A 234051-nucleotide genomic window follows, 5' to 3' on the forward strand; every position below is an offset into this window, starting at 1 on the left:
GTTTTGCTTGTTGTCGCGATCAGTTTGGCGAATGTTGTATTGGATTAAAAATTAGGACAGTTCAAATATCAAGGTTTGATGTGGACTTTATGTTCTGTTCTGTAGTTTGATTGAAATCTTTTGTATACTTGAGAATTGAATTTTTTTGGATTTATGGTGGTAGAATTTATAGGCTAATCGACAATGAGTGTTGTTTATCGTGAAATCATTCTGTAAGCTTAATAAAGGTAGGTTTAGAGTTATGTAGAAGGTGTGCTCGAATGACACAAGTCGATTAATAGATCAAAAATTCGGCGTCAGGCCAGCGTGATTCTGACTTGGTGAAATATTCAGTTTGAATTAGGCTCGACATTAGATTCAATTTTAATCTGGCTTCACGTTAAAGTCGGTTTAAATCTAGCTCCAAAGCCAAAATCGATTTAAATCTGGTTCCATATCAGAGTCGGCTCAAATCTGGCCACATGTTAGAATCGATTTAAATCTGACTTCATGGCAGAGTCTGTTTAAATATGGTTCCATGTCAGGGTCAGTTTAAATTTGTATCTCTAGCAGAATCAGTTTAAATCTGGTTACATGCCCGAGTTGGTTTAAATCTGGTTCCAAAACAGTGTCGGTTTGAATCTGGTTTTAATTTAGAATCGGTCTAATTATGGTTTAATGTCAGAATCTGTTTAAATCTGGCTTCGTGATGAATTCGGGTTAAATGCTTCTCCATCCAAGAGTCAGTTTGAATCTGACTCCATGGCAAAGTTACACCGTTCTTGTGCCAAATTTTGGATCGATTAACCGAAATGAGCTATTCAGGATGGAGGAAGTTCTAACAATTAGTTCGAAAAAATGAAAATCTTTCAATTTTTCGAAAACAAAAATTTTATTTGTTCAAAATTTAAACTTGATTTCATAGCAAATTTTCATTATTCTTCTAAAGATGAAGGAAGTATTGATCAACCATGCCCATCCTTAACCATCAATGACTACCAAGTGCGCCTTAAAAACACTTCAATCAAATCGAATGTCTCTGTAAAAATCTTTCTTATTTCATGATTGTCGAACAATTCAATATATAAAAAGATCGTTAAACAATAAAAAAAATAAAGAGGTAAGAAGAAGAAGAAGGAATAAGATAAGGAAGATTAAAAGAAACTGTAATGAAATTATTAATAAGAGAGAAGGAGATTTCATCGAGATTCTATTGTTGTTTTTTTGTTTAATAAAAAAAGAAATATTTTTTGTCTTTTCGGACTTTAAAGCTTCTTTTTTTATATATTTAAAATAAAAGAAGGAAGAGCCATTGAGTTTAAGCGACAACAAAGAAGCAAAAACGCAGTAAGAATACAAGAATAATTTGTTCATTTTTATACACATCATCACGACTTTTAATTGAAAATAAATAAAATATAAAAGAGGGAAGCGAACAACAACTGAATTATTTTCATTAAAAGACAATAAAAATAAATTGTATGAAGGAATAAAAAGAGAGTCAGGTCCTCTCGATAAACGCATTTTATTGTATTGTCGCAGACTGAGGTTGTTGTGTCGCAGTAAAGTCAATGAATTGAACGTGTTGGGAATTTTTTTGTTAGAAATTTTGATTTTTTTTTTGTGTGGTCATATTTAGAATTTAAAGAGTTTTTAGAGAATTTAAATGTTCAAGTCATTAAAAAAAGAGTTAAAATCCTCAAGTTATAGATCAATTTGAGGACTAGAGCACATTTTAATCCAGCGATCAGACTAATACAGACTTGGATTAATTAGCAAAAAATTAGCACATTAAAATTAAAATTGAAAAGCTTTTGAAAATGAATTAAAAATTGAAATATTTTGTTTTTTGAATCTTAACCGTCAAAATAAATTCAAATTATCAAAAACATGTGAATTTTTGTCAAATTTTTGTTTCAAAATTGAGCATAAAATCAAAATTTCTAAATTTAAAAAAATCTGAAAAATTTAAAAAAAAATCTGTAAAAAATTCGAATTTGAAAAAATCAAGAATTTAAATCTGAAAAAATAAAAATAAAAAGCCAATAAAGTTATTTTGTTCATTTCTGTGTATATATTTCTGTATGATACAATTCAATATTTAAATAAACTTTAAATTTAATTGTAGTAAATTAATTAATAATATTAAAATTCTATTATTTTTCTTGTTGTTTCTTCATCTTTTTTAAATCTTCAAAATGTGTTCATTAAAACACAAATTCTTGCACATTTTTATAGTTATTATTTTTATTATTACATTCATTCATTCATTGATTTATTTAAAATAACTTTTTTTTTTATTTTTTGTTTAAATTTAATTTTATCTAAATGAATCAAAAACTATAATTTTTTATGTGAAAATTATTCAATTTTTCTCTCTTTTTTAAATTTTTTTGTTTTGTTGTTCTGTTCTTTTCTTCTTTCACGGCATGCAAATTTTTTATCTTTTCTTCTTTAATAATTTATTACATCAAAGTTCAGAGTTGTTCAAACTTTATTTTTCTTGTGCGACGGCGTATTTTGGGTTGGAGTTTTATGAACTTTTGAGGAATCTTTGACTTGACTTTTCTGGGGGGAGCGACTCAAGGTTTTATTTGAAAGTCTATCAGAATTTAAAGTCTATTTCAAATCCTAGTGATCAATGATTCCTCCTACTAAGCTCGTTAAAATTCTTAAAACTTGAATATTTATGAAGTTTATTTTAAAATATTTTAAAATTAAAATTAGTTAGAAATTTAAATTTTTAAACTCTTTAAAATTCGAAATTATTTCAAATTTAAAATTTTCAAAATTTCAAAATTATTTCAAATTATTTCAAATATTGTTTTAATTTAACTTTAGTTGGTTTAAAATTTTAATTTCTTAAGAAACTTCTTTGAATTAAATTGAAATTTACATTTCAATTTAAGAATCTTAAATTAACAATTTTTAAAAATCTTTTTAAAAACCAACATAAATTTGAAAAGCTCTTTAAAAATCATTTCATGTCTCTAATGAGCAACTCTAGTCTACAATATCAAAGACGCCTCAACTTCCTCCAAATATACGTGCCGCGACACACTAGTGAGCCAAGAAGTAAGTTTATTCTCGGATATATTCCAAGATTTACTTCATTTAAATTTTATAGTGACATAAATACCACGTCCGAGACGAAAGTCTGAACTTCACTGTATTCAAAGGAAAATAAAATGAAAATTAAGGAAATAATTTTAAAGAATTTTAAAAATTAGAATTTTTTTCTCGCTTCAATAAATTCAAATTTTTTTTGACAATTTTTTTTCACTTCTTCTCTGTCAAGATTTTTTATAGGCAAATATTATATTTTATTTATATATTTATATAATATATTGTATTTTAAATGAAAATTAGTGACAATCGGAACATTTATATATTTTTTATCACAGTGTCAAATGCATTTTTCAAACAAAGAACATAATATAAGCAAATTCATCGTCATCATTTTTCATTTCATTTCTTGTTTTTTTTTCTTCTTTTTTTATGATCATCAATAAAGAGGTTGAAAATTATCGTGTTGAAAGAATTAAGTTAAGCTTAAAATTATTCATTTTAGATATGCAGATTTACATTATAGTTTTTTTTTTTTTTATTTTTATTTTTTTTGATAGAAAATGTTTTTTGATGGTAGGCAATGGAAGATTGATTGTTGATTGGATTATACTCATTGACTTTTATGTATAATTTGATTTGTAATCAATAAATTATTCTTCACTGGGTTAGAGTTGCTATTTTTAAACTTTTTGGTCATTTTTTAAAGTTTTAAATCAAAATTCAAAATTTAAATCATTTTTCTTTTTTAAATGTTTAAATGTTCAATTGAAAAAAAATTTTATTTTGCAAAATTTTTAAAATTTATTTTAAAAAACTTTAAAAAAATATTTTTCAAATTTTTTTTTTTTTAAAAACTTTCATTTTTAAAATTTTAAAAAATTTGTTCTTCAAAAATTTTAAAAAATTTGATTTTTTTAAATTAAACTTATTTTACAAAATCTATGAAAATTTCTTCAACAAAATTTTGTTTTTTTAAATATTTCGAACCAAAATTTAAAATAATTCAAGATTAATTTTTTGAATCATTTTCAGATAAAATTTCCAAGAAATATTATAAATTTGTTTGAATTTCTTAAAAATTACAAATTTTTTAATTTTTTTTTAAAAAAAGAAACAAAATTTTTAAAAATTCAAGTTTTTAATTTTTTTAAAACTCTTAAAAACTTTTAAATTTTTAAATTAAATTTATTTAAAATGTAAGTTCAAATTTTCAATTTTTAGCATTTTATCAAATTATTTCCAAGCTCCAAGTTCCATTGCCTACCATAAAATCTTCATTTTCAATTCAATTTATTTAAATTTTTTTTTTACAAATTTATCAATTGAATTATTTTCACCATTTTACATTTCTCTAATTTCCCACTTTTTTTTACGAAATCTTATTACTTTCATTTAATTAATTAAAAAAATCCATAATTAACAGGTTAAATGAAATTTTATGTAAAACATAAAATATTTTTGTTCAATTAATTACATTGTGTTGTGTTTTAAATTTTCATTTATTTGTTAAATTTCTCGTCTTCACTTTTTTTATGTTTCATATGCACAAATAAGAGAAGAATAAAACTGAAAACCTTATTGCACTACAAATTACATGATACCAATTTTCTAAATACAATATTTACAGTAAATTTCTATTAAAATTAACTACACTTGTAATACAATTCCAGTTCAATGAGTTTTTTTCTGCTTGTTGTGTAAGTTTTCATCATTTTTTGTAATTTTTTACTATAATTAAAGAAAGTGTCTTCCAAAAATATTGGAAATTTAAGGAAAAATAGCAAAAAGAAAGTTCGAGTTTGAACAGAATTAGTTTCTTGTGATTTTTTTTATTTGCACATAGCCCCTCAAAAACATTTTCACAATTTTTATAATAAATCTTAAATTTTCTGTTAGAATTTTGATAAGTAGCTGAGGTTAGTAGGATTGGATTAGAGATGATTTTGGGAAATTTTAAATTTGTTTAATTTCTTTCAAAAAAGGCTAAATTTGTTGAATTCAGAAATTTAATCAATTTTAAATCTTTTTACTAATTTTCAATTTAAAAATTAATCTGTTTAAACTTTAAAGTATGTTTCTTTTAATTGAAATTTATATACACTAAATTTTTGAAGCTTGAAGAACTTGAAAATTTTGAAAATTTTTGAATTGAAAAGAAATATTGTACAAACTATTGAAATAAAATACTTTAAAAAATCAAACAAATTTAAATTTTTTATCTGTTTTGAAAGGTTTTAAATTTATTTTAAATTTTAATTTGAAAAAAAAATTAATTTTTTTTGTTTATTTAATAAATTTCAATTGTTTAAAATTTTTTTATTAAATTTTAAATATTAAAAATTGAAAATTTTTTTTCTAGATATTGCATTAAAAAAAGTTTTTATTAATGTTGAAGTTTATTTAATTTTCATTTCAAATCAATTTTAAAAATTTAAAAAAAAAAGATTTAAAACTTAAAATTCTTTGATTTTTTTAATTTTTAAATCTTTTTACACTAAATTTTAAAAAGTTGTTTCAAAGTTGAATATTCAAAACCTCCGATCGATCATAATTATTTGATTAAAAACTGGTTAAAAACAAATCAAATTTCCCAAAAAAATCCTCAAATTCCTCTACAATACCTACACCATAGCATATCAAAAAATTATCATATCCTTAATTTTTAATTTAACAACAAAGTTGCAATTTTCTTTTTTAAATATTGAAAATTTGTGAAAACGAATCAAAAACTTAAAAACCCTTTTTCCAAAAAAAAAAAAAAACATTTTTGTTATGTAGCGTATTTTATGTAATGTATGTATATATTCACTCTTTAGTCGTATACATGTATGTACTGTTGTATCATATCATCATGACCATATCATGCTAAATGTTCCTCTGTTACAGTGTGATCTCTTCAGACATAAATAAACTCTCACTTGCTGCCTATGTTGCTGTTGATCTTGTTGTTGACGTTCTAAAATATTAAAAGAAAATGCCTAAGAAACTGCAACGAAAAAGGAGAGAGAGAGAGAAAGGAAAAGAAAAAGATAGTTAAAATTTTATGTATAAATGTATATTTATGGTTTGTGAACTAAATTTCACAGGAACAAAGTTAATGCATTAATCTTGTATTTTTTCATATGAAATAGTTCTTATTATTTTGATATTCATCGTGTTAAATTGTGTGTATTTTTCATTATTATTATTATTAAATTATAAAGGTATATAATGCACATTTTGAACACTGACTAACTTAATTCCCAGTCAGCAATAAAATAAAGTTGTAATGTGAATTATTTTTTTTTAGAACTAATTAGCATTGTCATTTCATTTCATTTCATTTATGTAACGATAATAACTACTAACGAGTTGTAATAATTATAGCTTTTTTTTTAATATAAATTTATTGACTCGCATAAGAACTTAAAGTGACGGTTGTTTATGAAGTTGATATTGAAAGTTTATGATCTTGTCATTACGCTGACTGATTGGATTTATGGAAAATAGTTTTAAATTATCTGTGGAATTACTTTGACTTAATGATCTTCCAACTCGTTTAAATGTTAATTGCAATAGAGGAAATTGATGTAATTGAGATGTGAATTGTTGTTGTGTATGGGAATTTGTGTTTATAGCTGATTTGTCTAGTCTGTTATTAGAGATATGTCTTGAAAATGATCAAGATTTCATGTTTTTTAATTTTGACATTTTTTGCATTTTGATGTGTAAAATTATTTGTACTGATGTGTAATTTACTGTGTAAATATGATATTACATCTCATTTTGACACAAGTTGACGCGAATTTGAAGTGTAATAATGATTGATTGATATGTAATGATGTGTAAATCAACATTTTGATATGTAAAATTCACAAACTTTAATAAATCCAAAATCAACAAGTAAAGTCGCTAAAATCTCAAAACCTCATCATCCAATAACTTCTTCCAACTCACTGGGACTGAAATTTTCTTCACAACTTCTTTAAAGAGCACAATTTCATCATGCTCGAACGAGTGAAAATTCCTTCATTTTGGTATGTTTTAAGTATTCATCTACATATGTAGATTCATCGAGAAAGGCAATTAGAAGTGAAATTAAAGTTTAACAAGTATTTTTCATTAGATCCATGTTTGTTTCATGCTTTTTATTTTCCTTCCTTTTCTTCTTTTGTTGTAGTTTTTTGGTCTCAGAAAATTGAATTAAATTATTGTTACAACTTTATGCTATTTGGCGGAAGAGTGAGTGAGTGAGAGAGAAAAAGATTGAGGCTATATTGCTTTTTATGTTAGTAATTTATTTACTCAAGAGCTTATGAATATATGCAAGCATCGACACCCCATTAGAGCAATAAAAATACGGATTGAATATGTACAACTATTGAATATAAAAAGTACCAAATGTTGCATTGGGCGCATATGAAATTTATCGTTAAAAGCTCCCCATAACTCAGTATTTTTATTACGCATTAATTAGTACACTGTGTGCATAAATAAGGCCCTCATAAAAATGAGGCAATAAAAAATATTAATTGAAAACATAAGTAGGAGAAATTTACAATTTACATTTCATTCATAAAAATAATTTTATTTTGTGTAATATGTTAAATACATTTTATATGCGTTTTCGCCCATCGACCATGAACATGAGAGGCTGCTGCTATAAGCATTAACCGTAAATGTTTAGCTTATTTTTATGGCTTGCATTTTATCGAGTTTAATGGGTTTGTCCTAAGGGAGACTATCTTGAATAGAGCCAGCTTAGGCATTCTCTCCGCGCGACAATGGAATTACGTGCACCTTAGGCAATAAAGTATGAAAGAATGAAGTAAGTAATGGAGACTATTGATGACAATAGATCTGAATAGACAGCAAAATAAAGCACAGTATTTTAATAATTTTGACATTTTTTAAATTTTCATTATTCTAGATGATTTAAATTTGAAGAAATTAATTGATTAATTCCAAACGTAAATAAATTTTGAAACAAATTATATGAAAATTAACGGTCAAATTTCTTTTGAAAATAACGGTTTAAAGTTCAAATTTTCGAAGGGCCAATTCCACGTGTTTTTGCATATAAAAATTTAAATTGATTAATTTAAGTATTTAACAATATTTCTAAGCTATAAAAGCAATTGATAAGCCATTAAATTGATGGCAAAGACCTACAACTATAGTTCTGTGTATAAAAACTGTAGATAGAGTGTATTTTGTATTAATAAATACAGATAAATAATATTCGATGTTTATTCTTCGAAGTTCAAAAACAAACTGAACTTTTATATGAGAAAGGGCTTTCAACTATGTAGAATAATTATTATTCAAATCTCAAATGAACGTTGTAAGACTGATTTATTTTTGTTTATTGAGATCTTACGAATTTTAACCAACTATCCAGTCAATTATCATTTAATCCAAAAAAATGGGCTAATAACCACCAAAATGCAATAATAAATCCTCAAAAATGCGTCCAAGACATTTCCAAAGTTAAGAATAATTCCCACAAATTACCACCTCACATTCCATCGACAATTACAGAAATTATTGAAATTATGTCCATTAAGTTATTTGAGACAAAAGTGAAAATTATTTTTCTTATTTTCATATTAGCATAATTTCAGCATGTTACAGTAACAGTAAAATAGTTCTTGAATATTTATATATGCCCCACTCTGTTATGTATTTAAGAAGCAGTAAAATTATTTTTTATTACAATTTGCCTCAAATTATCATATAATCGAGACGGTGAACATTATTCATATATTCTAATGATCCAAAAAGAAACATGACAGAAAAGCTGATCGTCAATGGAAATAAAAAAAAGTTGAATTTATTATACCTTTCTTCTTCCTTCCACATAACGGCTAAATTATTAATTTATGCAATTTTTTTTTATATTTATGATTATTTCTGGTGCTGGCTTTGGTATGTGCTGAATTAATTCTTGTGAATTAAAATTTACAGCATCCACAATTTTTCCTTATTTTTATTTTATTTTTTTGTTAGGCATAAATATTAATATATATATAGTAAGTGGGTGATATATGAATTTCAATATTATTTTTTGTGTGTGCTGTATAAATTCACAACATCTAATTTTAATGTATTTTCATTCTTATAAAGGATGAGAGATATTAAAGGAAAGACAGCAGGAGAAAATTCCTGGCCTTTTAATTCCTTCTTTTTTTAATTCTTTCTCTCGGTTAAATCAACAAAAAAAAAAAATATAATAGAATGAAACAAATAAAGGAATGAAAAATTGGACAATCAGAATATGAATGGACTCTCCTTTTATGTATGAATAATATAAGATATTCAAAAGGGAATAAATCAGCTTGGGCATCAGTGATTGCTTGTGAGTTCCATAAAACATTTCTCATTGTTTTGTGTATTTTTTTTTTAACTGCAATAAAAATAATTTTTATCCAGTTCTATATGAAAGACAAGAGAGTCTTGTGATGTGTAATATATACGGGTATGTGGGTGGATGCACTGTCCATTATTGCAATTTCGCAATGAGCGAATGAGAAGGCACAATTTTTATTTGAAAATAAATGTCTTAAAAATTATTTATTCGAGACTGACTTCTTTGATGAATGTAATGGCTTTAAATCAAGCTGTATGCCATTTGAGTGAGAAAGAGAAAGGTTCATGAGCTGAATGTTTACTTTTAAGACTATCGGGTAGATTATATCCTTGAAATGTTATTTTTTGATTTATTAAGGATTTTTTGTTTTGAGTTATTTTTAATTTTATTAATGTTTTGAAAATTGGACTTAATTTTAATTTATTGCAGGATATTCAAGAGAGTCGTGCAGGCTAAAATGGAAGTCTTAGATTAGTTAGTCCACCAAAGAGTGTCACACAGTATTGGGTATTTTTACTACTTCATTAATGACAGAATTGAAATATCTCGAACAGCACACCATGTTAGCTAGGACAGCGCTAAGTCACTGTAATAACAGTAAGAAATGAAGTTGCCCTGACTGCATCGCGATGGATTTCGCCAGAAAATGCGGATCGACGAATCTTCCAACTCGGAAAAACATCGACTTCAATGGTCGTACAGGTTCATCCATGATCACCCTTAGGCATGAAATCCTTAACTATTTAGACATGATCTTCGCTAATATTTTGCACAAACTTGCCGCGACCAGATCTCCGCCAAAAATATAAAGAAACTTTATTGCTCTAGGTTATTTTTATTGACAAATTTATTTTTGTGCTTGTGCTCAAAAGAAATTTCCGTGAATAATTTTAATGGGCGAAGATGAATAATAGCTTGAAATTTAGAGCAGATTGTCTTGCTGTGAACGACCACCAACGACCGAAGAAAATTTAATTTGTGATCGTAGGATTCATAATTGATTTTACTCTATAAAATTTACTTTTTGATTGATTTGTGTCTGCCTTATTATTGTTGACACCCTCAAATGCATTTGATTGCTCAATTGATGTTTGACAATAGTGAGAAGTGCCATATAGAGAAATTAATTTTGAAATTTAGAATATTTTAGTTTGAATATTTAGGAGAAAAGAAGGAAGATTTCCAACAATTGGATATTATTAAACTCTTAGCCATTTTGGCATCATTTTTACACAATAATTGGCACAATAAATTTCCATAATTAAATGTTATCTTTGAAAAAATTCACGAAATTTGTAACAGTAAATTAAGATTTGAATACTGTATTCAAGATTAACGAATGTTCAAAATTCGAAAATTAAGTTCAAAAATTACTGAAATTTGTAAATAAGCTCATTTTGAAGTTTTAACTAAAAACATTAAGGAATCAATATATTGTGTTGGAATTAAACATTTCAGACGCAAACGAAGACATCATCGAATGTTACAACTTATAAATACTAGAGCGATACCCCTGCTTAATGATCCTAAGTTTAACTAATTATCAGAGAAACTGTGGATGCTAAAACCTCCATACTACAACAATCAAATGTTTGATTCTCATCTTAAACACTTATAATTGCATCAACATGAACCATAATAATCCAATCCATTACAATAATATCAGATTTCACATCAAAAGTCAACAATACCAAAGAAACTAACCAAGATAATCTAAATCCAAAATCCAACAATAAATTCATTTCCAAAAAACCCTCAAAAAACATCCCAATAAGAAGTGATTCATCTTAAATATTGTTCCATACACGAAATAAAAAATGATTTAACTTTCTACATTCACACAATAATTCACCGGGTAAAGTCTTTCCATTTCTTTCTTATTTTAAAATAAATGGCATTTGGAGTCCATTCATTCATTCATAAAAAATCACTTGATTCATAAGAATCGTATATTTTACATTTTTCGACCATGCCATGGATAAGAGAGTGAGTTTGAGCATTGAAACAGGAAATATATAAATTCATTCTCAAGATCCAATTCTACATTCATTCATAAAAACAAAACTGAAGAAATTTATATTTATATCGTGGTAGATGAGATGTAAGTTTCACGTAATTTATGGTCGATGGAGATTTTTGTCAATGACACTTTTCTTTCTCCTCTACTTTGTTTCTTCGGCATCGGACAATAACAGACAAGTCGGTTCTTTATGGGTAGAATCGAGAGAGAAATGGAAATGATTCTTATTTCTGAAATTTGATATGACTAAAAAGATAGTGATAGTGAATAAACCGAAAAAGGCATGAAAAATATTTGAGGCAACTTTGTTTAATCTGTTTATGTAATTCATCAAATGATCTTTATCAAATGTTTCTCTCTTCCTTCATCTCCTTGTTATTTTTTTGTGGCCTTCTAATAAGTCTCTCGTATTGAGGTAATGAAAAATCATATGAGAAACTAAAATTAATGAATGTCCCATCCGAAAACAAAAGTTCTTCTTCCATCTCTCTTCACTTGTTAGCGGTTATTTTTGGATGTGATGAAGTATTGGATGTTATTTGGCTGTTAGACTGCTTATTAAGATGGAGATTATTCACTTTTAATCAAATTTTATTTGAGTTTCATGAAAATTTTGAAATGTAAACAAAAATTGTATCAGATTTGAATTGTTTTAATTCTACTGAATCTTCTTAATGTTCCTTTATTGTTTGTAATACAGTTAGGTGTAATTGTAATTAAGAACTTGAAATAGATTGCAAATATCAATTGTGATGTTTATTCTTCAAAGTTTAAATGCAAACTAAATTTTGTATTAAATTTTTATTAAAAAGGGCTTTCAACTATGTACAATGAATATAATTTGAATCTCAAACGAACGTTATGAAACATTTTTAACATTTTATTCTATTTTTCTATGAATTAAGAGCTCTAAGTCTGTCTGATTAATAAACTGCATGAATAATTCTCATATGCGTAGTAAGCAAACTTCAATTTTGGTTTTGAAGAAGAAAATCTAAACTTTTGAACTTTACTGGATCTTTTCAAGAAATTTCAATGATTTAACAATCTTGAAGATGAATAATCTATGATTGAAAGCTAAAAGACCCAGCCTAAATACTGTCAAATCCTTCAAATCAATTTGCAAATCAATATTCATCAAAATCCAACTAAACATCCAGTCAACACCTTCAATCTTAAAAACCACAAGCGCTTAAGACTCAACAGCTCATCAATCTATCCAAAAAAATCACTTCCAATATTTCCCATTCTATCCGTGTCTCTAGAAATAAATTGTGAATGAAAAAAGAAACAGCCGACAATTTATTTTCATTCTTCTTCAATTCATTAATTCATTCGAATCTTCACATATATAATATGAATATCTTTTAAATATCTCTTAGGCTTTAACACTTCTTTTTTGTTTTTATTTCTCTTAAAAATAGACGATGGATATAATCATCATCATTAGAGCATTTTTCTCATTGTTTTATTTCCATTCCTTAAAACTTTAGATCCCACAAAAAGGAACTACGTACATACTGAATGAAAATAAGAAATTGTTTAGAGTAGGTAAATTTTAAATTGTTTGTCATAGCCGCACCTTGCTTAAACAGCCAAAGAGATGATGGCAATGAAAAGGAATGAATGAAATAAAAAGAAAGAAGAAGAAAAATTGAAATTTAGCTCTAATAAATCAGGAAAGAAGAAATGCCGTTTGTGACTGTATAAAAATAAAAATAAATTATAAAATAAAAAAAACTTGTTTTTAAGGTTCAGTATTTTTTCGTGCGAGCACTGCCTTTCTATAAACGACGATCACTGATGATGAAAAAGGAGAAAGAAAATAATGAACCACTCAATTCTCGACTAGATCATTATCATCCATGAAGTTAAAAAATTGATAATCAGTGAGATGAGTAACAAATGCGTTTAACTTTAAAAGACGGATCGCTTTCGTTTGACAATTTCAAGTCAAAATATATGTATATTATCATCATATTTAAAGCGAGCAGGAGAGGGAAAAAAGTAAAAAAAGAATAATGAAAAGAAGAAGAAAATCCGAGCGACATGAACAAGACTCTAATTCTCCATTAAATCCATTCTACCTTTCAATAAATAATATGTCAAAAAAAAGAGAGAAGAATGGAAATGGAATTGTGAAAAGCAGCATGACGATGAAGAATAGCGCGTTTCATTGTCTTAACAATTGATGACTGACTGGTGGGTGAGATGAGCCTGCTTATTTTCGGTAGAAATATGCGCGCACACATAAGTGATGTAGAAGAAAGAAAATAATGATTAAAATTGAAATTGATGATGTGACAGTCAATAATACTCGATGTTGTCTTTTTATTTTGTCAGGTTTGTTTCTTCCTCTCCCTATACGCGTCGTGCTGTTTAACGATTCTTCTCTATGTTTCATTTCTTCAATGCATCACTCATTCATAAAAAAGAAATGAAATGTTACGTGGATTTCTCGGATATACTTTTTTTTATTTTGGATGTTAACAGTCGGTAATTTGACAATTTCCTTTGCTCGTTCTCATATTGTGGATGTGTATTATTATTATATATTTTATAAATGAGGAACGAAAAAAAAAATCGTGAAATTTCATACACACACGCATTTTTATTTACGATCTTGGGATTTTATAATGTGACAAAAAATGTCTTTTGAAGAATTGAGTTAAAAAATGAATGAAAAAAAGAAAGAGATCGAGACTTCTTTTTATACCAAAGATGGAAAAAGCCCCGACACACAACTTCGATAATAATCTACATTTTTATAATGTTTATTCAACTCTAATTGGATTATATGGCAATGATTTCTTTCTCTTTCATTTTTTATTCATTTTTAAAAGAACTGAGAACAGGCAGGCATGTGTATGTGAGTGAGAGAATAAGAAATGAGCGATGCTTTTAAATTTAAATCAGTAACAACGAATTATTAATGAAACAATCAATCATCATTGAATTTTAAAATATATAAATTATCCAAAAATAAAGTTTTGCCTTAATCCGTACGGAGAACTTTATTTACTAAACTTTATTCATATTTGGAAAGAGTTTTATGTGCTATTTAAGTAGCTGAATATAAAAAAATTGAGAGAAAAGAGATAAAGTTATTAAATCCTATAGATTATTCAAATTAATAACACATAATATTTACATTTATTATCGAAAATTATTCAAAAACTAGTTCCTACTATCTCAAATGAGTGCTTCCTTCTTACGTGTTTTAGAAGAATTTTATTCTACTCATTCCATAAAATGTTGATTAAGCAATTTTAAAATTGAAATTTATCATTTACTTCTTTTTAATGGATTTACTGTTGAATATGCAGATTTTTTTTATAGAATTAACTGTCATTTTAGATTCAAATCTGGTTGATTTATTTAAAAGTTTTTAAGCCTTTAAAGTTTTTAAGCCTTTAAAGTTTTTTTCAAAGGCCGTTATAAATTTAAAACTATGAATTTTTGAGATTTGTTAGAATTTCATTTTCTTCATTTTTGACATGAATTACGAAAGAAATTTTTTGAATTTTTAAAACCTTTAGAATCATCAAGAAATATGATGATTTCACATATTTGAAACTGGTACAAAATTATAAAATTTAAACAAATTAGATTCAGAATTTTGAAAATCTTAAAAATTAAAATTTTTGAAAACTTTTAAAGTTCAAATTTTTGAAAACTTTTAAAATTCAAATTTTTGAAAACTTTTAAAATTCAAATTTATGAAAACTTTTAAAATTCAAATTTTTGAAAATTTTTAAATTTCAAATTTTTGAAAACTTTAAAATTTAAATTTTTGAAAAATTTAAAAAATTTCAAATTTTTGAAAACTTTAAAAATTAAAATTTTTAAAATCTTTAAAAAATCAAATTTTGAAAATTTAAATTTAAATTTTTTAAAAAAAAAAAAAATTTAAAAAAAAAATTTTTCAAACTTTGAAAATTCAAAATTTGAAAATTTCAAAATTAAAACTTTTAATTTTAAAAATTTAATAACAATAAAAATTAAAAATTTAAAAAAAATTTTTAAAAGTTCTTTAAAAATTCAAATTTTTTAAAAGAATTTGAAAATTCAAACTTTAAAAATTCTTAAAACTTTGAAAAAGGTTTAATTGAAAAAATTTTCTCTCATTTTATATTATTGTGCTTAAAAAATTGAATTTTCATTAAAACTCATTAAAAAATGTTCAATTTAATCAATTACTATAAATTTTAATTAAAGTAGAAAATTGCAAGTAAAATTGCTGTATATTGCAATTAATTAAAGCTATAGCTACTGCAAACCCAACAGTAAAAATCTGCAGCAACTTTAAAGCAACTTACTACAACATTATGCTTATAAAAATCAGCAAACTATAAAATAAACTGCATCAGTCTCATATTTCTTTCTGAAAAATTTGCATTTTCTCTCATTTTATATTATTGTGCTTATCTCTCTAAAAACTTCTAATACAGTAATATATTCCCATGTAGATATGTAACCCATGTGCAAGGTTTTATCTCTAAATAAAAAAAAAGAAGTATGAACAAAATAAAAAAAGGGGGAAAAGAGAAAGAGATTTTAATTTCAACAACTTTTTAATTAAGAAAACATCCAACCATGAGTTTCTGAAGTTAATGTTAATTTTTCCTCCTTTTTCGTATCTATAATAAAATTTATATATAAATTTTTTGGGGGCTGTACGTAAGACAAATCCTTTTGTTGTTTATTTCTTAATTTATGCATGTATGAAAATAAAGGAAAAATTTGAATTTCAAATTTTGAATTTTATGTTTGTGTGTGGATTTCTATCATCCATGTGGGTGAGTGCCTTTCCATTTAATATCATTCAAAATGTAGAGACAAACAGGACATAGAGGGGATGGAGTATTGAGTAATATGTCTTATTTTCATGTCACTTTACTTCAAAACATCATCAATTACTATTCGTTAGCTATTTTTAAGATAAATAATGTAAATGTTAAGCTACGGTAAGGAATAATATTTTAATGAATGTAACAATTTTAACTGACAAAAGTGAAGTAAAAGAAGACGGTGCTATACATTGTGTATGGCTTGGAAAGAATGTGAATATTAATAGATTTCTGTGTAAGTCATTAATAAATTCAGTTTTTTTTTTTGCTTGCTGCATGTTGAAAGGTTTAGCCTGCCATCATAAAAATATGTGACTCATGTCACCATCATCATCATCATCAAGAAGAGCAAGAGCAACAACATTATGGAAAATGCTTACACAAGTGCGTATGTAGATAAATGAGTGTATCGTTATTTAGGTATATATCTTAATAAAAAGCACACAACTGTTTGGAATCATATTCACCTCATTTATAATAATATCAATTTTCAGATACATTTCTTCACTGACTGACTGTCTCTCAAAGTGCTCAACGAGGAAAGGAATCATAAATAAAAATGAATGAGGGAGAAAAAAATATTCACCACCGTCTGTGTCTGCATAAACATCTAATCAAAAAGTCAGATAACCAATTTTTCGCATGAAATGAAAATGGGCATGTGAGGGGTTAGAAAATTGAAAATGATGACATTCAAGTGAATGAATAAGGGATCTCAATATCTTTTAATATTCCCAATTCCCACATTGCTCTTTTTCATTTTATGCATTTTCATTTTTCCCATTTCTCGCTTCTTTATCATCAAACACAAGCAACCCCTTATTTATATAGTGCAATACGCACTCTGATGATGACATCCCTCACTCTCTCTTTTGAGATCTCTCCTTTATTTTATTGTATGTATATTGCGTATGTGTAATATGATTCCAGACACTTTGCTGATATGATAATAATGATTGACTTTTATTTAATTTTTCTCTTTCCTTCCTCAAATGAATGACGTCGTTTTTTCTTTTTGTTTGATAGCCGAAAAAAGCTAAATGATTTGTTAAATTACATATAGACACACTCTATAAACCCAAAGTGAATTTGTTTACTTATTCATTGAATTGAATGATTATAAAGCTAGGGGTTCTCGATGTCGATGGATATTTATGGAATTAGTTTAGTAGTTCTAATGAAGTTCTGATTTTGATAAAATTCGGTGAGAATTTTCAGGTTTGAAAAATAACGAACTTTTGAACTTAACGAACTTCTAAAGTTCAAAAGTTTAATGAATTTTAACGAAGAAATTTATACTCAAACTTTAACGACGTTTTAGGATTCAAAAACTTTGAAAACGATAACTTTTGAATTTAACGAAAATTGAACGAACTTTTGAAATTTAAAAAATTTTAACGAATTTGTGATATTGAATATCAACTGAATTTTGAAATTCGAAAACTTAACGAAGATTTAGATTCATTAATATTAACGACCTTTTAGGTTTCAAATATTTAAAAGAAATTTTTGATCAAATTTAACGAACTTCTGAAATTAAAATTTTAACGAACCTTTAAGATTCAAATTTTAACGAACCTTTAAAGTTCAAATTTTAACGAATTTCGGGGAGTAAACATTTTTTGAACTTTTGAAATTCACAAACCCTGTTACAAACTTAACGAAGATTTTGACTAACAGCTCTTTTTGATTCAAAAACTGAACGACAATCTTTCGATTTGAAATTCTAACGACATTTTGATCTGAAAATTTAACAGTTTTAGTAAAGAATTTGAACAAATTACTACAACTTAAAAGAAACTTAATTTTTTTTTACTAATTTTAAAATATAACGATTTTTTATTGCAGCTTCAAAATATACATTAAATGTCCAAATTACATCAAATTTAGTATACTAAATAGTTCACATGTCAATGAACAAATGCCTAATCTCCCTAATCAATTCCCTAATTTATCGGCCAAATGACAATGCACTTTAGATACACGCTCGAATATCTCACACATAAATAATGAAATGTTTACAAAAGGGATTCGAGATTTTTGTTTATTTAAGAGATTGCATTTTGTATTAGAATTAATGCCTGGCCTAATGTGCAAGTTATATATCTTGTTTTAAAATAATAATAATAATAGTAATAATAATACAAAAAAAAGGAATAAATGGTTCTTTAAAGGGAGATTGCATGATACATTATAAATAAATTACGAAATAATTACCTCATCAAAGTGCAATTTAAATATAGTTTCGTGATAAATGTGAGAGAAATTCTCAAACAGGAGATACGTAATTATTGTTATTTCCAATTTGCTGATTACTGTAAAGAACATAAGAAGGAATTGCAAAAGATCAATCATAAATATAATATTACATAATCCATCATATAAACATACTTTTTGTAAAAGGGCTTAAACCCATCCGTCATTTGATTCATCATTTGATGTGGCGATGTTGAACTATCATTCTGTTGTACTCGAAAATTTCCAATATATGTATTATTTCCACCAGCATTCATTCCATTATTCATGGTATCTGCAATTTTAAAAAAAGGCATAATAATTTATAAATTAAATGAAAATTTTCATCAATTTTAATAATAATTGAGTCAATTCTTTTATGTTCTTACATGCTATTATCGTTATTATTGGTTAGATACCGAATAAAATTATTTTTTTTTAATCTTAATTCTTATGTTACGCATTTGTGGATTCAATGTTACCTGCTGTAGTAGAGTTGGCCGTGTTGAACTTCATATTCGGTGGTGTCTGAGGCGGGGTGTCTGTAAAAACATATAAAATAATTAAAAAAATTTGTTTTTACATTCAATTCTCCTTTTTTTTTTGTTCCTGTGTATATGCTTTGGTGCTGTGTGAAACATTGAATTGTTAATGAAATCAAACGAAGCGAGAAGAACAAGAATGGAATAGAGAAAACAACAGCGAGAAAATGGCAATGGATGTGTGTCCATTTTTTTATGTTAAGGAAAAAGAAACAAAAAAAAATTTCACAGGAGACAAAAGCAATAAAAAAAAAATTGTGTTTGTTACCGGTTTGTACTTCTGGAAACCCCATCGTTTGATTGCTGCTCGTTTGGCTGTTGCTGTTCTGTTGGAGCGTGGGTGTAATAGCTTGACCTGTACTGTTCGGAGTAACTGGCGTTGTTGTACCCCCCGTATGATTGTTGTTGATATACTGATGATGCTGTTGCGTTTGGTGAGGCTGTTGCTGTGGAGGTTGTGTAGGGTGCGTACCGGCTGCTCCCGCTAGAAACCCCCCGTAACGGGAATAAGGAGAACTGCCGCCCCATGTATTCATCCCATTGGTACTCATTGGTTGCGATTGGTTGTGATGTCCTGAAGGTATCGCATTCATATTCATTCCACCCGGTACGGAAGTACTTCCTTGCATATTCATCATATGCTGTTGTTGAATTTGATCCTGTTGAATTTGAAGTTGCTGTGGCTGCTGAACATGTTGTGGATGTTGTGGTTGTTGCTGTTGTTGTTGCAATTGCATCTGATGGAGGTGACTGTTGTGTGTTGGAGACCCGGTATGACTGTTGCTGTTGTATTGCGCCGAAGGGTGCGTCTGATAAGCCCAAGCTCCTGCGGCGTTCAGGTGTAAGTGTGAGTGAGGTGGTGGTGTCTTGCACGCGGCTGTGTCTGCTAGACTCCAGATCTTGGGCTTTGATGCTGGAATCGGCACGCCACAGTCGCTGCCCGTTTGGTTTTTTGAAACCGTATCCATTTCTGTTTTCATATTATGATGATGATAATGACCGCCCATTGTCATTGGATGTTGATAATAGCCATGATGTACCATATCAGGCTTCCTATCATCCAAATCATCATCATCCACATCCTTATCACGTTCTGATTTAACATGATGATGCATCGAGTCTGTAAGAGATTTTTTGAGGTTTCAAATATGTTAATTTTGCATTTCAAATGTCAAATTTTATGTAATTTATGTTGTCCTGTTCAGCATAAATTTTCTTATTAAATTGATGAATGTATGTAAAGTGTTGAGCATTTTGAGGAATCTCCCTGACTGTAGCACAATGAACACATTTTGATCGATTAATTTTCGTCTGAATAAATTTTGTTAATACTACTAAATATATATAGTTATAGATATAGAGACACAAAATCTCTGTCTTTGACATTGCAACCTTTTTACCAAATTAAACTTCCTCATTCCATCCATCCAGCCATCCCCAAGCCAAAAACTTTAAAGAAAAATTTCCCATTTTCATCTCCCATAATATACATTGTATATGTACACATATATCCATTATGTTTTCGTCTGTTTTAAAACAAAATGTCTGAAGTATATTGGAGATATGTGTGTATGCAAAAAGGGAACCAAATGGGGTGGCTAAATATTCAAATACAGCAAAACCGATTTAAAGGAAAAAAAAATCATTTTATATTGCATTCAATTTTTGCCACACTAACATGATGGTATCGTTATGCTGTATGCTACATACATTCTGTACATAGAAAGAACTTTGAGCAACAATAAGATCCAAAAAGGGGTTTAAGCATCTTTTGTCTCAAAAAAAAGTTTTATGTTTATGAAAACTGGAAACATGTAATCATTTTAGCTATACAAAGAATACAGCATATATACGTCATAGTTTAAAACTTTTGTCGTCAGCAATAAGCAATTTGATATACTTTGGAAACACTCCAAATGGTATTAATCGCTTGCTCTATTATATATTCACAATTTTGTTATAGTTGACAGAATTGTTCATTTTTTTCTCCTATTTATATGAGCTGTGAAGCAGAAATAGAAAAGGAAAATAAGTGAGAACGACAAACTACTGCGGGAATGGTGGAAAATGCAAAATTTTGTTCAACAAAAAGGATTACGTTGAGTATATACACATAGCAAAACAAAAAATCCATTGTAAACATATTGTATAACAATATTAAGGATGTTTTTTTGCCAATATACACATCCACTTAAGTTCTACTTTCTCACTCTGTCTCTCCTTTTTATTTACGCTTCTCCTTCTCTAGTGCTCATGCTTTGCTTTTTTTTTTTCTCATGTTGCATGCGGAGAAATGAAATTTTATATTATCATTATATTTTAGATAGGCGGCGGCAATATAGAAGTTAACAACAAAAACAATGACAATGCACCATAATAATGTGTGTATACAAATTCATAGTCGTATGGAAATAGATACTTTTATATTTAGTTCTTTAGCTTTTCAACTCAAAAAAGGAAAATGTTTTTTGCATGGAAAACGATTTGGATGTGATTTTTATGTTGAGGACTTGGATGTTTGGATTGGCTGTCTGGTAAACTGGTCGTGCATTGTTAGTTTTTAGTTGGATGATATAGAGCAGTAGTGGGATACCCTTTGTTTTTCGGGACACGCCTTGGAGGCTAGACTCGATTGAAATCGCACTTGCCATACATTACATGGCATTTATCCAAGCATTTTTGGCGACACACTAGTGCACTACAAGTTGCTCACCACTGATTTATAGTGTAGTTCACTATGTGGATATCTTAGGTATATCCATCCTTCTCTTATAGAGATTTTGTTACAGATTGAGGATCAAAAGCCGAATTTTCATGTTACAACAGCGTAACGAGATGAGCAAGCTCTAGTCCGAAAAGCACATGAAGCAAAATCAGTGAAAAATCCAGCACCAAGAGCGTATTTGAGCTCAGATTAAGAAAATTCCTCAAACTAGTCTTACGTCGGTATGGAGCCAGATTTTGAGTCTATTTAACACCTTGTGACTTCAAGTGCTATGAAACTGAATGTAGACCTATGCTTTATAGTCTCCACAATCTCTAAATACCTAATGCCTTTAAAAATCAACCAAATTAAGAAATGCGCTCCAATTTACAATTTTTGAAACTTCCCATCAAATTTCCTTCCATCAGACATAGACACAAAGCTAGATATAGTAAGAAAACGACTAAAGGGACATAAGAGTCGAGAAAAGTTCTTTAGAAAATTATAATCCCTGTTGTTAAATCCCCTAAAGGTTATGCTCCGTGTTAGTTATTATCATTTTGTGTTTCATTCTGTTATATTTTTTTATTTTTCGAAAAAAAAAAAGTAAAATTCAATGTAAAAGTTTACAAGTTTTTTGTTCAAATAAGCGAGTAAGTGAGCAGCACAAGTAAGATAGAAAAAAAAGCTTAGAATTATAAAAATTTAAATTAAAATATAAATTTTCCTCGAAGCATTTTGTGTGCTTCAAACAATGTTGTAGAAGTAAATGTACTGTTTCTTCAATTTTTCGAAGCAGTAAGTCAAGTGAAGTATTATTGAAGTGGAAAAAGTTGGCTTGTTAAGCTACAACAACAAAGAAAAAAGAAAAATGAAATGTATTAAAGTCGAAAAGTAGTTTTCATTGCCTTAAGCTATATCGCTCTTTAATAGCCACGTGCTCATAAATCATCTCAAGTCGAGAAAATCATGCAAACACTTTCAACACTGTGTGCGTCTGTGTGTATATTAGGGAATAAAGATACTACGTCATCATATGCTCTCTTCCGCAAATATATAAATGTATAAAAAAAAACCAACATAATTCCACCCTCATTCAGCAAACATGATAGAGTGTGGTCAAATTCAATTGCAATTTTTCATAATTTATCATTTTTTTTCCCTTTCAACACTTTCACCCATAGTCAGCATATACAGCACACAAAAACTCCTGCAGTTCTCTCTTTTTTCCAATTGTAATTCTTTCACTTCAACTTCCTTCGCTTCCTTCCCATCCACATCCACTCCCGATGTGGATAAATAAATATATATGATTTTTAAGGAGGAGAACTCTCGTTATTAATAGGAATATAACTACGCACGAGGCACAATGTCGTTATTTTTGGAAATGATTTGGAATTTTAAATTAATTGGGGAGGTGTGCGATGCACGTTTTGTCGGGGTTGTAAAGATTCTCTGGAGATAGAAGGATGAAAAATTTTGGGAAATTTGAAATATTTTTAGATTTGAACCATCTGGGGGCTAAGTTCGACAGTGGTACAATATAGACGGTACATGGATTCTAATGACAATCGAAACACTTGAATGCAGTTCCTTTTCCACTACTATTAAGCAGTAAGTCCACCGCATGGCTAGAAATTAGCTGTCAATATCGAATAGTCAACTTCATCAGAACTAGATCGGAACCCTAGCGGATCTGTTGAACTGCTCAGTTGTAAAACTCAATGGGATTCGAACCCACATCCTACAATTTCAAATTGTATGATTCTACCACTGAGCTATCAGGGGATGTTCGACTATATTGCAAAGTGTCATATATAATTGATAGTCCATTACAGAAATCCAATTCCAACATTCCCCCCACCCAAAGAACTGCGCTCCACTCTTCCACAATATCCTTCAGAAACTTCATTCCTTACAAGAATTCCTCCTCATCCATTCATTTCAACATTTCTTAGTGCATTATGTATCAAATTTATAAAGTCATATAGCCACCCCTCATCTTGTACAACAATATTTTTATGAGATCGCACCATGCATTACTTTACTCTATTCTTTTAAGTAAGTCATTCTTCCTCACATCCTTAACCGCAATTTTCTCTCTTTTTTTGTTCACACACAAACAGCAACAACAAAAAAAACCCAGAATCATAAAAACATAAATTTTTCTTTCACTTCATTTTCATAGAGCGTGAAAAGTATAATAATAAACCGAACGCATTCGCATATAGTCATAATATACTGACTCACTAATACACACACACAAACCACATAAGTTTATTTTCAATTTCATATCTTCATTTTTTTGGTGCTGGGGTAGAGGGGGAGAATCTGAAGAGAAAAGAAATGTATTTTTTTGGGGCAACGCAAAAGTATGCGATCAGCAAATAAATGAACATAGTAGATGCCATGGCAGGAAAGTCTTTCTGTTTCATCCATATAGTAGTTGTATATTATACAATAAAAATGAAAAGAGAACAAAAAAAAAAGGACTTTTATGATACTTTTCGCCACATTTCATTTTTCTCTTCTATTTTAAGTGGTTCTCATTTCTCGAAGCGTTATGCATTAGGGTTGTGTATATGTGTCTATATGAAGGCAGGAGCAAAAAAAAATTTGGCAATAAAAAAAAAGTTTTTTTTAGGAGCAAGAATAAAGCAGAAACAGTGCGAAAAGCTCGTATTTGTGTTATTAAGTGACTACCAAAAGACTTTAATGTACTGACTTTTATTCAACATTTTTATATCGTTACAAGGCATAAATGTATATATACAGCATGGCATGAATGAATGAAGTCTGAAAAAAGTCGTGACATACATTTCTTTATGTCGCAGTGATGACAATTCCATTCATAAGATTTTGAGGATTTTTTTCATGGGTTCCATTTGCCTTTAAAAGGTCTTCAATGAACATTGTCCTCTCTTTATCATCACTGTCATCTCGTACACAACATTTTCTTCTTGTAAATATTAAAATATTCATCCTTTCGACCTCCCCCCTTTCCCCTTCTTTTGTGCCTTTAAGAATTTTTTTTCTACAAGAATTTCTTCTTTAAATCCTCAAAAAAATGTTGTGCATGTGACGAGTGAGTAGACCTTTCCATAATAATGGAGTAAATCCCTTTTAAATAACCTGTCAGATCTGTTTAAAAAATATTCGCATATAGCCATTTGACGAAGATGATGATGATGTGAACAATGTCAGTGATCCTTAAATAATGAAATAATTCTATTTAAACAATTTGATATGGTGAATTAAATATTATAGCACCATTTGTGTGAGGGTGCGATCCCTTCTCTCAGATTTTTACTGTCTATTCATTTCTAATGCATTAAAATGCAGAGAGAGGAGTTGGGGAGATGAATTTATTAGCAGCAGAGTTGAGTTCTGTGATGTATGAATGTTTGTTGGGATTAATAATTGTTCAAAAAATATAATAAGACTTGAATGTGTAGATTAACACGAGAATTTTGTGAAATTCTACAAGAAAAGTCTACAAAAAGCCGTTAAATTTTGAAATTTTTAGTAAAAAATTTTGGTTCAAATTTTGAACTTCATAAAATTGAAAACAAAATCATCAAAATTTGTGTTTCAAATGAAAATTAATTAATTTAAGTGATTTGCAGTTACATTGAGGAATAATTAAGCATCTTAAGAAGACTATGTGATGCAATGAAGTGAATAAAGATGATTTTGGTATTCAAATGGAATCACAGAGACAGGTAAGTTTAAAATCGACTATTTAGATTTAAAACATTATGGCTAATATTCAAGCTTAACTTAAGCTGTACTTCAATTTTAGCACAGTTCCGATTTGTCAATTGTCTGAAATAATTGAATTAATCAGATTTCTAACATTCAGGTCTGCTCTAACTAAATTATAGAAATTCTATACTATAACAAGATTAAACAATAACAAATGTTAACAACCCTGATTAATAGCAATATTTTAAACCCAAACAGCATCTCGTGTTAATGCTGAATATTGTTTTTAATAGCAAATATCTAATAAAATGCATTGCTGACTCAAGAGAGGATGAGAAATCCATAAAATTCTATTATATTTTTTATAGCGAAATAAAATATTGGCCATACGCAATTGTGAACGGCATTAAAAATTTTATTCTCATACACGAAAAAAGTGCAATTTCTTTTTGCATTAGGGATAGAATTTGGGTGGAGATGCTGACAATAAAAACAAGAATGAGAGATTAAATGCAGTAGAAGGAGCCGAGAGAGATTTAGATTTGAGTGAAATGATAGACAGGAAGTGAGCGAGAGGAAGGGCGCGCGTGATAATTTCCATTATCCGATTATGTTAAGTGAAAAGACCACTTGTTAGTTGCAAGTTTTTTCACTGTCTGCACTCCCTTTTCTGAATACAACAATATGAACAGCAATAGGAATAGATAGGAATGGATAGATATTCACTTAAGTATGACAGCACAATGGATTTGCTAAAGTTTTTTAAAATTAATTTGATTTAATTTAAGGAATTCATGCAATGCAGTCATAGCCAACCCCTAGCATATATATCTTGTCGTTTTGTACAACTGTATGTTGCACAGCTATGACGATAATGTTGATGGAAAAAGTTGTCAAGTGAAAATTGACGACATGAAGATAAGAATGGGAATAAAGTGACAAAAAGAATTTTCTATAGCTTTAAACACATGCTCACAATATGTAGTTTAGTTTCAACTTTTTTGTTTTTAAAAAAAGTATAAAGGAGAGACGAGAAAAGTGAAAGGCAGCACAGTGAAAAATGTTATTTCAGGGAATGTCGAGGACGGGGAGGAGGACGTGAAAAGAAGAAAAATGAAGGAGGGAAGTGAAGTGAAAAAATATCTCACTTTGAGCCTAATGGAAATGAATTCTCTAAAGGGATTTTCTTTCATATTTTTTTTAAAGCTACTCAATAGACACAAAACCCGACTTTAAAGAGTCACTAAATGAGAGAGTGAAAATTATCATAATGAAATGTGACTTTCAATATAAATTTTATTTTCTTGACACATTAATGTTTTTTGTATATAAATAAATTATAGCGTTAGATGCCGTCGCCACACACAAATACAACAGAAAATAATTTCCACCCACTGCCGTAAGCAATAGCGATAGCAGTAGCACAAAAAAGACATTTTTCAACCCTTTTAATTAAAAATTATTAGATTTTACAAATCCTCAGCGCGCGCTTCAAGTTTTTTTTTTGTTCCTCGTTTCCATTTCTTCTACGGAATATCTGAATATATATCTCGTATATAAATTTAAAGATTCTTTTTACATTAATTTGCCAAGCGCGCTGTCTAATTTATGGTCGTCCATTGTGTGCTGTTCATGACAGTTTTAATTAGGCATAAAATTTTACATTTACTTCTTTTTACATTCATTCATCTTAGCGGGAACTGCTTGCTTTTCTTAAATTCCTCCTTAATTTGTCATTTCAAAAAATAACGGACATTTTAGATTTGAATTTTTCAAGAAAAATTTGAATTTTTTTTTTCGACAGTTATTCATAAATTCAATACGAAAATTCACAAACAACCGGACAACATTATTCCATTCTTGCAACCCCAAGAAGCAAGTGCCAAATTAAATATTAAGGAATTCAGTCTTACCTTTATTCCGACTCTTATCATCCATGTCATCCTTCTCCTTCTCATCATCCGACACCATTGCATCGTCATCATCATCCGTCTTATTTTTCGGCTCCCAAGTCATCTTGTTCTCCTTCTTAAGTCGACGTCTTGCATTTGCAAACCATGTGGACACTTGTGTTAGTGTCATTTTTGTTATAATTGCCAACATTATCTTCTCGCCTTTTGTCGGATAAGGATTCTTCTTATGTTCATTAAGCCACGCTTTAAGCGTTGCTGTTGATTCACGTGTTGCATTTTTACGGCGAGCGGCAAGATCATATCCTGCACCATAACTGAAAAAATAAACATAGAAAAAAAATTAATTAATTGCCATTGACATAAATTTTTGTGATTATTCCTAGCTATTATTATTATTGATGTTAACCCTCCCCCTCTCTCCCTCTGTCAAGCAGATCGAGAGTGTAACAGAGAAAATTGAATTGAATTGGCCAATATTACAAAACAACAACAGCAACAGCATATCATGTCGTTACGGCACACACAGAAAAATATTTATTTATTGCGAGAGGAGAAGCAGAAGAGAGCAACAAGAACAATGATGATGAATTTATTAGTCACGATTTGACCCGAAAAAAAAAGACAAAATAGATGTAGCTGCCTCAAGCGATATTCACTGTCTCATGTTATGTATGGTTTTGCCAGGGTACAACAGCAGCAGCATCCCAGTAATAATAAATGCCATATAGAAACAATATATGAATATGGAAATATTTGGGGTGAGCCAATGGGCTTCAAAGTGGGCTTAAGGATTAAAAGTGAAAATTTTGAATTTTGAATGACCGTTAAAGTTTTCAAATTTTGAAAATCCGTTAAATTTTTCAAATTTAATTTTATTTACTTTAGAGGCAAAAATCTTAAATTTTGAGTCTGTTGGCACACCCCAGCTCATATCTTCATACTTATATTTTACTATCACTCATGGATATTTTGCAATTGAGTCTACAATTCGGCATTACATTATTTATTGGCTCATTCCATCACAATATATTGTTTTGCATAAATAACATTATATATCTCCATCTCACTCCCATCATCGTTCACTTCATTTCAACATATATAATAAAATGAAACTATTTGCCATTTGATAATACTTCAATGGGATCTCCTCTCATGATATATATTCATAGTACTATTTTCAATTCAACAAACAAATTGCATTTCATGTACTTTCGTCATCATCATTCGTGTGCATGTTTGCCTTCTTTCTACTTCCTTCTCTGTCCCCAATTCTAATTTCACTATAGTTTTTTCAAAACTTCTCACACTCGATAAATTTTTGCTATAAAAATTTAGATATTTTCGCTAGTATTGCGCTTAGTGATGCAATTTATATATTCTATTGTCAAATCAATTCTCAATTGAGTTGGAGTGACAACACAATATCGTCTATGTGGACAATTTTCACGCAATTTTCAAACAAAATTCATTGCATGTCACATGAAAATTATTGACAACATGCAGAAGCGAAAAATAAATATTGGAAATAAAAAAAAAGTCTTCATTTTCAACCCCTTTTTTTATATGCATATATATCCGTATTAATTTGGGATACGGCTCCAAATGAAAATACATAATTAATCATTTTCGTCGTCAAATGAGTAACTACAACAAATAGGTTGGATTTTACTATACAAATGCTATTACTGTGCAATCTATATAGACCATTGGTCATATTATATACATTATAAATTTGTTGATGGCTAGTTATAAATGCGTTATGATGAACGTTCTATAGAATTATGTCAAATTATCATGATTTTTCGCGTTATTCATAAAATATACATTCATGAAACAATTATTGATGGTAATTATGAAAATTAAAAGTAAAGTGAGGAGCAATTGAATGAAATAAAGGATTGCGAGCATTGGCTGCTTTTGAAATATTATGGCGATGGTTTTGGGGAGTTTGATGGCGCATTTTGTGGGGATCTAAATTGCTTTTTAATTAGGATGATGATTGCTAATAGAGCATACTCAGTAGATTATATCTGTTTTCTAGAGAAGTCAGGAATATCAGCGAAATTGGAAGCTTTTCAATCATTCAGGTTGATTCCCTGAATTTTTAAACCACTTCTAGAAGTCTGAATTGTTCTGACAAGATCACTAGAATTATAAGTATTTTATGAACAATTATCAAAAATACAAAGCAGATTCAGTAACTGCTAGTGAAAATGTCATAAGCATTGTGCGAATCCTTGTCATGTCGACATGAGTCTATTAATTTTTGAGAGATCGATCTCTGTAGGGAATCGAACCCTTGTACTCAGAAGAAGCGTGATATTGACATCCGGTCAATGGTCTAGCTATTTAACCTACCCATTTCACTCGAATTGGCATAATCACTTATATATAACTCGATACAAATGACTATTCAAGTGTAGACCTGTCCACTCGATATTTATTGTCGGAACTAAATTATTGAATTTTTTCTAAGATACCTTGTATAAATTTAGTCGAAATTAAGGTTTAAATCCAAAAATGAAGATAATGTCAATAAATCCCAAAAAATTGATCCAAATCCCCATCTACAGCTGTGTACCTCAATCCAAAAGCCAAAATCCAGTAAAAAGCTTTTTAATTACCAAACCAAAATCATTTCAGTCCTAAAATCATAACCAGTAACTCAAAATACACTAATCTGTTGATCATAAACTTCAAAGCACAATAATTCTGTTTTTTATTGTCATATAAAAATCTTTGTGGACATTCCCTTTGAAACTCGCCATGAATAATTTTTAGAATCGCGTATAAAATGAATAAAAAATAAGCTTTAAACCATAATGAGCCATTGTGGACAACCCCACAGTCATAAAGTATATTTTTATCAGAATTTATGCTAAAATATTAAATCATGATAAGTGTAAAATCTATGTAACCGTATACATTTATTTTATGCTCTATCATTGCATGAAATAACGATGAAATTAAGTTATGTTATGAGCACAATTATAGGAGAAGCAGTGGCACATATATCTGCGATTCTTAAATGACATGTCATTTATTTTTATTTGACTTTATTGTTTTCAATTCTGATGACATGTGCTTTTATCATCTGACTAGCTTTCTATTGATTTCGCGCATTTAAATCAATGCTCAAAAGTGCTTTTCAATAGCAAATAAAGAAGAAAAATCAGCCCCGATTGTATCAATTGTTTTCTTTTTCGTTTCTGTCTAAATTCAATCGATGTCTAGGGGATTCACATCCTCATTCCATCCTTATAGCTTCAGATTTAAAAAAAACAACGTGAAAAGAAAAGAACTTTATATACAGGAAATATAGATGTCTGGGGAACATTATGGGTCGATATCGATTTTTCTTCATATTCTTTCCTTCTCTCGCTGTCATTTGGTTCCATTCAATCGGCATTTAATCTCATGGATGAGTCTCGTTGCCAAAAAAAAAATAAAGCATAACAGCAATCTCATGAATAATTTTTTTTCTTCTGCTCTCTCTCATTTTATGTACATTTTTCTCACTGTCATAAGCTCAAGGGCGCATTCATCTTGTTATCATTTATACAGTCATCTTTATATGTGCGCGTCAACGATCCTGCTGTGACTGTTTCTCTCATTTTCTTTCCAATCTTTGCGTTAAAAAAAGAAGACTTTTTTTGTTTATTTATTTCTGCTGTTTCAGAGACATTAAGCATAAGGTTGCATTTATGCGAGGCTCAGTTGCACCATAGTCACAAATATCAAATTAATTAATCAATGATTTATTAGCTACATATTTGAACATCATTTTTAACAATTTATAAAACAAATGAATTTTTATATAAAAATGTGTGCAAGTCGCTCAAATCGAAACACATGTTCACTGATTAGTCAATACTCAGTTGCTTTTTTTTTTGTGCCTTTATTATTTTAATAAATTTCATTATTTCAAGCCATGTTTCACGTTATGACTTGCGATTTAAACATTATTAATTCATTTAGTGCTGTTATTTTTTTTTGTGCTGATTAAATAGACATTTAGCATGAAATAATTTTTTTATGCATTTGTCGTGTTAAATGAATGAAAAATGATCAACAAAACAGCAAATGATATTATAGAGCTTGTCTAGTTATTTATTTATAACTCTCTTTTTTTTGCTAGTCGTCGACGATTTGAGCTTTTTTGTTTTAGCGGAACTTTGTGAAGATGTAGTGGATGTGAGGGGGTCATTTTGGGATGTTGGCTGACTTGTTGGGAATTGGGTACAAGCGGTAGAGACAGCTTCATATAAGAATTTAACGGAACTAGGCTATGGTACTTAAATAATTTGAGTCTTGACCAGAAAGCTTGAATTCAACTCGACTCCATACAAAATTCGAGTCGACTTTGAGCTCTGGTCTTAACCATATAGCAGAAAACCCACGGGAATCGAACCCACATTCTACAATTTCCGGTTGCATGCCCTTACAACTAAGATAACGGGGTTAGTTGAAGTGCTTGGCTGAATGTCAATTTAAACTATATCATTGTTGATGAAGCTTTAATTGGAATCTCAACAAAATTCGTGGTCATCTGCCTTCTTTCTGTTTACATCTCTTGATTAAACTTCTGATTGTCCCCATATTCCGCCATTTCTAATTTAACCCCCTTAAGCACTCCCCAGAGACTCAAAAATAGACTTATAAAATTTTAATAACTCATTAAACAATGCGCCATATCCACCAACCAACTCAACCCCAAAATACAATTAGACTCTCTATTTTTCAACTCCCGTAACTTTATGAATTTATAATTGTGCAACTTAGCTTATAATAAATGATTTTGTTTCGTGCCTCAATTATTTTCAGCAATTTTCATGATGGAAATATATTACTCATAATAACAAGGAGGCAAAAAAGGCAGCAACAAAAAATAAAAAAATCAATTTGATTAAACTACACAGATAAAGATAGAGCGGACATTTATGAACTACTTTGATTAATTGATACGTTTTACAGTCCGTTTGCCATGAAGTTATCAAAACGGAATCATGCAATGGCAAATAAATTCTTCCTTTCATGATGGAAATTTGTCAAATCACGACAGATTTCAATCTTCCTTTTTTTATTCTTCCTTATTATTGTTGGATGATGATGATGTGAGAGAATTCACTTATGTCCCCCAACCGAACACATCACTCAATGATTGAATTTTTATATGGAATAATAAGAAGGAATAAAAAAGGAAAGAAAAATCACACATTATTTGACTTTACTTTGATTTATTGTTATATTATTTATGTATTCAAAAGCTGTACTTATAGTCTTCAAGGTATTTAAATTCAATACTCTTCTTTCATTCTTCATTCTTCAATCGCATGTATTTACATAAATCTCCAATAATCGTTTTTCAAGAATGAGATGCTTGAGAAATGCTCTTTCCATCTCTTTTTCACCATTCTTCTTCTCGTGTCGACATTTCAAAAAAGGCAATAGAAAAGAAGCAGAATTTTATTTTTTGTGCTTTCAATTCACTCGCTGCAGTAAAAAAAACGAAGTCAATAATTCCATCACGTTTTTATCATGTTTTCTATCTAGAGCGGAAATTTTTCTTTTTTTTTGAGCATTCAGATGCGTGGAAACTTTTTTTTTGTGTGCTGCTGCTCTTCTCGTCTCCTTCTTCCCAGTTATGAATTTTCAATTTCCTCTCAGCCAGATTTCACAATTTTTTTTTTCATTCTAATGTATTTTTATATGCGATGAGTGGATAATGAAAAAGACATTAATTGAATAAGTGTTTTGCTGTCAGCAATCGATTTTGATGGGAATTTTCACCCCCGGTGTGGAATTTTCCTTTTGTCTTTTGGTTTTTTCCTTTTTTTAGCTGAATTTTCTATGGAAAATTGGGTGCTGTTTTCTGTTAAATTGTTTGTCTCAGTGGACATCGATTGATTTAATCAAAAACGTATAGGCTACAGGGTGATGCAAGCACAGATTACAGTGATAAGCAATCAGATGCTCACTTGGCAGTAGCAGTCACTTAACAGCTCTATAATTAGCCGGTTCTAATTTAATTCTCTGCTTGGTCAGCACTTGAACAACATTTCAGTTTGAACTGATCGTGCGAGAGTGCAGGAATCACAGTAAATTGGGATTCGAACCAGTCAAATTATATTTTTCATCATGTTTCCCATTTCACTTGACTAGAAGCATGACAGGGTGTCAATTTAGGCTTCTAAGCTGCTTGTCTCATAGATTCACTTGGAAACTCAAATCCACAGCTTAATTTGCTCATTTTGGGCTACCCTCTAAACCCTTTCAGTTGCAATTGCAATAAATGAACATCTTCATAACCTAAAAGTATCCAAAATGCGCTCTAACCACCTCCAACCAATCGATCATATCCTCAAACTCTCATCTTATTTCAAGTCAATTCAGTTTGATCGGAAAAGTTTCTTCCTTAAAATTTCTCTTCTTCTTGTGCACTTCTGTTTTTCCTTAACATTTTTCTCATGAACATCACGAAGAAAAAAAAAAAGTACGAATCGGAGCAAGAAACTCAGTTGGATGAAGTAATGGTCGTAAAGAGCGTAAAGCAGATTGTTTCATCTACACATTCCAAAAACGGCAAACGGATCCCTTAAAATTGATGTCTTTAGACATATAAAACGCTTTTACAGCGTTAAGGCGGTCAAACGTATTACAGAATAAAAATTTATTTCTTTTTTATTTTCCACCATTTCCATCCTACTAAAACATCCCATTTTCTTCTTATTCTCACTATTATACGACCACCCTTTTCGTCTTTATATTATTTTTTGGTACTTGCTTGCTGGCTGCCTTCTTTTCTCTTTTCATTGTCGTTACTCTCCCTCATACCCAAAATCGAATTGACTATGGAGGGAATTGGAAATATGTTATTTCGGATGCTACAGAACATCCAAATGGTTGAGAATGAAATAGATGAGTGTGAAAAAGGAAAGGAAAAAAAACTTTAAGCGATTTGGCATAAGGAAATTTGTTACATTTTCCGTTTGCAAACAAGATGAACATTCAGATTGAGTTGAGTGAAACATGTGTAGAGAGAGTCTCAAAAGACTTGCTAGATTGAAAATACATATTTTATAAATAATACTGATATATTTCTGTTGAATTGATATCAATTGGATTTCTATGTGATTTTTTTCATATTTTGTGTTTGAATCAATTTTGAATTGGATATGATGTAGGGGTATTGGGAATATTCTTAAGTTGCTGTTGAAAAGTTTGGATGTGAATTTGATATGGACTGTTGAGTTGGAAGTATTAAGTACATGTAAAGTACATTTTTGTCAGTTTTATCGTATATATTGCAATTTTATACTAAAATGACATAAGGTAGACGATTAGATAGAGGGTTAAGTAGCTTTAAACTGATTGATACTCAATAAAATTTGTAATAATCCCGATGCGACCACGCTTGAGCTACAAATTCATTTTTTACCGGCATAACCCGAGAGACATAAAGCAGAAGATATAGGTCCCAAATGGACTTTAGACTCTAATTTAGTGTCAATTCTGAATTAAGTCATGTGTCTACTTGTGTCTTTCGAGTTATGAGACAAAATCAGTTTTCAAGACCATATCCAAATAATTCTGAAGTTTTGCCATCAACATGACGACATTGCGATGCCCTATCAACCATATCGAGGCACTCAGGAATGTTTAGAATTTGAACTAAGTCCAATATTTCAAAAATGTAGATTCGAATATTCCAAACTTCCCACAATTCTCACTAAATGCATTGTAAATGCATCAACAACTTAATTTTCCGACGTCAGTTTAGAACGACCTCAAAACAACAAGATTTAATCTGAATAATCATTCAAAGATCTAATCTATCGACATAAATCTCCGCCTGTCAAATCCAAATCTTTACAAATTAATAAATTTTGCAATCCAAAATTGAAAAAATTTAAATAATTTTCAAATTATAATAATCAAAATTAATTTTCCCTAACAAAACACATAAATTGCCCTTAAATAGACTCCAATGCCTCAACTCAAAACAAAACAAACTCAACTCTTAATTATGTTATGAAAATTATAAAGCTTTAAGTTTGCTACTCGACGAATCGACTTAATTACAAATCGACGGTTTGAAATACAACTCTGATAATTGCATCGAATTACAATAATTACGTGTGCAGTTTTTTAAAAAAAGAAGTTTATATCGATGCTAATTGTTCGACTCATGTGAGAGTTAAGAGAAGAAAAAAAAAAGTTTCATAACTTTTATATGATACAATGTTGCACGAATTAATATTTATATAGAAAATTTAAACTTGAAAGACTATTAAATTAAGTTATTATTAGTGCAACATATTAATTGCTTTTCAATATCAATTTGTAATTAGAAACAAATTGAATATTGATTGAAAATCAATTAAATGTTTCCTCATATTTCATAAACTGTGTTGGCTCAATTTGAACTTTAAGTATTTCCTTGACTGCTGAATGGTGTTTTGTAGAAATTGGATTAAAATGTGGATTGAAAGTGTTTGAAGCATGTCAGGTGAAGTGTGGATTATTTGAGGTTATGAATGGACGAATTGAAGCTTCAAATTTGGATTGACTGTCAATTGATCATCGAAAGATCATCATCAAGACGTCGTGACGAATGCATTTACATCATTATCGTCATGACGTGTCGCTCCGGACAATTGACTACTGAGTGACCAGTGCAACTGAAGTATCACGGCATGGAGTGTCATTTGACAGCTTTATACACAACATTCAATTTTATGACGACCGGAAATCCTCAATTTAAATAAAATTTTATTATTCAGTTTAAGAATCTTCAATCCCGAGCGACACAAATGAAGAAAGCTCCGCCACGGAGACATGTGAAGGCTAAATGGCGTCCATATGAAGAAGGACTTCCATTTGGTATTATTAAAAGTGATTAGGAGAAGCATTAAAAACTCCGTGGCGCAGCATTTTTCATTTATGTCGCTCAGGAATACTCTTATAGACGTCATTTACAATCAACCCCAAAACCTAATTACCCAAAAAAAACTTTAATCATCAATTGATATCACTCAAAAGCTCTTTAAATCCACACACAAAAAAATCTCTCCCCATAAAAAAATATCGTCCCACAATCATTGAAAATTCATACATCAATATCCTCATATTCATAGCCCATTCATGCCATTGTATCAATCCCCAAGCAGAAAAAAAGAGAATAATATGAAAAGAAGGAAAAAAAATTCTTTAATGGAAATTTGTGTCAAAATAAATAGATCATACAATAAATGATACACTTCTCTGCTCACACATGTTTCCAATCGTGAATATTTTCCACTCATCCATTTATTTCGATATTTTTTTTTTGTTTGTGTTCCTTTCATTCCTTTCCTTTCTTTTCGCTCTTGAAAATCGAACGATAAATCACATTGAAAAAAAGATTTTTTTTTCTCTCACTCTCCATGCCACCCTCCCGCAAAAAAAATGTTGAATGAGTGCGGCAATCTGAAATTCATAGGTTTCTGATTTTTATTGATGGCTTTTTAATTGATCGCCTTTGAAAATGTAAAAAAAGAGAGAAACTTGATATATATATATTTATTTTATGTACATTAAACTCAGCCTATGTATCAACATACAGACTTTTTTTAGGAAGCTGCTTGAGCATCAAATGATTTATTTGATTCACCATCTGAGATAATTTTTTTGTGTGTTTTTTTTCTGTGTTTGTTTTCGTTAAGAACACTTTAAAAACGCATAAATTTTATTTAATATCAAGTAAAATAAATGCTCATGTTCAATGGCTCTTAATAAAGATTAGTCCAACTTAGGTAAATAAAAGGAAAGAATTTTCACACATTATCATGGAACTAAAATCGATTAGACGGCGTCGCCATTTTGCATACATTATTCTTATGCTTTAAATTGCCTTGCGACTTAAAGCTTTTAGTTATTCAATACTTTAAATTGTTGTTCAAGAGACTGTGTAGTGATTCTTACAAGTATTTTGTGTTGTATAGCTTATTTCTAAGTAAATAAAAATTGAGGATTAACTTTATTTGTCTGAATACTACTTGTTGTAATAGATTCTTTATTATCTTTGCTGAATAAAGACTTTTCTTTATGTTTATAGTGCTAAATTTAGACTACATTAGCTTTAATTTATTGCTGTTTGTCTGGAAATAGGATTTTTGCGTTAATTCTACACAGTTCGTCTCTGTTCAGCGTAGATTTATTATTTTTATCTCAATTCAGCATTGTTTTGAACATTTTCATCTCAATTCAGCAACATTTTCACCTCAGTTCGGTTTATTTTCAATATTTTTACCTCAATTCAATACACAATTCAAAATTTTTGTCATTTTCACCTCAATTAAGCATTATTTTTCAACATTCTCACCTCAATTCAGCATTTTTCTACATTTTCACCCCAATTCAGCTTGTATTTATCAAAATTCAACTTATTTTCATTCCAATTTAACTTATTATCATCCAAATTCAGCTTAATTTCAACTCAATTCAGCTCAATTTCACCTTAATTCAGCTAAGGTCAGTTTAACCTCCAATTAATTGCTCTACAGAACTAAATATCCAGTCGTTCATAAGAACTCAAAACAATCATACTTAATCTTCTTTTTCTTCGCTGTTGGTGGGAAAAAAATGTCCAAAGAGAAAGAATAAAGCAAAGAAACAGTCATGAATAAATATTATATTATTACTTTTTTTCATTATTAAATAAGCTAAAAGCATATAATTTTATTTTCACTCATGTGTATGGTATGAAACCGTATGTAAAGCATAAAACACTGCACATAAGATTCCAATTGAGTGAAAAATGAAGGTAACATACGCAAAAGATATCATCTAATATTTAATAGCGTATAGCGACAACATTGAAAACATTACGATGAAGATACAGTATGAACAACTTCTTTCATTTAAAGATGAGATGACGATATTAAAGATATTGTTGAGTTTACAACATTTGCTAAATTTCCTTTCTTGTTACTTTTTCTTTCCCATTCTTTTCGTGTATCAACAATATGAAAAATTATTGTAAATCTTACAGAACATGAGATACAGCGCATGTGTATCCTTTTTTTCTCGTTGCTTCCTTTAAACATCCTCATATTGTTGTTTAAAAAGATTTTAAAGTAACTTTATGTTTGTTCTGCATAAAAATAAGAACAAGCTTTAAAGCACAAGCTGCTTGTGAGCTTCAAAAAAATATAAAAAAATTATGCTGCTATTGACATTGATTTTTTTTTCTTATGCTGCTCTCTGCCTGTCAGACAGAGAGAATATATGTTGTAATTTTTAATATAATACACCAACAATAACATCATGTTGATGATGACGATAAAGCGAATAAGAATAAGGCATAGTACAAAATGGGGAAGCAAAGGAGGTGGAAAAAAGGAGAGAAAGGAGTTTTTCTAGTTTTGTAGTGTAAACAACGAGACACTTTATAATTTATTGCTGCTTGTATGTAATTACATGCAGATTTTTGCATACGAGTAATTTACAACTTTTATGCAAATTTTTTTATTATTTTTTTTTATTTCCAGCCATAAAACAACAATAATATGAATAAATAAAAGCAAGAACTAAGTAAAAGAAAGGAAAAAAAAATCTCATCTGTACTCTCATTTACTATTCTGATTAATTTCCATCAACATACAATGTATCAAAGAAAAAGTTGTAGAAAATCTTGGCTTATGTTGGAATTGCTGATTAGGTTAGTAAGACGCATTTATAGACTGATTATCTTGTTCTGTCTACATTCTTTTTGATGCTCGACAACATGACGTAATGTCTGGTTAAGAACTTGATCTATGGACGATTAATGACAAATAGTTAGGAACATTTTAGAGTAAATGTCACTAGTCGATCGTAGGTCTAGATATTTACCAAACATTATGTCTAGTTGCTCACTCGGGATGTGGACTAACTCTACTTTGCTGCCCGTACTATTAATTTTGATTCATAGCTTCTCATATACAGATATCATCTGACTTAATGTTGGCTACCGCTTGTCAATTCCCAATATCATGTGCAATAGCAAAGTTACCTTAACAGCAATCCATAAGCTAGTCCTATTCTCCCGAAGAAGTCAAAATGACTTTACTCGACAATGCTGCAATATTGATCGTTATTGCATCCTACAAACCCATAAAGTTATCAATAAGTCCACCAATTCAATTTCTAAATCCAAAACCTGTGTCTAAATCCTTCAAAAATACAAAATAAACTCAACATGAGGTGTAAATCACTCAAAATCCAAAATCAGCTCATACACTCAGCATCCATTGAGGTATAACCCCCTCACATAAACCCTTATAAGCCATCCAAATCCTCTTTTAATCAAGTATTAATCACAACAAGAAGTATTTTGTTAAACTTAATCTACAGACCTCCGAGACGTTTGCCCAGCCATCCAGCCATAACAATTATAATGCCCCCCTCACAATTTACACAGTCTACGCTATAAATATATAGCCTATTAATTAAAAAATTATCTTAACTTCGCATATTTGTTATATATTCTAGATTTATGATTATGATGTTGAGAAAATTGTTTTGTTTGTGAAAAATATTTTATTATAAGATTGATTTGCTTTCATAACATCTGTAGATATAGACATATAGACATACAGCAAGCAATCTATAGAGAAGAATGTACATGTTGTACTTCTATACACATATACACGCTCGAGTGCAAGTGGTTAAAATTCTTTTAATTCCACAACAACAGATTCGATGCTTGCACTGGAACAACAACAACAACAGCAATAAAAAAACGTGAAGAGAAGCATCTGCGAAAAATGAAATATTTTGCCAGTTAATAGCATACACTTGTGCTTGTTATAATAATTTTTACGCATGAAAGACACGACTAAATAATATTATTAGGGAATTTTGTAATGCGTGAACACAAAAAGCGCACATATTCATGATCAGATGTACATACACATCTACTTCTTTTGTCTATAACAATTTTGCTGCTCTTGCTGTTCTTTTTTGTGCAACATTTTTTTGCTACAACAAAAAAAAAAATAAATAAGAACAACAACATAGCAAGTGCAGTTTTAATTATTTATTAGATGGATAACTGCATTATGCATGAGTTCCTTGCTCTTTTAAATAAATACATTATATTACATACATCATATATTAATATAGACACACAGATATATTCATTTAATTTAACTAGTACTTTCCAATGGAGTGAACAGCAACAACAATGTAGAGACAAGGATGGTGTATCTGGTCCTGATTATTGGGTGATATGGGATTCTAATGCTTGATTTGATGAATTTAAGTGAAATTTTCCTAGGTTCAAAATTTTAGCATTAAGGTTCAAAATTTTCAAATCTTTATCATAACGATTTTCTGAAATTCTTACAATTCAGTCAAATTTGCGTCAATAACCGTCAAAATTAGTTCAAATTAGATACTAAAAATTCAAAAAAATTAGCATAAAAGTTCAAAAATGTTCAAATTTTTAGCATAACGGTTATTTAAAAGTTATCGAAATTCGCATCATTCAATCGTTGAAATGAGTTCAAATTGGAAGTTCAAAACTTTTAGTATCGAAGTTCAAAAATTTTTCAAACTTTTAGCATAACGGTTTTTGAGAAATTATCAAAATTCACAACTATAAGCATCAAATTGAGCTACAATATACAGAAACAGATATAAATACATACAATGTATCAGCAGCAGCACCCATCCCTTGACTTTACAACAATAAAAAAAAGTAAAGAAGCTCTTTACGACGTTATCATCAGACAATCTTCCAAAGATAACATGACGAGTCATAAATTGGCTCTTTTCGGCTCCCTGGCATATTCAATGCGCTTTCATACATGTGTACACGTCTGCATTCATTGTGAATATTATATGTATGAAGTATTGTAGTTTTGTAAGTGAGTAGAGTTGAACAGAGAGCACACAGAAAAGTTATAAGCAGCAAAAAAAAATAAAAGTTCATTTATGTATGAGCACTGAGTAATGTTTTGTAGAGAGAGATGTATGAAAAAAAAAAAAATTGAAAATATATGTAAAGTGAATTATTTCAATAAAACATGCAAACATGTAAATTTTACACGCAGCCACTTTTTGCACACAATATTCTTTTTAAATTCATTTTCCTGTTGAGTGGAAAAATAGGAGGAAAGTGAGTGCAAATTGGAGGCTATGTCATGTGTGTGTACGTAGGGGCGGGGAGGGGGAAAAATAAGAAATTGTGAGGAAAGCTCATAACTACAATTAATGAAAATGCAAATTTTTTTTTTTCATATATTTTGTTTTGTTAAATTAGTATAATGAATGCATAAATCTATTTTGCAAGCAAATCACACACAGCAAGAAAAAATATATATGTACTAACTAGTATGAGCGATTACATGACATTTTTGTCATATGTGAAGAATTTATGAGAATATAAAACATGTTGTATTTTAATTTAATTTGTTTTTTTTTTCTTCTCGCTCATTTTAACCTCCTTCTCACTCACATGTGACAGTTCTTGATGCAAATTAAAGTGCATTTTTTTGGTGTATATGAAAAAAAAAATCATTTTGACTGTGTCGTGGTAATTATGATTATTTTTGTGGAAACAGTTTACAAATCTTGATATGTTGAAAATTAATGACTTCTGGGTATAAGGAAGTTTCATGGATATTTATGTTCAATTTTGTTATAGATATTAACATGACAATGGTAATTAAATACTACAAAATATTTTTGTTCATTAAAATTTTTGCTGTTCCTCATGTTTTATGAACATTTGAGTGACAAAAAAAAAATCCGACCTTTTTAATTTGTTGCTCTTATGAATTTAAATTAAGAATGAAATCTAGTGTTACTCAAAGCTACTGAAAATTTTTTATGGCAAGAGTCACTCTGTGTCATATATGGGGATATGGGAGACATGTGAATAAAAAGTGTAATGAGTCTGTTGAATTGTGTCAAAATCGCCATGGGGTATTCTGCCCATTCTTTATGGACTTGGAAACTTCAATGAGGCATCAGAAAACATTGTGTTTTATTTGGAGTGTCTCTCTGGTGGAGATTTTTGCCTTTTTTACACTTTTTATATGAGATGCTGTCTTGATTGTCACATAATACTCTGAATATTAATGAACAGATGATGGACATCTCTATATTTTTTTGATTTACTGGATATGTGCATAATTTGCATGATTTTTTGGAACTAGAAATTATGAGTTATTGAAAGGAAGGTTTCACCTCTTATTAGCATTGCTTGACTGCAAATACAATACTATTTTAGATTTATTTGTGGACAATGCACCAGAGTTGACAACAATGCAATAGAAATAGACATCAACTGGATACCAACTTGCCATCAACTAGTTTTAAAGTATTTTAGGCCTTTCGGGGTAGGACTTGAGGAATGAAAATCGATGCTTGTAGTTTTTAATTTGGCTTTTCTGGGACTTGGCAACTCAGATAAAGGACGCTGTGTTTTTGAACATTTTTTGCGATTCTAGACGAGTGTGGACTCCTGATCAAGGCGTGCTCAAGTGAAAAGGATGAGGGTGGAGCTAGTGTTTCGAGACACAACAAAGCTTGAAATTGACTCGAATTTTGTATTGAATCTAGTTGACTTGAGTCGACTTTACGGACTTTACGGACATTTATGGATAAAAACCTGAAATCTTCTTTTTATCCCTAGCAGTAAATGCGCTCCTTAGTACCGTCAATAAATCCCCAAAAATCACTCCGTACTTGAACACTTTTTCACATGCAAAATTTCATTTTGTTTCCATATATACATTAATTCCTGCCTTCTTTAAAATACAAAAAAAAATTCAAGAGACAGAAAATGAAAAATTCATTCTTAAACGCATAAAAAGGCACACACAATTAGACATGAAGACATTCGTGAATAAAATGAAGAGAAAAAAAAGGAAAAAAATAAATAAATTAAATCTCGTAGCAGTGACAATAATCTGTACGTCACACTCATGACATTTTTTAACGTGATAATGACTGACTGTGGGTATAGAGGTAAGAATGTAAAACACAAAAGCGAAAAACTGCTTCGACATTGTTACTTTAATAGATTTAATAAATAACAATAGCAATAAACGAAAAAGGAACAAAAAAAAATGAATAAAAAAGTCAATCTGATTTTAACATGCAATACTTCGTGATAAATACATATCATTCACGTGTATTGCTTCCATTATTATAATTTTATAGTTTCCATCATTTTTCACTCTCTTATTCACTTACTTTACTTTTTTGACATATTTAACTTTTCTTTTCCCCAAAAAAATATATTTTGTAGCTTTATATAAGGAAATTTAGCTAAGAACATTTGCGTTTGTTTCGGTTGGGAAATTTTTGACGAACAATATTGTGACTCTTCATGAATAGCGTTAAATGGGTGAATAATTTATAGAAAAGAGTTTCCACCTCTTCTTATTCTTTCCTTCTCTTTCTACTTATTTTCCACTCTTTTTGTTCTTGAAAATTTGTAAAGGTTAACACAATGTCTTAACATTTTTTTGGTGATGATGTCTTTGGAAATTGGGTATTGTTGGACATTAAGTGGCTGATTGTCTGAAATTTATTATGCTAAGTTGTTGTGTCTGAGTAGAGGGGAATCTTGGATATTGTCATATATAGGCGAATCTACCAGTTCAAGAGTAAGACCTCTGTAGCTGAATGGTTAGACAATGGACTAGAAATCTCCATCTTTCTGTTTTGAGTACTTAGCATCTTTACATCAATACTTAGGTTCAATTCCCACCAGAGAACGATCACTCATTTATTATACAGAGTGCTGTGCGCACAGTGTAAAGCGCACAATGCTCATGAAATTACATAAGTGAAACCCTATTAGTGGTTTTAGAATTGAGTTCCTAGATTTAAGGAATGAGAAATCAAAGAACTGATCATAAGCTGTCAATCTGTTAGAGTCATAGATTCCCAAAACGGCTTCAATTCTTCCCTTTGCTTGTCTGATACCTCATTTCTTGTTAAAACAAGTCCATCGAACTTAAAATATTACGCATATGGGCACCATACCTACATTTAATAAGTAAGCTATCAAGCAATGTCATGTAAGCTTCAATCAGAATGTCGCCAAAAATAGGAAACTACAATATATTCTAAATTCAGCCATATTCTCACTTCTATAGCTTCTCACTACTTCTATACCCAAAAAAATGCGCATACTTCATTCCCTAACTAAGCTAAACACATTTTCGGTCACTATACCCTTACCAAGAGTTGACCAATAGTCACATACACACACGCAGTATTAAAAAAAATAGAAATGAAAAGAAAAACATGAAAATATACAAATAGTTCAATTTGTAAAATAACAAAAAAAACCGCAAAGGAATCGTAGACCAAAGTCATTTCTTCGATTTGATTAAAGCATTTTGTAAAGTGTGATTATTAAGATTAGCTTTCTTCTTTAACACACACCGACTTGCTTAACAAAATATATAAAAAATTTGACTCGCGCTCACAGCTTCTGATCAAAAAAGATTAAATTCCAATGATTAAGAGACAATAAATCGTGCATGATTAATTATTCATAAATTATGAAAATGAGAAATTTATTAAGGAACAGATATATGAAAGAGAGTTTCGGGAGAGTGAAACAAAAAATATTCGATTTGCATTTGTTAATGTCTAACTATTAATCAACAATATTATTCACATACAGGCTTCATATTCTCTGTCTAAATGCTTTACGCTTAATGATATTATTATACCGCTAATAATTATATCAAAAAATATAAAGACTAACGAGGAAATTTGAGAATTAAATTAAGTTATAAATAAACTATAAGAGTAATTTATTAAATTTCATAATATTTACTTATATAAGCATATGTTGAGTCATTAGTAAAGAATTTTACTTACAAATTAATTCTTTTATATCCACTTGAAAAAAAAGGTATTGAAATATGAAAGTAGTGGATGATAAATTGTTGCTTATAGAGAGTGCTCAATGCAGATTGCAGGAACACTTAATTGGATATTGAAGGGATGATTAATATCCACTTGAATATAGGGAGAATTTGAAGAGGATATAAGCTGTGAATCAGTTTTAGTATTGCTTGGGTTTGAAGGAGTTTTAATGGATTTTTGGATGGAAAGAAATGAGCAAATATTTGGCAATGTGCTGATAAGTTTTGTAGGATTAAGAATGGATTTAGGATGCACCCTTAAATGACTGTTTTAGGGCTATTTTTTTGGAATTTTTGTAGCAATTCATTTGACAGGGTTTAATGTCTTAGAATATGCTGTTGATGTAGATCAGAGGAACTTGTATTATGCACTCAGTATCGCGACCTGATCTAAGCAATGCTGTGAATTATTTTTGAATTTTGGGATGATGCTTGCTGTAAATTTGAGAATCAATTTAACTATAGCGCTTATAGTTTGGAATTAACGAGCGATAGCCAATGATAGCATATCCCAAATAGGACAAGTCGGTTAACTATTTAAAAATCCGACGCTTGACTCTATCTTGGTGGCGAATTCGGAATAAATTCGAATATTAAAACCATATCAAGCACCAAGTCAGAGTTGAACCGGTCTGGCTTTGGATAAAATCCGGAGATGTAAACCAAATCCAGAACCGGCCCGATCGGCACATATTGAAATGTTGCCACCACGGCAACGAGGTAGCAGTATACTTAAAGCCAAGTGGCTGCCACTTGGCAAATCCGGTTGTTTTCGCCAAGTGGCAGTAGGAAGCAAATAATCGTTCCAAAGCAAAAATTCCTAATCAAGCTAATTTCCAACCAAATTATTTGATAAAACTCAATTAATTTCCCAATTTCACTTCCTTTTTATGTCTTCATAACTTAAACGTGTCTCTTCCTATCTCCCTATCCCCAAAAAAAGAAGTATGCACATTTTTCGATCAACAAAAAAAAAACTTGATCATCATTTTGGCACATAACGACAAGATAAAGTCCATCTCAATTAACCACAAAATTGCTATCAATGCTGCTACCACTTTAAATGTCCAGAATATTTTTTCCCTTCTCGTCTTAACTTCTCCATACACAAAAAAATAAAAAAAAAATAAAATACAAATTAATTAACGAAAATGATTTTAAAATGAAACATAAAAAATATTTCAACATTCCTTGACATGCTATTTGTTAAAATTGATACTACTTAATAACAGTTGTTCATTTTAATAATGTTAAATGACCTGTTTGTAAAATATTTATACCAATCGCATCAGGTGAGCTAACGAAATAAATAAAATAAAAAGGTGAAAGAAGAAGCCAAAAGTTCTAATCTGACAAGCTCCTTTAAAAAATATAAGAATTTATTCTTTATTCAGCACAGAAATTATCTTTTACGACTTTCTGTTCTGTCTCTTTTCTCTTTTTTGGTAATCAAGTGCCACTGTATATATATAGATACATAAATGGTCTCAGGAAGTATAAACATTGTGAGCCAGTCAGTCAGTAGCGTCTGTATGGTTGTAAATAGGAATGTACAAAATTGATGGTTTCAATATATATTATTAATGAAGAAATTCACATTTTTTGAAGTCATATGTAGAGCAACTGGAAGCCAATTACTCAACGGAAACGAGACATTTATATTTGCTCTCTCTCTCGTCTTGGCACGCTTGTCTTTGTCGTTTTTATACGCAGATATAAATTACAACAGATTCAATAAGAAGCAGTAAGAGATGAAATGAAATGCTAAAATGCACTATAAAAGCCAACCACTGGATCGTGATTGTTTCCTTCCGTTTTAATTCTATTCATCCCATTGTCCTGCTTTTTTTTCTATAATGGAAATAAAGCAGCGAGACTAGGAAGGGAGGCGAATGATTTTTTTTTGGCCATTCTATTATTAAGTGACTATTATGTGATAACGACACAAGAAAATAGTTTGAATTTAATCAGGAAATAACCCATATTTTCAGAGGCAGTAAAATAAACAATGCTGTCCAACAGAAGGAAGGAATGTTGAAAGTCCTTGTCGTATTAATTGAGGGACTTGAACGCATTTTTGCTTATTGAAAGTACAAATAAGTTAAAAATTGTATGAAAAATAACGGTCAAATTAATTTTGAAGATTAACGGTAAAAAAAAATTCAAATTTTCAAAGGGCCAAAAACACGTGTTTTTTGTATGAAAAATTGAAAAATTCATTAATTAAAGCATTTAGACATGATTTTAAGTTCTCAAACCAATTTATATGCCAGTAAATTAATGATCCAGAGCTAATGCTTCAAATCCAAGCTCTCTACAATGTCTAGTTGATGAGAAATCGTGATCCAGCCAATCAAAATGAAGTAATTGTTCCCAAAATTCTGCTAAAAATCGTTAACGACTCTATGCTCATTTTATGTTTGGTTGTGTACAGCATGAGGAATTTAATAATTTTCGGCAAAGAAAAATTGTTTCCTCCAAAACCAAAAAAAAAAAAATTATTCCTTCTTCTTTCCAACATTGAGCTTTGAATTATTCATGAGAATTTGTAAAACTAGGGAAAATGCATGTGTACAACATTTTCAATAAACAGAAAAAATATATATACAGCAGTTGAGGATCAGGAGAAGGAAGAAATTGCAATAAAAAACTATTACGTGATAAATAGCAATTTTTTCATTATCGACGCCTTTTACGGGTAATAATCCATTTTCTTTAATTTGCAATTTTTGCTTATAAATATTTTGTTGCTTGTTGTTTTTCATTAATTTAATTCCTCTTTTTTTGTGAAGTACACTTCACTTTAGATAAATTAGTTTAGATAATTTGCTTTTTGAACATACCCATAAGCTGCCAACGTTGGGTCATAAGGTGAATAATAGGTTGTTGTTGGTTGAAGTCCCGCTGTTGTCCATGCTGACATATCACCCGTTGGTCCACTGTCTTTAATTCCATAAGGATTGCTCTGTAATGAGAAGAATTTAGAGATTTGAGTAATTAGTGATGATTTTTGAGGTTAGAATTTTTGTTATTTTATGTTTTTAAGCATGGTTTAACATTGAGGACATGAGTTTGATTCCTTACTGCAATCAAAGACTCGATCTTTACATCAATACTATTCAAACTATGCTCCGTTACACAATAATGCAGTTGTGGACAACCGGTGTGCCACGGGACACAAGTCTGCGTGTCGTGTGCGATTTCGATCGTGGCTTACCATCAAGGTATGCCATGGCACCACCGCACTAGTGCTATACTAATAAATTGCAATCAATTTGACAATAATCCATACAATTAAGGAGTTCCCGATGCCGAGACTGAGATTGAGACTTTCCAGGCAGTCCCGGGTAGTCACGGTCTCGGTCTCAGTCCTGGTCTCGAGAATTTGTCGAAACCGAGACTTCAGGAAATCCAAACAATAATCTTAGTAGCATACTCGTACTCTACAATCTCGAAAATCAAACAAGAAGCCGATGTATATCATCCACTAATTCAAGCAACACAAGCATTCATGTATAAAAGATCCAAGGAATTCTCAAAAGAAATTCTTTCAAGCGGTAAAGCTTAAATCAAAATTAATAGCTTAAAGTCCCACAAAACAATTTTAAAGACGATCCAAAAAAGCAGCATATTAAATCGGTCCCTTGATTTTCATTAAAATCACTTTGTCGAGTAAGCAAGGAAGGAATGTCTAAAAGGCCATAGTAGTGACATCACACAACAACAGAACCTCATTTAAATTGCCATTTCCAAAATATTTTTATTCAATTTTTTTTTTATAAGAAATAAGACAAAGGTTTTGGAGGAACAAAAAAATTTACATTTATCTCTTATAAATATTTTTGCCTTTATGCACAACAGTGTGTCTACTGTGTGAATTATAAGCATTTTACCATTCCTTCCTTTTAAAAAAAGAATATAAAATTCCACATATATTTATTGTGGTGCGGCTTTTGTTGTGTGAGACGGTCTTCAAGAGAAAATAATTCTTAAGGAGACAATTCTCTAAGAATTTTCACTTTTCACTTCCACTAAATGGCAATAATTTCTTAATACAGCAAGCATGGGGACATCCGTCAATGACGTCTACAACAATAAAATGTCCTTTGTTTTACAATTTGTTGCACAACTGTTGCGTGACATTGACACAAATCAAATTTGATAGAATAACATCAACTGGACATAGTTCAGTACCGTCACTTCCAAACAATCCCCAACCAAATATCATTCAATCAGCTTTCGTAATTGCTATATAAAACAATTTTAAATGATATGATACATTTAAAGACCTTTTTATCATTTATTTTTTTGTGTCTTTCTCGTGGCTTGCCACCTTTTCTGTTTCCATCCATCTCTCTCACCATTGAAGACGCATGCTGCTTATAATTCCATTTTTAATACATTCTTTATTCAGTTTTATATTTTATTTTTGTTGTTATTGCTGCTGCTGCTGTTGATTCTATTGTACCCGTTGTCAGTGCATATAATAATGTTAATAAAAAAACGTGCTTATTATAAGAAACATCTGTTAAGGAACGAAGAAGAATTTTTTTTTGTCTTTGCTTCTCGCTTGTACTTATTTTTATTTTTTTTGTGGGTTAAATTTTGAAACAATTGTTAAAAAAAAAAAGATACATGACGCATTAGTAATGATGATGTACAGTAAATAAGAGAGATCTCAATGGAAATGAAATTGTTTAAACACTGTCATGACAGTTATGGAGCTATGGTGCTTGTGGTGAGCATGTGAGAAAAACAGAATTTGTTACTGCAAGAAAATGTGCAAATATTTACGCTTGTTCTCACGATGTCTACTGCCCATAATATTTTATTTTTATTACATTATATTCCATTTCGGACATTGGATAATGGTATGTGAGTATGCACTCAACAGTCATCACAGTGCGATAGGAACATAAAGAAATTGGTTGAGAAACACCAATTTGGGAAACCTGAAACATCTATTGCAGTTGTGCTCAACCTTTTTACCGCGGCACACCTTGTTGGTGAGCCAAGACACATGACATACGATTCATGGCACTTTTAGAAGATTTTGAGTGTGCCGCAGCACACAGGTCGACCACCCCTGATCTATTTCATCATCATCGTCACTGCTCTTTATATCACATTTGGTAACTCTTTTCTTTAAATTAAAAAAATAAGTTATTGATTGATAAAAATCAACTTGACTTCAAATGTTACCAATCATATAGGTAGGTATACCTTTATAAGTATCGATGAGAATGATTAAAGTGACGACGGGACGAAATGAAACGCACCAACACTTGATTGAAAAATAGAGATGTCAAAATGAATTTCAAGTCAAAAATAAAAAAAATAAATGTCAAAAGAAATTATTAATGGAGTTTCATATTCCATCATATATGTATTTTCTGGAGCTTATTATTTTGATCAATTGGTGTATATCATTGCGGCTTTTTCTCTTTTATCATGCCTGACTGTTTCGATTTTGAAGAAGTAAAAATGAAATATAAAAAAATATAAAAAAAAAAAAATATTGGGCGTGAAATGATTAATATTGATTGGAACGGATATGATAACATGCTTTGACACATTCAACAGTTCTATGTGCTTTATACACATATACCTTATATATACTATTTTTTTTTAATTTGATCGTAATATTGTGATTAGTTTCGTAAAGTACACATAAAAACATTTCCAATCGTAACATTGATAAATATTGGCTGTTGTTTACCAAATGATAAAGGTACGATAAGAATGTTAAATTAAAAATATTGTTTATTTGCTGTTTGAAAAGATTTTTTTTGTAGTTTTCGGGTTGGCTTCAAAAAAAATATTCTACATTAAGCTTTTCTGTCGCTGATATGTCTGCACTGGTTTGAGAGCCATTTCCTTTAAAGTTACAATGTTTTTTATCATGACTGTACAGCCCGAAAAAAAAAAATATAGTAACAAATCTAGTTTTTTTTTTCAAATTCTCGTTTCTAATTGCCTTAATGCTGTATACGAGTGGGCTGTTGAAACAACTTTGTTGAAATCTCGCTTCTGAATTGGTTAATCTAATTTTGATATTTTCTTATGATTGGATAATAAATCATCATTAAGATTGACTCTTTTTTTGAATGTGGAAAAAAAGGGATTTGGATATACATTTGATAAATTTTTTTATCGCGGAATGAATCTTAAGCTAGAAAAATTGTTAATTTATAGAAAATTGTTGATTATTTGATGGTTTGTTTTGATTTAGAGATGGAATTGGAGTTTGAGTATCGAGTTGTTAAATGTTTGAGTGATATTGATGGTTAATGCTCTTTATTTTATTCAATTAAGCACAAATTTTGTTATTTTCTTTGATTTTTGTCATTTAACGTTAAAATTTGAACTTTTAGAACTATTTTAGAACAAAAAATCAAGAATTTTAACGAATTTTGATCGTTAAAATTTGATTCTGACAATTTCTTTGATTTTAATCCATTAACGACGAAATTTGAATTTTTAGCACTAATTTTAGCACAATAAATCGACAATTTAAATTTGACCGTTAAATTTATATTTGTTAATTTCTCAATTTTATTCGATTTGCGTAAAAATTTGAATTTTTAGCACAAATTTAGCACAAACAACCAACAATTCAAACTTAGTTTGCCCGTTAAAGTTCAAAATATCCAAATCCGTTACGAGAATCATTAAATTTTTCATTAAACTCATCAATCTAAAACAAAAAATCACAAAACTTAATTCACATGCATCACATAAAAACCTTCTAACGAACAAAAGTAAAAAAAATTATCAAACTGACCCAAAAACCCGTTAGCAAAGTTGTGTAATCCGCAAAAACATGTTTAGGCATTTGTAAGCTTTAACGCAAGCACAAAAATTTTGTCAACTATTTGCTGAACATTATATGACTACCGAGATCATGAATCATGTTGATAACAATCTTCATGTTATGTAAAAACTTTTCATTCTCAATAATTGACCCTAATTAGAAGGAGAGAAAAAAAATTGCACGTAATTTACTTAATTATCGAATAATCTTATAATCTATTCCTTAATAAATATAAATAAAGTAAATTCACATAATGCAATTCATTAGTAAATTTCGCATTGCTGCTCATTCAGATATGATCATGACAAAGTACTGAATTTATGTTGTTACAACAAATACTAAAATTAATTTGATACATACATATAAAATTGTGGATATAAAGTAAAGACAAAAAATAACGAAAATAATTGCATAAAATTTGCAACTCGCAAAAAAAAAAATTGTTTATTTAATGAGAAGTGTTTTAAATTAAATTTTCAAGGATTAATTCCCATAAGACAGATTATTTTTCGGTAATAAGCATCATGTTAAAATAAATAAAAACATTTAATTCTTCTTTAATTACCTCATAACTACTGTAAGCATTTATCGTCTTTCAACTTTCTCAACACACAACAAATATTATTTTTTAATACGGTTGTTAATAATGTGTTTTTACTGCATTTTTATAACCTGCGCCAAATGCCTTATTGCATGCATTTGCTGAGAGAGAAATGTGTGTTTGTGTAGCAAGTCAGACAGAGATAGGAATATAACAAATGGGAAATAAAGGAGCTTGAACAAAAAAATAAATAATAATTTCAAATGGAAATAAAATATTGTGGAAGGAAATTGCTGGATAATGCAAGGTGCACACACTATAGGCATTGACTGAACTGTTTAGGGATTGTGAGGAACAATCAATTATGAATGAAAGTCTTGCTTGGCTGCTTGATTTATTTGTAACTATTTTAAAAAGGTTTGAGCTCAAAAACAGGAATTTGGATGACAATAAGGCACTTTAACCTTATTTTAATGTTTGGCCGTCATCACGGCAACATGGTTGCGACCTAAGAACTATGTTAAATAACCTTAATCCGTCCAAAATTGACAATTTTAATCAAAAATATGAATAATTTAAATAATACTTTGAATAAGACTTCGTAACGGCTTTTGAATATTCAAAATTGATATACTTGATTACCCTTTCAATACTAAAATTGATCATCCCCTTTAGCAGTGCTAATTTTCAGTATTTTTCTAAATTTCAAAGAATAAACATCAAAACTAATTTAAATTAAATAAAACAACAGCAAATTAAGCTCAAAACAGCACTAAATGAAGCATAACATCAAGCCACAAGACTAAATAAACAAATTAATTAACATCCTCGAGTGTCCACTCAATATCCAGAGAAATTATCACTATAATTAAAAAATATATAGTCACAAGGAATATAAAACAAGTGTGTATAATTGTCTACATGTGGTTAAACAAAGAACTTAATAATGAAATTTGAAATATTGTTGAAAGCATTAGCATTTAATTAAGATCAAATGGACGGATATTGATGATTGTTGTCATCTAAAAAAGATCTACAAATTTGTTATTTATGGATTCATACAAATTATTCATCGATTTTAGATGACACGTTTATCGTCAATTTTAAAGTTTCAGTATACGTAAATTGCCAATAATCATCACCCACATTGTAGACTTAATGACATGGTCGTAGAGATATTTCTTCTCGTTCCTTTCGATATTATATCTCATAAAAAAGAAGAAGATTTGATTGGAAACAAATCAGTGAGGCCATAAAAATTTCTCAATAGTTCCTCACCAAAAAAACTCTTTTTCGTTAGAAATTCAATAATAAAAAAATTCTGTTGTTTTAAGACTGCTTAAGGTAAAGTCACAGGCTAAAAAGCAAGAACTGGTTTTAAAATAAAAGAACAAAAAAATTATTTCTCTCGTATCAGCATCAAACTGATAATGTAGAGGTGTTATTTATTAGAATTTATTTTTTTTCATCCGCGGAGACCGCGTTGTTGCTTTTTTATTTTGTATACTGCATATCACCAATGGAACCAAATGTGAAATTCGATGGGAAAAAATTTCCAAATGTTGGAATTTTCAATATTTCTTTTGTGATGTATGTATATAGAGGTAGATATAGTCAGTATATGCAAATTTTTAAATTCTGGCTTGAAAAACGCATATCGTAATCGCAGACAAAAGGGTTTTGTCAGATAAAGGCAAGATAACAAATTCCAATATAACATTAAGTAAATTTTTTAAAAAAAAATAAAAGAAACATTTTGGTGAAAATGCAAACAAAGGATGGTATGTAGCTATAGCTATATAGCCACTTCAAGCATAATATTCGTATTATTTTTTTTGCCGAAAAAAAAAGTCAAGAGAACTGCTTTTTTGTGCCTTTTTTTTTCTTTATTTTCTTGCGTTTATTACGACGGAACATTGATGGTCTCTATGGGACTCTCGCTCGGGCAGCAGCAAACATAAGAAAAATACAGCAGTCGCAATATCTTTAAATCTTAAGTAAGTAATTTTATATTGTTATTCTATAATGGAATTACAAGATGATACGAAATTCTCTTCTTACTGTTTATATTTCTTCTTATTTCCCCACTTCTCATTCCATCTTCTCTTTCCATTTCACTCATCTTCGGTCTATCTCATACCATACACACCACCGTATATATAACCATAGTCGTACATGCATGAATGCCATTGCTATTGTTAATTAACTAATTATCATCATCATACTCGGCATCTCCAAAAACTGCACAAGCAAATAAAATATAAAGAACAGCAACAAACAACACAATTAGAATTTTTCCCTTATTCATATTCATGCTCTGGTTTTTTTTAAAGGAATAAATATGTACACACATAAAAATGGAGACATGAGAGACTGAAAAACAATCTATAATGACAATACAAATTGCTCCGCTAATCGATCTGCATCTCTTTCTCCTTTCGCTCTCCCGTCTTTCTTTTCTTCTGTGGCTACTTTACTTTTTTTTTTGCCTTTATGCTCCATTTACTATTCATTTTGGATGTTATTTTCAAGTGATTATCGTGAATTTTCAAAGATTTCTTTAAGATTTTTCATGAAATGTTGAGATATGGAAGAGACATTGTATGTTCAATTATGGGAAAGTACTCATGATGAGCATTCAACGATGATTTCAAGGGAATTGCTGAGAAAAGTCGACCAACTGTCAAAAAATATTCAAAAAATTTGATTCGTTGAAATTTAACGAAAGAAGATTTGAATTTCAATAAACCGTTACGATTAGAATTGATAAAAAATTGGAGAATTCGATAAAATTTAACGAAAAAAAATTATAAATTTCAAAAGACCGTTACAATTTAAATTCCAAATATCCGTTAAAACACATTAATATTCCAATGTCAAATAACTCCCAATTCACTGTCAGCCATTCACATTCCTCACTTCCTCGACCGGAATCAGCAAAAAAAAAAACATTCTGTTATTTCTGACTGACTCATCAGGTCAAGAATACTTTTTTTGGCATAAATTTCTTCTTTTTGGATTTCTTTCATTGAATTGTGAATCCTTTTATGTAACCTCATGTCTCCATGTGACTGTGAAACCCCTTTTTTACATGGATAGAATTACATGCCACATCAAATTTGTCAAAGTTTCTTTTTTTTAAAAGAATTCTTTCGACTGTCAAGTGGTTGTGTAAAAAAATATAGTTTTGATGAATATTCAGAGTTAAAAATTGGATTACTAATTCAATGTGTGCGAATCACATTTCACAACAGCACAGCACAGCCAACAGCACAAAAAAAGAGAATATTTCAATTCGTTTAATAAATGGGGAAGCATTTGTTAATTTTTTTTTATGCTTCTCTCATCCGAGCATGTGCCATATGTGCGGTCGATCCAATGTTGTGTGAATGTATATCCATACTAATTCATTGAATAATTTTCATTCAGTTTTGTTGTTAATTTAATAACTAAAAATTTTTTAATTTATGAAAATCTATTCGGAAAACTACATATTGCTGACACATACAGCAACAACAACAACAGACGTCACATTTTATTACTACAAATGGAAACGAATAAATTAAATGAATTTAAAGGAAAAAAGGCCTTTCCTTAACTTATCAGCACTAAAAAGAATGTTTATTGACTCAAAGAACTTATATGCATGTAGAATACATAAAGTTTTAGATAAAACAGCGCATCAGCTTAATTGACACCTTTGTACAACATGTAAACCTAGATATCGTAGGTATCTCATACCTTATTTCCTTACTTCTTCATTTTATATTTAATGCTTGACATTAAAAAAATTTTTTAAGACTGTACTCAATTTTTTTCATCTTCATTTTTTATGATGTTGAGCTTGCTTTTATGCATTTTATATTTCCGGAATGTTAAAATCAATCTAAATGGTTTTGATATGTACAAGTGATAGAAAATGATGCTAAAAAGTGAAAACAAGCAATAATACATGACAAAAAAAAGAATATGCGACATCAAAAAACGCCATTAAATTGGCTTTAAATCTTTGACTCAATTTTAACTCTCTTTGCGCTTCACACATCTAGTGTGATGTGTGTCTTGGTGTAGGTATGAGGAAGATTGGTCACATAATTTTTATGGAATGTTTGTTAACATTTGAGATTTTGTGTTTTTTAAAGGTTGAATTTTAATGCTTTACTTGAGAAATTGAATTTAAATGCTGAATTCAACTGAATAAGTCTTGACGCTGAATTGTAGTTATTTTTGGAATTTAACTAAGTCAATCAAATTTCATTAAAATAAGTGAAACTCTTGAAATCTGTTAAATTATTCGAAATAACTGAATTGATCTAAAAATGCTGAATTCAAATGAATCTGCTGAAATCAGGCTGAATCATGCTGAAATAACCGAAATCCGCTGAATTATTTGAAATAAGTTTAATCAAGTAAATTTTGCTGAAAAAACTGAATTCTGCTGAATTAACTGAAATTCGCTGAATTATTTGAAATTTGTCGCCCTAACTGAATTAACTAAATTCGTTAAAGTCCGTTAAAATATGTGAATTTTTCCAATTTTTGAAAATTTTGTTGAATTAGCTGAATTTTGCTGAATCAACTGACTTTTACTGAACCATTTAAATTTCTTCAATTCAGCTTAGTTCCACTAAATTAGCTGAATTCAGCTAAATCAACAAAATTTGTCATTTTAAAAACAAATTCTTTAAAATTCCCAATAAATTCACATGTTTTTCAAAGATAATTACGGAGCAAACAAGCTAGTAAAATTAAACATGCAAATATCCGATTACAGAAATGAGCTATTAGAGATGAAAGGAACAGACACTTTATTTTATGTTCAATAAATTTAAGCTATGAATTTTTTACTCTTGTACATTTAACTTTAATGTGTATATATTATTTTTTTTCTAGAGCAATTTAAAGCTATAACTCTTTATATCCATTTCCATTTTGCAATAATTGAATTTATATCATGTTAAAAGTTGATATTTGATTATTTTTTTGTTGTGCTGTGTTGTGTTATTTTAAAAATACAAAATAAATTTGACAAGTTTTTGTAATAAAGGTAGAGGAAGAAGGGCACATAAAAAAATTATTGTGACAATCACAAAATAATAAAAAATGCTCGTATTTCAAAATATAACTGAATCAATATCATTCGTGTACCTTTGCTTATTGGATTGAAGCTTTTTGCGGGCTTCTCAATTTTTTTTTGCATGTTTTTTTTATGAATACCAACGAAAAAAAAAATGTATAAAATAAAATGGAAACAACGAATTAAATTATCCCTGTCAATTTTATATACTTCATGTCTTATTCACATGACTGTCATGAAGCTGTGCAAAACACTATAATTTTGTAAATTACCCATGCAAAGCGAACTTATTGTCACCCGTAACACACAATCTCATATCATAACAGCGAAGCAAAAATCTTCATCTTCTTGCTTCAAGCTCTATTCATAATAATAATAATAATATGAAGTTTTATATGAAATAAAAAAGAGAGATGATATGAAAGGCGCAGAGGCATCAACCATGATTTTTTTTTTGTTCATTCGTTCATGCATTCAGCTATGGTATTTATGCATATATATATATACATATAGCGAGCGAATAGTAGTCTCTGAAGGATAACAACACTGACGACAACTGGCTTATTTTGTATTCATACTGTGTTTTGATTAAATTGCATTAAAAGAATTATGAAGTCATATTAAGCGTAAGTATAAATTTTTTTTTTATATATAAATGTATGTAAAGCATGCCAGTATGGTAGTTTATAATAATGAACTACAAGCAATGTGTTGAGTTTTCAGTGGTGAAGGAAGGAAGAGGAATAAAAAAATTGAAAGTTATTTATCAATAATTTAATTTTTTTTTCTTATTCTTATTCCTTCATCGCATCCATTCATTGCTTCATTCATTCATAATAATGATTTTTCATACAAATTTTTTTTAGAACTTAATTTTCTTGTGTTGTGGATGGTCTTATCATTATTATAATGTTCCTTTCATTTCATATCATGCGTGTATTATTATCATATAGAGTATAGACACTTCATATGCTGGTTTGGACGCATTTCAGCAAGTAACTTTCATTAAAATAAATTTAACGGTCATTTCTAATTTAAATTTCCATAAATTCAAATTTTGAACTTTTCAACAAATTTTTTAAATTTTGAACTTCTAACGGTAATTAAAACTTTAAAATAAATTGAAGTTCAAATTTTGAACCTCAAATTCAAATGATTTTATCTTTAATTCTAATATTAAGCATCAATCCAGTAGGTCAGCCACACAAAGTAGCATAACAACAACAGCCGCAAAATTCCGTCAAGAATAAAATAAAACAAAATTGATATCAATTACAGTAAATACTTACAAGAGGTGAATAAAATGCTGAGCTATCTACGCCGATACTTGGATAGGGATTTTGGTCAGTTGACGGATATGGCGTACCATAAACACCGGCACTAGGCAATCGTGAATAACTCGATAATGCCAAACGTGCTGAATCATATTGACATGAGCAAATTGTTTGTCCTGATACAGGATCATTCATTATAGGTCGTCCATTCTCGCAGCAAGTTGATGTTGTATTACCACCATTTGACGCACCACCACCAGCACCATTTGATGATGGATTTGTTGTCACAGCAGTTTGTGATGTTTGCGATAATGCACCGGGCGATAATGGTCCCGGTTGTGTACCGCCATTTGGACTCAATGACGGCGGTGGATTTGTCTCCGATAACGGCGACTGGGCACTTACGGACGTTGTTGTTGGTGCTGTCGCCGACTGTCCAAGAAGCTGCAAGTAAAACAAAGGAAAAATATTTTTTTTTTAGTTTTATGTATGTACGACAGTATATATAAGAGAGAAAATTCTATTGTCTTCGGATGTTGAAAATTGTACATGAGAAAATATTCAAACACAAAATGCTATTAAAATCCATTTGGAGAAGAAAACAACAGCGGCAACAATGAGAGTAGTATGAAAGATAAGACCAAACATAATATTATGGATATATCTGCCTTCAATATATATCAAATTACAGAAAGAACTATAATAAAAGCGACAAAAATCTAAATTGAAATGAGAATTGAGGAACTGAATGAGCATAATAGAGTGAAAATTCATTCATTGAGAAGATGGAACATATACATTGATTATATAATTTAGTAATTCGATTATTAAAATTCAATTAAGTTTTCAACAAGACAAGTTTGTCTCCAATTCTTTCGGGTTTATTCATTCCCTTTTTGTGTTTAAAAATGACTCTATACACCCAATTACAATGTAGAGTATGTGTGTGTGTGTGTTAATCGCTCCTAATGAGTGTTTTATGCCATTGAGAAAAGAATGTAGTTCTAGTCGATATCTGATTCTCTTTCCGATTTAATGAGCTTTTCATCGGATTATACTCGAAAAACAAAAAAATATAAAATAGGTGCTCGAAGTTAATGAGATTCGACAGAGTTAATGAATGAAATTACTTGATTGTTAACCCTTTTCATAATTAACTTTGAACTGCTTTACCACTCTATATGTAGCTTAGACTATAGACAGATAAGTAAACAAATGCATGCATTTAAAAATAAATAAAAGTATAAAAATTTATTATCTACATTCTTAATTACGTGTATTTTTATTTACTTTACTGATGAATGATGGGTTGGAATTGATAAACAGCAGATATATATCCTCAAAATGTTGAAATTTGATATTGTTTAATTCGTTAAAAATGACACAAAAGTGATTTTCGTTTATCTACAAATAATTAATTAACTTATTAAGCATACAATGCTAATCCCTATTAATTTCATTTAAATAATGTGTTTTTAAAGTGATTTTAAGACTCAACTTAATGTTGTTTACCCAGTATAATGAGAATTTAAATGAAAATGATTCTTTGAATTTTGAAAGTTATTGATTTTATTCAATAAATTTCAATGCTTACTAAAATAATTGAAGGAATATTTTTGAATTGTTTGCTGAATATTGAATGACTTAGCATTTTAATTAGCTGAATTCAGTAGTTTATTCAGCACAATTCAGCATTTTAATTAGTGCAATTTAGCACTTCATTTAGTACAATTTAGCACTTAATTCAGAACAATTCAACACTTTACTTAATACAGTTCAGCGCTTTATTTAGTACAATTAAACGCTTAGATTCAACACAATTTACAATAGTATTTTATTCAGGCAAATATTGCTCTTTTATTAAAGGCGATTAAGCAGGTTTAATTCACTTAATTTTGCGCTTTATTTAGTTCAAATTGTAAATTAAGCTGCATTTTACTAAATTCCGCTGAATATATTTTGAATATAATGCAGTTTCAGGAATTCAGCAGTTTCATTTGACTCAATTCAACTCTAATTCAGCTGAATTCATCACTTTATCTTTTTTAATTTAACATAATCGTTTAATTTATTCAGAAGAATTTATTACTTTATTTGCTTGAATTCAGCATCAACTCAGCTCAATTCAGCAAAGTCATTGGATTTATTCAGCTGAGTTAAGTAAAAATGAAGCAAAAATTCCTATTTAATCTCAATCTAATTCCACAGATCTTCCATAGACAGACAAATAATGATTCTTTAATTACAGATATAATCTAGATAGAATCAGAACTATGTAAAAAGGAAAGACAAATGTTAAATTAAAAATGACCGTTAAGTCATATCAAATTACCAAGCAAGACATTTTTTAACCAGTTTAATACAAGTTATTTAATAATTCAACATCAATATTTCAAGTTGAACATTTTCCTATCACTTAAACTGTAATTTGTAGATAAAGTAAATTAATTTCATTATGTATATTAAGGCATAACATTATTATTTTTATATCATTAAAGTATTTATACAACGTGTAATATGATAAGGAAAGGCCAATGCTATGTCTTCCTTTATTTAAAAGTGTAAAGTGAACATCAAAATATGTTTATTTTTTTTATGAATAAACTATAATAATATTAATAAAATAAAAGGCGAGCAGCATAAAATCGGTGGCAAGAAAGCATAATTTGCATATCAAATTTTCAGTTAATCATAAATATGCTCTTTTTTTATGAAGAGAATGATTCTTTTTTGATGTTCTTTACATTCTTTTCGTTTGCTACACCGTGGATTGTTGTTGTGAGGCTTGAGAAAATAACAATAATAAAGCATTAAAGTCGAGTAGCTTTACGAGCTGGCATTGTGTATTATTATTAAACATGGCATTATTATAGCATATATACATGCAAAAAAAAAATATGAGAAATATATATTAAAATTATTATTGATATAATCTGTTATGCTGCCTCGTGAGATTGAATCTTATTCTTACTTTTTATTTTTTTAAAAAAGAAGAAAAGTTTTAAGCTTTTTTGCATGCATTGTGGTTGGTTGAGAGCCATGCAGAAAAAAAGGAAAGAATAAAAAAAAGAATTCTGGATTGAATCTCTCTGGGCGATACTTTTTCCATCCACATCAACATCATCATGATGAAAAAAAAAAAATAAGTAAAAATGAGAAGCTTTAACAAATTTTTTTGCTGTTGTTATTATAAATAATGAGGAGACGAGAGATTTTTGATTCCAGATTTCATTCTCTTGTCTTGGCCTACCGATGGTTAAGACCTGACCAGATTGCCACCAGTACAGAAGAGGATGGAGTGCAACAACAACAACAACAACAAAAAAAAAATGCTATGCATGTACACGGCGGCGACGACATATTATATAAAAACGGTCTGCAATTTTTACTTAAAACGACACATTGTCTTCTGCTTGACTTGTTTTTTGTTCCTCTTTTTTTTTACGTTCACATAATGAACTGGGCCATACTGCTTTGGGGTCTTTTAGAACAGAAAAGAAATTAAATAAAATGAAATTTTTTGATGCCATCGACAATACAGCCTAACAAAAATTGTTCCAAGATTTTTTAATATAGATATGAATTTTTTTTATTTTTTCTTGTCGATTAATTAAAAATTCATGAATAATTTTTTATATTTTCATTCTTTCGTTACTTATTTTGGACGAGAGGAAAGAAATTTGTTGATGGCCGTAACAGAAACAACAAGTAAACAGAGTCTATAGACTAATTTGTGACATAAATTTTCAAACTTAAAAGCAGCAACTTAAAAGATGTTTTTACGCGCGAAGAAACCTACAGAAAGACATGTGCAGAGTTGGTAGTGGATTGGTTGTGATGATGTGGATCTCAGACTGTCTATGCTGGTAGATACTGTGACATATCACGATATATACTAAGCACGAATTTTGGCGTTGTTCATCGGAATTATTGAAATTCGGTCAAATTTCATTCGAAGTTTCATCATTTTTCGGTAGATTTTGGTCTTAAGTACTAGCCGAGAATCCATGATCACACCATGAGGCCTCATTAACCACAACCGTATAGATATAGACTGTGATCCATGAATTCACTTTGAAGGAAACAAAGCTAGCGTTATCGCGGCCAACCATTTGTCAGAGTTCAATGTCAAGTGAAATCCCATCCCTATATCCGACTTAGGGAAGGCACACGACTTAGAAATGACCAGAAATTTAGGCTCTAGCCCAGCGTGCATTTGGCTCTTGGATAAATTTGAAGAAGATTGCCCTCAAAACAGATTCAAGTCATTCTAGGGCATTTCTACGCTTCTTGAGCATCTTGTGATCTTTATCGACCGACTCAGTTTGTAATAATTATTTGAATAAATAAAAAGTCTTATTGACTGAGATTCGAACCCAGAACTACCTGGTTGGCAATGTAATGTTCTATACTACTTAAACCACCAAGCTTCATCAGATAATATAATTTAGATAGCCTTAATTCGTATATATACTCAAAATATTGATCTATATCTAAGTATGAGATTTGATCATCATAATATCATACGACGAACTGAAGAAGTCTTCAAACAACCAGCACGCCAACTCTGTAAAAAATGAAGAAAATTCCTCAACTTTGCCGCCAAACGCTCGACTGATTTTATGTGACCTTTGTGTATATTATTTTCTATCCGCCTTACAATACGTGTCAAAATATGTTAAGTCGCCAATCTCCCCGACTCTTTATATCTTTAAAATATCATCAACACGACGAAAACGAGGCACTCATAAATAAATATTTTATCAAAATCGCCGTCGGCCGAGTTTTTTTTTTTTAAAAAAAAATATATTCGATGTTGACGTTAAATGATCCTTAAACGAACATTATAAGTTCTAATATTTTCATATGCCTTTTTATGCGGCATAATTTTTAAGATATGAAGGAATATAATTATATGAGCTCAAAAAATAGCAAAATTTTTGGCGTTTTATCTTTTTACGCTAAATTGTTATTATTAATTCTGTTAAAAAACCACTTTTTATGCCAAAGCAGGCACCTTATAAATAAAAAAAAAAATTGTTGTTTTTTAAGCAACTGCAAAAAATGTCTAGAAGGTCAACAGACGAAATGGCCATAAAAAAAGAGCTATACGAAAAAGGCACCAACAGAACATTAAAATTCAATTCCCAGTGAAGACTCAATTTACTCAATAAACTTTCAATTTCACTAGAACGCTCGACATTTCAGAGAAATTCAATCGATATAATTATTTAATCATCATCATCATCATCATCGTCGTCGTTATTTGATAGCACAATTAATTGTAGACTGTGCAACAAAACATTCCATACTGATACCGATACAAATTCATCGACGACGTCTCTTTTATTTGCAATTTTTTTTTTTTTTGTGCTGATTGTTCTTCCTTCCAAGTATGTCTCTTTCTCTCCTGAGATTATTCACCCTTTTAACCATAATCAATTTCAATTTTTTTTTCAAACTGTGTGTCTACATATATTTTATTCTCGCACGTGATTACACACGAAAAAATGCAATCGCAGAAATGTCATAAGGATGGAGGAAGAAGTACGAAGAAATGAATGCTCAAAGATATAAAGCGTCAGTGATGCAAATGAATGTAAAAATGCAACAAGAGCACAAAAATTGTTCAGAAGCAGTAAAAATCAATTCATGTCTTTTTCTGCTCTGGCTCATTTCCATTCTTAACCTAAAGACACAAAACCATGCGCACAAATAAAACATTTATTTTTTTGTTTTGTTTAAAGACAATTTAAAAGGATAAATAAGTAAGTAAGAAATGAAAATACATAAAAAAAAATATAAAGCCAAGAGAGATTTGGGCAGTAAAAAATAAATTAAAACAAAAATGCTTATTGAAAGGAAATGAGTCGAAGACAACAACCTGGGAGTTCGCACTAATTTTTTTCTCTTTTTTGCGCTTTTTCTACACTTTTTTTAAAGAAACAAATAAAAAGGGCCTCCTTGTTCTTCTTATTTGTGGAATCAATGCTAGCACGATTGTCATTGTTGTTAGAAAACTTGTGGGCATCGGGAATTGATGCGCATTTGGTGGAAATTCAGTTTTTGTCTCAAAAATCCTTCAAAAAAGGCAATTCAAATGTCTAACGGTTTTCAAAATTTTGAATCTTTGAAGGACTTTCAAAATTTTGAATTAAAGTGTAGTTTTAAACCCTTCAAATTTGCTTATTCATATTTAACGGATTTCGAAAATTTGAATTTTTTCAAAATTTAATTTAAGTTCAAAATTACCGGTTTTCAAAAATTTGAATTCTTCAAAGATTTTCAAGATCAAAACTCAACGGTTTTTAAAATCTTGAATTTTCAAATCTTATGAAAAATCATTTTTAAAATTTAACGGTTTTCAAAATTTTGAAACTATCAAAAAGTAAAACTATCAAATTTAACTGTTTTTAAAAGTTTCAATCAATCAAACTTAAGTTCAAAATTTAACGGTTTTCAAAAATTCGAACCCTTCAATGAGTTCAAAAACTTCAAATAAAGTTCAAAATTTAACGGTTTTACGTGAATTTGATAGAACTAAGTTCCAATTAAATTGGAAAGTTGACTAAAGCATCAGTTCCTCTCATCAGCAAACAATTAACAATACCAAAAAATCACCCAAAATGTTCACCAAAACCGCAATCTCCAAAACCAAAATCTCGCTAAATTAAAAATATTCTTTTTCGGAATGGCATTAGATAGAGCGATTGGGGAGAGTGAGAGAGTGCGAAAGAAGAAAAGAAAAAAAAATGTAAATGCGAAATGATAAAACAAATTCACGTTCATTACCACCATGAAGACAGTAAAAGAAAGGAATATAATAAAAAAAAAAATCGGACAATTAATTTATTCAATCGAAATGAAATGAAGGAGCAAGTGAGTGTCTTGTGAGAAAGCATCCCATTAACGATTTTCTAATTATCTCAACATCGCCACCAAAACCAATTTTCATTTCAATTTCCATTAATTTGAGGTTCCAATTAAGAAAACACGCCAAAAATGATTATTCCCCCCTCGATATTCGATTGAAAATAAGAGGCGAGATGGAAAAACAGCAACAAAATCAATATTGATGGCCCTTTTTTTGTTCTTATCCTAAATTATTCCACCAAAAGCAACTGTTTTACTTCCTAAATTAATATAATCTTTAGTACGCGGAAATTGATTGCATTATTTGCATGATGATGATTAAATTCCTTTAACAAGACCTCGTAATGTGCCGATCAAGGAAGGAACAATAAACACAATCATAGTAAAAAAGGGTTACAACTTGACGCTTGGGAAATAAACTGGTGAGGAAGTAGACTCAATGTGTAAAAACAAAACAAAACAAAAAGTTGTTGAGGAACAAATCCCAAAAATATCTTCAGAAGCTCTAAACTTCCTATTTTCTGAAAATGAGGAATAAAAAGTGAGAAAGGTACACAAGAACATAAAAATAAATTTAGGAATTTATATTTTATGACCCATTAAGCCATCTCCTCTGCCCCACACACCAAAACTCTTGTCTTATTTGCCTATTGAATGTGTAAATAAGAAAATGAGGAAGATGAAGAAGAGGAGAATGAAAAAAATTTCTCTGTTGATGAGGAAAATAATTAAAAATTTCCATTTTTTCCTCATCCTTCTTTAATACAAAAAAAAGAGAACTAGAGATCTCTCTAATGGATTTTATGTAAATAGCATTTACTGTTTCGTTCTTTTTAGCAGAATTATGTTGAAGTAATGAGGAAGTCGCTTTGGATTATCTGACTGGATCTGTTGTTTTGTGTTTGTAAAATTGTCAAAATTTGACATTTTTGGATAGAATTGAATTTAAGTAATATTTTGAATCATAACCTCAAAAATTGTAAAAACACGTGTTTTGATCTACCATAAAATTTGAATTTCAAAATGCCTAAAATAGTCAAAATGGATGTATTTTGAATAGAATGATAGTCAAATAGAGTAAATTTTGAAACCTAACCTCCAAAGTTTATAAGAACACGTGTTTTGTTCAAACGATTTGTTTTTACACATTACTAAATATTACTTGAATCAAAAAAGTTTTGAAATGCTAAAAACCAACATTGTTGGATAAGATTGAAAGAAAATTTTTAAAAAATTTGAAGTCTAACCTCAAAAATTTATCAAAACACGTATTTTGTTCTATTTGATTTGATAAAGTTCTGAAATACCAAAAAATAGACATTTATTGGATAGTATTGAAGTCAAATAGACTAAATATTGAAACCTAACCTCAAAAAAATTATCAAAACACGTGTTTTTTCAAATGTCTAGTTCTCACAAAATTATTAAATTTTCCTTGAAACTGAATGGTTTTGAATTGGCTAAAATGAATAGATCTGAAGTGAAATTGAATTAAATTTCAAATCCTAACCTCAAAAATTTGTCAAAAACACGTGTTTTGTTAAAAATACTAGTTTTCCTACATTCATAACCTCGCGAAACCATTACAATGTAGATCACAATTAGCTTTCAAACCTGAAAAATTTGTAATTTGTTTACAAACAATAATTTTGAGGTTAAAATAAGATTCTAACCAAAAAATGCGCTTAATCCACTCCATTCAAATATAAAGCTACCCTAGAATGTTCATTACTGTTTTCCTCTCACGCTACTAGCAACATAGCTACTATAAAACCGACAAAATTCTTCAATTAGATAAAAAAAGTAAAAGGAGGAATAAGAAGGTGAATAAAAAAGATATTAAAGAGAACATTATCGAAGCCCTCTCTGTGTGTTTTGGGTTATCCAGAATAAAAAAAAGATAGAAGCGACCGTAGAAATGAGTTTAAAAAAACCCCTAATAATTAATATTAATATCAATTTAGTTAATTTAAAGATCCATTTCATTTAAACCTTAATTTCATTTAATTCCGAAAAACGAAGAATTCAAATTAAGGAACTGATGACTTGATGAGGAGAAAGAATGGGGAAAAGAGAAATGAAAATTATGATTTTTTTTTTCATATTTAGTTGATCCATTTATGGTGAAGTACAAATTATAGCATTTTACAACATCGCCTCAACATTCTTCATTTGCCGGTGCACACAAATGTTCACCTGCCTGCCTTTTATCGTGGCCCCGATGCCTTGAAATTGCATGTAATCAAACAGAAAATTGCAATAAACTTAATTCCCTTTTACTCCTCGTACATTCTTAAATTTAATCATGCTTAACATCAATCGATTTTGCATAGGACGCGATTCATTGATTATGTTGACATTTCTATTTCAACAAAGAGTATGAAGAACATGCGTTAAGTATTGCAAATAATGAAATGGCATTTTAATGTACCTAATGGTCATTAAGCAAAGCTAGTTTATGCTGCCTCAACCTTCACACATGTACATTCGAGTATAAAATTAAATTTATCAAAATATTAAGTGGTCCATAAAGTGGAAATTATTTTTCGTACTTATCTTAGATAATAGCTCATTAAATCACATACTTCACAGCTCGTCCATAAACAACAAAGTAAAGGCGATGAAAAAGGAATTTATAATTCATAATAAAAAATATGTGATGATAAAAATGTAAATGTCAAAAATTGTTGGATGGTATGCGTGTGTACTTAATGCCTTCCACATCATAAATATATCTCTTTCTCTCTCCCTCATTCCTGATATCTTAATAATGTGTAAAACTCACTGTAAATTTGCAATGTTTATTGATTGTAACGCTTAAATAACTTCAGCATACAATGCTCTTATTTTTCATATATCAAGCCTCTCTCTTTTTTGACTGATGATACTAAAAAGACTGATGTGGATGGATGGTGCGATATACAACAAAAACATATCATGTTACACACTGTGTTTCACAAATGAAATGCACAAAACTTAGAGAGTTTGCCATTTATTATTTCTGCCATCATGAAAGTGCAATCAAGTTGAAAATTTAATCATCTTTCCATCTCTCTCACTTTACTTTTGTATATTTTTTTAATTTATTTTATGGAAAATGCAGCGAATTAAGCGGAGCATTATTTTTTCTTCATAAATTATTGAGTTGTTTGTGGTTAAAATTTCCATTATTAATCTTACTTTTTTTATTATTTACTTATGAACTTAATTCGTCAATCTTGTTCAGTGATGTGATGTAATTGATTTTATATTTATTAAGAAAAAAAGGTGAAGTATTGAGTGGTCTTTTATATTGAAGAATTAAGAATGTTAAGGTAAGGAAGATGTTGAAAAAAAAAGCTCTGGGAGTTCAATCATATTCGGTTTCAAGGAAGATTGATTCGGCAACTGTGGTGCAAAAAGGTAAGAAGATTTGAAATGTTCATCAAATTCAGCTGATTCAGACAATTCAACACTGTTTGGTTATTATAGCTAATTCAGCGTTTTTAGCAAAGTTCAGGCAATTTAACAAAATTCAGTTGATTAAGCCAATTTAGTAATATTCAGCTGATTGAACTTATTCAGCAATATTCAGCTGTTTCAGTTGATTCGTCAATATTTAGCTAATTGAACTAGTTCAGCAATATTCAGCTAAATTAACGAATTTAGCAATATTCAGCTAATTAAACTAATTCAGCTTTATTCGAACAATTCAGTAATAAATGAGAAAATTCATCAATATTCAGCTATTCGGCTATATTAAAGTGATTTAGCTAATTCAGCAATATTCAGCAGATTGAGCTCTAATTTAGCAATATTCAGCTGATTGAACTAATTCAGCAATATTCAGACAATTTAGCAATAACCAAGGAAATCCATCAATATTCAGCTGATTGAACTAATTCAGCAATAAACAGACAATTCAGTAACAACTGAGGAAATTCATCAATATTCAGCTAAATCAGCAATATTCAGCTAATCTAATTCGACCAGTTCAGCCACACTTATGAAATTAAACTTAATACAGCTATGTCAACACAAATCAATATTCAGGTTCGAAAAAGTAATGTTCAAGGAATCTCCACCCGGAACTAATCACTTTCAACCATAACTAAATCGATTCTTATTCAATAATAATTTTTTCTACATAACTAAATATGAATAATTTTTACCTCGCGCTCTATATTTCTCATATTATTAAATATATATATTATTTTGTGTGTAAACATTTAAAGAATTCCATAAGCAAACATTTGCAAGAAATCAAATTTTTATATTTGTGCTTCGTTTCGTAAAATCACAAAAAAAAGAGTCTTATACATTTGGTTTGACGCGATATGAAAAAATATGTGCCTATATATTCAAATAATTGTTAATCAATTATTTCGTTCGCTTTACTAAGTATATACGATCAAATATTTGTAATTTGATTTTTTTCTCTGTTTTCTTTTCCATTTTTTTCTCATTTAGAGCTGTAGAGCTGTTGAGCCATTTAGCCTCCACAGAAGAGGAGAATCAAACAATAATAAAATGTATTAGCAATGGTAATTAAATGTTGAAACGCACTGACACACAGTGATGCCTCCCGACAATTAATCAAAACGGATTTAATTGAAATTGAAATCAATGAAATTCTCAAAATAAAGAGAGAAAAAAAAGAAAATTTCATTCATGGACATAACATACGTACGTACGTAATCCCCAATATATATATCTGAGAAGGCAGCACGATGCTATCAATAGGCCGAGTCAGCAACGAGCCAAAAAAGCCATTAATCAATAATAAATAAAAATAAAAAAATAAATTCTCTATCTCTCATTTTCAATCACATTACAATTTCATTTTAAGTGGATGTGTGTACTAATATTTGGGCACTCTCTTTCCGAAATATACAGAAAAAAGGCAACAAGAGAAGAACAGAAGAAATAATAATAAAAAGTCCCTGCAATCCAGTTAAATGAAAAAAATAAAAAGTATGGAAAGAGAAGAAATTAATTTGTGTGGTGTGTAGAACCAGCAAATAATAAAATTTAGATTTATGTGTTCTTCTTTCTTTTGTTTTTTTTTGTACTGTGTACCGTACACACATTCAGCGGGTGACTATAGGATGACTTTTCCATTTAATATCTTGTTCAATAAGAAGGTGGTGATTTCAACCTCCGAACACATCATCGACAAATTTATATTTTCCTTTTATAGATAGAAAAATTATTTAGCAAAAACTACACCCATGTTCTGTACAGCACACACCATTCATAGTCTCCTCTTTTCTGTATTTTCTCTTCTTTTCTTTTTTTTTTGGTTTATGTACGATGAAATGACCTAAACCTTATTATTTGCTATTTGATTTACATTACAACCATCCATAGCTACGCATATATCAAGTAAGAAGTCAAAGAAGTCTGCTAAGAATAATAATAAAAGCAAAATAGGGATAAAAGTCAATTAATTAAACCACCTGAGTGAATGATATCAATTACTGTATGCTTTCAGATTGTCTGATGGCAGGCAGTAAGAGCAGATAATGATTTGCTGACTGTTAGTAAAAGAGAGACTGAAGTAGTTAATTTATTGCCTTTCGATTGCATCATGATAAGAGCAAAGAAAAAAGGGGGAAAAACTAAGAAACTTATAATATAAAATAATAAAAAGTAAGTTTTGAGGAAGAAGAAGGCATAAGGTTGGAGCATGCATTGATGTGGTTTGAAAAGCTTATTTGCCATATATGCATGTGCACCTTCCAAAGAAATTGTATTTACACTCATATTCAACTCTTTTCAAGCTGCTCGACATGATAGAGGTTTCTTTTGGTGTTTGTTGAATCTCGGGATCGGAGGGAGTCGATCGTGATTACTGGTTCTAATTAGTTAAATCCAACACTTTTTAATTAATTACAAAATTAATTAATTATGCAAAATTTGATTTCAAAAATAAAAGGGTTCGCAACTATCAAATGAGTTCAAAAAAGTTCAATTGAACTTTGAATTTTGAAAATCCGTTACATTTTAAATTCAACAAAACCGTTAATTCAAGTATGAACTTTAAAGTTAATTTAGTCAAACTTTTAAGAACTAAATTGAGTTTATTTCATGTCAAATGACAATTCCAACCACAATGCCAAGCACTGCCAACAAACCGTAAACCCCTAATCACTCTCAATCTCAACTGCATCTCTCCAATTGTGAAGTCAAAAACTTATATATTTATGTGTGCATCTACTATAAACATGCGATTAACTCTTGTTTACGAATGGCAATAAACATTTTAAAAATTAATTAACAAGCCCCAAAAAAGCTGCAAAATTTTTTTGCCATTTTACACAAGCACTAAATATCATAAAATGTTTGTGTTTCGCATTGCCACTTATAATGCATATAATACACAATAAAGTTTTTTTTTTGCAGTTTTTGCACAGAGAGAGAGTTTTTAACCCACTCTTAATATTTAATTTTAACTTGAATGTCTCTATCTCTATCTCTGTCCCGCTTACACATAGAAAAAGCACATTGAGCATAATTTTCCAAACATAAATTTTATGATGAAAGAGATTTTATTGTACATGTTTGTTTTATGCTTTTGTTTTGCTTGTTGTCTGTTCATTTTTCCTCTTTTACGTACAAGTCCTGTAGCTCTTCTATCTATCCTCCAAAATACACAACTCTTTCCACTACGAGTTTTTAAAGAGAACTTACGATGATGCCAATGATTTTGCTGTTATTTCTTTATGAAAAAAACGATAAAATTAATTATTATTATCGCTGTTTGGCTTTCGGGTTGTATATCCGTCATTAGTCTCACAAGATGAGTTTTTTGAATTGCTTACTTAAAATCTAATGAAATTCTAATTAGCCACTGCAGTCAACAGTCATAATCATTGTGGATATGACAACAAATCATATAGACAGCATAAGCAAGAAAGTGTTAAAATATTCTTTTCATTGATATTTAATGCGGCATTAGCATTAGATAACATATATTGAATATTATCAAGGCGGTTCCACTACTGAAAATATATTCGAGTTCGGTCTTCCATGACCGGTCGGTCTTGATTGCAGTCATCAAGTAGAACTACGTCCATAATTTCACACTTCAAAATTTATTCAATTTTCAACACAATATTGTGTGCAATGGCTTCTAAATTGGACTTTAATTCAAAGCCAACGGGGTTCTTTTATAATAGCTGAATGGACACTCTAGTCAGTTGCTGTTTGAGTCAATGAGATTGTTGACATACAGTGAATAAGCCTAGAAAAATGTCTGTAATCTGAGAACTTTTTTTTTGCACAAAAAGATTTATCACATTGGCCAAAAACAGACTCATTAGGACCTTCTTCTTCTTCATCATCATCGACTGATCAAACCGCATTTTAATATCTATATCTGGATCTATATTTTATCCACATAAATACTTATATCTATTGAATTAACAAAAAATATATAAATAAAAATAAAAAGAAATGCCGATTAGAATTTATCCGTTCAAAAAAGTCTCAGACATACAAATCATTATGAAAACTATGGACATAAGAAACTAAAAAAAAAATATAAATCTCTAAAATAAATATTTAACTTAGTATAAATATCAATATATTTATATCTTTTTTTTTTTGTCCATCCACAAACAATTTACATAATTTCGTTTTCAACAACCCAAATCGATATTGAATCAATAAGAATAAAGAGTGAGTAACAGATAAAATAAGAACAAGAAGAAGAAGAAAGGTCGATTGAGAGGAGAAAAAAAATTATTTTAGACAAAGATTAAATAAAAATTTAAATCCGAGCTGGACATGATCGGGGTGTGAGATAGAATTAGTTATCTATTTATAGCCTCAATAGAATATTCTATTGAATGCTGGTCAGGTACTGTTTTAGAATATTGAAAGCTAACTGACCCAATAAGCACATATTGAAATGTTGACAGTACAGCACCTATACAGCAGCATACTTAGAATCGAATGCCAGTTAATCGAGAAATTTGGATGTTCTCATCAAGTGGCTACACCATAGCTATACTATAGTTACAAAGCGAAGAAACTACAAGTAAGCTTCTTGCCTGTTTAAAGACATTTCGGATACCAGAGCTGTTGGATTTGAGTTGTGGTTCAATACAAAAATAAGAGCTGAAGAATAATCACTGGATATAAAAGAAGCTTTAAGTGTACTTTGTGTCACGCTCCCTAATAGCTCCCGGTAGCTCAGTAGATAAGAGCACTTGACATGTAATCAAAAAGCCATGGGTTCGAATCCCAATCGAGCTATTTTGTGAGGAAGTGCACTATATTCTCTTAAACCTTAGGAATATTAAGATTCCGATCAAAAGCTTCTCCATTAAATTAATTAAAATCCAAATTCAAACTCATTAAATAGCTATAAGAATAAGTAGCAGCAGCACCTCTCCCATGACCTCCAAATCTCAATCTAAGAACACGATATCTCCAAAATCTACAAGCTTCTCTACAAGCCTCATAAAAAACTAGCTAGTCAAAATAAAATAAAAAGTCAATTGTGCCACTCGGGCACCTCAATCTACAAGCCATGTTATATGAAGACGAATTGAAGAAGGAGGAAAAAAAATTATCAAAAGTGTCAACGTGTTTTAACACTTTTCAATTTTTATTTTATTTTATGTTTCGTTGATCATCATCATCATCATCGTCATCGACGACGAAAAAAAAAGTTAATTGACATCTTTCGTTAGCGGCAATTGTTTGATTTGTGAAAAGAAGTCTAGTTTCATCTCTGATTAACTTCATACATGCATGCCTAGATATACATATTATAAAATGTTATACCTATATATATTTTTTGAAAAGCCATTTCCGTAAAGTTTTGTTTGGTTATCTAGATCGTTATACTGAATTGACAATTTATTCTTCATTTCTCCTTCTTACCCAAAAAGTTGATCAACATATTGAGACGAGAAATATAAGAAAATAAAGCTAAAAGAGCGAGAAAAATCATCAGAGTCATGATCAGAGACATGACTTAACACATTACACCAGCTGAACATATTTAAAAATGGCTCTTGTGCGCGAATTCATTTGAATATAAAAATATTTATCTGAATAGCGATTATAAATCATCTGCAAATTAATTTATTATAGTGACAGTTTAGTGCTTTTTGTGAATAAATAATTTAACGCTCAATAGTTTATACAAATAAGATTAAAAATTAATTCATTTATTTTAATTCACAGTTTGATTCGCTCTCGCTCTTCCCTTTTTTTTGTGAGATGTTGTTGTTGTATTATTCATTTCATTTGTGAATTGTATGCAATTTATGAACGAGTTCACATTTATTATTGCAGCTATGAATGCTGTAAATAATAAAAAAATTATTGTTTTAAGTGTCGCAGGTTAAATTTTCAGGTGGGATGAGCGCATTTTTGTGACATATTTATTGGAGCTTAATTAGTGGGGTCATTACTAGAATAAACTGTTGGATTCTAGAGCAATGACTTGATGTTAGCTTTATTTTTAGTCATTTTGGATAAAATGACTGACCTAACCTCAAATTTTAAATTTTTTCATAAAAATAATTAAATATAACCTCAAAATTTGCTAGATTCTAAGTCAATTTGGATAAAATAGTATAACCTCAAATTTGTATGATATTGAATCAACTTGGATAAAATCTAACCTAACCTAACCTCAAAATTTCAATTTTTCATCAAAATAATCAAACATAACCTCAAAATTCAAATTTCACTCATATCAAATCTAAAGCATCTAATAATTTTGGTATCAATCTTTGAAGTCTAGTTTATAACTTCATCTGACTTAATAGATGATAAAACACCCCGGGGCACACTAGTAAGTTGCCAGAACACGTACACGAGCCACGAAAAAGACTGTGTCGCTTAAAAAATCTTAAGAATCACTGCCTTATTTAGAATTATCGATTCTAATCTCAAAAACACCACTTTTGTAGATTTAAAGACATTTAGACACAATATAAGCACAGCACGACGCAAAATCATTTCACAAACTAATCCGCTATGTAAAAACCTTAACATTTTTTTGTTCTATAAATAAATTGAGTTTTTCACCTACATACAATTAAAAGGTATGATATGAAGTATATGCACATACATGTACCTATTTATTCGAATTGATTTTTCATTTACTTGCTGGCTTAATGGGAAAGTTTTTTTATATTTCTTTATTATTATTTAAGTATGTATCTTTCCACACACCATTAGCGGCACGCAAAGCATGGAAGTTAAACATATTAAGATATTACTATACACTCCATAACGTAGATATGAAATATGTTTGTAAATCACATACTTCGCATTTTAGGATATAAATCAATAGAGTTTTTTTTTAAAAAAAAATCATATACTCTTCCCGACCGTGTGTAAGCATGGCCTTTTTTGTGGCTTTCGATGGCATTTTTAAACAAAATATTTTCCATGAACATCATAAATAATTCAAAATTAATTTATAAAAAAAAGAGAATTTCTCTGTCATCCGGAATAATTTTTTTAGGAGATGACCCGAGCAGCACAATGTGACAGCATGTGACGTTGTACTAACGGAAGAACATGAAGTTGCATTGACGGCGCATTTAGACCCATTTTTAAAACATAAAATATGGTTTATGGCAATGTGCAATTCGGGGGAGTTATAGATAATGAGAAGGAATGAGAGAAGCATCCCAGTTCCAAAGGCACACCTGTGACACCGTATGAATGGAAGGATGCGAAGTTGTCTGACGGCACCATGACCGCTTATTTCGATATAATTCTCATTTCTCCGCATTGTGCTACCGGGTGCACTGTGAAGAGTAAGAGAAGGTATGAGAGAAGCATCCACAATTTGCTAAGGCCCTGCTGGAATGCCGTACTAACGGAAAGACCACAAGTTACCCTGACGGCGTATATTGACCCATTTTTATGGTATAAAATGTAGTTTGTCGCATTGTGTTCCTTGGATAATCTATGGAGAGTGAAAGAAGCATCTCCAGTTCGCTAAGGCGCCGTTGCAAAGCCGTACCAGTGGATAGTCGCAATGTTACCCTGAGCCCTGGAGCCTTGACGTCCACAGTATTGTGCTACTCGGGCAAACCATTGGATAGTGAGAGAAGGAATGAAAGAAGCATCCCCAAAAATAAACATTATGTTTCATAAAAGCAGAAAGTGAAAAAAGAAACACAATACACAAAAAAAAAGTCACCAGGCAAACGCGCGCAGACAAAATAATATATCAATTATGTTAATTCATCAAATATCATGCTGAGACAATTTATTATCAAATATTGTTGTATATATCGATTCAAAAAATTGTATAGAAATACAACAGCTCATTGATTTTAGGCCCTGGCTTCGAGAAGCACAACGTCTAAATATAAAATGATTTAATTTCCACATGTGAAGATAATTTTCACACGTTTACTTAATTTATTTATCTAATATAACGAGATATGGAAATAATATTTTAAAATTTATTAAAATTTGAATAGATTTTGGTGTATATTTTGAATCTAAATGGATGTATTCAACCTGTTTGTTCGCTTGTGCTATAACATCACATTAAATGTGATTTTATTGGATTAACTGTTATCCTTTACAAACATTTTTTTAGATTATTCGGACTCAAATTAGCAGACATTTACAAGACTTTTTTGTGATTTTTATTTCAATTTTTTTTATTCAACATCTCCTTCATGCAGCAAATAAGTCATTTGGACATCCATTTAGATGTTTTTGGAATATATAGACATACGTTTCATGGAGAAATTTAAAATCAAATTTACGGCAATAATAAAATCGGAATTTATAATATAAATCCAAATGTTTTGGATATAAATCAGATTGGGGTATATTACTCTTAAGGTGCATCAATTTGGATGTTGGAATTGTGCTTATTTGATGGTTTTTGAGAGCTACATGCCGTAGATTATTGTTTCTTAGGCTATACTCTACGGCATACTAGTGTGCCCCTAATTTACCCCAGCAATGTTGCCGGCAAGACATGAAGTTGCTCTAGTGAGTGTTTTTGATGCTTGGGACTATTATTTGGAGACATATCTAGCTACAGAGTCAGATGAGAAACCTTCTGATGTATACAAAGGGTTAATAGACAATAGGAATCAAACCCATGCCACCAATGTCTCCATAGATGGGAAAATTGCTGATTTATAGTATATTGTCAATCAATTCGGTCATTAAACCCCGATAAGACCCTAAACATTCATCAGCAAGATCCCATACCTAACATTTCAATAAAGTAAATCACAAAAAATGAGAATCCATCAATATTTCCAACTAAAAAGCACCTTAACTCCACCATTCTCAAGTTACTACCAAACCATCAACCATGTGAAACATCAGATGCATTTTATAGCACAGCAAAAGTTTCTCCCATTTTCGAAAAAAATATTTATTGATAATCATAAATTGATAGCACTGACAATCACAAGCCTTCAATCAAATCAAGCATCTTTCCATAGCTTCCCAGGTCATTCTTTATACTTTTGATTAAATTTATTTATTTTTCAATTTTTTTGTGCATGTATATTTTTATATATTATGAGTGCAAAAACAACAGCATGAGAACATTAAAAGAAAAAGGCAAAAAAAAAGTCAGAAATGAATTATTAAGACAATCAACTTCATCACATGAATAATTCAAACCTTAACATACGCTTTGGATCACAATAAAATATTTTTATGATAGCGAAAAAAAATATTGCTTTATTATCGCCACATTTCCATCATCATGATCGTCGTATATTATATTTTTTGAAATGGAACAAAATAAGAAATAATAAATATTATGACAACTTGCGTTGTGAACTTTTTTTTGTTGATGCTGCTTGCTGCTGCAATTCTCTTTCTTTTTTTTTGTTACAGAAGGCGCTTCAGAGTTCATTACGATAATTTCTTTCTACTTAACTGAAGTGCAGCAGCTCTTTCCCTACATGTAAGCCATGCACAACTCCGAGCGACACAAATGATGAAGGATTCGCCACTGAAGTTTAAAGGATCTGCTATAGCTCTTTTATTAAGAACAAATAGAAACCACGACAAAAAACAGTGATTAAAGAATGTCTACTAAATGTGCGGACAGACAAATAGTACTAGGTGGAGGAGCCAACAACAGAAACACATGGAAAGCCTTTTGTTGTAACCTAAGCTCCATATAGGAGTTCCAATAGAGCTCTAAGCTAGACGATGTTTGGACGCTTGATTTTGATAATAATTTTTAGTTATTTGATGCGATCATATCCACAAAGCACGTCATAAATGAATTACAACTCTACACAGTTGGATGGCACAGGATGTCTGAATGCAATGCATCAAGTCATGCTTCGTGCTGTCGCGGAGACACTAACTGAGTTAATGTGACTAGAAACAGCAAAAAAACACTCAAATCAGACTTGATTTTCCCTGGAATCGAACCTGGGTCGTTGGGATCGGTAGGCCGACGCTCTAACCACTACGCCACTGCAGCGATTTCACTGCATGTGGCGGCTTCGATTTTTTGTTAATAAAAGTGATTTATTATTGCCTTCCTCATTTATGTCGCTCGGGATGCAACAACTTCTCCTCTTTTTTTGTGTTGAAAAATATGATTTCTAATTTCTGACATTATTACATACAGCAAGCATATATGTTATGTATGAAGGATAAGAGAAAACAATTAAATTCCTTTAACTTTTTTTATTATTTACCTTCGTGCTCCCCGCTCAATTCATTTCGTGCCTGGAAATATGAAAAATTCTTTTCCTTTTTGCTTCTTCATGCGTAAATAAATATTTTTGCTTCATTGTCTTTTGTCAAGTTCCAGCATATAAATTCTCATATTTATTTTTTTTTATGAAATGATAAGATGAAATCTTTGAGTAAAATATGAATTTATGATGAGAAACATTCTGACTTCATTTAATCATTCCAAGACGATTGAAGCGCATTGATTGTCTCTCTATCGTCCATACACAAAACAAAAAATAAGAGTGAGTTGCAAAGCAGCATGGAGCGACGTAACTTTTTTTTTGTGATTTATTGCTGTTGCACTGCACTGTATGAATTCAATTTTTCTGTATTTTTAAAGGAATAACTTTATTATTTGGGATTTTTTGGACTGTAAAATTGGTTAAAAGTTGATGGTCAAGATCATCAGATATCTACTAAGTTGAAGAAGGATTTATTAAGTGATGTTTGGTTTTGGTTAAATTCTGTATTTTTGAGCTATTCACGAGACCCTAATGCAACAACCGAGCGACACAAGGCTCTAGTAGACAGTCATTTGGAAGTCACAAGTAGTTCAGTATTTGTGTGGATTTTATAACCGAGTTGAATAGGCTACGATTAGTCGACTCAAGTGTATAGTTACAAATTTAACATTTTATAGCAAGTTCTGCAATTTTATAGCAAGTTCTGCAATTTTATGGCAAGTTCCGCAATATTATAGCAATTTTTACATTATGGCATGCTTCAAAACTATTTAGCAAATTCCATAATTTTATGGCAAGTCTTCAAATGTCAAATTTCCAACTAATTAAAGAATCGACTAATGGCACAGCAGAAAAATTCTTTAAGTAAGTCTGTAAAGCCAGCGAAAATAAATAAGTAAAATTCTTCATCTTTTCATATTATTAAGTATTGAAATATTCAGCAACAATCTTGCTATCAAGCCACTAAATCTCACACATTCCTAAATCACTTAATCATATAAAATAGAAATTTTAACAAATTACAAAATGGAATCTAGTTCAGCAGCAGATAACTAATTTTCCAATCCATAAGAGACTATATCACCAATGATGGAAATTGACTCCCAATCGAGGTGATCTGCATCACATTTTTATATCATATACAACGAATACTTTTTGATAGATGATAAAAATCTGAAGAAAATATTTCTACGGATTCATGAATTTCAATGCAAACTGTTGATGGAATCTGAATATTAATTACTATACAATGGAGATCGATTCCTGTTCTTTTTTTATAAATGAAAATATTTCTCCTTCTTTCATTTCATTTTACTTTAATTAAATTGAAATTGGTAAGGAAAGGCAGTAAAAAAAATGGGTAGAATGGAGTCTCGGCATTGAAAATTCCATAAAGATATTGATTGCAGGAATTTGTCGTTATTGCAATTGAAATGATATTAATTTCTGTGAATTACTGTTTCTTCGAAATGTCCAAATCATATAATGTTGGTAAAAACATGTGTAGGAACAAGCTGCTGTAAGTGCCTGTAAGTTGAGTCGATGAGCATACCTGTTGGTAGTCGAACATAAACTTTTCTCTCCTCACTTTACTCATTTTTTATATTTTTTTTTCTTCCTTTCTGCTTCTTCCTTTCTTGCATTACTTGATTTGCTTTATAAATTTTGCAGTAATTTGTCTTTACAACTTTTTAATGAAGAATCATAGAAAGAATAAGTATTTGAGGTGTAAGTGAGCACAAAAAAAGAAATTCTCAACAGAATTAAACTTTTAAGTCAATAGAAACTTTTACGTCTTACAGACTCACTTCAACCTCAGCACGGCTGCACAGATACATGAAAGGGAGAGAGGAATGAATCAGCATCAACATAAATGGACATATTTTTACTTTAGTCATCCCCTGCTTTTTTTTGATACAATTTATATTTTTTTGTGTGTGAAACATGCGCAGGGATCTCAACTTTAACGTCTATCGATTTGACATTGATAATAAAAACAAATCATAAAAAAAAATGTCAAAAAAGTATCATTAAGATGATGAAATTTTATTTATTTTTTACCCTCTCTAATGCTGCATGGCGCAATCAATAACTGACAGAGATATTATAAGTGGTTGGACACATGTTGTGACCTATGTGCAGTTCTTTTTTTGCTTTTTTATTAAGTTGTCCCTTTTTAGAAAAAGGTATTGAGAAGTTATTAATGGATATGAATTGACTTTAGAGGTTGTTGAATGGAATTGTTTTGAGTAGTTTTAATTAAATTATGTTTGGAATTGAGTTTGTGGGTCAAATTTGAGAATCATGGTTGGATTGCGTCGCTGGATGTTTTTTTATGGATTTTTTGAATTTATTAAAGTTTGAATGTTTTAATAGAATCTGAACTGCATACTGTGTTTGGTTTTTGACTGTTATATAGCCGTATTAACGGCAAGACACTAAGTTGTCCTGACGGCATTGAATTGTGCCGCTCGGGGAAAATATTGAATTATTTATTTCTGGTTCTTTAGCTTTAATAGCATTATTCAATGTGTGTGAAATAGATCTTTTATGTCTCTCATTAACATAGTCATTAGGAAGCAGCTTCTACATCGTTTTGACGATAAAACGTTCTAATGGAACCATAATGGCAGTTCTACAACCAGGCAGTTCTATCTCGATGTTCATTCGAATTTTGTATGTAATAGAATCGACTGTTCGAGCCTTCTTCAACCTCAATGAAATTCCCAGCAGATTCCAGCTCAAGATACTCATCATGCCTTCAATAAAGCAACAAATTCTATCACAAATTCCTCAACATCTCAACCCCAATAACTTAATACAGCCATCAAATCAAATGACCGACCATAAAACCCCTTCAATCCTGTCACATGTCAAAACGAAAGGGCTCAATCTTTAAACCATAACTAAATATCTTCCTGCATAACTAATCAAAACATTCTCACATCCCTAACAGCGCCTTAAATAATTCACATCTTCAATAATTCTCAATCAAGAAGTAAAATGAAGTAAAAGAAAATTCTATATTAAGTCACAAATGACACATGAAGTAAAAAATGAGATATTTCATCAACAAGAATCAGAAACAAAAAGAGGAGTTTGAAACAAGTTTGAAATCATTCTTGTGGGATTTTGCGCTAAAATTCTCAATATTCTGTTTTCGGCACACATTCAATCTTTTTTTTTTGTCTGCCTTATTTTTATTTATATCGCTACCAAAACGATTCTCTTTCTTTTTTTGGCGTTTATTTCTTGACTTTTTTTATGATTGGAAAGGCAAAAACTTTTGGCGATGAAATCAAACGAGCCAAAAATCGAATGTATAACAATTAATTAGTAAATATTTGGATATTAAATTTTACTATAAATGTACAAGGCACAGGTTTTCTGTGCGGAATCAAGAAATTAATTAAATGCAAAATAATAAAAAAAAAATTAATTACAATCCCTAATGTCCAATAAAAGACGCGATTATCAACACATTGAAGAAATTGAGAGATTTTTTTGATTCCAATTAAAATGAAGAAAATTAATTAAATTTTTATTTTTATTGATTCCCGAGCAGCACAGTTAAGTACTCGAGTGGACAAAAATACGATATAAGACAGTAATAGGCATTCTTTTGTATTGCACGTGACACCTCAGTGCTAAAATTGTTTCGCAGAAAAACCCTAACAGGCAAATAGTGTACTCTCAAGAGCAGATAAGCTGAGAGCAGTGCTCATAAGCATGTATAAAGCTATGATTATCCTTAATTAGCAGGCAAGTTAAGCATTAAGGTAAGCACAAGCCCTAGCTAGTAGAGCTTGTTCTTAAGAGCAGACATTTAAGTAGAACAACTTCTCGAGTGCATGCTCTTCGTTTGTTATGAAAATTAATATCCAGTTGATAACTAGTGCTTGTAGATTGCAAAAGAGCACGAGGGCGCCCAAAGAACTATTGAAAAGAAGCTGTTGATAGAGACAGTATAACATTTGATATTAGCAAATGCCAAAGTGCAACCAGCGATAGAGCTAGCTTCAATTTCCAACTAAGAAAGGCCATAGACCACAAGTAATTAAATAAGTAATTGATGACTAGTGTTAGGGGCCGCTAAGGTAACACTAAGCCACCGCATTGACAATAAGACTTGAAGGTTCCCGGACAGCACCATGCCGACTATCAATAAACCAATTTTCAATAGAATTTAATAGCTTTTGCCGTTCGGGTTTGCTAATTGTAAATATTGGCTGATGTAGATTGTTTATTTTTCATTTTTACATACCTGACTGGCCGACGGATATGAATAACCAAACTGAGCATATGATGCCATAATTTGATATATTTATAGGCTTTTTTTTCTAATAGTATAAAAAATTATTCTCCTTAATTATTTTGCACTTTTTGATTGAAATATTTTTTTTATACAATTTTTTTAAGGTATTTCCTTAATTTTTTTTGTGTGTCGTAATTTAATTTATTTTTAATTATTTTATATATTTTTGTCACCCGATTATTGTACCACTATCAAAGAACTAAATGATAAATTTTATTCATCAAGTGAACAACAAAAACTAACAAACTACTACAGTCATTAGGCATTTGATGATATAAAAAAAAACTAAGGACAATAGTTCATGTGTGTATTGTCAATACACGTCAATAATTGAGTCTATATTCTCACTCATCATAACTTATTTATCTTATTTTTCCATACATGATGTCTTAATTTATTTATTTTTTTACATTTCTCATATTTGTCATTCAATAATTGAAATTAGTTCTTGTTATTTATGTCCACACACTTCAACTGGATGTCACAATTTACTATCACTATTTAACTTCATTTCCATCCTTTTTAGATATCCTTTTTGTGGATATAATCAAAATAATAATAAAAAGTCTCGAGTGTATGTCCTCACGAGTTGGATTACAATGTGTGATTATTGTTGCTCTAGGATATAATGCCGGGAAACACAAAAAATACCAAAATAAAAACTTAAATAAGCGCACTCATAAAACAGAGAGAAGGAAAAACGGAGGAAAAACAAATAATAATTATGATAAAAAAGAAAATTTCTTTTCGTTGAGGCTCAAATGAATAACTTTTTTTTTTTCTCTCTCATTCACATAATTTGTTCCTTCTTCTCCTCGTCGTGTGTATATGCACATATATATTTTCCACCAAAAATTATTAACAATTGTCCTTTGGAATTTTCCAAGTTTTTCCTCTTATACACCAGATTTTTATTTTTTATTCAGTACCAATACACACGCAGGTTGTGGAAAGTGTAACAAAATTCTATATTCAATGCTATAGTTCCGTTCATTGAAAAATGAAAAAAAATTTTTCAACCGATTCACTTCCTTTTCGAATGTTCTACGAGCGAAATATTTTACTCAAAATTTAATTTTTTTTGTTCTTAACGATGCGTGTCAGCGTCGATGCGCACACGTTCACGAAGAAAATCCAACTAACTATTCCACTATTTCCACAGTAAACATACGAGAAAGGCACACAAAACACATAGCAGTACATTTTTTTTATTTTTTTTTGTTTCATTCTGCCTTCTTCATACATTCTGTGAACAGGCAACGTAGCAAACGAGACAACAAAACGAACAAAAATATAAAGCGGGGGAAACCAGTTCTCATGTGCATGTAGGAGATGGAAATAAATTTTCGAATTAACGACATTCTCGACCAATCGGAGCTATTCGATATCATTTGGCCACGCCTATTTGCACAATGTCTTTACATTTTCCTCATTTTCGATGTGAGTGGAGGGGATTATATAAAATATTTTATTTAAGCTATGTCTATATCACATTACAATAGGGGCGTGATTTAATGCTGCTTTTTTTACATACCCACATTGGAAAAGTGAGAAGAAATTCTCGTTTTGCTGTATGAAGGGAAATAAAAATGCAGAGGAAAAAAGGAGCCAGTTTTTAGAGATTTTTTTGTTCTTCTCATTTCTCCGTAGCTATAGATTATTTTCATCCCAAGACTGTTCACATTACGAGACACAACCCTCATCAGTCGGCTCACTGGAATGTTTTTGCGCGTAAAAAGGACTCAAATGTCTTCAAAAAAAAATCATTCAAATCAGCCCGAAGGGAAAGAGATTTCCACAACGTGAATTTTTCCATGCTGTCTTTGTTCCATTTCAACCGTCAAGCAAGTCACACAGCAATTTTTTAAAATTGGTAATACAAAAAAATCTACGATTTTCCGCTCTTTTTTTATATAGATGTATACGGTGTGGCAAGTGCCTGTTGTATAGCATGCAATAAAAAAGAATCAAGCTTGACTCTATGCCACACATAAAAATGAAATGAATGAATGAATGGAAAAACTGAAAGGATGAAAAATAACGACAAGAGGAAAAAAAAGGAAAGAACATACATTTTCATCCTTGTATTCATTATAAATGATCGAACCGAAAAAAAATAACAATGTTGTAAATGTTTAAATGTTTGTACTATTGTCGTCTATTATTTTTTTTTCCTTCTTCCTTACCATATCTTCGCACTCCTGGCTGCCCTCAGAGGTTCCTTTTTACTTTCTGTTTTATTAGTGGGTTCCCATTCTCTTTCACAATTTTTTATTTTATTTCCTTTTATTTTCGCTGAATATTGTTGTAAAGAAAATCAAAAAAAAAAAAGAGAAAGATTGGGAAGGAAGGGAAGTTTGAACATGAAGAAATGTTGTAGACCGATAATGAATAAACAATTTGTAAGAAGGGCTTTTTTAATTAATTATTATTCATTTTGCATTTTAGTTTTTCTCCCATATTTTTTATTATTATATTAAGGCAGTGATGGGCAAACTTTTATTTCTTGGGGACGTCTTAATGGAGAGGCTTGAGTAGAACCGTACACGGTACACATCACACGGCATACGATTCATGGCATTTCTATGAGCTGTGTGACCCAGCTTAGAGGAAAGTCGTTGACATAGACAGTGATGCATTTCGTATTAGAACTTGGCAAGCGGAGCCAATTTCAGGCGGCATCTGATAGAAGCCATGAATTCACAATTGATCTATACAGTCAGAGAAGTAAGTACGTAAATGTGGAGCGGCGTTTAATAAATTTGTGAAAGGAAGGCATTGACGGAGACAATGTTGCGTATGGTAATTGGCAAGCGGAAGCCAGCTATAGAGCTAGTTTCAGACGGTATCTAAGGGATCCCATGGATCACAATTGATCTGTTTGACCAGAGTAGTAAGTAAGTAGATATGGAGTGGCATTCAAAGAATTCGTAGAGGGAAGCCGTTTACAGAGACATTGTTGTATTTGGTATTAGAAATTGGCAAGCGGATGAAAACGGAAGCCCGCCAAAGAGCCATTTTCAGGCGGTATCTGAGGGAGGTCATGGATCTCAATTGATGTGTATGTCCAGCGAAGTCAGCAAAATTAAGTACGTAAGAAAATAATTAAGAAAGAAAGTGCCACAGCACACAGATTGCCAACAACTGCATTAAGGAATGAACTATGCTTGAGTTGTTGTTTTGGTTCTGCTTCAAGAATTATTCAGACAATTTTCTAAATCAGGCAAACATGGAATATAAGTTTATATTTTGCATATAACATAAATAAGGCGCTGATGTATGTATGTATACATATAAATATAAATCTAGACATAAACGTATGTAGGATAGACACGTATATGAGTTATCAATAAACACAAGAGGGTTTTAAGAGACGACAAATCTCTGAACATGAACGTAAAATAATATCAAAAAAGGGGGTAGAGCTGCTTGTCTCTTTTCTCATCTTCATTTTCAAAATTTTTCGATATAAAATACATGAGAAACAATTGATTGTGACACATTCATATATAAAATAAAATATATGTAGCTCTATCCATCTGTATAGTTATACATACACAGTGTATAGCAATAATAATAGCAATAGCAATAATAACTAAAAACATACAGAGAAATGAAGCTAAAACAATTTAATATGTATCAAAAAAACTATATTTATGGCACATCTACATGTGATTTGAAAAACAATTTAACAAATAGCGCGACAAGTGTTTATTTTCACAAAAAGCAATATAAGCATAAAAGCATTAACATACAAGAAACATCTAACGAGACAACATAACAATATCACTCTTCTCCGAGTCGAATGAGGAAAAGTTGTGTATTTCACGTGTAAAAATTTCTTTTCTTTTACAAGTGCTTTTCTTTTCTTTTTCCTTCTTCCCATCTCTCACTCTTCATGCAAAACACATATTCACAAGTTTTTTTTTAAGCCCGTTGGATGTTCGGAAAAATCTGTTTTTTTTTTTACTCTGATATGTGACGTGTGGGCCTAGGCGAAAGGAGATTGCGTGATCTACTTTTGAGGTTTAGGTATTTAATGTGATTTGATGAATTGCATGAGTTGATGCTGATGATGATGATAATGATCAATATCATCATCATGTGAAGTATGGGGCGATAACAATACTTTTGATTCTAACATGATATTTAGCCAAAGTTACAAGTTAATTAAGTTTATTACTTTAATGAGATTTGCTTAATAGATTGATGATTTTCAGGGACTACTAGGTCTACCTGGATATTGTCAATCTAGCTGAATCTAGAATCAGTTCATCTCAACCTATGCTACGCGGTACTCTATCGCAAACAGCACGGTGAATTACTTTCGTAGACAGCTGTTATGTTGCCACAAGGACACCCTCGAGTCTTACCGTTAATGAGGTGATAAAGCAAGTAGCCTGTCACTAAAAGCTTCATATACGGCACACACGCGAAAATTATAACAAAACTCTAAATAAATTACAGATTCTGTATCGGTCTGTAATGTATAAGAATCACTCATATAGCTTATTATATAGCTTAGACTCTCTTAAGTCTGCAAAAACAGTAAATTTTTACAAAGAATTGAAGAAATTTGAAACTAGAAATACAGCAAAATATTTTGTCGCTTTGAATAACAGGGTGCAATTATTGACACATGTTCTAAGAATAGAACATTAGCATTGTGCTTATTTTAGAATCTTTATGTGAAATAGGACTCAAAAAATGTCAATCACTAGTTTGCATTTTGTTACGAAAATTTTCAAATTTTAAGAAATCTGGATGACTAGATATTACAGCACTATTTGAAGATTCTCGGTTTTATCAAGGACATAAGGATGTTAAGGAAGCTAACCCGTACGTTGTACACATTAGTTAATCGATCCAAAATCGTAACTCAAGCTATCTTGACTCTGACTTGGTATCAGATTCAGTTTAAATCCGATATTTCGTCAGATTCGTGCCAGATTCGCTTTTATTTCGGTACCATGTTAGATGCACGCCAACTCGGTACCGAATTTTGGATCGATTATCCGAATTGTACCATTTGAGGTTAAGATTGAACTCTAACTCATAAATGTATACATAGTTCCTCTCAAATTTAATTGAACCTGATAAATTGACCTTCAAAATTGTCAAAACCTACCTAAAAACATTTCCCAATTTTCCCGTCGCACCCATGTTAAAAAAAATATAAAAATAAATGTGTAACAAAACCTGGCATTTTACAATAATTTTACTTTAATCATTTCAACATATTCACCGACGTTGTCGATGTTTTTGTGCTACATTAATGATGGAAATAAAATGAAAAATATTCTTCTAAAAAGTTTCAATTTACATCCATTTTTTTTTTGTGCCTTCAATTTTAAATAAAATTAAATGAATTTACTTTTTTTTTGTGCTGTTAAGCTATTTTTTTTTACAATAACAAATCAATCGAAATGATTGGATACGCTTAAAGGAGTGTGAAATGGGCGGATTTTTTTGGGATTTAATTATTTTTACACGGATTATTTTCTACAAATGTATGACTAGCTGACTTGAGAATAAAGTAAATAAATTTATTGTGCTATTTTTCAATTTAGGTACATTTGTTGAATGATTAATGAAATTATGTGTGAGTGAGGGAGAACTAAGGTTCATTGTAACCTTTTTTCTTGGTAATAAAAAGATTTTAAAAATACTCGACCTTATTGAGTGACTTCAACGCATTTTTTCAAAGCAATCATAACTTCGGATCGAATTAGAAACCAACAAATCTATGTCAATTCGGAACCCGCAATACAAGATCCAGGAGGATTCAAGTCTCTTCTCCGAACAGACAAGGATTCTGTTGATGAGTATGCTCACAATACTGAGCACGTTCAATTATATTGATTGAGTATACTCAAGACCACGCTCATTTAAGTGAGTATGCTCACTGTCTGTAAGAGCTCCTCAAACTAAAAAATACTAAACGGCCGGTAGCATTAACGTCAGGTTAATCCGTAAAGAAAATATTACCTAATCGGCATTGAAATGTTGTCACTACGGCGACGAGACGCCAGTATACTTAGAACAAAGTGCAACTACTTGCCGAAAGCAATAAAATTTACCAAGCACCTAGCTGTAGTGAACAAATTTACCAAGTACCTAGCTGTAGTAAACAAATTTCAATAAGTGCCGATTAAAAAGTATTTGTAACGTTTTTTGCAAATTCAAATTTCCAAGTAATATTCTTCATTCGCAGCCAACTTCAGGTATATTTACAAATGAAATGAGAATGAATGAAATTAAAATCATTAATTACGAAATTTAGGAATCATTACAAGATTTAAAACTATATGATGCGCTAATATTTGCCAAAGAGCAGCCAGTTTTGGACGCCAACTGAGAGAGGCCATGGATCACCGATGTACTGTGCGGCCAGCGAAGTAAGTAAGTATGATGTGCCAATAACTCAATAATACTGATCTAACAATACTCAAGAGCTCTCTACGAAGCATGATTAACGATATTTTAACAGAAGCCGTCCAACCGGACATAGTGTTTAATTAAGCTGCCTATTTCCAAAACTACACTTTAAATAAAGAATCCTATTGTCTTGCTCAATTAGAAATTCAATTTCTCTCTATAAAGAAATCGAATAAAGTTAGTCTTAAATTCAATATAAGAAGAAAATTGAGTGAGTGAGTGAGTGAGAGAGATGGTGAAGTAAAGTACGAAACTAATAATCAACAACCATTTTCATTTAATAAATTGCCTTGCCCCGTTGCGGTTTGCTTTTATGATTCCAAAATAAAAAAATAAAAAGAAGTAAAGAAGAAAATATAAAAACATTTATCTAATAACTCAGTTTATAGCAATCATTTCAGTGCACATTCGAAAACATCAATATATGTATCTGTTGGTTTTTTGATATTGCAAAACCTCGCTCTGAATCAGAAATGAAATCGTCTTCTTCTTCTTCTTTTTTCTTTTATTTTACGTTTTATTTTATATTTTATATAACATTTATGACTTTGATTGATTGAACTTGATAGCTAGCACGTATATATAAAAAAATATATATTAAATATTTTAATCAAATTTATTTCACTTTACATTTCTTAATCATTCTTGTTTCTTGCCTTATTTTGAGAGGAATAAGAGAAATAAAACATGTAAAGATATCTTTAGTGACATGATTTAAGCGCATCTTTGTGATGATTAAAAAGTATCAACTGTGTAGTGTTGAAGAATATCAAACTGATTGAGAATTGATCGATAAGATTTATTGGGTATGACTGTGAAGAATCTGGTTGAGTGTAAGTAGAATTGTTGTCGGCATAGATATTATTGTCGTTTTCTCATGTAAGAGAAACTGGTATTGCTGGTGGTGATAAAAATGATCAAATTAGTTATGAAGATGGATGGGAAAAATATTGTAGATCAAATACATCAGATATTATTGAATATTCATGAGCCTTGGGAGCCGTTGACTTATTAGGTTAGGTAAAAAATTACAGTTTTAAGTTCCCTTCTTCCTGCTCGTTACAGACTTATTCATGCTAAATTATTTTTTACAATTTGAGATTCTCTTAAAAAATCGAACATGAAGATGGGCACTTTGTACATCAAACCACATTAAACTTTAAGTTCTTAGTGTTTTTTTCAACATTGTGGAGTTCATGGTCATTTGCTTACTATGTAACGCAAAAAGGGAGTGATTTTCGAGGGATAACGGGTATCACCGGACTTTAAACTTGAACGACTTAAGGTTCATGGAATTTTGCTCCGCTAATTTTTAAATGTTTGTCAGATTTTGCTGAGCACTTCAAATTTCTGAGTATCACAGTCGCTCGAGCCTCTATTTTAGTGATATTGATGCAACACAACGCCATTAACGGTATTATCAGAATTTGCTCTGACCGCACCAAGATGGCTGTTTTTGTGCCATTTTTAAGGCAATAAATGTGGATTTGTGTCTCTCGAAATGATTGAATGTGGAATCAATTTTAGGTATTACTGATTTTTGAGTTTTGCTGTAGCGGCAGTTGCTTCTGGTCATTCTCCACAACACACAGGTTACCCAACACTGCATTAGTAAGTCAAATTTCTTTAAGATTTATTTCATAGCTCTCAACATTAAAATAATTTTAATAGATATAGAAATTACGGTTTTCACATTTTTTTGATGGCCTGGACATCGAAAAATACATCCATTAGCCATCGTCTTATTTTTTTATTAAAAAAACATCATGTTAATGAAATTTTTATGATCAATTTAGTTAGAATTAATGGCCAACAAATCAATGAATCCATAGGTCGTCATCATAAATCATCAATTAAGGAATTAGCATTTACATGAAACAGTCAGACAAAAGAAGTCACCTCGCTATTCTTTTTGCAAAAACAAAAAAAGGAGAAATTTAACATTTTTCACATTTCTTTCAATTTTTATAGAAATTTACGACTCTTAAAAGAAATAATGAAACTTTTATGATGTTCTCATGCAATTTTTTATATTTTTCTTTTTAAAATGAATGTTTATTGCTCAATATACAATAAAGACATTGGCAGACAAATGGCTATTTATCTCATTTTTCTTTTACTTTTACACAACATGCATGTATTGACCACCCTAATTTAATTCCTATTGTCAAGCAAAAAAACACTATTTTTTAAACAGAACTCTATTTTCATTTGTCTTTTTTTATGCTCCCACACAGATTCCTAGTAGAGTTCAGAGTGTACGTAGAGGAATAGAGACTAACAGAATTGAGGATAAACATTCATTGTTAAAAAAATTTTTGTGGCATGTTGTGGGGGCAAAAAGGCTAATAAAAAAAGAAAGGAAAGAAAATATTGTCTGGTCATGCAAAAAAAGGCTGTCATCCAGTGGTGATCTCGTTAAAAATAAAACTGCCTGTTGTTATGGTGTTGATTTGTTTGTTTTCATTTCAGGTAATCCATAAAAATGAATTTGAGTTTGTTGTATACAGCCTTAATTCCTTACTTGCTTTTTTGTTTTTTTGTCTCTGTCGTTCTGTCCTTCTTTTCTCTCCAGCTCCTACTGCACAATCCTCATTCTCTGTAGACCTTAATGAACGCATGTTCAATTGATTCTTGCGGGCAATTGTGCTCTTTTTTTCTGTGTTGTTTGTGGATTTGAGAGACGGAGCGAGAGGAATGGGAAAAGAAGATTATATTTGACTAATTTCTGTTTGAAGGATAATTTAAGGCTTAATGTAATGGATTTATGGATTTTACGAAAGGTAATCGCATTTTCTCTTTTATTTATTCTTAGATGTATATCAAGCTACTTCTACTTCCTCCTTTTTTTGTTGTGTTTGCAAGATTTAAACTTTCTTTGAAATTAAAAACCAATTTAAAATTTTTTTTTGGCAAAAAAGAGCAAATTTTCTATTATTCATGAATTGAAAAGAGTGTAAATTGAAATTTAATTCACATGAATTTTTCAATTCATCCTTCACTCAAATGCCATTTTGACGACAACATGCATGAAGAAAGTTTCTTTTTTGCCTTCTTTTCTAATTCAATAAATCCTTAAATAATTTATACGTAATTAAGCATAGAGAGAAAGATATCTTTTTCAAAATATTTTTCCCTACTTTATTTTACACAATGTTACGAGTTGGGATTTTTGAAAAATAATTGAATTATGGGAACTAAAACGCATAATTTTGATGCAATTGAATTCGGATGTAAATTTCAGGTAATAAAAATTCAAATTTTATACAGCCTTAATTCCTTAAAACCACAAAAAATTGCATGTTCAAAATTTTGCGGGCAATTGTGCTCTTTTTTTCTGTGTTGTTTGTGGAAAAAAATGGGAAAAGAAATTATATTTGAAATTTCTGTTTGAAGGAAATTTAAGGCTTAAATAATGGATTTATGGATTCAACTTAGTTTTACTGCATAATTGACATTTTATCTGCTTTGCTCACAAAAATTACATATCAATTCACAAATTTGATTGCAATTAAGCTTCAAACTTTGGTAATTTTAATGATCAAAATCTCGATGCATGAGAAAAATTTTAACTTGAAAAATGTTAAAATTTTTAAAAATAATTGAAATTTAATTGTAGAATTGATAATTTTAGCAATTGTGATTTTCAAATTTTATCAAAAAAATCATAAAATTATTGAAATTTCAAATTCATAAATCACATGTTTTATGTATAATTGACAATCGCTACAATTAAGCTAAAATTCATAACCAAAATCTCAAGATGGAAAATTTTCAACTAAAAAAACTGAAAAAATAAAATCAAATAAATCTGAAATTTCAAATTCAAATATCTTAGATTTAACTGAGTTTTGCTGTATAATTCACATGTTTACTGCTTTGCTCACATTAATTACACAATATTTCACATCAATTACTGCAATTAAGCTCCAAATTAAGCTAAATTTGATAATCAAAATCTCGAGGTGAGAAATTTTCAATTTAAAAAAAATGAAATAATTTCAAAAAAAACAAAATTTTGTTGGAATACTTTAGCAACTATTTCAGTCAGACAGCAAAAATGAACCCAAAAAGGCCATTCTTTCCCCAAAAAAGGTATCTTGAGAAAAATATATAAATTTGTTTTGATCTCAAACATTAGATTAGAACTTCTCCTTTTTCTTCACATATCTATCTCAAAATTTTCCTTATACTTTTTTGTTTTTATCTGGATTGATATATATCAGCAGACCTGTCTATACAGGAAATATGTTGGCCCATTTCAAATACTCCAGGTACAAATTCCTTTAATGAGCGAAATCCATCTTCACATATTTAGTTTTTTTACGGCAGTTTATAAAAACAAATAAAAATATTATTGTACGATGTAGATGTGGATTTATTTTGTAACGCTTCTGTTTGGCATGTCTTATTAATATGATACATACACAAAAATCATTTAAGAAAACTTGTGAACATGTTGTTCATAGTGACCTTAAATATTTTTTTCATTTCTGACTTTAATTCGCGTCATGTTTCGTAGAGGAGACACAGAATATAAAAATTGGCACAAAAAAAATATGAAAATTCGCTACAAATTTGCTTGTTGACGTTTTAAATAATGCATTGTAAAAATAAAGTCAACTAATCATTGTACAGCAGGAATTTCACAAAAGTATCAACTTTTATAATGTCTTTTTTTCAGTTTTTCATGAGAAGTGAGGAGATATATAGCAGAAAAGAAACAATTTATTGAGTTCTGTGAAATTAGACACCATAAATCACTATTTCGTTTAGACCTCACGCACACACAATATAAACACAGGTCCCATGACTATCTCTCTCACTCACTTTTTTTTTTCTTTACAAAATAATTATTGTTTATTGACATTCTTATTGTGGCACTTCTTGTGTATGTCTATATAAATAAATAAATTATCATGTTGAGATTTTGCAAACTTAATTTACTTCTTTTTTTTTTGACCATGTAAAAAGAAAACTAGGAGGAACAAAAAAGAGACATTTGAATCTATTATTAACTCAATATGTGCATACATTCTTAAATTTGGATATTATTTTTTTTGTCACTTAAAAAAAGGTTGAATAATATGGAGTTTGACTGTCTGTCTTGCATGAATGTTTTTGACCTGGAATTGGGTAAATGGGAGAAGATACTTGAGAAATCTGTTGATTGCAGAAGAAATCTGTCAATAATCTAGTCATAAATTTCATTTGTTTTGTGGTCATGAGACTGAGTTAATTATTCTAACCTAAAATATGAGAAAATCTGAGTTTTTATCTTTTTGGTGATGTTCAAGTGCTTGGATGTTTAAGTGGTAGATAAACTTCATTAGTAATTGATTCTTTTCCCATGAAATTGAGGCATTTAAACATAGACTATTAGCTGTTCAAATTTAGTTCAGACCTGAGTTGGCAGGAATCCAAAAAATTCAAAGAGTCCAGACAATGAAGTCCTGTCAACTCTGTCAACTCAGTTCAGATACCGGAAGATCCATCGGACTATGATCTGACTTAATTTTCATCGTAAAAATGGGCACAAATCAAGCGTCTCATAGGTGACATCAGAGCTCGAAGTCACTCAGATTTTGAAGTAGACGAGTCGACTCAACTTCATATAAAATTCGAGTCTACTTCGAGTTTTGGAAAACATCATTTCATACTGTGAATGTGGCAACGTAGCAGCTACCTGATGACTACATTGCACTACAAGATATAGTTGCTTGAAACATGCATCATGAAGTTAATGTCAGTTTTACGAGCAAGAACTCGAACCTCTAATTAACAATCTTAAATACTTAGTAATATCTGAACCAGTTCTTTGAGGACAATACTCCTTGTGGAATGCAAAGAGAGTCTGCCTAGTAAATACGATTGGAAAAGAGACGCGTATCGAATCTCGAACCCATGATCGCTAGTATATTTTGTAATTAATTAATATACGACGAGCGAAACTTTACTTCACCAGAGCCACATGAATTTAAATAAAGGTTATTGCTCATCAATATACTCAATCAATGCAATTGAACATGCTCAATATTGTGAGCATACTCATTAGCATTATAATTCGGATAAATCGGGATAAATAATATTAAAAAAAGTTCCGACGATGTACAATGAACAAGAGTAACTGCTGATCTTCATTACAATCCCATCCACAGTCAATGTAAAAACATTTTTCATAATTCAATATCAAGCGACTATTGCTAGTTATGAAAAATAAAATTCCATCTTGTTGTTTTTGCAACAATTATTGTAATTCAATTCCGATTCCGGATTTCCACGAGAAACATATTTGACATCCGAAATTTGTTGGACATGATAATTAAGGTTTTAAGGAAATGCGCTCACTACAAGACTCTACAAAAATATAATTTTTTTAAATTTTCATGCCACGTACAAAGAAAGAAGAGAGCACAAACTTTCACAATAACAAGATTGTAACGATAACTTGTTGGATTTGGTTACAGCATGCTTGAAACTAAATCGCAAGTTTAAGGAAAAAGTTTGGATTTTTTTTTTGTTCGTTCCTTTACAACAATTAAAAGAAACTTACTGAATCTTTGTAAATGCCAAAAACTTTTAATAACAAGAAATAAAGATACAAAGCAGCTATAGCTATAGCTAAAGCAAGTAATTGTACTTATAAAATATTTATAACTTTTAATGTGCACAGGAATTATGTTGAAGAGGTAAGGAAGGAACAAAAAAAAAGTAAGTACAATTTTTCCCCTCTATGTCTCGTTAATAAAGTGAAAATGAGCATTCATTTACATGCTCATAAGAAAGCTTGAAGCAAGACACAAAAAAAAATGAGAGCCTTGTTATACTAAAAATGAATTGTAGAAATACCAGAGCAGTACATTTACAAGCCATTAAAATATGGCTGACCACACTTTTACGGAATGCACAATAATGATTGTTGTTGTAGCCACAGTCAGTATAGTGCACTATACACACTTTAATCGCCATTATAAAAGCATTTAAAATGAACTTGTTGGGAGATTTTTATATGAAGTTGGGGATAGAACGCAGTTTTTGGAATGAATTTGAAATTGATCATGAAATTGATTCTAACAGGTAAAGAGCATGCTTTCGTGATACAGAAAGACCAATATGGTACCTAAAAGTGGTCTCTTAACAGACAGTTAAGAAATATCAAATTTAACGTATTTTTAAAATTCAAAAAATTGTTAATGACAGAACTCAAATTGATCATTAAATTCAAATTTATAAAAACCGTTTAAATTTGTAAATGAAATTCAAATTCAAATTTATAAAAACCGTTAAATTTGCAAATGTAATTTAAATTCAAATTTTTAAAATTCGTTAAGAATTCAAATACAATTCGAATTCGAGTAATACAGGATTCCTGCAATTAGAAGCCACAAATCAATTAATGAAAGAAAAGGAATACAAAAGTATAGTCCATGTTTATGCTTTTTAAAAGGCACTTTATCATATAGTCAAATAGTTCCTGATAGCTCAGTATTAGAAACATGCGATAGCAAATCAAGGACGTTAGTTCCAATCCCCACTAAATACAATTTTATTTCCTACAATTCTTAAAATATCCAAGTCAGTCAAAAAGAGACCAAACTCCAATCTACTTTATTCCACAAGTTCCCGCTATCGAAAGAGAGCACCATAAAGTGTTTTTCTATGGACGCTGAATAGTCCATTGAAATGTATCATATTTAAAAATCCTTTAACAAGTAGAAGCTTCTGTCATGTAATTTCTAATAAGTCTTTCAATAATTTAGCACCACTTCACGTTTATTATTATTAATAATAATTTTTTTCTCTTTTCCTCTCATTTTTCGTTATTTGATGCATGACCCAAAAGTTAAGGCTTTTTTAATGCTTGTAAAAAGACTTATGATAAATACACTATTTCTTTAGTTATATTTCAACAATAACAAACATTTTATAGATAGTCATTTGTTTCACCTTAGGGGGTCATTTTTACTTCTTGAACATCATTTTAACAGCAAAAAAAAGAGAAGGAATTAAACGTAAGAATGGAAAGAAGAATACTTAAGAGTTTCTGTAAAACGTTATCTCATATTTATATATGAAAACATTAAGTTTATAGGATTTTTTTTTTCAATGAAATAAAAAAGAATTAAATTTTTCTGTTTGTTTGAATGTTGTTATTGCTGTCGAAATGTTGTTTTATTGCTTAACGCTGTGAGCCATCTAAATCGTAATTATTTTATCGTTTAATGGTTATTGATTGATATTGACTGATGATAACTATTCAATACCTTTAATGGTGCTATAAAGCAAATTTTTTAAGTTTTTAAATCTTTTTTCTCTTTACTCATAAACTTATATAAATACAAGACCGAGCTGTGAGGGTCATTCGATGAGGTGTCAGTCAATCGGATGGTGTATGGGGATTTTTTTTGAATGTTTATTAGCGATGAACTGTCATAGTAAGTGATCGTTGGTAAAATGACGTTCATTCAAAAGTTGGTTTCTAAGACAGAATTGGGCAATCTTTTATTTTTCGCGGTACCAATTAGTATTAAGCTTCGACCAAAATCAAACACGGCATATGGTTCATTACTTTTCCGAAAACTCAAGTGCTGCGGTAAATAGGTTGTCCTCCAATGTTTTGAGAGTTCAAATCTTCAAAAATCTTTGTTGGATATGCGATTAATAATATTAATCAGAGAATCATTCAAAAAACATTAAAAATCCTTCATTCGTTCATGAAATCAATCTAAAATTTTCCATTTTAAATTTCAACGGATAAATCAAATTTGAAAATTTTAATGTGGTGAAATTGTTGAGGTAAAATTCAAAGGTCACGATCAGTTTTTGTTAACAATTTTCATCAAAAGACTAAAAAATTAAAGTTAATAAATTAAGTTGTTGAAACAACGAAGAAGTCAAAAAATTTTTCACAGGACTGGTTGATTGGAACTTGGTTAAGGTTATTCGTGACAATGCAAATTAACAATTTAAAGTAAGCTAAAAATCAATTCAAAAGTTTTTGGAATTTTTTCTGCTGACACTTGTAAAGTATAAAATTTCATGTTAATTTCAGTCGACTTTTTTCTGGCAAAATCAAGTTGACTTCGATCACTGATAATTTAAGACTTGGTAAACTAATTGATAAAAAGTTAGTTTCAAAAAAGAAATCTACCTGAGCAGTACATTACATGAGAAGGTAAATAGGATTTGAACCTTTACTTTAATATTCATTATTGTAAAATCAACTTGCTAAGCAACTTAGCAATATAGACAACTTTAACTATATACATTTAGTAGCATTTTTCACTTTATTAAGTCTGTAGGCGACATCTGAGGAAGCCATAGACGACAGTTGATCTGTACGGCCAGCGAAGTTAGAAAGTCTGTATTAGCTTTCGAGTGGTTTTACTTTTTCTATAGCTCGAAATTAACTTGAATTTTATATGGAGTCGAGTCAACTCTTTCATATAAAATCCCGAATCGACTTCGAGCATTGATTTCAATTTTATCAGCCGAGTCGACTTTCTTGATTTCAGTTCCATCAATCAGCACACAGTCAATAACAATCATGAATATATGCTTCCCGGGACCACTTCTAATAGAAAACAAGGCAGTGAAAATTCCAAATAGTAACAAACTTTATAGTTTTATAGCTATATAGTCCCAATATAACAAAACAATCCTGAATGACTTTGTTAAAAAAAATATTTATAAATAAATCTCTAAATGATCTCAAAACAAATAGTTGTTGAATGATTTTCATTTTTTATTCATTGAATAGGAATTGTTCCTCAAAATATGAATCTGCATCTACATTTAGGTACTGAAAAAAAAGGTGATTTTAATCTTTAATTTTAACACTCAGCAAGCTATTTAATTATTTATGTATGAATACACGAGGTACGGGCAAATTAACTAGTTAAGTTTTACTATCTATCCATCTCACTCTCTCCCTTTCTTCCATCTCTCTCCCAATACACAGTTTTGATGTATTCTCTGATGTTTTACAATATGATTTACGATGAGCAATAAATGTTGAAGTATTTATAAATAAAGCATAAAATGCTAATTAAGAATGAAATTTTTAATGGTTTCGAAGTTCTTTTCTTCTTTTTTAAAACTCAAAAAAAAAAAGTTTTGATTGACAAGGCGAAGAAAAAATTTAAACGAATGTGATTTTTTAAGGGAGAATTTCAGTTCTGTTCTTTTTTTTGAGACCCATATCAAATTCTACAGCAGAAAAATCATTTTATAGCAAATTTTCTCCTATTTTATTCCTCGTCATCATCATCAGAGAGTATGTCTAACTGTATTCTAAACATGTCAGTTGTAATAAATATTCATTTTCACAAAACGGTAGAAAAATTGCTAAAAAAAATAGACTCTAAACATCACGCAGAAAACAATAAGTCTCTGTGGAGGGATGGAAAATATATGCCACATATGTTTCGGTTTCCACTCTAATTTTCTTCATGCGATATAATATATGAGCTAACTAAAAAAATATTTCTCATCGTAAAATTGACGCATAAAGGAACAGTACAGTGATGTCGCAATTTCAGGTTCTATGGAATGAGAGAGGAGGGATTGGACGTAAAATTTGGAAATTTGATTGAAAAGTTTTGAATTGTTTTTTTTTTAGTATTTGGCTGTTCTCTTTGATGATTCTGGTTTGTTTGATGCTTGTTTTTACTTCCTTGTAAAGTTTGTTAATTTCGATATCTAAACAGCAAATTAATCCTTCTATTTTAAATTTCTATTTTCAATTTATTTTTATATTCTTACTCAACATTTTCACCAAAAACAATTTCAAATACTCAATAATCGTTATGATTTCAATGTTCATTTCATACAAATTTCAGGTTTCTAATGTTCTATGATCGTTGAATCTCGTCTCATATTGAACATTATCATTTAGTATTGTACAATTTGCACAATTTGTTATGATAATAAAAGTACTGAAATTTGATAAATTAACGGTTAAATCAATTTCGTTTAAAAACCACCAAATCATTTTTTGAAGGAAATTTAAAACTCTTTACTGGTCTTATGACTTCTAGGATTGTTTTATTATTAGTTTTACATATTACAATTACTTTGAATGGAATTTAAAATTTCAAAATCTGAAGTTTTTGGACCAATGTTCTACAAATGTTATCAACTTTAAAGGATTTTATATGCATGAAGTTCGAAGTCGACTTGGATTTTGTATAGAAAAGTCCAGTTAAGTTGACTTAACTCCTAGTCGACTTCAAACTCTACTTCATAGAATCTAATACAATCCTTAGACTACTAACAATCAACCACAAACCGTCTGTTCTCAATATAATGTCGACTCTGTCGCACCGCTGGCAAGAAGTCATAAATATGCTTTCAAATGCACTGTTTAGTGCTGCAATAGCAAAACAGCAACCCTCTAAATAAAAATCAATCAGAATCCTGGTGTGATGCATTTAAAGTGGTTGAAAATGAGGCAAAATAGAGGGTATAGAGTATAATGAAATGCGTACTCATATGCACAGCATATATATTTTTTCGGATAAATAACCATCTAATGGAACGAAGCCACTTAAATATTGAAAATCGCCAAGTGTTACAATTACTGTAATTCTCTGTGGGACATGAACATAAATATATATATGGAAATGGATAAATATATTTATTTATTTGCACTTTTGAACTCTAAATGCCAATCGTTAAGAGTGAAATGAAAACAGCTTAATTGATAAAGAGACCTAAATGGATATAAAAAAATCTGTTTCATTAATTCAATATAGCCTTATGTGCGAGACATACATTCCACATCGGCTATGCCAATGCAATTTATTCACAATAAATAAATATAAATAAAATGAAGAAAGAAGAAGTTAAAGGCTTCATGCCATGGCTTTCCACGTCGTTTCTTAAATGCAATTTACTTTTTTCCCATTAATAAATTTATTTTTATTAAAAAAAAATTTCAAGACGCTTCCAGAGTTTAATCACGAAAAATCTGTTGCACACTAAACGCGAACTGGGAAAACGTGGTTCCGATGATTGGAGCATTGAAGGAAGGAATAAGAGGGAACGCAAGTAAAGAAGTGAAATGATGTTAATAAAAATAACGAAATAAATAAATTAAAAATTGTATCCAGAAAAAAAAAAATGCAAGAAGGCAAGAAGAATTTCGAATTATTTATAATGCTGCTATATAATTGGAGGCGCCAAGCGCCAAGCAAGGCATCGAGTGCACATGAGAAAACAAATACGAAAAAAAAAATAAAAATAAAATAAAATATATGTGTATGAACTATAATATAAAGCGAATCGAAAAGAAGAGATCTCAGATTTACCTTCCTGTCCATTGCTATGGGAATTTATAAGGGAAATAAAGGTTTCTTAATCGTTTTATGAGACACGTTCTTTGGGAAATTACGGCCGGCAATAAAATCACAGTTGAAAAAAATTTCCTTTCCCCAGACGAAAATTTGGTTTTTTTTTTTTTTGAATGAAATAAACGTAAAAAAATATACAAAAAAAGAGAGAACTGTTTTAAGAAAATTGGTATGAAAGTCACCGATACGGTGTTTCAAAGGTGTTTGTGACGTTTAAATTGCTGTATAGAATCAAATCGATTTGGTGTTTGTAATTGTTATGGTACATGAAAGAAGTAGATTTATGATTTATTGAGACAACATCGACTCGATTTCATAAAACTGAATGTTTTTAAGACAGCAAATAATTAAACAAAATGGCACAAAAATTAGTCAAAATCAGCCGTAACTTTATGAAGACAACTTCTCGTCTTAACGTTAATACGACGACGTAGCGGTGCCGTAGTAAACATGTTGTGCTTTTCTGGAAAATACTCTACAGATGATTTAAGTTTGCAGAAAATTTAAATTAACAATCAACTTTACCATCTGTCTGAATTATCAATTTGACAGTTTATGACAGTGGTACTCAAACTATGTTATACAACTCACTAACGAGTTGCAATGTGATCATATAGATTTTGCGAAAAGTTAGTTGATAAGTCATGAAGAATTTTGAAATATTTATCAAAATTTTACCAAAATAGGTATGTATGGATATAGTTTAACATGCTGGTGGATTGATTATTATAATGTAAAAGTTGATATTAAACAATGAGAATTAGTGAAACTCACAAAAATATTAAAAAACAATTGAACCGTTACAATAAATTTTGAAATATGTTTATAAAAAATACTTGATCACAAAACCGTTAAATTTTGAAAATCTGGTTCAATTTTTGAACTTTGAATGTGTAAGGTCCTCATTATTTTAGGATTCGGTCAAGAACAACAAGCCTGCATTTTCTGCATTTTAGGCACACAGGTCAGCATTTTAGGTACATAGGCCTGCATTTTTGGGCTGTATCTTAAAGTTCGCGTAAGGCTACAGACCCTTCTTTCTGTTAAATAATTTAACGTTTTCTCTAAGTCGTCAATTCGTTATCGTAATATCAGTAAGACGCAAAGTCGTCCGAAAAATGGAGTACGCTGTATTGTGCTGCTCAAGTAAGTCATTTACTGTATACATTTGATATCTCATCATTTGAATGGCTTATTTAGTCACATTGACAGATTTTCTTTCATCAATCTACATAATGTACTATAAAGCAGCTCTCTAAAGATCAACAGATCAGTCATAAAGCCAAAATAAAATTTAACATACATTGTTGCATCAGTGATAAATGCGGTTCGTTCACCAAAAAAAAAAAAATACAAAAAATGTTGAGAATTGTATGAAAAATTCATTCCAAAACGCTTTAAACGTAAAATACATCTACACACGATGTATCGAAAGGAAATATCATCGTTATATTAACGCAATAACAATAAAAATACAATATAAAAAAAAATATTATTGGTTTCTCAATTTTGCCTTTTGAGGATAATAAAATTACAATATACTCAAAGAAAACATTTATAATATTATACACGCATAACTTTTTTCGATTTTCCTTCTTTCTCGTCTCGCGCGCTCGCTTCTCCCCGCTCCACTCAATAGCAGTAAAACAAAATTGAAAAACAGCCAAATCATTCAGATATTATTTTTATCGAAATGTATATTACTTGTCAAGACTTTATTTTTATTGACCATATATACATTTTGATTAAATATCAGTTGGATAGATGATTAATTGAATATTTTTTTTTTTACATCAAAATAATAATAATAATATTTAAATAGAAGCATTTGTTCATCTTAAGAGCATAGCATCGTGTATAACAACATAAATTAAAGAGTTTTGTGGTGTGAGGACGTTAAATCCAATACGACATACTTTAACCATATCATATAAAACTATTAAACCTTTATCTTGTCGACATAAGTGTTATGGCATTCATCAGCGGATGGAGGATAGAGGAGCAGGCAGCAATAGAGTAGTATAAACAAATATTTATCACTTTTCAACCATATGCTCTTAACCAACTTTCGCATCCACAAAACATTGCATCGTTTCAACTATGCCAATTGCCAATTATGAAACCACGTGTACTTTCAGTGGTTTACAGTATACTAGGCTATCCATTTATCAATTCGATGTTATTTCTTTTATTATTAAATATTGAATAAAAAAAAAAATATTATTTTTATGTAGAATGAAGAATAAATATACAAAAAAATGCAATATTTTTATTTTTGTCATTTCATTGTTCATTGAACTGAACTCAATTATTGTGAAATTGAAAATAAGTGGACGGAGGAGGTAAATCCGAGCGATACAAATGAAGTAGAGTTTGTCATGATAACGTCCAAGCTCTAAGCATGTTGCTGATTTGGCTCCGTGATCCGTCAATATGACAACCACACGGAGACGATGGACATTTAGTCTTAATAAATGTATCTGTGACAAAGACACTGTGGTATGTCGCAGACACATTTTTCGTCAACATGGCAACTCCACAGAAACGATTAGCAATTGTCTTTAATAAATGTATCTGTGACAAAGACACTGTTGTCCGTCACAAGCACTGTGGTCTGTCACAGACACATTTGTCGTCAAAACGATAAACACAAAGAGGCAATGGAAATTCAGTCTTAATAAATGTATCTGTGACATAGGCACTGTTGTACGTCACAGGCACATTTGTCGTCTAAATAGCAACCACAAGAAGACAATGGACATTCGGTCTTTATAAACGTATCCGTGACATAGATACTGTGGTATGTGACAGATACATTTATTGTCAACATGGCAACCACATCGAAACAAAGGACATTCAATCTTAATAAATGTATATGTGACAAAGACACTGTTGTATGTCACAGGCACATATGTCGTCATAATGGCAACCACACAAAGACGATGAACAATCGGTCTTAATAAATGTATCTGTGATAGAGAAGACACTGTGGTATGTCACAGACACATTTGTCGTCGAAGTGGTAACCACACAGAAGCGATGGACATTCAGTCTTAATAAATATGTCAGTGATTGAGACAATGTTGTCCATCACAGCCACATTTGTCGTCAATATGTGACAGAGACATAAATTCGTCGTGTGACCCTTTTGTTGTCATTTGTGTCGTTCGGGTAAAGAGAGCAAAAAGTGCACATAAAAAACGACGAATAATTAAATCTGCAATAAAGCCAATTTACAATGAAAAAAAATAGGTATATCTGCAATATATTCGTATAAATAAATAAATTCAATAATATATATATAAAAAAATTTTACCGAAGGGTCCAGAAATTTAATTAATTTTTTATGCATTCACAAATGTAATTTAAATGCATCCCTGTTTTGCTATTTACCGCCTGAATAAAATTGCAAATTTAACTCCATTTCACATTTTTCGGGTTAAAAATTAAAATAATAAGCCACTCGCATTAAAAAAAAGTATTTTTTTTTTTGCCTGCCTCCCTCAATATAATTCATATGCCGCGAGTGGAGATGCGAATTAAATGGAAATAAAATATATATAAAAAAAAGGAGGAGGCAATTAAACAATTTTATGAAATAAAATTATTTGTTTGTTTCCACATTATATTGAATTAAAACATGCCATTTTTATTTTATTATAATATGCGAAAAATTGAACATAAATTATGGTACACAACATTAAACCTTCATTTTACGCATATTAAACAACAACCATTCCCTAAATATGCCGTACAGCATTATTTGTGAAAAATTATTATAGGAAAAATTTGACTGCATTTTCATCACAATATGTGTAAATATAGCATAAAAATCTACTCCATATGTAGATACATAACTAAACTGAAATTAAGATGAGCGTTGGGAATCATTTAAAGAGATCATTAAGAAGAAAGCAAGTACATTGAGATCATTTTGTTTCATTAACACTTCTTGACTCTTTTTTTTTTCTTGCTTGTGCTATCGCTTATTTTTCTAATGATGCTGTCAGTGCTACATATGTTTGACTTTCTGTCTACTATGGTTATCTGGTTGAGGAAATTAGAAATTTTTAATTGAATATTTTACTTTCTTTTTGTGGATTAAAAAGCCAACGGGAAATTTAAGGTAATGGCAATAATGATGGAGTTATTTAATATTGGACATGCATTCTCACAAGATGTTATTTTGCACTATTCTTAACAATTTTAAAAGATTCGACAATTTTTGAATTCTAATTTTTGTTCAAATTCTTCCATTTTTGGAACGGAATTGCTCATTACTGCGATATTTGGTCACATCCTAAATTCTAAATTTGTTTATATTGGTTTGCAGTTTTATCACGGATTGCTTAATCACTTTTTAATCTAAATTCATTAAGATACATCTAATTAGCCATGGAATTGAATCATATCCTTAAGAGTTAATGAACGCAACATCAGGATTTCTCCAAATTCTATTCTTAAAAATTCCATCGATCACTAGTTCACTGCTTTCTCAACGCAATACTGTGTTGTGACACGATCACAGGTGTGTCACAATAAGCATACAAAATTTCAGATTATTACCTATCTGTATCCAAGAGGTCATGGATCAAACTTGATCGGTACGGCAAGTAAGAGTCCAATAAAGGTTGCACGAAATAATACGATGACATAAAGTTAACTAAGCAAACATGTTGTGTTGCTCGTGTCATCATTACTTAGACACAATTTCGAGAATTACTGACATAGGTACATTAAAAAATTGCTATTTGGACGATCAAATTCGAAGTAAGTAGGAAGAAGTAGTTAAAGTAAGACGGCCATCAAAGTAAGTAAATGAGTAGACGATTAAATTCATGGAATGTGAGTGTTAGCAATGATAATATTAATATTGGATCTTTACAGATTGTAGTCAAGAAGAGAGCTGGGTATATGCAACATCAGATAGAGGACATGAACCATGTCAAGTAAAGAAACCAACTCAAAATGCGTCACCACAAGAACATCCAAAAAAGAAAAATTTTCAATCAACCAAAAAAAATTTCTTAATTTAAGATTTTAAAACTTTTAAGGTTTAAGGCACAACAAAAAAAAATGAAAAGAAATCTCACTTAAAATTGCCTCTTAGTGCCATGTGTTTCAAATCTCGCGCGTATATTTATATGCTAATTAAACGACTTTCATACATGATCAGCGTGTGGAAATTATGTTAGACATGATAAAAGGCACATAATAAACACCCTCGAAATATTAGGAGAGAGAGAAAGTGAAGGAAGAGATGAACAGAAAAAAAATATTTCATGTACTTAAACTTCATTTGAATCGAGAAGGAAAAAAAAATTGTGTAGGAAAAAAAGAGTTGAGTATGAAATAAAATTATGCCATTAAAGAAGTGAGTGAGAGAGATAATCATGGATATGAGATGTAGGGGTAATGAAGAAGGAAAAAATATTAAAAAAGTAATCGACCCTATCGAGTGATTTCAGCGCATTTTTGCCACATCGATCTGTATTTAAATAACTAACAAATGGGAATCGGAACTAAAAATTAAAATCCTGGTTACTTCCTCGACCTTCAAATTAAGATCCAGTAAGATTCAGGTCGCTTCATTGATCTAAAAAGTTAGATCCAGGTTACTTCCTTGACCTAAAAACTAAGATCCAGTAGGAACCAGGTTACTTTCTAAACCTAAAAGTAAGAACCTGTACATGTCACCTCCTAATCCAATACAACATCTAGAAACAGATTAAACAAGGAATTTATGAATATTAAACAGTTTACTATATAACGGTTTTCTGAAATTCAAATTTTTGAACTTCAATAATTTTGGAAATTTTCCGGCAAAAAGTTGTTTATGTTTTGTACTTGAAATCAAAAATTCATTAATTATCAAATTTAGAGATCGTTTTAAAATTTCAAAATGCCCTAACAGCCAATAACTTGATGAAACGGAACTAATGCTTCAAATCCAAGCACTCTACGATGTCTAGTTTTTGAGATTTTTAATGAGCAGCCAAACGACCGAACAAAGTGTATTATGACACTGAGTGTTCTTCAAAACTGCGTACATACTCAAAAAGAAAGATTGCTTTCATTTTAATGAGTTAATTAAAAGTTATTTCACTCTCTATATTATATGAGAAAAGTACTCAGGCAGACATGGAGGGTAGTTAAGAGAGAGATGAAAATGAGATTATATAAAATTTATCATTTAGAGTAGTTTTAAAATTCATAAAATGTTTAAATGATGATAAAATTCAATAAATAATTTCTGCGTGCTGTACAAGAAGTAAGAAATAAAAAGTTTCTTGTCTTATCTCTCATTCGCCTTTTTGACAATTTTTTTTGCTTTGCTACCCTCCTAATTATCACTTCATGTAACGTGAGTCGAAATGAAATAAGAATGAGAAAAAATATTAGAACTTATTGTGCTTTTAATCCACATTCTTTTCTTGTTTCAAAACAACGAAAAAAAAACGAGAGTACTGGTGTGAATTAATGACACAAACTTGCAAAGTGTATAAATTTATGAAATTTTTATGAGGTAAAGTGGTCTGGATTTGATGAAAATGTTCAGATCTTTTGTAGTTTTGAAAATTCCTTCCTTACGGATTTATAAATAAATGAGATGTTAATTCTTCAAAGTTTGAACTTTTGTATGAAAAGGGGTTTACAATTGACAAACTCAAAAAGTACTTCCTCTTTAATCCAGCACGGATTGTTTATAAATAAATGAGATGTTTATTCTTCAGAGTTCAAAAATTGACTGAACTTTTGTATGAAAAGGGGTTTTCAACTATGAACAATGAATAATATTCAAATCTTAAATGAACGTTATAAAGAGATTTTTAAATTTTTTGAATTAGGGGATTTCATGTTGTAAAAATTCTGTTTAAAATGATAACTTTTGTCTCAAAATAATATTTTGAGTGAAATGGCATGCTGCAGTCAATGAATAATATTCAAATCTTAAATGAACGTTATAAAGAGATTTTTAAATTTTTTGAGAATTTGAATTGTTTGATAAGTGAAATGGCATGCTGCAGTCAGATACTGCATTCCATCTTAAGATACATTATTAACTCCTTATCTTTCGTTATGGAAAGAGAGCTTCGACAAAGAGTCATGACCTGAAATTAAACCCAAGATCTTTGACACGTAAGGTCAATGGAAGAGCATTTAGGCCACTAATGCCATTTCATCGCTCAATTGATTTTTAATGCTATTGAGATAAATAAAATGAAACTTTTGAATTCTAGCTTCTTTCAGCAAATGTCCAAACACTACTAAAGATCACAATGATCATCAGTTCGTAATAGAATCCTTAGCATGCTCCATGTTTATTCTTGCCATATTAGCTTGTCATTAACTAGTTATCCCGTATTTGTATCCACTCGGGCAGAGAAGAATCAGAGTTAAATTGCACATTAAAAATCCATCTAAAAGGATCTAATTTTGAAAACCGACGGACGTGTGTTCACCTAGGTAGATGCAGTATTACCCGACATTCGAAATTAAGAAACCAACCTGGATTATCAAATTGGTATTGTCGATTATCCTTGACATGCAAATAAAGTTTTGCTTGAACATGAAGTAAAAGGACAAAATCATCATATTGTATATAAAATTAACAAGAAGTCAAGAAAAATCAGAACAAATTCACACGCACTTTTTTCTCAATTCCAGATCACATTTTTTTACTTCAACGTAGAAAGAAAGAAACGACATCAACATTAGAACGGAAAAAAGGAAAGAGTTCATAAGTGATTAGGAGAGAAAACTTTTTTTTTTCTTCCTCCGCGCTTCATTCCGTACCGACAAATTATCATCGTCACAATTCTCGTTCCTTTTTTTTTTTGCATGTCTTCTTTTAATTACATTCTACACGGTAAATTAAAAATTCTCATCATTTTCATTTCCATTTTCATCTTCTCCCTTCTACATACTTTTTTTTAACAGTTTCCTAAGTAAATGTATTGTATAAATGAAACAGTAAATATGCGAATGAAGTACGGAATGAAAAAAAAGCAGCCACAAAATAAAGTAAAGTTTTTTTTTCTGGTAACACGTGGTTACTTCTGAAAATTATGGAAATTGTTGTGTGTTGTTTGTGACTGACTAAAGGTAGAGACACAAAAATGACAAAAGTTCTCGTTCTTATCGAGAATCTTCAGCGCATTTATGTGTCAGCGATCAGTAATTGATTAATAAACAAATGAGAATCAATTCTAAAATTCAGCAGGATTCTAATCACTTCCTCGACTAACAAATCACTTTTCAACTTAAAAGCAAGATCCAATAAAGTCCAAGTCACTTCCTAGACCAACAAAATAAGATCCAGTAAGGTTTAAGTAACTTTTCGAACTTAAAAACAAGATCCAGTAAGTTACAATTCTCTTCTTTGGACCAAAAACAAGATCTTTTAAGGTCTAAATCAATTCCCTGACTTAACAACCAGATCCAGTAAGTTCTAAGTCACTTCCTTGACCCTTAAAAACAAGATCCAGAAAATTCTAAATGATCATACAACAAATTTATGAATTTCATCATTTAACGGATTTTTGTAATTCAAACCATTTATCGGTAATGAAAAATTTCAAACTTTGTTTCAGAAAACATTGCAAAAACATTCAAAAACACTGCAAAAGTTGTTAAAAAGAATAAACAAAGTGATTTATTAAGCTATTGTCCCTTCTGTTTCAATATGTTTAAAAATCTAAAATTCAAATGATTCTGACTGTACTCACATCTTGTGTCGCAAAATATTCATCGTCACCACAATGCAAGTCCTGTAAAATTGGATTCACAACAACGTGATGCTCCCAATCATCATTGATGCATGCCATAGCTTAATATTTTTTATATTTTTATTAATTCACAATTTTACACTCGTGTTTAATTAATTTATATAATGTTTTTTGCTGATTTTTTTTCAGTTAGTTAATGACAGTTAAACATGATACGATACTACATGTAAAATATTCTGTTGCTGTTCGCTTTAATCCATTTCCTTTTCTTATTTTTTTGTCTATTTTTATTTTTATAAAAAATTTGTTTCACTTTTTTTTATTTATTTTTTTGTAAAATGACACAAGAAACGTCGTTCTATGGCAACGATCAGTTCCATACACAATCTCTGTATAATATCATTCGATGTCCCGCTCTCATTCACACAATTTAAACAATTCTTTATCAATACTTTTTTATCAATTGAAGGTACAAATTGGGTACCTAGATATGCCCATCCACCAAAAAAAAAAACAATAGTTATGGATATGGAACAAAACTATCCAAAAAAAGAAAAGCTTAAAAGCCCACACAATGTCACTAGAAAAAAAAATATATTCAGCTGTCCTCCTCTAGTCGAGGAGATTAAGTTTTATTGGTATGTGATGATACAGTGAGAGACGAATAATAGTAAGCCTTTATGTTGACAAGTGTTTTATTAAACAACTTGATGTGAATTAACTCACTAAAATACATACACGACTTTTTTTTATGTATGACTTGTTGGATATTCAGTAAAGCACTGACAAACTCTTGTGCTGCGCTAGGAAAAAAAAATAACAAAAAAAAAAAACTTTGCTCCATGCTACATGTTCTCAAGTTCTGAATATTGCCAGTATGTATATATACGATGAGGCAGAGCTCGACAATCGGCACATGCACAAGGCAAGGAGAAAGGAACAACAAAAATAATGGCCAATATTTTATTATGTTGTGTGTGCTTTTTCCCGAAAAATGATTATGTGCCCGACTATTTAAATATATTTTCATAATTCATATTATTTGCAGTTGATAGTCATGTCCTGGTTAAACATTTTTAGTAATATTATTAATAATTTTTTAAAGTCCACAATGAGAGTATACCGAGAGAGTGAGAGAGAAAGATGATGATAAGGGATCGTATTGCCAGATTTGATACACGCAGGTACAATTGAGAGAAGTACATCTCAAGCTTCCTTATAGTCGCAGAGAGAACACAACAAAAAAAGCAGCATTGAGAGTAAGTTCTTGCTGTAACATAAAAGGGGAAAATTTCTGATTGGAGGGATGAAAAATGTTGAATCGTAGAGAAGGAAAATTTGTCCCGAGAAGGAACACGTTTGTAGGTACAAAAATGTATATCTACGATTTTCAATCAAAAATGCTATATTTATTTTCATTTCCTATTGAAACACAGTGTCGAAATGTTTATTTTACGTGTAATTACTTTTTTCCTCGAATATTATTTTATAAAAGGCTATTTCAAAAATAAAATAAAAAAATATTAAACGACGGAAACAACAGTTTCACAAGAAAAACATTTCACACTTAAAAGAATCACCAAATTATCGACTGATAACATGGCGCATTTAAAAAAAAGTTAAAAAAGACGCGACAATGTGTTTAGTTCTTTTGCGGTAAAATTGAAAAAGTTCTTTTGATATGATCGCGACATGAATTTTTTAAAAGGAACACATAAGTGTATTGAAAAATTGGAATTTGTCATACCTTTCAAAATTAATGCCACGCGTAATATATACAACAATGATGGAATTACATTTTACCTAAATAATGGTATTGTTTCATTATTTAAAATATCCATGAAATGCACACAATTGTGTGTGGTCTTTGATTTTTTTCTTCTGCATTGTATGAATAATGCACGAATTATTTTATACAGGAAATTATTTTGAAATTTTAACGGTTCTTTGACATTTTGAATTGTAACGGTTAGATAAATTTTGAAATAACTCACCACTCATTGCCTAAAAATTTGCAAAAAAATCAATAAATTCAGCTATATTTTGAAATAACTCACCACTCAATGCTAAAAAAAACCTAGATTTAAATAAAAAATTACCGTTACGCAAATAAAATTCTTATTTATTACTTACGTCGCTGGTTTTATAGATAAATTGTGATCCATGGTCTTCCTTTGACGTCTCTTAAAGTTAGCTTCCGTCTGCCAATTATCGATACCACATGCCATGATATCTCTATAAACAGCTTCTCTCTATGAGTTCTTGGTCTAATATCTTAATAAACTTACATCCGCTAAAATCAAGCTAATATCAATTATTTAAGCATTTTAAAGTAGATATTAATGTTCAATAAAGTAAAAATACCGTTGAAAATTTAAATATTCACAATTCAGATTGTTCAGCAGATTATTTTCGTCAATTAATCTCAATTCACCCACAATTAACAATTCTATCATTAATTATTAGCTTCATTTGACATTGATTTCATTTGTAGAATGCTTCACGGATTGATACTGACTTGATTTATGTAGATTTTTTGACAATTTCATTCAATTTGAATTCGCTTGCAAAATATTAGCATTGAGTGGTGAGTTATTTCAAATTCTAGTTGACCGTTATAATTCAAAATGTCAAAAAACCGTTAAAATTTCAATTTGCCGCTTATTGTAGCAATTTTTCGCAAATTTCAATTTGAATTCTCATTAAACAATATAAATTACTCAAAATGTAGTCCAATCATATTAAGATGAGATTTATATTGCGCGAAATTAACAAATTTACCACAACATTACTCATTTAATTGCCCTAAAAATTATAATCCTGCCTAAACAAATATACATGATGATTAACAACAAAAAATGTGCTAAAAAAATGTTTATTAATATAAATTTTTGCCTCTTCTTTTTAATTCATGTTGTGTATTTTTTTTTCTGCAACAAGAATTCATCAGACTTGCGACTCTAATTAATTTAAATAAATCTCAAAAAAAAAAAAAAACTTGTCTTAATTATAAAAAACACGAGCGTCTTCAACTATTCACAAATTGTGAACCCATAAGCTAATGTTAAATGTTAAAACGTTAATGATACACATGTTTTTATACTTGAGAACTACTTAAGGAGTCTATAATATTCAAGAGATAAATAATGAGTCATCTTTTTGGTTCTCATATTTTTAATTTTCAAAAAACTAACTAAGGGAAACAAATAATGGAAACGGAAGTCGAACAAATAATTGAAACATTGAATATCTGTAAGGGTATAGCCAAAGGCACACAGTTTTCGATGCACACACGCTCACCGCTATATGCGCGCTATATATATACATATTACCATGTTTATTGTAAATTCGTAATTAAATTTTCTTCAATGGAAAATGGAAAACACTTGTACATTGGATTTGTTATATGTGAGAATAATTAAAATCTATGGCCATCCATCCTCCCCATATATATATATTTGTTATCAGCAAAAAAGCTTTAACCCAAACTCATTTGATTGCACAATGGACATTGTTTTCAAATGACGGGCCTTTATAAAAGCACCTCACTTGACTCACTTAGATCGACCTCTTCCTTTCCATTATTACATTATACATTATATTATTATTATTATTTGAATAGATTCAAGTGAAGAATAAAAAAAAATATTTAATTTGTATAACATGCTGGTCATTAGTTAACATCATTTCACTAAAGTGCTCTTTAATGTCTTAAAGACGATTTGAAACAGGTGTCTTTTAACGCTTAATAATTTTCAGTGTATTTTCGAATGAAGAGATGGATATATTCAAATTGGGCATTGACAAGAAAATTGGGATGCATTTCATTACTTTTTTACTTTTTTTTAATTGTTATGGAAATGATCCTTTGGTCTTTTAAGTAGATGTTTTAATAAGTTAATTGACTTTCCATGCTCTATCTACTTAACATCAAGTAAATTAAGAGATATGGATTGATCATCAGAATTTAGGACTTCTGGATCTTAGAGATTGAATTGAGGTCCAGAAAAGTGGGATTCAGTCTGGAGAAATATGCCTGAAATATGCTTTGGCACCAAGTCAGCCTCACTCTGGGATCCCCCAACTGACAAGGAGCATGTTCATTTAGATGATTAAACTCACAGTACGCTAAAGCATTGTGTCAAATTTAAACTGAATATGGATTTGAGATTTGATTTGAGATGAAATGGAGAATTCACCAAAAAGTCTAACCACATTCGGAAAAAATTTGTCCGTTAATACGAAAGTTCAAAAAAGTTCAAAATTCAAATCTTTGTTTACAATTTGAAACATTTATGTTTTTCGAAATTTAGCTTTACAGAACATAATTGCATATCATGTTATCGATCTCTTGCTAGAATACTACTCAAAGTTATATATTCAACATATTCTGAGCTAGTAAAATACTCAGAAAGTATTTAAATTTGTGATTTTGTAAAAGGTTGTAAATTGTGTACTAAAATAACGAAATTTCAGATTCCAAATTTCAAATTTTGTACTAAAATGACAAAACCCGTTAAGAATTAAAATGAAGACTATACTAAGAAGCACCTCACATTCATCGTGACCCCCGTATTTATTCACATTTAAATAAAATTATAAATTTATTTGTCTATTGTGTATGAATAAAGGTCAAAATTGAAATGTCTCTTAACAAGTAAAGTGTATATGTATATAGCTATTTAAGATAGGAAAATAATTAATCATAAAAGTCTCCCCACGTCGTTTTTCGATTAATTTTATACGCACCGCACATATATCTATATTCGTACACACATTTCATTAAATTCCTAAAGATAATTTCTATTGAAATGTCAATTGAATTGTTTGAGAGGAAGCCCACATTTGATGAATAGATGAATGAAGGAAATAATGAATGAATGAATAATTTCACTATAGGTGTTTGTAAAACTTTATTTATAATATTCCATCATTATTATTAAGTTTGTTTTTTGGGGATTTACAATATATTGATAGATTAACAACAAATTTCATTATTTGAATGATTATGTCAAAGATCAAAGTACTGAAATTCTTTCAATCCCAAAATACCTCTTCAATCGCTCATGAATCATTCATAAAATTCCTAAATACATGTCAATACTCGTGTGTATCTTGGAAAATAGACGGGGAGTCCTCGCTTTGAATAATTGTTTTATTTTCTCAAAATCTTGTCAAAATTACTTTTTGACAAGATTTTTTTATTTAGAACACGATTACGAACCAGAAATTCATCAAATTTAAATTATTCAAACCGAAGACCCCCAAAAAATATTCAAATTTAAATTTCTTAATCTTATGGAATCTTTATGTAATTCACCATAATCTCCAATTAAATATCTTTATTTATTGATGCACAACAAAACGCACATTAAAGTTCAATCTCTAGTAGGAGAGAATTGCATGCTAATAAATAAATAAGCCAATTTTAAACCAATCGAATAATGTAGAATTAAAATGAAATTTATTATTTCATTTGAGGTTTAATTGTGCATAAAACGTACATGATAATACAGTCGATTCAAATTGTGATTTATATGAATAGCACTCATTTATTGGTGATTCTCATCGCTTTCATTGTATTTCTTTTCTTTTGTATCAACTTGTGTGGATCAAAAATGTGATCAGTGTGGTTAACGGTCTTTTTTTGAAAGCCCCTCGCGTAGTGAGAAGAAATTGGGCGTGAAAACTGATCGGGGATAATAACTTTGTTATATTTACCTTATTTATGCTGATTAATTTATTTAATTAACACTGTTATCTCCTATTAACAAATCATTACTTAAATAAACTAATAAAACACTAACAAAGTGATCAACGGAAATAATTTTTTTGAAATAAAAAAAAATCAAAGCTAGCTGCGCGCCCTTCATTGTTATTGTTTTGATATTTATTAACTTGATCGTAAATTCATTAATTATATCAGTTTTATAGTGTTTTTAGCAATAAAATGGATGAACCAAGTGAATTGTCATTACGTGAAATACACAAGTATTTTGTGAGAAATAATTATAAAGTGACAAATACACAATTAGTAAAGTATTTTCGCAAATTTCTGACTGGATCTAGAGTTGGTGAGTTAAAGTTTATTTTTAGACGTTTATTCATTGATTTCACAATAACTGATACCGATATAGATATGATTAAGTGATGGCAATCAATTGATATTAATCGGTGTGCATTGTACATTTCAAAAATGATAAAGTTCTTTGTATTAAAATTCTTAACCACCTGTTGAGTTCATTAATAATGCTCTAATTTAATAATATGTAACTTTGCATAAAAGAATATCGTGTGCCCAACAATATTAAGGTTTTGCATTTTTCATTTATTTTTAACAAATTAGAAGAAGCACGAAAGGAATTTAAGACATTTGTGAATATTTTGGCAACAATCAAGAATGAGAACAACGAAAAGTATTTAATTTTACGTAAAAAGTATTACGATGAGGTGCCAGGCGACGATATGAGCTCAAATATGAGTTTTGTGAGTTCAAGCAGCATAATGTCATTGCCATCAGAAATGATTGAATCGCCAGTTAAAAATCTTCCGCCGCCATATCGAGCACCTCCAAAAATTGATCTGTCATCGCCATCCGCATCACCATTCCATCAACCCGTTCCAATATCAATGACAACTGTTGGACTTCCAATTCTCGAGCCACAAACAAAGGAACAGTATAAAGAATGTGTCAGTGAATTTCAACAAGTCATGTCAAATTTTATGGATGGTAGCAACAAAGTTGATGTAGCAAGTCGTAAAAATAGTTTTGAACAAATCATTGAAGAACAAGCGCCATCACTTCCGCCACGAAAGAAAGTCGATAATCGTTCATTTAGTCGTGAAAATTCAATAGAAAAGTCATTCGAGATCAATAAAGATGACAATAAAGAAAATACACAAAATCCTCAAACTCCATCGCCAAATGAGGAGAAGGGTGTTAGCGTTAAGGAAGCGATGCTTAAATTTAACCGTTATGCTGAAGCTGAAGAAGCAAAAGTCCCTTCACCGATGAGTAAACTATTAAAGAACAAGACAGAAAAGGTGAGTCTGATTGATGTATTTTTCTAAATATCAGCACAACTAGATCTTGAAAAAAATAATAAATAAATAGAAATAAAATGTGGGTAAATCTCTACTAACTTGAACGCTTTAGATTATCAACATGATTCAGCATAATTTCATAAATTTAACATCACTCAAATCCATTGTTAAAGCATTGTTTAATTATTATTCATTAGATCATCAATATTTTATTTATAAACGGTGTTTATAATTGAAATATGTGAGGTACCAAGAAATATAACATCGATGATGATGGTAAAAGTTGCATAATCATGATTAGTTGGGTGCCGTTCTGTTGAACTCAATAGCAACAACTTGTCAAATCATCAACACCATTAAATCATTTGATTGATATATTTTGCATTTTTAATTAAAATTTAAATTTCTATTTTGTGGAGCCTACCTAGAAATAATAGAAAAATAGAATGTAAATTTAGTTCCATTTTTCTTACAAGTCACATGTGACGAAAAGTTATCCAAAAAAAAGTTGAATGATATTTTATGAACAAACACAACTCAAAGTGATGATGTCAATCTTAATATTTCGGTATATTTGGGTAAACATGATCTATTACTTAGGTGTCATCAATAACATTCATGTCAAATCGGAAGGCACGCGTTGACAAAATTTAAAACGAAAATGCGTCTTTAAAATATCCAGCTGTCGAACATATCAAAGAATATTTTCATTATTTGTATGTATGCTAAATAAACATTTGTAGGAAACAACATTTTCCTTTCTGTCAATAATCCACAGAACAGCATTGCACAGCACAGCACACAAAAAATTTTATCCTTTATTCGAGAATTTACATTTTCTTGTTTAAAATATTTTATTCCTGTGATTTGTCTATAATTTTAAAGTACATGCGTATATGGAAGAGTTATCAACCTTCACTTAATACTCTCCTACATCCTACATACAATATTCTCCGATTCCTATTTTCATTTTAATTTGCATTGCTCCCCTTTAAAATTTTAGAACTTTAGATTCAGAAATCTATTAGGAAATGAAAATATGCAAAATATAACTAGACATACATAGATATAGATAGATAGATATGTAGTAATGCAGACAAAGACCGTTTAAAAAGGCATAGGAAAATCGCAACATGCACAAGATGAAAATTAATTAAAATGCTGTATTCAAATGTATTTTTGGAATTAAAAGGCCTTTGGATATATAAAATTGTGTGCCTGCATTTTCTGTACAAATCGATGCACACAACGAGGACATTTATCGCCATTATTTCTTCTTTAACGCGTTGACTGAGAAAAATAATTTTCATTTTAATCTTTATTCTCGGTCTTATTTCAGGTTGATGACACGACTGGATCCGCAGAAAGTTTGGTAAGATTATCTCATAAGACATCATTTTAAAACATTTTTATTATTATATTACCCCATATCACATTCACAGACAAATCATCCAAAAGCCAAGGAGTGGATGATCAGTGCAGCTCGTTCAAATTACCAAGAATTGGCAAAACTTGGTCAGGAACATCCTCAGTTAGTTAGACTTCAGGTATGTGTTTCTCTTTTTTGGCCACATTTTAAAACCATAAGTTGAAGAAAAAAAATGTCATTAAGGCAGTAAGCAAATTAAGAACTTCTAAGAATTTTGACCGAGTGGAATGCTGAAATAGAAACTCACACTTAACACAGATCAGCCATACACAATGGCAATTTTCTCTAAACAAACATGTCAGAATCACAAAACATTACATATTATATACTTGTTAGTTAAGAATCAAATTTCAAATGTGCTGCTTTGTGCCTTAAAAAGGAACTCTAGAAAATGATACATACATTAATAATCGCATCAGTTTCAAAAAGTGTCCTTTTACAATAAATAACGTCTGTAAGTGGCTCTCTAGCCTCAAGTGATAGCATCCTTTTCAACAAATTGTTGCATTAGTGCAGAAGATACATGCATAAGGTTAAAGATATAAATTTTAAAAAAATACGTAATTTGAAACTAGTCATTTTTTGTGCTCTCTTTTTTTCATGTGTTTCCCAAAACTAAGAGATTCTTCTGAGAAAACCACATCATTATTTGGGTTAGAGGCTTTTTTTTCTGTGTCCTCTATCTTATTTAAATTTTTTGTTTTATCTTGTAAATGTTATGTAGTAGTTAAAATGCGTTATATTTCTTGAGGCCGTATATTATATCCCATAAAACAAAAATTACTCACAAAAACACTTGCGTTATGCATTTAAAATGAGATTTGTCTGTGAAATTATGGAAGTTAAAGTTAGATTTAATTAAATTGGGTAGTAATTATTGTTTCCAATTAAGCATTAACTTGACATTAATTGATTAGATTGATTCTTTAAAGTTGTTGTGAGATTAATGCGCTTTATCATAAGTATATGATGATTAATTTGTATTAATCTACTGTAAATCTGTGTGAATCTTAAGCAGGAATTGATGCTTTTTTTTGAAGCATTCAAAATATTATCTAATGACAGTTTAAAGTAGTGTCCAAATTGTGTGTTGCGTCACACCGACAACTGTGTGTCGTGTCACACTGACAACTGTGTGTCGAATCACATTGATAACTTTGTGTCGTGATACAATGATAAATGTGTGTCGTGTCACACTGACAAGTGTGAGTTGTGTCACACTGATAATTGTATGTCGTGTCACACTAAAATTTGTGTGTCGTGAAAATTTTTAGAACAAATTAGGTTGTCGAAAAATATTAAAATTTTCTGCTCAAAATATCAAAAAACAAGATTTCAAGCATATTTACTGTATTTGGTGTGCCAGAAAATATTTTTAATTCGTATGTGGTGTGGTGTATTAAAATATTTTTTTTGCTCTAAATGGTGTACTGCGATTAATTTTCTACAGTCAAACTGCACCGTAGTTCATAAAAGTTTAGACAACACTGGTTAGGTTCTTCTGCTTTAACCCAAATCTAGAGTTTAAAGTACGATTCGAACTTTTTCGAAACTCATTGCGCATTTCCTGTCTTTATTGTCTTACTTTGTTCAAATAATGAATATCCAAATAGCATTGACTGAGTCATGCAAAAATATTATAAAATCGTGTAGTTTCGAGGCTCTAAATGCAAAATGACACGGAGTTAATATTTCAATTACTGAAAACTAGAACACAGGAGTGTCTATGGAAATCAGAGTGTCAAGTCTAATATTAAGTCCTTGTGAATGAGTTTAAGCTCGTGGTAGACCAAAGAACTCTTGGAAGGAAGCTGTCGATAGAAATAGTAGTGCATTTGGTATTGGTATTAAATAAGTAAGAATAAATATATTGAGTCACTTGAAGACTTTTGTTACATGGGACAGTAGATTATAAAATGCAAATGCATATTATGCAGAATATGACAATTCTTTGTGTCATAATTACTCATACAAATGTACACACACGTCAAAATTTCTGAGTATAACAAGAAGCAAAACAAATTATTAGCACAGAAAAAAAAAGAGAGAAAGGCAAAAAAAAGAACACAGAGAATGAGTGAGTAAGGAATGAGAAAGATGTTATTCTGTTGAACATCAATTTTTTATGTTTTTAAATATTTATTAGCTGCAAAATCGTCAAAAGCAAATAACAACTAATATAACACATGTTTCTCAAGTGTGTATATATCTTGCTTCTACTTGTGATTAAATGACCATTACACAACGCCTTAATATCAGCAGTTTTTATTCCTGTCAATTGTTTTTTATATTTATTTATTAGTTCCCCTTTTTTTTTATTCTCATCAACGGAACTTTTGTAAATTAAAATTCCTCGTTCACGGCATAAATTTTTATGCATTTCCACACTACATACGACATTTCATATGTGAAAACTAAGAATGATCAAAACGTGATGACCAGAACAAGAAATGAGAGAGAAAATGTTGTCAACATAAAAGGACATTAATACTTATATATATATTGTAAAAAGAATAATGGCGCCAAACGATCATGTCATTTATTATGTAATACATACATATTTATAAAATAAAAATATAAAGGAAGAAGAACTCAGATGAGTTTAAAGTGATGTTGAAAGAATGAAAATAGACTGCAAGAGATCACTGAATTATGATAAGATTCTCTCTAAGTAAAAGACATTGGCATACGAAACCTTCACTTTCATGGCTTCATGGTTCTTTTCTTTTGTGTTTTTGGATTATCTTGATATTCACTTGATATACTTACTCTCAGAACTGTGGATATACAGAAAGGGACGGATAAATAAAAAAAAATTAAGAAGCTCTCATTACTTAACTTGGCGCTTCTTAACCATCCACATGTGTGTGGTAAAAAAGTCTTTTTTGACGAAAGATGTAAAGACTGAGATTTTAGTGGAAATGCAGTGATTTTCTGGAAGTAAAATATCTTTCTATTTCCTTGAATTTTTTAATATTTATTGCGAGGCATTCACACATAAATTATTCAAATGCGACCAGACTATAATGAATGTGCCAATGACAATATAATCACCATCTATTTGACAGCATAAAGTCGTCGTTCTTTAAATATTTCCAATGTTTAACATAATAAGCCAAAGAATTTTGTAGTGTCATACATATTTACATCTGGATCACATAATCCTACACCAATTAGAAAAGTGCTCTTCATGGCAGGAATGAAATTTATTTTTAAATGTTTTGAAATATTTTTATTTATCTATTTATGTTGACTTGCTTGCTTACTGCATTGTAATGTCTCGAAGCATGTGACAAAAATTTGTTTTAATTGATTATTCCAATTTCTTTTGTGTATGCAGCATAAATGTATGCAACGAAGAGTAAAATTGCATCTAAAAATTTACTAATAAGATCATAAAAATTTTTATGTATGAATAAGTCATGTTTAGACCTCCCAAAAGACATTTTTTCGTGGCAATTTATAATGTTCTAAAAAGCACTTTAAAAGAACTGAAAAAAAGACACACAGAAAAAATTCCACTAAGATGAATTATAAAACACACTAGCTAAGAAGAGCAGTGCGATCTTGTGTGAAGATATGCGATCTAGATTGTCGCAAGGCATGGATACACTGAGAAAAAATGTTAGTGTCGTGCAGGAAAAATGTGGGATAAGGGCAATGATTCTTAAATTTTTTTCGAGAACGACACAGTCAACCACATGTCTGGTGTAGCGACACACTCAAATGTACCGACACACCGTGTCGTTCTCACAAAACGACGTTGACACACTAGTGTTTCGCGGGAAAAATTTGAGAATCACTGAGGTAAATACTGAAATAAAGTGACTTAGTGACATAGTGGCTTTGTGGTTCAGTATCCAATTACTTATTGCAACAACATTTATGTACACTAAATTAACAAATTTCGTGAAAGATCTTATATTGAGTAATATATCTTTGAACCTGAGATATCAGCAAAAATCGCATCTGGGGCATCGAGCCATATGTTGAATCTGCCATGATTCAGTGTTTTTTGAATAGGTCTATTTCATTTAATAACCTATTTCCTTTGTCACGTCATGAGTTTGATATCCACTTAACGATCGATCACTTAGTCGTTTTGCTTTGAATAGCACAAGTCGGTTAATCGATCCATAATCAGGCACTAGGTGAATGGGACTCTAACATGATGTTGAATTAATCGGTTTGAGCGATTCAGGTCCATAAAATTGTCGCACAAAGCTCATAGATCTTTTATCTTTTGGAGTGTCATTAGTTGCGAAAGACTCTAGCTCTGGGCTACATGATCCCTAGTAGCAGAAGGTTTTCATTTAAGTAGTAAGATCCTCCCTTACGTAACTGTGTTCCTTAATTAGCTGTTATATTCAAGAATTTTGGACTACACACTGCATGTTTATGTAGTGTTTATGCCTGACTTAAAATTGCTGTTGGGAGTAAAGAATTTCGTTTGAAACTCTTGACAATAAAAATGTGAAGGAAGACAAAATAAAAAGAATCAAAAAATATTTTTAGAATTTTTATTTCAAAAGTTATTAAATTGAAGCGTGCTCAATTTTGATATTATAACATATTTTTGTCGTCTATGATATGACACATTCATCATCATCAGGAAATAATAAAATGTCTCAAAAATGGTTTCAACAAAAATCACGAACGTCATGGAATAACATTACATCTGCATACGTTCATCAAATATAAAATACACAAAACAGAAGAGCTCACAAGATGAGATGAGACAGAAAAAAATTTTTAACATGTAAATCATTCCTTCGCGGCGGAGCGATTTAATAACAAAAGAAATTAGTTGTGACATTTATTTGTTTTGAAACAGGGCTCATGAGCATCGCTTTTCACACTCAATTCAACTGTGACATTGTTAATAACATTTGATCTTCACTGCTTCTCCTGTCAAATGATTTTTTCTGAAAGAGCAGCAAATAATTTAAATTTAAATATTTTTTTCCCCGTACCCGCTGCTACTGATACATCGTCTTCAAAAATGTCTCTATTTACAGTTGTTAATAATTTTTCTACAGTCACTCATCTTTCACACATACCCACCAACTCATTTTGTAATTTGTTTGATGACACATTTGTGAATCTTCATACATTTATTCCTGCCTGCCTGCCTCGAAAGTCTCAGTCTCTAAAATAAAACGGAAATTAATTATCGTGCATTTTTTATAAAATGAAAATATATTACTGTACATTAAAAAGATGTTTTTTAGGTATTTTTTCATTTCATTATATCCAATTTTTCTTTCCTTTATTCTTCATTTTTTCCTCCTCTGCTCTTATTTCATAATTAAATTTCTATTCTCGTAAAAATACCAATCTTTATTATTATTCTACTTTATACGTAAAGTACACTTTTTTTGAGAAAAATCACCATGTAAGCCCCAAGCACAAATACTGAAAATCTCTCTTTTTTGTACAGAATTATTAAAGCTTTACTGCTGCTGCTGTGCTACCGATTTTACCGAATCGAAGTTTTTTTTTTTGGTATCTACGTTGTTAAATTTTTATTATTTTGTTATATTAAATTATTAAGCAATATACATTCTTTTTTTACCTCCAAAAAATATAATGATGGAAATTCATCCATAGGCTAATTTTGATCAAATCAACTGTATTGGTTGATGGATAAAGCAGCTTCGTTAAAATGTTGCATGCGAGTGCCAATAGATCTTATTATATGGAATACATTTGGGTTTTGAAAATGGTGGGTTACGATATATTTTGGGTATATTTAGTATTATTCACAAGTTAATTCCTAATATACAAAGAACATGCTCAGATAAATTACTACTCATGAGTATACTCAATTGGTAGACTTATGTACGATTATTTTAGTGAGTACAGTAAGAATGTCCTGTTTAATATCCATAAAGGTATTTATTACTTAAAGTTGGAAGCATTGAAGCTATTGAATAGGATCTCTTAAACCAACTGTCAAAATTAAGATTTTTCAATTATGCAGCGAGAATTTTGAGCCTTTATTGCTGTGTTGAATCATGTTCTGCGACATACTCCTTGATCGCGACATCCTCGGCCATTGCTTAGATAGCGAATGTAGTGTACAGCGGGTTTTTATGTGAGCTTGAGAATCACTATTAAATTCAATTAATTTACTAAAAATAGTACGGAGTTAGAAATGATATAGATTGATAAAAAAAAATTGTTGGTCTGCCAAAACGAAATAGGCACTGCGATCGTTGATCTGTTGTACCATCCTTGTTGAAGAATTGATGCAAATCATACACGAATAAGAAATTAATAGAATTAAATTGAAGGTAGAGCCAGTTTTGAATTCTAAATACGGAAATTAATGCTTCTGCCTTAATATTGAATGGATATCATGAATGAGGCTCATATATTTGTTAATTTAATTTTATTACAGCCCTGCAGTGCAAAAAAACAATAAATGCATATGTATAGTTTATGGTCGAACCTTATTTCAATCTAAAATCAATTAGTCATAAGAACCTTTAATTGAATTTCAAACAAATTTCAAATTAACCACCAACTGAGGGGCTAATTCCTTAGATTGCACACTCCCATAACAAAAAGCATAATTCCAGTTGGCACAACCTAAAAGAACTTCCATCATAAATAGCCAGTTTCTTGTTACTTATTGGTTTTTATTATGAATGAAAAAACTTTTTTTGACAAGAATAAATTTCATGATTTTCAATCTGCTAATTATATGTTGTTCTTAGTTGCTAAGGCTATATTATAATGACTATCATAATTTTATTTTAACAAAAATCCGACACGAATGCCTTTACATAATTTGCACAATATAATATTATTCAACAGTATTTGGCAAGAAATCCTCAACTACATGATCCATTAAAGTATAGTTTCACATAGTCATTCCAATAACTTTGAGGTCAAACACAATATACTTAAAAAAAAAGTCCTTCTGTGCTCTATTGCTGAATTTTTAGTACTTTGACATGACTTTTTAATTAATGTAAATTTATGAAAATAAGTAACAAAACATTAAAATATATCAAAGGACAATAAGTTTTGTGTCCCATTCTCTACTCTTTTTTTATGGACTTGCATTTTACTATATTTATATTTTTAAAGTTACTTAATAGACATACAGGTTTATTTATGCTCACCCTCATAAAATTTATGATTTTGTTTTATTATATTTTGGTTAAAATTTTTATATATTTATACCTACATGCTGCTTATTTGCTCTATTCACAGAGATATGGTCATTTTTTAAGGAAAAAAAAGTGTTCATTTGTTAAGCTATGGGATTTGATACAATTCGTATATATTGTATATACATTGAGGGTAGAATAAGCAGCAGTGGATGGTAAAAAGGTCCAATAATCTGAATGTGGTAAACCTCATAATCATTATGAAGCAAATTATTGCCATGCATATACAACATTATGATTAATTTACTTTTACTTATAAGATTTATTATTATGAGCATAAAGTATGTACTGAATTGAATCTTATAGAAAACTTTTAACCATTAACAAGTAATCTATTATTAAATTAACTGCTGACCAACCAATCCATAGATGAATGAATTGTATGCGCAACGTTTATTGATCAATCTCTCATCATCTCAGTAGCGTTGATCGATTTCAATTCCTTTTTATGCTTCATTCTTTACCTCAATTTGCCATCAATCGATTCATCTCTTTTTTCATGTAATTTGAACAATTTTCGTTAAACGTAATTTTCATGATAAACCGTCAATATTATTCATTATACAATTTATAGTAAATTACATTTCTCTTTTCGATTTTTTTTTTTTTTGTTTTTATTCACTGAGATTACGGACATCTCTACGGTATGTGGAAATGAAAAATTTTATGAGTTTTTGGAAAGATAACTGATCGGGATGATGATTGTGACGCATTTTGTATTGTTCTTTTTAAGGTTCTTAAAATCAATAATAATAAGATAAGCTGATCTATCAATTTTGCAAGTAGTCATTGATAGCATTTATGGGAAAAAGCAGAGTTGTCACATATCGATTTTCAAGGCAAAAGTTCCCACGATACAGCTAAAAACCTTTCCAAAGGCACCTATTTGACAACTCTGGGAGAAAGTGTAGCGTCCAAATGTAGAGTGAGGGTGCTCAGGAGCACAAGTAGCTAGCTCATGTTGAGTGACTACAAGTCTTAAGCACGAGTAGCTTAACGCAAATATAATACAAGTAAATGACATGTCAAATATCAGGAAAATGACAAAAAATTGAATTTCAACCAGATTTAGTCCATTCCCAAATAATTCAAATTTATCATACTATATTAAATGCACCAATTGACTATGAAATTGTTAAAAGTGGAAAGGTGACGCTCCTGTTCTAAAAAAAGTTAAATACGTTTGGCTTTGATAGTTCTTTTTGCATTCTGTTGTTATTTTTGTACAGGTTGAGTTCGAAGATAGGAGGTCCTAAATCCTAATTTGATTGTTGAGTTGATACCCTTCAATGAAGGTTTGAATAGGCTTTTAACCTGTCATTTTAAATACATATCCCGACACACTGGTGCTCGATCGCCATTGGTGAATTTAGTGATAACAGGGTATTCCTCGAGAAAATATGCACATGACATTTTATCAGCTTTGGAATCATTCTTCGGCTTCTCAATTTCCCACTCTAATAGACATGATGTGTTCTACAGCCATTTTGACAAGTCATTAAAACTCAATGTGAATTTAAAAAAAAAATGCTCAAATTAAATAACGATGAATTAGATGTTGACATGCATATGTATCTGACCTCGTTATTATTTGACCCAAATACCAGTAATGATTACTATTTTCCCTCCACATATCAATATGTGAGCACTTCTAATGGAGAAAAGTAAACAAGGATGAATTATGGATTTTTGCCAAATTTCTATGCTGTATCAGAGCTCAAATTCAACTCGAATTTTAAATGGAGTCGAGTCGATTTTTCCATTCAAAATCCAAGTTGGCTTTGAGATTTGATTTTCTCATTAATCAAGTGATAACTTTGCCAGCCAAGCAAAGTGAATCCACTGATCAATTTGTTAATGCAGAAATGCGCTCAAAAGAATCTGCACTAAGAGATTCACACGATTATGCAGCATATACAATCTATAAGAATGTTAAAATAAATGATTACTAAAGGAAATTACACTACTTTAATTCATTTAAAGATACATTTATTAATCAGCCTCTTTATACAGCATATAATATGTATTTTTTATATTATTTTAATATATTTTAACTCACATTTCTCACGCATGCGATTTTTTGCTGTATTTTGTGCTGTTCTATTCAAAATGAGAACATAGAATCTTTTAACAGCACCTCATTAGTATGCATAGGTCTTCAATAAATATTAGTCACACACTTAACTTGCTAATTACCTTAATGCAAATTTACTTTAATTAATCCGAAAATGTTTTAATAATAATTCTTATTTATTTTTTTGTGCTTCTCTTTACAGGATCCCAACACGGTAATAAAAATTTTTATTCATGTTTAAACACGATATAAAGTCATTTTTTTAATATTAAAAGAGGTAACTTTAGCACTAATCAACATAAACTACAGTTGTTGCTACTTGATTATTATTATTAATATTTTGTGCCTTGTTAAGTCTCTTTTTTTTTTTTTGTTTTCGAAATATAATTTAACTAAGGCAATCTGTTATTGTTATTGTGTTCGCTCTTTGTGCATTTTTGGTGTTAATTTTATTTTTTGCTGAAATACAAGTCAGAAATGGATACATCTATAGTAATATATGAGAGTAACACGAACCAAAAATTAGTGTAACTAATTTGAATTACAACATAAATTACCACTATGTAAATTAGTTAACAAACAAAACAAGCAAAATGATTGATTATTTTTTATCGTATGGCATTGATGATGATAACAATTGCCACTAAATTTATATCCATACTAGAGTATCGGGAGCGCCCGTGTCGTCCATGTTTAGAGTTTTCAGTTTCACATAACTTCATGTGGCTTCACATTACACCCACCATACCCCCTGGTACCCCTCAATTTTCGGCTTCACATGACTTCACATTACGCCCACCATTCCCCTGATACCCCCCAATTTTAGGCTTCACATAACTTCATATTACACCAATTTTCGGCTTCACATAACTTCACATTACACCCCCCATACCCCCTGATACCCCTCAATTTTCGGCTTCACATGGCTTCCGTTCTTGTATCAGCAAAGAAATTGGATGTTTATAATATACATATATTTTTACATAATACCATCCTCACTCGTCAATCCTATATGACGCACATGGATAATAATAAAAAAAAGTTATTTGTAGCTATTGATTTAATAATTAAAATTGAATTGTGAACAGATTTATCATAAATCAATGTAAATGTACCATTTGGTTGATTTTCTCATAGTTATTAAACACGCGAGGTCCCTTTTAATTCCTTTTTTGATAAAAAGCGAATGATAAAAAATTTGTTGTACATATTTGATGACAAATTTAGTACAATATAATATAAAAGAAGAAACAAGTGGCCTGGCTTATTGATATATCTGAATGCCCACATATTCGTGTATTTAATTCATTCTTAAGTTCTCTTCGTTGTGAATATAAAAAAAAAAAAACAGAAAAATTAACCAAACATTTTTCCTAATTTTATAATTATACACTTACAGCTACATCCATACATTCAGTATATACACAATTTTCATGCATGTTGCTTGCTACTTACTATTTATTTCGCTTCAAATCCTAACATGTGTATTTTTTTTTTCTTGTTTCATGTTAACATTTTACGACAACATCGGTGATGATGACATCGGATTGTTAATTGCGATTATAATAATACCTTATTTTCGGACACTGAAAATTATTTTCAATAAATGGATGATAAAAACATTCTCATCTACATTACTTTACAATTATCTATCAACGAATTATATATATTTTTGGAAAATGTGTTCCTTCACACACCAATGATATGTGACTTGATGCACTTGGCTGATTTCTCTACGACGAAATGGAAATGGAATTAAACACAAACCCAAAAAATCTATAATTGATATCTACCACGCACTTCTGGATATGATACATTAGGGTGTAAGTATTTCTTTAAGTTAATAATTGCTTTAAACTAGATAACAGTCAACAAAAGGTGTTGAAATATACTTTTTCGACACTTCTAACCAAAAATACAGTTCATTCAAGCATTTATCACTCGCACACACAAAAATGATATGCTTTATGAACTTTTTTCTTGTGAATCTGTTCGACTGTTTATTTTTATACACCTAGATTAATTATTCACTGATAAATGTAGCTTCTTTTGTAAAAGAGAAATGCTACACCATGCAATTATTTGTTTTTTCTCTGTCCGTCCGTCTGATGCTTACTTTATATCCATTAATTATGAAATTATTTTAATTAAGTAGGTAAATTCAACTGCTCATTTAACATTCAGCCAGTGGCTAAATGATAAAAATCTGATTTTAATGCACCCGTTACAAAGTAGATGCATACATCCTCTTGTGGATGTGGAGCTATGATTCCTATTTTGCATACAACATTTTGATAACTATCCATGAATGACGTGCATTAATAATTAATTTGATAACTATCCATGAATGATGTGCACTAATAATAATCATAAAAGCATCCTTAAATGACTGCAAGAAGTGCGCTAATGTCAATCGATTTCCACGAAGAATTTTATCAACTTATTTACATTAATTTATATTTAATTGTCTTCCTATCCATTATAAAGTAATTCAGTATAAGAACAGATAAAAGAATTCGTTACACACTTTGTTAATAAGATGAGATTCCTATACATGAATCCGTATGCTTATAAATTTTTATAAGAAGGAGCCTTTATCATGATCTTGTGATTTTTTTATATTTAACCATTGCACACACGAAACGGTAGCAATTATTCACCTACTGCATTGCGATGAAAAAGAAGATCAACGGAGATACTTTGAATGTTGATACAATCCAGAAGCTCGATGTCATTATGTTAGTTAATTAATTAGCCGATTTCTGGTCTCTTACGTATATGCATATATGTGGATATAAATATATATATTGGAAATATTTTCGTAAAGTGGGATAAATTTTTCATTGCATGAAAAAGAATTTTTGTTCCTCTCTTTCTTTCTGTTAAGCATTAAAAGGTGCGCATAAATTAAAACTTGAATCTGTTTCTCATTTATTTATTTTTTATTTTTTTGGTTACATTTTGAGAATGATCTTAAAGGTTTCTCCAGAAAAAAATTAATCCATATTTCTTTTTCTTCACTAGGAGGAAAAAAAGTAAGTGAGGGAATAATTCTTAAGTTTGAGCGGAACTGAGAATTATAGCGCACTTTTTTGTTGAGATTTTGAGCTCATTCTTTACTTTCTTACTTCGCTTGCCGTACAGATTAAGTGTGTCATGGCCTCCTCAGTTAGCGCCTCAGGTGCTCTAGAAGCTTGCCAATTACAAATTTCAAGTGTGATACTATCTCTATCGACAGCTTCCTTCCATGAGTTCTTTGCCCTACCGCGTGATAAGTTCATTCTATCATTTCTAAATGAAACTCAAGTGGCACCTTTAACAGACAATGAGCATGTTCACCTGAATGAGCGTACTCATAAACACACTGAATTAATATAATTGAGCATGCTCAATATTATGAGCGCAAGACATGAGCGTATTCTATGTCTGTTCGAGCACAATGCTTTAAAATAGCATTTTCGATCGTAAAATTGGGTCAAAATCAACCGTTAGGATCTTATCGTTTTGCCATTAAAACTGCAACGAAGGTGTCCGTGCGAACAAGTTTTGCTGACAGAGAGAAGAGCATGTTTTCATGTTTTACAGTTTATCATTAGTCTCTGTTTTAGACAGTAGTTCTCAAGCTTTTAAGATCGTGATACACAAAATTAAGGATCTAAAATTGTGGTTCGATAACTAAGTCCATTTAACCTATGGAGTGTGCACAGTACCCAAGAGTATGTCATGAAACCTCGTTTAAATTGCAACTTAAGGTTGACTTTCTTTTTCGTACTCCTGGGAAGCTCTGAATTTTGTAACGAAACGAGGGCAGACACTATCAAAGTAAGTGAATAATGCATCAAATAAGTCACTTAAGTGCCAATCATTTCTTAATAAGTCACTTAAGTGCCAATATTTCTTAATAAGAACCTAGTAATTGAACCATTTGATATATTTTAGACCCCAACAGACAAGGAACATGCTCATGAGTATGCATACAAAATTGAGAATGCTCAACGTTATTGATTGAGTTCACTCATAAGCACGAAAATTTTGGTGAGTATGCTTATTGTCTGTTAGGGAGACTATATAAGAAATGTATCATTCAGCCACCCAAAGTGATGTCAAATACCCATGCTATTCCTAATAGCCGCAACTAAAATGAACGAAGCAAGAAAGAGACAAATCTTCATTCGTGAATTCACAGAAGAGAAAATGTTTCGATAAATTTATCCCAATTAATATTTTAATTAAAAAACTTTTTTTTTTTCGATACACTTACTTTATATTCTAAAAGATCGCTACTTGATATCGGGTGAAGATCGAATGCGATTAATAAAAATTAATGAGACTTTTGGGTGGTTAAGGAAACACAATATAAATAATCATTAGCTTACATATTATAGACAGATGGTCATTCAGCTATTGATCGTCGTGCGATCGACTTGAAGGCAAATTAATTCATACCTTTTGGGAGAAGCTTGTCATTTAAGTCATTGAGTGCCATCAGAATAAACAAAACAGAAGAACAAAATAAAAATGTTATTACTTTATTCAGCTGAATATGTATATACATAAGCCTATATATTACCATTTATTAATTTATCAAAACCTGTTAAAGGGTCACAAGTACCACAAGAACGTCGCGAACACCTTGAAAATTACTATAATTTCATTTTCATTCTCTTATTTGTCTTCTTTTTCATCGGAACTGAAAAAATGTTTTACATGATAAATGGGAGGGACAGCAGCTGATAATTTTAATAGCAAACATGTGAAATTTTTAAATATTGCAAAAAAAAAAATTATTAATAATATTAAGCAAAGGAATTAAACTTTCTGTTATCATTAAAAAATTGCTACTTGTTGCTGTACATATTTACGTGTGTTAAAAATTTATTCTTATGCTTATTGCATATTCGTTTGTTCTTCCTGTTAATGCTCAGTCGAAGTCAAGAAACTATTATCATTAAATTATAAGTTGGTTACAAGACTAGTCATTATATGATTTGCTCCTTTATTTTATTGAGGGGAAACAAAGTAAGTAGGTCTGAAACATCTAATTTCGAATAAGGAGACGATTAATATCCTTGTTGATTATCTGTTGATCCAAAATCGTTTGTTAATTTAAAAGAATTTATCTTGTTACATTAATCATATTTGTTTTGTTAGTTACTCATTATGATTCTTTCTTTGCTCTCTTTACTTCTTATTATCTTCCTATTATTCATGTTTCATCAAATGATTCGCAACAGTATGTAAGTATCATGTTGAATTAAATTATATTTTTTTGTATTTAACATCACGTTTGATTCTTCTTTACTCCCTTTATAGACTGCATTACATTGGGCAAGTAAGCATGGAAATGAGGATGTTGTGAAATTAATTGCTGGAACTTTCAGAGCTGATGTAAATTGTCAAACGGTGTGTGAAAAATATAATGATATAAATTATTATCATGCATTTATTGTGTTTTTTTTTCTTTCCTTCTTTTCTTTCCTTATCTCGTTTCGTAAATGAATGGAAAAAAAATATTTCGATGCATCCAAAACTGTACCTTAACACATTTCATCATCATCTTGTATAATTTAGAACGGGGTAAGTGAAATTATCAATTTTTTTTTATTTTTTGTTACTGTATTTCTTTGATGTTCCACTGATTTTATATTGAAATAATTTTTGAAATGTTGTAATTAGTGAAACTTGATGTTTAAGCAACATATTAAGTCATGCTCAACTTTTTCATTGTGGATTCTCTGATTTTTTGAAGACAATGTAACATTAAAAGTCTGTATTGCTTTTAAAGTATTTTCAGACAGTAAGAAAAGCTACTGATTTGTTCTTACTTATCGTTTAGGCTTCATAACAGAGAATTTTCCCAAGAATCATGTTCCCGAGTATTCACGGAGCTCGAAATTATATGGAATCGAATTCGACTTTTCAATGCAAAATCCAATTTAATTTCAAGATTTGTTTATGAAATAAACCACAAATTTTCATCCTTAAAATATGTGCTGTTAAATTTTCCTTAACAAGACAAATAATGACCGCAAAAGAAAATTATTTCACTAACCAAAAAGCTTCTAAAAGAACACTATTCTAGGTTCTTGGATAAAGTTTGCAATTTTTTACACAAATACTGTTTTTAGTTACCAATAGATACTAGTAGAAAAATCCAGTCATTTAATATAAAATAAAAAATTTATTCCATTTCCCCTCAAGCATTTTGCGTTTCTCGTACGCCAGACAATGTCAAGTATGACATATTCAATTTCAATGTCTCAATCTAATTTAGATAATTTAATTAATTGAAATATCAATTAAAATTATTGCGCAGGATCAAGTTTCTGGGTCATAATGCTCTCTTGTTTGAGATTTTTTAAGGCTATAAGAAAACCCGAGCAACATAAATGAGAAAAGTTACGTTTCGACTACGTCACGGATACATATTTATTCCAAACAGCACAACGAGTTCGTTTGAGCAACAATGGTCAACCTGTGTGTCGCGGTACTGGAAATTTCGTGTACCGTGTGCTGTTTCAGACATGGCCTATCAATATGTTGTGCCGCGAAAAATAAAAGGTTACCAATTACTGCGTTAGAGCATCGTTATGTTGTATTTTTAACGGTAGGTCGCGAAGTAGCTCTGACGACATTATGACGGCTAATATTGATTCATTTTAACGGCGAAAAATGCAATTCACGTCTTAAGAGTATCATTAAAGAAGCCAGACAACAACGGAGCTTTTTTCATTTGTGTTACTCGGGATATTGAATCATAATCGAAGGACTTTTGGATCAGGCATTCCCAGAATAGAAAAAAATCCTTTAATTATTTAAATCGTTTTCAACGATTAAGATCAGACCACAGCACTTAATAGACCTAGAGTTTATAGTAGAATTATTACCAACAAAAATCTTTATTCCATCATCAGTAGCCATAAATTACAATTTCAAGCCTTTAAGTCCTTGAATAATATTTTCCTCTCAAAGCAGATCCATCTTCAGATCCATTGCAATTTTCAACTCTTATTGATGACAAATGCAGCTGATAGATATATTCTTTTTTATTGTCATACTTTTATTGTATAAAATTTATTTAAATTTATGCACAAAGGTACTCAAATGTTTAATCACATTAAATATTCATGAATCTATAACATGATTTTTTATGTTGATTTTTAAAGCATTAAGAAAATGGCAATTTTAAATTGGAATATAATAAAAAACTTGTTACTTCCATATAATAATATTAAAAAAAATGATATTGAAATAATCGAGATAGAAAAAAAAATCAGAAAGTGATATTAAAAAGTTTTCAATATGACGACGCATGTAAAATTCACACTTTATAATACACAATCCCTTCCTTCCTCAGATATATATTTATATTCGAGTGAATATATCAAATTTTTTTTTGTGCTGCTTGCACTACCTTACAATATAAATTTTACACTTTTTTTTTTAAAAAAAAAATTGTAATTTTATAGAGCAGCATACATGAAATATTGAAAACATATTTTTGCTATTATTATGATGTGTGTGAAAATTCAATTTTCTATAATTTCTACATGTACAATTGCTCAATGACAATAGCAAAAGGGGTGTAAGGAAGTGGAAATATTTAAAATGATTGCATTTCACAGTTGTTGTAATGTACTTTAAAAAATGTGACTAAATTTTATTTTTTATATTCTAAACTTTATGCTTTCTTTTAAAGGGTTACACGTCTCTACATATAGCGATGCAGTGTGGAAGAAATGATATATTTGAGCTGCTATGCAATGTTTATAGTAAGTGTCTTTTGATGATTCATATACTTTTTATCTACAATACTTTTTTAAAATACGCATTCTCCTCATTAATTGCCCAATATTGTCAGGTGAGAAATCGTTCTACGAATGACGATTTTAGTCATATGTCATACTCTTATGACTTATCGCTACGCCTGTCAATCAAATTTTGTATTTTTTATTTTTGAGGTTTCTACTTTAGAAACTTATTTGGCAATATTTATGTTTCCATTGCATCGTGAATGTTTTCTAGACGCATAGTCGGAAAATTAAAATTGGAGACGGCAAAGATGTGACAGTTTTTGGGCAGGGCTGTTAATATTGATAATAATCTATCAACAGCATCTGATAGTAAATTCTGAGTAAAATGATTTTCATGTAACTAGTTGTATGTCTAGCTCTAGTGGCACTCTAGAGTCATCCTAGAACCAGAAATAGGATTTTCTAAAACCTGCCAACAAGGTGCTGACTGGGTCAACTTTGCGTCTTTCTGTTAACGGCGATGTAACTGTCGCTATAGTCAACACGTTGTGCTTTTGGAGAAGTCGTCCTTAGAACTGACAATACAACTAGTCACATAAAAAACTGTCAACTCATGCATCAATCGCGACTTTGATATTGGAGGTTTAAGTTAGGAACCTGTAACGAATTGTTAAGAATATGTACTTATGTATGTTGTCAGCGGTTTGAATACTTTTCTTCTTTATCAGTGCCTTTGATAATAATAATATAGCAACAAATTCTATCAAAATTAATGTATTGGATAGATAATAGTAACATTTACTGCCGTTCTTTACTTGAACTTAAATATTGCTACATATATCCCTATTTTGACACAAAATTAGTGACCACTATGCTCAATATATATGATAAAATCTAAACCTGCTGTAAATCATCAGTTCCTAGTCTAGCCTCCAAATAATCAAAACTATAATGGTCTTTAGCATACAACTCTATCCAACCCTGAATTTACAATCAATAAATGCAGCACATCTAATGACTTTTTAATTATTTCAATTTCCCCGACTTTCCAATATACAGAAGCTGACAGAGATATTTTAGACTGGTCAGGAAAGAAGCCACTTGATTATCAGAAACAATTGACAAGCATATCCGCGCATACTTTTAGCAGTGAGTATAAAACCCTTCCGACAGTAGCAGCGAAGTCAAACAAAGCTGTCCAGAGAAGACATTCTGAACTGTATAATGATTCATATCGTACTTTGCATGGAAGTAGTCATAGTTTATTAAATAATGATGATACTAAAAGTCTTTATCATGAAACTGGCTCGGTTATTTATGACACAACAAGAAGAAAGAGTAAAAATCGCATACGTGCCAGTTTCCTGAAAAAGAGCAAAAAACATTAAAGAAATTTGAATTAAAATTTTTTAAAATTAATTAATTAATGTAGTTGATAGTTTGCAATATGATTTATGCTTATTAATTACCACATGTTAAATAAACTAACACTTATTTCTGCCTTTGATGAAATAAATAAGAAGCTTTCCTAACAAATTATTTTAAATTTTCATTTTTTATATCAAATAACATCATTCAACATGCCATTTTTAATTTATAAATTAATCTTATCTATAATGCATGCAGTTTGAAACTTAGGGATGGAAACCTTTTAGTGTGCTTTTAAAATTTTTGGTGATTTTGCTTGGTAAAGTTATAGTCACAGGTTTTTGCTGACATGAATTAGTAAAGCAGACGTTTTCAAGTCTTTACCTTGAGTCCTTATTTGATCCCGAATGGACAAAAATACGTTAGATTTTGTCATTAACTAGCTTTTACCAAGTTATAACGTATTTTTGTCTACTCGGGAATGGGCTGGCTGATCAGATCAATTATGATGATTCTCATAGATGCTTCCTGAAATAGGTTTTATCGATAACTTTCACTAGCCAGGATGTAGCTCAATTTATCGCGACACAACAGCAAATTTGTTGTGATACAATGTCAGCGTATCACCAAATTTGACGGAACACAATAGTGTGCCATCAAATTTGTTGCGATACAGTAGTGTGTCGCCAATTTTGTCGCGACACAGTGGTGTAACACCAAATTTGTTTCAATACAATATTGTGTTTCGCTCAATTTATCGTGACAATAGTGTCACATCAAATGTGTCGCGACACAGTGTTGCTCAATATATGGTGAAACATTAATTTGTCGTGTAGCATAGTTTGTGTCACATAAATGAGATTTTGATTTAATTTGGGTGAATTATTGAAAGTGTGTCTTACATATATGTTTCCTTTAATATGAGAGTATTTCAATGGATACTTAAGATTCAGCAGTATAGCATAGGGACCGACATAAAGTCTGGGTTAAAAATATTGGCAAAATCCTAACCCGTAACTGTTGTAGTTTATTATTATAATCTGTTGTAGTTTCAAAACCCCCAAGAGTCTTTAAATACTAACTAACCTCAATAAATCTAATTTCAAGCTTCCATCCCCTGTCGATGACTGCATTAGCTGTTCTAACACCAAAAAATAAATAATAATATTTTCTTCACTTTTCATTCATAATCGTCTTAAAGAATATCTCTTCTTTTTTTATAAGCATTAAAACATTTTAATTATTTTGAGAATTTCAAATTGTTTCTTAAATTTTTATTCTGTATTAAAAAACACCTTTTTACTGACACATAATGAAGTCGTAACAATAAAAAATTATTGTTTAATGAAAACATTAGCATTTGAAATGATCAAAATGTATTTTTTTAGAAATAATATCTCTTTTTTTTTAAAATATATAATAAAATTAACATTTATACCTTACACATATATATTTTTACTAGCAACGGAAGGAAAAGTAATTTGATGAAAAATTAAAATAATTTTCAACACAGAGGCATTAATTGAAGTAAGGTGAATTGCTAATGAGGAAGTTTTGTAATTAAAGATTTAAATTAGACCAAAATTTTTTCTATTTAGTAAATAGATCCTCTCCTGATTATCCTAGCCTACAAGACATTTCAATTTATTCTTTTGTATTATAGTGTGTGCATCGTAATGTTGAAATGTGTCCTTATGTGTCATGAAAGTAGATGTTACGTAAGCTCTAGTGGATTAATGTTGGAATAATATTTGGATCATAAATGCAAGAGCTGGTAACTTGTATGGTTGGGGTTTTTTCTGCATCTATTAGATCTACGAGTCGTTTGAAAATGTCAACCAAGCAGAAAAGTGTCGTCAAAACTGTACTTTTTTTGGAAATGTCATGAGTCGTCGTTTGAACCGCCGTGTTGTTTGCGGTGCGATCGTGGCTTTCTATGAAGGTGTGCCGTGGCACAAGAAAGTTTGGACAACTCTGAACTAAAGATTTATGTTCTAGTATTGTGAGTGTATATTTACTAAAAACTCTAGTTACAGAATAAACTTTATCAAATTAAATCAATACTCAATACTCGCAAGATCAAACACATTCAAATGCTGCCACTACGGCAATGAGTTGACAGGATATTTAGTTCCAAGTAACAGCTTGTTACAGACAATTGTCAAAGTACAGTAGTTTATGCAAATTTGGCTGTCACTTGGGTAAAGGTCTCAGTGTCTTGTTGGCAACAATTAAATTTGGGTTAATCGAGTTCCCATAACAGGCATAGAGCATGTTCTCGAGCGGTTGGTCTACTCAGGTATACTAGTTCAGGATGCTTGCAAGTGTTACTCTCAGTCTGAGATCGAAGTCCACTCAAAGTTTATATGGAGTCGAGTCGACTTTTCCATACAATGTTTGAGTCGACTTCGAGCTTTGCTATCACCTTGCACTTTTCTTATAAGCACCCTCTTTGCCTACTATCAATTAAAGACTAGAAAACTCGATCCATTATCAATCCTAAATTCAAGAATCCATCAACAGCCATACTAAATACCCAATACAAAACTACAATCTACAGAACTTAAAGGAATCAACTTTCATGGCACATTACCTTTCAAAAGACTAACAGTCGGTAGCATGCGATCGACAGTTTCATTTTGCAGTTTATAATCCTAAAATCAACAACATTAACAAACTCATAATCTAATGAATGCTGAAAGACTCTCATTTTTCATTTTAAAATAAAAAGCCACTGGAAATGGCTACAATAACTTATGGACTAAAAGACTATTGTAGATCATTATTCTCAAAAACACTTTCATTAATTATTTATTTATGTACCTTTATTTTGGTTTTGTTTTATACCACCTATGTATCAGTTAGTTTCTTAGTCAAGTCGAGGGTCTTTTTATGTATGAATCTCGTAGAAAGAAAGCGCAAAAGAGCGCGCGATACATGCTTTTACTTACTACAAATACCAACAAATTACCAGTCATAATTAACATAATTAAAGTACTATGCTAAACACAAGGTAGCTACATGAAAAAAGTTGTTGGACTCGTAGAAAAAAAAATTAATTACTTGTTTCCTGAGGAATTTTTGTGTTTTTTCTACGAAATTCGTGTCATAATTAGTCCACCGAATAAAACATTATTCGCTAAATGCTTAAGAAAAGATTTTTTTTAAAGCTATGCATGAAGCTTTAATGAACAGATCCGTTAATTTTTCATTCATTCATTCTGCTGAAATTAATTCCTGCCTTCTTTTTTTCTTCTTTCTTTTAAATAATTTAATTAAAATTTTTCAGAGATCAAATCACGAAAGAAAGTATCAGGTAAATGACAATTAACATTCTCTGACTTCTTATATACATGTGCATGGATATTTATATTACTTACTAAACTTAATTCCTTAATGATAATGAATCCCATAGAAAAGGACAGTTTTCTGCGAATTGGATCATTAAGAATAGGAAATTTATTGGGACATACGAAAGGACATCACAACAATCATAATTTTATTCAACGTTCAAGCATGCAACCACCCTCCTCTCTTGACATTAAAGTACACAAAAATTATGGATCTGTTGACAATGTTTCATTACCACATTCGGTAATTTTATAAATTTATTGTTGTTCCTTGTTATAACTCAGGGTTGGAAAACTGATCTGTGTCTGTGCTGTATGTGGTTGTGGACGATATATTCAAAATTAACATTTTTTACCTGGTTTTCCAACTCTGATTATAAGACATAAATGAAGCTCTCCCTAACAGGTAAAGAGCATGCTTTCATAATACAGAAATACCATTACGGTACCTAAAAGCTGTCTCTTTGCCTGTTAAGTGTCTCTGCACTTTAAATCTCTGGATTTATTTTAATCTTAGGATTTAAATTTTAAATCCGTCACTCTCACTGTCACAGAGAAGTAATTAAGTCATCTTAATATTAACTTCAATGTCCCTGATAATAATCCCCTTTTGTCCAGCCCTGACTAATTTATTATTGTAAAATTTGATTAATTTGTTTATTGTTTCTAACATAATTAATTAATTACTGTGCATATATACATCTAGACCGAAATGGGCCCACCAAAGAATTCGGTGAAGAAAAGGAAGCAAAAGCGAGAATATAATGAGCATACGATGCATCAAAGCCAATCAATGCCAACAACGCCGAATCTCGAGACAAGACATAAACGTGGATCAGATGAATCGGACTCGGATAGTGCTTATGGATTTAATGATAACTGGGCTGCCTGAGAATTTTGAGAATCAAAAAGTAACTAATTAATGTTCTTCTTCCTGTATTTATTTATTATTCATTTAACTTTTTATAAAAATTGTTAAAAAAATTTATTACAATTAAGTTTTTTTCCTTTTTCAAAAGAATGTTGGAATGAAAAATAATCTTTCATCTATACTTTCTTTCTATTTGTTTTTTTAATAAACACAAAAATAATTTTTGGTAAAAAGACACAAAGTTATTGTCGTCATTAATGATATTAAACACTAATATAGGCACTTTTCTGATATATGTATATACTTAAATTCGGCTGATAATAATAGAAGTCATCCATAAAATTGACATAACTGTCACACATGGATCTGAATGACTTCATAATACTATATTTATCAAAAAAAAAAATCACTTTCGATCACTCGTCATTGCACCAAATCGTTCCTTGCTGTCGAAAGTAAGGGGAGATTAGAATTATTATAATCGTTACTAATACTATTTCTATTCATTTTTTGAAAATTTTCTATATCTGTTTGACTCATCTTGCTGTATTGACAAGCTATTATGTACGGTGGCGGAAGCGGTCTGAACTCGCTTGTATTGTTAATTTCTATATATTCAGGATCGAGTGAACGACGTTGTCGCGGAATATTTGTATAACTGCTGGACGTTGATGCAACACGAGCCTCTTTAATCTCAAAATTTTTTGTCACATCCTTACGTTCAGCACTAATTGTGCGTGCAAATTTCTCGAGTCGTTTACGCTCACGTTGTGTAGGTGTTGGAATTCGGATGATATGATGATGTTCTGGTGATCGAATTCTTTCTGGTTCATTTCTTGTTCCATCTTCATCATCAGATTGTGCATTGTTGACCTCAAAATGAATTTTACAGTTACTTTTCAGAGACTTATTATCAATTGGCTTATAATTCTGCTCGAGTAAAGGCGATGTTAGTACGATTCCATCCATTAATTCAACTCTTGATAAATTTGGCTTTTTCATTCCTTCTTGAAATGGCGACAACCATAATCCTTCTAAATTTTGTAGCATATCCAATGACAATGGAAGATACATTAAATAATTTCCCATCACATTCAAGCTTCTCAATTGCTTTAAATATCCAATATTATCAGGCAGCCTTTTTAACTTGTTATTCGCTACATTCAGCAGTATCAAGTTTACACATGATGCTAATTCATTTGGCAATTGCATTAAACGATTCTCATAGGCTACAAGTGTTTTAAGATTCCGCAAGAAGCCAATTGACGATGGTAAGTATTCTAAAAAGTTTTCATGAATATTCAGCTCCTCGAGTGATTGACAATATCCAATTGAGTTTGTCAAGTGCTTTAATCTTACATAATTGAGATTAAGTCTTGTGAGTTTCTTTAAATTCTCTATGCTATCTGGTAACGTTTCAAATTCATTTCCATCGCCATATAAAGTTTCAAGCATAGTACATTTAGTCACTTCTTCGGGAAATTGTATTAAATTATTGTTACTAATATCCAAATGTTTTAAATTAATTAATTCTGATACAACGCTTAAATCCATTAAATTGTTTTCGTCAACGATGAGTTCCTGTATGTTGAATAAATATCCAAGTTCAGCAGGTAATTCTTCAAAATTATTTCTACCGATATCCAGGAGATGAAGCTTTGTAAGCATTTTAATTGATAATGGCAATGCTTCAAGATAATTTTCACGTAATTCCAGACTTTCCAAATTCACTAATTTTGCTATGTTTGCAGGTAGAAAGTTGAGATTGCAAGCATTTAATCTTAGCTCTTTCAATGAAACTAGATCAGTTATTGTCCCATCAAGAATCTTGTTGATTGGATTATTACTTAGATCTATTGTATGCAAATGTGTGAAATTCGCATTAAAGAATGTTGGAATCTCGTTCATTAAGTTATGTGAGACATTTATGCTTTTTAAATTTTTAAAGGCACTGGAAAGTTGCTCGGGAATATGTCGTAACTGATTATCAGACAAATTCAATACTCTCAAGTTCTTGGCTCTCATCAGAATAGGATCCAGTTCCGTAATTTTATTGTATGAAAAGTCTATTTCCGTCAAGATGTCAATATTGTCCTCGATCATTGGAATCTCTGTCAAATTACATCGGGAAAAGTCGAGGGATGTCTCTACTGATCCATTACGTTTTTTAGACCTTTCTGGAGCTATACAGCATAAGAATTTCCAACCCATTTTATGTTAAATATGATTTTTCAGCACTTCTTTCTAAAAAATAAAAAACAACATTAAGTTTTCTCATTTATTCACCTTTTTAGCCACATTTCTTACCTTAAAATATATTGGAAGAGAAAAACAGTTAAACATTTAATAGTTAACACTCATTTTAGTTATTTAAAGGCACTCTAATTAATAAAAATCTTAAAAAATTATCCAATTCTGTTTTGCATTTTTTGTTTGTTGGGAAAATCTACAGTAGCGTGACTCATTGTCATTAATTCAAATTTTTAAAAACCGTTAATTTGACAACATTTTTGGGCACTGTTTTATTTCATGGTGAATATAGCTACTGACCAGTGATTAAAATCACTCATGATCTGAAGTGGATTTATGTCTGTGAATTATTTATAACAAGAAGGACTACATATACTGAATTTAATTTTTTATAAAATCTCAATTTTTATTATTTAATTCTGGTCAGCATAAAAAAATTTAATAAAATTTGTCAAAAATTGTGGACGGAACATTAACACTAACATTAACTAAAAACTAAATATAAAAATGGATTTTTGGGACGGATTCAATTACAATACTATTAACTAACAGAAAGTTCGGAATGCTAAAAATATCAGTGATAGAGTCAATATGGAATGAGTACGTAAGTTATTAGCTCCAGAATCACAGTCAGTGATTCGTCGAGCTCTCAAAAAGTCAGATCCTAAATATAAGTCCCATCTTCGTTGATTTGTTGGAATGACAGTAAGTTGCCTAGTTGAATCTTGGAATATTAAGTCATGGTATGGAGGAACGGAGTAGAACATGCTGAAACTGAAATCATCAGGAGTTTTTCGTCCATAATATTGTTGAGCATACACGAAGAGATTAATATAGGCATCAATTTGTTTCTGATTATATCCATCGCCTCCTCTTGTTACAATTGCATTAGATTTGACCTTGCCTAGATTACAGTGCTTATAATCAGTTATTTTGTTACGTGTGCCGTCAGGACAAAGCAATTCAAAATCATCATCCAATGCATCTCGTGCCCACCATTCTTTACGTTTTCCTCCTGTATTCTCAAAAACTGTTGTATGCTTAACAAACGCAACATGTCCACCACCTTCAACAAGACATCTAAAAGCACCAGTATGTCCATAATAATCTTCTGATGCATCTCGTCGACAATATCGATAACTTGCTCCATGACATAAATCGCACATATTATCATAAGGCACTCCAATATTATATTCATTACTAATTGCACCAGGAATACAACTTTTTGTAAAATATTCAGCAGCTGCTCTCATACTATCACATCCATATGGACGAATCCAACCATTGGAGATTAAATAAGCCATTGGATAAATCCAGCCAGCTGCTGTATTAATTCCTGAATGGCAAGTATACTTATTCTTTAAGTAAGTCAATTCAGTTGTTGGATCTTCAACTTTTGCAACAGCTACTACATAATATTCAGGTTCTCCTAAATTATAAACTTCAGACATGAATGGAATCAAGTCATATTTTAATCCAGCTGTATAGACATCAGCAGCATCTAAAACAGCAACATCAGCAATTCCATTTTGAATCGATTGCATGCAACTAATATGACTATGAGCTTTATGGCATAGCATTTCAGGCTTAACAAGTTGAGCTTTCAAGGCAGTCTGTAAAATATTTAACTAATTAGAATACTTTTTTTAATTAAATTAATTAACATACCCTCATTTTAACACATTTTTCGTATTCGACATCTGATGTGACGCACATAGTCATTCTGCCAACGGGACATTGACGAATGTCATAAATGATTCTCTCATGTTCACCAAGATATGTCTTAAATGTTTGTTTTTGTTCTTCTAAAGAGTCTAAACCATGAGTTGAATCCTAAAAATAGATTAAAATGTCATTAGTAAGGCAAGACAAAACAATTAAGAGACATTCTTACCTGAAACATTAAATTTAATCGTCTGCCATACCGACTCGATTCAAAAAGTTGGAAGCTTTCATACAATACTGAATCATTTATAGGACTACTTGATGTTGTTGAGAATCCAAAAGGATCGTCATTGAAGCGGTTTCGATTATCGTATCTATTATATCGATTAGTCGTTGTACTTTGATCGAAAGATCTTTTACGAGAATAATGTTTGACAGCTGATTGTAAGAATCGTTGATAACGCTTTCGGTCCTCGAGTGATCTAGCTGATGATGTCACTAAAGCATTCGATGGTACCATTCCCCAATTACATTTTAAGTATTCACTAACTGGCATACGTTCACCATTTTTACACAACAATTCAAGTTGATCTTCTTGAACGTGCTTAAATTTAGTTGCAAGCATTTCAGTAACTGTTGTATGCTTTAAGAATGCAACATCTCCAGCTTCCATCAAACATGTAAAAGCTCCTTCAAATCCAATATATGGATCTGCTGAATTACACCAGCCACCAGGGACTTTTCCAACACACAATTGGCAAAGCCTGAAAATATTATGTTTTTTTTTTAGAATCTGATAAAATTAATTAAAGGCTTACTTACTTATCAGAATTATCACCAATTGGATTATATTTATCAATAAGAGAATTAACAGCACACGATTTTCCAAAGAAATTGATAGCGTTCTTAACGTGATTATTACAGTCAACAACTTCCATATGTCCTTCATTCATCAGCTGTAAATAAATCATTTGAAAATTAATGTCAATTGATGAGTCATAGGTAGAACTTATAACTTACAGTATAAATGGGAATATTCCAACCGGCTTGTGAACCAACATACGCAAAACAGGCTTTTTTGTTCCTTAAATTTCTAATGTGATTTACGTCAGGCAATGTTCCTTTCTTCACAACAGCAACAGCATAGTAATTCGACAAGCCGCCTTCAAGAGTTTCTTGCATAATTGGAATGAGTGAAAAATATCGACCAGCAACAAAAACTTCTCCAGCATCCAATGACATAATGTGTGCCTTTTCATGATCAATTTTCTTAATACATTCATCAGTATCATATCCTTTAACACATTTCAGATCCATCAAGTCATCATCAAACATTGCTTTATCACGTTCCAGAGCAACTGTAAAATTTTGGCATTTGTATTGCTCTTCGTCTGATATTGTACACCATATTAGTGAATCTGATTTATGTTCATCAAAACTATGTTGCGAAAGTGAGATTCCTAGAAAATATTAATTAGAAACCGAATTAGGTATTTTGTTGTCACGCCCAAAAATATATTGTTTTCACAAATAATCACTTGCTATGCAAATTTATAACTTACCAAATAGTACAAAGTAAATTAAACTTCTAAGGCACTTCAGATCCATAATAAAATTGGTTAAAAATACTTAATTAACTAGTAGTTACATTAAATAAATTTTTGAGTTGTTTATAAGGCGAATCCAATATATTTAAAGCGAAATCAGGTGTAGGAATATTTTTTCAAAATTTAAAAAACCGTTACACCAAATCATTTTTTTCATCATATCCACTTAATTTAACTAAAATTGTATTAAGCGAAGTTTGCTAAAACTAATGATGATCAGGTAAATTAATTATTTGCTAATTTTCAGTTAAATTTCATCAAAGTAAATTTTTCATAACAATCAAGTTCACACCCCTTAGAAAAAAAAAGTTTCGTCATTTTTTCTCGAAGAAAGTAAAATATATATATTTTATCTAACTAAGCATTTATAAATCATTTAAAGTAAAGTAATCGAGAAAACAAGACAACAATGGAAGAAGATGATGCTGTAAGTATTAGAATAATCAAAAAATGCCGATAACAATGGATTTTGTGGCTAAATATTTCGCACATGTTTTTAAGTGATTTTTAATCATATATTAATGATTAATTAATGTTTTTCCTATCTATTTCCACTTCTATCAACCAGATTTTTGACCCATCTTTAGTTAAGAAGAAGAAAAAGAAGAAGACTACTTTTGATTTAGATGCTGCGTTGGCAGATGATGGTAATGGTAGTTCCAGTGCTCCAAATACACAGGCAGCAACAACAATATCAGAAGCCGAAGAGAAAGCTATCGAAAATGCTGATAGTATCGATATTGAAAATGATTTCGATATAGAGACATTTGGAAAGAAAAAGAAGAAGAAGGTGAAAAAACCATTGAATCTGGAAAGTGTTGAAACAGCACTTACTGAAGTCAATGATGACCAGCCAGCCGAGCCTGTTGATGAGGACGATAACATTGATGATACATTTGATTTGGGTCAAATGAAGAAAAAGAAGAAGAAGAAGGCTGATATCAATGAACTCCTTAAAAGTATGGAAAATGAGGAGGAGAATAATGAAAATGGTAAGTCTCTATGCCTTGTTATCTGTAACTTTCATGTCAAATTATGAAATCGTAAACAAAAAAGTTTATAAACTATTGTCTTTGAAATACATGCCTTTCCGATAACGACGGAGGAATTGTTGATTCCGAACTAGGTAGCATTTAATGTCCATTATTATCTAATTTCTAAACATCTGTTGCGGCTTTCTTTAACTAACATTTCTTTGTGACTCTTTTAGTAGATGAAAACAACACAAATCAATGGCTGGGATCTGATCGTGACTATACATACGATGAATTACTGAATCGGGTATTCGAAATTATCCTTGAAAAGAATCCAGATATGGCAGCTGGACGCAAACCTAAATTTGTTATGAGACCTCCACAAGTTCTTCGAGTTGGAACTAAAAAGACATCATTTGCCAACTTTACTGAGATTTGTAAAGCTCTCCATCGACAACCGAAACATCTTCTTGACTTTTTATTAGCTGAGTTGGGTACAAGCGGTTCCGTTGACGGTAATTCACAACTCATTATCAAAGGACGTTTCCAATCGAAACAGATTGAGAATGTTTTAAGAAGGTAATAAGACTTAATATAGCATTGGTTTATAAATAGCTTAACTAAATCGCCAATTTTTATTTTATTTTTGTAGATATATTAAGGAATATGTAACATGCCACACCTGCAGATCACCTGAAACAATATTACAGAAAGATACCCGTCTCTTCTTCTTACAATGTGAGTCTTGTGGTTCAAGATGTTCCGTAGCAAGCATCAAATCTGGTTTTCAAGCCGTTACAAGTAAACGTGCTGCAATCCGTGCAAAGACTAATTAAACATTTGTTTGTACGGCTCATGGTTTTATTTTTTGCATTAATATTAAACTTCCGAACAACATTTGTCAAAATTTTCAACAATATTAATTTACGGATTTTTATCTACGAATATGTATATTTCAAAATATAAAGTTTCCCTTTTGCATTCAGACAATTGGACATTTCAAGGATTAAATAAAAACGAAAGTAATAGAAGATAATACACAGCTTTTATTATTATTTGAAGTACGTTTCACTATACAATCTATTAATATTTTGCTTCCAAATCAGATCCAGTTCATCATCCAGTGATATATCAAAGATATTTAAACGAATTGTATCATATCTCATAATTGGAGTTCCATAAACTAGTGCCTTTTCCTTTAATGGACCTAATGAAAAGTTTCTTTCGCTGCTCTTTAAGTTCTTTTCCACCATAATTTGTAGTTTCTTAAGATTACTAATGACTGTTTGACATTCTTCCGATTCTGATGAATAATACTGTCCATTTAAGTTAATTCCAGTTTTCTTTCGTCTATCTAATGTAGATTTTCCTTTAATAATCTCTTTAGTTCGCTTATCACTTTGGTCTTTTGTTTTTTCATTATGTTTATTTAAATATCCATCAATACTTTCAGTCTCATCGTCTATAGTTAATGTGTAAAATGATCTATTGTCTCTGGAGGACTCGTTCTGGATCACAATTTTCCCGTAAATCAAGACATTTCTGTATGAAATATTATGAAATATCCAACAATTTTGTTCACATTTAGATCTTTTGATATCTTCGATTGTTAAGCATACGGCATGACGAATGTTATTGTTTTGATAGTGAATATGATTCCTTGGAATACTATTAAAGTTTCTAATGTATTCGATATTTGTTTCCGTAAATTCTGCATTCTTTCGCTTATTAACTACTCTTATACAATCACTTTGTTTAACAATATTACTTGTAGGTATCAAATTTTCAATATCCTGAGACATAACTTAACTAATTTCACTAGAATCCAAAAATAAGAAACTTTAAAAATGAAGTTCAAAAATTTGTAAAATAATAACGGTCAAAAATATTTTGAAAACTTGAGAAAGTTCAAAGTGGCGTAAAAAGCAGCCATTTTTTTGCTGCTCATCATTTAAATTAAATTAAGTCATTATCAGAGGGAAATTCAAGCAGATTACATCACATTTTCAAAATTAATTGTGTTGTGAAGGATATAGGATTAAAATCGAGAGTGGTAAGTTGAGTTTAAAAGGAAAAATCATCAAATGAAAATTAAGAGTGTAGCATTTAAGAAAAAAATGTTTAAATCGATAATAATTGCCTGAAAACTGTGTAAAATTTTAATAAAAACAATTAAATGAGGACTTGAAATCATTAAATAAAATTTTTAAATGCTCAAGTTAAAGATAAATATCAAATTGGTTATCATATGCTGTAATTAAAAAAAAGTATGAAAAAAATGTGAGTGTATTTGTAGACAAAGGCAGCAAAAAGTAATACAGTCGAGAGAAAAATGGAAGTAAATCTGTTTGGTTGGTCACTACATAAGACGTTTTATTTTTAAAATACAAAATATATATATAAAACATAAGTTAATATTGCACATAAAAAAATAATAGTTAATTAAAGCAAAAAATTATTTTTTCGATGATTTTTTAGTAGTTCTGCGAATTTTAGACCTAACTGTTGTTATTTTCGTTGCTAATGATGACGACTTAGTAGTACTCTGCTTTTTTCTGCTATTTTGATTGCGAGTTCTTGATTTTGGAGCATAATATCTTGCAGTCGTCTTGACATTCATCGTGGAATCATTTATAGGTTTTTCCGATGATGTTGTAACTTGCGTACTTATGGATGATTTAATTTTCTTCGGTATACTTTTTACAGTCGTACTGGCCACTGATGAAGCTGTTGAGGATGTTTGATCCCTCACAGATGAAGTTGTTGAGGATGTTTGATTCCTCACAGCTTGAGACTGAACTCTAGGTTTAAAATTTCTAATGCCAAATCTGGAACGATTATGCTTTTTTGCAGTCGACACAGTAGTCGTAAAAAACAAGTCATCTATGCTATTTGAGATATTATTCATTGGACTGCTGCTTTCAACTACAATTTTAAAATCTGATGTGACATTGTCATTATTCACGTTCTGTTTTGTGTTCTTCTCAGCGGCTTTTGAGGAATCCTGTGTTGATTCCAACTTTTCCTTATTTAACGGAAGTGATGATGACACTGTCACTACTGGAATCTCCGTAGTGCTACTTAAAGTTTTAATTTTATCATCAATAATATCATCTTGAGTTTCAGCAATAATCTCAGGCACAACTTTTATTATAAATCTATACGGAGTCGTCGAATCATTTACTTTACCACTAAATACAATATTTTTAATAGATGATTTTTGAAGATCTGATTGCTGTATAAATTGATGATTATTTCCAGTGCTATTAAAAGAGCTAAATGACAATTCAGTTAAATTCGATAAATTACTTATTATGTCAGTGTAATTGATGGGATCATTGTTGATGATTTCTTTTACTGGCGTTAATTCGGAACTTGTTTCTGCTATTGCATCAAATGAACTATTCACAACTAATGCTGTTGGTGGGGTTTGAATGATATCTTTATTGAATTGTGTAATAGAAGAAGTTTTTACTTTCTTTTTTAATTTCCGCTTTTTATTAGCTCGCGTACTTGTCGCTGTTGTCGGTACATAAGCAATAAACTCATGTTTCCTTTGTTCTGTTAATCCGATATTTGGGAACATAACTGGTCCAACGTTTATTAATGCATCGTCGTAATTAACTGTCTCCTCCGTTGGTGAATGATCGTTCAATGGAGCTGGACTTTGCTCAGCATTTTCATAATCCACGCTAATGAATGGCTTTGAAGTACTTTGAACATAACTATTTTCATAAACAACTTCAGGATTAGCACTTTTATAATTATTCTGTTCATATCCATGTTCAGGTCTCTTTATAGTACTTTTATAATATTTTATAATGAACTTATCTCCATTATCAATAACTTCAGGTTTAGCAGTGCTTAAATAATATTTTTGATCAAATTCTATGTCATGAATCTCAGGTTTAACAGTATAATGTTCATGTTTAAAATATTTTTGTGGACTCCTGATGATGTCAGGATTAGTTGTATAATCTCTTAAACTCTTAGTGCTATAATTATCATCATTTGACTGTTTAACCGTACTTTCAGCAATGTCATGACTATTTTTATTATCATTAAAAATAATTGGATATGAAATTTCAGGCTCTTTAGTTCCTTTCACTAACGGCTTATAATTAAACCATGATGCCAATGGAAGTGCTGACTCTTCTTCCCTTAGCTTATAAAATTTATCTTTATCCATATCCGGAGGCCAAAATTCAACAGTTGACTTGACATTTCCGTTTAATTTTAATCCTAAACTATCAATGGCTGAGAATACTTGTGCGAATGGTGACATTGGTCCGAATGACTTGTCATTTTTATTATCACCACTAAATGAATTGAAACTTCCACTTGACCACACATCGCGTTTTGTCTTATCGGAATCATCTTCAGAACTAACTTGTCGAGAACAATGAATTAACACGATAGTCAATATCCATAATCTGTGATTTTTGAACATAATTTTTTCAGTCCGTAAGAATGAATGAATGGATGATGATTAATGCTCAATAAACTGAATGTTATTGCCAATTGATTGAAAAACCGACTAAACCGAGTTTGACATGTGAATTTCTTATTTATAAATAAAAAAAATATCACATATGAGCTTTCACTGCATTCGCAACTTGGCATGCTGTCTACATTATGCATGTATTTGCAAAATCTAATCATTCCTGTTTAATACTTAAGGAAAGACATGTGTAAATACATAGTTAGATGGCTAGTTGTGTATTATTTTTGCTTTAAGTAATGTCATCAGTGGTAATGAAAAAAAAATGCACACAGATTGAGGAAGGAAATAAGCGAGTTTTCCATCAAGTATTGCATAATGAGCATAAGTAGATATACCTACTTTTATTTATATTATATTAATGAAGAACACTATTTCAGGAATTTTATGTCAATAATTTCCGCCCAATCAATTAAAATGAACGCATTCTCTTAACAAATATTTATCAAGGCACGCTCTTTTCCTCATCATGTTTACTTTAATTTTATTTACTTTCAGAATTAATTTATTGTCAAGCTTAAAAAATAACTAATTAATTATTAAATAATAATCAACGGCAAAATGAATGTAATCATTCGACTTCAAAATCTTCCTTGGTCAGCAAATGCGTCTGATATTAGACAGTATTTTAAAGGTCTTCAAATTCCTGAAGGTGGAGTGCATATCGTTGGAGGCGAAAATGGCGATGCTTTTATCGCATTCAGGTATATAATTTTAATTTAATTTAATTCACATTTATGGGAAACCTACGAATATTTCAGAAATGTCTTGTTATATCCATCATAGAAATCTCGTTGAATGTCTCATACTTTATCTCTTGTTTGTTTATGTTATGATGATAATTGGTTAAACTTTAATTTTGGATATGTAACGTATTTCAGAAATTTTTAAAAATGTTTGGGGTAGTCTTTGAAAATATGATGAACATGCTGTCATTAAAGTTAAAGTCTTTTATTATGAAAGGTAACATCTTGATTAGCCTAATTAAATTATGAGATTATCAAACCTAATTTGAATTCTAGGGAATTTAAAATTTTGTCAAATGCACCAGAATTAAAATATTTTAGTTAATTTTATAATTTGATATTTTTTATGATTTTTCCATAATTCCAATGATGTCCAATGGATCAAAATTTTCAGACATGTTCTAAGAAAGTTAAAGTTGTATTTTATGCTTGGGTTAAATTTAGATCGTGACATATTTTTGATGAAGTCTGAAAAAGAGCTGATCTTTAATACATGCTATAATATAATTAATATGATGTAAAAGAAAACAAACAGGTTGCCTGTTATGATGCATTTTTTTCCTACATTTTTCAACATAAAAATAAAATATTTAATTTTATATACTTTTGCATGCTGTAGCATCTTGTTGAACGATTATATGAAAAAGCATTGATGCACAGTGAAGATGAAAATCTTCATCATTTAAATTTAATCGAAATTTCAATTTCAATCAAAACCATCGCATGGACTTAGTCTTAAATATATTTTTTGGACCTAAAAATTTATTGCAAATTCAAAGTATTGAATGCATTAAAAATTAAAAATTTGCAAATTCAACAATGTATTATAATAATCACACAATAGTTCGAGTAAACATTTTTGACCACCTTTTCATTTTCCACATGATAGAAAACTTTATGGTGCTGATATATTGATACCACTTTGGTTCATGTTCAACGATCAGCATACAAAGATCCAAAAATTTTATGAAAATTTTGATTTAAAAATTATAATTAGAACTATTTTTGCAAATGGAAAAAGAAGCAAAAACTCCAATTATCTTTTGGACATCATTATTATAAATTTAGTCAGTTACCTATTTTAATATCACCCTTGAATTCTGTCAATAAATTGTGTTTACATTCTAGTGATTTTCAGCTATTATGACAGCGATACGAGATTCTAATTATAGATTGGGGTAAATTTCACTTTTCATGTTCAAAAATAAGTTTTGAATATCCAACCCTAGACATTTTCTGTTGTTCACGAGATACCCATAAAATGAAAACTTTTAAATACAATCGTCCACTTTTGGTCTAACACATTTTAATCTTGTTTCCTAATAAAAATTTCCATATAAAGCTCCGACGAAGACGCACGCCAAGCTATGGCACTTAATGGTGGAAAAATAAAAGAAGTCAAAGTGACGTTGTTGTTATCATCACGAGCTGAAATGCAAAAAGTCATAGAAAAAGCGCGTGCAGCAACAGCATTTATGCCTACTAAAATGCAACTTCCGTCAGCCGAAGCATTCACGAATCAATTTGCAAAGAAATTGCCAGAAGCTACTGTCACGAATGTTATACCAAATGCATCACAATCACTTATGGCCAATTATTTACAACATTCAGCAACGTCAGTCGTTCCAATGATGAATAACTTCCAGATGAAAACTACAAAAGAGTCTGTTTTAAGTCAGGCAATTGCTCCTCAAGTTGCTTTAGCAGCAAATCCTCAAATGTCTATGTATGCAAATCCTTTATATGCTAATATGTTGAATGCAACTCCTACAGACTACTTAAACTACATGAATATGGCGAATGCTACTGCAAATTATCCAATTGATGCTAATAAGTTGAGAGATTTATATAACAAGGATAAGAGAGTTGATGTTCCAGTCCAACAGAAGCAACATAATGATTATAACAGATATCAAAGAAGTACGAGCAGAGAAAGGCAACGATCAAGGAGTCCAATAGGAGCTTCACGATATGATAGTGATGATAAGAAAGACAGAAAGCGTCGTACACGATTTAGTTCTCCTGAAAAGGCAGCTGTTGTGAGCACTAATAATCCACTTTTGCAACATCTTCCTTTATTGAATCAGCAACAACCAAAACCACAGCCAGTACCTTTAAATATTCCACAGCAACCATCGCTTTTGAATATGAATCTAAACAGCATATCTAATGTTAATTTAAATCCTATTGGCAATAGCAATGCAAAAATGCCAAATAATATCTGGGATGTTCCACCACCAATGAACTTAAATTCTTATACTCAATTCCAGCCAAATTCATACAATGTCACTAATAATACTAGCAATAACGTAAATAATTCTAGTGGAACTGGAAGCGTTGGTACATGCATAAAAGTAGCTAATATTGATAAAGATACAACATATTCGGATGTTCGTAAGTTTTTCGGTGGCTTGCCAATCGGTAATAATGACATTAAATTCTTAACTGATGACAATGGAGACCATACTGGAGTTGCTTTAATTCGTTTTGTTTCGTCTGATTCTAAAAAGCAATCATTAACTAAAAATGGATGGCAATTGAAATCGACACAAATTATGATTACATCCATTAGTGAGGATGACTTTGAGAATGGTTTAGATAGTGCACGAGCACGTTCAATCAGAGATAGAAGGGACAACAATAAGCGTGATAATTACGATGATTCACGACGAGATAGATACAATGATAGATTCCGTGACAGAAGTGATAGTCGTGAAAGGAATTATGATAGGAATGATAGAAATGACAGGAATGACAGGAACGATCGTGGCGATAGAAATGACAGATTCCAAAATCGTAACATGAATAATAACTTTAATAACCGTAATGCTAATTATCAGAATAACCGATACAATAGCACGAATAATGATCGATTTGATAGGGATCGAGATCGAGGATCAAATTATGGACCTGGAAATAAGAATAATGGCAACAACAATTACAATAATAATCGACGAGATTTTCGACGTGATAATGATGGTAGAAATCGCAATTTTAAGGACAATGAGCCAGAAGAAAAAATTGAGTATATTCCAGACGAGAATTTTAATGTTCTGGTTATTGATGATATCCCAGACAAAAATGAGGCAGACTTATTTGAAGCTTTTCCAGACATATTAGGCATCACAATTGATAAGTACACAGCATATTGTAAATTTAGAACACATGAAGCAGCAAAAGCTGTACTTGAAAATCGCTTCCTACATTACATTAGAAATAAGAGAGTTTTCGTCGAGAAAGGTGCAGAAGCACAGTTTGATGACATAGTTAAGAAATGCGGTAAAATTGACAATCCAGAGTTTGCAGATGAAATTAAAAGCAATGAGGACAAAAAGCCAGAGAAATCATCAGATAATTCAGAACAAGGCTCGTCAACAGCTGATAAAGAGGAACAAAAGAAACCAGCATATGAATCTCGTGATCCACGACAAAAAAATTTAAGTAACAACGATAGACCACGTTCTAACAGTTCTAGTAGTTCTCATGCCCAATCATCAAACTTTAAGACGGATTGTATTTTAATTAAAAATTTGGACCCTCAGTGCTCTATTGAGGATGTCGAGAAATTCTTCTCTGACGTTAATATCCAACGGAATCAAATGCGTACACACATTTTGCTTGATAAGCGAGGTAAGTCTTTGCAGACCTTGAAAATATTCTTAATATATATTAAACATGTATATCCTTTACAGGTCAACCATGCGGCGATTGCTTTGTAGAATTTAAATTTGAAAATGACATCCAGAAAGCTATTAGCAAGAACAATCAGCAATTGGGACCAAATCGTGTACAAATTTTGCCAATTCCACGTGAGCAGGTTGAAGCTGTACTCAGTTCATTTGGGAATGATGATAATAATAGACAGCAAAATCGAGATCGTCCACAAAATAGAGATTGGGCACCACCAACAGATTTTGGAAATCCTGGATGTGTAGTAATGGTATCTAACTTATGCTATCGTGCGACAATTGATGACATTCTAGATGAATTTCGTGAATTTGACTTGAAAGCTGATCAAATAATTAGACGCTATAATGATTTTGGACAACCAACTGGAAATGCATGCATAAATTTCAACTCTCCAGAAGATGCATCAAAAGCTTGTGACGATTATAATAAGTTAAAGATATTAAATCGTCCAGTTTGGCTTAGAAGATTGTAAAAGATATTTTTTGTAAGTTTGTAAGTTAGTTTAAATTATATAAGTTAAATTAAGTGTATTCATTTTTATTACCACAATAATTTGAAATAAATGACTTACACTGAATTATAAAAACGGACATCAGAAATTATTTTAATTGGAACCTTAGGCTTGTTTAAAAAATCAAGAACTATTTATCCTTCTTATCAGCACTATTTAAGGAATTATAAAGTTTTTTTAATTCAGCAGAAATTAAATCGTGGCAAATAGCACCATCAACATCAATGTAGTTTGCGCAGGACTTTGTCGATGAGACTTCACGAGGAGGATTCTTTGCATCCTTAACACTTAATGATATTGAATATTTATCATCATACTTTTTCATATCCGAACTTGCTGTATACTTTCTAAGTGTATTTCCATTACTGTCGCTTTGAATGGCAACAGCGAAGATTCCTTTCTCGATGTATGTTGTGTAGACTGTCAAAATTCCCATCAGCACAAAGTATGAAGATACACAGATGATCAAAATAGGCCTAGAAATTAAAATAGATTTATTTTACTGACTTCATAAACTGTTAAATCAACTTACCTGGAAGTTGGGAATGTATAGATGTAGTCATAAGCCAAAGCGAAAAGTGCAATGCCGACAGCAAGGAAACAGATGATAAGACGTCCATCAATAATTCCAAAATGTTCTCTGCAATTTGGTCTTTCCATTAATGCATTCTTGAAGGCATCATCGATTGCATGCTTGACTTGAGATCCATCCCATTTGTTTATTTGAACGATCTGTGGATTTTAAATTTTTATTGATAACATTAAATTTTTCTGGATGTGCTTTATACAGTCAATAAATCAATATTTAATCATGGATTCTATGAATTAGACTAGATCTGATGTGTTCATTTGATTTAAGTGCTTTAAGGGTAATCAATTAGCGTATTTGCGGCGTTTTGGGAGTTTTCGTTAATGTTATTGGCAAAAATGTACTGATGATGTGGCCATTAGAAATTTTATGATTAAACTTGATTTATTGACTGTGGATCTTCGAGAATATATTGCTTTACTTACTTCTGTTCCATCTTCATTCTTTTCTGCCTTCTTCTGAGTCATCTTTTCTTTAATTAATATTTTTTAAACTATTTTGTGTATTATGCTGAAAATTTGTATCAGGGGAAACACCACGAAGTTGAAATTATTTATTTGAATTTATTTTGACCGTTAGCAAATTTTCAAAAATTAGTGGTTTTACCAGCAATTCTCCATGTGACTGATTTTAAAAGATTTTTTTAACAAAAATTAAAATTTTAACTAACATTTCAAATTTGAAATGAGTATTCAGAAAGTTCAAAATTTGAACTTGAAAAATTTTGCAAACAAAATTTAAACATAAAAAATCTGTTGACGATTTAGAGACAAAATGCGATTTTTATTGTATTATTGTTTCCTTCACATGACTCAATCTTGGACACTAAATAACACATAAAGCATTCCTTATTCCTTAAAATTGTATTAGTCTTAAAAATTTGTTGGATAAATACTTTTGCTTTGATACAGCTAAAAATGCATTTAAAAAGTTTGATAAAATGATCAAAAATGCCCCAAAAAGTGATGAAGCCGAAAGAATTTCATCAAAAAATAGAATTTGCCATATAAATGAGAAGAGTACGATTGTTGAGCGTGTCATTGATACGACATTTGGTTCTTCAAATTGTAAAGATACAGTCAACAGCATCTGCCCAAAGTAACTGAATACAGCCAATCCAACAATTAAAACTCGTTCCTTAAATGAGCAAGGACTACAAAATTCGTTCATTATCATCAGCACAATTAATGTGTAGAGTATTGCAAATATTCCAGTATTACTCATAATGACTGAATGGTGTAAATGCTTTAAAATTCGTAAAATAATTATAACATTGGAACCAAATATAGCTGATAAAATAGCTGCTACTGGTCCCCATAATGATGATGTCGATGACGATGAACTATGATTAAATAGTGAATTTGGCTGTATGATGAACACAATTCCGACCATTGACAATGCAATGTTGAAGCAATTAAAAAGTGAGCATGGCTCATTAAGAAATATTTTTGAGAATATGGCAACAAAGACGGGTGTTGAATAAATGATAACGGAACTAGAATGGAATAATAAAAATTGTAATTAATTCACAGTCTAGACAATCACATTGTTCTTTGTTCATAGCGGATATCCATTCTCACCTGTCACCCAAGTTCATATTTTGAACAGCATAAAAATTCAACATTAATCCAGTCGTTCCGATAAAACATCTTAAAAATAAGGCAATCTTATCGCGTTTATCGTCAGGAAAAACATTTTCACTTCTGTAAATTGCTATTGATAATGAGGGCAGGAAAATTCCTATAAATCTGTGACAAAAGAAAGGAAAAATTTTTATGATGAACAAAAGAAAATTTTATGCTGCAAAACATAATAATACCTGTACAAAGTCAATTCAACTGGTGATATTTCAATTAAATATTTAGCAATCACAGAACAGAGACTAAAACAAAGACTTGATAAAATTCCAAAGATTATTCCAAGAAACTGATTAACTTTCACAGCCATGATATGGAAAATTCTTTATTATCTTTTCTTTTTCACTGCACGTGCATAAATGACGTCAAAAATGCAACATGGGAGGGGGGTGGGGTGGATGTGCTGTGACATACAAGTGTATCCATTGTGTGACAATTCAACTCCTTTGTGTATAGCTATTGATATCTATTGACGTCATTAATGAATGATCCCATATCCTTTTTCGCGGGTCGTGCTACTTGAAGGAAATAAAGGAAAAACAGGAATGAATTTTCCTACACATTTTCAAATAATTTTTCTAACGACAATATAGTCAGTACAAGAGAAAATGTCATTGCTGGGACAGAAATACAAGTTTTTGGTATAGTAACCCTTGGATGGAATCCACAAGGGAAACGGCGACCAGGAGCTATGAAAGCTACTTGGCGCAGAACAGTGATAAAAGAATGTCAGCTGACTGAATGTCTGTGGACAGAGAATAGCCACAATATAGGACACAGAGCTAGCAACTATGTCCTTCTCCTGTAACCTAAGATCCATGTAAGAACTGGTAAGAACATGGTTGAAGTAAGTAAGTAAGTAATAAAAAGTCAGAGTATGCTTAATTCATAGGAATCAAATACAAGATTTTTTATTTTTTGAGATTTCTCAAATAAAAATGTTTTATGTCCATAATATAATTATTATGAAATTAAAAAAATGCATCTACTGAATAAAATACTACAATATATATATGACAATCAATGCAATACAAAAGTTGGGGGAGAGAAAAAAAATAGCAAGCATTTAATACTATTTAGTAATATATTTAAATTTCTTATGTTCTAATCAATGCACAGCAAGATAACTAAATGTCATGCTTCCTATACATTTACCACCATTTCAAGTTAAGAATGGAATAAATTGGAATAAATATTGAATATTGACTAGAATTTTTTATGTTTGAAACAAACATTAATGTTGTTATCACGTAGATCTATATATGGATATGACCATATAATCATTTGATTCATAATTATTAAGTTTTTTTTTGTAGATAAATCCAAGACATGCTGATGTGTTCATTACAAAACTAGCATAGACATGGTCAAGAGCGCATTTTCCACTTATGAATATTCGAAGATCAAATAAGATTCTCAAAAAAATAATTTAAAAAATTAACGGTAAAAATAATTTTAAAACAAAACGTTCAAAAATTTTTTTTGAAAAAATAACGGTTAAAAATAATTTAAAAAATAACAGTTAAAAATTTCAAAATACAATTTTTTAAAAATAACGGTTTTTCAAATTGGGAAAATGCACCCAAAAATTTCTGATATTCAAATTTACCCTAATTTACATGCCATTGTGTGGCCTTATCATATCCTTGATCCTCCTTGATCATATAAAAAATCTTCCAATTTCCTTACAAATTTAATATAAATTTTATAAAATGTGTGTTTCAAAATTGAATTGCCAATGTGCTTAAATTCATGATTCCTGCATGCATGAACACATCCTTATATCCAGGACAATAGCAAAAGAATGTCCACATAGCAATTAAATATTTCATTATAAATTAACTCCAATAAATAAATGCGAATTATTTCATAGTTTTTAACAATTCAATAGGATTATCAGGTGCTTCTTTGCTAAAGGTATTGGATCTTGCCATTTTGACTTCATATGATTCGTCATTGGAAAGTGATTCAGCTGTAATTATATTATTATCATTCTTCAATTCATCCAATTTATTATTAGTTGACTTGTTAGACTTTGCAGATCCTTTCTTGTGGTCGTTCTCCTTTTCCTTCTCTTTAAGTAGCTTTACCGACGGTACTTCCTTCTTCTGAGTTTTAGTTTTATTTAAATTATTGGTAGTTTTCAATGTATCAATTGGCTCGGGAAGTTTAGATGTCTTTCGCAAATGTAATGTTGTATTATATACTTTTTTACTTGTGATGACTGCAGTCGTCGAGTGCGACTTGTTGATTGGTAAAAACATTCTTGGTGATGATGATTTTGTGGATTTTGTTGCAATACTTGAATTAGAGTTAGTTGATAGCTTCCTAGTTGGTTGTTGTTGAGATCGTTTTGCTAATATTTCGCGAGATTTCTGTGATAGAAAGCTTCTCTGTTGCTGTACAACCTGATTCTGATTGTTTGTAGATTGTTTTGTGATGTTTGTCTTTGATAATCTCGCGGAACTTCTTGCACTATCCTTTTCATTCAAACTCGTTCTTTTGATTAATGATTCTGATGACGTTCTGCCTGTTTTTGATGTGCTTCTTAACGATTCACTCAATGAATCCATTGACATTTCAGAATCTTTTTTCGGTAATGGATTGTTACTTTGCACTATCCTCTTACTTTTTAATGGAGATTGTAGACTGTCCAATGATAAATTTGAAGCTTTCTTAACAATATCATAATGTTTCTTATTCTTATTGAATGCTGGCGATGAGTCTCTTGAATTTTCACTCGATGAGAGTTTCTTGATTGTTTTAACTGGAATTTCAGACGTTGTTCGAGGCTTTATTGGATCCATATATCGTGCTTTAACGGAAGTAAATTTACTTTTTATTTCACTACTCTGAGATTTGTCGTCACTGATTAAATGTTTCTGTGAATTAGAAACGGAAATAACACGAACTGGCTGCTGTAATTTTGTTGTCTTGACGATATGCTTTGCTGCAGATATTTTTGCTTCTTTTTGCGTTTGTGGTCTTTTTGGTGCAGGATGAGTCTTATTAGCATATGCTTGATTTTCATGCAAAAGTTTATGTGCTTGAATTGCCAATTTGACTTGTCTCAAATCATTGGCACGATTTGTTGTCGCAGACGAAGCACTTCCCAAACTTGTCACACTTGATCTTAAATTCCTTCTCATATCATCATTCTCGGTCACACAAGCTATTTTCTGTATCTTACTTCTTAAGTCACCATCCATTCTCTGCCATGCTGAACATTTCATAGCTTTTCCACATTGTCGAATTAAGCTTTGCTCAACAGCACTCAAAAGTGCACTTACTAATTTAATAAATTCATCGTTCCATTCAATATCCTCGTCTTCATCTCTTAACTGAATATGATCAAACTGTGGCTTGAAACTGTCATTGGACAGTGGACTTGGAAATTTAATCAATTTTGCATTTAATAATGCATTCAAACGAACTGCTCTTGGATAGCTCTTACATGCCTGATCTGGTGATAATGATGTGGCTGCTTTAAGAATAAAATGCTCTAATTTCGGAATATCATCCTTTCTATCATGTCCTAAAGACAAGAAACTATCAGATGCAATTAAACTTGAAAAATGGTCCAAAATATATTCATGTGCTGCTTCCAAAACAATTTCAACGACATTCTGTGTCTCAAAGCTCTCCCATCTCGATTTATTAAGCGTTTCCAACACTTCTTCACAATCCAGTAACCAATTGAGAACATTTTCTGACGAAAAATGTGCTGTTATTTGTTGAGAACAGCGAAGCATTAAATCGAAAGTAAGATTCCCAAAAGACCTAGTAACCCATACTTTGCAGAAATGCTTACATAACCATTTTAAACATTTTCGGTATAAATCATCAAATCCATGATCCAATGTCACGGATAAAACTTGTACAATTCCATCAATACATCCAGAGCAAGGCTGTTAATTAAATAAATTAAGTGTTAATTAATGACTTAAATCATACAAATTAGCATATATTTACTTTGTGGAAGTTATGACAATAATTCGTCTTTAACGCATATCCAGTAACTTCCTTCAAGCCTTCCAATCCAAGACAATCAGAAAGTGACGCTAGTTCCATTAAATCTAAACCAGATGGAACATGTGCAGCTCCAGAATAAACGTGACATAAAGCAAAATGAACTGTATTATAAGAATATCCAGTTAGTGTAATAACATTTCCCGTATTTTCAATCCATTTCCCAGCTAGAATAGCTGCAAAATATTGGCATCTTGATGATAATATAATTTTATGTGCTTTAATTTTCCGTCCGTCAACATCAATGACTACATCTGTGCCTATTTCTTGCAGAAACATTTTCAATAAATCTTCACCCAACCTTCTAGGCTGTCGACACGAAATTGATGACTCATCTGCGGATTCTAAATAGAAATTATTCTTAGCATTCATTATTAAGACATTCAAAAGTATATGCTTACCCATTCCAGATCTACTAGAGTTAATACTTGATGTGCACGAAAAATCAGATGATATAAATTCAATATATTCATAAAGACTTTGATCCATAGAGCTTATATTAAATCCAACATTACTAGGAACGCTGCTACTAAAAACTGCTAGAAAGGAATGCGTTAATTTAGCATGTGTATGAATTAATTAAATATTGGTTAGTACCTTTAGATAAATGTGGAAATAGACGGCTAAGACTTTTAGAGTTTTCAACAGATGATGCTAAATTTATCATATTATTTCCAGTAGAACGTGACATTGTCTTAACATCACTTGGAGATGATTGATATTTTTGATGATTATCCATTGATGTCCTATAACCAGCAGAAGTCGTCATCATTGGATAATCCTTCTTAATTGTAGGTTTATCGAGATCAGATAATTTCACAAAAGGTGAGGATGGCGGCGATGAAATATTTGGAGGTTCTGCAACATTTTCCAAGATCTGTTTCTGCTTTTCTATCAGCTGCTGAAGTGATTCCATTGTATGAAGTGGTGGATCTAATTTTAAATCATTGTCAATCAAATTATCACTCGGCTTTTCATTGTTGACTGCTTTTTTGAATGGCGATGAATTTTCAGATGTCTCAACAATCGTATCCATTTTCACTTTGATATCTTCCAACAACGATGATTCTCTTCTCTTCAATTCTAGTTCTGCTTGCTCTGTGTTGTTATCGTCTTTAGGATTTTGGAACGTTAAATCGTCGTCAGTATCAGAAGATGTGCGATTATCTTCATTTGAAAATATTTCATCTGTTACTGAGCCTTGACTACTCTTATCGTATGTTTCATTTATTTTTGCTTCCTTTCGTCGCTTCTTTAATAAATTTCTTTCCAAATCATTGCACTGTTGTACTTTTGTTTCACTATTATCTATGCTCGTATTTGATGTTGATATCGATAAATTTGAACGTGAACTTAATGATTTAGAACATGAAAAATCTTCGTGCGGAGATATGGAACTGCCAATCGACATGCTAGATGTTTTTGAATATACGACTGGTAAAGAAGAAGGAATGAATTTTTCATCATTACTAGTTACACTAGTTGACCTTTGGTAAACTTTTGTGTTAGTTTTTATGTCATCAAATTCGTTAGTTTGTACATTCCATGAATGCCGCTTTGATGGTTCCTTTGGTAATATTTTTCGATGTTTTACAACATGACAATCGTTTTCAATAAACATAAAGCATCCTTTCTTAGATGAACTAGCAACAACTGTCGACGTAGTCTCAACATTTGTAATATCATTATTACTATCATCTTTTATTAAGGAACTACATTCCTCAACGACTTTATCAGTTGGCTCGCTGGTGTTTTCAAAATCAACAAACATATTAAACATATTAGTACTTCTATCACTATCTGAATCACGCCTTTTGTTATTAATATTATTATCTTCCGTGTTTGTATTTTGTTTTGGAGTATTTGGATGTGATGCATCAGAAGAGGACGAAAAATCAACAAAAAAGCCAGTTGATTTTTTAAGAGATTGTTTACGCAAATCATCCCTTTTCTTAGCTGCCGCAATTGGTTTTGTGTCCTCTGGAAGTGGTTCCAAACTGCTAAAATCCACATAAAAGCCGAGAGAATTTTTCGGCGTTGACGAACTTGAACTTTTAGATGGCGTATGATGTTCATCAAATTCCTGTCTACTATTACATCCTGACTCTTCATCAACTTGTGAATTATTGCTACTTAAATCAACAACCCATGAATATGATAATTTATCACTATCATTATTTTTAATAGGTTTTTGAACTGGCTCTTCTTCAATGTCCAATGATCCACCGGAAACAATTGGACATGAATCAGTTTTTCGTCGAACTGAAGGACTTTCACAATGTTTGGGTGCAAAATCATTTACTGACGCTCCGCCAGATAAAATTGGTGCCGATTCATCATGTTTCATTATTCTCTTAGGGATTTGAACTGGAGATGATGTACTTCTTTTATTTATTTCCTCATCATCATCGTCAATTGAACACACTTCAAGTTTTTTAGATAGTTGTACTATCGAATTAAATGGAGTATCAGGAAACGTCATTGATTCGACGTCGGATGGTATTCGAGAGTAGTTTGTGGATCCTGAATATCCACTTGTTGTGTCATAGATTAAATTATTGTATGTTCCACAAGTTGACCCAGACGAGTATTCGCTTGGAAACGAAATATCACTTGCATAATCCTCGCTTGCCATGACTCTTTGTTGTACATTATTGTTTTGGAAGATTAAACGGCCTTGATGCTTTTCATATTCATCATGCTGCTCTCTGCTACTAATGTTAGTATTATTATTATTTGGTCTATAATTTCTTGGAATGTGATGATGCGTTTGTATAGCAGAATATTGATCCTTAATCTCATGATTTCTTGACTCATTCCTATGCATATTTTCATTATAAGACAAAAAAGATGTGGTGCCATGTCTATTGTCGGCAGATGACTCAATCTTTGTAGTTCTTGGAAACGGTACGGGAACATAGTCATCATCTAGTAATGATGATGCATCAATAAAACACGGTTTTGTAGATGTACTCGGACGAGAAATTCCAATGCTGTTGAATGATCTCTCATTTGTTAAAAAATTTCTACATGCTTCCAATTCTTCTTTTTGTATGTCTGAAACTTCAATTTTCTCCCAAGATGATGATGGTTCGAAGTTAGAGTCCATGACAGCAATTTCCTCGTTATGCTTTTGTTTTTCCTCCTTTGTCGATGACCATATTATTGGTCGATTCGTTCTAAAGTTGGTTGAACGTTCATTTGCATAGATACTTCCTTCAATAAACTCAAAGGTTGATGTTGATGAGTCACTCGAAATATTATTGTAATTATTTTCAGATATATCTCTCGACTTTTCACTATCGGAATTTGAATTGATTGCACTCATGCTTTGTAAACCTTTTATTGCAACTAAAAAGAAACAACAGACATATGTCCATTATTAATTAGTGTGTATTTTGTTATCTAATAATAAACTTTATTTAATTTATGACGTCATTTTATCGCACTTTTTGTTTCTCTTCAAAATCGTGTCTCGAAGCAGTCAATCAGCTTTTATATAATGTCTATTGGTATAACAAGTCATAAAACAATAGATTAGCAAATATTTAACTAACTTTTTCGTGAATTTCCGCTGACATTTTTGATCAATATTTTTTTTTCAATGCATATTCCGACACCTGCTTAATTTTAATTGGTTTGCACTGAATTTATCGCCAAACAATACTTTCTCATTCCATATGTATGATTTATACTTTTAAAACTATTCTTGTTACACTATAATTAAGTAAATTAAATTTTATTGAAGATCTAAGAAAATCTTTTTGCAATTGGGTGACCACGACTTAAATAACTGCGGTTTTAAATGATGTAAAGATATGTACTAATATGTACCAATATGTATTGATATGTACCTAATTTAACTAAGTTTTAGATACTTTTAACAAGAAGATGAGCTTAAATCAAGGTTTAAAATAAAATAAGAGCTCAGAAATATGAATAAAAATATTTAATTTAAGTAATCTAACGACTAAAAAATATTTGAAAATTTTAATTAATGTGAATGCGGCTTAAACAAACAGAAAACACCGCTGAAAATATAAAAAAATTAAATTTAATCAATTTCCACTAATAATTAAGGAATTTCAACATGAAATTAGTAAGGTAAGCATGCTGAAGAATTGATTAACATTGTGCAAATTTAAGTAATATGAGTATTCTGGCATTTTTTGCGCAATTAATTTTTGTTTACAAACGTTTATGCTGAAAATTTTATTAATTCTAGATTTTTGATGAAATTAAGTCATGAGACGGTCACGATAGAACTGAAAAATGGTACGCAAGTCCACGGAACTGTTACTGGAGTTGGTAAGATAATAATTACTATAGTCAATAGAAAAAGGTTATTTTATTTAACTTAATTAAATTTACAGATGTAGCCATGAACACACACCTCAAAGCTGTCAAAATGACGATCAAAAACAGAAATCCAGTACAGTTGGAATCACTGAGCATTCGAGGAAACAACATCCGATATTTCATTCTTCCGGATTCCTTGCCTCTTGAGACGATGTTGATTGATGAAGCACCCAAGTCTAAGAACAAGAAAAAGGACACGAAAATGGGAACCCGCGGAAGAGGACAATCAAGAGGTTTGTAAAATCTATTGTTTTGATGTTTAATTTAGTTTATAAATTGTTTTATCACTTATCTACAGGACGTGGAGGCCCACGCGGACGAGGTGGTCCGAGAGGCAGAGGAAAACGCTAAACAAAAAATTAATTAAAGTATCTAAATGCATTTTCAGCAGATTTATGATTTTAAGGATTTGTCTCTTTCTAACGAATATTCTGTATTCAAATACTGGAATGTCCGAATAAAAAATACATAATTTTCACAACATTGACTTTGAATTAATTTTCATCAACACTAGGGGGTTTTATGTTTGCAAAAAAATTTATTTTAATCAAATGAATGCATTAATTATGTTACATATCTAAGTGACATAGTTCAATAACTAAAAAGCTAAAGTTTTTTTAATTCATGGCAAACTATCACTTTTTTATTCACGAAACTTTAATTGTTTATTTTGATAAATGTTGAGTTTTGATCAAAGTTACATTTTTCCAGATTATGAGACCCCCTTGTGAAAACCGCTTCTCGAGTTTTTATATTCATACAAATTTTAATTAAAATATAAAGTGAAAAGTGGTTTTGTGAGCATAAAACTAATTAAAAAGTGAAATAAAGCTTATAAAGTATTGTAATTAAACAGTTTTAAGCATAAATTCTTGATAAGTCTTTATATAAAGGTCAAAAAGAAAATAAAAAACAAAATGTCAGGTAAGGGCAATAAATTTGTGTTAAAATGTATTAATTAACTTACTGATAAATAAATAACAATTTACAAAAGGAGCTGGTTGGCCCAAACGATCAAACAGTACAACTGATACAACTTCCATGAAGGTTCCAATAAGTCAGTCATTAACACTCAACAGAACCATAAATCTGTAAGTATATTATCGCATTTGGCATACATATAATCAGTAACTTTATGTTATGTTTAAAAAATATATAGATATCCTCTTACAAATTATACATTTGGAACAAAAGAGCCACTGTTTGAAAAAGATCCATCAGTTCCAGCTAGATTTCAGAGAATGAGAGATGAATTTGAGAAAATTGGAATGAGGAGATCAGTAGAAGCTTGCTTATTAGTTCACGAACACGGTTTGCCGCATGTTCTCCTTTTACAGGTTTGTAATATTTAAATGCGCTAAAAATGATTGTATAATCAAGGACAATTTTTTTTCTATATCCAGTTAGGAACAACGTTCTTCAAATTGCCAGGCGGTGAACTCAATGCAGGCGAAGATGAAGTGGAAGGACTAAAGAGACTTTTGACAGAAGTAAGTTAGCAAAGTTTTATCGTCTTGAATACTTTTGTTTAGTGATTTCTTGTTTTTAGTCTTATTTTTATGATAAAAAAAATACTTGCTGCATTATAAAAACTATAATTATAAATTATTGCATTATAATCCAAATATTATGCTTCTCTAAAATGTTAAGAATCATATTCACAGAAAATTTTTTATGAAATTGTTTTTGTATTCTATCATAACTTTGTGATTTCTGTGATATTATTATTTATGCTCTGTCTATCTACTTAAATATGTAATGTTTTCATAAGTTGTACTTAACTGTTTATGATACAGACGACAATCAAAGAAACATGTTATGATATATGTACATTCATAATTATTCTGCTAATGTCTACTTTTATTTATGAACAAAACTGATAACTGTATCAAAAAGATTTCTGATATGAAACAAAATAACAAAACAAACAAAAACATTAAGAATTATAGTTTTTAAAATTTGTTACTTATATTATCTGAAATGAAAAAAAGTCATGTTTTGAAAATGCCTAATTGTATCATAAAAACAAACAAAAAATTTCAATTTTTAAAAGACTTTAGGACAGCCATCATCAGGAGTAAAATCACACGAATGGATTGTTGAGGATACCATAGGAAATTGGTTTAGACCGAATTTTGAGCCGCCAACTTATCCATACTGCCCGCCGCATATAACCGTTTAAGTATCTTCCAACATAGATCATCCTACCAAAAAAAAGAATCTGGAATCTAATTCGATTGACTTTATAAATTCATTTCCATTTGACTCAAGATACATGATTGAAATACAACTTATTTTGTGATTCTTATGTCCCTTGGTTGAATGATGACGAATTTATAGACTCAATCGGAAGAACCAACAAATCAAATCAAATTTATAACCATCTGAACAACTCAATTCTTCAATTTGCAGAAACCGAAGGAACATAAACGTTTATTTTTAGTGCAACTACAGGAAAAGGGTAATGAAAAGAGAATAATTTGTTAAAACAAAATTGCCGCTTTACCTTAAACATAAAAAGCTCAATGTTATCAACATCTTAACAATTTTTTGATCATAAATTTCAATTCAGTGGTTCTCAAACTGTACGTGTGTTGCGACACATTGATTCAAGTGTGACAGTCAATTTATGAGACTTTAGCTTCTTTCTTCATGGTCATTAAATGTCCATTGCCTCTAAGAATATATAAAATCTCACTGTATCTTACAGATATACAGTAAATGATCCCCAAGTCATAAATAAACGACAATACTTAAGTATGTGTGATAGGATTGAAGTCGTTCATTTATGATGCCCTTAACATTTGTGAGGTTGAGAAACACTGAACTAAATTTAATTACTTTTAAAATAGCAAAGCACTTTGATATGTAGATTAGAATTGTTATGTTTGAGGACAGCAGCGGCGATGTAACTTAATTAATAATTAGATAAAAGAACAAAAAAATAATTGTACTGATTTAATTCTCATATGTACAATATGAATGTTACAAGAAAGTCAAAATTTTCATAATTCTTAATTTTTTCTCATTTAATATCTTCTTATCATTGTTTATTATATACTCTGCTAAATTTCATTGAATTGTACATTCCTAGATTTATATATTTAGACTCAAAAACAAATGGATCTTTTTTTGAAACCAAAAAAATCATAAAAATTCAAAATTAATTTTGTACTAATTTACTTTTTAATATCATGATGCACATTCTGACTTGACTAATTGTTCCTATTCTTTTCTCCATTTTATAGATAAACAAAAGATATTACAAATGAATTTATATAATGATATGTGATAAAAGTTATAGAGTAATTGAGTTTATCATCCACAAATGTATATTTTTTAAAAAAAAGAGAATAATGAGCTAAATCAAAATAATATAATTATCAATAATTCAAATTATGTGACCAATGAAAAAAAGAAATTATAAAAAAATACACTACAAAAGAATCTATTTAAACTTAATTATGTTTAAAATATTAAAAATTCGTGTCAATTTTAAGGCCACGAAAATCTGTCAAATGTCAACAACATGCTTATTTATGCTAATAATTAGCTTACCTCTACTGAGCCTCTCTGAATATAATACAAATGTCTATGAATCTATATTAATCATGTCATGTCTTTATTTTCTAGCACTCTTTGCTGTCCCTAAAAACTACAAGCTAGTAGCTGCACCGCTGTTTGAGCTGTATGACAATGCCCAAGGATATGGACCGATAATTTCGTCCTTACCGCAAGCGTTATGCCGGTAAATATTATTCATGGCTTTAAGCTTCAAGTTCTTCTGTTTAATTAATGCCTCATTGTCATTTCCAGATTCAATTTCATCTACATGTAAGATGTATCGGATAAAGTGTGAAACCGTATTTTTTGAGATGAACTATAAACATAAGAAGGAGCGAAAGTAAACAGTAACGATTCAATGTTTTAATAAACTTGAAATTTCTCGATAATCCTTTAATTTTATCCTACATTTAAAATTGACAATTTGGATTGTTAAGATCCATTACTTTCTGCTAAGGAATGAATAAAAAAGTTTAATATTGCACTCAAAACATTTGTAAAGAATGTAATTTGATAAATCTATTGCAATTTTGCAACAAACAATAAAGTCGATAATGATATGTAAGAACTAATTTGGAAATTTAGTTGTTTTACTTAGCATTCATATATTGAGATAAAAGCTTGTCTTCATAACGCAGTTGGCAATGTGATGGTCAAGCATGTTGATGTTGAATTTGCACTTCCGAGTTCAATTCTCATTAACAGCCTTATGATTTTTCAGAAGTTTAGATCGTTTACTTTCTTAGGTTTAGCAGTTTAAGATTTAAAATTAAGAATTGGGCAACGTGAGATGTTGGAACAAGTCTCCATGGATGATGGTTGTTAATAAGTGAAAAAGGTACGAGAGCTGTAAATTCACTATGTAAAGAGTTTTTACTCGAACGAACCTGAATGCGTTGTTACTGACTGATAAATTTGAACGAGACTTTTTAAGGACACAACTTCAAGTATCTAGAGCTCTTAGTAGCTGAAAGCACAAAAATGCTGTCGAAGATTTTACTCTGTATTATTTGGACTTATGCATTATAACAACGGAGGGCAACCTGTGTGCCGTCAAAAATGAACCATGTGACGTGTGCGTGTTATGCGCGAGACAATGAATTAAAATTGATTTGAATGGTCAATAACTCCACCAAATAAGTAGGTATTTGTCATCTAGTTCTAGTCTAGTTAGCTAAAAGCCCTGAAAATGGAAGGAAAAATTAAAAGAACCAACTTTATTGTCAAATTTTTCATTGATTTTATTTTTTAAACATTTGAAGTTTATTTCTCCTCTTTAATACTCATGAAATGTCCAAAAAGAGTTCATTTTTGATTTTTCAAAAAAACTATTAAATTACAAATTTTGTTGTAAATATTTTAAATATTTAATTTCATGAATAGGAAGTAGCAATATGGAGGGATTTGACGAGCAAGTTATCCCGTCTAATTTCTATTTTTTAATATAATATTCTTACTAGAACAAACTCTCTTAATCAATCAATCAATCAATCATACAATCATGATTGTTAACACAAATGATTCGCGCATTTTGTTCGATTGCTTCATTTATGTAAAATAATGATCCGGATTTTCAAAGTGTTTAATTTATGGTTTTGTAGTTATAATAATGATAATATTATTGATGACAATAAAATAACTAATAGTAATCATAACTAATGACAATCAAAATATTAAAGGAAAGTTTATTGGGTAAAAAATGCACTCACATGTAAAGAAGCTTTTTCTAGCGTTTATGTTTATGTATAACCGTAATTCATTTAATTTACAGAAATGAAGATTTTGGCATTTTTAGAATTTTTTTCTTTTTTTTATGTTTTTGTTTCTATCACAAAGATCTTACTTTACAAAATTTTTTAATAGCATTAACGTATGTATTTTTTCAATGAAGGAAAGATCTAATCGATTTCATGAATGGTCACTTGATTTACGCTTATAATATTCATACCCTAACAGACAGACATTATGCTTTCGAGAGCTAATGTCTGCTAGGGATAATATCCAAGATACTTGAACGTTTTCGAAACTAGATTGATGACAGATTTAAATTAAATCCGACAGATTTAAATTTAACCCGAAGGATTAAAATCAAATTTATTAGATAATATTTAGGATGGATTACTTAACAGACATACTCTCTTAAATGAGTTTGCTCATGAAATCAATTTAATTGAGCATCCTTAATTTTGTGAGCATGCTCCTTGTCTGTTTGATATTCTTAGTTTCGGTTTTTAACCGAAAATTCAGTACTGATATTCTGAGCGTCACTAGATTTAATATAATTTAACAGAATCAAATGTTAACCTAAGAGCTCGAAGTCGGCTCGGATTTTGTACGGAGTCGAGTCAAATTCGAGCTTTGGTTACTCTTAGACATTGATCACGAAACTTTATTAGTACATTTTGTTTAGTGACTTGACCACATTCATGATCACAGACAATCCCTAATGTAACACTCAATCCATTCAAAAGAAATCAATTATACCTTCCTTCATATGCATAATATTCATAATTTTAATTCGTTTAATTTGAAATTTTTCAAAACAATAAAAAATGCTTCAATAATTAAAAATGAATGAATAACTTAAAGGTCCGAATAGGATAAGAAGTATGTGAAATAAGAAATAATTAGGGTTCGTCCAAAACTGCAGGCTTGCAAACAAAAAGCGCAGTCCTGCAGTGTTGGACGAACTATAAAGTACAGCCAGAGCTCGAAATCTACTCGGACTTTGTTTGGAAAAGTCGACTTGAATTCATACAAAAATCGAGTCGACTTCGAGTTCTGGATACAGCCGAAAACTGCAGCCCTGCGCATCTAAAACGTAGGAAATCAAAGCCTGCTGTTTTTGACCGAGCCCTCTCTAACAAACCAAGAGCATGCTTTCAAGAGGATACTATTCTTAAATATACTAGCTAAGCATGCTCGCGAACGTGTCTAATGACAATATTAGCATATCAGCTTACTCTGCTCTTGAAACCATGCTCTTTGCCTGCTATGCATAGAAATAAGCTTGTAATAAATTGAATAACAAGAAAAAAATTGTTTATTAAAAGTAAATAAAAAAGAGATTTTAAGGAAAATAGAAAATGGAGAAACGAGTAAATTTAAAGGCAGGATGTTAATACATTGGTTAAAAAATAAGAAAAAACAATTTAATGTTGAAAGAAGTAGCAAAAATGATTTTAAAATGCAATTAAGCATTAGACAAAAAAGAGAAAATTTTTATACAGGACGTTCCATACTGAATGACTTGAAATAATTTACATTTTACATAAATATGATTGAAAAAAAATGTGTTTTAAGGCTGTGGACTAAAATGTTCGACGAAAGAGACTTTCTTCGCTGTCAGAAACGTTTTTTCAATTTGATTTTTTAAATTTTAATAAGCTTTAAAAATATCAAAAAAATTTATTCGTTAATTTTATATATCTGCATGAAAGAATCGTTCTCTTATTTATCGTCCTATATACATTGAGTTTGTATGTGTGTGTGTTTTTTTAAGGAAACTATCAATTACATTTAATGCTGCATCTTTTTTTTTCATAAAAAATCAAGGCATTTTCTATGTTCATTCATCATATTTAACATTATAATGACAAAATAATGTGTGCTTTACTCATCATTCTAAAAGGTTCTTTCATCATCATTTACTTAATTTGCTAATGACTCTAATCAGAGCGCCATTTTCATCTTTGAGACGTTGATTTTCTGTTTTAAGTGTATCCGTAAGCTGTAAATAAATTATAGAATAAATTAAAATATTTGCTATACTTTAATTAAAAAATCATATAAATGTACATCAAAAATCAAAGTTGGGAAGATTAAAGCATGGAAATGCTACATTTATGGACCAAACTAGTAAGTTGATCCTCAGCAATGACAACCACTTCTATACCAAAAATAAGTTCCACTTTAATCTTCCCAATAGAAAAACAAACACAAAAATCACAAAAAGGTACCCTGAACAGACAACGAGCATGCTCATGAGTCATGACTATGCTTACAGAATTGAACATCCTCAATTATATCAATTAAGTATCCTCATGAGCATGCTCATATAGTTGAGTATGTTCATTGTCTGTTTAGGGTAAGGAGTCGTTCACAAATGATTGTCCATCAAAACACATGATTGCAGCACATCACCATACCACTTCCCTTCCATACATCACCAGTGAACAACTCCTTAATTGATATTATATTGCTCCAAATAAAACAAAATCAAAATCAATTAATGTTACAACGAAATTCATTAATAGAAAATAATTTATCCATGATTGGTGGACATTAAAGGATTTGATAATGATAAACAACCCAAGATGTATATAGTAAGGAAGAAAACAACAACAACAAAAAAGAATCTCAATGATGAATTTAATGAACAAGATTAATGTTAATTTTATGATTATGGATTTTTTATTTTGTATCCATGAGTTTATTGACTGTTGACTTTATGGATACATTGAGTACTTAGCATATTTATTACAAATTGATTTTTCAAAAATTTACTGCTTTAGAAGCGATCACAAATCTTTTGATTTAACAATCTTTTATTGATCTGCTTGATGCATTTGTCTAGAACCCTAACAGGCAAAGAGACTGCTTTAAGATGCCACAGTGGTCTTTCTGTATCATGAAAGCATGCTCTTTGCCTGTTAGGGGAATCTATAGCTTGAAATCGACATGGAATTTGTCGGTACTTTCATAGAAAAATTCGAGCTATGGTCTGAATCAAATGTTTGAATTTTGTTTAAGACATATCTAAAAATTTAAGGCAAACAGTAAGAAAATGATCATTTAATTTCTCTTACAGTTGTGGACTATTCGTAATACTAGCGAATTAAATGATTTATTGGTCACAGGTATTCAGCAAATACATTTTCGCACACACTAATTTTAAAATGATCTAAGGAATCATATTTCAAAAATTTAATAGCATAATAAGAAGGCGTGATACACTTATCGAGTTACTACAGGGGTAGGCAATCTTTTATTTTTTTGACAGATTTTCGTAATGTCTTGACCAAAACCGTTCAAGGCATACGGTTCGTGCCATTTCCAAAGAATTTTGTCGGCACTCAGGTTGTCCATCAATGAGTTACTGGTTTGTCAAGCTATCTATTAATAATCAAAAATATGCATTGAAGATAAGTGATATTGAAACCTAAGCAGCCATGATAGAGGCACCTCTTTGGTCTCTGAACTGCCAAATTTCATTGAAACTAATTTTAATAAATTATTGATATGTGTACATTGTACAGGATTTAATTATATTATCAGGTTCCAACTCATATAATGAGCACAGAACATTCACTATAAAATATAGGAACCAGCTGACTTTTGTAACTATAAAAGGCAACAATAGATAATCTAAGTTATTTTTAAAAAAGAATGACCTGCCAATTTTTGACGATCAATCACCACATAGTGACCACAAAAACGCGTGATGTTTACAAAAATATAAATAAACGAATAAGTGATTTATGATGAAATATGAACAGATGACAATTCACCAATAATGAATGAACCAATTTCACTAAGTCATGAGGGAATAGGAATTGATTTTTAGGATTAAGTACTAAATGACTATAATAATGATTTGATAGATAGGTTTACAGAGTTTGGTGCAGGCTAGCTTATAAAGAGATATCTTAATACACTTCATATCTTAAGACATCCAATGTAACCAAAATGATCAATTTGTATTACATTATCGTTCCTAAGGAATATCAATGCAATACATATGGTAATGTAAGTTACATGGAAGAGCTCGAAATTGACTCTTTTTCTCAATTTCATACAATTCGAACTCGAACTCTTATTTTGGGTTCCATCCACAAAATGAATTTACCAAAGTTGGAAGGATTCTGAGTGTCGGGCTATAAATGATGTCCTACCAACTTTCCCTAACAGGCAAAAAGATCACCTTTTAGATACCGTAGTAATATTTCTGTACAATATGCATATTCTTTGCCTGTTATTCAACTCTGATTCTAGGATAACAATCATGATAAGGACAAAACTTAGTGAAATCAGTTTTTACAAATGAGTATAAGTTTTTGGCATTTTACAGTAAGCATTATGTAATGAAGCCACAACAACATAATTAATAACGACAACAAAAAAATTAAAAATAAAGTAAGACTCATCAACAAAGAGAAAAATAAACACAATTCTTGAAGTAGTATTAAATTATCATACCACAAAACAAACGATTGTCGCTCTCAAATGGCATCTACATGTGTGTATTTTTGTGTTTTTTATCTAACTATTCAGTAACAAATAAAAAATATCCTTAAGTTAACTACTGATAGTTTTTTTCATCAAATTAATTGAAATCTGATACCGTGGGAAAAAAAGGTTCGGCGCTTAATTGTTTATGCTGATTTCCATATTCGATAACAAAAAAATTAGGAGAGTACACACAGGTTTAGGTATTTAAAAAAAAAATTAATTAATTAAAAAAAAGTTCTAATTGAGTAAATTCCAAATGATTCTTTTATATCCTCTCATTCACTACACAAATTTATTGCTTGTTGAGCAGTTGATTTTGAGCTGATGTTGTCAATTTTGATACTACACGTGTAAGTGCTCGATTTTCTGCACGTAAACGTTCATTTTCTTGCTTGTATTTGTTCAATAGCTATAATTATGGATTCAATTCATTAGGGATATATATTGCGTGCGATTCACGACATTTTTTTATTTTTGGCATATGATTCCCATATTGTCAAAATCAAAAACATACAGTAATTGTATATAGAGAAAAAAGAAGAAAAAAAAAAAGAAAGAAAAGAAAAAGAAAAATGAATTACAATGATCTTTGATTTGTCAATAATTGTTTGCATTAAAATTAAAAACAGATGACATGAATATGGGTGATTTATGTAACATGTTGCAATAAGTCACAAAACTGTGTTAAAAAAAGAAAAAAAAAAGACTTTAAAAGTGTTTGCAAAGAATGTCACTTAAACCATGAATTACAGATAACTTTTTTTGTGTACGTAAACAAGCTTAAAAAAATATAAATTTTTTATGGTGCTTTTAAAAAAGCAATTTTATATTTTGAATAATCAACATGCCTAACATCATCCAATGCATTTCGAATTTATCACATAGCTTAGTGCAAATTATAAAATTTTGATAAAAATAAGTGAATTTTGTGTTTGAAGTTTTCTTGTGTTTTGTAGCGCATTTTTCAATTTTTCGATGGAATTTTCTTAATGATCACTAATTAAGAACAGAGTTTGTTGGGACAGAGAATCTCCGAAATTGAGATTTTCAAAAATCTAAACTTGAGCGACACAATGCGGTGAACCACATTATTCATTGTATAATTGAGTTGAAATCAGCTGTCATGATGCTGTCAGAGCAACCTCATGTCGTACGACGACGTGTTAGTGTCCTAGCGAACACTTTTTGCTGTTCATGAGGTTTACAGCAAGGAGTAAAATAGATTCTATAAAAATTAAATCGCTGCGCGTCCAACTCAAAAGACAGCTCTTTTCACACATTATGGATATAAGTTTTATAGCAGTGTAGTTAAGTTTACTTCTAGCAAAGATGATGACTCTAATCTAAATATTCTGTCTTAATTTCCCACTTGTTTAGGCTATAAAATTAAGACTGCCTTAAGTGTTTTCCGATTGATTTGTGTATTGGGTATCAATTTTTTGTGCAGCTTAGTCAATTTTTGTTGACTGAAAGTCCAAAAAGTACAAAATCTTAATCGACTTTGAATGAACAGCAATTTTGAGTTTCATCTTTCACGATATTAAAACGTTTGCAAAAACTGTCTCAAAAAACACGAAAATAATCTTTTAAATAAAGCAAAAATCTTTAAATAACGCAGAACGACTAGTTGAAACATGATCATCAGTAGCCAAAAACATTAAAATTAGCTTAAAAGCAAGTGAAATCCAGAGTTCGAAGTCGAATCGGATTTAGTATGGAAAATCGACTCAAGATGTTGTTAAATATGTTGTTATCCTGCTTAAAACTAGCTCTTAAAATTTCTGGTTACTTAAGGACGATATATTTTCAACAAAACTAAACAAGTTTGCTGTTTAGCAGTTTGATTCAATACAATGTAGCATAAAACTCATAACGTAGTTTCGAACAAAAAAGGACCAATAAAATTAAAAACGTGACATGTGCCTAAAACATTGAAAAATGCGCTAATTCTAAATATATATAAATCGACCAATTGACAACTTGAACACCAAAAGTTCTTTGTATAATATATTGATGAGATAAATGATTATGGTCAGTAAAAGCAGTTTTTTAAGTTCATCCATAAAATAAACTAAAATAATAAAATAAAAAATAAAATATTTGGTGACAAACTTGATGTATGAAGTATGTCAAAAGGATTTCGCTCTCCGAAATATGTGTGACAATAAAAAAAAACTTAAAAACAAATATAAAGTGAGTGCAAAAAAAAGAGCTTTAAAGGATATATTTTGGGTTGATTTCTTATGTCCTGAGTAATATTTATGAAAATATCAAGTAATGAGATTTTGTGTTAGTTTTTCATGTGATATCTTAAAGTCTAAATGTACTAAAAGCATTAAGCATGTGAGATTTTGCATCAATTTCTTTACCTTAAGTTCCTCTTCCATTTCAGAAATCTTTCGTTCCATCGCTCGCTTTTCGCGCTTCTCATTTTCAGATAATGAACTTTTGGTTGCCTGTACAAAGGAATTACGAATGAATAAATAATTTAGACAGTTTTTCATGATAAATCTCTTAAGTGAGACTAAAATTAAATGACAGATGCATTTAGGACAAATAATTGCCAATTAAGAGACTAATTAGGAACTAAAACAAATTGATTAATTTCTACTTACAGCTGCTGTGAGTCTTTCCAACGCCGATTTTGCGGCTGCCAAATCGTGCTCTTTACTTTTTAGTGACAATCTTAATTGATCATTTTCAGCTCTAGAAGGTAAAAAGAAAAATTCAAATTTAAATAAATTAATTAATATTTTCATATTTTTGGTGGTTCTTACTTAGCAGCCTCGTAGAGAGCCTTATAATCAATAAATTCTCCATCATCGTTTGTATCTACGAGAGAATTTGACACTAATGACTCAGCACGAGAGCGAGATTCGTTGCCAGACTGTAATGACAAATAAATGAATTTATAGAAATATTAATCATATGCTTATTAAACAGAACATTCAGATCATTTTCAACGCATTAAGCTTGCTATAACTTCCTCATATCTCTTATCAATCTTACTTCATATCCTTCAGAGTGTAATGATTGTGTACTAATTGATTTCTGTCCATTAGAAGACAGCAAATTTGAAGCTGCAGGATCGTAAGGAACTGCTGAATCTGGAACAGCATTTTTAGCTGCTTCCTTATATCTTCGTGATCGACTTTTCCTTTCTTGTTCCCTTAGCGACTGTGATCGACCCAAATTTACAATTCCCTGACTATTATTCATTAAATTAGAGTTTGAACCTCCTATACCAGATGTTGATGTTGACATTAAGTTACTTCCCCTTGAACTATATGAATCACGCTTTACTGAAGGTCCTGGTATGCTTAAACTTGCAGTCGTTACTCCGTTTTCATAACTTGAATATGGATTGTAATAATTACGATCTTTATATGCTGATGTATATCCAGAAGAGGAAGATGCAGCTCCTGTCCCATTCATGTAATAATTCTGAGAGTAACGATCTTTATATGGTGAGGTATAACTTGATGATGCCGTATTCATAGTTGTCAATGGAAATTTCAATGTACCATTTGTAACACCAGAATTGTAAGCACTTCTTCCATTGTAACTACTTAAATTCTGACTTGATCCATAATGAAGATTTCCAGGACTTTGTGATGATTGATAAGGGGAATTAATAGACGATCCATGAATGCTAAGTGGTCGAGAACTTGATGGATAAGTGCCATTTGTTGTACCAGCTGTTCTGGTCAATGACGATGATCGTCTCCTTGGTGGAGCAACTGGTCTGGCATGTGATCGCGATCGAAATGACATTTTTTTAGTTTAAACAAATGCTTTAAATTCTCTTTTTCTGTTTAAAAAGTAAAATAAATTGTCACGAACAGTTTTAGGATATACGGAAAGAAATGTCATTGACTTGGAAAATGTGCTTCAATTCTTTTGGAGATTTTAATTACGTTTGTAAACATGTTCATCTTTCAATGATGAAATAATTGCTTTAAATTATGTCTTTTAATATTTTTCAGCTAATTGACTGAATTTTCCTCTTGGTCCAATGTCACAAAGATATAGCTTGTTTAGTTCAATCGTGCGTAGGCTTCATTCAACAAAATTTTCATTTTTTCATTTATTTCGCATTAAATATTTTCATATTCAGTCAGACGTTTTTATTTATTAAGCCAATAGAAACATGTGGTGTTGGACTAGTCACAAGTTAATGAAATCATGTTACACAATGTATGAGCAATTTGTTTTATTGACAAGGTCCTGAAGTTTAATGGCGTGCGATAAAAACTTGGAGGACTAGTTTTTTATGTATATTTCGGGATGTTTGAAATTAATGTGAAAATTAGAACAGCGAGACAAGGATTTTTAATGTTGTGAGATTTGAAGGAGAGCTTGTCTCATAAGGTTAGTATTGAAGGTTCTTAAGGTAGAAATCAAGACTTTCCACATAGTCTTGGTTTCAAGATTTGTTGAGTCTGAGACTTTTAAGAATTTCCTTGCAGTTCCGGTCTGGATCTCGAAAAATCGTTAAAACCTAGTGAAATTATTTAAATCAGTGTCAAGTCAAAACTTTGCCCAATAGAACACCTTGATAGCAAGCCATAATCGGAATCGTCTAAATCTAATCGACTGATCTAAGCAAATGATCACAATTAATGTGTACAACTGGCGAAGATGTTTAATAGGCACTTGAAGAGATCCTAATACTCTCCTATTAAATGGACCAAGAAATTAATTCCAATTAAGATTAATTTGTGAATTGAATTACAACTGGGTCCATTGCAGATTACATCAGACTTATGATGTAATTGTGTCTTTGAGATGTGATGAGCTTGAAAGCGGATCGGATCCCACTATAAATTGTAGATCTAAATGGTGTGATGCAACATTTTGTTAATCACAGTTCATAAGGCTGGGTTGACTCATATTAATGTTTAAGAATACTATTTAATGCCGGCACTGAATGAACATTATTGTTGCGACACTAAAAATTCTAATCTCAATAAAACCATCAACAAGATCAAAGTTCCTCCAATCAAGGATAAAAATCCAATTTTAGATAATGCATCATCAAAACAAGAAAAACACAATCAGAATCAACCCACAGATTCACATCAGAAGAAAATTCTCGCAAAACATTGACAAGACATTGTTTGAAAATCTCTCGAATTAAACAAAACAATCTACAGAATAAAAAAAAACCGCAACTGAATGTGAGGAGAATATGACTAATTTACGATATAAATGAAAGTAAAATTTCAACCTGAGCCACAACAAAAAAAAGATTGAAAATTAAACGAAACTTTCTGTTAGAAGCAAGTTTATAAGAAGAAAAAATATCATGATGATGTCGAGTAGAAATCTAAAAATAATTTTTACTTCTCTCACTATACTGTACATTGATCATTGGCTACGTCTCTTAAAATGATTAATTCAACGTGTGTTTTTCTTTTATATGATGAGATAATAAATAAGAACTGAGAATAAATAATAAAAGAAAATGTTTAATTTGTGTTCACATTTGGCTGAATTCAAGTGACGTTTTGTTGATGTTTTCGTATCTCCGCACTTTCATGGTACGGAAAGGAAAAAAAACTTGAAATCTCGTTCGGTAACTCTCTGACGTGAGCAACAAAATTATAGAAGCATATATATATAGCTTAAGAAAATATTATGACAGATGTCAATTTAATGTATATCTATTTATCCAAAAGCAACTGCTGATCAGCTTTGTAGACAAACTTGGATTATGACATCAGTGATCACCGCAAAGTTTGTCTTGTGCCAGACCATTTTTTCTCCTTTAATGTGATAAATTTACACAAAATAAAGTCTCTCTTCCCTGATATTCCCCGAAAGTAATTGCGATGCGAAACAGCACAGAAGAAAAATGTTAGACAGAAGTTAAAGGCAGGCAAAATTAATTTCGTTCGGGTTATTCCTAGACAGTTTACTCGACGATAAATTTTAATGATACCGAAAATGTAAAGAGGATATAAAAATAAAAACTTTTTTTAAAACATCCGTTTTTGAGTGATATCACAAAGAAAATTGGAACCGGAAATGATTGAAACACATTTTCCAAGAAATGACTTGTATGAGATATATCCACATACTTTACAGAATTTAATTTTTCACAAAATGCTTTCTTCTTTTCTTTATATTTTATTTCCTACGCGAATATGTACAATCGAATGCCTTAACGTGTTTTCTGTTATAATTTCACAGCACTTCTGAGGCACATTTCTCGTAAAATTTTCATTTAATACATGAGAAAATATAATTTCAGAGAGGAAAAATCGAGAGAATTAGTGGAAAATTTCCAATGGAAAAGCGGGTTTCCTCAAAACTGATCGTTTGCGCTCATTATAAGCAAAAAAACAAACGTGGATCTTTTAGAGGTTGTTTACATTTTTACGCAGTTCTGGTCTCGTGGATATAAATGTGTCATCAGGTACATAACAAAAAGTGTTACTGCCAACATATCACACATTAAATTGCTGTTTATTTCAAATAACATCATATCTTTACAGAAAATCTAAACAAAACACCTCGCCTTTACGTGAATGCTTAATGGAAAGCACTTTAGCTACCAATATCAATTTGAATATAAGCAAATTCACATCCCACATCTTCTTTGATTCCATATATCATCTTATTTTTTATTTATTTCTCTCAGAGATGATCAGCGACAATCTTTTTTCATATATTTGCGCGACTATTTGTTACATGTAGACATTCTGCCGTCTTCAGTAAATTCACAGACAATAGTCACAGTATGAATATAAATGAAATGAAAGATTCCAATAACCATTCATGACTGGCATCATTTCTTTCGCAAATTTTTAAAAATAAAATTCAGTTACTATACAACAACACTTAGTTCTTAGTAAGTATAGCCAATCAAAACATGTGTACACTAACTCATTGATTGTTCTTTGATTCTATTTTTGCACAAAAACAGATGTTCATTAATATTTGAGTGACACTAATTCATGTTTTAGTAGTTTTCTTTCCTTAAACTTTGTTGCTAATGCTGTGGAAAATGGAGTAAAATTTCTTGTGGATTAGAAAATGCTTTGAAAATTAATGAGAATCTATCGACTGTAATGTGATTTTTTAGATATCATTAACATCCATTATCATATAGACCAGAACTCATTCGGTCAATTTTTAAGAGCATTCACGGAGCTTTTGTATCACTTGGGAACATATATTGAGTCTTTATGGATTTTAAAGCTTTAAGTCATTATACTTAATTTAGACCTAATTTGTTCCTAATTTAGACAATCCGCAAGTTTTCCACAAATATGTAAGGGCAACGTTTTTGATGAAATATTTGTTTGGAATAAGGATTCTCGAGATTTGTTGAGACCGAGACTTCGAAGAATTCCCTACAGACTACAGGAACCAAGACTTTGGGAAATCCCCGCATTTTCAAGAAATGAGAACCACAAAGAAATTGAAAGCACTCAAAAATTCAAAACAATCAAAACGAAAATAAAGTTCATGACCGAATCAAAACATTCAACAATACAGGACATTCTCACAAGCTATTCGCGACGCAAAAAAATTTGTGACGCTAAGGGAAATACTTGCAGACAGCAGAAAAATGGCCAAGGTGAAATGAGTAAAATTTTTTATATAAAAGAAATATGAGAAATGAAAATTAATTATACAGTAAATTAGTCTAATGGATGATGTGAAGAGAAAAAGTCTAATTAGAGTGTGGGTGGCCATAAATCTTTTTGTTTAATTATAATTGATTATATGCTTTTTCATACTACGTCAAAAAATTAAATTCCTTCATTTACGTTTTTCGTCAATAGCCAGAACCTTTATACATTTCAATTGTTTGTTGTGGAATGAATTTGATTGAAGATCATCGGCTTTATGCCGGAAACATTTTCATGAAAAATTGATCTTCGATCCAGAAATAAGGAGAGAATATTCCTGAGCTGCACAACGTGTTCGGTTCCTTCGGACACAGTTTCGTTGCCTTATTAGCGGTAATATGCGATGTTGCCCTCTCGGCTGATTTTGACTCAATTTACGGCAAAAAATGCAGTTCACCGCATTGTGCCGCTCGGGAATGTAGCTATTATTCTGGTATAATTGACTTAAGATTGCCTACAATTTTAAATGACCAGATGAACTTTTACTATCGGATCACATGACCTTTTGAACTTCCGACGCATTTAAGATTTCTAATGAACTATAAACTTGCTATAAACAACAATTTGTCTTTGACAGAAATAAAAGAGAAGCTTGATCGACGTTGAATACAAATTGATCAAAGAAAACGTTCAAAAATGTGAATTTCATTTCTTTTAAAGCAAAAAAAAAAAAAATAAACGAAAACGATCAAATAAAAAAAAAAAAGTTATTATGTGCGAAACAATAAAACAGTTGTGGAAAAGATATCAATAATTCATGAAACACCGTTTCATAATGAAAATTATTTCGTATAAAATAAAAAGATTTTAATATATCTTAAAATGGTGAAGCTTTTATGATTCATAGGTCAGCATTTAGGAGTTATCATATTTTATGAGCTATTTTGACACCACATAGCGTTAATTAAATTTTAACTTCCACATTATAAATTTCATTCACGCACTATTAAATTTTAATAATTTTTTATGCGACTTCGTCTCAAAATTTCATTTCTTTTTTTTTACAGAAATATAGAAATGAGATCTTCAGCATAAATCAAATGAAAGTGAATGAGACATGGAATGCTATAAATTTCATATATTTTTAAGAATATTCACCTTTCGTCGAACCATTTTGAATATACTTTTTTGCGATTGTTCTATATCGGCACTTATAAAAAAACTGATTTAGTCATCGCAAATTGTGTGTAGTTCTGTATATATTTAATTAAACTTTTTCAGTGGTTTGAAACTAATTTGTAAATCCCACACAAATGATTGATAGTAATAGGAATGACTATAAACCCTGTTAAAGTTACGACAAATTCTCGATGATGCGTTGAGGAAGTTTTAGCAAGCTTAAATGTTTATTTTTAGACTTAAAAGTTTAAATTGGGAAACAAAAAAATAAAAAATAAATATATTTGACCGACTTACCAAATTTTTAGATTCATCATTATCTGCTGGCACTTCGTGACGATATTCCTGATCAATCTCCTAACATTGATGAATTTTCATTAATTTTAGAACTTAAAATTAGCAACAAATGCAAATTTACCTCCATATCGACATGAACGACTCCTGTTGATCTCCTTTTTGGACGTCTTCGTCTCTGAATTGCTGCTTGTGCCGAAAGTCCACCTCTGTTATCATTTTCCTTGTCATTTTCTAAATAAAATCGAAACTTTAGACTTTATAGTCACCAAAATTTACATACAAAGCTCACCTTTGTCATCATCTGATCGATTCGATGTAATTTGTGGTTCTTTTGATGGTAAAGTTGTTGTAACTGCTCCCGTTGTTGTTGTTGTAGTTGTTTCATTTGAATTTGTATTTTCTGTAGAGTTTTGTTCTCTTGGGGCTGCGGATATAACTGTTGTTTTAATTGGTTCTTGTGTTACTCCATTTGTTGTTGATGATATGTGCGGTGTTGTTGAATTATTTCCTTTCGTTGATGTCGATGACTGTGAAGAATCTTCCAATTTGAACTATTAGGTAGCAAACAATAGATAATTATTTTTAAAAACTTGTAAATTAAATTCATTTAGAACATTAAGGAAAGCTGTTATTTTTAATTAGCAAGCATGAAAAATTAAAATAATTAATAGAATAAAAAATTCTTCAAAATATAAAATAGAAATAAACACTCAAAAGAATAGAAGAAATAATAAAACTTTGGATTATAATTTTGTTGAAAGAAATGTGCAGCTTTTCCATTAATCTGGCATTTTACCTTATTATTATAGTCATTTTTTAATCTCCAAGAAGGCCTTCGTTCACCGAAAATCGTATGATGTATTGGAGAGGGCGGAAGAGGTTCATTTAAGTAACTTAAAGGCTCATTTGTCGATGTAGTTGTTGTTGTTGTAGTCGATGACTCGTCAATCGTGTTCACATCATATTTCCTAGCTTCTTGCTGCAATTTATCAGCCAATTTTAAGGATGATGCATTATCAATATCAAATAATGATCTGGGTGTCGGTATTGGAGGACTTGGATGTTCAGTCTTTTTACTAGCATCAGTATCACTATTGCTATTCGTTGAGGATGTTGATTTCGCTGACGATATAAGAGGCACATTAATTGTTGCTGTAACGGAATTTGCTGATGTTGTCTCAATGCTTAACCCTTTTTCCAAACGATTTGCCAAACTACTTATGGAACTAGTATTTGATCGTGGTGGCGGTGCAATTGTAAATGTTGCAGATATTTTTGGTTCATTACCATCTTCATCCTTTTCACTACTTTGTCGCAGAGTTTTTCGAAGCGGTGAACTAATTGTATAATTTACATTTACTTCCGTTTTGTCACTAACAGATGAATCTTCAGTTGCTGCTGGTGCGGTTGACTCTGATAAGCGTTCATTAAGCTCACTACTAGCATTCTCCGTCTAACAGGAGTTATTAATTAATGTTAGAATATTTATATGGGGGATTATTAAAGGAAGGATTAAAGTCAATCCTTGAGATTAAATTTAATCCGCGATTATCAAAAAAATTTTAATTAAAAGCGGAATAAAAATTTCTTCAAAGAAAAAAATAATAATAATGTGTCACTCGGTAAGAAAGCTTAATCTGTCGTTAATCCTTTTATCATATGAAGCAAATAAAGTTCACTTACGTTTCCATTACTGTTACTGGCATTTTTCAATTTAACTAATTGCTCTGCACTCTTTATCTCATCTAAAGTCACACCTTGAGTTGATCTTCTTGTTTCACGGACTCTCTTAGCGTGCGCTTTACGTTGTGTCTCACTTTCTTCATCTCTAGTCGGTGGAACGAACGATCTAATGAATTAACAATAAATTGATATAGTAATGTATCTGAGAATTGTTATAATTAGTATGAAAAAAAAGGTTGTTAATTAAAATTCCATTTTCATTCGGGATGTGAATAATGTCTTAATGAGTCATCATCCAAAAAACAATCTGTGTTGTGTGAATTATGTTAAATTTAAAGCAAAAACAAACTTAAGGAGTTAGTCATGGAATGACAATATTGTTATTTAGCACTTTAATCAGGACAATGATAAAAAAAACTCTCGGGTCAGATCTATAAAATTACATCTAAAAATTAGTCCAACTGGATTTATCTAACTTTCTATTCAAACAAATAAGAAATGAAAATTTTTAAATAAATTTACTTGAAAATGTTTTTGAAAATATTTCCGGGCGACAATTTATTAAGCATTGTCGACGACGGACTTGTTGGACTTGGCGATTGATTTGGTATTTCTTTCTGAGATTCGTCAGATTTTTCTGTTTTTTCGGGAATTTTAATTGCAACATCTGTGGCTGAATTTTTTCGCGCATTTGCTATATTAACCGTGTTTGTTATATTATTCAACGATTCTGCTGGTGAACTATATCGTCGCGCGATCAAATCAATTATATTTTGATTTGCTGTCATCAATGCTCCTACAGCTGACTCTTGTTTTGGCGTTGGTTTCTCATAACTTTTCATTTGAAAACATTTATGATTTGTGTGAGTTTATTGATGTGTAAAATTAAAATATAATGTATATGTACGATAATTTTTACAGGAATTCAATGAAAGATAATGAGGGGAAAGGGAGATAAAAATAATTGATACATACCTTCTCAAATGCACCGATGAGGGTGTTAATGATGGTGTCGAAGGAGTTGTTGATGGACTTGTAGGTGGCGTTTTCTCATTGGCTTTTTTACTACAAAAGATATAAAAAGAATTAATTAGTTTAAATTTTTTAGGAATGAAATTTTTAAATTTCAGAAGTTTTGCGCATTAAAACGCATACCAAACTCATTTTATATGCATAATACGCACATACCACATGATAGTACGCGCATAATATGCATATATCACACGATAGTCTGCGCATAATACGCAATCTTTAAAATATGCATATACCATATGATAGTGCGCGCATAATACAAAGTTATTAAAGAAAATAATCAAAAAAATTAAAGGCATGCACTGACAATTAGATATGTTGCAAAATTAATAGATTAATAGCGAAATTTGGTATGTTAAATACTACCTTAATTGACTTCTATGATCTTTGAGCGATGCTGAACGTTGTATAAGAAAATTCGTTATAGGCTTTGTGGTACTTTCCTTATCACTATCATCCTTAGCGTTAACTAATTTAGTAGCAGGCAATGCTGGACATGAATTTGCTTTAATTCGCGCTCGAAGCTCGATGTATTTTTGATAAAATCTTCACGTATAAGTAGGTTGATGTATTATTGATGAATTTGTTATTAGGTAATCAGTTTTAATGATTAAAACAATTTAGTAGCATTTTTTCAAATAAGCACAAAATATATGGCAAGGAAAAAAAAACATGAAAATGCAAAAAATAAGTAAATATTGTTAAGGGTATATTAGCAAATCATAAATTAATAAATTAAATTACACTCGTCTGCAACCAACAGAGTGAATTCAAAAACACACTTAGTTTTTGAGAATTTAAAGATAATTAACATGGAATAAAAAGTTAGAAAATAAATTAAGGAACAATTGACTCACTTCTCGTCATTTTCGAAACTTTGTGTTCGTCGTAAAATCACTTCAGAATCATTTGTTTGGTTTTCTTTTTCAGGAACTTCTACAATAAAAAGAATAAATTGTACACGTTATTATATTACAGTAATAATGCAGCTTTCATAATAAACTTACGAGTTTTCTGTGTATTTTCATCTTGAGCATTTGTTCGTCCTATCTCACTATTGGAATCATTTACTTTTGGTACAGTCGACTGTATCTGTTCTCGAACAGTTTCTGTTTTATTATTATTATTATTCGTTTTATTTTGCTCTTCTGGAATATGAGATGAAAAGGGAATTAGTTACAGACATAAAGTAAATAATTAAATGCTTTTTTAGGATATATATACAAAATAAATTAATTAGTACAACAAAGTGATACAATTTACTTTGATTAAAGTGATTGATATATTTTTTGTTCTAATACAATATTTACATCGAAATTGGTTATGGACAACAGCAAATTATTACATGAAGGGTCATTTTACCTTCTTCACTTTCACTTTCTTCGCTTTCTTCCTCACTTTCAGAATCCGATTCAGATTCTAGACATTTTTATACGATTTTTAATGAAGCGAGTTTAAAGAAATATTTAAATAAAAAATATGAAATTCATTTAAATTTTTAACTTATTTAACGAAATAAAAAAATTATCGACCCAAAAAATATAATGTCAAATTTCGATTTAATAAAGAATAATAATGATGAGATGCATACCTGTATTAGTAGTTTGTTCGGGTTCAATGGGTGATTTAAGTTCAACACGAATAACTTTTGGTGGCGATTCGATATTGTTTTCTAAATTATTGTCACTTATCCTAATTTGGCTGATGGGTCGTCGTTTTGTACGTTTATTGTTCTTTCTTAGTTCCTCAAGCCATGGAACCATATCTTTCGGCGCAATATCTATGCAGGTTTGATTTGAATAATTTTGAATATCTAGATCTGCCATTGATGCTATAAGCATTTGTGCAGCCTCTTTTTTACCCCAATAACAAGCCGCATGCAGTGGCGTCCAACCATCATTATCTTGACGATCTACATTCGCTCTTCCAGCTAACAAAAGACTTAAAACTTTCGTATATCCTTTAGCAGCGGCGACATGCAGCGCAGTTGCACCTGTTTTAGAATGTGGTCTATCAGCTTCGCTGGCATCTGATCTCAACCATTTCTTTGCATCAGCTAACATCGTCTTCTCTTCCTGTTGTCGTGCATCATCACAATCAATTCCTTGCTCGTCAATATAACGTTGAAGTAAATCTGCCATGGCATTTGTTCCTGCAATATCAATAGGCAGCTCGCCATCACTGTTAACTGCAGCCAAATCAGCACCATTTTCAATTAAATATCTCGCTATACTAACAATCCTAAAAATATTTTAATTGAACTATTAACCTCATTGTCTAAATAATTAAAATAAATTCGTATCTTACCCGCAAGATGATGTTGCGTGAAGCGGCGTCCATCCTTCATTATCTTTTCTATTAACATCAGCCCCATGAGATACTAGAAACTCTACCATATCTAAATTATCTTCTATACATGCCTGCAAAAATGAAAAGAAAACAAAAAAAAAAGTTTAAAAATATTTTATTTTATCATATCAATCCTACTCAAATTTTTTTGGAAATAGCATGTTCATGAATCATTCATAATTTAATCAATAAAGGAGAGATAAATCATTGGAAGTCTCAGCAAGCATTTTCAGACAGTCTAACCTCTCGAACGTGTATTGCCATCAAGACTCTAAAAATAATAATTCTGTTCTCTTTCTTTAAAAAAAAACTGTTGCTGTTTTGGCGGAAATTTTCAATTAAAAGCCAGTCGCAACGAAAATAATGACGTAACGTATTCCTCTCTCTTCTTCCACTTTCTCGATTTTTTACATCCATTGTATATTTGATGATCTATTATTAGAATGAATAACTGTGTGCTGTAATATTTATGTGAAGGATAATTACGAAAAAAAAAAGACGGTCAGTGCTACTGTAAAATTGCTACAAAAGTTGGCAACGCTGCTACCCCGATAAGCCCTTAAATTTTTTTGTAAAACTGCTTTATTTACACAGAATATTTTCCCAAAGCTGAAATTCAGATTATAATCTTTTGTGCTATGCAAATGAAAGTCATTTGTATTTATCTAGCTCTCTGGACATTTTTCTGTTTAAATATGAAAGTCTGATTCAGATCAAATTGTGTGTGACATAGGATTCATATGCTGTTGTTGTTCATAGAATTGTCATTGCAGAAAAGCTGATAAAGAGAACTGGATCAACGTCCTTTTTGAACGTCCTAAATATCTATTCTGGGTGGACGGCAGATTTCACCGTAAAAATGGGTCGTAATCAGCCGTAGCGATGCTGTTAGGACAACTTCGCGTTTTACCGTTAATACGGAAATGTTAAGACAGTGGAGCATTTGCTATTGACAATTAGCATAGGACACCCAGCGATAGAGCCATCTGAGAGAAGCCATGGATCACAAGTGATCTGCGCGGTCAATGAAGTGACTAAGTATGGCGACATAGTATTGCCTTAGAAAACACATTGTGCTGTTTGGATATCCCAACTATCTATTCTGTATTTCATGCTACAAATAATGCACATCAATTTTAAAAATATTTTCTTGGTGATCGTTTATTACAATCAGTTATTCTGTCAGTAAAAACTATTTATCACCCACGTCTTACTACAAAAAAATATAGAATTTACACGTTAATTGCCAGCTTGTTGATAGAACAAAGGAATAAAATTTCCAATAATTCATAGAGAAGACATTAGAGATGACTAAAGGGCCTCTTTGCGTAATTCCATGTGAAATAAGCAGGAACAGTGTAAAAAAATAATTTATTCTATTTATAGTGCTTGAACTATTGAAAGATCTCATTGAAAAAAGAAAGAAAAACTCATTTTTCACCCGTTCATTGAAGGAAAATTTAGGTGAAATTTTCATTTTCATTAATCGAACATTATTAATTGTTCTTTAATGTCTTCGATGATGTTTCAATGCCATAAATGTCAAGTAGGTAGAATTCAACTCAAGGTTTGAAAGGAAACAAATTATAGCGATAGAAAAGCTTTTGTATTGTTATATGGAAAATTTTTCCAGAACTAAACATTCATTTCCACAATATCTCGTCATTTTTCACATGATACATTGAAATCTGGCAAATTATCAAATAATGATTTATGTTGGCAAAATAAAAGCTATATACGAATCATCTGGAATGTGTTTAACAGAATGTTTTCATCTAAAATATTTATCGATAGAGCATGCTTTTCATCACTTTCATTAAAAATATCATTGAATGAAAATGAGAGATACCTTATATGAGCAATAGAATATAGTTTTTTTTGATATATTTCGTAACATTCATTCTCATTTACTCATTACATTTTATCTTTCAAAATCGACAGTAAAAATTGAGAAGAAGAAAAGATGTTCTACATAAAATTATCACAAGCAAGTCAAGAGTTATATTAATTTTGGCTCATTAAACGCATATTGAGACGCCAACTGAGAGAGGGTAAGCAAAGTAAGTAAGTAAAAGGTATTTTCAAAGACTTTTGTAAATAATTCTATTAAGATAAATTATGAAATATTATAGATTTTGAAACAAATTGCATGCTATTGCATGGACAATAAGTTTGATGTTGTCTTCGACATGCCAATGCAGAGAACAAATTTTCAGTGTGAATGGTAAAAACCCTTTGCCATCTTTTTGAGAATTTTTATTGAAATTTAAATGTAAAGCCAATCCAATAACAACTTTCTAAACCAGACTTGATAACAGAGCTCGACTCAGATATCAACTCGGATTTAATATAAAAAAGTCTTAAGTCGATTAGACTCAATAGGACACAAAATACATATGAAATTCGAGTAGAATTCCAGCTCTGCTTGATACAAAGGTTTGTTTGACCAGATTTTGACTGTAATCTAGCAAAATTTCAGCTTTGCAGTAGCATCTTTTCTTTGAATTTGACTTCATATTGCTTAAATTTAAATTTTTAAAAAATAACCCGAATAGCACAAAGTGTTTGCTTGGGCTACGACATTGTATTGAGGGACGACGAGAAGAAATCCAGATTTTACCGTGACGGTTAATTTTAACCAAACGGGTAAAATTAAATTCACTGCATTGTGCCGATCGAGTAGATTCTAGATATCTACTGAGACTCTAAGCCAGTGGTGTTCAAACTGTGTGTCGCGTGTGTTGCTACATTGTCGTGGCAAAATTAAGTTTACAATACACTGCTTTGGGAGCATTTGTGAGCCGAAGAGATTTTCAGAAAAATTCATCCCTTTTCTTTGGGACCAAGAAAAGCCTACATCCATCCAGTATGTCAAAAAGAATCAAAATTTTCAAAAAAATAAAAAATCAAGATTCAGAATAAAAATGAAGAAGATATAGCAGCAAAGAGACATAATTATCATCACATTATGGGCATCCGAAGAAGTATACATAAGAAGTGTGTATACAAAGAATTGAAAGTTTTGTAAGTTGAATAGAGTCTCAGAAAGAGTTGTTGTTGTATATCAAAATCAAATAAGGAATTGCATCCAACAATAAATCATTTCTTTTATAATTTTTCTTCTGTTTTATCGAGCAACTATCAATTCGTTAACTCATAATAAAGAAACATCATTTGTTTGACTGTCGTCTTATGAATGGAATATTAACAGAGACATTCTATTGTGGAACATCATCATCATTTTTTTTTTGCGAGATGGATGTAAAGTCTACATACATACAACAAAAAAATAATATATCATAAAGAGTTTGAGACGAGTTTCATCATTTTAATTTAATATATTTCATACACAATGCAGCAGTTGAAAAGCAATTAACGTTATTAAGCAATTACTATCAACGTTTTGGAGCATGTATACAATCAGTATTTTGTTCTGAATTCATATTTAAAGTAAATTTTTAATATTTGTCTTATTAAAAATGGATATTAGGTCACTGAACTTAATATCATCACGTTTGAGCTTCCATTTTTTTACTTAACTTTCAATACACATTGCTATGCTCATTATAGCCAAATCATTTTAGCACACAAAATGCGGATATAATTAAAACTATAAAAAAAAAATATTTAAAAATCATGCAAAATTGAGCTGTTTCCTATATTAGGATTTAAATGAATACTCAATACATTCATCAATGCACAGCACAGCGCAAAACACTTGGGATTTGTTTATTACAAGCTTTAAATGTACGAAGAAATTGAATTAGATTTTTTTTATCAAACAAACAAAAAACTTGGAAGTAAAAAAAATTATAACCGCAAATTGAAATCTATCACTGACTGTTTTGTCGTAGGCATTGCTTTTGATAGTTGAATATTTAATTGATTTGATGAATTATTATTTACATAACATTTCTAGGTTTTATTATTCCTTAATATGATTAAATCAAGTATGAAAATCATTTTATGGCTTATTTTGGGAAGGTAGACATTTAGTTGACAATCGTATTCATGTATGCATGCTAGACTTCATGTAGTTAATTATTATGATTTCATCTTTTTTGGATATTCTTCTTAAGAATGATTTGATTGTTCATTTCAAAACTTCTTATTTTAATCTCTCTGGTCGTGTCTTGCCCTCAAATTTGTCATCGACCATCTGACCACGACATATCAATTCTGCACATATCTTTAACTTGGAAGGTCATACATAAATGCTTGGAACCAGAGAAGATAGAGACTAGAAAAGCAGAAGAATGGCTAGCTCGAGTGGCACAATGTGTCGTTGTCAACCGTCACGGTGACATCAAAGCAACTTCGTGTTTTACTGTGAATTCGACAATGTAGCATTGACCTAATAACCACATTGTGCTGTTAGGGTTCAATCAACATTAAATGTTCATTCACTATTAGTTGCAGGTTTTGTCCAAAACTGTATGCCTGCAATCAGAAAACGCAAGCCTGCAGTCTTGGACAAACTATAAGGAACAGTCGAAAACTGCAGGCCTGTGCATCTAAAACGCAGGCAATGCAAACCTTTGGTTCTTGATCAAACTCCAGTTTATTAAAAGATTCACAGCCATAAGTCTGATAAAAACAGCAACAAATCAGCATAGCAGCAACAAATGTGCCACAACAACAAATTTGGCTCCAAGATTTTATGAAGTTCCATTCATGTGATTCTGTGTCTAAACAGCATCGTGAATATTATTAAATTTAATACGTTTATCATATTTTTTTCTGTGTGTAGGAGTAGACACAGCATTATATCATATTTCATCTCAGCATTTGATACGACGTCATTAAGTTCAAAACATCAATTTCTTTTCTTTTCAATCTTCGATATTATCACTTTAACAGCTTTTTTGTCATCGGATCTTCAATCAAATAAAATATATATGCTACATTATTTAAATATTGTGCTGATTTCCATAAATTCGATTTAAATTTAGGGTCAAAGGTTAACTTGAAATTCTATTCAGATGAATCTTTAAAATTTAACAAGAAATTTGTGAGTCAAGTTCTATAAATGTGAATTTTGGAATGAGATTCTTTAAGCTTGCAGACTAGATGTGCATGATAAGGTTATTTTTGGAATTTGATAAGATTGAATATGGGTCAAATTTGAAGTCAGTCCTTCAGTTGATTAGTCTCTAATTAAAGGAGGTGAGAACAGAAGCCAGAGTCTTTAAGACACGACAAGCTCAGGATTAGCTCAACAAAAGAGAATCGATGAAATGGTTCAATTTCAGGCAATAGTTATCTAATTTTCGTTCTAGTTTCCAAGATAAGTATGAGTGTTGGATGCAGTTTTAAGGTCTCTGGCACATAATTTGTATCCATTACTAGGATAGCACAAGGGTTAACTAGTACCTGGATGATTTTCTTGACGGAATCTTGGATACACGAATTTGCAACAAGGTGTACTGCAAAGAAGTTCAGGTCTTATGACTTAGGCCATTGCAATTTGCAGAGCTTGCAAGTGATTCGAATGCCCCTATAAACTTTAAGTCTAAAGGACGTATTAAATAGCTTATTAACCGCAGTGTCTTCAACTATAGATATTAGACCTGATATTCATACATCTTAAAGACGTATGCTACTTAAATAAGATCTATGACAAAACTGACTGCACTTAAATCAGTTCAAATCACCCCAAATTTCAGCACGTTACTTAAGTTATGAAATCGATTAACCGATAACATTTTGTGTACACTTAATCACTGTTTCTTAAAACAAATATTGAAGTTATAGAGACATATTACACATTGGTAATCACAGGAATTATAAGGAATGAATCACACATGAATTTGATAAGCTTTTTCATTCATACTGCAGGCTAGTTTATGCTAAAAAATATAATCTTGCAAACATTACTTTCTCAAAGAAACAGAAACCTTATTTAATGCAATAAACATTAATAGATTATTTTAATAAGTGAAATGAAAATTTTGTATTGGCTACACATTAATGTATATAATTTTCACTTCCGAATAAATAAAGTAATTACTCGCGGGGAGGGAAGAAGCATTAAATCAATTCGTTCCTAAAATTTAATTCTGAGATAAATGATCATAAAGAATCAATATATGAGGCACAAATAATTAACTTTAAATAGGTTTATGTGCCAAAAAATAAGCAAAGCAGGAACATTTTACTCGTAAAATTTATAATATAATGCGTTCAAATAGACAATAAATGTTAAATATATTTTACGGAATATGTGAATGGATAAAAATAGAAAATTTAAAAAAAAAATATTGCGAGCCTTATGCTTGATCGATTTTTGCATTAGTAAGTCAACAGACTCATTAGCTAATTAGTTTTTGTAATAATAAATAAGGAAGGCAGGCAGCATGCTTTAAAAACATGAATAAATAATCTTGACATATAATGGATAATCTCTAAGCCTAAGCCCTAAAACAACAGCATATTGATAAATATGTGAAAGAAATTGCGACTTTAAAGTGTCATAATGTCATTAAACTTCATGCATGCTATTAATCATAATAAAATGTTGATAAATAGCTTAATTCAAATTTATGATCCTTGAAATTTTTCTTACAACAAAAAAAAAGCTCTGTGTATATAAAGACATAATGCAGAAATTGTACGCATACATGCTCTAGTTATATCTATATCATGCATGATTTCGTCTACGCTAATGTACTTTTCTCAATAAAAAATTATCTCTTTCCTCATTACTCAAAAACCATAATAAATGCAATTTGTTTTACACATTTCACTATTATTAAGAGTTTTTGTTGTTTCTAGTGAGTCTGTACTGTACATATATATAATATCCAGTGATGGATGAAGTGTATCATATCAGCACTTGCTCACAAATTCATTCATTATTATTATTTATTTAACTGTTCGTCACACAACAGCTAAAAGCTTGCATTTTAAGAGGAAAGAAAGAGAAATAAAATAAAAAAAAAATGTGAAAATAATATCAATGCCAAATCCTTCGCAACTTGTTGCTTTCGTCAAATCATTTCTTAATTAAATATCTCATTATGTTTCGACATTCCTTAACGAAAAAAAAAATAAAATAAATGTTTATAGGCATTCATTTATTATTTTCAATTTTATGGTTCTCAAGCCAAAAAGCATAAATTGCATAATGTTAAGAACGAGTGCAATGGCAATTGTGTTAAATTTATTCGCGTTTAATGTCATTTGTTTATGTTGCACCACATATATTTATTTATGCTTTTTATGTGACATTCGTGACATGATGGCTACACAGATATATCCAATTCAAGGTTCTTATATATATTTTTCTTCTCTTTTCTACAGTATAGAAGATCCACCTTAAATAACTATGTCTATGTCTATAGCACAAGTGATGAAAAGCTCAAGATGAAAAATGAAATAAATGCTTCAGCTTGAAGCAACAAGCAGCAAGTAATAAATAAAATTTCAAAAAATATTTCCTTACATTCACTATGTGCAGCTTTTGTAACACAATGTAAAGTGTAATTACAGATGACAATCAAAAACTGTATCAAATGTCATGAAATGCACTAGGTAGACAGGTTTCATAATCGAATTAGAATTATTCTATTCATTAAATAATGAGATGTTATGACGTCAATTGACAATAAAATTAGATTTCGATGAAAATTAAGCAGTTCTGATTATTAAGGGGGCTTTTATCGAGCATAATGATTTTGGGTGTGAACCAAGTTCATGTTCCGAGCAGCACAATGCAGTCACTAGGCGACTGTTACATCGTCCAGTAGATGAAAAGACATGAAGTTGCTCTGAATTGAAATTTTCCGCATCGTGTTGCTCGGTTGTGCTCCTCCACAAATTTGATACGTTTTGTATATTTTCACTTATGACGTCTAACATTTAATCATGAATTGTGGGATTTGAGGTTGTGTAGCACTCTTTGAACTTGAAATCATTTCCGAATCATCTCCAAAATTGGTAAAAATTACAATTAAGCTCCTATCACTGCACTCCTGCATTCGATTGGCATAATTACCGATTAATCAGATTTTTGACCCTAATATCATCAACTAATCCTTTAAGACTATTGCATGCCAAGTTTTAACTGCCAATAATTTTCCTCGTAAAATCAATTAGCTCAGTTTTTTTATCAATGTTGCACGAAGAAGTCATAAAACAACATCATAAATAGTTCTTATTACTATTTTCCGTATATTTGGTCTTATCTGTTATAGTTTTAATGTAACGAACCTGTATTATCTATTTGAACTACATTCGTTTCTTGTGTGTATCCATTCATAAAAAGTCAATTTGATGAGTGTAAAGCTCGAAGTCGAGTCAAATTTTGTATGGAGTCGAGTCGAGTCAAGTCGAATTTTGTATGGAAAGTTCAACTTAAGTCGACTCGACTCCATACAAAATCCGAGTCGAACTCAAGCTCTGGCAGAGTGTAAACTAGATTATTAAGAATTTTTAGGCATTCAAAGATTAATTGCCATTTTATTGAATTACAAAATCTTAGAATTTGATGTCGAAACTTGAAATTCATAAAATTCATAGACCTTAAATTGATTAATAAAGATGGAAATAATTTATAGATACAGAAGTGTACATGTGCATGACACAAAAGTATTCATTGGAACAAGAGAAATTTGAAGAAGAAAGAAAGAAAAAAAAATATGAATTAAGAAAACGAATATACCGCGAAATTTCTATCTAAATATTTACAGCAATCAGAGCGAAAAAAAGACTGAAATCATGAAAAGTCCATGTTTAGACATGGATGGATATTCTCGTAAGCAGTTATAAGGGACGAGAACAGATGTTTAGAGGCCTACATAAAATATAATATTGTATAATCATGCCACACTTGACTCAATTAATGAATTATTTATTATCATCAATGTCTTACATCTTTTGATCTCACACCATCATCATCTTACTGAATTAATTTTTATCTGATCGTGCTAATGTTGTTTTCAACTTCCATAAACATATCATAATGTGATCAATTCTTATCAGTATGGCAGCGAATGTAGAGGAATTGATTTTTATTTATTATTAAAATTCAATTAATTCATGAGACAGAGACTTCTTTGGCTGAATGAAAATTGCTGTTGAGCCAGACAGACTTGTAATTCAACTTTATTTAATAAATCATCATAAATTGACAATTATAATCATGCGAATGTAATTGCTTGACTCTTTTATTCCCTTCATTAAATTTAGTGCTTAATGTGCATGACTAGGTCAACAAAAATGTGTCCTTGGATAGAACCATCTTATCATTATTATTCATATGTAGGACACAAAAATGCATTAAAATAAATTGTTAATTTATAAAATTCATAGCACTAATATCGTGTGTGCTGTGTGCTGTACATAACAATATAAAATAATAATGATGACAACAAAAAAAATTCGCGAGATTTTTTTGTATTGTGAATTTCCTTACATTTTCTGGCACACAAGCACGTACTATTGAGTATATACACAAATCGACCAAGCACTATATAAGACAGAAAAAATAATATATAATTTTCTTCTTTGAGATCATGAGAACTGAAATATTTTTGGCAAAAAAATTCTGTCGAATTGTATGTAATTCACTAAACTTTAGTTTTTGGAACACTTTAAACCGAGATAACATATGTATTTCCTAACAAAATTATCAAAAACAGCAATGGAACTGGCTTTTTACATAGCTATAGTAATTTTAATAGACAAGCCATCATGTTTATGTATTTTTTCGCTTGTTTCAGAAATTCTAAAAATAATCATTTCACTTTTTCTTTCCCTTTCTTCTTAGCTTGCTTGCGAGCAGCAAAAAAAGACGATTATGATTCAATCAGCATCATGAAATTTTATCCAATTTAGATACTCATTTCCATTTGACAAAATGGTGTTAAGGGGAATTGCTAAAAAATTGATCATCTTACTTGATGTAAGGCAGTTAATCCATCGACATTTGCTGTATCGATATCAGCTCCTCCACTATTGAGCATATTAAGCACTTCATCTTTATCGCCAGCAGCACAAGCCGCTAAGAATATACATCCAGCAGAAAATCTCACTCTTCTATCCTTTAAATTCTTTGGCACTACCGATTCACGATTCGTTTCCGAGTCTTCATATCGTTTCAATTGTTCAGCCCTCTTAGAAAAGGCCGTCTTATTACTTAAAGCCATTTCTTTTTTTTTCACAATTTTTCTTTTCTTTTTTTTTACTAAATTATTTTTTTAATATTTTTCCTTAGATTACTGATTTTTAATGAATACTTTTTTGAAGACATAAACACTACACATAAAAGCATATACTTCACTTTGCTCCTAACGATTTAGTTAGTGTTTCCTAATGAAATTTTTAAATAATTGAACATTTTAAGTATTTTTCTTACATTTCAAAAAAACACGACTGATCGACACAGTATCTGGCTTCCGTGCAACATTTAAACTCTACAATATTTAAGTCTCCAAACTTTTCCAATCGACCATTCAAATTCCTTTACTCTCTGTACTGTCTATTCACATTCCTCAGACTTATGCTTGATTCAATTTAAGCGCGGAAGTAATCCACAAGACTGGGGCATGTAACTAAATTCTACAGGAATTTTGGAGACTTTTTTCTTGACAGAATGACTTTAAAGCTAGTCAACTAATTGTGCAAGAGCTACAGAATATGTAAATCACATTCCTATGTTTATTAAGTCTATCAAAAGATAGAATCAAGTGACCAATCTGAGAGGGGCAAACTACTTCTGAAATTTGAAAATTTTACCGTTATTTTTTTTGGAGATTAATACAATTGCTTACCAAAAAGTATCATAAGAATCAAATCAGAATGAGAAGAAGTTGCATGATTAATATATTTACATTTTTATTCAGCAATTTCACTTTAGATAGGTATAAATCTTTGCCATTAATTACACATCAATCTTTTTTATAAATCGTCCACTATCCATCTGTCTTTCATAGAATTTTTGGATAGATAGTAAGCGATCATCATTTTTTAATAAATTTACTAATTTATGTAGTTTGCTTGATAAAAAAGTTTAATTGGGTAAAAATTTCTGTAATCGACGCTTTCTAATTTCGTTTGTTTCATCTGGTTCGCTATTATTTGTGTTGGATGTCTCATTTGCAATAAATGTTGCCGATGGACTATCTATTATGATTGACGAGGTTGATGGATTACTATTAGAATCTATAGATGATGTTTTTGGTTGATCAAGATGTAACTCACTTCCCAAATCTTCTACCTTTACTTTAGTGATGTCAATCTTTTCATCCTCAGTCTTATTTGTTGTTGTTGTCGAGGATGTTGATGGAGATGCTTCTTTCTCACTTTTTGTAGGCATTTCAGTGCTAGTGGTTGATTGTGGTGAAACTGTTGGAACTGGAGGAAGATTTGTTACGACCATTTGATATTGATTCATTAGAGCAATTGATGCGTTTATCATTGTATTAATATTTTTTAGTAATTTAAGTCTTTCCTCAACATGACCTCGTTCATTTCCTTCCATTGCTCTTAATTCTTCCACTGTTAACTGATCCAAGTTTTGTGGCATTGGAGGTGGTGGAATTGTATAAGGTGCCATAAATGGCGGAAGGAAAAATGGTGGTGGCATGGGAATATTAGGTCCTGTTGAAGTTGATGGAATAAATGGTGGATGAGGAATTCCTGAAGATGATTGTGGCTGATTATTGTTGTTCATTGCAGCTTGATTCATAAAATTAAGGAAAGGATTTGGAGCAATTATCGGCTGTTGTGGTTGCTGTGGCTGATTTTGTTGTTGCTCGGGTCTAGCATTATTATTTGCATTGTTTGCAGCTTGTAATGGCTGTGTAGAGGTAATTGGAGTGCGCAAAATATTCAAACGACATGTTGGACATGTTTGTTGACGTTGGAACCAAGACCTTAAGCACACCGTGTGGAAAATGTGACCACAAGGAAGTTTCTTCGAATTGTTAACCATGTCCTCACTATAATAATAAATTAATTAATAGAATAAGAATCTCGATCAATAATAATGCACAACATACCGGCAAATGATGCAAATATTATCTGATAATGCCAATTCCTCAGGAGTTGCATCAGGATAGAGTGTATTCATGTTGTGAATAGCACGTCGCGAAAGAATCACGTCATTTAATGCTTTCTTGAAATTTCTGAAATGACATTAATGTCAGTAAATTGCACAATTAAGAATATTAAGTATTTTCACGTACCTGATTGTATAGTACATAGGTCTGAATGCAAACAACGGCAAAGTATATATCTTTACCATTAAGAACACAAAAACAATATAAAGAATCACTCGAATAAGTCCAACAACGAGTTCAGTGTAAAGCAAAAATACTGCTTTATTTTCCCATGGCGATTCAGATCGTAATTCAGCTGCATGTAGTACATACTTGATCATTGTATTCGCCACCATTGTTATTAAAATTGCATATTCAAAACCAAATACTAATTGTACTGTTGCACCTTTTGCCAAAGTTGATTGATAAGCGTACAAAATTAGCATATAGTCCAAAATGCCCAATACACTCAAAAGGCCAGCAACTCTTAAATGGAATATCCAACCTATCACAGGACTTCGTTCCATCTACAAATTAATAAAATTTGTTTATAGTCAGGTAAGCAAAATTGAGGATCAATGACTTACATAGTCAACTCTATCTTCCGCAAGCCAATGAAATGACTTGAGAAATAGTAAAACAGTGAATAGGGCAATAAACTTAGGATTGAAATCATCTCTAAACACTGTAAAAGCTAAACATGTTTCTGTTAGCGCGTACCAAAATCGTTCCATTAAATGCTCGAATTCAGCAGCTCTTAAAGTTCCCAGGAAAATCTACAAAGAAGACACAAATGACAATACAATGATTAGGCACTAAAATGAACATACTTTATACTTACTTTTCTCATTAATTTTCCTAGCATTAAAACTAAAATCAACGATTGAAAATAGATTACCTGAAACGAATGCATTTATTAATTATCGATGGAAAACATATACGTCAGAGGAAATGATAAAAAAGTTGAAGTAATACTTACTGCCATACTTGGATTACTTTTTGAAATATATACAACAGAAGGATAAAATTGTTTTTTCTGAATCACAGCATTGGCTATAACTGCTCCTGAAAGAACAGCCGATGCCAAGAATACTAGAGAATATCTCATGATTACTCCTGATAATAGATTTGAAATGCTGATGAAAAATAGATTAATTTTGAAAGATTTTGATGGATTAATTCTATTATCAAATGGTTAAATTCCGTGCTATCTCCAAGAGACTTTTGTAAGTTGTTGATCTAGTATTGATTTCACATGTCAATTCTATACAATTTTGACTTAATTACTCAATTTTCCTGATTTTTATTATAATTTTTCTTACTATTTACGTGGATTTTATTTTCTTAACTATTAACATGCCCCGTTTAGTATGACACGTGAGACTTGTCCATACCCAAATATTGGTCACAAATGTGAGATTTATAATGTTATTTTTATAATAAATTCAACTATGTTCCTAACAAAGGTGACTGTAATTATTTGATGAGTTGATACTAATAATTAAGGTTAAAAGTTTGACACCGAAATGTAAACATACAAACAGACATTTGATAAAAATTATACATGAATCAGTATTTTCCAATCTTGGCGATGCGCAATTGAATGTTCTTCGGTCAGTCTGTCTGTTAGATGTTGTCCAATTTCAAATTGCATTTGAATGGATCTCGGGATTTTCATTAATTTTGCTGAAAAATGACTTTTTGATTCATAATAAAATTTTAGTACTAAAAATATAACGGAAGTTCAAAATTCAAATTCAAAGTTCCAAGTTTGAACTGATAAGTTTAGGCGGCAAAATGAGGAAATTTCAGAGAAAAAATTTATTCGAATTTCAGAATTCATACAGCAATCGTCGTTGAATCTAAAAAGTGAGTTTTAAGAAATAAAATATTAACATACAAATTTTAAGACAATGGAGAATCAGAGATCTGCCGGAATTTGGTGGCTGGACGATCATTGAGTAATTGGATATATTTAACACTTAAATACAGGAAAAATATCCGGATTTGAAGTCTAGATTCAAATAAAAAGGTAGGTGGAAAAATGAGAAAAAAGCCATAACTTGGTGTTAGCTTAGTTACTTTTGTACTTACTGCAAATGCGCTCTAGTTTTATATCAATCTTCAAAGTGACTTTGTATTATTCATTGTAGACTTTTTAAAGGAAAACTGAATTGAAATTTACTTCTGTAGAGTTAGCAGTATTGTGCAATGGAATGAAGATTGGTTGCATGCATCAAATGATGAATGTTTCAATACTGCTTTTATCGATTGCGTCATTAACTATGCTAGTTTTTCGATATACAAAATTTACAAAAAGAATTAAAAGGCGTTAACTGACTCATTAAATCTTTTTCTTTTATTTTTTCTTAATAATATTTTCTTGTTTCATAATTTAATCCATAATTGGTAATATTTACATGCTTATCGAATAAATTTGTCAGTGTGTTCCTAATTAGTTTAAGTATGTTTCATTAAATCTATATTTTTAATTTTTCACATCATTTGCATTAAGTAAATTTGTTTCAAATCAACGATAAAAACTTTTTTGTTGATGGTGTAAATCCAATTATTTTTTTTTGTTTTTCATAAAAACATAAGTTATGTATTATTTTTAGCAAAATAGAGAACTATGCATAATCAAATTATTATTTTTTGATACAGGCGATTCTTCGTCAATCATCAATTTTTTAAGTAAATTTGATTGATACAAAAGTGTAACTTAAGTAGTTCTGTTTTTTTTAATGTACATTTTTTTATATGTCAACTGACTGTGAGCATAGATAAACATCGCTCATGTCCTAGTCACATAATTACCACATGAATAGCATTTATCGATTATTAAAAATCCACAAGTAATGTGAATAAACCCTTATCACAGAAAAATTATAATCTTGTCAAAGAAGAAATTTGGTATATTGAATGTAGAAAAAAGAAATGGATAGGTAGGCGTACTTAATAAAAATTAAAATAGGTGCTTTTTCTTTTCGAAATCGTTACTAGCTAGGGAAAAAAACATTAAAAGGGATTGGAATTTTCGATATTTTTAAAAATCGTGATTTTTTTTATACTTTTAAAAGATTTTTTTTTTCATATTTTTTTGTTATGTGTGGGATCATTTATCCAATAATTCAGACTTTTTAGTTCCATGTGATATTGTGAAAAATCTCAAAAACACTTTTTTATACATTCCAAATAATTTTCCAATTGTTTTGTTTGTTTTGATAAATGATCCTTTTCATTAATATACATGTATATATTTTTTTTGTTTTGTTCCTATACAATCAATGGTGGGAATATTTTCGTTAGTAGATTCCTCTTATATTAATATGTGTAGTTTAATTTAATGGTAATATCTAAGTAGTCTAGCTAAATCGAAATCAAAATGTGATTCTTGATAAGTAGTGAGAACAAATAACACCATTATCTGCTGCTATATTTAAGCTACAATTTTTTTTTTTGTTTGTTTTGATTTAAAGTCACCAAATCGTGTTTCTTTTAAGTTTTTATATTCAAATTATATGAGACAGAGTTGCAGACACGAATGACCCGCTACATGTGTCGTCTGTCACACGAATGACATGTCACATGTGTCGTCTGTCACAGGCGTGATTTTTCACGTGTGTCACAGACGTGTTCCGTCACCTGTCACAAATATGACCAATTACATGTGTTTCTTGTCACATGCGACGCCTGTCACCTGCCACATGTATCGTCTGTCACAGGTCAGGTTGTTCTGCAACTCTGATTATGAATAAAAATGAAGCACACGGATTCATTTTAATAATTAATAAAATAAAAAACAATAATAAAGCAGTCATCTCCATTCAACCAATAGAAGTGACTGAACACATTTGTTCTGCATAATACGCTAACAAGAAATTAAATTTATCTCGTCTTCGCACACAATTATCATCTATGATTCATCCTGTTGATCATTTGTTGATTTAAAAATTGCCAATGAATCTCGTGCTATATCTCCAAGACTGTAATGCGGATGACTATCAAAGACTATGTCATCATTTTTTGGATCATTTGTTTTCATTGTTGAATGTGAGGACTCATCGAATGATGTTTCAGAAAAATCAAGGCTACTATCCTCGCCAACAACGAAAACGACTTTTGATGGTCCCCTTTGTTGCTTTTCAATGCCAGCTAAATTCTCGCACGAAATTGTATTTTCAGGTGAAATATTCTCCTTTAATTCCTTTTTGATGCTTTTTGGAAGTGATTCGAGAGCCATTTGAGAATTGGATGCATTCTTACCAATGGTATTTTCAGGTGAAATATTTTGTAAAATTGTTGATTCTTGTGGTGACTTTTCTTCCTTTTTGTTATGAGTCAACGATACTAATGACTGTAAAAATCCACTAATTGAATTCTCTTTTTGTCCCATACCTGAACTCTTTTGTGGTGGTTGTAATTGCTGTGATGGTGACTGATCTTCATTGTTAGCTTTTAATGAAGAATCGGGACTAGTTTTTGAAAATATACTACTCGGATGATGAAATAGGTTTAGCAATTTATCAAGAGTTGCTGGATAAGATGATGTTGATGAATTTTCATTATTATTACTATTGTTTTTATTGCTACTTCCACTTATAGCTGAATGAATCCATGATGTTTTTCTCGTTCTCTTATGCGGCTCCTGTTTTGGTGATAATTCTGCTGGGCTGTTTGTTGTCAATGTCAATCCTTCATTTGACGACGATGACGAGGTCGATACAGTTAATGTATTTTCATTACTAAATATATCTTTCTTATCATCAGAAACTTCATCATTATTATTTATGGTTTTATCATTTATATCAGCTGGTGTTTTTTCAACCAAATCAAAACTGTCAGTTGAACTGATATCAGTTTGTCGATCAATTGAATCAATCGAACTACTAAACGATGAACAGCTATCTAAATCGATGAATCTCTTTTCATCATAATCTAGTTGATCATCACTTTGAGATGATGCTATTGAATGAATATTTAAAATAGGCTTGATGGATGATGATGGTGTTGTAGATATATCGATTTCCTTCCTTGTCATCGTCATTATGTTTTCAGATTTTGGTTGTTCTGACACTTTCAATGGCGTTATTGATTGATTATTGATATCGGATTTTTTTGGATTTTCGGTAACAGCAACCACACGAAAACGTGAATTTAATGATGATGATGAGGGTGATGGGAAAAATGTTGGACTACTGCTACTTGATGATGGTGATTTACTTCCAATACCACTACTCGAACTTTCAGAGACACGAGATACTTGAAAACGACTACGGGATGGACTCCTTGATGGACTGGTTAAAGGCGATGACGGAGATAATATAGGACTTGGTGAACGATTAATTGTTTGCTTTTTAATTGGTTCTAGCAATTGTTGTTTCGGTACAATTTTAACGCCAGACGGAATTACTGTTAACGAGATTTTCCTTGAAGTAAAATGTGGCTTTTTAGTTCTCGACATATTAGTGGATGTTGACGTTGATGATGGTTTTTGTTCAGATGGCTGTTGCTGTTCTGGTGGATTTTCATTTAATGAACATTGTTGTCGTATGGTATTCACTAGGCGCTGATATTCTGTATTTACTGGTAACATTTCATTCTTTGGCGCATCATCTAAATCAATTCGTGTTATAGTCTTGTTTGAATTTAAAGCTTCACTTAATGTACTTAATCCGGTTATAGATAAATTATTATTTCTCAAATCGATTCTTTGTAGTGTTGTATTACCACCAAATTCAATAACTTCTGCCAGTGTTTTAAGGCCATCACATGTTATATTTGTTGCTTGCATACCAAGACTTATGATACTCTCATTCAATTTAAGTGACGATTTTATATTCATTAGAAATTCATTACCTATATGATTTTGTCCAAAATTAATTATTTGTAAGTATTCTGTACATTCAAAGAGATCACTCGTGCTTGGAGCGCACGCTGATGAGAGATTATTATTCCATAATATTAATACTTGCAATCCAGTTAATTTCTTCTCAGCACTATCTTGCACAACTGATGAAGAATAATGATTATAACTTTGTCTTTCCAATGTTCCATTTCTAAACTTTGACTCGATCAATCTTATAGACGATTTTGAATCATTTGACTCAACTGATTCTGTTGAGCATAAACTTTCGGAGCTAAATGATCTTTCAGGCGAATGCGAACTAAATAATGTATGAGTTCCTGTTGAATCATCATAACCGTGTGAAATGGGCGATAATGATTCTGATGTATATTTGAATTTGCGATTACTATTGTTAGCTGAACTCTTCGCATCATCATTTACATTTGTACTCGTTATGGCAATCGTCGTCGTTGTCGTGCTACTTGCTCCATCATTGCTAATGCTCGGCTCAACACCTATTTTTATCTTAGCACTATTAGATTGTTCCTCATTCTTTTGCTGTTGTTGCTTTGCATCATCACTCCGACCGGTCGCAACGTTTGACTTGTCACTATCACATACTGGTAAAATACTGTTATTATTATTATTAACGTTTATTATACTTGAATTTTCATTTCGAGATTTATTATTATTATTATTTTGTAGCGGAGGTGGAGTTGGACAAAAACGATTCCGATTATTATTGATATTGTTCAAGTTTGCCGTAAAATCATTAAAATCAAACTTGTTCATTGACGACGATGATAACGAATCAGCTGATGACGTTTTGCTGACATGAACTGATTGATAACTTAACGCTTCAGCTAAATGGCGAAATCCTTCATTCTAAAATTTAATTCCAATATTTATTCATTGAATATATCAAATAAATATAAAAAATTGACTCACCTGGATGTCATTATTGGAAATATCGAGTAGCTGTAGATGATAATTGTTTTTCAAGATATTTCCAATATGAAAGGCATCATTGGGTGTCAGTTCATTATTCGCAAGACATAATTCTTTCAAGACCCTATTTTTTTGTAAAGCACCACCTATTTACATTCAGATATGAGGGAGGGAAGAGATAGAGAGTGCAAACAATTAGATATGATTGATGATAAAACGTAATGTATATTAAACATACTTAAGCACAAAATTGGTCTTCCACTTAGCTGTGCATGTTCTAATTTTAATGTGTAGATGTACGATGACAGTAGAGCATTTCCAAGAGAACTTGCTGTTAATATGATAGGCATAATTAGTGGCGCGTACTGATCAAAAATTAAGGCAGTATCTTACCATTTGAATCGCTGATTATTGTTCCTCTAGTCGATAAACTATGAAGTGCTTGAGACCGTTTTATCATGTTTATGCCTTTATATTTTAAGCAGAGAGCAATGTTGAAACAAAATTTGATTGACATTCGAAAAATTACACAAACTTACATGCTAGTAATCCACGATTCTTAATGTTGGTATTTTCGGATATATTTAATTCATTACAAGCCTCATAATATTCAATCATGTCAAATAGTGATGTTGCGGAAATGTCATCTAATGAGCAGGATGTTAGATCAATCGATCGATATTTGACTCTCTTAAAGAGTTCTTCGAGCGCCTCACACGAGTCATGTGTAAGTGTTGTCTGCTTTAAGTTTAATACATCAGCTCTATCATTTGATAACTTTTCAAAATTAAGCGACTCCAAATGTTCAATTATAGCAGGAATCGGTTGAGTTTTATGCTTATCGCATGATCTCTTATAGACATTTGACAATTCCTCTGCACTCGATACTGGAACTGCTAAACGGTCATTACGCACAATTAAGAGAAAAAGGAGAAAATTTGTAGTTATTGACACAATGGAAAATTACAGAAAATATTGAGTTGTCTATACATGTGCATATATATATATTTATTGTCTATAGCTATATTCTATGTATATATTTGATTTCGCTCACATTAAGCAAAAAGTGCTTTGTGATATAATGTGTGTACTATGAGTGATTGCAATTTTATTTTTTTTTTCTTTCTTTCATTAATTCCTTTAATATTATGTCTCTGTCTTACCAAAAGATTCGAAAGGATTTAGTGGTTCCAAAAATTGAGTCAATTGCGAAGAACTTGCAAATGACACTCGACGTTTGCTGGATCTTTTTTGACTACTTTTATCCTTATTCTCCTGCGTATTTTCTTCGCAATCCAATAAAATTGGTTGACTCTGTGTCGAGTGTAAAACTCCCGTATTTCTTTGATGCTTATTATTTTCGACATTTTCACTTATTTCCATCACTCATTAGCTTTCAAAAAAGCACAAATTTAAAGTTTTTTTTTATTAATTTTATTTACAAGAATTTAACATTTAATCACACATTCTTTGAAAATACTTTTTTGCGATTCACTGCACTACTTAATGGTATTTTCCTTATGTTTTTGGAGAATTAAGCATTAGAATTAGGAGATTTTTAAATAAATTTGAACGGAAAATGCCTTATATTATAACTACAATTAATTTATTATATGAAAAATAATATTTAGTGTAAAAAAATTTACAGAATTGGGAAAATCCACAAATTATTTGACTTGATGTTTTTCTGGGAAATTATTTTCTAATTTCAATGTTTGCTTTTTGAACATTTCTTTTAGAATAAAAATTCTGATTTTTAAGTTTAAAAAGGAATTTAGTAATGAAATTAAATGTAGTCATCCATAATTAAATGCTGTTTTGCAACAGTTAATTGAAATGTAAATTAATATAAGAATACATTTTAAAAACATTTAAATCTTTAAAAATTTGAAGATTTGCCCAAAACTTTTTATTTGATTCTTACAATTTCGTTACACTTGATAACTCTTTAAAGCTCTTTTAATTTTTAATTTAAATGTGAAATTCTTCAAATTTGACAAAATTTAATTTAAAAAGGAATTTAAAATTTTATAAAATATTCAAATTTCAAACTAATTTTTTTGAAAATTTTTTAAATTTAAATCTTAAAATTCCATAACTGAACAAAAGAAATTCAAATGAATTTCACCATTTTTTGAAAAATTTCAAAATACATAAGTAAACAAAATAAGATAAGTGAATTTTAAAAATAGATAAACATGCCACCAAAAAGTAAGAAACCAAAATCTGAAGCTGAATCCACAGATCCAGTTTATGAGGACAAGAGAAAAAGGAACAATGAGGTAAGAATTAAAATTAACTTTCTAATATTAGTAAACAATAATTGAATGTCATGAATATTCCAGGCAGTCAGAAAATCTCGAGATAAATCCAAGAAAAAGGCTGAAGAGACCATGCACAAAGTTCAAAAGTTAAAAGAAGAAAACAAGAAATTAGAGGGAAAAATTGACGAGCAAAAGAAGACAAAAAAGTTTTTAAAAGATCTATTCCTACAACAAACAACCAGCAAGATGCAAAATCCAACAGCCGAACAGTGGAAACTTATAAAGGAGGAAGATTCTGATGACGAAGAGCTAAATTCTGATGAGGACAGCACACTAGGAGAAAGTCAAACGAATACAGAAGAGTCTGAATCTGAGCCAGCACCGCCACCTCGTAAGCAGCCTGGTAAACGTAAAAAATGATAATATTAAGTGTAAGTGTTTATTTAAAATTCATATAATAAAGTATTTAAATCCTTTAAATTCTGTAGCTACTTGTTTGAATTCATAAAGTTACCTGTTAACAGCCATTTGAAATTTTGTGTACCTTAATTGTCCTCGGCATCTCTGAATATCAATGTACAATACAAAATTCAATTGTTTAATTAATATGAAGATTGAAAGTTACTTGGAAATAGAAATTAAAGCTGTAAAATGCTTAAAATAAAATAATTTGAAATTATTAAAACGTGAATAAAATTTTTGAATTTCACCATTTTATTGAGAAAAAATTTTATAAAACAAGAAGGCGAACAAGTTGTTTTATCCCAAAAGTTAATTGAAAAAAATGCCACCGAAAAGCAAGAAAGCAAAAGTTAGTGAGGAGTCTGGTGACTCAGCGTATGTTGATAAACGGAAGAGAAACAACGATGTGAGTATTGTAAGTCATAATAACATTTAAAAATGAAAAAAGCCAAAAATTTTCTTTAGTCCGTCAAAAAATCTCGAGACAAATCGAAGAAAAAGACAGAAGAAACAGTCGAAAAAGTTCAGAAATTGAAAGAAAAGAATAAGAAATTGGAAGGAAAGATTGATGAGCAGAAGAAAACTAAAAAGTTTTTATTGGATCTGGCAAAACAGAAAAATTTGCCGGTAGACGATGATTCAGGTGATGATGATTTAATTTCGGATGAGGAAGGAACAGATGATGATGATGTTGAAAAGTCTGTTACTGAGGAATCTGATGATTCTGAACCAGCTCCAGCTCGAAAGCAGCCAGCAAAACGTAAAAAGTAATAAGGACATCCAAAAATAATTTTCAAATGCTCCTTTTTTGAATGTTCAAGATGTTCAATTGGTCAATGTGTAAGTGTTTAACAATTTTTAATCATGTTGCGATGATTTTCAGCTTCTTGTCGAAATCCAGCAACCACTGAATCATGGCATCTGCAAATGCATGCATGTCATCCAATTTAGGAAAGTCAATTTTTTAATAATATTGTATTCTATGTCATTTACCTTTGAACCATAATTTCTGCTGTGTGAATATGATGGAAGAATAAGTCTACAAGTTCATCCATTATTCTGATCCAGGCTAAAAAAGACAATTAGGTCATTTAAATTTAATGTCCATCTTTACCAGTGATGGGCAACCTTATATTTTTCATGGCACACTTTGGTGGTAAGCCATACAGTTCATGGCATTTCCATAAATTTCTATCGTCACACTAGTGTGCCGCGGTCCACAGGTTGCCCACCACTGATCTAAACATTCATAAATTACTCACGCACTGCGCGACCAAGCAAATCTCTAAGGCGATTATTGATTAAGCGATATAAATGACCTGAAGGCTCAAATATTGAATTTTGAGATAAAATGTTCAAGCCTTGATTTGGTGTATGGACTACTAATCTTTGTGCATTTGGAATGTGCAAGTTTCTAAAATCAAAATGATCAATTAATAAGCAGACTTAATCTTATAATAAGTAACAGAGCTTGAAGTCGATTTGACTTCTATATGGAGTCAAGTCGACTTTGAGCACTTAAGTTATGATAGTTACACGTCATCGATCTCAGCACCAACTATTCTCTTCGTAATTCTCATGCAAGTCTGAAGTCGACCTCCAATCATTGAGAATTGTCTGTTCCATAAATGTTCTGCTCTGTCCTTACAAACACTTGGTTCAATAGAACTCATGAATGAAGTTGTTTCCTCATTTATGTCTAATAATTCTGATCGAGCCTTTAAAAAACCTGGTACAAAGTGATCGCTACTTAATAGTGTTAAGTTATTCATCCACAAATCTGTGAATTGCATCAAGTACAATTCATTAAATTCAAAAGCTATATTAAGTTCATTTTGAGCTTTAAGTAATTCTTCCCTCATAGTCATTGTAGCAGATGAATACGATGGAATGTGCATTAAGGCAATTAATGCACTGATCAAATATATAAAGTTCATTGCTTCTAGTTCTTAGAAGTTTTGTGTGAAAACTGAATGTCTACTAATTATTACTGTTTTATTTGTACTAATAACTTTGATAACATAATAAAGAATTCGTATTACCACGATTCAATTATGTGATAAAGATAAGGACTTATCAAACTAATTTTTGAATTTCTTTCCATAATCCCAAAAAAGGAAAAGTTTTTAAAGCTTTAAAAAGCTTTCAATTTCAAAAAAATGAATTAAGTCTAATCTTTGAACAGGAAATTAAATTCACAAGATTATGGCTTGTATAACATCAACAAAAGTCATTTCCTTTAAAAATTAAAGAAACCAATAAATCAAGTAGATTCAAGTATAAAACATCCAAAGTGTACTTCAACAACTAAACTTGACTATTGACGAAATAATCTCTAACAACCGGGAAGTGAATTGGCCAAAATACGTAACGAGTAGATATGGCAACAAGTGTACTCTTAATTATATCTAATCTAATCTTGGTTAACGGAATTGAAAATAAAAAAAAATGGCATTTAAGTTATTAAAACGTCTTGATAGTATTAAAAACTTTTATTGTCTTTTATCAATAGACCAATTTTGTGATAACAGGTTTGAACGGAAATGATTAAATTTATTGTTGTGAAGGATCTGGATCGATTGGGCTTCCACCTCCAACACATGCTTGTGCACCAGATAATTCGAATGCAATTTCTGCTACAACATCTGCTTCAAGATCCTTATCGCATTTTAAAAAGTCAAATTCAATGTTTTCAATATCAATTGAGATGTTATTGACGAATTCCTCAACTTGACCAACCAATCCCAATGCACGGAAGATGACATCTCTAAGATCTGTTTTCATAAGAGCTGCAAAGTTTTCGGAACCATCGTAAACTGATGAGCGTGCAAACAAATTGAAACCAATGTTCTGGATTTGTGCTGTCTTTAATTGACCGTCACGGTGGAGATTGTTGACGAAACTATAAATTTTTTAAATCCATAATCAGCTTGTCTGTCAAAATTAACTCAAAATTTACCTATTCCATGTGAGTAAAATATTGTTGACATGTCCAACGCAACGAGCTAAACGTTGACCGAATCTGAGGAATTTAAAGGTTTAATATCTTACGTAACTCAATATGAAGCTTGATGCTGTATATTACCGTTGTTTCTGGAGTTCAAAACGTCTTCTCCATTGATCAATACATTGTTCTTGTGCTGGAGTTTGTGGAACTAAGTTATTGATTGTATTTCTAGCTTCTGCACCATTAGTATAGATAAATTCATATGTATCCATATGAGAATCTAAAACTGCACGTGAAACGCGATAAATGTATGAGGAAAGTTGTCCACGATTCAAGCCCATCAAAGTTTCAAAGAATCTGTGTGTATGTGCCAACTCATCTTGAACACTCATTATTGTCTCCTCTTGGGAGTAAGCACCAAGTGCAAAAGCAAAAACTAACAATCCGGTGATTAATTTCATTTTTTTGTCTTTTCGTCAACTAAAAACACAAAACTAAGTCAAACTAACTATTATCCGGTCATATTTATTTAAAACCTCGAAGTTCAAAAATGTTATCACTACTATAGTTCGTAATTTTGTAGTTACAGGATATTGATAAGATTATATTTTTTTCTAAATTTTATATCATTTAATTGTACCTTTAAATGTATGCTACTATTGATACTTTACGTAATATTATGGATAGTCAATAGTTTATAATCTAATTATCCTGATCTATTGGGATCTTTGGGTCAAAATCTATCAAAGTCCATCTATAGTTCATGCGTAATACCGGAAATCTACCTATTAACTCTAATTCTTTTGGTAAAGTATAGACACACATACATGCAATCCATACAAAAACAAATACTTTTATTGATAAAATCTGGCACTCATTCATGGAAGTTGCAAGCTTGAGTATTTGTTATCAAAACTGATTAAATTTATATTAATCTCCTCATTGACAATTTGAAAAATATATATTTGGGACCTTATCATTAGAGCAATTTTTGTGATGTGTCTAAATTGCTAGTTTTTGATAACTTGAAGAGAAATTTATCAATATTACTATTTAATGTTGATCATATTAGTTCCTTACTAATTGATAAATCCTTGAAATTATAGTTTTAGATTATAAAATAACTAGATATTACTCACGTTTAGGTTCAAAAGAGGGTTAATTGAATCTTACTCTAGTAAAGAAGTCATACCCTAGCATCAAGGCTAATGAATCATACCCTAGCAGACAAGGATCATGCTCTCAATACCAGACCCAACTAGTATATCTAAGTAGGGCAAACTCTTAAAAACATGGTTTTCACATGTTATGTGTCTTTATATAATCATTTCCGGTTTCGAATGATGTATGTCATCTGATAATGATAATCAATTAATTAGCAAACAATTTAAAAGGATATTATACTCACCTTCCTCTTTATGAATCATTGAATCGATGAATTACACTCAATACCTTAATACGTATTTAAATATCCGATTTGTACATCGAAAGAATAATGCTTTTAATCCGAGCTCGAATTCGATTCGAATTTTGTATGGAAAAGTCGACTCGACTCCATTTAAACTTCGAGTCGACTTCGAGCTCTGCTTATGATATTTGATTTTTTAAAAATTTATTTAAAGTTTTTGCTTTAAAAATAATGATTTTTTTTTTTCAAAAAAAGATCAGAGATATCTTTGAAATACAGAACAAAATTGGTCAAAGTAAGTTGAAATGCGGAAATTGAAGTTATAATTATAAAGGAAATATTGAATCTAATCAATTTCCCCTAATCAAGTATGATAAATTCTGCTTTAACGATAATGTTCATACCTGCCTTGTTATCAGTAATTATTGAATCCGTATTTCATAATTATACTCTATTTCAAAGATTTCTCAAATCTTTAGAAAAATGGAATCCAGAAATTTAGAGTGTTGGATTTGGGTCAGTTGGGTTTCCACCTCCAACGCAAGCATTAGCACCATCAATTTCAAATTGAATTTCTCTCATAACGGCATCTTCAAGTTCCTTATCACAACGTACAAATTCAAATTCAATATCACCAATGTTGATGGAAATGTTTGAGATGAAATCTTCAACTTGGTCTACAACTCCTAAGATACGGAAGATTGAGTCTCTAAGATCTCTCTTCATTAAGGCAGCTAAGTCTTCTGGACCATCATAAACTGTTGTGCGTGCGAACAAATTGAAACCGATGTTTTGAACTTGAGCTGCTTGTGTTTGTCCATTTGAGTGGAGATTGTTGACAACACTGTAATTATTGATATTCACAATTTTAGAACAATATTCAAAATAAACTTGCAGGATTACTTACTTATTCCAGATTGACAAGTAATTGTTAACATTTCCTAAGCAACGAGCCAAACGTTGTCCAAAACTGCCAAAAATAGAAGTTTTTAAAATCTGTTACGTAACATGTCATTCGATGTAATTAATTACCGTTGTTTCTGGAGTTCAAAACGTCTTCTCCATTGATCAATACATTGTTCTTGTCCTGGATTTTGTGGTTGTAAGCTATTGATTGTATCTCTAGCTTCTGCGCCATTAACATAAATAAATTCGTATGTTTCCATATGAGAATCTAAAACTGCACGTGAGACGCGATAAATGTATGAGGAAAGTTGTCCACGATTAATTCCCATAAGGGTTTCGAAGAATCTGTGAGTAAGTCCCAACTCATCTTGAACACTCAATAATGTCTCCTCTTGGGAATAAGCACCAAGTGCAAAAGCAAAAACTAACAATCCAGTAATCAATTTCATTTTTGTTCCTTCTTCAAATCACAAAACAGAACTAAAGCAAACTTACTATTTTCCCAACGCATTTATTTAAAACTTGGAAGTTTCGCAAAGAACCAAACTTTTATCATCTTTTAAAAAAAATTATTTAATATGTACATACAGGATATTGATAAGATTAAAAATTTTAATTAATTTCTTGATAACTTTTACCTAAATGATAAATTTCAATTGCACCGTTCAATGTATGCTGCTATTAAGTTCTTAAGTTTCACGTGCTTATCTCTTTAACCCATTTTTATAAGAAGAATGACAAAATGCTGCTATGTCTACATTTTGCAAGTCTAGACAAATTCTAATCTATTTATAAAGGAGTTCCGTTTAAGATTTTTAGTCTTCCAAAACTGCATGTCTGCGGTTATCATTAAACAAACTGTATGGTACCAAAACATTGAGATCTGCAGTCTTGGAACGAACTATAAGGTAAAGACGAATACAGAAGTCCTTCACACTGGACGACTTTTATACTGATTGAAGGTCTGCAGTCTTAGACAAACTATAAAGTACAGCCGAATAATGCGGGACTGCGACCTTGGACGAAGTATAAGGTACAATCGGATACTGTAGGTCTGCGCATCTAAAATGCAGGTAATGCAGTCCTGCGGTTCTTCTTCGAACCCAATGGAAGTTTTCTTTAATGAAATTTTGATGAAATTATGATAATTTTTCTCCAATGGAAGTGCTAAATATCAAAAATTCAAATTTCATGCTAATAATAGCTTTAAATAGTAAAGAATGCGCCACTCTCCAATTACGAACAACCATGCCTCTAACAGTAACTTATTTATATCTCATACTCATTATATATTGCTAAAATTACATAAATTTCTCTATCGGCAGTCCGAAATACATATTGTTTTATAAGAAATGTGAAATACTATTAAAAAATATTTCTATATATAGTATCAAAAAATACTAGTGAGCACTTATATCCCGATATTCTACTGTTGATAACATTCCAACACATTTTTATTCATTCATGAAGTTTTAAAATATAAAATTTCACTAATCTGCTTATTGATAACGTTTTTTTTGTAGATACTTAGGTACTCATATCTTATCGAGAGGAAAACAATTTCTTCAATAACGACTATGGTATGAACTAGCAGACATACTTTTGATCTTTACCTAGCGAGACAGTTCCTTGCTTTCAAAAATGGTTTCATTTGGTCTTTATGGTTTGACTTGTAATTTATTAAATTCTATTTTTAGTATCAATACTTACCACAATTTTTGTGAAGTTCCTGTCATCATCAATTCCTAATTCCAGAGAATTGGCTTTTTCGACGTGGGAATAGGATGGGAGTTGGCTGAACCGTAAATTTTGCTAGACCGCGATATCGAGGAAACCTGTATGAACTCGCGATATTGAAGAAACCTTCTTCAGATTGAAGTTTATCTAAATTTGATATTACTCTTAAGCATGACTAGGATGTCAAAACCCATAAAATTAAAATATGTCTGTGATATTTTTAAGATTTTAAAATTTATTAAAAAAAAAATATTTTCTTTTCCCGAGATAAGAGATATTTTTGAAATGAAATTAGAGCAAATTTTGCGTAATTAAGGAGGAATTGATAGAAATGAAGTGCATTCATCAGTGGAAGCAACATTCTGCTTTATCGATTTCTCACTATTTCTACTAAATTGTTACACGTGCTAGGATAAGATTTTACTAAATTTCAAATGATTGGAACCGAAATTTTAGCAAATCAGCAAAAAACAGCCCAATACTTATGTTAATCTTGAATCTCGAGAATATACTTCAAAAAATTCTCTAATCTTTGGAAAACGGACATAGTTTATTTGCGTGTTGGATTTGGGTCAGTTGGACCAGCTCCTACACAAGCATTTGCACCATCAACCTCGAATTGAATTTCTCTCATTACAGCTTCCTCAAGTTCTCTATCACATCTTACAAAGTCAATTTCAATGTTATCAATATCGATTGAGATGTTTGAAATGAATTCTTCAACTTGATCTACAATTCCTAAGATACGGAAAATTGCGTCTCTAAGATCTACTTTCATTAAGGCTGCTAAGTCTTCTGGACCATCATAAACTGTTGTGCGTGCAAACAAGTTGAAACCGATGTTTTGAACTTGAGCTGCTTGCAATTGACCATTTGAGTGGAGGGTATTGACAACACTGTAATTATTGATATTCACAACTTTAGATGACATTTCAAATTTTAGATTAGATCTTTGATCTTTTGAGCACAAACACTAGATTTTTTGCACGTTTTAACACATTTGTAATTACACTCATAATTTTCACCTTAGTTTGTTTAGATTTTACACATAAGTTCAAATTGTACTTACTTGTTCCAGATATTCAAGTAGTTGTGTATACTTCCAATGCAACGAGCCAAACGTTGACCAAATCTGTTGGGAACAGAAATGAGTGAATATTATGTAATAACTTAAATAGCAAGTTACAAGTCATTACCTTTGTTTTTGGAGTTCAAAACGTCTGATCCATTGGTCAAGGCATTCTTGTTGGCCTGGATTTTCTGGTACTAAGCTTGTAATGTGATCTCTGGCTTCTCCGCCATTAACAAAAATAAATTCGTATGTATCCATATGAGAATTCAAAAGTGCTCTTGTGATGCGATAGATATATGCAGAAAGTTGGCCACGATTGATACCCATAATGGTTTCGAAAAATCTGTGTGTGAGACCTAACTCATCCTGAACACTCAAAAATGTATCCTCTTGGGAATAAGCACCGAGTGCTAATGCAAAAACTAATAATCCGGTAACCAATTTCATATTTCTTCCTTCTTCGAATCACAAAATAGAACTGTAGCGAAATTTATGTTGTCCAACTGCATTTATTCAAAACTTAGAAGATCAGTGTGTTTTTTATCATTTTCAAAGTATGTATACATACAGGATATTGATAAGATTAGAAATGTTTAATTAAAATTTTGATAAATTTGGCCTGTAAATAAGAAATCTTAATTGCACGGTTCAATATACAATGCTATTAATTCTCAAAATGTTTACGTAATTTTAAATACACTTATCACTTATCATAATGTCCAGTTTAACAATTTCTTGCTAGTATTTAAGGAAAGCATTTGGCATACATAGTTTAGATCCGAGTTTGAAGTCGACTTGATGCATTGTAATCTTGATTCAGGTACTATAACTTAGCGAGTATAATCTAAACAGATGATAATCATGGCTATGTCCCGAAATATTCGCTTTATGATGTTCATACTCGTTTATCAAGAAAACCCTTAGCTTAATAATTTTTATATGCTTCCTGTGATATTCAACGACACACATCCCGTTGGAATACAAATATTATTGCAGGAAGCTTTATATATCTCACACACGACTGCATTTTCTTGTGTTACTTTCTGATAAAATCGCACTACGCTTCCATTTGTTTGTAAAGGAAGTCTTTGAAATAATTTTTTATCAAAAATGATTAAACTTTCATTAATCTGCTCAATTGACAAGTTCTTAAAATAATCATGTCTTATCAAAAGGGAAGTTATTTCTTTCAAAAAATGTCAGTCGACATGTTATTTAAGATTATTTCAATCATTATATAGCTCAACTTTGACATAGATACTGTTTATCACTGATTACTCAAATAGAAGCACTCAAAAAATTGTAGGATAATCAATTGATGTTTGTCAGCACGCGATTTAATCAATTGTAGTTACTTAAGATTTATGATTCTTGATTTCCGAACGCATATAATTAAAATATATCTGTGATATTTTTAAAACATTAAAATTTATTTAAAAAACCAACTTTTTGAATTTTTCCCGAAATTAGAGACGTTTTTGAAGCTATTTATAGAGAAAATCTCTTTACCGCACCCGTGTTTTTTCATCTTTTGATCTCAAGTGTCTTTTAATCTCTTCTAATAGAAATGAAGTTTGAAAATTTTATATTGGTAGGACCAAAATTCTGCTTTATCGATTTCTCAATATTTTCACTAAATTTCTAATGATCTTAAATATTTTGGAATCAAATTTTATGAATGTTAATCTTAGTTCCCGAGAATATAATTATACTTCAAAAAGTTCTCTAACCTTTGGAAAACGGACATAGTTTATTTGCGTGTTGGGTTTGGGTCAGTTGGACCAGCACCAACACAAGCGTTTGCACCATCAACCTCAATCTGAATTTCTCTCATAACAGCTTCTTCAAGTTCTCTATCGCATCGTGTGAATTCAATTTCAATATTATCAAAATCGATTGAGATGTTTCTAATAAATTCTTCGACTTGATCTACAACTCCTAAGATACGGAAAATTGCATCTCTAAGATCTACTTTCATTAAGGCTGCAAAGTCTTCTGGACCATCATAAGCTGTTGTGCGTGCGAACAAATTAAAACCAATGTTTTGAACTTGAGCTGCTTGTAATTGACCGTTTGAGTGGAGACCGTTGACAACACTGTAATTATTGATATTTGCGACTTTAGACTTTAAGTTTAATTTTAAAATTCAAATGATTTTTTCATATTTTTTAGTTAAGGACTTCATTCTAATTTAATATCGAAAACTAAACACTTCCTAACAAAATTAAGTTTTAAGTTTTGCTCTAGTTTAATTTTTGCACTGTAAAATACTATTAGTCTAGGTCTTTTATAACACTTTTGAGAACATTTATAACTGTAGTCATAATTAGCAGCTTAGTTGGTTTCGCGTGCTTTACAGAGCTTATTAACAATTCGCACTTTTTGGGTTTACTTTTTACACTCAATTTTAAATTTTTGAATCATTTTTAAATTTGATATTTTTGTTTCTATTCTTAAATGTACTTACTTATTCCATACAACCATGAAGTGATGAACGTTTCCTATGCAACGTGCCAAACGTTGACCAAATCTGTCGGGAACAGAAATGAATGAATATTATGTAAGAACTTAAAACATATTTTTACAACTCATTACCGTTGTTTCTGGAGTTCAAAACGTCTTGTCCATGTATCAAGACATTCTTGTTGGCCTGGATTTTCTGGTACTAAGCTGGCAATGTGTTCTCTGGCTTCTGCGCCATTAACATAAATAAACTCGTATGTATTCAAATAAGAATCCATTACTATTCTTGTCATGCGATAAATATATGCAGAAAGTTGTCCACGATTGATACCCATAATGGTTTCGAAAAATCTATGAGTAAGTCCTAATTCATCCTGAACAGTAAGTAATGTCTCCTCTTGAGAATAAGCACCGAGTGCTAACGCAAAAACTAATAATCCGGTAACCAATTTCATATTTGTTCCTTCTTCGAATCACAAAATTAAACTGTAGCGAAATTTATGTTATCCGACTGCATTTATTCAAAATTTTGTAGATTAATGTACTTTTTTTATCACTCTCAAATTATATATACATACAGGATATTGATAAGATTAGAACTTTCATTAAAATTTTCCCTGTAAATAAGAAATTTTAATTGCACAGTTTAATACATAATATTAATTGTTAAATGTTTACGTAATTTTCATTACACTTATCACTTAAAATGTTCATTTTTACCATTTTTTGGTAGTACGATATTCATTTGGCGGCAAATTTTCATTCAAGAATTTAAAAAATCAAATTTGAAAAATCATTCTTTGAAGAATATTTTAGGACAAAATTGACCCTTTCCTTGATATAAAACAACTTAGGAACCAGATAATATCATAGCGCACTTCTACTTCATATTTAAATCACAAACTTTAAAAACACTAAATTTGCTCTGAAATAATTAATTCAGATCAATACTTACATTAAGCACTAAATTTCAGAACATAATTTTTGAAAAAATCCTAAACGTTAGAAATTTGAATATCAAAAATCCTTTAATCGGAAAATCATCATTTTAATCGGATGACCATTTTGTTTTTTGAATTTGAATGCTTAGATTGATTTAGATTACTATGATTTTCCAATTTGTAATTTATTTATATTTCAATTATATCGACTATCAATCAAGATCCGAAGACACTAATCCTGATTTAGGTACTATGATTTAGTAAAAAAAATTTAAACGGATGGAAATGTCACAAAAATTCGCTTTATGGTGAAAAGTTCATACTCGTTTAACCATGATAACCCTAAGCTGTGACATTCAACGACATACATCCCGTTGATATACAAATATTATTGCAGTAACCTTTATATATCTCTCTAAGAACACACACGACTTCATTTTAATGTGTTATTTTCTGATAAATGCGTACTATGCTTACATTTGTTTGTAAAGGAAGTTTTGAAATATCTTTATCAGAATTGATTAAACTTTCATTAATCTGTTTAATTGACAAATTATTAAAATAATCATGCCTTATCAAAAGGGAAGTTATTTCATTCAAAAATGTCAGTAGACATGTACATATGAGTGTTAAGAATCAACTTTGATCATTCGATCTTTTGACACTTTATGGGTAGATAACAGAAGTTATAAAGATGATCATAGGTGCCGGTATGTGCTCCTGAAATTGCAGATTATCTAAATTTAGCTTTTGAAATTTTTTAAGATTTTTAAATTTATTCAAATTGTTTGTAATTTTTCCAGCAATTAAAGGCTTTTTGATCAGTTCACTGGAATCAACATTCTGCTTTATCGATTTCTTATTATTTCTACTAAACTGTTTCACGTGCTTAGATAAGACTTCTTATAAAGTAAGGAAAGTTAAACTGTCCAAACACAAGAATTTGCACCATCAACCTCAATTTGAATTTCTCTCACAGCATCTTCTTCTAATTGTCTATAGCATTGTGTGAATTCATTTTGGATATCAATAATGTTATTGGAAATGTTTACTATGAAATCTGTAGCTTCTTCCACTAAATCTAAGATACGGAAAATATCTTCTCTAAGATCTGTTTTCATTAAGGCTGCAAAGTCTTCATCGCCATCATAAACTTCTGCTTCTGCCAACACATTGAAACCGATGTTCTGAACTTGAGCTGCTTGCCATTGAGCTTTTGAATGGATATCATTGACAATACTGTAATTATTGATATTTGTAACTTAAGGATCAAATCTTTATTGAAATTTAATAACGAAAATCAAACACTAGTGGAAACGTCCTTACTAATGTACCTAAATGTACTTACTCATTAAATATGTGCATGTGGTCATTAACGATTGCTGTGCAACGAGCCAAACGTTGACCAAATCTACCAGAAACCGAAATTGATAAATAAAACGTAAGAATTTACGCATAGGTAGGAGCAGACGAACTAAGCGCACTTAGATCCGATTGCTTCCAAATGTGCAACTAGTATTAGTACAATTTATTACCGTAGTTTCTGGAGTTCAAAACGTCTCATCCATATATTAAGACACACTTGCTGGCTTTCATTTTCTGGAACTAAGCTATTCATGTGCTCTCTGGCTTCTGCGCCAATATCATAAATAAATCGGTATGTATCCATATAAGCATGCAAAGCTGAACGTGTGATGCGATAGTTATATGCAGAAAGTTGGCCACGATTGATACCTATAACTATTTCGAAAAATCTGTGAGTAAGTCCTAATTCAGCTTGAACACTCATTATTGTTTCCTCTTGGGAATAAGCACCAAGAGCTAACGCGAAAATTAACAATCCGATAACCAATTTCATATTTCTTCCTTGTTCGAATAAGAAAATAGAACTGAGGTGAAATTTATGTTATCCCATTGATTTTATTCAAAACTTGAAAGATCAATGTCTTCAAAGTATACAAACATACAGGATATTGATAAGATTAAAACTATTAATTGAAATTTTGATAAATTTTGTCTGTAAGTAAGAAATCTTAATTGGACAGTTCAATATACAATGTGATTAATTCTTATATGTTTACGTACTTTTAATACACTTACCTATCACTTGAAATGTTTATTCTTACCATTTTTTGTTAATAAAATAAGCAATTTGCAGGAAATTTTTATTTATAAGTTTTAAGATATAATTTTTGGTCAAAATTGACCATTTGCTTGATATCAAAAAACTAAGGAACCGGATAAGTTAATAACTGCACTCTTGCACTTAATATTTAAATCACAAGCTTTAAAAAACTTAATTTAAACTAAATTTTTTTATTGAGATCAACGTTTACAATTAGTACTTAATTTTAGAACATTATTTTTTAAAAAATCAATAAACGTTAGAAATTTGAAAATCAAAAATCCGTTAATCACAATGCATTTGTATGTAAATATTAACTAAGGATGCTAGGAAACTTTTTCAATAATATTCTGTTCAAAATATCAGTATCATTAAATTCAACAAATACCATATAGTCACAGAATTTACGAAAAAACAGCTGTGAAAAAAAACACGTGTTGACTTTTTGGGGAAAGACAGTAAGTTGTTTATATTTTGTTCTTTACTTGAAAACATTCATGTTTAGCATTATTAGGAAAGTTGTGAATAAAAACTATATTAATAGTTTTAGGAAATTTTCAGCAAAGATGGAAGCAAGTAAATTGGTGTGGATGGATATGGAAATGACAGGTAAATAGACAAAGTGTCATAAAATTCGGAATATTAACAAAAAAAAATATTTTCAGGACTTGAAGTTGAAAAATGTCGTGTTCTACAAGTTGGTAAGTAAATCAATGCCTAGAAATGAATGTCATTAATAATTATTCAACTTTTTCAGCAATGATTGTAACGGATGAAAAGTTAAATGTGATTTCTGATGATTTTTGTGAAGTTATTCATCAAAATGACGAGACTTTAGACAGCATGAATGATTGGTGTAAAGAAAATTTAAAGGATTTAGCCGAAAGTTCTCGTGATTCGACATTGACTGAAGACAAAGCAGAAGAACTTATGTTGTCATTTTTGTCAAAACATGTTAGTCCAAAATCCACTCCATTAGCAGGCAATACTATTTATATGGATCGAATGTTTCTTAGACGGTACTTTCCACGAGTAGATGATCATTTACATTACAGGATAGTTGATGTATCTACAATTAAAGAATTGTGTAGACGTTGGAATCCATCTGTTTACAAAAATGCTCCAAAGAAGCAGTTGAAGCATCGAGCACTTGATGATATTAAGGAAAGCATAGAGGAATTAAAACACTATAAAGAGAACTTTTTCAAAACTGTAGATCAGTAGAGTTGTAGTTAGAGTAATTCAACTTAAAATAGCCATTCACATCCTGTAATTTTTAGAGGGCGAAATCCAGAAGGCTAAGTCGAATTGAATTCGCTCCGATTCGCTAAAAACCGATTAAATTTAGCATGGAATTTTTTCTGCTGACTCTTGTGAAGTATAACATTTCATACAAATTTCTATCGATTCTTAGCAAACTGTGCTGAACTCAATTCTTCTTCGACCTCTGGACTAATGTTAAGTCTGTAAAATACGTTAACATAATTAAAAATCAAGTGAAATAAAAGACAGGAATTAACTTTGATTAATTATTTTTTAAAGTATTTTTTATTGATTCATGTTTATTTCATTGAATTTAAAATCAAATGATATTGGATATACAAGTTGCTTTTACAATCATTTTTAAAAAATTACCTACACAACTAATAAAGAGAGTTAACTCTTGGAGATATTTTTTTAGAAAAAAATTCATCACAAAAAATCAAATAAATTTCCTCAAGGATAACTTATATATAACTAAGTTTTTTTTTTATCAGATCTATACATTATATGTAAGACTAGATTGAATTTTCAAAAATTTAATCTTCTATCTTTTAGAAATGTCCAATTAATAACGTCTTTTTCTTTAACAGCTTGAGAAATTCACATCTGGATCAATTGTGCTGCGGAAGGCACATAGCGTAGATATGACCAAAAATCCTCACAGACAGTGCAACGTGTTTCCTAGGGTATCTCCTGATCATCGTACTAGCGGTAAGACCAGAACTCAAAGTCGACTCGGATTTTGTATGAAAAAGTCGACTTGAGTCTACTCGACCCCATCTCGATTTCATGCTTTGAGTATGTCGCGAAACTGATCTAACAATACCGTGACGTATTATGTCGCTCGAGCCAACCTTGGTGGTGGGCAACCTGTGTCTTTTCGAGGCATATCTTAGTTTTAAGCTCCGACAGATATCTTACACGGCATTCGGTTCATGACATTTCCTATAAATTTTAGTGTCACACTGCAGTGTCGCAGCAAACAGGTTGCCCATCAGGTTGAATTTGGCTTGAACCCAGAGTCAAGCTGACCTTGTGTCGGATATTGTTGAATCTAATATGGAACCACTGTCACGTTAGTCTTGCTTTGGTTTCATGTGCATGTTCAGATTTGTGAGTATACTCATAAACATACCCCTTGTCTGATCGGGTCTGGGGCTAGTTTTCATCGAATTAAATCAGGATTGATAGTCACGATATCCTGGTTCTAGATTACACTGAATCTGGTCTGGAGCCAGAGTTACGATACCCTGGTACCAGATTTTCGACCATTTCTACGCCATGTGCTTTCCGGGTTACTATATCAATCCCATACAAATGTGAAAAATGTTAAATATATTTTTTTAAAGATGAATATTTCAGTTTTGTTTGACATTGGAAAGAATTTAAATGTACTTTTTTTTTGTTATATATCACTAAAAAATCAACACGCAATAATGTTTAATAAGAAATAAATGTTTTTCAATTAAACATATTATTATACACATAAAATTCGATATATTTTCTGATTTTTCGATCAGTAAAACTGGTTCTTATTTGACAAAGTTACTAAGGATGTAGCCATTATTATTTTTTTGATTAAATCTACAACTTTTTTTATGCTCAAGAAATGAATTGTTCTTGAATTAGCTCAAAAATTAAAATTTGTTCTTATTACAGAAATGTGATTTCTAAACTTTGATGTTATGCATGCATGCTTAATGTTACATATATGATCATTATTATTTTTGTATTTAAAGAAAGAACCAAATGATCCGAATGAGGTTTCTGCATGTCTCTATTTGGTTTTTTAGTGTCAAAAGGCATCGATTCATTCGAACTGTTGCTATATTACTTCCAGATAATTCATAGATAAGCATAATAACTGTAATTCATGAATCTGGTTAGCAATCTCATTTGTATTGAAATTATGTTAAATCATAAACTGTCTTAAATCTTAAAGTTTTTTATCCGATTTATTGTAAATTTTAATCCCTAACAGACAATGACCCGAATAGCATCTCTAACAAGCATATGCTCACTGAGTCTATTAAGGTTTCAATTAGAATACTCACGAGGTACCGTTAAAGCTCATTGACCACATGCTCGTATGCTAGAGGACAAATCAGTTAATCGATCATAAATCCGGTCCCAGGTTGGTTGACTCTAACTTGGATTAAAGAAGAGAGTCATGTCCGCTTGGTATCGATCTGCTGTCGGCTTAATTTTGACTCCGATTTAACAGGACTGAGTGACTCTATTGTTAAATTTTCAGATTTCCGAGCGGCGCAATGCGGTTAACTGTATTTTTCGTCATAAAAATGAATAGAAATCAGCCTTCATGGTACCGTCAGAGCAGCTTCGTATCTTATGGTTAATATAACAACTGAGCAGTTCCTTAGTGAACACGTTGTTCTGTTCGGGAGACACTCCAATCTGGTGTCGAATTTTGGATCGATTAACCAACTATGTGCTATTCGGATGGGCATCCTCACCTAATTGATTGTGCTCTTTCGGAGTGGACAACTTGACAAAATATCTAGTTAATAAATAGACTCAAGGTTAATTAATGACAAATTTTTCGGAACGTTCCGGAGAAAATGTTATTAATCCACCGTCGATCTAGTCATTAACTAGACATTATGTCAAGTTGTCCACTCAGGCATGATAATACTTAATTAAGCATGCTCAATTTTGTGAGCCTTACTCATGAGCTTGCCTCTTGTCTGTTTGGGAAATCGAGTTAGTCTATTTTCATCTTCTTACTAGTTTTCTCATCTATAGATTCATTGATATTAGTTTCATTTCTTTTTTTTTTGGGTGAAGGATTCGAAAATGAGAGATAAGATTACCAAAGTATTCTCCTTTTTTTTTTTTTTCGCTATGATGATTCTATTTAAGCAATCTTATTATTTATCATTATATTTATTAAGTTTCATCTATTGCACGACATCTATTTAGTTCATTTAAAATTATCTATTTCAAACTTAAAGTGCAGTTATTGTATATTTAAAAATTTCTTGGGGGACAGTTTAATGGATGCATGTGTGTATACTCGGTTGATCGCTTTTTTGAATGATTTTGCATGAATTAGTTCCAAAAAAAAGTTAAAATTAGTTCAACTTATTCCATTTAACCGAAGAAGATGACCGTAATTGACAATTCACAGAACGTATGTAATGGAAATTTGTAACGGAAATGCTTTTATGTTATTATGATATATGCTGGCATGTACATATATGTTTACTTTTAGATTTATGAACACATTTAATGATCTCCGAATGATTTTCTATTATTTTTTCATCTCTGTCTGCTAAATGAATTATATTAAGTAATTAAAATGTCTTGTAAACATATGCTTGATTTGGGTTCTAGTGACAAGAGATCACTAATATCAAGCAGTCACTATTTTTAGCGAATTTTTTATTTATTTTTTTTTAGATTTAATCACTCACATTTAGTATTTTTTAATGATGCATCAATCTAATAGTGATTTTTTAGTTTTTTTTCCTTAATACTTCGAATTGATTCCCTACAACATTATGAGGTGTCGTTCACATATTCTGTGTACCCTCTTTCCCCTTTTGTCAAATTTTATCATTTTGTTCGAAATTGTCTTGTTTGAATTGTTGACCCGAGCGACACAATTAAAGAGGACTCTATGGAGCTTTTGAAATCACAAAACTGTTCTCTTATTAAATTTGGGAACCATATGGCTAAATAGGAGAGCCTTCACGGAAGGTGGCATTTCATTTGGGTAGTTAATTATGGCTTTTGATCGACTAAGACATTGATGTTCAAACCTTTATTGTTCCGTTGCATAAGCGCCAAACGATATCGCAAATGGCATTTCCAAAAACACTAGTGTCCGCATCACAGATTTTGCAACATTGTTAAGGGACCGTTAACTTATTACATAACGAGGTTTGTCAAAAAGTCGATTTCCTGGTTAAATGAGTGGTCTCTTATGTCATATTTTATGGATTATTCCGGAGAAAATGTCATATTTCGACTGTACAACTAGTTATTGACTATTCATTAGTCCTAGAAGGAGGCTGTTGATAGAGACAGAATTGTACTTGGTATCAAACTGAAGTCAGCGATAGAGTCAACTATAGGCGCTATCTGATCGAGATCATGGATCACAATTGATCTGTAAGGACATTGAAGGAAGTAAATAAGTTAAGTCATGTTGTCCCCTTGGGTAAATGCTCGTTAGCAGACCCTTCTTCAAAGTTCTTCATTTGTGTCGCTCGTGATTGCAAGACCTTAGATCCTCCCCAACGGCGAACGACTCCTAACCCTCAATCATTAATTTTTTGTTATATTAATTTTTTATCCCACATTTTTTTATGTTCATTGATTAATTGCAAGTCTTTTTTTAATGTGATTAGTGTGTGTTTTCTTTATGAATGCAAAATTGATTCTCGTCCACATTACTTTGATTTGTCTCAATGAAACAGAAAAAAAATTGTTAATTTATATCATGTCATGTATATTGCGATAAATTAAAAAGTCCAAAAAAGAATATCACATTAAAAAATGTAAGTTTTATAATATCTTAAATGTTATATCATCATTACTTCAAATAAGTTACAGCTATCTAGTTTATTTTTATATCATCCGTCAACTAAATTCGCACCAAATTGTTAATATTTTTTTAATAAGTAACAAAATAATTTAATTAATACTTTTAAGTATCTTTCTTGTGTGTAATGTGCATATGACTTCAAAA

General features: G+C 30.6%; 22 protein-coding genes and 1 long non-coding RNA gene across 34 annotated transcripts; 8 read left to right on the plus strand and 15 right to left on the minus strand.

Moving 5' to 3' along the window:
• Nucleotides 1–5645: 5645 nt before the first annotated feature.
• Nucleotides 5646–111510, minus strand: ara (araucan). 3 transcript variants are annotated; one of them, XR_011543955.1, is made up of 9 exons: nucleotides 111366–111510; nucleotides 59009–59437; nucleotides 48131–48252; nucleotides 27367–27680; nucleotides 19313–20164; nucleotides 18985–19044; nucleotides 18659–18797; nucleotides 18485–18582; nucleotides 5646–6034 (listed from the first exon to the last, which is right to left on the minus strand). XR_011543955.1 is itself a non-coding variant. In XM_070634018.1 (8 exons), exons 1-8 carry the CDS (start codon nucleotides 111462–111464, stop codon nucleotides 18537–18539), a joined length of 2061 nt encoding a protein of 686 aa, XP_070490119.1. In that variant the 5' UTR covers nucleotides 111465–111510; the 3' UTR covers nucleotides 18093–18536. The 3 variants fall into 3 exon arrangements, 2 of the variants coding, with proteins under 2 accessions (XP_070490119.1, XP_070490121.1); XM_070634018.1 differs by lacking the exon at nucleotides 5646–6034 and having other exon boundaries at nucleotides 18093–18582; XM_070634020.1 differs by lacking the exons at nucleotides 5646–6034; nucleotides 111366–111510 and adding an exon at nucleotides 83795–85018 and having other exon boundaries at nucleotides 18093–18582.
• A 5713-nt stretch (nucleotides 111511–117223) lies between these two features.
• Nucleotides 117224–142640, plus strand: sowah (sosondowah). Its single transcript, XM_070634052.1, has 12 exons — nucleotides 117224–117439; nucleotides 117712–118409; nucleotides 119749–119781; nucleotides 119852–119956; nucleotides 129296–129307; nucleotides 134407–134496; nucleotides 134665–134670; nucleotides 136793–136865; nucleotides 137907–137996; nucleotides 141505–141531; nucleotides 141631–141809; nucleotides 142272–142640. Exons 1-12 carry the CDS (start codon nucleotides 117316–117318, stop codon nucleotides 142455–142457), a joined length of 1623 nt encoding a protein of 540 aa, XP_070490153.1. The 5' UTR covers nucleotides 117224–117315; the 3' UTR covers nucleotides 142458–142640.
• LOC139085870 (uncharacterized) lies at nucleotides 124345–124984 on the minus strand. Its single transcript, XR_011543960.1, has 2 exons — nucleotides 124903–124984; nucleotides 124345–124763 (listed from the first exon to the last, which is right to left on the minus strand). It is a non-coding gene; the product is annotated as an uncharacterized lncRNA (long non-coding RNA).
• On the minus strand, nucleotides 142568–144872 carry LOC139085871 (leucine-rich repeat-containing protein 1-like). Its single transcript, XM_070634051.1, has 2 exons — nucleotides 144744–144872; nucleotides 142568–144680 (listed from the first exon to the last, which is right to left on the minus strand). The coding sequence occupies exon 2, from the start codon at nucleotides 144645–144647 to the stop codon at nucleotides 142860–142862; it is 1788 nt and encodes a 595-aa protein (XP_070490152.1). The 5' UTR covers nucleotides 144648–144680; nucleotides 144744–144872; the 3' UTR covers nucleotides 142568–142859.
• A 194-nt stretch (nucleotides 144873–145066) lies between these two features.
• Tsf2 (transferrin 2) lies at nucleotides 145067–148048 on the minus strand. The gene is made up of 6 exons (XM_070634028.1): nucleotides 147914–148048; nucleotides 147372–147811; nucleotides 147174–147307; nucleotides 146581–147115; nucleotides 146355–146519; nucleotides 145067–146299 (listed from the first exon to the last, which is right to left on the minus strand). The coding sequence occupies exons 1-6, from the start codon at nucleotides 147957–147959 to the stop codon at nucleotides 145232–145234; spliced, it is 2388 nt and encodes a 795-aa protein (XP_070490129.1). The 5' UTR covers nucleotides 147960–148048; the 3' UTR covers nucleotides 145067–145231.
• Nucleotides 148049–148247: 199 nt separating this feature from the next.
• eIF2beta (eukaryotic translation initiation factor 2 subunit beta) lies at nucleotides 148248–149968 on the plus strand. The gene is made up of 4 exons (XM_070633981.1): nucleotides 148248–148385; nucleotides 148527–148950; nucleotides 149169–149511; nucleotides 149585–149968. Exons 1-4 carry the CDS (start codon nucleotides 148368–148370, stop codon nucleotides 149766–149768), a joined length of 969 nt encoding a protein of 322 aa, XP_070490082.1. The 5' UTR covers nucleotides 148248–148367; the 3' UTR covers nucleotides 149769–149968.
• An 872-nt stretch (nucleotides 149969–150840) lies between these two features.
• LOC139085812 (putative uncharacterized protein DDB_G0285119) lies at nucleotides 150841–158459 on the plus strand. Its single transcript, XM_070633971.1, has 4 exons — nucleotides 150841–150985; nucleotides 153932–154137; nucleotides 155522–157809; nucleotides 157872–158459. Exons 2-4 carry the CDS (start codon nucleotides 153995–153997, stop codon nucleotides 158339–158341), a joined length of 2901 nt encoding a protein of 966 aa, XP_070490072.1. The 5' UTR covers nucleotides 150841–150985; nucleotides 153932–153994; the 3' UTR covers nucleotides 158342–158459.
• Nucleotides 158377–159525, minus strand: Spase25 (Signal peptidase complex subunit Spase25). The gene is made up of 3 exons (XM_070633972.1): nucleotides 159395–159525; nucleotides 158913–159112; nucleotides 158377–158856 (listed from the first exon to the last, which is right to left on the minus strand). Exons 1-3 carry the CDS (start codon nucleotides 159434–159436, stop codon nucleotides 158511–158513), a joined length of 588 nt encoding a protein of 195 aa, XP_070490073.1. The 5' UTR covers nucleotides 159437–159525; the 3' UTR covers nucleotides 158377–158510.
• Nucleotides 159526–159824: 299 nt separating this feature from the next.
• Nucleotides 159825–160934, minus strand: LOC139085828 (solute carrier family 35 member G1). The gene is made up of 3 exons (XM_070633997.1): nucleotides 160789–160934; nucleotides 160550–160717; nucleotides 159825–160464 (listed from the first exon to the last, which is right to left on the minus strand). The coding sequence occupies exons 1-3, from the start codon at nucleotides 160914–160916 to the stop codon at nucleotides 159825–159827; spliced, it is 936 nt and encodes a 311-aa protein (XP_070490098.1). The 5' UTR covers nucleotides 160917–160934.
• A 625-nt stretch (nucleotides 160935–161559) lies between these two features.
• On the minus strand, nucleotides 161560–168410 carry LOC139085820 (serine-rich adhesin for platelets). Of its 2 annotated transcripts, none has more exons than XM_070633983.1 (5): nucleotides 168193–168410; nucleotides 165233–167986; nucleotides 165037–165171; nucleotides 164579–164979; nucleotides 161560–164514 (listed from the first exon to the last, which is right to left on the minus strand). In XM_070633983.1, the coding sequence occupies exons 2-5, from the start codon at nucleotides 167961–167963 to the stop codon at nucleotides 162469–162471; spliced, it is 5313 nt and encodes a 1770-aa protein (XP_070490084.1). In that variant the 5' UTR covers nucleotides 167964–167986; nucleotides 168193–168410; the 3' UTR covers nucleotides 161560–162468. The 2 variants fall into 2 exon arrangements, with proteins under 2 accessions (XP_070490084.1, XP_070490083.1); XM_070633982.1 differs by having other exon boundaries at nucleotides 165037–165174.
• Nucleotides 168411–168623: 213 nt separating this feature from the next.
• On the plus strand, nucleotides 168624–169477 carry SmD1 (small ribonucleoprotein particle protein SmD1). The gene is made up of 4 exons (XM_070634026.1): nucleotides 168624–168739; nucleotides 168861–168943; nucleotides 169009–169227; nucleotides 169293–169477. The coding sequence occupies exons 1-4, from the start codon at nucleotides 168726–168728 to the stop codon at nucleotides 169343–169345; spliced, it is 369 nt and encodes a 122-aa protein (XP_070490127.1). The 5' UTR covers nucleotides 168624–168725; the 3' UTR covers nucleotides 169346–169477.
• Nucleotides 169478–169722: 245 nt separating this feature from the next.
• Cpsf5 (cleavage and polyadenylation specificity factor subunit 5) lies at nucleotides 169723–173138 on the plus strand. 2 transcript variants are annotated; one of them, XM_070633984.1, is made up of 8 exons: nucleotides 169723–169918; nucleotides 169989–170085; nucleotides 170154–170331; nucleotides 170398–170484; nucleotides 171048–171170; nucleotides 171407–171455; nucleotides 172628–172742; nucleotides 172811–173138. In XM_070633984.1, exons 1-8 carry the CDS (start codon nucleotides 169912–169914, stop codon nucleotides 172830–172832), a joined length of 678 nt encoding a protein of 225 aa, XP_070490085.1. In that variant the 5' UTR covers nucleotides 169723–169911; the 3' UTR covers nucleotides 172833–173138. The 2 variants fall into 2 exon arrangements, with proteins under 2 accessions (XP_070490085.1, XP_070490088.1); XM_070633987.1 differs by having other exon boundaries at nucleotides 169992–170085.
• Nucleotides 173139–173774: 636 nt separating this feature from the next.
• Mbs (Myosin binding subunit) lies at nucleotides 173775–203364 on the minus strand. Of its 7 annotated transcripts, XM_070634041.1 has the most exons (19): nucleotides 202812–203360; nucleotides 192871–192983; nucleotides 192155–192804; nucleotides 191926–191982; nucleotides 191571–191711; nucleotides 191421–191499; nucleotides 190930–191109; nucleotides 190507–190596; nucleotides 190054–190365; nucleotides 189532–189697; nucleotides 188645–189301; nucleotides 188138–188399; nucleotides 187970–188079; nucleotides 187849–187908; nucleotides 181567–181676; nucleotides 181405–181495; nucleotides 181159–181245; nucleotides 178757–179198; nucleotides 173775–176288 (listed from the first exon to the last, which is right to left on the minus strand). In XM_070634041.1, exons 1-18 carry the CDS (start codon nucleotides 203058–203060, stop codon nucleotides 179082–179084), a joined length of 3531 nt encoding a protein of 1176 aa, XP_070490142.1. In that variant the 5' UTR covers nucleotides 203061–203360; the 3' UTR covers nucleotides 173775–176288; nucleotides 178757–179081. The 7 variants fall into 7 exon arrangements, with proteins under 7 accessions (XP_070490142.1, XP_070490143.1, XP_070490145.1 ...); XM_070634042.1 differs by lacking the exon at nucleotides 178757–179198 and having other exon boundaries at nucleotides 202812–203364; XM_070634044.1 differs by lacking the exon at nucleotides 191926–191982 and having other exon boundaries at nucleotides 202812–203359.
• Nucleotides 203365–203731: 367 nt separating this feature from the next.
• On the minus strand, nucleotides 203732–206307 carry sip3 (septin interacting protein 3). The gene is made up of 6 exons (XM_070634049.1): nucleotides 205933–206307; nucleotides 205795–205851; nucleotides 205541–205729; nucleotides 205101–205480; nucleotides 204915–205040; nucleotides 203732–204854 (listed from the first exon to the last, which is right to left on the minus strand). Exons 1-6 carry the CDS (start codon nucleotides 206059–206061, stop codon nucleotides 203924–203926), a joined length of 1812 nt encoding a protein of 603 aa, XP_070490150.1. The 5' UTR covers nucleotides 206062–206307; the 3' UTR covers nucleotides 203732–203923.
• Nucleotides 206308–207387: 1080 nt separating this feature from the next.
• LOC139085833 (protein phosphatase 1 regulatory subunit 37) lies at nucleotides 207388–213361 on the minus strand. The gene is made up of 6 exons (XM_070634003.1): nucleotides 212913–213361; nucleotides 212289–212645; nucleotides 212143–212217; nucleotides 211988–212080; nucleotides 211750–211895; nucleotides 207388–211686 (listed from the first exon to the last, which is right to left on the minus strand). The coding sequence occupies exons 1-6, from the start codon at nucleotides 213130–213132 to the stop codon at nucleotides 208870–208872; spliced, it is 3708 nt and encodes a 1235-aa protein (XP_070490104.1). The 5' UTR covers nucleotides 213133–213361; the 3' UTR covers nucleotides 207388–208869.
• Nucleotides 213362–213885: 524 nt separating this feature from the next.
• On the plus strand, nucleotides 213886–214651 carry LOC139085849 (CCAAT/enhancer-binding protein homolog 2-like). 2 transcript variants are annotated; one of them, XM_070634024.1, is made up of 3 exons: nucleotides 213886–214031; nucleotides 214095–214444; nucleotides 214502–214651. In XM_070634024.1, exons 1-2 carry the CDS (start codon nucleotides 213948–213950, stop codon nucleotides 214431–214433), a joined length of 423 nt encoding a protein of 140 aa, XP_070490125.1. In that variant the 5' UTR covers nucleotides 213886–213947; the 3' UTR covers nucleotides 214434–214444; nucleotides 214502–214651. The 2 variants fall into 2 exon arrangements, with proteins under 2 accessions (XP_070490125.1, XP_070490124.1); XM_070634023.1 differs by lacking the exon at nucleotides 214502–214651 and having other exon boundaries at nucleotides 214095–214500.
• A 53-nt stretch (nucleotides 214652–214704) lies between these two features.
• LOC139085873 (uncharacterized) lies at nucleotides 214705–218881 on the minus strand. Its single transcript, XM_070634054.1, has 6 exons — nucleotides 217561–218881; nucleotides 217435–217497; nucleotides 216012–217377; nucleotides 215738–215889; nucleotides 215469–215544; nucleotides 214705–215396 (listed from the first exon to the last, which is right to left on the minus strand). The coding sequence occupies exons 1-3, from the start codon at nucleotides 217881–217883 to the stop codon at nucleotides 217029–217031; spliced, it is 735 nt and encodes a 244-aa protein (XP_070490155.1). The 5' UTR covers nucleotides 217884–218881; the 3' UTR covers nucleotides 214705–215396; nucleotides 215469–215544; nucleotides 215738–215889; nucleotides 216012–217028.
• LOC139085875 (CCAAT/enhancer-binding protein homolog 2-like) lies at nucleotides 214720–216948 on the plus strand. Its single transcript, XM_070634056.1, has 2 exons — nucleotides 214720–214881; nucleotides 214941–216948. Exons 1-2 carry the CDS (start codon nucleotides 214798–214800, stop codon nucleotides 215244–215246), a joined length of 390 nt encoding a protein of 129 aa, XP_070490157.1. The 5' UTR covers nucleotides 214720–214797; the 3' UTR covers nucleotides 215247–216948.
• Nucleotides 218882–219017: 136 nt separating the features above from the next.
• Nucleotides 219018–220236, minus strand: LOC139085874 (uncharacterized). The gene is made up of 3 exons (XM_070634055.1): nucleotides 219863–220236; nucleotides 219738–219800; nucleotides 219018–219674 (listed from the first exon to the last, which is right to left on the minus strand). The coding sequence occupies exons 1-3, from the start codon at nucleotides 220183–220185 to the stop codon at nucleotides 219329–219331; spliced, it is 732 nt and encodes a 243-aa protein (XP_070490156.1). The 5' UTR covers nucleotides 220186–220236; the 3' UTR covers nucleotides 219018–219328.
• A 1452-nt stretch (nucleotides 220237–221688) lies between these two features.
• Nucleotides 221689–223052, minus strand: LOC139085878 (uncharacterized). The gene is made up of 3 exons (XM_070634059.1): nucleotides 222670–223052; nucleotides 222543–222605; nucleotides 221689–222369 (listed from the first exon to the last, which is right to left on the minus strand). The coding sequence occupies exons 1-3, from the start codon at nucleotides 222990–222992 to the stop codon at nucleotides 222024–222026; spliced, it is 732 nt and encodes a 243-aa protein (XP_070490160.1). The 5' UTR covers nucleotides 222993–223052; the 3' UTR covers nucleotides 221689–222023.
• Nucleotides 223053–223954: 902 nt separating this feature from the next.
• On the minus strand, nucleotides 223955–225505 carry LOC139085877 (uncharacterized). Its single transcript, XM_070634058.1, has 3 exons — nucleotides 225141–225505; nucleotides 225013–225075; nucleotides 223955–224641 (listed from the first exon to the last, which is right to left on the minus strand). The coding sequence occupies exons 1-3, from the start codon at nucleotides 225461–225463 to the stop codon at nucleotides 224296–224298; spliced, it is 732 nt and encodes a 243-aa protein (XP_070490159.1). The 5' UTR covers nucleotides 225464–225505; the 3' UTR covers nucleotides 223955–224295.
• Nucleotides 225506–226697: 1192 nt separating this feature from the next.
• On the minus strand, nucleotides 226698–227850 carry LOC139085837 (uncharacterized). The gene is made up of 3 exons (XM_070634006.1): nucleotides 227485–227850; nucleotides 227298–227360; nucleotides 226698–227188 (listed from the first exon to the last, which is right to left on the minus strand). Exons 1-3 carry the CDS (start codon nucleotides 227805–227807, stop codon nucleotides 226870–226872), a joined length of 705 nt encoding a protein of 234 aa, XP_070490107.1. The 5' UTR covers nucleotides 227808–227850; the 3' UTR covers nucleotides 226698–226869.
• A 680-nt stretch (nucleotides 227851–228530) lies between these two features.
• LOC139085866 (oligoribonuclease) lies at nucleotides 228531–229606 on the plus strand. The gene is made up of 3 exons (XM_070634050.1): nucleotides 228531–228683; nucleotides 228740–228775; nucleotides 228832–229606. Exons 1-3 carry the CDS (start codon nucleotides 228572–228574, stop codon nucleotides 229296–229298), a joined length of 615 nt encoding a protein of 204 aa, XP_070490151.1. The 5' UTR covers nucleotides 228531–228571; the 3' UTR covers nucleotides 229299–229606.
• Nucleotides 229607–234051: the final 4445 nt, after the last annotated feature.

Source organism: Chironomus tepperi, unplaced genomic scaffold, assembly GCF_022539635.2.
Source record: "Chironomus tepperi strain 1889 unplaced genomic scaffold, CSIRO-AGI_Ctep_v1 contig_84, whole genome shotgun sequence".
NCBI lineage: Eukaryota > Metazoa > Arthropoda > Insecta > Diptera > Chironomidae > Chironomus > Chironomus tepperi.

Bases quoted from the DNA above. Each gene is read 5' to 3' on its own strand.
- ara (XM_070634018.1), bottom strand. From the start codon at position 111,464: ATGGCATGCATCAATGATGATTGGGAGCATCACGTTGTTGTGAATCCA. The intron at 59,438-111,365 runs GTGAGTACAGTC...TTTTACTTGCAG, and splicing joins AATATTTTGCGACACAAGAT to CTTCTTGGACAGTCGGCGAC. The intron at 20,165-27,366 runs GTAAGACTGAAT...AATCTCTTACAG, and splicing joins TGATAAGAGTCGGAATAAAG to ACTCGATGCATCATCATGTT.
- sowah (XM_070634052.1), top strand. From the start codon at position 117,316: ATGGATGAACCAAGTGAATTGTCATTACGTGAAATACACAAGTATTTT. The intron at 136,866-137,906 runs GTAAGTGTCTTT...TCCAATATACAG, and splicing joins GCTGCTATGCAATGTTTATA to AAGCTGACAGAGATATTTTA. The intron at 141,810-142,271 runs GTAATTTTATAA...ATATACATCTAG, and splicing joins ATGTTTCATTACCACATTCG to ACCGAAATGGGCCCACCAAA.
- LOC139085871 (XM_070634051.1), bottom strand. From the start codon at position 144,647: ATGGGTTGGAAATTCTTATGCTGTATAGCTCCAGAAAGGTCTAAAAAA.
- Tsf2 (XM_070634028.1), bottom strand. From the start codon at position 147,959: ATGGATCTGAAGTGCCTTAGAAGTTTAATTTACTTTGTACTATTTG. The intron at 147,116-147,173 runs GTAAGTAAGCCT...TAATATTTTCAG, and splicing joins ATTGGTGATAATTCTGATAA to GCTTTGCCAATTGTGTGTTG. The intron at 146,300-146,354 runs GTATGTTAATTA...AATATTTTACAG, and splicing joins AAAAATGTGTTAAAATGAGG to ACTGCCTTGAAAGCTCAACT.
- eIF2beta (XM_070633981.1), top strand. The intron at 148,951-149,168 runs GTAAGTCTCTAT...TGACTCTTTTAG, and splicing joins GGAGGAGAATAATGAAAATG to TAGATGAAAACAACACAAAT. The intron at 149,512-149,584 runs GTAATAAGACTT...TTATTTTTGTAG, and splicing joins ATTGAGAATGTTTTAAGAAG to ATATATTAAGGAATATGTAA.
- LOC139085812 (XM_070633971.1), top strand. From the start codon at position 153,995: ATGAATGTAATCATTCGACTTCAAAATCTTCCTTGGTCAGCAAATGCG. The intron at 154,138-155,521 runs GTATATAATTTT...TTCCATATAAAG, and splicing joins GATGCTTTTATCGCATTCAG to CTCCGACGAAGACGCACGCC. The intron at 157,810-157,871 runs GTAAGTCTTTGC...TATCCTTTACAG, and splicing joins CATTTTGCTTGATAAGCGAG to GTCAACCATGCGGCGATTGC.
- Spase25 (XM_070633972.1), bottom strand. From the start codon at position 159,436: ATGACTCAGAAGAAGGCAGAAAAGAATGAAGATGGAACAGAA. The intron at 159,113-159,394 runs GTAAGTAAAGCA...TAAAATCCACAG, and splicing joins AGAATGAAGATGGAACAGAA to ATCGTTCAAATAAACAAATG. The intron at 158,857-158,912 runs GTAAGTTGATTT...TTTAATTTCTAG, and splicing joins TATACATTCCCAACTTCCAG to GCCTATTTTGATCATCTGTG.
- LOC139085828 (XM_070633997.1), bottom strand. From the start codon at position 160,916: ATGGCTGTGAAAGTTAATCAGTTTCTTGGAATAATCTTTGGAATTTTA. The intron at 160,718-160,788 runs GTATTATTATGT...CTTTTGTCACAG, and splicing joins GTTGAATTGACTTTGTACAG to ATTTATAGGAATTTTCCTGC. The intron at 160,465-160,549 runs GTGAGAATGGAT...ATTCCATTCTAG, and splicing joins AATATGAACTTGGGTGACAG to TTCCGTTATCATTTATTCAA.
- LOC139085820 (XM_070633982.1), bottom strand. From the start codon at position 167,963: ATGAGTGCAATCAATTCAAATTCCGATAGTGAAAAGTCGAGAGATATA. The intron at 165,175-165,232 runs GTACTAACCAAT...ATTCCTTTCTAG, and splicing joins ATTTCCACATTTATCTAAAG to CAGTTTTTAGTAGCAGCGTT. The intron at 164,980-165,036 runs GTAAGCATATAC...ATTTCTATTTAG, and splicing joins CTCTAGTAGATCTGGAATGG to AATCCGCAGATGAGTCATCA.
- SmD1 (XM_070634026.1), top strand. The intron at 168,944-169,008 runs GTAAGATAATAA...TTAAATTTACAG, and splicing joins CGGAACTGTTACTGGAGTTG to ATGTAGCCATGAACACACAC. The intron at 169,228-169,292 runs GTTTGTAAAATC...ACTTATCTACAG, and splicing joins CGGAAGAGGACAATCAAGAG to GACGTGGAGGCCCACGCGGA.
- Cpsf5 (XM_070633984.1), top strand. The intron at 170,485-171,047 runs GTAAGTTAGCAA...AATTTTTAAAAG, and splicing joins TAAAGAGACTTTTGACAGAA to ACTTTAGGACAGCCATCATC. The intron at 171,171-171,406 runs GTTTAAGTATCT...TTCAATTTGCAG, and splicing joins ACTGCCCGCCGCATATAACC to AAACCGAAGGAACATAAACG.
- Mbs (XM_070634041.1), bottom strand. From the start codon at position 203,060: ATGGCTTTAAGTAATAAGACGGCCTTTTCTAAGAGGGCTGAACAATTG. The intron at 192,984-202,811 runs GTAAGATGATCA...TCATTTTTGCAG, and splicing joins GATTAACTGCCTTACATCAA to GCATGTATAGAAGATAATTT. The intron at 189,302-189,531 runs GTAAGTGAACTT...AACTCCTGTTAG, and splicing joins CCAGTAACAGTAATGGAAAC to ACGGAGAATGCTAGTAGTGA.
- sip3 (XM_070634049.1), bottom strand. From the start codon at position 206,061: ATGAGATATTCTCTAGTATTCTTGGCATCGGCTGTTCTTTCAGGAGCA. The intron at 205,041-205,100 runs GTACGTGAAAAT...ATGTCATTTCAG, and splicing joins CCTATGTACTATACAATCAG to AAATTTCAAGAAAGCATTAA. The intron at 204,855-204,914 runs GTATGTTGTGCA...TTATTATTATAG, and splicing joins AATATTTGCATCATTTGCCG to TGAGGACATGGTTAACAATT.
- LOC139085833 (XM_070634003.1), bottom strand. From the start codon at position 213,132: ATGGAAATAAGTGAAAATGTCGAAAATAATAAGCATCAAAGAAATACG. The intron at 212,218-212,288 runs GTAAGTTTGTGT...TAAAATATAAAG, and splicing joins GAATCGTGGATTACTAGCAT to GCATAAACATGATAAAACGG. The intron at 211,896-211,987 runs GTATGTTTAATA...GAATGTAAATAG, and splicing joins AAGACCAATTTTGTGCTTAA to GTGGTGCTTTACAAAAAAAT.
- LOC139085849 (XM_070634024.1), top strand. From the start codon at position 213,948: ATGCCACCAAAAAGTAAGAAACCAAAATCTGAAGCTGAATCCACAGAT. The intron at 214,032-214,094 runs GTAAGAATTAAA...TGAATATTCCAG, and splicing joins AGAGAAAAAGGAACAATGAG to GCAGTCAGAAAATCTCGAGA.
- LOC139085875 (XM_070634056.1), top strand. From the start codon at position 214,798: ATGCCACCGAAAAGCAAGAAAGCAAAAGTTAGTGAGGAGTCTGGTGAC. The intron at 214,882-214,940 runs GTGAGTATTGTA...AATTTTCTTTAG, and splicing joins AACGGAAGAGAAACAACGAT to TCCGTCAAAAAATCTCGAGA.
- LOC139085873 (XM_070634054.1), bottom strand. From the start codon at position 217,883: ATGAAATTAATCACCGGATTGTTAGTTTTTGCTTTTGCACTTGGTGCT. The intron at 217,498-217,560 runs GTAATATACAGC...TAAATTCCTCAG, and splicing joins TTTGAACTCCAGAAACAACG to ATTCGGTCAACGTTTAGCTC. The intron at 217,378-217,434 runs GTAAATTTTGAG...AAAAATTTATAG, and splicing joins ATTTTACTCACATGGAATAG to TTTCGTCAACAATCTCCACC.
- LOC139085874 (XM_070634055.1), bottom strand. From the start codon at position 220,185: ATGAAATTGATTACTGGATTGTTAGTTTTTGCTTTTGCACTTGGTGCT. The intron at 219,801-219,862 runs GTAATTAATTAC...TATTTTTGGCAG, and splicing joins TTTGAACTCCAGAAACAACG to TTTTGGACAACGTTTGGCTC. The intron at 219,675-219,737 runs GTAAGTAATCCT...CAATAATTACAG, and splicing joins TACTTGTCAATCTGGAATAA to TGTTGTCAACAATCTCCACT.
- LOC139085878 (XM_070634059.1), bottom strand. From the start codon at position 222,992: ATGAAATTGGTTACCGGATTATTAGTTTTTGCATTAGCACTCGGTGCT. The intron at 222,606-222,669 runs GTAATGACTTGT...TGTTCCCAACAG, and splicing joins TTTGAACTCCAAAAACAAAG to ATTTGGTCAACGTTTGGCTC. The intron at 222,370-222,542 runs GTAAGTACAATT...CAATAATTACAG, and splicing joins TACTTGAATATCTGGAACAA to TGTTGTCAATACCCTCCACT.
- LOC139085877 (XM_070634058.1), bottom strand. From the start codon at position 225,463: ATGAAATTGGTTACCGGATTATTAGTTTTTGCGTTAGCACTCGGTGCT. The intron at 225,076-225,140 runs GTAATGAGTTGT...TGTTCCCGACAG, and splicing joins TTTGAACTCCAGAAACAACG to ATTTGGTCAACGTTTGGCAC. The intron at 224,642-225,012 runs GTAAGTACATTT...CAATAATTACAG, and splicing joins TTCATGGTTGTATGGAATAA to TGTTGTCAACGGTCTCCACT.
- LOC139085837 (XM_070634006.1), bottom strand. From the start codon at position 227,807: ATGAAATTGGTTATCGGATTGTTAATTTTCGCGTTAGCTCTTGGTGCT. The intron at 227,361-227,484 runs GTAATAAATTGT...GGTTTCTGGTAG, and splicing joins TTTGAACTCCAGAAACTACG to ATTTGGTCAACGTTTGGCTC. The intron at 227,189-227,297 runs GTAAGTACATTT...CAATAATTACAG, and splicing joins CACATGCACATATTTAATGA to TATTGTCAATGATATCCATT.
- LOC139085866 (XM_070634050.1), top strand. From the start codon at position 228,572: ATGTTTAGCATTATTAGGAAAGTTGTGAATAAAAACTATATTAATAGT. The intron at 228,684-228,739 runs GTAAATAGACAA...AAATATTTTCAG, and splicing joins GATGGATATGGAAATGACAG to GACTTGAAGTTGAAAAATGT. The intron at 228,776-228,831 runs GTAAGTAAATCA...CAACTTTTTCAG, and splicing joins ATGTCGTGTTCTACAAGTTG to CAATGATTGTAACGGATGAA.